Source organism: Salvia splendens, chromosome 11 (genome assembly GCF_004379255.2).
Source record: "Salvia splendens isolate huo1 chromosome 11, SspV2, whole genome shotgun sequence".
NCBI lineage: Eukaryota > Viridiplantae > Streptophyta > Magnoliopsida > Lamiales > Lamiaceae > Salvia > Salvia splendens.
The window spans coordinates 4057176-4339947 of record NC_056042.1 but is presented as its reverse complement, the minus strand read 5'-3'; the positions used below and the strand labels follow the sequence as shown (position 1 = coordinate 4339947).

At 38.4% G+C, this 282772-nt stretch overlaps 32 protein-coding genes, 2 long non-coding RNA genes, 9 other non-coding genes and 1 pseudogene across 53 annotated transcripts; 26 read left to right on the top strand and 18 right to left on the bottom strand.

Annotated features, from left to right (window-relative positions):
• Positions 1-125: 125 nt before the first annotated feature.
• On the top strand, positions 126-3470 carry LOC121756435 (protein transport protein SFT2-like). Of its 2 annotated transcripts, none has more exons than XM_042151985.1 (4): positions 126-434; positions 2364-2631; positions 2744-2848; positions 2988-3123. In XM_042151985.1, the coding sequence occupies exons 1-4, from the start codon at positions 226-228 to the stop codon at positions 3003-3005; spliced, it is 600 nt and encodes a 199-aa protein (XP_042007919.1). In that variant the 5' UTR covers positions 126-225; the 3' UTR covers positions 3006-3123. The 2 variants fall into 2 exon arrangements, with proteins under 2 accessions (XP_042007919.1, XP_042007918.1); XM_042151984.1 differs by having other exon boundaries at positions 131-434; positions 3006-3470.
• A 12970-nt stretch (positions 3471-16440) lies between these two features.
• Positions 16441-20412, top strand: LOC121753984 (LRR receptor-like serine/threonine-protein kinase RGI3). Its single transcript, XM_042149299.1, has 2 exons — positions 16441-19720; positions 19816-20412. Exons 1-2 carry the CDS (start codon positions 16909-16911, stop codon positions 20280-20282), a joined length of 3279 nt encoding a protein of 1092 aa, XP_042005233.1. The 5' UTR covers positions 16441-16908; the 3' UTR covers positions 20283-20412.
• Positions 20413-21414: 1002 nt separating this feature from the next.
• Positions 21415-29025, bottom strand: LOC121755882 (kinesin-like protein KIN-14F). The gene is given in 19 exon segments (XM_042151305.1): positions 21415-21693; positions 21773-22416; positions 22550-22720; positions 22797-22960; positions 23051-23113; positions 23116-23303; positions 23386-23550; positions 23650-23828; positions 23982-24088; positions 24187-24366; positions 24454-24549; positions 24705-24786; positions 24901-25122; positions 25244-25312; positions 25651-26007; positions 26078-26209; positions 26284-26447; positions 28386-28512; positions 28820-29025. Coding segments are annotated over 18 exon segments (3186 nt in total). The 5' UTR covers positions 28486-28512; positions 28820-29025; the 3' UTR covers positions 21415-21590.
• Positions 26464-28180, top strand: LOC121755883 (histone H4). The gene has a single exon (XM_042151307.1). The coding sequence runs from the start codon at positions 27636-27638 to the stop codon at positions 27945-27947; it is 312 nt and encodes a 103-aa protein (XP_042007241.1). The 5' UTR covers positions 26464-27635; the 3' UTR covers positions 27948-28180.
• Positions 29026-31155: 2130 nt separating the features above from the next.
• On the bottom strand, positions 31156-31375 carry LOC121756679. The gene has a single exon (XR_006041056.1). It is a non-coding gene; the product is annotated as a small nucleolar RNA U3 (small nucleolar RNA).
• A 789-nt stretch (positions 31376-32164) lies between these two features.
• On the top strand, positions 32165-37071 carry LOC121755729 (formin-binding protein 4-like). Of its 3 annotated transcripts, none has more exons than XM_042151088.1 (10): positions 32165-32387; positions 32609-32701; positions 33233-33357; positions 33486-34189; positions 34352-35607; positions 35839-35918; positions 36012-36104; positions 36189-36262; positions 36491-36626; positions 36724-37071. In XM_042151088.1, the coding sequence occupies exons 1-10, from the start codon at positions 32309-32311 to the stop codon at positions 36805-36807; spliced, it is 2724 nt and encodes a 907-aa protein (XP_042007022.1). In that variant the 5' UTR covers positions 32165-32308; the 3' UTR covers positions 36808-37071. The 3 variants fall into 3 exon arrangements, with proteins under 3 accessions (XP_042007022.1, XP_042007025.1, XP_042007024.1); XM_042151091.1 differs by having other exon boundaries at positions 32332-32387; positions 32609-32991; XM_042151090.1 differs by having other exon boundaries at positions 32332-32387; positions 32609-33053.
• Positions 37072-37520: 449 nt separating this feature from the next.
• LOC121753618 (protein YELLOW LEAF 1, choloroplastic-like) lies at positions 37521-40369 on the bottom strand. The gene is made up of 5 exons (XM_042148838.1): positions 40280-40369; positions 39602-39674; positions 38766-38923; positions 38363-38438; positions 37521-37932 (listed from the first exon to the last, which is right to left on the bottom strand). Exons 2-5 carry the CDS (start codon positions 39648-39650, stop codon positions 37736-37738), a joined length of 480 nt encoding a protein of 159 aa, XP_042004772.1. The 5' UTR covers positions 39651-39674; positions 40280-40369; the 3' UTR covers positions 37521-37735.
• A 4824-nt stretch (positions 40370-45193) lies between these two features.
• LOC121753929 (E3 ubiquitin-protein ligase At4g11680-like) lies at positions 45194-47142 on the bottom strand. The gene is made up of 3 exons (XM_042149224.1): positions 46212-47142; positions 45791-46127; positions 45194-45589 (listed from the first exon to the last, which is right to left on the bottom strand). Exons 1-3 carry the CDS (start codon positions 46691-46693, stop codon positions 45443-45445), a joined length of 966 nt encoding a protein of 321 aa, XP_042005158.1. The 5' UTR covers positions 46694-47142; the 3' UTR covers positions 45194-45442.
• A 1973-nt stretch (positions 47143-49115) lies between these two features.
• On the top strand, positions 49116-56578 carry LOC121753930 (protein CWC15 homolog A-like). The gene is made up of 7 exons (XM_042149225.1): positions 49116-49369; positions 49880-49971; positions 50091-50132; positions 50224-50311; positions 55684-55774; positions 56015-56115; positions 56256-56578. The coding sequence occupies exons 1-7, from the start codon at positions 49239-49241 to the stop codon at positions 56377-56379; spliced, it is 669 nt and encodes a 222-aa protein (XP_042005159.1). The 5' UTR covers positions 49116-49238; the 3' UTR covers positions 56380-56578.
• A 322-nt stretch (positions 56579-56900) lies between these two features.
• LOC121753550 lies at positions 56901-59814 on the bottom strand. The gene is made up of 2 exons (XM_042148756.1): positions 57805-59814; positions 56901-57281 (listed from the first exon to the last, which is right to left on the bottom strand). Exons 1-2 carry the CDS (start codon positions 59647-59649, stop codon positions 57183-57185), a joined length of 1944 nt encoding a protein of 647 aa, XP_042004690.1. The 5' UTR covers positions 59650-59814; the 3' UTR covers positions 56901-57182.
• A 1587-nt stretch (positions 59815-61401) lies between these two features.
• LOC121753662 (coiled-coil domain-containing protein 22) lies at positions 61402-64182 on the top strand. The gene is made up of 6 exons (XM_042148899.1): positions 61402-61755; positions 61945-62247; positions 62471-62613; positions 62817-62954; positions 63504-63728; positions 63832-64182. Exons 1-6 carry the CDS (start codon positions 61486-61488, stop codon positions 64073-64075), a joined length of 1323 nt encoding a protein of 440 aa, XP_042004833.1. The 5' UTR covers positions 61402-61485; the 3' UTR covers positions 64076-64182.
• Positions 64183-64266: 84 nt separating this feature from the next.
• On the bottom strand, positions 64267-65696 carry LOC121753663 (transcription factor SRM1-like). Its single transcript, XM_042148901.1, has 3 exons — positions 65207-65696; positions 64735-65122; positions 64267-64613 (listed from the first exon to the last, which is right to left on the bottom strand). Exons 2-3 carry the CDS (start codon positions 65070-65072, stop codon positions 64406-64408), a joined length of 546 nt encoding a protein of 181 aa, XP_042004835.1. The 5' UTR covers positions 65073-65122; positions 65207-65696; the 3' UTR covers positions 64267-64405.
• Positions 65697-66877: 1181 nt separating this feature from the next.
• LOC121755393 lies at positions 66878-70513 on the top strand. The gene is made up of 5 exons (XM_042150698.1): positions 66878-67964; positions 68602-68687; positions 68784-69089; positions 69250-69333; positions 69802-70513. The coding sequence occupies exons 1-5, from the start codon at positions 67581-67583 to the stop codon at positions 70241-70243; spliced, it is 1302 nt and encodes a 433-aa protein (XP_042006632.1). The 5' UTR covers positions 66878-67580; the 3' UTR covers positions 70244-70513.
• Positions 70514-70605: 92 nt separating this feature from the next.
• Positions 70606-74473, bottom strand: LOC121755394 (phosphatidylinositol/phosphatidylcholine transfer protein SFH2-like). The gene is made up of 11 exons (XM_042150699.1): positions 74077-74473; positions 73957-73985; positions 73145-73228; positions 73000-73053; positions 72594-72671; positions 72447-72500; positions 72261-72320; positions 72077-72172; positions 71523-71624; positions 71360-71440; positions 70606-71207 (listed from the first exon to the last, which is right to left on the bottom strand). Exons 1-11 carry the CDS (start codon positions 74129-74131, stop codon positions 70890-70892), a joined length of 1011 nt encoding a protein of 336 aa, XP_042006633.1. The 5' UTR covers positions 74132-74473; the 3' UTR covers positions 70606-70889.
• Positions 74474-88610: 14137 nt separating this feature from the next.
• Positions 88611-88683, top strand: TRNAF-GAA. Its single transcript has one exon. It is a non-coding gene; the product is annotated as a tRNA-Phe (tRNA).
• A 1299-nt stretch (positions 88684-89982) lies between these two features.
• On the top strand, positions 89983-90055 carry TRNAF-GAA. Its single transcript has one exon. It is a non-coding gene; the product is annotated as a tRNA-Phe (tRNA).
• Positions 90056-90307: 252 nt separating this feature from the next.
• On the bottom strand, positions 90308-93920 carry LOC121756205 (serine/threonine-protein kinase D6PK-like). Of its 2 annotated transcripts, none has more exons than XM_042151696.1 (3): positions 93476-93920; positions 91885-92855; positions 90308-91294 (listed from the first exon to the last, which is right to left on the bottom strand). In XM_042151696.1, exons 2-3 carry the CDS (start codon positions 92745-92747, stop codon positions 90448-90450), a joined length of 1710 nt encoding a protein of 569 aa, XP_042007630.1. In that variant the 5' UTR covers positions 92748-92855; positions 93476-93920; the 3' UTR covers positions 90308-90447. The 2 variants fall into 2 exon arrangements, with proteins under 2 accessions (XP_042007630.1, XP_042007631.1); XM_042151697.1 differs by lacking the exon at positions 93476-93920 and adding an exon at positions 93235-93447.
• A 3138-nt stretch (positions 93921-97058) lies between these two features.
• LOC121754291 (serine/threonine-protein kinase D6PKL2-like) lies at positions 97059-101381 on the bottom strand. 3 transcript variants are annotated; one of them, XM_042149664.1, is made up of 3 exons: positions 100984-101381; positions 99245-100206; positions 97059-98123 (listed from the first exon to the last, which is right to left on the bottom strand). In XM_042149664.1, the coding sequence occupies exons 2-3, from the start codon at positions 100096-100098 to the stop codon at positions 97256-97258; spliced, it is 1722 nt and encodes a 573-aa protein (XP_042005598.1). In that variant the 5' UTR covers positions 100099-100206; positions 100984-101381; the 3' UTR covers positions 97059-97255. The 3 variants fall into 3 exon arrangements, with proteins under 3 accessions (XP_042005598.1, XP_042005601.1, XP_042005599.1); XM_042149667.1 differs by lacking the exon at positions 100984-101381 and adding an exon at positions 100776-100839; XM_042149665.1 differs by lacking the exon at positions 100984-101381 and adding an exon at positions 100656-100765.
• Positions 101382-102498: 1117 nt separating this feature from the next.
• On the bottom strand, positions 102499-107121 carry LOC121754292 (DNA-directed RNA polymerases I and III subunit rpac1-like). The gene is made up of 10 exons (XM_042149668.1): positions 106889-107121; positions 106594-106779; positions 105817-105946; positions 105654-105734; positions 105331-105530; positions 104152-104247; positions 103928-104021; positions 103636-103752; positions 103032-103179; positions 102499-102812 (listed from the first exon to the last, which is right to left on the bottom strand). Exons 1-9 carry the CDS (start codon positions 107015-107017, stop codon positions 103076-103078), a joined length of 1137 nt encoding a protein of 378 aa, XP_042005602.1. The 5' UTR covers positions 107018-107121; the 3' UTR covers positions 102499-102812; positions 103032-103075.
• Positions 107122-115326: 8205 nt separating this feature from the next.
• On the bottom strand, positions 115327-116574 carry LOC121756117 (nuclear transcription factor Y subunit B-1-like). The gene is made up of 2 exons (XM_042151581.1): positions 116526-116574; positions 115327-115802 (listed from the first exon to the last, which is right to left on the bottom strand). The coding sequence occupies exons 1-2, from the start codon at positions 116572-116574 to the stop codon at positions 115327-115329; spliced, it is 525 nt and encodes a 174-aa protein (XP_042007515.1).
• Positions 116575-118019: 1445 nt separating this feature from the next.
• LOC121753634 lies at positions 118020-123078 on the top strand. 5 transcript variants are annotated; one of them, XM_042148860.1, is made up of 8 exons: positions 118020-118289; positions 119352-120127; positions 120227-120345; positions 120431-120518; positions 120606-121040; positions 121118-121586; positions 121708-121880; positions 121956-123078. In XM_042148860.1, exons 2-8 carry the CDS (start codon positions 119366-119368, stop codon positions 122868-122870), a joined length of 2961 nt encoding a protein of 986 aa, XP_042004794.1. In that variant the 5' UTR covers positions 118020-118289; positions 119352-119365; the 3' UTR covers positions 122871-123078. The 5 variants fall into 5 exon arrangements, with proteins under 5 accessions (XP_042004794.1, XP_042004795.1, XP_042004793.1 ...); XM_042148861.1 differs by having other exon boundaries at positions 119343-120127; XM_042148859.1 differs by lacking the exon at positions 118020-118289 and adding an exon at positions 118573-118621 and having other exon boundaries at positions 119343-120127; positions 121127-121586.
• Positions 123079-123515: 437 nt separating this feature from the next.
• On the bottom strand, positions 123516-125593 carry LOC121753655 (ER membrane protein complex subunit 8/9 homolog). The gene is made up of 5 exons (XM_042148888.1): positions 125198-125593; positions 124970-125116; positions 124821-124880; positions 123870-124036; positions 123516-123773 (listed from the first exon to the last, which is right to left on the bottom strand). The coding sequence occupies exons 1-5, from the start codon at positions 125396-125398 to the stop codon at positions 123743-123745; spliced, it is 606 nt and encodes a 201-aa protein (XP_042004822.1). The 5' UTR covers positions 125399-125593; the 3' UTR covers positions 123516-123742.
• A 4158-nt stretch (positions 125594-129751) lies between these two features.
• LOC121756610 lies at positions 129752-129947 on the top strand. The gene has a single exon (XR_006040992.1). It is a non-coding gene; the product is annotated as a U2 spliceosomal RNA (small nuclear RNA).
• Positions 129948-133353: 3406 nt separating this feature from the next.
• Positions 133354-134734, top strand: LOC121756116 (uncharacterized protein At4g26485-like). The gene is made up of 3 exons (XM_042151580.1): positions 133354-133945; positions 134166-134367; positions 134455-134734. Exons 1-3 carry the CDS (start codon positions 133354-133356, stop codon positions 134732-134734), a joined length of 1074 nt encoding a protein of 357 aa, XP_042007514.1.
• Positions 134735-135148: 414 nt separating this feature from the next.
• On the bottom strand, positions 135149-135689 carry LOC121755154 (non-specific lipid-transfer protein 2-like). The gene has a single exon (XM_042150436.1). The coding sequence runs from the start codon at positions 135568-135570 to the stop codon at positions 135286-135288; it is 285 nt and encodes a 94-aa protein (XP_042006370.1). The 5' UTR covers positions 135571-135689; the 3' UTR covers positions 135149-135285.
• Positions 135690-147325: 11636 nt separating this feature from the next.
• Positions 147326-147521, top strand: LOC121756724. Its single transcript, XR_006041097.1, has one exon. It is a non-coding gene; the product is annotated as a U2 spliceosomal RNA (small nuclear RNA).
• Positions 147522-150100: 2579 nt separating this feature from the next.
• LOC121756693 lies at positions 150101-150318 on the top strand. The gene has a single exon (XR_006041069.1). It is a non-coding gene; the product is annotated as a small nucleolar RNA U3 (small nucleolar RNA).
• Positions 150319-150804: 486 nt separating this feature from the next.
• On the top strand, positions 150805-151017 carry LOC121756699. Its single transcript, XR_006041075.1, has one exon. It is a non-coding gene; the product is annotated as a small nucleolar RNA U3 (small nucleolar RNA).
• Positions 151018-151336: 319 nt separating this feature from the next.
• LOC121756718 lies at positions 151337-151531 on the top strand. The gene has a single exon (XR_006041091.1). It is a non-coding gene; the product is annotated as a U2 spliceosomal RNA (small nuclear RNA).
• Positions 151532-158745: 7214 nt separating this feature from the next.
• On the top strand, positions 158746-163982 carry LOC121756114 (uncharacterized protein At4g26485-like; the record flags this gene model as incomplete). Its single annotated transcript, XM_042151576.1, has 4 exons — positions 158746-158983; positions 160901-161102; positions 161192-161386; positions 163910-163982. Coding segments are annotated over 4 exons (708 nt in total), but the record flags the coding sequence as incomplete, so codon positions are not given.
• On the top strand, positions 161834-162003 carry LOC121756703 (annotated as a pseudogene).
• Positions 162393-162587, top strand: LOC121756730. Its single transcript, XR_006041102.1, has one exon. It is a non-coding gene; the product is annotated as a U2 spliceosomal RNA (small nuclear RNA).
• Positions 163983-171001: 7019 nt separating the features above from the next.
• On the top strand, positions 171002-172465 carry LOC121755156 (uncharacterized protein At4g26485-like). The gene is made up of 3 exons (XM_042150438.1): positions 171002-171670; positions 171770-171971; positions 172058-172465. Exons 1-3 carry the CDS (start codon positions 171022-171024, stop codon positions 172323-172325), a joined length of 1119 nt encoding a protein of 372 aa, XP_042006372.1. The 5' UTR covers positions 171002-171021; the 3' UTR covers positions 172326-172465.
• Positions 172466-181972: 9507 nt separating this feature from the next.
• Positions 181973-184214, top strand: LOC121753558 (heavy metal-associated isoprenylated plant protein 41-like). Its single transcript, XM_042148767.1, has 3 exons — positions 181973-182301; positions 182607-182805; positions 183083-184214. Exons 1-3 carry the CDS (start codon positions 182154-182156, stop codon positions 183897-183899), a joined length of 1164 nt encoding a protein of 387 aa, XP_042004701.1. The 5' UTR covers positions 181973-182153; the 3' UTR covers positions 183900-184214.
• A 2285-nt stretch (positions 184215-186499) lies between these two features.
• LOC121754970 (heavy metal-associated isoprenylated plant protein 47-like) lies at positions 186500-187342 on the top strand. The gene is made up of 3 exons (XM_042150255.1): positions 186500-186658; positions 186759-186837; positions 186932-187342. Exons 1-3 carry the CDS (start codon positions 186653-186655, stop codon positions 187210-187212), a joined length of 366 nt encoding a protein of 121 aa, XP_042006189.1. The 5' UTR covers positions 186500-186652; the 3' UTR covers positions 187213-187342.
• An 8090-nt stretch (positions 187343-195432) lies between these two features.
• LOC121756113 (heavy metal-associated isoprenylated plant protein 16-like) lies at positions 195433-195986 on the top strand. Its single transcript, XM_042151575.1, has 3 exons — positions 195433-195473; positions 195565-195643; positions 195718-195986. The coding sequence occupies exons 1-3, from the start codon at positions 195468-195470 to the stop codon at positions 195984-195986; spliced, it is 354 nt and encodes a 117-aa protein (XP_042007509.1). The 5' UTR covers positions 195433-195467.
• A 13262-nt stretch (positions 195987-209248) lies between these two features.
• On the top strand, positions 209249-210032 carry LOC121755242 (heavy metal-associated isoprenylated plant protein 41-like). The gene is made up of 3 exons (XM_042150522.1): positions 209249-209291; positions 209364-209442; positions 209643-210032. The coding sequence occupies exons 1-3, from the start codon at positions 209286-209288 to the stop codon at positions 209906-209908; spliced, it is 351 nt and encodes a 116-aa protein (XP_042006456.1). The 5' UTR covers positions 209249-209285; the 3' UTR covers positions 209909-210032.
• A 15967-nt stretch (positions 210033-225999) lies between these two features.
• On the bottom strand, positions 226000-227383 carry LOC121755516. Its single transcript, XR_006040761.1, has 2 exons — positions 227248-227383; positions 226000-226553 (listed from the first exon to the last, which is right to left on the bottom strand). It is a non-coding gene; the product is annotated as an uncharacterized LOC121755516 (long non-coding RNA).
• Positions 226460-228053, top strand: LOC121755515 (BTB/POZ domain-containing protein At1g55760-like). Its single transcript, XM_042150812.1, has 4 exons — positions 226460-226595; positions 226846-226994; positions 227076-227194; positions 227263-228053. Exons 1-4 carry the CDS (start codon positions 226474-226476, stop codon positions 227863-227865), a joined length of 993 nt encoding a protein of 330 aa, XP_042006746.1. The 5' UTR covers positions 226460-226473; the 3' UTR covers positions 227866-228053.
• Positions 228054-228725: 672 nt separating this feature from the next.
• LOC121755514 (protein DNA-DAMAGE INDUCIBLE 1-like) lies at positions 228726-234819 on the bottom strand. The gene is made up of 16 exons (XM_042150811.1): positions 234556-234819; positions 234412-234444; positions 234167-234303; positions 233782-233899; positions 232900-233016; positions 232331-232396; positions 231707-231769; positions 231580-231624; positions 231014-231075; positions 230819-230912; positions 230389-230481; positions 230233-230302; positions 230039-230109; positions 229741-229789; positions 229297-229322; positions 228726-229060 (listed from the first exon to the last, which is right to left on the bottom strand). The coding sequence occupies exons 1-16, from the start codon at positions 234619-234621 to the stop codon at positions 228935-228937; spliced, it is 1236 nt and encodes a 411-aa protein (XP_042006745.1). The 5' UTR covers positions 234622-234819; the 3' UTR covers positions 228726-228934.
• A 2653-nt stretch (positions 234820-237472) lies between these two features.
• Positions 237473-238120, bottom strand: LOC121755450. The gene is made up of 3 exons (XR_006040747.1): positions 238043-238120; positions 237852-237947; positions 237473-237697 (listed from the first exon to the last, which is right to left on the bottom strand). It is a non-coding gene; the product is annotated as an uncharacterized LOC121755450 (long non-coding RNA).
• A 2239-nt stretch (positions 238121-240359) lies between these two features.
• Positions 240360-240821, bottom strand: LOC121756111. Its single transcript, XM_042151572.1, has one exon. It carries the CDS (start codon positions 240819-240821, stop codon positions 240360-240362), a length of 462 nt encoding a protein of 153 aa, XP_042007506.1.
• A 6578-nt stretch (positions 240822-247399) lies between these two features.
• LOC121753753 (enhancer of mRNA-decapping protein 4-like) lies at positions 247400-256487 on the top strand. The gene is made up of 12 exons (XM_042149003.1): positions 247400-248617; positions 249196-249245; positions 249321-249477; positions 249568-249786; positions 250992-251120; positions 251442-253028; positions 253533-253892; positions 253965-254084; positions 254627-254797; positions 254916-255077; positions 255190-255315; positions 255943-256487. Exons 1-12 carry the CDS (start codon positions 247691-247693, stop codon positions 256249-256251), a joined length of 4317 nt encoding a protein of 1438 aa, XP_042004937.1. The 5' UTR covers positions 247400-247690; the 3' UTR covers positions 256252-256487.
• A 3466-nt stretch (positions 256488-259953) lies between these two features.
• Positions 259954-260685, bottom strand: LOC121753747 (chaperone protein dnaJ 11, chloroplastic-like). Its single transcript, XM_042148995.1, has one exon. It carries the CDS (start codon positions 260610-260612, stop codon positions 260160-260162), a length of 453 nt encoding a protein of 150 aa, XP_042004929.1. The 5' UTR covers positions 260613-260685; the 3' UTR covers positions 259954-260159.
• Between the last annotated feature and the right edge of the window lie 22087 nt (positions 260686-282772).

The window sequence follows — 282772 nt, the reverse complement described above, 5'->3', positions numbered from 1 at the left end:
TTAAATTATGTATAGCAATGGTGGTAAAACTACTAGTAAAAAAAGAGCAAAGAAATTGAGTTGTTGGGCCATTGTAGTTGAAATGCGTCTCGCTTAACAATTAAGATTGAGTAATTTTAGTTTTATTATTTCAATATTCAGATCATACCTTTAGAAGCTTTAGATAAGAAAGAGCACAAATTTTAGTCAAAATCAGCTGTAAATCCAAAAATTATTCACTCAAAAATGCAGAACTGGTTTTCCGGTGGCGTTGCCGATAACGGAAATTCTCCTCAGCCAACGACAGCGTCGTCTTCATCTCTGCTCGCCGATTGGAATTCGTATGCCTCCACTAGATCCTCCGAGGAGACGACCGGCGGCTCCCTCGCCGGCGTATTCGATATCGAATCCGCTGTTCGCTCCGCCAACGACACCGTTTCCGGCACTTTCAACGTGTAAGAGTGGATCTTATTTTACTGCCCCCAAATTATTGCTGTTGTGCATACTTTACTGCTTATTATTAATAATGTAATCCTGTGGATTATGCTAATGGTTGTGCCTAGGTTTAAAGTTATTCAACCACATGAATTAGGGATGAAGTTCTGGTGCTGACACACCAATTCATTTAGCTTAGATGATATATGCTGTAGTATTTTCTCCATTTTATGATTGGAACCTGTTTCAGAAAATGTATTGTTAGTGCGATTAGCAGGTGCAGATCAGGCATATGTGTTCTCCTATTTATAATGTGAACTGTGAAGTCTTACTACGGAACTCGCTTGATTAAAGTTTGTGGCATCTTAGTCATAGTGACTAATAAAAAAGTAATGGAATGTGGATCTCTTAGCTTCAAGTTGTATTTTCTGTACAGACTGTCAAGTAGGAGAAAGTGTATATGTTAGCTTTTCAATGCTGTTCAAGATATACCAATATGATTATGCAGCTATTGATGGCGTAACATATATAGCATTCGCATGCTAGTGATCCAGCAGGAATCTTGTTTGTCTTTCAACCTTTTGCTGTTAGGACTTCATGAAGCCTTTAGATTGATCTTGTTATGTGATGCTTTTTAATTAATTTCATGAGGATTAGCATCCATGTTCCTGCCGTTTCATATTAATTTAATTTCGTGTTATCATCTAATTGACATTAGACTAATTAAATTAAAATTAGAGGAGTATGCTTTGTTCATTGGAGAATCATGCTCTATAGGATTTTGGAATCGTGCTCAATTGCCTCGTAAAGATAGTCTAGAGTTGAATAGAATATTCTCATAAAGAGCTTTAATGATCCAAATAGCCTCTCCAATTTTCATCGTTTTGCAGCCTGCTTCATTATGATTCCAAGTTTTTAGGTTTATGGAATTCCTTGGGACTTAAGTACATTCAGATATGAGCGCCAAAGATGTATCATTTCTTGCTATGAACTTCTTATAACATAAGAAGACATTCTTATCTTGAATTATCCACAGAGTTTTATCATGCATTTCTTTGATTTCAACCCCAGTGCCCTTTTCTACCATATGGCCACCCAAAATTGTGTACCAAGCCTACCCCTTCTTCCGTATGCATAATGAAACACTCCTTTTCTTATTTTGAAAGCATTTGAATTCCTGGGGAAAAATCTTAAACTGTTGTTTTCAAAAGAATTCTACCTCTATCTAATCAGTCAATTAACCTGAACACAACAACCAACTATGCATTACGTAGGACAGAAGATAGTGAAACTAAGTGGACAGTGGACTGAATGATCTGAATCCAAAAAAAGATTTTCCAGGTGTGCATGTGAGGAACATTGACATAGTTAGTTATCAAGGTTTGTGGCCTGATTATCGAGAAGGGAGTTGGAGGAGCTAGAGTGGGTGGCTCAAATAGTAAGATTTTGGTTGAACTGTAATTTGAATTTTGGTGTAGTGGACAATTTATTCAAGTGTGGCTACTGTGACTTTCTAATCCTTGAATATATTGCACATGGATTAGAACTCCATTTGGATTCTTGGACTTTCTTGGGAAATCTATACTCTGTTCTCTAGCTAGCTATTCAGGAATACATATTTCTTATGCGGTGAGAAACACCTATATGTATTTGTCCACTCATTTAATTTTAAAATAAAAATAGCTCATCTTGATTAGTTGTTTTGCATAGTTTCTACAGAATATCCCAAGGTTACAATTAATATAAGGAAAAAGAAGGATCTGGGACAAGGTATTCTAGATGTTTAAGATTATACTTGCAACACTGCAATAAATTGTATCTTTTCCTCTGTCACTGATCATCTCGTGGCTTCTTTTGTTAGAACTTACATGTGTTAATAGCTTGTCTATTTGTTTGGAAATCTCTTTTCTATACCTTTTTTCATCTTAAAGTGCAATCTTCCTGTCCAGGGTTTCCAAAGGAGTCAGAGAGTTACCTGGGAATCTCCAGTCCGCTACGAGTAGCATCCCTTCGGGAAAAGCACTCGTGTATTTTGGGATGCTGCTGGCCAGTGGAGTTTTCTTTGTGTTTATAGCATTCACTTTATTTCTTCCAGTGATTGTTCTGGTGCCTCAGAAATTTGCGATCTGTTTTACTGTTGGGTGTGGTTTCATCATTGGGTCCCTTTTCGCCCTTAGAGGCCCGAAGAATCAGTTTAACCATATGTCATCAAAGGAGGTATCACAAAACTACTCAATAAGTTTTAACTTTTTTTTACGTTTTCTCTATGTCTATGCGCACTTTTCTAACATTGTATTTATCGTGTTTCTTTCTTTTTTCTTTTCATCAGAGGCTTCCTTTTACGTTAGGGTTCATTGGAAGCATGATGGGAACCATTTATGTCTCTATGGTGCTTCATAGCTATATTCTCTCTGTGCTGTTTTCCGTGATTCAGGTAATAAGACTTTTTGCATTACACTACAATCTTTCTTCATCTTCTGGAAATACTTTTTTTGGTATTTAGATTTGATACACTGGATTGCTCGCCTCACGGGGGAACAATGTAACTCCTCTAATACGAAAAGATGATGAAGTTGAGTAATTGCATGTAGGTCATGGCGCTAGCATACTATGGCATCTCTTACTTCCCCGGTGGATCAGCTGGGCTGAAATTCCTCTCATCATCATTGATGTCCACTATTATGAAGTGCTTTGGCAGGTGACAATGACATTGTCTTGGTAAGACACACGACTATGCTTCAAGCTACATCGTGTTTCTTTTACACACAACTTTGAGTTGGATTATATTGAAAAGTTTTCCGAAGTACAGAGAATGTAGTATAGACCTGAAAATCTTGAGGCTTCGATCGCGACTTCTCAAGTCCTCTGAAAATCAAAATATGAGCTAATTCTTGTCGAAATGGTTGTCAATGTAGCATCTGAAGCTGTGCATTGTTCTAATTCTATCTCACTATTAGTATTTGTGTACTGTAGCGTCTCCTGAATGTTTTTGGATGAAAAAATTGTTGATCGTATCTCCAATTTGTAGTTATTGGAAATATTGTGAATTTCAAAGATATCGATCCTCTAGTAGGGATGAGAATTCGATTATTTGGTTTCGTTTTGGCCTTAAAAAAGAACTAAACTGAAAGAATCAAAACCTTGCAGATTTAATCAAACTCAACTGAAATCATCGAGTATAACTTTTCCGAATTTCTTTTATTTTTGATGCAAAAAAAGCGTTGATTTAGTCAATAATATTAATATATACAAAAGAAGTCATCTTTCACCACTTATGCTATGATTTTACCGTTTGAGTGAAATTCTGATAATAAAAATCTATACAAGTTGAAAAGACTTGTGGTATAGTAATTGATAAATTGGAAAAATTAAGATACAAGTGATACGATCATTAAAAATTTTGATGGTTTCAAATGTGGAAATAAAATTGGTAAAACTAATAAAATTTGGATAGATTCGATCATTAATTCGAAAATAATAATTTTCCATTAAGTGATAAGGCTCACCAGAAAATTAAATTATGGCCATTATTTTCAATGGGCTCCATTATTGTCATGGGCCTACTTAACTAACATGGCGCCATTAAGAAAAAGAGGGAGATCCATCTCAGCCCAATATTTTTCAATATATACTAAGTAGTATTTTCCATTTATTTGCAACTTCTCTTCCTTTTTCGGTAAACGAGTTATACGTAATTAGTAATATTATAAAACACTTACTGGTATGAAAAGTAAAGTAGAGGTATAGTTAGTAATTAGTGTATGAAAAGTAAAGTAACTAGCGCACTCTAAATTTGACTCCAAATCACCAAATAAAGCCGTCACGGTTTGTGATTTTTGAAAAGGTTAAAAAGCTTCTTTGTATTAGTGCATACTTTAAGATATTTTTAATACATATTATTTCGCAGCTTTCTACCCATAATCCCTTAATTAATTTGCCAAAAGAGGGTTTAGTGAAGCACAACCCAGAAATTAAGGAAACATAATGACATCTGCCTCAAAAGAGGATGATGATTTGACCCCTGATGTAGACCCTAAACTATATAATAAACCTTATTTTTATACGTAAATCATGAAACAGGCCGATCCTTTGATCATAGATGCCAAGTTTAGAATCTTGATCAAATATAGACTCAACTAATACGAACAAATTATCCAAGTCAAAATAGTATTCAAACTTTGATTAGGTGATCACAAATTAGATGCTTACATGCATTGTGTACAAATTTTATGGTCCTAATATTCAATCTCTTAGGCCGGTAGGAACTAATTAAGATAAATTTATTGTTTTACTCGATGAATTTGTTAATATTGTTGTGAGGGTTTTGCCCATCCACACCTAAACTCACATTAGTGTAACCTTGTCTACTTTGTGACAAGTCTCGTAGTTTGGTTCTCAGAACACTTCCCAAAAGGTCTTACAATTAATGGACCTTGAGTACTCCTTATATATTGCTTGCAACTTTACTTATTCTCAAATGTAGGATGTGGTTTGGTTTGCACCCCAATAAAAAGTGGAGCCCTGGACGAGGGGAGTCTGACCTATTGTGATGCGAACCTTGGCCCCATGACAAGATATGTAGAATCAAGACCAAGATCTGTAAACTTCCGGTTGTTGGCAACTGTCTCTAATGTCACAGTGAGTCTGTGAGGGCTCGTCGATGCACACTCGAACTTACATTAATACGATACTATCTACTATGAGCTAAACTCTTACAATTTTATTTTTAAATACTATTCAAAAGGTTTCGTGCTGATATACTTAGAGTGTAGCTCTTATAGTATATTGATTGCAACTTTATCTATTTCCGAGTTAGGATGTGTTTGCACATGTAAGTTTAATCCTGAATTAATCCTCATTTCTTATTTCATGCATATCTACTTTTATCTTTCTACATGTTGACTGTGATTATTACTTGAGGAATTCACTCTGTCTTTTCTAGTACTAGAAATAGTGAGTTGGTAAAAAAGGTTCAATTGTTCAAGTACAAACAAGAATAAGCAATCATATGTTGTGCCGTCGTAACAATCCAAAAATAAATGATTAATTTGTGAATATTATGATAAAGTATGATTGGTGGTAGGACATAATATTCAAGAATCCACTAATCTAATCACACACGAGTGGTTTAATCTTTTCAGTGCATGAACTTTTAATTTATGTCAAGATGGCTCATCTAGGTGAAATCCATCTAGAGCTAATATTTTCTCTTTTCCCTTTTTTCAGTCATAAAAGTACAAACAAATAAAAAAAAATAAAAATAGCCGGAAAATTAAGATGATCACGACAAGGGTGGGGATGAAGAGCTTTTAAAAACAAAAATAGCACTAAGAAGAGTGTTCTTAATTCTCACTAATTTAAAAAAATTAAACATGATATTGTTCATGCATTTGCAAAATTCTTTATACATATATATCGTACGCTCTCACTAAAAATATAGTTTTCAAAATATTTTAAATTTAATATCTTGTATACCACCCGTTCACATACATGATTGAGTTATCCTTTTTTAAACATATTACTAGCATATACTGTATCTATGAATTCAGTTAGACTAGCCCACTTAATTTAAAGACAATGTTTAGGAGGAATGTTGAAAAATCTCAAGAGATTAGGGTTCTATGATCGAGAGGAAGAACCAATAATTTAGACTGAAGATAAAGGATGGGAATAATGAATTAAAGACAACCAAATTCAAAATATATACAATTCTAACCTTGTGTTTCGACTTACTTGATGCGACTTGATAAAAAATCGACAAAGAAATCCGAGAAGATTTGATAATGTAGAATTTATACATAAAAAATATCATCAAATAATGAGGAAGCAATATACGTGTTTCGATAATGAGTAAGAAAAGTCTAGTTATACTACTACCATCCAACTCTACTCCAAAATGATTTTATGCGAATTGTAATTAAATAAGTCTAATATTTTGAAAGTTTAATCCCAAAAACGCATACATTTACACACAAAATCAATATAAACAGACCCAAAATGCATGTATACACACACCAAAAAAAATTAATTTAATTGATTTTGACTATGGGCATATGTTATAAAAGAAATACTACCGCATTTTTTTGTGTAGGCTTGTAAAGGATTAGTCAGAAAAGTATTTCAATACGATTCACCTGACATTTTGAAATTGAATTATGAATTTACCCCATTGACATTCCTAATTATATATAGTGTATAATATTGGTATTAAAAATTTATATAATCAAACACAGTTTTACTTTATCACCCTAGGGAACGAGAACTTATGCTAAAAATATTTATTTATTTTATTGTAGTTACCATGTACCTATAGATGTACGTAATATTAACCCCTCATGACGCTTGTAGCATTAAATAATGAAGCTTATTATCAAATACTGTCTAGCTAGGTCTTTCATTAAATTCAACATTTTCGATCTCATAAAATACATTTGTCCCCTGCATCTTGCAGTCCAATAATTCAACCAACTTCATAGATATAATTTAATACTCCACTAATAATAAACCATATAAATGTAAGAAAACTGAGGGTCATATATATGATCTCTCATGCCGTATGCAATACCATATAAGAATTCCATGGCTTAATATGGATAGTCATAACATGGCACGTTCCTAAAAGTATTTTGTCTTCCAAAAATTCATTTTTAAAAACACCCACTATCTGCCAATGTCTCAATATTTATAACCTTGCTTGGGTATAAATATAATTTATGTGAGGAAAGTAATACCCAGTAATTGTTTTAATCATGTGCATATCTTTTGCCTCCACAGTTTTGAAATTAAATCCTAGTAATTGTCCAATAATGTGGGTCATATTTCATTGGTACGTTGCAATGTCATGTGCCAAGAAATTGCTAACCATTTACATGTTCAATCATGTGATGAGATCTTCTCATTCAATTTAGGGTTAAAAATTGGTGTCCCTATTTAGCATTGAAGTAATGGAGGCTATTGAAAACCTTAGAAATTTCCAACTATAAAAACTGCTTAATTATTTCCTTTAAATTCAGTCCTTTATTGATGTAGTAGTATAAAACAATTCAGAAAGATGAGTATCTAATAGTCACAACTCAAAATATAAACAACAATAAGAAAGCAATGAAGCAAATGCTTTATCTGAACATCAAGAAACATAATCAAAAGAGTAGCATATTCATATTGTTATCCGTCAATCCTCATCCACCGAAGAATAATGGTCTCATCGTATCTTGAAATAGAATGAGAAATTTTCAATAGTAAACTCATAACAATTATAGAATATCTTTATATTTTTCCATAAATTGTGAAAATTGTCTGGGAAAGAATGTGACTTCAATATAAAAGTAGTGAATGTGACTTCAATATAAAAGTAGTGAATGTGACTCTTACACTGCATCACAAAAGGTGTATCGATCCTTTCTAGAGTTATGGATGAAAATGAGGGCTAAAATCAGAAAAGTTGGAGTGAAAAGGGTTGGGTCCATCTTTAGATCCCATATTTCAAAAAAAGAGAGAAAAAGAGGCGGGTGCTATTTGAAAGGATATGTGCTAGAATTAGATTAATATGAATTAAATAATTATAATTGGGCTACAATTATAATACTCCTAGTTCATAAGTCCAACAATCATGGAACCTAGTGACTATTCATTTATATAATGGTTATTTATTCTCCATTGTGGAGAAGGAAAAATAGTGTATGATTAGAGAGAAAATACGAATAGCTTTGTAGAGAGAATTCCTAGCTTTCTTCTACGGAGCAATTGTACCGAGGAATAGTTCCTGCATCGGATTGGATTGCACGTGGACCTCGATAGTAGTGGATTCAACTTGCAGGATACAATCGTAGAAGAAAACAACACAACAAGTAAGATTTAGTTCCGTTGTGTATTACGTGCTCAACTTACAATATAATTATGAATCTAGATCTGTTATTCTTGTCTGCAATTTTCGCTGCGCTCAAAATTTATATACTCCTACCTCTTCTTGTAACTCCTGCCTATTAGTACCAAGACATATTTTTGGCAACAATATAAGTATGAATAACATCTTTCATTTTTTTTTTTAGAATTATATAAATTTTTAGTCAACACTATCTAGAGTATGATATTGACCCTTTATCTTCAAAATAATGTATTGTCTTCAAACGATGTTAAATGCCATATAATTAAGTTTAGTTAGTGTTGAGGCATCCGTAGTGTTCTTGGTTTGTTGTTAGGGATCCAATTTGGCTTCTTTTAACCTTCATATTATTTTTTTAATCTTTTTATGTAATCTTAGCTAGATAGTAGAGATTGAGGCTTGCTAAGTTTCTTGTTTCTTGTTACATTTCAATTTCTACTTCACCATTTGACATGATTTGAGCATTCTTTTTCCTTATTCAATAAAAAAGTTAATTGAGTCTGTATTTCTGATGTCTAGAGGTTAATGACATTTCATCTTTTAACAAAAAAATAATTCTTTTACTTTCTCTTTACTTATTCATTATTCTACTTTATTGTCTTTCATTATTTATTTTATTTTATTTTTCTTATTGTACTATTTTATTCTTTTTTTATTTTACACTTTATTTTATCTCCAATATACTTGCTAAATTATCATTTCTGAAAAATCTTATGAATGAAAAAAATGTACTCTCTCCGTCCCTAAAAATTTGTCATTTATTTTCATTTTTGTCCGTTCTTAAAAATTTGTCACATTTCACTTTTACCATTTTTGATAGTGGACCACACATTTCACTAACCCATTCTCACTCATATTTTGTATAAAACTAGTGTATAAAAGCAGAACTCGCATGGTACTAATTTTTTCGACCCACTTTCTATTATATTTCTTAAACTTTATACTGAGTTAAAATGATGACAAATTATTAGGGACGAAAGGAGAATCAATTAACTTTGGAGTGAATGTAGTATGTATCGGTGTTGTGGGGTGACTCACCATGACATAATGCGTGGAGAGAGGCCGAACTACACATACTGGAGGATTCCGATGAGCTTAAACCTCTATCAACCTCTTAAATTTTTCTTTATTTGTTTTTTCTATTATCGAAATTGTGAAAAATTTCCTACCGCCCTTGTTAAGTAATGATTGGAATTGCATAAACAAATGAAGGATGTAAAAACTTCTGCAGGAGTAGTACAAGATAAAAAAAATGAGAGAAAATATGTTAGTGGAGAATGAAAATCACTTTGACTCACCTTACTAGAGATAAAGAAGTGATCAATAAAAGTTAATTATTTTACAAAAATGGACGACCAAAACAGAAAGAGTCTATTCTTATGGTAGGATTGAGTAATTTTTATATTGATCTAATATAAGTGGGTGGAGTCTATGTGACTTGGCCCTTATTTATTATTTCATCATGGAAATGAGAGACATTTACTTACATTAAGAAAAATTTACGGATTAAGCAGTAAATACCACACTTAATATTCACCTAGATTTCTTTATAAGGATAATTTTAACATCACGATGCATCGATCATCGAAAAGTAAACGTTGTAAATAGTAGCATAACGCCGCCTTCTAATTTATTTATTTAATCACGACAGCAGTGAGTATTTAATTATAGATCACATCAAACATTAAACCTAGGGGTGTTGAAACGGGTAGCGGGTAACGGGTAATCCCGAACCCGACCCGATACCTGCCGGATATCGGGTACCCGTTACCCGATGGAATCGGAAAACGGGGCAGGGTCGGGTATAATAATTTTGGGTTTTGCGGGTATCGGGTATCCCGATACCCGACCGAGTAATCCCGATAGTCCCGAAAATACCTAATATATATATATATATACCCCTATATATATATATATATATATATATATGGGGTGTGATAAAATACAAACTCTCTAAAATACAAACTATACAAACTTTAATCATACTCACTTAATACAATTAATCAACGGTTAATATAAGAGATTTTTCTAATGTCAACATTTTGACATCGAAAAATCAGAATTTGGACACCCCTGTCGACAGAATTTGTACACTCCGTACATCCCCCGGTGACAGAATTTGTACATTCCGTTGACATCGACCCCCGGTGACAGAATTTGTACACTCCGGTGACATAGTTTGTATAGTTTGTATTTTAGAGAGTTTGTATTTGATCACACCTCTATATATATATATATTAATATTTTATAATTTTTTATTTTTTATTTTAATACTTGCTGACTGGGCTGGCTTAAAAATCATAATGTAATTTTTTATTAGTAATATATTACAAAACGTTAAGTTTTTAACTTTTAATTAGGGTTAGGGTTAAGATCACAATTTTTTCTCCGTCTTTTCTCTTACTCTACAGTCTACGATTCAACTCCTTGTCTCCTTCCACCCGCCTCCTCCCTCCTTCCACCCGTGATGGTAAGTATAATTCTTATTTATACATAATTTACATTTCCTTTTCATATTATAAGAATTAGAATTCTTATTTGTTTCTGTTTATTTGTTTAGTTTTAGTCAGGATTGACGCCATGACTCCAACGAGCAATGTCCATGGTGCACGAGTGATGCACGCGCCAGATGAAGAATGATTGGTGAAACCGCGTGAAACTTTTATTACTTTAGACTTTTGGTTGAAGTTATTTACTTATTTTATATTTAGACTTTTGATTAAAGTAAGACATTGTTGCTTACTTTGTTAATTGTTTTCATATTTAGATTTTTGAATGGTAATTTGGAGTTTGGATTTTTTGGCATTATAATTGAATTTGGATTACATATTTATAGGTGGTAGTTGTGCAGCTCATATGATTATTTAAAGCAGATATTTCAAAAAAAAATTAAAATATAAGTTCTAATTATTCTTAAAATTTATTCAAATGAGCATTTGTGCAGCTCATATGATTATATAATCATCTAATTCCTTATTTATTCTTGAATTTAGATGTATAAGTGTAACAATATAAAAGATTAAGAATTTTAACTTAAAAATTAGAAATAGACGAAGACAAAGAATCAAAGATTACATGGCTTGATCTCAATTCTCAACAAAATTAAATAATAAAAAAAAGTTTCAAGTGAGACTATTACATTCACCAAGTAGTATTTTTTAAAAAGCATATAAAATATACAAATAATATTAAAAAAACAGATTTAAAAAAAATGTTTCGGGTCAGGTACCCGCAGTGTCGGGTGCGGGATACCCGACTCGGGTATCGGGTAATACCCGACTAACTGCGGGACGGGTATCGGGACTAACTTTTGGGCCAAAATCGGGTACCCGTTTCGACACCCCTAATTAAACTTATATACCCTTTGATAAAATTATATGTAAGAAATAAAATTGAGGATACAACCGAAGATTTAGCTTCTCTGAAAAGAATTGTCAATATTAATTTTGGTCGGAGCCCGTGACAAACCATTACATAGATCTAATTTAGTTCACAATCATTTTGTTCTATAATTCTATTGATTAGCTACTTTTTTATCTTTTGCGATCGATAGATTAGCCAAAAATTCGATTATTCTCATTCTTAATTAATTTTTACAGCAAAGCATCCGACAGCCGACCAGATTTAATCCACAGATTATTTAAATAGCTAAATCAGACTAATTCTTCACAAATCATGTGCTCTTCACTACTACTGAGTTTGATTGCATTACTTAATGCTCAAATTATATCAAATACGCATTTATATATGTCATATCTACTCTGATTTATTCATTAATTAGTAATTTAATTCCCCAATAAACTTCTAAGAATTACTCGTTCAGATCCCCATGATTCGGATTGATCACCTGTCTTTGTCTCTTTTTTTTACAGAGAAAAAGTTATTTCGATCTAGTTTATTAATATAATTCGATACAAAATGAAATACTATTAAGAAACTTATGAAAATTCTTTAGTTAAGAAAATTAAGGATTGTGTTTTACTAGTACTTATTCTAGTTGTGGAGTTGATAGAGTTTTTATTTTAGTGAGAGCTTCAATTTTAATTTTGAAAATATTTTGAGTTAAGTCGAGCTACCTCAAAATAAAGAATCAGCAGAAAACTTCCTAAAATAAAATAACACTAATTAGACTGGCAGAAAAATAGGTGAGGGGCAGCAAATATTTTACTATATTCTTGATTGATGAAAAGCAGTATCCACTGACTAATTATTTCCAACTAAAAGTGTATGAATTCGAATTAAGAATGCATGTGGCTGACTCGTCTCTTTCATTTGCCCACTTTTCATCACTTCATTTTGTAGTTTATTCAAACTTTATATGCAGTGATGACAATCCAACTTAAATTGATGACTTATCAGCCCGTCCCATAAATATAGACACTTTTCGGGATGATATGGGTTTAATGCACAATTTATAAAATATAAAAGATATAGAAAGAAATAGTGATTGAAATATTGTAAATAGGGGATGACACCCACGTCATCAAAAAGAGAAGTTATCAAAAATAAAAGTGAACTATTTTTATAAGACAGTGGAAATATAAGAAAAAAGATTAAGGTCGAAAATTTATAATGTAATCAGGCTTGTTTTAAAACTAGCTAATATTGAATGAGATCTGACGAGCTGACTCAATGGAAATATAAGAAAAAGGATTAAGGTCAAAAATTTATAATGTAATCGGCTTGTTTTAAAACTAGCTAGTATTGACTGAGATCCGACGAGCTGACTCGATTAACTAATTTCACATATTACATGATTGTCGATTGCATATTTTGATTTTTATGTAACATTTTTTTGTTAATGAATGTGGATCTAGTGGGAGTTAGATCGAGTATCATTTAATGGAATATAATATTGTAACAAACAATTGAAGTAGTGATTTGGTGAAACATGGGTGGAGGTAGTGTAGATGTGTTTTACTTAATTCGACAGCTCTTAAGGAAAACAATTCTTTATTAGGTAGTTGTTGTGGTCCATGTGAAATTAGACAGGAAACAAACTTCTCAAAGATGGATTTTAAATGTCATGATTAATAACATTTATGTTGTAACTAGCCAGGATTTAATTTCGACGATCGATGCTATAAAGAGTGATTAAATTTCCGTTGGACTTTATAGTTGTACTGGTTGTTCACCTATATATCATATAAATGTAATTTATTTATTTGATGAGTAGTGGAATCAATGTAAGTGATATTAGCCTCTTAAATTGTTGTACATGCATGTGCATACAATATATATTATGTGTACGATTTCATAGCTCAATCTCACATTATAGAAAAAGGTAAATGGTCAAAAATATCATGGAGTTTTTAGTTAAGTTTTGGTCTATCAACTTTAAAAAATGACTCATTATATCATATTTTTGATTTTTTTCTCAATTGTCTCATAGTCTATAATTTGAGTGAAATTATGTATGCTTTCGAACGAAAAATTTCATGCGAACAAAACATTTGGCTATTTAAAACATCATTTAATATATTTAGTTACGCATCACATGGATAAATTTAGAAACGTGGCGTGATGAAATTTTTTCCTATGGAATATTTGTCAAAATTGTCAAAGTTATGATATATTTGATCATTTTTAAAATTTGTTGGAGACCAAAGCTTTATGGGTTTTTTTTGTTACCATTTATTCTATAAAAAAATAATAACTTCCCCATAGATCAATTGGAAAACCGATAAATATTCTTGATCCAAGATAGTAGTAGTGGTATTTTTTGAGCGCAGATTAATTCCGTTTTTAGAATAGCTTTTTATATTCAAATAATCAAATGTAGTATTGCGACAAAATTATTTTATCCACATCAGAAATATAATGTGCTATTTTCCATAAATTTATTTGTATCTTCTTTTACCATAGATTTAGATACATATATAGATTGTGTCATTCAAGTTGTGATGGTTGAGATAGTTTAACTCCTTTAAGTCAGTTGTTCTTAAGAGTAAAATATTACTCGTATTTATGATCTATATTAAAGAGTCGTATCAGTCAGTAATTAAAATCAATTATGGTCATTAATGGGTTTGCCCTGTTGAATAAAAATGCAATCTTGGTAATTACGAGTATTAGGTTTGGGTTTATTAATGTTGGTAATATGTATATTAATGCTGTTGGTCGTCAGATTTTCACATTTGTGTGTGAATCTTAAATTTCAAGTGATTAATATTTTCTTCTCAATATTTTATTTTTGGTTACAATTTGTCTGTTTTCTATCGCCATTTCAAATGATGAGGATAGGCACCCTCTCTTCCACCCCACCACATGAAAATGATAAATAACTATAAATAATAGAGTACTTAATTTTATCTATAAATATTATAATACGTACTTAATTTTATCTACAAAAATGATATTTTTAATAATAAGAAATGAAATCATGCACATAAAGTATGACAATAAGTAGATATTTTTTATTAAATGCAACCTTCAAACTTTTATAAAAGCAAATGATGCTTTCTATAAAAATAAATAATATCTTATAAATGAGTAGTACTTTTATAAATGCAAGTGGTATTTAAACAAATAAATTGATGGCTACTAGTCCTATCTCTTAATTTTTGCGATTTGTCATGATTGGCTAAAATTATGCCTTAAAAAATAACTACCATGAAACATATACTTTTATTTATTTATTTTTAACGATATATAGATGATTGAGAAATGTGTCTTCAAACAAATTGCGTGTATATTGGAGAAACATCTTAATCAGTAAATGATTGTAAGCCATTCTATTATTCGCATGTATATTGAGGAAACAATTTTATTCGTTTTAAAGTTAAATACTTATAAATGTGGTTTAGGTTTATCAACTTTTGATATTTATTTTATTTGTGCAAAAGGATTATCACTAATAATAAAGGAGTATTCCATTTTTTTAATAAGTACCTATTTTCTTCTAATAAAGTCATTTTAAAGGTGTCTTTTTCTGTTGTAGCGCTGATTAAGTACATTAAAATTTTATTCTCCATATATAATTACCTCGAAGAACGTATGCAGTCATGGCGTGTGTGTATCTATAAGAATGTTTAATAAGCTAAGAAATTTGAGCAAAAAAAACTTACTACTCCCTCAGTTCCATAGGAATGTAGTCATTTTGTCATTTTTGTACGTTCTATAGTAATAGAGTCATTTCCTTTTTAGTAAAAGTCAACACATTTCTCCACACCTATTTTACTCTCTCTTACTTTATTCTCTCTTCATCTTTCTACCTTTTTCATTTTCCACTTTATTCTCCATTTACTTAACTCATCAAACACATTTTTTTCTTAATCTCCGTGCTGAAAAGAAACGTCTTCATTACTATGGAACGGAGGGAGTATTAGAGAAAATGAAGGAAAGGGAAACCGTTAGCACATAGCTAGTGCCAGCAAGGCCGTAACATGTGATGTGAAGTCTAGAAAAAGACATTCTTAAAGAAGTTATAGAGAAAAATAATAGATAAAAGCCAATTAAAGGCCACCAGTTTATGTTGCTACTTACTTCCAAGCAATGTAAATGAAACATCATACAATGAAATGATTCATTCAGAGAAGAAGATCCAAATCTATCCACCTAGGCAACCATTGACATCACTACCAAGTACCAAAACATGGCATATAAAAATGTGAACACTCTCCAAATCAAGTACTTCTCCGGTTCCATTTTAAGCTATACAACTTTTATTTAGCATAAAATTTTAAGTGAAGAAAAATATAAAAAATAATAATATAGAAATGGTAGTATTTTCATTTTATAAAATACTTGGGAAATATGTGTAGATACTCACTCCATTCCCATATCTTTTGACCATTTTTGTGTCAATCTTATAAAATTAGTCTACATCCAATTTTGAAAACTTTTCTCAAACTAATAGCGTGGTCTCCATTATTTACTAACACAATTCTAATTATTTTTTCTCTTTGTTTTTTATTGTAACAATTTTGCATCAAAACTAATGTCATTGTCAGAATCTTTTAATTTTTAGAGAATGAGGAGGTAGACAATAAATAAATAAAAATAAAAACTGTATGTCTCCATCACCATCTATCCTCACTTAATTTCCGTTGAGGCAATTACAATAACAATAGAAAATTGAAAGTGGTGTTAGACCTGCCCAAGGTTTACCGAATCGGCGGTTAAAACCGAAACCGTAACCGCCGGTTACGGTTCCGAACCGAAACCGTGAGAATTTACCAGAACCGAAACGTCGATTTTTGAACCGTGGTTCGGTTCAGGTTCAAAAAATTTCGAACCAAAGCCGTGTCGGAACCGTGAAAAACCGCCAGAAAACCGTGAAACCAGGCCGGAACGGCAAAAAACCGACGGTTTGGAACCGTAAAAAACTGCCAGAAAACCGCCGGTTCGGAACCGAAACCGGCGGTTTTGGAACCGGAACCGTAACCGCGAAACATCCTCGCAGTTTTGTTCCGGTTTGACAATTTCCAAAACTGGAACCGACGGTTCCGAACCGTAACTGCCGGTTCCGCAACCGTGGGCACCTCTAAGTGGTGTAGGATCCAGATCTCTGCTTTACATCTATAATACAAAAAACATGGCCTTCACTTTAGCTCTCCACACTCCCAAACCAAACTCTTCTCAACTCCTCCTCCTCCTCCTCCCTTGCAGCAATGCCTGCATTTCTAAAAAACTCACTCCTTCCCCTTCTTCTCCTCCTCCTCCCTCTCCTCTTCTCGAGATGCGCTTCCATCAACGAGCAGGGCTCTGCTTTGCTCTCGTGGAAGAGCGCCTTAACCAACGGCTCAACATCCGCCCTCGCCTCATGGAGCCCCCTCGACCAGAGCCCGTGCAACTGGCTCGGGATATCCTGCGACGCCAATGGCGACGTCGTCAGGATAAGTCTGAAGGCAGTGGACCTGCGGGGCCCACTGCCCTCGACTCTCCAGCCCCTCATGGCCTTGCACACACTCATCCTCTCCTCCACCAATCTCACCGGCGCCATCCCGAAGCAGTTCGGCGACTACCGGGAGCTCGTCCTCGTCGACCTCAGCGACAACGCCGTCTCCGGCGAGATCCCGCCGGAGATATGCCGGCTCGGAAAGCTCCAGTACTTAATCCTCAACACGAACCTCATCACCGGCGCCATCCCCTCCGGCATTGGGAATCTCACGAGCTTGAAGCACCTCATCCTCTTCGACAACCAGCTCAGCGGCGGAATTCCGGTGAGCATCGGAGAGTTGAGCAAGCTCGAATCATTCCGAAGCGGAGGCAATCAGAATCTCAAGGGCGAATTGCCTCTCGAGATCGGGAACTGCTCCAGCCTCACCGTCCTCGGCCTCGCTGAAACGAGCATCTCCGGCAGCCTGCCGCCGTCGATCGGAAGGCTGAAAAATCTCCAAACCATCGCGATTTACACATCCATGCTCTCCAGCCCCATACCGGAGGAGATCGGAAACTGCAGCGAGCTCCAAAACCTCTATTTATATCAGAATTCGATCACATCTTCGATCCCCCGCAGCTTAGGCCAGCTGAAAAAGCTCGAATCAATACTCCTATGGCAGAACAGCATCGTCGGAGCTATTCCACCCGAGCTCGGAAACTGCAGAGACCTCAAAGTGATTGATTTATCCGAGAATTTATTGACCGGAATCATTCCAGCAAGCTTCGGAAGCTTCTCGAAGCTTGAGGAGCTCCAGCTCAGCGTGAATCAGCTAACCGGAACCATACCTCCGGAGCTAACCAACTGCGCCGAGCTAACTCATTTGGAGGTCGACAACAACTACCTCACCGGTGAGATTCCATCTGATATCGGAAAGATAAGGCGTTTGCAACTGCTCTTCGCGTGGAAGAACAATCTCACCGGAAGCATACCGGAGTCTCTTTCCGAATGCGGAGAGCTTCAAGCGCTGGACCTATCGTACAACCAGCTGTACGGTGCGGTCCCGAAGCAGATATTCGTGCTGCAGAATCTAACGAAGCTGCTGCTGCTGTCGAATGGCCTCACTGGGTTCATTCCACCGGATATAGGGAATTGCAGCAGCATGTACAGGTTCAGGATCAGTAGCAACAAAGTGGGAGGCACTGTTCCTTCCGAAATTGGAAAGCTCAGAAATCTCAACTTTCTTGATATGGGAAGCAATCATCTCGTGGGTGGGATTCCTCCCTCGATTTCGGAGTGTGAGAGCCTCCAGTTTCTTGATCTCCATTCAAATGCCTTGAGTGGGGCTCTTCCTCAAGCCCTGCCTACTTCTCTACAGTTTCTCGATATTTCAGACAACAGACTCGTGGGCCCACTCATCCCTACCATCGGTGACCTTACTCAGTTGACGAAACTAAATGTCGGTAGGAATCTTCTCTCTGGGAAGATTCCACCGGAGATTCTCTCCTGCAACCGGCTGCAGCTTCTCGACCTCGGAAGCAATGGCTTCTCCGGTGAAATTCCAAAGGAATTAGGCCTTCTCTCATCTCTCGAGATCTCTCTCAACCTCAGCTCTAATCAGTTCAACGGTGAGATTCCTTCCGAGTTTTCGAATCTTGATAAGCTCGGGATTCTTGATCTCTCCCACAACAAGCTGTCGGGGAAGCTGGACAATCTCAAGAGCCTTCAAAATCTTGTCTCCCTCAACGTGTCGTACAACGGCTTCTCCGGCTATCTCCCCGACACGCCGTTCTTCCGAAAGCTCCCGCTCAGCGACGTCGCAGGGAACGAGGACCTGTACGTCTCGGGCGGGGTGGTGACGCCGGCGGACGGCGTGGGGCGGTCCAGGAGGCACGCCGGGGCCAACATGAAGATGGCCATGGCGATACTGGTCAGCACGAGCGTGGTGCTCGTGCTGCTTGCCGTCTACGTGTTGGTCAGGACTCACCTGGCCAACGCGAGAGGCGTGGAGGGCGATTCGTGGGAGGTAATGTTTTATCAGAAGATGGACTTCTCGATCGACGACATAGTGAGGAACCTCACGTCGTCTAATGTGATCGGAACGGGAAGCTCGGGGGTTGTGTATAAGGTGGCGGTGGAGCTGGGTGGGGAGAGTCTTGCGGTGAAGAAGATGTGGTCGTCGGAAGAGACCGGGGCGTTTATGTCTGAGATTCGGACGTTGGGTTCTATTAGGCATAAGAACATTGTGAGACTGCTCGGTTGGGGGTCGAACCAGAATTTGAAATTGTTGTTCTATGATTACCTTCCGAATGGGAGTTTGAGTTCGCTTCTTCATGGGGCCGGGAAGGGAGGCGCCGGGTGGGAGGCTAGGTACGACGTCGTGTTGGGTGTCGCCCACGCTCTCGCGTACTTGCACCACGACTGTGTGCCTCCGATAATGCACGGGGATGTCAAGGCTATGAATGTGTTGTTAGGCCCTCACATGGAGCCATATCTTGCTGACTTTGGCTTGGCTAGCCTTGTCAGCGCCGAGCCCGATGATCCGGACTCCAAACAGAGCCAGAGGCCTCATCTGGCTGGCTCCTATGGCTACATGGCTCCAGGTGGAATGTGATTTCAGTTTATGTTATGTGAGAATGTAAATTGAGTGTTTGTTTTGTGTCAAATTGTTAACAGATTTGTCTCTTTTTTTTGACAGAGCTTGCATCAATGCAGAGGATCACGGAAAAGAGCGACGTGTACAGCTTTGGCGTGGTCCTACTGGAGGTGCTGACGGGGAGGCACCCGCTGGACCCTACATTGCCCGGGGGAGCACATCTTGTTCAGTGGGTACGTGACCAGCTGCAGAGCAGGCGCGACCCGCTTGATGTGCTCGACCCGAAGCTGAGGGGGAGGGCCGACCCTCAGATGCACGAGATGCTGCAGACGCTGGCTGTGGCTTTCCTGTGCCTCAGCACACGGCCCGATGATCGTCCCATGATGAAAGACGTGGTGGCGATGCTGAAAGAGATTCAGAATCTGGAGCCGGTGAGGTCGGACACCGATGCTCTGAAGGCGAACGTATCAGTATCGGCGAGTCATAAAACACCACCAGCCACTTTCAAGAAAGTTATCCCACAAGGCTCATCAAGCTGCTCTTTTGCATTCTCTGAAGATTCAGCTTGATGTTTGTGTGTACATAATTATTTAGTAGTACAATCGAGTAGAGCAACATAGATAATAATAGTAATAATTATTAGTGTAGATAGCATATTAATTTCTTGTTAATAATAACAGTATTCTAATTTCTGAGTAATGACTAATAAACATACACGGACAAGAAATCTAGTTTCTGTCACATCAGAATTGGATGCTCCTGCCAACATAGGACATATGCAGATGCAGATTTCATGGATATGTATAAAAGCCAGAGAAATGATTTCAACGTTGCACTAAATATTTACTACTGTAGTGAAATTATGATGATTAGTACTACACATTTCCTTGCTGCAAATGCTTGGCATCAAAGATATCCAAAACAGAACATTATGAGCATTTAAGAGAGTTGGAATAATACTAGCATTTGGGAAGCAACTTAATTGGCACATGTAATGGCAGATAACCATCATGATATAAGTGGGTGAAGAGGAGGGTCCATCAACCTGCTCAACCCGAAACATCAAAACATCGCTACTCTGTTCGTGCATCCAAAATTTCATCTCTCATTGAAAGGAGATGATTCAATATTCCCACATCGATTTCTTTAGGTTTTCAGTTTTCAACTTGATATTACACTCCCACATCATTTATGTATAAATGCTCCTACAAAATAATAATGCTAAGGCAGTAATCCCTGCCGTTGAACTTTAAGAAATTACTAATTCAATTTTAATATATTAAATAAATTTTTTATCTGTTAAAATTTGATTTATTCGGTTAATTCAGTTAAACGTTAACGTAACTGTTTTTTGAAAATCAGAACCGTGAACGAACCGTAACTGTTACTTTCGGTGTTTGGCTTATTATAATTATAATTATAATTAAACCAATCAAATTTCATCAGCCTTAATACTATTCGATAAAAAATTATTAATTCTTATTTCGAGTGATTATGTTTTGACAATAATTGTAATAAACGAAAGTCGCATGTTGCCAGTTTCAAATGCATTGGGGAGCTTACATTTATATTTCTTAATGTACATGTACTAAACAAAATTACTCCATAAGCTAAACTTTGAATATAATTAATCACCTCAATTATATGTTAGATCTAGTTTACAGTATCATGATTTCTCATCAAACATGACTACCAATCAAATGATGGTAACTGTAGTATGCACTAAAAATAGGTAGCATTCTGTTTCTCAAAGCTGTGTTACATCTCATTTCTCACAAAGAGAAAACTGTCAAAATCAACAACTTCCATAAATATGCACATCGATACATATCAAAACTTCAAGTAAAAAAAGAATACATGCTCAGGAGTTTTCACAATCAAATCATAAACCTTCCTAGGGTAGTCGATTTACTCCTTCGTAATTGAGGCACAGATGAATGCTGCCCTCCCAACGAAGGCTCTGTTGTTCGGCTTATTTCACTGTTCAACAATGAGAGTAAACCATGTCAACGAGATCATAATGGTGCTTGAATGAGCAAGCAATGAACATCTTACATACCTTGGCTCTACGTTTTGAGAGTTCCTCGACAAGCTCCTGTGTAGCTTGTTCGATCCAGTGGCAACACTAGCACATCTTGTCAGCCCAAAGGGACCGTTCTCGTTTTCAGGCTCTGACGAATCAGGCTTTATGGTCTCTTGCATTTTACCTGCGGCCACATCAGAAAGCAGCATTGATGTGTGAACTTTAGCGGATGCTTGCTGCCTAGTCGTCTTGACCTTACCCTCTTGTTTAGTCTTTCTGATTCCACCGTGGCGTATACTTAGTGCTTGCTTAAACAGTTCGTCTTCATTTTCTGGAACCCTTTGTAGTGTGACTCTGTGGAGTCGGTTTAAAGCATTAGGTAGATTTGGTTCTTGTGTGATCATCATACCTGGTATGAATGAAGGCACACTGGCATTGGATTTATTAACTGAAAGACTTGCGGGAAATGGAGCTTTTAGGACCGGAGGGTTGTCAAGGGCGTTGGACTTTGTTCTAGATTTCATGACGGCAGCTCTATCAGTGGATATCGATCTCCTACTTGGGGGAGACGGAGATCTAGGCTTTATCGAGCCTACTGGTCTATCTTCGCCACAATCCTTGTCCGTAAATTTGGAAGGCAATCGAGATCTTCTCTGTTTACCGGTGGAACTACTTCTCAACTGACAATTTAACATGAAAAGATGAGATGAGATACTAATGAGACAGATATTCGGAATTCTGAAAGTGGGGAATATCGTTTTGAGGTACGAACATGTCAGTTATTTACAATTCAATAAAATACTTCGATGTTACCTCGGTGTTGTGACTATCAAATTGCTGCTGACTGGTCTCAGCCTTCAAAGAGGCACTGCTGTTTGATTTAGGTAAGCGAAGAGGTGATGCCCCGCCTCTAACATTTGTGCGATTTTTCAACTGCTCTAGTTCGGCTTCCTTCCTCTCCAATACCAGCTTGAGGTTTGAGATCTTAATATACACGAAGAGATGGTAAGAACACACGATAAAATGAAATTGTATGAGCAGTTGATCAGGAGATACGAACCTCGTCCTTGAATTCTTTAATTTCACCAGTTTCTTTGTTGGATTGAGCTGCTCCAAGGTTTATTGTGGCTACTCTTTCAGCAAATTTCAAGGTGCTGATTGTCTCCCCTAGAGCATTAACCTCCGGGTTTATATGCACGAACATCAGCGTCTTAGCATGCCCTCCTGTTGAAAAAGATGTGAATTACAAGATCAACACAGAGAGCTCTCAATAACTAACTATATAGTGCAGTGAAGGTCATTGACATAAATTACCTAGAGAATCTTGTAAGACTTGAGTTAGTTTGCTATTCCGGTAAGGGATATGGGAGCTTTTTGTGCAAGAGCAGCGATGACATCTCCGAGAGCAGAAAGAGATTTGTTAATATGCTGAGCTTCCTTCAATCTCTCCCCAACAGCTTCTGATTTATCAACCCTTTCGCTCCCAGCGAGATCTACTAAGTGAAGGCAGCCCTTTAGCATCGAACCAGAAACTAGTTCTTTTCCTCGAACATGAACTGTCAAAATACTGAAACAGAAAAGCCGATTGGAGACCATATATAGGTCAAAGGTCATGAAGAAAACTTCACACTCCCTTGGGGGAAAAATACCTATGAGACCGGCTACTGCGCACGTTCAAAGCTGTGGCACCCACAGCACGATTTCTTTGTCCGATTCTCATTAAATCCAAAACATCTTGTGTACATTTGACGGGAACAAGACTTGCATCGGGAACATTTAGACCGTTGAGCTGAGAATTGTTTCGAATCTCTAATGTATAGGTAATTAAGGACACACACAATTTAATGTAATGGATGCATATCAAAAGGATAAATATTTCAGATTAAAGAACAGGGAGACAATGGCAAGGATATCTTCTATTGCTTCCATCAGAGACCAACAAATCTCTTACTTGTTCATTGTATATCTCAACCATTTGGACTCCCACCTCGTATTCAACGAGGTCCATTCTGGCCTTCGAAGATTGAAACAGGTCCCGAAGGGCACGGTAATTCACTCCCCATGTTTCCTCTGTTGTCAAGTCAGGGCCACTCTGTGGATATTAACTTCATATTATTCACTCAATTATCAAGGTTTAAAGATCTCTTGTAACATGCTCTATTTTATAGTGACCGTGTAAATCCATTCTTCTACGCACAACCAAATAATTTTTTTTGAAAAGGCATAACGCGTTACTGCAACATACCATGGTATATGTCTTCCCAGAGCCGGTCTGACCGTATGCAAAAATACAAACATTAAAACCATCCATAACAGATCGGACAAATGCCTGTGTATCTGCATATATATGCTCTGCAAAATCGAAAGACACCAGTTTTTAACTGCGATTTTAAAATCTCTAAGTTCAGTGATGTAATACGCAAAGCCAATACGAAAATCAAAAGACTTACGTTGTGTCACGGTTGTCCCATAAACCTTATTAAACGTAAACACTTTTCTTGCATCTTTACCCAGCTTAACAGGATTCACAATCATTATACTTCCATTGTCTCCAATATAATCAACCGTCGACTGCTCATTACAGTCTCCCGAGAGGAATGGTCTAACTCTACAGTAGACTCTAATGGAACCTGTAACGAATGTACTCCGTTAAATTACATTCTTCTCCAAACAAATCAATCAAGTGTTCTTGAGTAATAAGATTTTGTAAGGATCACCTTTTAGATCTTGAACTTGATTATAGAGAACACGGTTTTCTTCCAAAACTGTATGATATGAAGAAGCAGCTACTTCTAAATTCTTCACATGTTGACCTGTAAAAAAAAGTGTTGGAAAATTAACACACAGAACAAGTTGTTGCTACATGGATCTGCCGTGACTAATAAATTCTTAATGTAGAGAGTCGGACACATTCAAAACCAGAAGCAGAAGAAGAAAAGACAATGCTGAATTGCTGTGTGAATCTCACCCAAGCTTTCTATTTCTTTCTCCCATCCAAACCGAGCTTCGTGCATTTCTCGTTTTGTTTCCTTAAAAAGAGCTTTAAGTTCCTAACAAGTTTAGATTACAGAAGAATAGGTGAGGACTATATTCACAGCTATATTGCATCGTAATTTGATCCCAACAAGGCATATTTGTAGCGTAAAAGGTCTCGATACTAATACCTCTAACTGTTTTTGCTGAATATCGAGAAGCTCTACAACATGAGGCTTCGTGTTCCTAGGCTGTGCTGCGTCCTTTCTTCCACCACAAATACAGAAGTTAGAAATATCTTGTGATACAAAACTTGTCCTTTTGCTTAGGTACTTTGATATAACTTCCCGCAATTGGGTCTTCGACAGAGAGCCACCATCACTACTCAAGACTTTCTTTAAAAACAAGCCAAGCTGCAAGAAAAAATAAGTTGAACCTCAGTATGGAATTGTTTAGCTAACTACTTTGCTAACACAAGATTAAATTTGCAGCAAACATGTTAAACTCATAAGCAGTTAGTACAACGGAAAAAACCTGATTGCCTTGAGAGACCATCAATGCTGAGAAATCCTTAACAACTTTCCTAAGCACAACATCAATGACCTACATACATGTGATATGTCCCAAAATCAGAACAATCGAAATTGATTCATAAACTAAGAAAATGCAGATCATACTAGTCTCATAGATGCCAAACTGTTTGAAAGAGCAATCAGAAAATGAAATGCTACGGATGAAGATGAAGCATGAGCCTTGTGGAAGGAACAAGTACTATGATCACATTGTTAGAGCATAACTGTCTAGACTAAGGAATCATGTTGCTCGGATGCTAAGAACTTAAAGTAGTAAGTCGGATACCCCTATTCTGAGAATGTTATTTAGCTACTTCACACAATCACAACTAGCCATACATACACATTACAGAGTATAATCTTACCTACCATTGAACTCGAAAGCGAATCATCAAATCCGTTGGTTTCAGCCAGGCACGACTGCAAAAGACCAAGAGCGAAATGATCGAAGATGAAAGTGAGAATATTTGCTGCCCTGGAATCCTCATGTGAGTCAGTTGACAAGTGAAGGAGCTCCATTAACTGCTCATACTGTGAAGATTCAGAATCATCTATTGATTCATCCGCACTCTCGCTGCTGACTACCGAGGAAGGTGATTCCTTCACAAGCGACATAATTCTCACTGTTCCACCGTATTTCCACACACCAATACCCCCGGATTGCTTCCATTCGTAATATCCTTTTAAACAGAGAATGCAGTCCACTACTTTGCCTGACGAGCCTCCCTGCAAACAAACATAATCTTGAGCATATTCATCATGTAAAGTGTGAAACAAAATTAAAAAAGGAGCAAACCTTTTCAAGATCAGAAGCTCCAAAAGTGAGGAGCTTCATTTTGGCAACAGCAGCAAGAAAATTCCTCATGTTCTCGAAATACTGAATGGCAGACTGAGCGGCCTGAAGGTCAAGCACCGGATTCTCGACCACCTACACATTTGTTCCAATGAGGTGAGTGATTGAGGATTGATAGTAAGAGAGAGGGAGAGGGGGACAGTTGTTACCTTGTGAACGGCACCGGGATTGACTTTGTTGAGGACGTTGCAGAGGATGAGTCCGTTGCGGAGAGACAAACAGAATTCCTCCTCCGTTGGCTGTTTTGGGAGCACCTCCGACGCCACCTGATCCATCTGCTGCAGCCATTGCACTGCCTGGTACCTCCTTGATGCTGAAATTATGCGTTTGCACACCAATCATAATATCATATTATATTTCTCCTTCCCAGTTTTGATTCAACTATAATCACGTTCTTCTTCTTCTTTTTTTTTCTTGATCACTAGTATTGCTTTTTTTCTTGGTATAAGATTATGCAATTATATACTGTTATTCTAGTTGGGATATGTCTTTACACTGTAAATTTACTGTGTGAAAATGACAGTAATTCCACAAGGTGGCAAGTATTTTCAGTTCAATAAATTCATAGTTTATCCAAATACAAATTTAGTGTTCGGCTTCTTACAAATTACTCCATCGCCGTTTTTTCAGAATATAAAACCACATGATGTCACTCACGTAGCATACATTGTTGGAGATGGTTAAATTATGTATTTTCTAGAATATTTAACGATATTTGTGACTAGTTAGTTTATTCCCTAGGACAAAAATCTCAATTTTTAGCCGTCACATAATACATGAAAAAATGGCACGACCTAGACAAGATATGTAATTATAAGCTTACAAAAATTACAAATCGAACATGAAATAGCTTCAGTCCCAACTCTAGGCAATAATACAATGTATGTGTAATTTTATTAAAATATAATACCAATAAAGAATAGTCATTCTATTCATGTTTCCAGTTCTTCTCAAGGATGGGTTAGTGTATTATAAGTAAAATAATGTCTCACTATAGTTATTGTAGGAGTAATATAAAACTATTTTTATAAATAATGATAATAATAATAATAATAATAATAATAATAATAATCTTATCATAAATATATATGATCGAGTAGCTTGTAAAAAGAAATAAACATGCTTTTATTAAACAAGCAAAAACAAACATATTGTTATTGAACTAATTATCACTTATTTTGGCTAGCGCGCTAAGTCAAATTAGAACACCGAATTTTCAGGGTAAAACAGCTAATCAAATATCCGCTCCGTACACCTGAAATTTAACACCTAATTTTGAACGTTGATTTATCCTCATCTACGGTCCAAAATGATTAGTGTAAGTACGGCTGGGATCGAAATTTACAGCCGTAGATTCCTGACAAAATCGAGCGGCTCAGATACACATCCTCACCACCCCGATCGTATATTAATTCGCAAAATACTCGCAATCGAATACAGCAACACCCATCGAGAAATCAATTTTTCATCTGAAAAAACTTGAGCTGAAGGCGAAGGAAAAATGTCAGGGAGAGGAAAAGGAGGCAAGGGATTGGGAAAGGGAGGAGCCAAGCGTCACAGGAAGGTGCTGAGGGATAACATCCAGGGCATTACGAAGCCGGCGATCCGCCGCCTCGCCCGCCGCGGCGGCGTCAAGCGCATCAGCGGCCTCATCTACGAGGAGACCCGCACCGTCCTCAAAATATTCCTCGAGAACATCATCCGCGACGCCGTTACCTACACCGAGCACGCTCGCCGCAAGACCGTCACCGCCATGGACGTCGTCTACGCGCTCAAGCGCCAGGGACGCACCCTCTACGGCTTCGGAGGCTAGGGTTTTGCAATTTGGGGAAATCGTTATCAATTCTTTGTAGATTAGGTTTTTTCTCGAATTATTGAGATTTGTTATTCCAATTGTTGGTTTAGTGGATCCGATTTTGGAACAATTGAGATTTTAATTTCAGCACTTGGTTCCAATTGAAGAGTTAACAATTCTCAGCGTGGTTGGTGGTGTGTGAAATGCAATAATTCTGGTGCGTTTAAAAAGGCGAATTTTGGTTTCTTTGTAATCATGTTTGCTGCAAAAAACGGGGTGGCCTGATTAGCAGATGAGGTCCACCACCACTTTAATCTACAATTCAATTTCACTTTTGAAATTGAATTGTTGAATTTTGGTTTGTGACCACTGCTTTTGACTTGCAACAAATGAGCTTCTTTTTGTTGGTTTTTACTTTTTTCAGAGAGAGGAGTTTTGATGAAATTGAAAACATACCTGCTTCTTCGGCTTTTCTGTAAGCTAATCCGCGATCGCTGATGATTTCGTTCCTGTTGGGAGAGCTGTATATGGAATTGTGGTAGCTTTCTTGTGGCATTTTGATCTTCTCAAACTAGCAATAACACTACACGACAAAGGCTCAGAAATCATCTCGTTTCATGCAGGCAGGCAGAATAAATAAACAAACAACTTCACTGACTCTTTCAAATTTTGAAAAAAATGAATAAATTACTACTACTGCTTAATCTTATCCTATTATTCTTCGTTAACAACAATAACAAAGCCGACTGCGAAAAGGCAGAAATCCTCATTGAGTTTGGAAATTCATAATTAAAAGTATAAAACGGAAATGCAGCTAGTAAAATGAGGATTGTTGGATTGAATTTGGAATGAAGCGAATGAATAAAGGATAAGGAAGTGAAGATATATACCTGGTTGCCGACGGCGATGAGGTGGATGGAATTCCGGCGATCAGGTGGTCCCGAGAAAATGGGAGGATAAGATCATGAGTAAGATTTGAAATTATTGTTGAATCGTGGAGCGGTGAATTGATGGAGATGTCGTGAATTATGATGTGAAGAATTGGGGAGATTCAGTAAATGCAGTGGAGAGAATATGAGAGCAATTCTTCAGAAAATCAAAGAACTAAAGGAGGTAGGAGGATCATTTTTCTTTTATTTTATTTAACAAAATAAATGTCCCGTTGTCTCCGCTTTTTTGGAACGGGGCAATTCTGGCCCACCGTAGTATGTGAATTTCGGCAAAATTATATGACATATATATGCAATTTCTATTTAATTTGATATTGGATCGAGAGTCAAATTGGAATTGTAAATAAGGAATGTGATAATCAAATTATAATTATTCATTCCTTTTATTACTATATGGATTTTAATTACTAGAATCATATCATAAAAGGCGTTTACTTAGAAAATTCTAGTGATGAATAGAAAAAATATCTAATCATTTAGTATTTGTGAATCATAAATAATATTTTAACCTATCCATTTTTATCACATATGTGATGTTTATTAGTTCTATTAATACGTACATACGTGATGTTTATTAGTACCATTAATATTACATTATGAAAATAAAGTCAAATTTATAAATAACTCCCTCTGTTCTCTCATAGTTGAGGCGAAACTTTTCGGCATGTAGTTTAAGAAATGATGTTGAGAGAATGAAATAAAAAAAGTGAATAAAGTAGATAAAATAAAGTAAAAAAGAGTAAATTAATAAAAAGAAAAATGTTACTCCCTCCGTCCCAACATAACTTTTGAGTATATGGATTAAGAAATTGAGTTGAAAAGTAGGAAAAATGGGTTGAATTTTTTTAGTTATTCCACGTGGCGAGAAGTGGGAGTGTTGTGGAACGTTGGGCTGAGCGGCAAGATCTATTATTTGATTTGCTTTTATAAACTTTTGTCATTACAAATTTGATGATGGTGGGCCTCCAAATATACCATTCTTCTATGCTTAATTGAGAACTAATTAAGGGGCAGGCCAGCTGATCTACTACCCTTGTCTTTTAATTAATTATTATACATGTTTTTTTGTTACTGAATTAAGTGCTTTTAACAAAATTAAATTGAATGCAATACCAAAAGACAAATTATTTATGATAATGATGATGATGGAGGAGCACTCTTGTGATCATCATGATGTTTTGCTTAGTGGTCCTTGAATAATCTATGTTAATTGGATCTAGTGGTGTGCGTGAGCGTGGTTTTCCAATTGATTAATGCATCCCTTTACTAATTAATACTCCAATTATTATTGTGTGGCATAATAACTTTATTATACGTACATATAAACAGACTTTAAACGCACAAAAAATGATAGAGAACAACAGTTTGGATTTGTTGCTATACAATCATGTTTTTTTTATTGTACTAGAGGTGTTCGGTTTGAAAGATTGTACTATGAGATTAAATATATAGTATGTTTGGTTAATGAGATTCAATCCCGCAACTCAATCCTAAATGAATAATCGTCTAATAATTTGTCATAGCTAACCCCTATGACTAATATAATCTTACAACTCAATCCTAAATTATATTTTGGTATTATTTTATCTAAAAAACTGAACAGCACCTTAGTATATAAAATATGTCATGAGTAATATATTCAGTATTTTCTTAGACTATGCATATAAAGTCTCAATCAATTTAGATTTTAGACCACGATATTCAGTGTTTAATTACACTTAATTTAAGAAATTAAGCTATTATAAATCTAATCAAAACAAAGCCAAAAAGAGGAATTAATGAAGGAAAGCCATTCTATTGACTAGAAATCAATTATTGAACGTGGCCATTAAAATTATCACTAGACAGTATATTTAGTCACTATATTTTCACTTTTCACATACCATCGATCTCAATTTCTCTAAAATTGTGTCAATCCAACATAATACTACTTCACAATATAAAGAAATTAAAGTTTAAACTTATTCAAAACATGTTTTGAATACGAAAATGACATTCAAATAGTCATAAAAGAACGGTGTAAAAATTTATGTTTGTAATGCTTCGTTGAAGTAATTAATTTGGCTTTGCTGAAGTCTCATACAGGGTCATATACAGACTTTAAGATATAGATATGCAAACCTATAGAAATAAATCATGTTTAAGTAAGGTCGTGGTAGCCTTACGAAGCCATCACTAAGTACCTGTAATCTATTCTTTACGAATTCAAGTCACGAGCACCTCTCATGATTATTATCAATATGATTGAAAGTTTAGAAAACAAAAAGATATATATAAGTCTGTCAGACAGCTGCCCAGCCATCCTAGCTGGACCAGAGTCGAGCCAAGAACGATCATCTACTGCACAACGAGCTGGAGAGCCAACCCGAGTGGCTGTTAATCACGCTCTAGCCAGGCAGGCATGGTTCATCCACCAGACGTGGTTTCCTGTCTCCTTAGAAATCAAGGATACAGAAGTACGAGCCTATAGAACAGATCCTGTTCAAGTAAGGTCGTGATTGCCTCACGAATCTATCAGTTTATGTACCTCACATTTATTCAGTAGGAATTCGATGTGGGATACAAAAAATCAAGGTTTAGTGCCAAAATTGCGTAATTTCAGCTTGATATCGTTAACAGTAGGTTTTCAATTTTCATGTTACAGAAGAAGAAGAAGGCAGTTGATTTAGCACATGGAGTGATGGTATAAAAAGTAAAAGTGAGAATTATTGAAGAGAATAAAAATAAAAGCATATGTGAAGGAGCAGGATTTAAGCAGCTGCTGCTAAAGGCGGAGAGGAGTGGAAACAGGAGACGCCCTGCCCTTCAAACGCTGCTTCAGCTTCCATCGTTTCAGATAACTGAGTAAATAGTAGATTAAGATTTGAATTTTAGAACGACGCTCAAGCCACCCAACACATTTCATCAAATCTATCTTCACACGTGCCCAACGCATGCCATGCCTCCTTCAATCCAAAGGGGGGGCCACAGATTTACCCAAAACTTATATAGTTTGACCCGAATAATTAATAATCCGATCTACTAATAACGATTGAAATTATATAGCTTAACAACATATTCTAATCGAAAATCGAATAGTCCACATCCACAACATTGTAGATTCGGCTCGAAAATAGCAATTGCCCGTAATTAAGTGAATTTAGAACCCAATTAACTCGTAACTAATTACTCCACAATCCAATAATATTAGCCCAAATGTAAATGGATATTGAATGTTTACAAAGTTCATCTTCTTAAAACTGGGCCTGACCGACCCGACCCTTTCTATAAAACCAGACAATTTGAAGGAGCCCTTAAAATTTTCCCAATTCACGAGCTCTCTAGGGCTTCGTTATCATCAATTTTCAATCATCATTTGCATTTCATAAGCTATACATTAATCAATTGTGTAGATCGTTCGGTAAACTTCATCGTCGAATCCGTATAAGCATGGGGAGGCGAAAAGAGCGTCGGCTCGCCGCCACCGCTGGCCGTAGAGTTAAGCTCGATCTGTTCGCGGAACCCACTGGTACTTGCGATTATCGCTCACTGTGAAACCATAAACTGTTTCGAGGAACTGTGTCTGTTCTGCTTTGTAATTGTTGACTGTTGTATTGGTTTTGGGGTTTGCCATTAGAAAGAGTGTTCCTAATCCTATTATTGTCATTTGATCAATATTTATGGATTTATGCGTGTTTTGATTGTTCCTGTAAATAGAGCTGATTTGTTCTTTGTCTGTTAACATTTTAGGAGATTTGGGGGGCTCATCTATCCAGGAAGAAGTTGAAGGGGAAGGTGACTCCAAAAGACATGCCGAGTTTCCGGATTCACCATCATCTTCAGGTGGGTTCCGTCAGTTTTCTTCAAAGGACTGCTCTTTGTAGAGAAGACATGATGTGACCGCATAATTTTGGTGGAAATTATTGGGTTTTTTTGTGCAAGACATGTTATTTGCACCTCGAAAATTTTATGTTCAGACTGTAGGATGGCTGTGGTATTGGGAACATCAATTGGTAATCAGACTTCATCCGCCCCCTGCCACAGTGCATAATTGTGTAAACTTTCCACCTGCCTTGAACTTATTTTGGCGGCATCAAGGGCAGTTTGGAGCTCACCTGGATTTTGCCGAATTGGTCCGTATGTCTTTGGCTTTATTTCCTTTTGGCGGTACTGACGTTTGAAATTTATGCTACAGGTTTGATGGCATTGCTGATGCTCTAACCTTTGCCCTTAATGTTGAATTAATAATTTGATGTTCATGACAAATATTTCTAAAATCATAACCATGAAACAGCATTTCTGTGTTCAGATTGATGCCCAAGCAATTATATTTAGATCTTCTCAGTGTTTGACATTGTAGTATCTTGTTCACAGGGCAACAGCCACAGAATCCACTCTTACTGCTTGAACAATACAGTGATGACGAGTTGGATGTGGATTCAAAGGAAGTACAAAGTGCTGCAAATGCAGAGGATGCACCTACCGGCACGGATGAGCAGGTGATCCTACAGAAATGAGTAGTCAAATAGCTGTAGAACTAGGATTACTTGAATCTGTTCCTTTCCTCTTGGATACTTTTGCCTCCTTCCATGCACTAAGTTTCTCTCTCTGTTTGTTTGCTTTTTAGCCAAAAGATGTGGCCACCAACACAGCTGGAGCTGCTGAAACTAATAGCGGAAAAGATTCCATGGAAGAGGTGGGAGAGCTTTTGATGGATAGCACTTCTGCTGCTTTACAGTGTCCTGTAGAAAAACCTCAGGATGGGCAGACCGATTCTAATGAATTGCAGAATCAAGCAAATAATATGAAGAAATCTACAAACTCTGCTGCACTTGATGGACACCTTGTTGGTGATGTGAATTCAGGCTGGAAAATGGTGTTGCATGAAGAGAGTAATCAGTATTATTATTGGAATGTTACAACAGGTGAAACTTCATGGGAAGTGCCTAGTGTTTTGGCTCAACAAACTGTTGACACATCTGCAGAGAAAGATATCAATGATACTGCAGAAAAAACTGATGGTATCATGGGCACATTCCAATCAAGTACGCCCCTGGGCAAGGTAGAAGATGATTTCACAGCTAGTGTTCGCCCCAAGGTTGATTCAGAAGCCGCCGACAGTGTTGATTCATGGACAAATAAAGATGGACCTGATGATGGATCCATTACTGATGTGATTAAAGTTGAAGAAGACAATAGAGAAGCAAACCAAGATCACTGTACTTCCTTGCTTGGTGGACACTCTATAGAAAGTAATAGCTCCACTGATCTATCTGTCCAGCTGATAAAGCAGTGTGAAAGCCTGTTAGAGAGACTTAACTCTATGAAAGGGTATGCTACGTATCTACGAATCTAGTTTTCTCCTTATCAATAGTGTGTAGGTTAACATGTTGGTGACCGTCAGGTTTTTGTTACTTTGTACATATGACATGTTTTTCTTACTCCCCTCTCTCATTCCCTATCTAGTTACTTATTTATTTTACTTAAATTCAGTTTGAACAGCTCTCTGGAAGACCAAGATCTTATATCAAAGTACAGGTTGGAGATTGAGATCAGACTGGCGGACATCAAGGCATTATCATCCTATGAATCATGTCTGCTTCCCTTTTGGTTGCATTCTGAGACTCAGCTGAAACAACTTGAAGCTGCCATTAATTGTGCCATTCATCAAGTGACTCCAGCATTGCTGGGTGAAGTTGAGGCTGCTCAAGAACAGTATGAAGGTACCGGTAATGACACAAACATAGGTTCTAGTGAAATGAAGGCACTATTTCCTATACCAGAGTTGCATGACACAAGTGAGAAGGCAATGCCGGAAGCTCATAATGATGGCGCCACAACCATCGAACATGGTCTGGGTAAAAAAAGTGAAATAATTGTAACTGGAAAGGAAAGTGAACATAATCGGTTTTCTCTTCATTCCGTGGAAGATGTTGATATGGATGTTGACATGGAGGTCGAAGATGCATCACCCACTGCTCAGTATCATGTCCCTGTGGAGCCATTAGATATGCAGAGTATGCTTTCAAACCAGGAATCCAAAGTGCCAGGGCAGGTTAATATACCTACTGATGAAGAGTGGGTCCCTCCCCCACCTCCTGATGATGAATCTTTTCCACCGCTGCCTCCTGACGATGAACCTTTTCCTCCACCACCACCCGACGAACCTCCAGAAACTTCTTATCCTCCATCCAATTTTAGCTTGGTTCAGGCCAATCCTTATTCAGGAGAGTACACCATGTATCCTGGTACTGGGCTTGACTATTATCTGCAAACGAACTCTGAAGTTTCTGGCAGTGCCCTCTATACACATTCTGAGGGAGCACAAGTAGCTCTTTCCCATGTACCACCACCACATTATTATGAAGCGGGTCCAGATATATATCCTGTTGCACCTGCAATAGTCAATCCTGTCGAGACTACATCGTATTATGGCCTTCAAAATGGAACCCTGAATCATGTGCCATTGATGCATAGCACAGCTAATGGTGAACCTTCTTTTGAAGATACTGGTGTGGAAGCTGGGTCTAGTCTATTGTTGAAGAACAACTTCGATGGTAATCAGTCGTTTGAAAGCTCTACAATAGCACCTCCAGAGTTCTCTGAAGCTGGTCGCTCTCCAGCAACTTCTACAGAAAATGGTGCTCCTGTTACCTCAACATCAGATACCACTGCTTCGGTTTCATCCTCTTCTGCTGCCGCTGCTGCCGCCGCCGCTGCTGCTGCTGCAATGAAGTCTCAGTCTAAGGGTAATGACAGAGTAGTATATATTATTTTGGATGATGCAAGTTGTGTTGTTTAGCATGCCAACTGTAGTACAGTAGCGAACCTGTATCAATCAGTGTCTTGCTATTGATGTCCTGGACGGGATACAGCTAACTAAATTTCTCTGGAATGATCAATTGAGTGGTGTTCTTGTTCTTTTAGTAGCGTTCAGTGGCGAAGATCTGATTTGCAGGATTTTATTTTCTTCTTTACAGTTTCCCGCACAAAGAAGCGAACAATTGCAGTGGGTCCCACGTTGAGATCTAACAAGAAGGTCTCTAGCATGGTGGACAAGGTATTCTCAACTCCTTTTCTGGCTGCGACTAGATTACTATTGTTGTTGCTATATTTGTGGTCCCGTGTTAGATTCTATGTACCTTTTCTTCAGTGGAAAGCTGCAAAAGAGGAGTTGCATGAAGAGGTTGAAGAACCTAAAGATGCTTATGAAATATTGGAGAAGAAACGGCAAAGGGAAATAGAGGTTTTGGATTTTTTTTTATCTTTCTTTTTTGTATTTACTTTTCTTCTCTGGTTCTCCAATTTACTTGAGTTTGTATAATTGCAGAAATGGCGTGCGAATCAGATAGCCAGTGGCGAGGCTAAAGATAATGCTAATTTTCAGCCTTTGGGTGGTGATTGGTATTGGTCCTTCCTTTTTGGGCTTTACATATAGTATGAGTCTTCTCAGAATGGGCTTCAATTGGCCTCGGCGAAAAAACATTATCATCAGGGATTCTGGAGAATCTTATAAGTTTGTGCATCTCCGGTGGCCAATTTTATTAGAAAAAAAGTCAAATATTCCAAACCTCTTAGTCAAATGACCCATCAAGCACCACCATATCTTTTGACATATTCGTTATCACGCAGGAGAGAACGAGTAAAGCGCAGGAGGGCAGAAAAGAGAAGAGAAACTGAACAAACTTCACCAGAAGTTTCTGCAGATAAAAGCCAGCAGCAATCTGATCTTATAGAACTTTCGAAAAGCCTCCCATCTGGATGGCAGGTTTGCCCACTTTAGTGACTTATGGTTCAAAAGAATTACTTTCAAGTTATGGAGTTCCATATTAAACTCACCAATACACTGTTATTTTCATTTGCAGGCGTACTGGGATGTTTCGTCCAAGAAAGTATACTACGGAAACGTGTTGACATCAGTAACTTCGTGGGTCAGGCCGACAGATTAGAGAATCACTTTAGTGTGGTTATCTCCGTATGTAACCTAACATTCTTTGGTTGAGCTTATGCTGATACCGTTGTTGGAGAGGTAGGGTCTTACAATGCTACCAACTAGTGTATGTTGTGTATACCACCTTTCTAGTCATGAATGAAATCAAGTGGTTACATAACATGGGTCTTGTCTTTTCATCAAGGTCTGTTATTTTGAAGCATAGCTGACATTGTTTTGTCGTCAGCTAGAAATAAATTTGCATCACTAAATTACACTTTTAGTCATCATGTTGAAGCATAAATTACCTACAAATTCAATTTCGTTCTAATTCCAATATTGTAAACTGATCGAACCCCAAGTATAAATGATTATCCTCAAATAATCAATACTAGTTAGGATGCTAAATATCTGCTTCGAATGAAAATTTGATTCTGTTAGTTAGGTTTTGAATCTCTGTATTTATATAACATGGCTGCTTTCGGACTAAAGTATGTTTAGAAATTGATGAATTCACATGCAACTTCAATATTCGAACTAAGTATGTTTTGAAATTGATGAATTCACATGCAACTTCAATTATCGAACTAAGTATGTTTTGAAATTGATGAATTCACATGCAACTATCAATATTTCTTTAACAATTTCATCAAATTATACAGTATCTGTAGGTTAAAACAATGTCTATACATCTAGAACAATTGGACCCAATCAATAATCTCATCGACAAAATAATTGCAATGAGTCATATTTTACTGCACCCTCAACTCTCAATTCAAGCTGAAGACGACTATAATTAGTGCACGGTACATTTTTTGTCACCAGAAATCCCACAACTACATTCTATATCCTACTAAAGCACCCAGCAAGACATAGATCATCCAATAACCAATAGTGTTAAAGGTAAAGAGGAAGTGATATAGCATTAACGGAACACATGCTCTCTCTCATCTTCTCCTTTCATCTCTGTAAGTCCCTTCACTCTCTTGATCTTTCAAAAAACCCAGAAAAGCAAGGAAGCCAAAGAAGAAGAACCCACCGGACCAGTTTCCACCACCACCACCACCTCCTCCGCCGTCATCACCATCATCACGGGGTGGAAATCCATCTCCACCATCATCTAGATCTGGAGACTTTTCTTTTCCTGAAACGGGTAAAATATTAATGTTTCAGGCATCGGATTGCGACATATTGGCTAACCCAAGAAGAAGCTCGGGTTCTTTACAGTGATTACACGATGATAAAATATGCATAATACATAGTATCCATCACAAAGAGCTCATTTATAAGATAGGTCATAGACTGGCATACTTCTTAACGAGCTTGAAATAGGAGCCATCTCAAGATGGATTGTTCTTGGCAGCAGCCCAGGGTGTCATGTTATAGTCATAGTTTACATACTAAACTATACAGTACATAAAGAAGAGAGGAGGGGTGTGTGGAAACATATTTTAAGAACAACTCTACTTTATACCAAACTCATTCTCGCACCTCTGAAATACATTATCAAGCAGGCTTAACTAAATTTAAAACTTGCATGCTACATCAAACCAAGTGCATAGAAAAAAAATCACCTTGGATGGGTGCAACTGTTATGGTAGATGACTGGCGAGTCACAGTTTGTGTTTGTTCTGAAGCACAGGTGGCACTCTGCAGTTCAAGAAACACACTAAGCTGATTAGATCTACTTAGTGTTGCTGGCTACCAAGAACAAGACAGACACAGCTCTTCTTACAAGTTAAAACCCACTTTTGGGAGCCAACATAATAATTGCCAAGATCTTAATTTCTTTCAATCTATAAAGAATATTGCAGCATCTTCTGCTGGTTTGTGGATTAGCCAAAAGTAACAGTAACTTCACATGCACGTGCTAAATGTTTTGTACAAGTAGGTTCCATTCTCAAAGATATGATTACATATTCATAGCAGATAGCTGGAGTACGAAACATAAGTAGAACATCAAATAAGGTAAGTTACCAGAGCAGCAGCACATATCACAGAAGCACGTTTAATTCTGGAAGAATGAGTAATGATTCTTTGCCTTTCAAGTGAATGAAACTGCAAGCAAAGAGGCTTTACTCGAACTGGAGCTTGGACGTTCTTTTGTGGCTTCAAACACCGGTCTTGTGATTGTACTAAAAAGAGAAAGAAATCTCCGTATAAGTTACTAATATCAATAACATGAAACTTCAACTGCAACATAGTGAAGAAAACTGGAATAATATTACTGTCAGTTGTATATAGCTCAGCTCATTTATAGCACAAATCATATTTAAAGGAATTAAGTATTCTCGACTCCTTGCAGTGCAATCAACTGATGAACCAGAAAGTGGATTTATTAAACCATATCTAGAGGGCTGCAAGATGCACCTTGCACCTTGCAAAAGAATAATTATGTTCCCTTGTCCTACAAAATCCGATTAATTGTTCTTGGACTTTACCAGACTGTTTCGCATTATGCCCAACTAGAGTAAGTTGATAGACTATCATTATATAGTCTATAACTAAAACTAAACAGAATACAAATCTATGGGCTTTAAGGCATATGCTGTTAAGCAAACATTTCTGGAATGTTCTAACCAATCAGAACCCCGTTCTCTTACCTAATCACGCTCCTTGAAAACATATGTGATAGTATATTTCGCAAGCACAACCGATGAATTAGTCTACCTAAATCACATTACCTAACGACAATGCAAATAGCCAATTGAAAATTTTAAAGCTTCCAAAGCATCAACTAGTGTGAGATGTTCATTACAGCTGAAAAAACATAAGATACCATGCAATTTACACATCTGGTGATAGAGTCATACCAAGACATGGTGATGTAATTGGACTGGAAACAGTGGCAATGAGTGACATGTCCCTCTTTATTACAGATACCACCTGGGAAAAGTCAATATCAAAATTTCATGAGCATGCCCACATTAATATTAATTGAAGTTAAAAAACTTTCAGTTTGTATGTAGCATAAAACAGCTCCAATATTCCAAGAGTGAGCTGCTCTGCAATAATTTCCACATATCTAGACACCACCACAATGCTTGACTTAGAAACAGAAACAAAAACAAAAACTGGTGCAATCTTCTTGAAATACTTCACATAAACCACCAATTCCCAATGGAAGCATCAGAAACCACACCGAAACACACAAAATCAAAGCTGTTTTACTGAACAGTTTCATGATAAGAAACCAATTTTAACCCTATCTTTTCTGCTAAACACAAAAGAAAATTAAAATACAGCAGTTCGGATGAATATAAACCAAATCGCAGCCCTCTGTCGAAGATCAATTCTTAATTTTTCGGGGAAAAAAAAGAAAAACGAATATAATAGATATAGACAACCGCAAACCGAACAATAAATCTTCATCTAGAACATCATTGCAATAAAGTAACAAAGGGTAATTAAGGGAATGAATTAGCATGTTTTGAAAATACCTAATTCTGAAGAAGTGAAGAGCGGCGGAGATTCTGAGGCGAGCAGTGTACCTGGAATCGGCCGGAATGGCAGAGGAGCGAACCGGAGGGAGCGAGAGAGGTCAGCAAAAGAAGGAAGGAGATTATTAGATGACAAAGGCCTTTTTATGCAGCGTGCATCGCACGTGAATTTTAATTAATTAATTAATTAATAGTGTATGATTTTAATTAATCAATTGTGATTTTTTAAGTGGATGTGAGTCGGTTTAATGGTATAGTGGTAGTATTTGAGGCTAAATGTTTTGATTTTGAGTTTCATGTAGTTTTCTAATATTTAATATAATAAATTTGTTATTTAATTTAGAGAATTATAAGGGTAAAATAGGTACGTACTAGTACTTTAACTCGTAAATATATTATTTTATTGAATAAGGGATTTTTTCTTTTAATGACTAATTTAGGTGTTATGCGTAGACTTTATCCCCAAGACCCCAACAAACATATTCACATAACAAAACATAATTAATGAGCCCCATTTAGCCGCCTTAGATACAAGGGTGGTCAACGAAGATAAAAGCCAAACTTAATTCATGTAGAACAATTGTCCACCTTATCAATTATCATCCATAAATTTGGAAATAATTAAAAAATGTAGGGTCATTTACATGATGTAAAAATAAATACAAATATAATGAGAAACTCAAAATTCGAAGTTAGAGCATCCACGTCCGTACTCTTGCCAACGAGCACGGATGTGGGTCCGGACCCACTTTTTCTGCCTGCTCTTAGGCAAGAGCACAACACCCACAACCGTGCTCCTCCGCAAGGACGAGCACAAGGGTCCCACCATTCTATTATTCAATTTAAATAAAAACATTTCCACAATATTAAAATTCATTAAAAATACCCAAAATACTATTACTAATTACTAAAAAATTAAAAATTACATAATTAAAATCCTAAAAATTAAAATTTTCATAATTAAAGTCTTAAAAATTAAAAATTACATAATTAAATTCATAAGTGGCCGAATTCTGTTCAAATGGATAATGAATGTGTGTATTTATAGATGATTTTGGGATTAAATTTTTTAAAAAAAATCAAAAAATTGGTAATAAAACGGCTATATTTTTTAGAATCCGAAAATATATATTTTTTTAATTTTTGGTATTATTTTTGATTTTTTTTTTAAAAAAATGTCAACGGCCAATAGAAACGCGCTACGTCTCCCTGCTCGCTGGCACGGACGTGCTCTTAAGAGCATGCGCAGCGGTGACGTCCGTCGCCACCGCCGTCCGCGCCGCTGGCACGGACGCCATCCGCCGCCGATGCGCTCGCGCCGCTGGCACGGTGCTGCTCGATGTATCGAGCACGTCCGTGCCAGCGGACGCACACGTGGCGCGCTCCCATTCGTCAACGGCTCGACCGTTGCATTTAAACATTTTTATATTTTTTTTAAAAAAAAATCGGTTTTTTATTAAAAAAACCGATAAAAAATAAAAAAAAATTCACTTCCCCAAAAAAATATATCCGTTTATAACCGTTTTTTACACCTTTTTAAAAAAAATTTCATTTTTTTTACCCCAAAAATACACACTTTCATCTATAAATACCCCCAATTTCACCCCAAAAATTCACATCAAACTACACAACTCTCATCATCATTCTCCAATATCCATTCTCATCTTCATTCTCTCATATCCATTTTCATCTTCATTCTCTCATACCCTACAACATCACTATGTCCGGCCAAGACGATAACCCTTCGGGCTCCCACGGTTGGAACCCCGAATGGTTCGGTTCACAACCGTTTCCTAGTCCGGAAATGGAATATTCGGCCCCTCCTCAAACCCAAGATTCGGCCGTTCCGGGTGGCTACCGTCCATACCCAATCGACGACCAAGGTGCCTCCGAAGGGCGCTACGGGTGGACACCGGAGCATAGGCATCGCGCCCCTTCCCAAATGCCGATTCCTCCATCTCGCGCCGGTGTCGGCACACCGTACTCACCGGCGGAGATGGAAAGATTGTTCAAGGCGTACTTGGAAATCTCCGAAGATGCGGTGGTTGGAACGAACCAATCCGGCGATCACTTTTGGTGGCGCGTCTCTAGCCGGTACAATGCAAACCGGCCGCCCGGAACGATCGAGCGCAACGAGAGTATGGTGCGCAACTGTATCGGCCGAGCCAACGAAGAAATTGGCAAGTTCAACGGCTATTTCATCCAGGAGTCCCGGAATGCCGGGAGCGGCCGAAGCGAGGTCGACATCATCACCGCCGCGCTGAGCACCTACCAATCCATGAACGGTAAGTCGTTCAAATATCTTAATGTTTGGCAGGAGACGCGGACGCACCCGAAGTATAAGGGAGGCATAACATCCTCCTCTAGCGGCTCCTCCAAACGATCAAGGTCGGTAGCCCTATCCGACTTCGGCTCGGAAGAAGTGGCTAGCCAACTCGTCGGAGCTAACTTGGGTAGCCCCGACGCCGGACCGAGCGGTTCCCAACGCCGCCCCCAAGGAAGGAAGAAGGCGGCGGCCAACCGTCGTCGCGGCTCGACTCCCGAAGCCACTCCCGAAGCCGCTCCCGCTCCCTATGTGCCACCTCCACCCCCGAACAACTCGCTGTGGATGCTCTTAAGCCAACTCAATATGGCCGATAGGTCATCTATGACCCCCACGCAACTTGAAACACACGAGACCATGATAAAAAGGTCTCCAAAAACAATTGGGGTTGATCCCGCCGGATGCGTAGTCTTATTAGGAGTTTAATTATGTAATTTTTAATTTTAGGATTTTAATTATGTAATTTTAATTTCAAGGAGTTTAATTATGTAATTTTTAATTTTTAGGATTTTAATTATGTATTTTTTAATTTTATTTGTAATTTGTAATATTTATTATGGGTTTTAAATGGATTTTAATATTATGGAAATGTTATTGTTTAATAGAATTTTATATTAATTGTGCTCGTCCTTGCGGAAGAGCACAGTTGTGGGTGTTGTGCTCTTGCCAGAGAGCAGGCATGAATAGTACCGCCCGAGCCCACAACCGTGCCGCTGGCAAGAGCACGGTTGTGGATGCTCTAAGAGCACGTCCGTGCCAGCGGCAAGAGCGCAGCGGCGGAAAAGCGTGTCCTTGCCAGCGGCAAGGACGGACGGACAGCGTAATACAACCGCAGTCGATGCTCTTATGCCAACGATGCAGCTCTTTTTTTAATCTAAATAGAGAATATCTCAAAAACATTGTTTAGTAGGAGCACAAGGTTTTTAAATAAGCATAAATGTTTTTAAGGTAAGAATTAGAAATAAAATTAGATACTCCCTTCGTCCCACAATAAGAGTTACACTTAGCTATTTTAGTCCGTCCCACAATAAGAGTCACACTTCATTTTTATCATAAATGGTAAGAAAGCCCCACATTCCACTAACTTACTCCACTCACATTTTATTACTATAAAACTAATATAAAAAGTGGATTAAAAAGTGGATCTCATATTCCACTAACTTTTCCAACTCACTATTTTTTACATTCTTAAAACATGTACCTATGATAAAAGTAATTTCTATTGTTGGACCAAAAGGAGTATCATACTTAGTTAAAATAATCATTTTAATCCGATGATGCTTCTTTTTCCTCTATTCCCTATTTCCGTACTTATTTTTTATTTTGCAGATAATATATGGATAGGGTTGGAACGGTACGGTATACCGTGCCGAAATTGTCATACCGCATACCATACCGAAAAGTGCGGTATGACCAAAAATCTTACCTTTACCATATCGCTTTTTTCGGTATACCGCATACATGTATATATGCGGTATACCGAAAAGTCGGTATACCAAAATTTAGTTATCATTACCTTACCGACATTTCGGTATACCGCAATATGCGGTATGCCGAAATCACGATACGGAATACCGAATACCGCATGTCAAAACCTAACATTCATGCATTAAATAGCAAAAATATCATTTCAAACATCTAGGAAATATCCAAAGTGATAAAAATCCATCACATAGCAAACATAGTTCATGACATTCAAAATCCATTCAATTATGTTTAATAAAATTAAATAATAATATATTTTATAAATAATAAATATATTAAATATGGTATATTTGCGGTATATACCGCCAATTACGGTATATACCGTATTTGCGGTACACCGTGTTATACCAGTATATACCGTAATATGCGGTATATACCGCAATTGCGGTATGATGCAGTATAACGCGGTATACCGCGGTATATACAAAATGCATACATTTACCGTACCTAAAACTGTCGGTACGGTATGATACCGTACCGAAAAGTACGGTATATCAAAAATTCGGTATTTTCGGTATTTTTTGGTACGGTAAGTGCGGTATTTTGGTATTTCATTATATTTTCCCAGCCCTATATATGGAAGCTTTGTCTCATTCATATATCAATTCATTAATGTATTTTTTATTTTGCAGATAATATATGGAAGCTTTGTCTCATTCATATATCAATTCATTAATGTTAGTATAATATTATATCCATACTTAATTTTGATTATTAACTATGGAGTACAATCTTTTACTCTTCGATTAAAAATTTAGTTGTTCGAATACACTATGTTTACGTGTCAAAACTCAAACCAAGATGAAAAGCATGAATATTTATGCGATATGTGACCGAATCACTAAATTTTTACTCATTTCAACAAATTATGGTACCATCCTTTTAATTATTCTTCCTTAGACATAGTCCATAACCTCGTAACAAAATTGTTGAGATGGCATTGTCTTTCTATGTTCCCACTTCTTGTATTCTTGAAAAGTGGAATATAGTTGAAGATGAATTATCAAATTTTTAGGCCACTTTAATCTTAGAAAATGTTTTTGGTGGTTGGTAGGAGTATAAGTTTCTGTTGTGTTTTAGGTACTCGAGCTAAATAAATAAATAAAAAACAATTCATTCGATAATTGGACTGCACAGCCTCTGATTCCCCACAACAATTAAAAAAAGCAGAAAAAACAAGCATTTGTATATATGATATCTAAGTATCTAACTGTTTTCCAAAGCAAATCTTGATACCTATTACTGGTGAGCCTTCAATATACATGGCCTCCACTCACTCTAGTAATATTCTGTGTTTGCACAACTTATAAACATGCATCTCCTTTTCCTTTTTCCCTATTTTGGCAACAAAAAAAATAATGTACTAACACCTAAAAAATAGTACTACAAGAATATTTGGGCAGTTTTTACTTGTCTATCTCCTGCTTACAAAGAGGGCAGCATGAGATAATCTTGAGCCACTGGTCCACACAGTTGAGGTGAAAAAGATGAGTACATGGCAACTGCCTTATTTCTTCCTTTTCCTTGTACTTAGCCAGACATATACAACACTCCTGCAATAAACAAAACAAATATGTATAAATCTCATCAGCCACCTTTTCCTTTTCAAGAATCAGATAAGATTGAAACATAAGATAACTACCATCAAACATTAACTTCATGCCGACAAACTGTGGGTCATATGATGTGTGTGTTTTAACTTTTACGCTACTGTGAAAGAATATTTGTGTGGGAAAGTAATAGTAAAAAATTACTTGAATCTCAAGATTCTGAGCCTGCTCTACATCCTTGTATCTCCAGCTTGGGAGGGCGGAGAGCTGCTCCTCGGTTGCTCCGCGGCTGAGGGAGGCCGAGTTCATGTTATACCCCAGGAGGGTGCTGAGCAACGGCACGCAGCAGCAGAGCAGCACGAACAGTATGAACGGGAACGAGTAGGTGACAGCCTTCCACGCCAGGAACGAGATGCAGAGGACGTGGAGCTTGGGAGCTCGGTGGTATGATCCGAAGCGCGTGTCGAACACCCACACGTTGCCCATCACAAACCATATCGCAAACAGCAACTCGAGCCACGTCTTGCATTTCTGCAAGTCTCTGATCACACACACACACAAATACATCAGCACCAAAATCAATAAGCACTACTATCATTTGAAATCGAAAATATACGATCCCTACCTCGATTCATCGTGGCTTCGTTCAATATCTCGCTGAGATAGATAAACATGGCTGTAGCGGTAAAGGAGAAGAACGAGGCTAAGGAAGCATCCGAAAGCATAGCCGACGACCCAAATTCGCATCGGCCAAACCGGCTTCTCGTCTTTGGTGATGACCAAAACGTAAGGCGTGACGAGGATTTGAACCGCCAGCGCCACGAACTCCATCAGCATCCATCTCTTCGAATCAAACGGGTTCGGCCCGAGGTCCGACCCTGACCCGTTCTGGTAATGAAACACTCTCCTCAGAAAACTATACGACCTCGACCTCGATATCTTCATCGCTAATCTTATCAAGAACGGAGGCGTATTCCTCGACGGCTGCCGTGGCCACGAGTTCAGGCTAATCCTCTCATCCACAGCTGCCGGCAAAGCCGATGAAATCGATATACCGCTTGCAGAAGTGCATAGTGAATCCGGACTGAAGAAATACCTCGTATTCATTGATTAGTATTTCTCAGAGGCAAAAACACAAACAGTTAGCGCTCAATACTCTTTCTACTCCAAAAACCATGGCCTTAAAAACAAAATTGGCGCAGTAGTAATTAGCAATTTAGCACAACCGAATCTTGATTCTAAAATAGAATAATAAAGAAAGGACGTGATTAAGGTGAGGCGTAGCAGTTGGCAAAAGAGTGGAAGGTGGAAAATGGATGGGGATCGCGACCAAGAATCCAACGGCTTTGCTTTGATTCAAAGTGAGTTGAGAAACAGAGTATGGACGGTTGGCCTAACTTCCTGAGGTCTATTTGTTTAACTGCGAAGCAAGTGTTGTTCATTTGAGAATAGAGGCTTCCTCGCTGTGTCGATTTGATTAGCATAACAAAGCAGTTTTTCTTTGATTGTGATGTTAACGTCGCGAATACTATAAATTAAGCAGACGGGTCTAAGAGAATAAGGTGTGTGACCAGTTGCGATTTTTTAAACGATTTTGATAGTGGCGGTTAGAGACAGAGTAGCTCTGTTGGTTCAATTCCATGGATGCTGCTCTGCTATACATCGTGTGTGGGCCCATGATTTGTGAAGAAGAAGATGTGGAAGCATATAACTGGTCAACCAACAAATTTTGATGCTATCTTTCGCACCGCCGACTTAAGGGTATCCACAGTTGTGATAGCCCAGCAATAGCCCAGCTATAGCCTAGCCACAAACTCCTCCTGCCACATCCTCAATACTAAAAATCCTCCTGCCACATCAGAAATAGCCCAGTCATAGCCTAGCCATATCATAAATAGCCACATCACTAATAACACAATATACGAAATTTAATTTACGAGACATATACGGGAAACATTAATAATACTATTTTAATTTTAAAAAAAGTACAATAAATTTAAAAAAGTACATTAATAATAAAAATTACATTAAAAAAAGTACATTTTACAAAATTAAGATAGAGAGAGTACTCGTTAATACAAGTGGTGCGAATGAAAATGAAGTGCAAATCGCGTATATATAGTGTCTCGAAAATTTAAAAAAAAAACAAAAAAACCGCTGGGCGATGCGCTGGGCGATCCCGACGCTGCAATGGAGCTGAGCGGATCGCCCAGCGCCCGTCGACCGCCTAGCGCTAGGTGATTTTTAATTCCGAAAAACCGCTCGGCGGTTTTCGGAAGCTGCAATGGTTCGCCTAGCGACCGCCTAGCGCCGGCGCTCGGCTAGGCGGTGCGCTAGGCGCCATTGTGGATAGCCTAAGTAAATTCATTTTTATGGAGTATAATACGGAGTATTATGTACTCCCTCCGTTTCGGACTACTCACACATTTCCTTTTCGGCACGGAGATTAAGGAATGAGTGTATAGCAAAGTCAACAATTGCGGCTGTAGGTGATAATTTTTACTAAAAATGGAAAGAGTGCAAATAACTTGGACGCCCAGAAAGGAAATAAGTGCAAGTAGTCCGGGACGGAGGGAGTACATAAAGACAATAAAAATAGACTTTAGTCTTCATTATAATAATAATTTATCCAAATAAAAATACTGAAATAAAAAAATTTATTAAAAGGTGAATTGACAAATAAATCTTAAAAGAGGGTCAAATTATAGTTCCATCTCTTTTTTTTTCCAAAATATGAAAAATAAATCATAAAGTTAGAGAGATTCGTAACCGTCACATCCTTTCATTTTCTAGTAGAATACTTGCTGACGTGACACCCGATTTATAACACGTGGATAAAATGACGTTGGGCGACACGACAAAACGAATATTTTATCCACTTGTTTTAAATTTTCTCTCACACTAGCAAGTAATTCACTAGAAAAAAAAATATGATTAGATGATTGCAAAATTTTTAAGCTACATAATTTTTTTTTGGGTAAAAAGATTTATATTTCACTTTTATTTTATATTGGTATAAAATGTTTGAAGTTTACATAAATCGTATAAAATGTTTCATTATTATTTCATGCTTTGTTCGCCGTGAAGGTAAAGAGTTAATGACGTTCAAACATATATGATGAAATGTGTTAAATTAAAATACTTGCACTGATTATACAAACTTGAAACATTTTGTATCAATAAAAAAATAAAAGTAATACATAATTACCCATATTTTGAAAAACTGTGTGAATGCTTTTGTAATTTATTTGAGAATTTCACTTTATTAAATCAGAATGTTGCCTTATCCAACATGGCCAAGCCCAAGATATTAAAATGAGAATGTTGCCTTGCCTTATCCAGCATGGAAAGCCCAAACTAGTTTCTAATAGCCTGGTCTTTAAATAATGGGCTATCGGCCCATTGTGCTAACTGTTTCTTTGAAATAGAAATAAAAATATTTATATTTATAGGTCGTAAATTGAGTCTTCGAGCTCTGTGTGTCGCCAATTGTCATTATTATCCAACTCCCACAGAAATTCCCAAATCGAAGCACCTCCGATCTCCTAGGGTTTCCAATATCCTACTCGGCGACCGATTGTGAAGATTATCAGCTCTCGAGGTGTATTCCTATCGATCGCAGCTCCGATTTTGAGAATCTCCAGCTCCCGCGATGACGACCGCTGCAAGACCTACCTGGGCACCAGCCAAAGGTGGGAATGAACAAGGGGGAACTCGAATCTTCGGTCCGTCTCAAAAGTATTCGTCTAGGGACATCGCTGCTCATACTACCCTCAAACCTAGGTTCGTTCTTTTCGCATTTATCATCCTCAAATGCTTAGGTTTTGTTTTCTGTTTTCCTTGAAATTTCTTAGGGTTTGTTCCTGTTTCTGGTACATGTATAGAAATTCTGTTTTATTACGTCTTTATTTTACAAACTGGAGTTCTTAACAAGGGAAGAGGTTGGCGTCGAACTATTGGGTGATATACTGATATTTGTTATATAGGTTCAGGTCTTCTACTTTTCTTATAAAAAGAAGGTGGATATATTTAATGTCAAACTTAGGGATTCATCACTTTAGGGTGTAAACTAATTTAGTCTGTCAATGTAGGTGAATAATGAGAATATTTTTCGCGTTGTATTGTTATGGTGATGTTTAACTTTTACTTGGGACTTTCACAAGCTAAAGATATGAATTCAAGTGTTTTTATCCTCATTGAGGACACATAATTAGCATTCTCTGTTTACTCGTACAATTTGATGCCAACTTTAATCTGAATACCAGTTTATTTTGTCCTGATGGTCTGGTGCAGAAAGGAAGGACAAGACACCCAAGATGAGGTGCAAAGGAGAAATCTAAGGGAAGAGCTAGAGGATCGAGAGAGGAGGCATTTCTCATCAAAAGGTTTGGTTTTCTCCATGGCCAACTGAAAGATATATTTCACTTCTGAGTTTTATGTATCTAGCTGTGAGTTCTCAAGTGATTTAATTTGTTAATACAAATCTTTATTCTATGTTATGCAGAGGATAGAGATCGCCGGAAGGGAAATCATCTCCTTTTAGAAGGTAAACAATGCATGGTTGCTCGTCTGGAGTTTGAAAATTGGAACTGTATGCTTTTCTTGAATAAGCAGTAATTGGTCTACTCTATTTGCAGGGTCTAGGAGAGAAGTTGAGGACCGTATTATTCCACGAAGTATAGATGCAGATGATGCTGATGTGAATGCCCAGAGTGATGATGACAGGTTTTCCATTTTCTATTTTTCATCTACTTTTATCATGTTATTGTGTATTTTTGGGTCCTTTCATATGGTGATTTAATGTATTTGTTGTGAAAATCTTTTATAATATTATACTAACCATTTGCAGAGGGCAAGTTAATTTTCTCTGATCCCTTTTGTTGGGATTCGCACACACAAGGCTTTCACACACTCAAGAAGATCACACACACACTCACTGTTGTATGAGATCACACAATGCAGAAACACACACACTCACACTTTGAGTATTGAAGATGATAATCTTGGAGAGAAACTGGAAAACTCTTTATTGATTAAACTCCTACTCTAAACTACATACACGGTTTATGAGCTATTTAAAGCTCTACAATCAAGTAGCAACTGCTACTAACTAACTACAACCAGAATCAAGAAAACAAGAAGAATAACCGCTACACCTCGGCTAACTAACTGCTTCTTCCTTCTCGGCTCAAGACCGAACTGGTTGCTTCTTCCTTCTCGGCTCAAGACCGAACTCCCTTCTCGGCTCAAGACCGAACTCACTTCTCGGCTCAAGACCGAACTCCCTTCTCGGCTAGTTCCAGCTCAAAGCCGAGCTTCCTTCTTCTTCTTCTTCTCGGCTAGTTCCAGCTCAAAGCCGAGCTTACCGAACTCTGCCTTCTTCTTCCAACTGAAATGAGCACTCCATTATTACAATTCTCCACCTGAGGGCTCATCTCAGTTCTTGCACAAACATTGATCAACTTCTTGCAATGATCAAACTTGTCTCTACCTAGAGACTTTGTTAGCATGTCAGCCGGATTGTGCAAGGTGTTAATCTTAATCACCTTCACTCTCCCCTTCTCAATCTCGTCTCTAATAAAATGCAACTTTATGTCTATGTGCTTGCTCCTTTCATGAAAACCCGGATGTTTAGCCAAGCACATAGCTGAGCTGCTGTCACAATGAATCACCATTGTCTTTTGGTCAAAACCAAAGTCAGAAATCACTCCCTGAATCCAAAAACTCTCCTGTACAGCTGCAGTGAGAGCTATATACTCTGATTCTGTTGTTGAGAGAGCAACAACACTTTGCAACCCTGATTTCCAGCTGATTACAGTTCCAAACATGGTGAAAAGATAACCTGTTTGGGACTTTCTGTTGTCCAGGTTTGCAGCATAGTCTGCATCACAATAGCCCTGCACAACCTCCTCAGATTCACCTTCCCAGCCATTGAAGACAATTCCCCAGCCACTGGTTGACTTCATGTACCTCAATATCCACTTAAGAGCATTCCAATGCTCCTTCCCCGGGTCAGCCATGTATCTGCTAGTCACTGAGATAGCATGTGCCAGATCTGGTCTGGTACAGATCATAGTATACATAACACTTCCAACCACACTGGCATAAGGAATAGACTCCATCTCCTCAGCCTCTTGCTTAGATTTAGGGGCCTGCTCCTTTGAAAGCTTAAAACTCTGGGACAGAGGAGTTGATGCAGCTTTTGCATTTTCCATTTTGAATCTCTGCAAAACTTTCTCAATATAGTCAGTTTGCAGCATCCACAGCTTCTTGCAGCCTCTATCTCTCTGAATATGTATGCCTAGGATCTTCCTTGACTCTCCTAGATCCTTCATTTCAAAGCTTGACTTCAGATCTTGTTTAACTTTCTGAATTTCTGTCATAGAAGGCCCTGCAAGTAGCATATCATCCACATAGAGTAATAGGTAGGCAATGGGAGTCCTGCCTGCCTTCTTGATGTAAATACAATCATCATATTCTGACTTGGAGAAGCCAATCTTCTTCATCTGTGCATCAAACTTCTTATTCCACTGTCTAGGACTTTGCTTAAGTCCATAAAGACTTTTCTGTAACAGGCACACCTTGCCTTCTTCTCCAATCTTCACATAGCCCTCTGGCTGTTCCATGAAGATAGTTTCCTCTAGATCTCCATTGAGGAAGGCTGTCTTCACATCAAGCTGTTGTAGCTCCCAGTCAAGCTGATTCACCACAGCCAATAGGATCCTAATTGAAGTGTGCTTCACAACAGGTGCAAACACTTCATTGAAATCGATTCCCTCCTGCTGTGTAAAGCCTCTAGCCACCAGCCTTGCCTTGAACCTGACTCTATCCTTATCAGTGGTCTCAATCTTTCTTTTAAACAACCACTTACAGCTTACCAGCCTCCTTTCCTTACCATCTGTACTCAGCTTGGATTTGTCCACCAAAATCCATGTTTTGTTCTTGAGTAAAGACTCTATTTCCTCATTCATGGCTTCAATCCATCTTTCTCTATCTTTACTCTGCATAGCTTCTTTATATGTGAGTGGATCTGCACCATCAATACTTTCAGCTGCACACAGAGCATAATACACAACATCAGAGAACTTTGTTGGTGGCCTTGTTTCTCTTCTAACTCTGTCCCTTGCAAGCTGATAGTCTCTGATAGAGTCTGATATAGACTCACCAGCCTGGTTGCCCTGAGTTGGAGCCTCTTCTTTATCTGAATCAGACTCACTCCCTGAGTCAGTGACTCCACCTGCTCCTAGGCCAACCCCCACAGACTCCACCTTGAAGAAATCACCCTCATCTTCACTGGAGTCCAGCTTATCTTTCAGGTATGGCATCTGATCCTCCAAGAACACCACATCCCTACTCACCAAGACCTTCTGCTTACCGAGCTCAATACACCAGAGCCTATACCCCTTAACACCCCTCTGATACCCCAACATAATACATTTCAGAGCCCTAGCTTCAAGCTTGCTTTGCCTAGCATGAGCATAGGCCACACACCCAAACACCTTGTATTTTGAGTAGTCACTATGAGCTCCATACCACATGTAATCAGGAGTTTCAGATTTCAGGGCAGTAGATGGGCATTTATTGATGAGATAGGCTGCTGTATACACAGCCTCACCCCAGAACCTGCTGCTCAAACCAGAACCAAGAAGCAGGCACCTCACCCTCTCTAGGATAGTCCTATTCATCCTCTCCACAACACCATTTTGCTGGGGATTACCAGGAACAGTACGGTGCCTCTTCATACCCTTCTCTCTACAAAACAGATCAAACTCAGCAGACAAGAACTCTAGGCCATTGTCTGTTCTTAAGCATTTAACACTTCTACCCTTCTCTAGCTCAACCTCCTTACACCATATCTTGAACTTTGTGAGTGTTTCAGATTTTTCTTTAAGAATATATACCCACAACTTCCTTGTATAGTTATCAATGATAGCTAGATAATACTTTCCTCCACCAATTGAACACACCGGTGAAGGCCCCCAAAGATCACTATGTATGTAGTCTAAAGGGGCTGTAGAAGAGTGAATACCTGTAGGATAGGGTGCCTTCTTTGCTTTTCCAAGTATACACTGCTCACAGGGGTCCATCTTGTTGAAATCTCCAGAGATCAGGCCCTTCTTGATGAGTTCTTTCAAGCTTCCTTCAGCTGGATGGCCCAGCCTCTTGTGCCATAGCATTAGGGAATCATCTGACACAGCATTGCTTTCTCCATCAATAGCCTTAGCCTTCAGATAATAGAGAATATGCTCTCTGTCAGCCTCCATCATCACTGCATCTCCAGATTTCACAAACAATTTTCCTTGACTCATCAATATGGTGAACCCTCTCTGCTCCAGCATTCCCAATGAGATGAGATTCCTCTTCACTTCTGGAATATACCTCACCCCAGTTAGGATCTTTATAGAGCCATCTTGTAGGCTTAGCTTTACCTTCCCTATTCCTCTGATCTGACAAATGTGATTATTTCCAAGAACAACCGTACCCGATGCTTCTTGAAGATCATGAAACCAGCTTCTATTGGGGCACATATGGAAGCTGCACCCCGAGTCCATTATCCACCTGTGACTGACCCCACTGTCACTAATATTCATAAGTTGAGCCGGGGGATCAGCACTCTCCACACAATCAGATTGGTTGTGTCCCTCAGAGGCCATCTTTCTCTTCCATGCATGACAATCTTTCTTCAAATGTCCAGGTTTCTTGCACCAATAGCAAGCTCTGGTTTCCTTCTGAGCATCAGAACTTGAGGGTTTAGGGCCCTCAAACTTCTTCTTGAAGTTCTGCTTCTTGAACTTCTTCACATTCAAGGCCTCTGCAGCTTGAACATTGGAGCTTGCAGAGCCTCTGTTGGCTGTCTTCTGGAGTTCTTTGGCCATCAAGGCTGAATAGACTTCTGCATAGGTGATAGGTTTATCTCTTCCATAGATAATTGCATCACTTAACTGGTCATACGAGCTAGGCAAGGCATTCAATGTGAGAATGGCCTTATCCTCATCTGAAATCTTGACATCAACAGATCCCAGGTCATCAATGATCTTGTTGAACTCCTCTAGCTGCTCAATGATGGACCTATCTCCAGAAAAACTATAGGCATACAGCCTCTTCTTGAGATACAGCCGGTTAGCCAAGGATTTGGCCAAGTAAACTTCATCCAACTTGTCCAAGATCTCCACCGCAGTCTTGGCTTCTTGAACATCCCTCAAGACCTTATCTCCAAGGCACAGAATCACTGCAGAATGTGCCTTGAGCTGCATCTCCTCCATCTTTGCCTGAGCTTTATCATCAAGCACTGGAGCCTTTCCTTTCTCCTCTGGTTTTGCAAGAACTGCGGCCAAGCCTTGTTGAATCAAAACCGCCTTCATCTTCATCTTCCACAGGCTATAATCATTCTTGCCTGTGAACTTTTCTGCATCAAGCCTTGCTGCCATCTCTGAAACCGTTTGATCCTCTGCAAATCAGCTTCAATATCCCTTCCCGCAGACGGCGCCACTTGTTGGGATTCGCACACACAAGGCTTTCACACACTCAAGAAGATCACACACACACTCACTGTTGTATGAGATCACACAATGCAGAAACACACACACTCACATTTTGAGTATTGAAGATGATAATCTTGGAGAGAAACTGGAAAACTCTTTATTGATTAAACTCTTACTAAACTACATACACGGTTTATGAGCTATTTAAAGCTCTACAATCAAGTAGCAACTGCTACTAACTAACTACAACAAGAATCAAGAAAACAAGAAGAATAACCGCTACATCTCAGCTAACTAACTGCTTCTTCCTTCTCGGCTCAAGACCGAACTGGTTGCTTCTTCCTTCTCGGCTCAAGACCGAACTCCCTTCTCGGCTCAAGACCGAACTCCCTTCTCGGCTAGTTCCAGCTCAAAGCCGAGCTTCCTTCTTCTTCTTCTTCTCGGCTAGTTCCAGCTCAAAGCCGAGCTTACCGAACTCTGCCTTCTTCTTCCAACTGAAATGAGCACTCCATTATTACACCTTTTTATTGAAAAGATAAAATGTTCTATTTATGTTCGCATAAAAATCTTTTCTCTTGGTAATTGCTGACTCAGTATATTAAACATTTGTTGTAGTGATGAAGATGATGATGATGATGATGAGGAAGCACTTCTGCTTGAGCTTGAACGTCTAAGGAGAGAAAAAGCTGAGCAGAAAGAGCGAGAAGTAAGCAGCGTGTTTTCTGTTGTTTTCAAGTTTATGCAGTTATCACTCTTCCTATTGATTGCATTATGTTCTAAAATTTCCAAATTGAAGTATTAACCTAGTAAAACGGGTCTAAGGCATTGCATGCATGTTATATAGGTGGAGTGTATAATTGGAGTTCATGCTAGTCCAATTCATGAATTGTGCTAGGAATGTGAAAATGTAGTCATGATGAAAACTGATGACTTTTTCTCTTTGTAGGAACGTGAAAAACAAGATGAGGAGTTGAAAGCTAAAGAAGAGCAACTTTTGCGTGGAAATCCTCTACTAAACAATCCAACTTCTTTTAGTGTAAAGAGGAGGTACCATAACTATTCCTTCCTTTTGTCTCCTTGGTTTGGGGGGTTGCATCTTTCCTTCAACCTTTTAAAGTTTTTTTTCTATTTCTTTACTTATTTTATTTTATGCCCAGCTAATCATTCTTCGAATCCAACTTGTTCAGGTGGGATGATGATGTGGTTTTCAAGAACCAAACTCGTGGTGAGACCAAGACTCCTAAGCGCTTCATCAATGACACCATCAGGAGCGACTTCCACAGGAAATTTCTCCATAAATACATGAAATAATGACTTCGCCATTTCACTGATAGAGCTCTGGCCTGATGTTGAGAATTGGGACCACCAAGTGAAACAGTTCTTTGGTCCAAGTATTGATGTGTTATGTGGATTGTATGTGTTTCGAAACTCGTAAAGATTGTATGGATTGTATGTGTTTCACCCTGGAATCCAGTCCCAATATACAGGTTTACCTGATTCCGTTATTAAATATTAAAGCTGCCTTGGATTTATGATGTGGGTGAAATTAGATTATGGTTGCAAGTTGTTGCTTATTATTGTTGCCATATAGTATAATTATATATTGTCAAAGATGAGGTGTGTTTAGCACCTTTGGGTAAAATGAAATCACTATATTGGTAGTACTATATATCAAATGCTGGCTTAGATTGTTCAGTTTATGTCTATGCTGTGACCTCCAAATCAAATGATGAACAACCCTTGGTAACCTGATTAATGCTAGTTGAATGTAATGCAAGAAAATCAAGGACTGAAGATAAATATCAATCAATTTGCAGATGTACTTTTGTGATAACACAATTCTGGACACGTGTATGTATTACTCACAAAGCTATATCAAGCCATAATAACACGGCGGCGTCAAATTTGGTTGTGCGGAAGAGCAAACTACAGCACCATCTTCAAATCGAACAACTTGACCCCCACGCACCTCAAAACACCTTTCCACACGACTCATGGTGGTCCGGTATCTGCACATTTCGGTTATTGAGAAGCAGAGTTGTGCACACAACCCACACACCAACTCATTACAGAGCCGATTAAACATTCCAAACAAGATCAGACCACACCAATTCCTATTTACTTTCCTCCTTTTGTCCTTCCAATACAAACTCAACATACAAGTTTTTCAGAGCTATTACAACTGTAGTGATCAGTGGCCCCATTATTGCTCCCTGCAAAAGTGAAGCAAACAAACAGCAAACATCATTTAACCCTATGCCAGCAATAAAGTTTCCATAATAGATAAAGGTACCTAGTGACAAACAACACAATCAAGATAAGAACACACATTTTCCAACGAATCTTATCATGCAACATCTACATAATCTTGTTTGAGAACTTGGTTGAGTAGCATTTAGGAATCAATAGTGTAGAAGACATTCATAAATAAACACAGTATAGTAGCTAGAATATCACAGGATTACAGTAGTAGTACTACATCTTAACAGTCTAAATGGCTATTTGCTAGCAATGAACCGAGTATTTAGCTTTCGTTATGACAATCATAGTTATGATTGATTTTCGTTCAGCTCTGTCGAAGATCATATCTTGCATAGGATGTTCCAACATCATCGTCTAAACGATACATGATCTGATGTAGTTTAACAGAGCTAAAGAAACCATGGAAAGTGATGTTGAGTTATCTATTAAAGTATAATTAACAAACAACAGCAGACAAAGACAGAAGTAAACTACCTCCAATGCAGAGTCGAATAAGGTCATCCCACCGAAGATGCTGAGACCCGTAAGATAAGCACTATGACCAGGAATATCCTCCTGTATCTCAATAGTTCCATACTCCACAAGCACAAGATGAATGATGGACAACATGATTGCCAATAAATATCTTCCCTCGAACATCAACTGCAGGGTTGCTGGTATTGTCGAGATCCAATGGGGAAACAAAGGAATCATGCAGCTCACAAACGCCATTACAGTTGACATATACAAAAAGTGTATTGAGAATAATCTGAAGAGAAGCCAAGTCATGCATCCTTGATAGAAGGCAATCTCAACGGTTGCTAACAGAACTCCCGAGATGGCCTTATTCAGCACTTCAACACACCGGTCTCTTGCAGAAGGCGTGATGGGGAACATATACATCACTTGCTCGGTAACTCCACCAGACTCTGATGTGATCAGATAATACAACACCCAAAAGAACACCATCGATTGCGATACAAAGTTGAGCAGCCCTGCAGCACCGGAGAGAATGGAGCTCCCAACCAAGAACACTAGCTTAGCGCTTCCACCTAGAACAGACGTGCTACTGACTAACACACTCTGCATCACATTCATCCCCTGAGAAGCAAACCCCTTCGCCTTCTCCACCAAATCCTCCCTCGTGATCACAACTTCCCGAAAAAGGGAGTCCACTTCGGCGTATATCTGGCCCCAATGCCGCTCCCTTACTCTCTCTTTCAAGCTCAAGAACCTCTCAGCATAAGGGGAAGGACTCATCAAAGCCGTGGACTTGGTGGAAGCGTTCTCTGACGGCGTGATCACAAACTGCTTGATCCCAACAACGAATTCAGTCATGTTATACTGCATTGCCAAGGAATCAATCTGATCCGACACAGTCTCGTAGAGCTTGGTCGAATACATATCCACCATTCCGGGAACATCGTTATCTTCCATCCATTTCTTCACACCAATCCTCTCAGCATAGTTGCTCTCCTCCACATGAGACTTGAGAGCAAAAACAGCATCTTTCCCCTCCAACCCAATTTTGTAAGAGAAGAACATAATCCCAGCTAAAGAGCCAACAATCATAGCAACAATCAAACCAATAGCAATAAAAGTCTTCAACCGTGACAATATAACCCTCGTGAAAAACGCACTCACCGGCAGCCTACGGAAGCTCTTGCTCCTAAAGGTAGAGACTTTACTCATAGTGTAATCCACAGCATCATTAGTAGTAAACATGAAACCCAAAGCCACAAGCGAAATCGACCCAATCCCACCAATTACTTCATACGCCATCACAAACAACCAAAACGAGACAAGCCACCGCACAAGCTTGTAGAAAGCGCTCTGCTTCCTCCGCATTGGAGTAGCAGCCTCCTTCTTCCTAAGCGCAACTCCAAATACCAATTCCTTGATCTCAACTAGGGTTCCGAAGAAGACCCTGAAAATGGCGACGGGGATTGCTAACGTGGTCTCGGTTAGCCCCAATTTCAAGGGCTCAGCCCAGAATCCGAAGAGGGCTTCCTGAATTCCTCGGAGAGGGATCGAGCAGAGCACGGCCCACAAAATGGGGCGCAGGAAATTCTCGAGGAGCTTGCCGACTCCGAAGACGAGGAAGATGGTGAAGACGAGGCCGGCGTGGGCCATGGCGATGTAGAGAGCGAGGCGCACCTGGGGATCACTGGAGAGGGAATTGGCGTCGCCGTCATCGGGCGGAGGCTGCGCCGCCGCCGCAGGAGGCGCCGGATTGGTGTCGGGTTTTCTGATTGAGGCGGATCGGAACATTTCCTGCCAGGGAGGGCAGAAGGTGTTAGATTTTGATTTGGATTCTGAATCGTATGGAACCAAGGCCATAATGTGGAGAGGGGGAATGACGTCAAGCCCCCTCTTTCATGGGAAAAATTGGGTCTTCGTTGCGATTCTAGAGAGGGATAAGGGAGTGGGTTTGGGATAATTAACAGAATTTCAGAGAGTGGAGAAGAGGTCTTGCTCTGTTTCTCTTGTCTCTTTGTCTCTCTGAGTCAGTTTGATTTTTCTTTTGATTTACAATTAAATTCAGTGTCAAGCAATGATTAGTTATTTTGAGTGGAGTGACGAATAAGCCCTTTCCGGTTTTCTAACTTTTCACATGGGGGCCCACCACTCGCACGGTAGTTGTCGGCACGGTTTGGATTGGTCATACGTTTGTGAACCTAATCATTTTTTACTCATCTATTTTGGGGAGTATTTTACTCCCTCCCATACACTCCCTCGTCCCCAATTAAGAATCACTCTTTTCCATTTCGGTCCATCCCCGATTAAGAGTTACTCTTCCTACTTACTATATTTGGACATCAAAAATACCATAAACGTCAAAGAGGTCTCACATTCCACCACCTAACTTCATTTATTACACCACAAATTCAAACACTTCCTTAAAATCCGCGCCCGGTCAAAGAGTGACTCTAATTGGGGAAAGAGGGAGTAATTGTCAATGTTATTGTGAGATCTATTTTTTATATTAATTCTATGATAAAATGGGAGTGAATTGATTTGGTGGAATATGAGACTTATTTATCATTTATAGTAAAAATAAATTGTTATAATTATTATAGAACAGACCGAAATAGAAAAGAATGATAAGTATTGTGAGACAGAGGGAATAACATTTTTCATTTTTTAGGATCGCAATTATAGTAAACATATATTCTTCTACTAGTAACTTACTAATCAAAACTTATTTAACTGATGATTAAGGTTTTGATTACTCATTTAGGTATTTATAGAACTAATTACTCGTTTACTTATTTCTTAATTAAATAAATAAGGGAGGGATGCACAATTTGAGTGCAATCTTCTATTTATAATTAAATTCTTTAACGAGGTAATGTTTTTGGCGATTTCTTGATTTTAGTGAGTTTGAGTGGTTGAATATATACTTGTTTTAATAGATTATAGATATTTTAGGGTTTGGGCAAGGTTTTTTATGATGGGTGGTTGTGGCGATCGATCTATCTGAAAAATGAGAGCTAATGTTGCTCCTTTTTTTGGTGAGTGCAAAACTCAACCCCATATCTTGGCGAGTTCGCATCATGACACTGATGGTTGCCTCCATAGTATGTAATCCTTTTGGATATTCTTGATTTTGGTTGTTTAATTATTGCGATATTTGATAATGTTTCAGTTTGGTTAAGTTGTTATGATAATATCGTGATGTTGGTCGAGGGTGGATGAGTAGCAATTGAAGGTTGGCATGGGATTGTGGATTCTATAGCTTCCATATAAATATAATATTATGCGTTGGTATGTTCAATCATTAATTTTGTTGACGAGTAGAGAGTTGCTAATGAATTATTTGTGTTGCATCAATTCAAACACAAATCAACAAATTAAACTCTCAAACATTGATCAATACCTAACGTAATATCTGTTTCAAAGGATGGTCCAATCCTCTTAAATTAGAGAAGAAATCAAAGGAATCTAATTTTATAAAAATAAGTTATTTGATTACAGTTTTTTTTGCCTTCCTAAATGTAAATCAATCAAAGGAATATTGTAAATTTTTGTCAATAGCAGTGAATTAATCAGTTTCCACGTGTATACGAAACTACAAAAAATAAAACTCAGACGATTCAAGTCATTGAGAAAAGCCTAAAACGACGTCGTGGGATGGAAATCGCCAGAACCAGAGCTTAGACCTCTACTGTAGCTATGGAAGCTTCGGATGAGATCTTACTCAACTCGCTAGCGAACTCGGGCGTACCGATTCCGCTCGGCTGCTCTTCTGTCCGAGACCTCACACCGCCCTCTCTCTTCTCCCTCTGCTCCGCCGCCCTCCGCTTGATCGATGGCCAGCGTTATGCGTCGGCGTTTCCTCCATGCTTGCCGGAGGATTCCATCCCTGATAGGCTCAAAATCTGCTCGGAACTCGCACACGCCTTTAATGAGTTAGGCTACAGCCCCGACCTCAGTTTCCACAAGGTTTCCACTGCTTCTCTTCCATACTTGTTTTCACTGTACGATTTAATTAGGAAAGTGTGTTTCATAGTACTATAATTCAATTCTTAAGGGTTAGGATCTCAATTGTGCATTTCAATTCACAAATTTCTCGTTTCTCCATCATATGGAGCAATTATCTCTGATGAAGTGATATGGATTTTCATTAGGCAGTTTCTGTACCCATCCGAGGAGGACTCGTATAACCTAGTTAGATTTTTGGTTGCAAAACTCTCTGAATCTTCTGGAGCTCGCACAGCGCCTTTAAGAGATGGAGGTAAAGGAAGACGTTGTGGCAAGGAGGAGCTCGGTGATGAGGGAGATACTGTGCAAATTGAAGAGATTTTAGATGGATTTAATTCAGCTTTACACAATGTGAAACTAGAGGATAAAGAAACTAATGCGAAGGGAGATCGGTATTCGTGTATATCAGAAGGGGTTGAGAGCTCCAGAAGCAATGACCAAAAAAATTCTCAGGTAAATTTGTTTGTGATTAGCTTGAAAGCTTAGCAGTAATATTCTCTTAGAAAAAATCATTTTACAGTCCAACATCAAACTGATACTGAAAATGCAGCCGGGAGAGAAGTATACGCCTCTGTTGAATTTTGTAATATTGAAATTGGTGATTCTTGTTTCCGTTGATGTTTTATGTATCGTATACTTACTGAGTGCTGAGAGTAGCAAGTTATTCTACTTGCAGCATCTTGATGAAGAGTTGCAACTGTTAAAAGCAGCTGCAAAAATTGTGTGTGATGGCCAGCATCCTGTTGAATTTTACATTGATCAGCTCAATGAACAAGTGGAAGCCAAAAGACATAAGCTAAAGGAGCTGGAATCAGAGTGGTAGGATTTGTTGATGGTTTGCTTGGAGTTTTAATTTTACTGAACCAACACCTGAAACAGACAGGCTTTACTGGATAATTTATTTCATTTTATGTCGTTTGATATATTTATATCTTTGAATTTTGAGGAGTATACCATTCAACCTGAGTGAGAAGTGTGGTGAATATTTTCCACGAAAGGATCGTCATGAATTTTCAATGCAGGAATGCTACTGAAGGACCTCTGTTGGAGAAGAAGAGAAATCTTGAACAATCTCTCTTCTCATTATATCCTGAGGCAAGTGGAAAGCTTGTGAAGATGAAACTGGAAACAGAATCTGTTTTAGCGGAGATCAAAACAAGGTACTTTGGTTGCTATTTTGCATCTCTTTCTGAAACTAGATGTAACAAGATAGCAAACAGACACAGTTATTCCTTGTCCACCATGATCACTTGTACGAAGATAGTATTGCTGAGTGTTGAAGACATGATTTAATTTCGTACAATAATGTCTTGATGCACATTACTATTGTTTGTCATTTGAGCCAAATATTGTTTTCTTACTTCTAAGGTTTAAGCACCTATGCGACTGCAGTTGGGCAGTATATTCTCAATTCCTTTATTGGCATACGCTGGTCTGCTTATGACTGGAAAATGTTGTAAATGGTGTTGTACTTATATGATCTTCACAGATACCAGCTGGTTTGCTTAGGCTTATTTCTCGTGTTAAACTCTTGGAACAGTTGTTTTCAATCTCCGCCACTAAGATTATTTCTTATGCTTACTGTGTCTAGTGCAACACATAGTTCAAGTTTTACTTCATCTCATAGATTCTGGGTATTGCTACAGCTAGAGTTAGTTGATGTATGTTAAAATCTCAACTAACATGTCTGTGTTGTTTCTCAAAATAAGGGAGGAGGAACTCTCTAAGCTATCACAAGATCTCAAGAAACAGCCCAAGCTGCCACCAAGGAGGTCCTACATTGAGCGTGTCACTGAAATTACTAAAAACAGCAGGAAACAGGATAATGGCATACAATGTATCCTGAAAGATACCAGGGAGCTCCAGTTGGAGAGTAATACTATCCAGGAACGCCTTAATCGAACTTATGCAGTAGTTAATGAAACAGTTTTCAGGTACAGTTTTGAAATGCACCCATGGCTTTTCATCTGAAGTCAATTAGGGCCCATCAGTTGTTTGAATTCAGTTCTTATTATCATTTGATATGCGGTTCTATAGAGAAGCCAAAAAGGATCATGTTGCTCGACAAGCTTATAGGCTTCTCACGGATATCCATGAAAGCTTCGAACAGATAGCTGAAAAAGTCCTAGCCACTGACAGAACGCGTAGAGAAACTGCTGATTATGAGGCCAAACTTGCAATCCTCTATGGTAGGAGCATGAACATGAGCAAGTTACAAGAAGATCTTGATGCCATTAGAAAAGAAAACGAGCTCCTTGAGCAACGCCTGCATCAACAATGATGTTGTGGCATTTCTGTTGTCTTTATTAACAACTTTCCCTGTGTACATTGTACTGATGCATAACTTTTTCAAACCAGCCATGAATTCAAGATAGCATTTGCAGTTTATATGGTGCAAGTTGTAAATCAATAGTGGTGTTGAAACTGCAAATATGCAGGTTGTGCTTTCTGGCATAAAATAAGAGTTTGGTATTGTCAAACAACACAAAGTTTGAGCTTCCATTAGGAGAGAAGAGACTAAACTCATGTGAATAACTTAATCTATGAACAAAATGAAGAGATGGAATGGATAATGAGAGTATGTTATCTACAAATATTCATGTCCTAAAAATCATGTCTTGGTCTTGGTCTTCACCTGAGGTGAAATGGATGAGTCGAAAATGCTTCGTCTCTTCTTGCTTTGATCCTCCCTCTCCTGTCGCTCAAAGTGCTTCTGAGCATGACTTGCAACTTGCGTCGGATTTCTCGTGAGAACGACGTATCGTGATATGCTCTTCCAGTCCCCTTTCCCATAATTCTCCAGTCCAAGCAGAAACAGCCTTTTCCATAAATACAAAAATGTCACAATTGAAGAACGACAGCAACAAAACTACAATTCAACAAAACTACAATTCGATATTCCTATAAACAAAAATGTTACTAGTATGCAATTCAGTTAACCTGTGCTCGTCTTCGGTCCAAGGTCTGCCGGCTTTCCTCCCCATTTGCTTTTTCTCAGATTTAGGGCACGGTTGGGGCTCCGGCGATTGGTCCACGTACGCCGGCGGCTCGATCTCCCCGGCTTCGATCGCCGCCACGTCCTCCAGAAGCAGGGCGTAGTGCCGCTCGACTTCCGCCGCCGATTTGGTCCCGAGGCGAGCGGCGATTTTCTCCCATCGATCGGCGCAATCGTCGGGGAAATCCACGAGGCAGTCCTCGAATTGCTTGTCCTCTTCCCACGTCCACTTCGGCAACTCCGCCGCCGCAGAATCACTCTCACTCCCGCTGGTATTAGCCATCACGATCGAGAGATTCTCACTCCTCTCCTTCACTCAAGTATAATTTGAATCTGGAATTTGTGCAAAAAAAAAATATAAATATATATAGTGAGTGGGCCGATTATTTGGGGGTTTCATAATTGCACTCATAAAACCTGGATCAGTTTCCTCATCTGCCCATCGGGGATGATTCGGCTTCCGAATTCACGCCGAGCATGTGAGTGAAATTTCTGAAACTGAATTTGTTAGATTTTGGCTGGATTCAATTTTTTCTAACACTTCCGCCACCAACTATTGTTTTTTTTTCTTTTTTTCTCCCTTTCCTCTCTCCTACGGAGGAGTATTTGATTTCTTTGTTTTGATTCTAATGAAATAAGGACTCTTTATCGACGGAAATAGGATGCACTTTTAAAGTAAAATTAATATAGTGCTCCATCCGTCCACGAAGAGTATGCACTATTTCCTTTTTCGTCTATCTCTAAAGAGTATAAACATTCTAATTTTAGAAACTCTCTTCTCTCTTTCTCTTTAATGAGGTAAGACGCATTCTTCATTAACAATACTTAAAAAACTTTATGTATCTATCTCTCTTTTACTTTACCAATAATAGACAGAACCTAAAATTCATACTCTTTGGGGACAAAGAGATTAATATATAGTACTCCCTTCGTCCAAGATAGTTTGTCTCATTTTTCCATTTCAGTCCGTCCCACATAATTTGTCTCATTTCACTTTTAGCATTTTTGATAGTGGACCCCAAATTTCACTAACTCATTCATACTCACATTTTTTTTAATAAAACTAATATATAAAATTAGGACTTAGATTCAACTAACTTTTTCAACTCACTTTTCATTATATTTCTTAAAATACATGCTCGGTCAAAGTGAAACAAATTATTCTGGGAGTATTAGTAGTAGATTATAAAGTCAAAAGAAGATGATGTAAAAGAAGATTATTGTTTGGATATGAAGAGAGTGTTAAATATAGTCAGAATCTACAACTATGCATTGGGTGTATATTCCATATGATTGTTTAGAAATAGTAGGTAAGTCTCTTGGTAAAGGAAAAATTAATCGACAGTCCTTACTACTTATCCAGATGTATAAAAACATGGTAAAAGTTTAATCATTGGAATTACTCCTGTACTAGTGTTTTCCGAGTTACGAGTATTAAACACTGAGACCTCCCGTTTAGAGTAATTTAGGATTCAAACCACGCATTCATTACCTTACACAGTCAAAATTGAATTCATTAACACCCTATGACTGAAAAATAATTACTAGCACTCCATAAAACACAATCCAAAATAATCATTTAAAAAAAATCAAACAAAAGATAGAAAACTAATGCTTAATAGCCTTGTAATATGCAATTTAGGAATGTCAATTAGATTAGTTTACTAAGGATATTGGTGGGATCCATTTATTGAATTTTGGTTTAATTATATTTGGATTGTGGGTTGACCAGGTTATAGTTTTTTAACTTTAACTATAAATACATGTGTTTCAAACTAATCGCAGGAAAAACTAACGATATTATTTTTTATTTTAAATTATACCTATAGGTGTTTGGTTTAAAAGATTGTAGCTCGAATTAAAAATGTAGTGTATTTGGTTCAAGAGATTTAATCTCACAACTCAATCCTGTGGGATAATCATGAGATAATTAGTCATAGCTAATCTCCTATAACTAAAATAATCTCACAACTCAATCCTAGATTATATCTTGATATTATTTTATCTAGAAAACCGAACACTATCATAATATACTACTATTTCATATCAAAATAGAAGACATAAAGGCATTATAAAACTAAATTTACAAAATATTTAAAAAAATCCAAAGGAAATGCAAAATTATAAAAATTATTATATTTATTTTATGTAGAATATTTAATTAGAAAATTTTCAATTACATATACTTTGATTCAAACACGATTAGTGTAGATTTGATAAATCTTGACATGTTTCAATCTAATTTAAGGTTTTGTACAATTAAAATGAAATATAAACATATTCCATTTAAATTTAGACCATGTTTCAGAATTTGAAATATTTATATGTAAATTCAATATATATCTAATATTATATTATATTAATTAAATCTAATATATATAATAAATAAAAATTAGAGGCTTAATTTAATTTAATTTGTGTTTAGTTATTCATTTGGATCAATCAACTCGAAAATTATTAAGGTGCAAACTAATCAATTTGAAATTTTATCAGATTAAGTATTTGCAACTATAATCCTACAAAACTAACGGATTGTTAAAGTCAATCCACATATTTTGAACTGTGTTCATATGTCTATATATATTATAATCACCATTTTGAAGCTTGATCTTTAATATGGAGTAAATACCAATAATGATAAATTAATTTTGTCTTTTTGCTAAGTGAAGGTGAATGATTTTATTTACCTTTTAAATTAAGGAAATACCTGCTTGAAAAATGAAAATGGTGAGTGGCAATTTGTGTGAGTTTTTGACTGAAGAGGAATCCAAATTGACTCCAAAATTGACTCATGGCTGCTAATCGCGATGACCCGCTTTTGCTCCTGAGTGGGCACCACCCCTCCTCCTCCCCCATCGCCGTCTCCGACGCCGACAGCTACCTCCTCGATGGCCCCCAAATCGGCAGCGCTTCCGGAAGCTTCCAGAACGACGGCAGCATACTCGGTGGCGCATACGATTCTGCTTTTCTTAACGAATCCGATTTCGGATTCGCCCGACCCGATTTTAGGCAGTCCCCGCTCGTCGGCACCGTCGAGCTCTACGACCGCCACGTCTTCCTCTGCTACAAAAACCCTCAGGTCTGGCCTCCCCGCATCGAGGCCGCCGAATTCGATCGCCTCCCTCGCCTCCTCGCCGCCGCTTTGGCTGCCAGAAACCCTTCCATGCTGCAGCAGGTATCACTCCTTTCCGATTTCCCCCTTTCTTCCGATTTATGGTTTTTTTTCAGTTGATGGATCGTGGTTCAGTTTCGCCTCACTGTTCCACGAGTTTAGAAAACTTCAAATAGGCTGGTGCCATTTCTAATAATATCCTGGTTTGCTTCGAATTTGGATGATCTGTGAAAATTATCTGTTTTCGAAATTTGAATTTCTGTGGTCAACTACTGCCTGACCTCAACATTTTGTTGTTTGCTAAATTGTGTCTTTTGCCTAATTTTTTGGTAGTCGGTGTGCTTTTGAATCTTGCTTATGTTTGGCTAAATGTACTTGCCTCAAGAAAAGTTGTGATGTACATCCTACAAGCTGCAACCTAATGTACAACGTTACCGAGGTATGGGGAGACCTACTTTGTGAAGGATTCGGACGTAATATCATACTTTTCGATAATAGTTCCCTCCGTCGTCAGTGTTTTGGTTTCTGTATGGAAGTGCCAGTAGCACTACGGTTACTAGCCCTATGTGAGGAATTTATGAGCATATCATTCATGTAATTTGTATCATAACGCACATTTTCCTTGTTACTGTTTCCTGGCAATTTTGATGGAAATGTCTGTGTTAATGATCATTATCCTTTAATGTGCCTTTCCTCTCAGACTCGCTTGACAATATGTGAGGGACATGATGGAACCGAGACATCAAATGGTGATGTGTTAATATTTCCGGATATGATCAGATACAGGTTAAAGAAAAGAAATCCATCTTTTAATGCTGAAGTAAACCATTGGCTTCCTTAATGTCCCATTGCTTGGACTAATAATAACAACTACTATTGCAGGAGATTAACGCATTTTGATGTCGACACGTTTGTGGAGGAAGTGCTTGTGAAGAATGGTGAATGGTTGCCTGGAAGTCCAGAACCTCTAAGGGGCTGGTACATCTTTGTATGCTGCCATGGGTCAAGGGATCGACGATGTGGTGTATGCGGACCATCTATCATTAGTAAACTTAAAACTGAGGTTGAGTTACGTGATCTACAAGGAAAAGTGTCTGTTAGCCCCTGTTCACACATTGGAGGCCATAAGTATGCAGGGAACGTGATCATTTTTGGACCAAATATGAAGAAAGAAGTCACAGGACATTGGTTAGTGATTTTGTTTGGTAATATAATGACTTTTGCAGCTATTGATTATTTTCTATTAGAAGTTGTGAACACCCTTATGAAGAGGAAGATGCAACGCATGTCTATAACTGAGTTGCTCTGACCTGTAAGTACCTGTTGTCATATGACCACTATGCTGCAGGTATGGATACGTTATGCCTGAAGATGTGCCTCTTTTGCTTGAGCAGCATATTGGTAAAGGAGAAATTGTAGATTTCTTGTGGAGGTATTTTCCTTTATCTTCCTTGTAATTAAAAATCCCATTCTGTATTAAGCTAATAAATATGAGTACATGTTAAATTGAGACTTCTTATAATCTTAGAACATGAAATCCAATAAACTTGTGCATAAATGTTTGGTGTCCTCCAAATTTTGAGCAACCAAATAGATGCCTGTTTTCATATTGGTACGGAAGAAGCACGCCATGTCAACGCCATTTCCTTGATAAAGGAAAGACTGGAGAATCTACATTGGTTAATAAAGAAGGGAATGAGAGTTCCACTTTCATGAGAGTTTTCTTTAGTTGATTTTTTAAGCAAGTTCAGGTGGTCAGAAATGGTTTACATGGATGGATACCTGCAATTTGGTTTGTTTTCGTAGCTTGACTCTAGAGTCGATCGGGATCTGTTTTTTTGGACAACTTCAATTATATTGTTCCTTCTTTTAGTCATTGGAGGTTATTGTTCTGTTTCAGGGGACAGATGGGATTATCTGGAGAAGAACAGAAGAAAACACAGGAATTAAGGTTCAAGGTCCATGGTGGATCAAGTATGGATAGGAGCTTGAAGGACTCTACACAAACAAATGAAGAAAGTGGTAGAGTGTGTGAATCTCAAAAGCGGGGCGAGGGTTGTTGTCAGGTCAATGGAGACTTCTCTTGCTGTCAGAACCCCATGTTAGAAGAGAAAAGAGAAGATCCTCCAGTTGTACCAAACTTTGCCACTGAAACTAAGAAGATCTCCAAAAAACCCGTCTCACGGAAAAATAGTGGCAAAGGGGTTGGCCCACGTAGAGTCTGCTCAATGCCTACGTGGTATGAAAGCTGGGAGAGGGAAGATACATATGCTGCTCTTGCTGTTGTTATGGCTGCTATATCAGTTACATTTGCCTACAAGTGCTACAGGCAATCAAGCTAAGTTCCTGGTAGCATTTGCTTATGTTGTATGATCAGAGATGGTTGCACAGTCGCAGTGAGGATGGGTGAAGACAAGTGACAAGAAAGAAAACATAAGTTTCCGGGACGGGCATGGATGTTCGGTATTTCATGTCCCTTCCTACCCTTCCTTGTACATGTTGAGTAGTTTGTACAGGTGCAATGGCCATGCTACCGAGTCATGACCAACTATTGAACATGTGGCCAATGCGGACACCTTTATAAGTATATATAATGTACTGATTCTGGTGTATTCATGGAGTGTGCTGTGTTTGTGTAACATTGAGCATATTTTGCATTCTTTCCCAACCAGTGTTTATAGACTACATTCCCAAAATATCTCAATTCACACAATAATAAAATTTTATATAAATAGATAATAGCGGATCATCACTTATGCTGCAAATTCTGCTGCTGCACCTTTCTATTTTTAAGCCTTGTATAACAGAAATATACAAAAGAACAACAGGAGAATAGTAGGGCCACCCATTTTGCACATTTGAAGTCGTGCGATTCCAACAATAAAAGGATGGACCCTCACATCCTTGACGGCTCCCACGTCTCCAGCCCTGGAGCTTCGTAGAATGCTTTTGTTTGTAATAATATAAGAGACGCCCCACTGGCTGGCCTCAATCCCCACTTATCTCAAGCTCGTGCAACGAGTCACAGACCCCTTTCCGGTTCTCAAGCTTTTGGAACTCGGATTCTATGGTTTGTGCAACTTTCACGTCTTCTGGATCAGGCTCGGGATAATCTACGTGGACTGAACCACCTTTCACTGGAGCAACCGACTCCAGTAATGCAGCTTGCTCCTTTACGTACTTGTAGAGCTGCTGATGGAAGGGATGGTCCAAGCTATAGCAATTGCCAACCATTCCATTTCTAGATCTCCGAAATCCAGAACCTTCTTTTCTGCAGAAGTGCGGAAGGGAATCATAATCCATAATCTGCAGAATGAGGCGTATCGTTAGAGTTGAACGATGATCAAGTCCTCACATTCATTCACCATTATCTTAAAAGTAAGAAAATATGATGTTTTTTTAGATGAATTTATTAAGGGACTCGCTAGCGAAAGAACAGGAGCCAGAAAAGTGCCAACCTTCAACAATTCATCTTCGCCACAGCCAGAAAGAACTTGAACTTTCTTTCTTGTTCGCTCTCGTAGAAGGGGTTTAACGACCTGCAAACATGAAAGGGAATTATGGCATTATTCGAATGCTGACATGCAAACATATTAAGTGCATCGTTGTCCGATGTCAGACCCTCCAACATGATGAAAATATGTATCCGGCATTGACTATGTAATAAGTCTCCGTCTTCTCAGGATAGTTCAAGTCATCAATTGTAGAAATTGCAGACAACAACTGCAAACAAGAGAGGTGGATTGATATTAGTTTTGCATATATGAATCACAATGCAATTTTTCACATGAAAAAAGACAAATAGTTGATGCAGGCCGGTTGTCAAACTTTTCTAGCGTTACAATTGATGCCGGAATGAGAAAAGAACAAGAATCCCTTTATTCGATAGAAGTCGCTTTTTTCACTAATGCTCATATAACTTCAGTGTTCCTTATATCAGTTTCCTATAATATTGTTGAGGCAAATATGCAAGAAATCTGTTTGAATTCAATCAAGGAAGAATTATAAGTTTTAAGCAGAAAAGACCTTATAATACAAATTCTTTTTCCAATTAGGCAAAGAGATTACGATTCTCGTGCAAATTGAGTGGCTATAAAATCTTCGATGCAGGTACACAAGTAGCTCGTGATAGACCCAAAAACATATGGGAAAGGACATGGAGATGGACATGTTACCTTCATGTGATTCAGAGCAGAAAGCCTTAGACCTGTCATATCCAGAATCTTTATGCATGTCCCGATATAGCGTCCATGTTTTTTGGAAACGGAAGGCTGTTTGCAAAAACACAAAGTAGGTCAAACAGATACAATTAGAGATGTACAGGTAGCTGAAGATTGAAAATTGGATGGCGGTGCTTACCAATACCACACGATCTCTGTATTCATTCATCTGGATGTGTGACTGAATATAGTAGCGAATCTAAAACGAGAGAAAATCGTTAGAAAGGAATACATGGCGAAAAAAGAAAACATATACACCACACAGGCTCATTAAACGTATGATCAGTGGCGGTTGCATTAAGGAAGTAAAGCATAGACATCTTACAGATCCTTTGTCATATGTGCTGAGCCCAGCGCCAATAGCAATGACGGGAAGACCCTGAAAAATAAACCGAGATGTTAGGGACTAAGGCATTAGGTCAGATTTATGGAACAAGGTAAAAAAATGTCTCGTAAAAGAATTAGAATTAACCTCTTTAGTGCATCCACATATCCCAACAAGCTGAGTATCCCGAATTGCTCTATAGACGTCGCTAGGGTTAATTGGCCTCTGCAAAGGAACACAATTACATTGAAACTATAAAACATGAAACAACAGTGTCATTATCAACGTGCGGAAAAAATATTTGCGTCATTTCCATGGCATGCAAGTAGGTTAAGATTAAGAGTTTTTTGTGTTTTTGAGAAACTTAAATGGCTATACCAAACATTTTTAATCTTCTATTTTTCCTCTGAACACAAATGGAATACCATATCAGTCAGTATTGAATGCTGAACAAATATAAGATTTTGATGAAAAATTAAATGAAACCGAACTAGAAAGATATGAAACACATGGAATGCGATATGCATTCGAGAAAATGATCCCAAAAACTCACCGCCAGTATGTTATCAATGTCATTCTGTATCCTCCAGTTTAAACTCTGAACAAGCTGGAAAATATCGAGTAGTTTTACGGTATGCTTCATAACAATAATCAACGCACTTTAAAAGAGGAAAAGTTGTTGCAGGCTCGAATCAAACCATATCATATGCCTCCGAAATACTCCCTTCCCTCGCTTTTATAAACCTCACCAAGGTCTCCCTTTCATAACCACTATGTACATTCTGCATATTATCAAAGAAGAACAGAAGTAGTAAAAAAATGAGTTTACGGGGACAAACTAAACACTCCAAATAGGTTCCAATACATCAATCTTTAGCTAATGGCTCTGTTCCCTAATTCTTTAGTTCAAGTTTTGAATCCTCATCCCCCATTCTTATTTTGTTGAAAAGCTAACAAATCAATGGCCTTCAATCATAAGTTCCTATTCACTCCAGTCAATATTTTTTATGGCAAATGTAAAACTAAAAGTTACATAAAATTATGATCTTAGGCACAAAAACTGGCCTTTCAAGTGAAACTCACGCTGGTAAAATTAATGATATAGAAACCAACCAAAAAACAGATTAATTAAAGTAAACTTAGATTTGTTTGCATAGCTCAAGCCTCAAGAACACTACTTGCTGAAAAGAAAAGCAAATAGTAAAAATAATCCAAATTTCACAACTTTTTTTCACGCAAACTAAGCAAGTTACTCAAACTCAGTAACCGACAACAAAAAATTCAGACGAAAGTAGATAAAAATTTCAAACCATCAAAGTCTTCTTCAACGTTGCAACTAGACGTTGACATTGACCACTCCAACCTCTCTCCTCCATCCAATATTTTCGGATAAACAGAAACCACTAACGACATATTATTATGCAATATTACAAATCAAGAACTTCAAAAGTCAATCACTTCACTTTACACACTCAAAAAAACATAAAACAGAACAACAAAAATTACAAACCATGAATGTCTTCTTCAGCGGTGCATCGACTGCAATGAAAGGATTAAAACATCAGCAAATTAAAAAAAATTACAAACTAATAAAATAATGTGAAATGTTGGGAAGCAGAAAAAGGCTGACTTTTTTCAATCTGGGCTTGAAAATCCTTGATCATATCTTCGGTTATGAACACCATTTTCTCTAAAACAGATTTAGGGTCGCGAATCACGGCCCCCACCTTGAAATTTTGGGGGCTTCGTTGTATTGTATGTATCTTTCTTGATCCTAACAACAATTAACCACCTCACCTCAAAGACTTGAGCTTTCTTGGATCTTATAAATGGTTGGAAAAGGAAAAAGGACAAATCATCGAAAGAAATGAAAATTGAGGCATAGGAATCATGGGAAAAGATGTTTTTTTTTCCTGATTATTTATTTCAAATCTTCTCAGCTTTTGTTACATACTCTCAAAATGAAAAAGAAAGTCTTCTTCTCGCTAATATATTAAACCAGTGGATTAAAGCTCTGTCAAATTACTAATCTGATTAGCTAAAGCCTAAAAGACACTTGTGATTTATTAAAGAAAATCTGTACAGTATTAAGTATTAGGTAGAGCTGTGATCAATTTTAAAGACCGAACTAGAGATCATATCTGGGCCATTAGATCTAGTTTTTTGATGAGATGTGTTGCTGTGTAAATTTTTCGGTCTTCATTACAAGCTCATTTTACTTCATTGTATAGGTTTATTACTTCATTACGTACGTAATACCTTAAAACTACAACATGTTTTTACTTTCTTCCAGTAGGTTTTGAAATGATTCAACATATGTTTCATTTGAATTCATTGACCTGAGTTTTTACTTTATTTACATTAAAAAATGCAATTTATTCTAGTGTGTTTATTACTTCATTCAGAAACGTTATTACTTCATTGGATAAGGTTTTTACTTCATTCCAGTAGGACTTCAAATGCTTCTACACATACTTCATTCCAATAATTTATTACATCATTCCATGTGTTTATTACACCATATCAGCGTTGTGGCGGTGGTGATAGATATTGTAGAGAGAAAGAACGGCACGCGACGGCGAAACCATATTTACGTACTGAAATGAAGTAATAATTCTACTGGAATGAAGTAAAAACCTACTGGAATGAAGTTAAATCTTCGTAACATGTTAGTATGACTTATTTACCTTCGGGTGAATTAAAATAGGCTCGTGATGAAGGCGAAAATAATTGATAAATTTGTGTCTCTCATCAATAAAAAACTAGATCTAAAAACTCTAATTTGGTATGGTTCGATGGTTCGGTCTTTAAGTGTGGATTTGTGAATAATGAGACTCGTATTAGGTAAATGCCAATTCAATTGATTAATTAAAGCTTGTCACGCTCACGCCTACTATTCTATAATTACAAAAGGCTATTTTGGATGTGTGTGGTTAAATATATCTTAAATTACTAGTATTAAAAATTTTAATTCGGCATGGACTACGGATTTCGGTGAATTATAGATTTATATCACAAAGAAATTACTAGTATTCTAAGCTGAATAAGATGTTGGCAATTAGATCTTTTATTAGTGCAAGTTTATGCCAAATTACAAATTATACGTATTTTACTAAACTTTTACAAATGAACTTTTGTGATTCAGGATATAATTGGTCGAAATTGATGGTTTAATTATGATTTTTTGTAATTCGTAATCTAGTTGGTGAAATTGATGGTTTATAATGAAAATTTTCAGTAATATAAAGCTGGATAGGATGTTGGGAATTTGATTTTATATAGATGTATTTCCATGCCGAGCCATGATCTTACAAAATTTTTACAAATGACTTCTTTTAATTCGACATATGTGATATAAATTGTTGAAATTGATGGAATAGTTTAATAAAAGAGAGTTTTTTTAATTCATGATTTAAATGGTGAAATTGATGGTTTATTATAAAATCATTTAAACGGTAATAATGTAGTCTTTTTTGTTATAACTAGACCAATTATGGCGTTAAATTTTTAAATGGAGAAATGAGTCAAATGACTATGAGATTATGTAGTATCCAAAATATAATGGTATAGTATGTAATCTAATCATTCAAGTCATAGTAACGTATAATTTAGTCAATTTTACCCCTTATAATAAAAAACCACATTATATTTTTAATTAAGCTTAAATTAATTTACCGTCAAATAAAATAATCAAATATAAAATATATTTAAAATTTAAGGTATAGAATAGACTCTACTAATATTTAGTAGGTTCGCAAACTTAAAGCATATTAGTACTCCTTCCGTCCCATAGTAGATGTCATAATTGGGAGATGGCACGAGATTTTAGGAGATATTATTTTGTGTGTTAAGTGGTGAGAGAAAATATAATTTTATAATTGATGTGAGAATGAATTTTTTCCAAATGAGGAAATGTGACATCTTTTTTTAGACAAATTAAAAAAGAAAGTGTGGCATCTACTATGGGTCGGGGACGGAGGGAGTACTATTTACTATCATACCTATAGCTTATATCTATGTGTTAGACTGATAGTACACCGGTGGTAGTTGTGATGATGGGAAATGAATGAGTATCATCTAATTTTCCATACGTTTACCAAAAGAAATCTGGCTGATTTTCGTATTAAAAACAAAGATCAATGATATGCAATGTAAAATTTAAAAATGATTGTATAATTAAGATCCAAATATACTTAGTTAAAATAATATAAAATGGAAATAAGATGGATATCCCATCAAACAATAAATAATAGTGTCTCATATGTGTTTCTGCATTATATATAGCAGATGTATAAATTCTGGAAGATGAAATTATTAATAGGCTAATAGTAGCATTATAGACTTATAAAGTAGTAATAAATGGTAATTTAAAATTTAGAGGAAATTGATTGTTGGTAGAAGCAATAGACATAGGGATCAGTGGTGCATAGATAAAAACGTTTTGAGGAATATATTCCACTTCAATAGTCTAAATTTAAAGTAAAACATGCAGCATTAGTTTATTAATATCTAGTACTCCATAAAAAACGTTCTTAGATTATCACTTTTATTTAAGCTACTCGTTGTTTAAGATTCTAGTCTTTATTTTATCTTGTCTTCTTAACTGCATTAGTATGCCTCGTTTTGCTATTTCAGTACTTCCATGGTTAAAAGTCCAATTTCAAAAAAATAATCTCCACTTTTTTTCATATTTCATATAATCCATACCATAATATATATATAGATATATGAAATAATATATAGATAGATAAGTACATAGAATTGTGTATCTTCCAAAATGTGAGGGCAGTTAAATAGTACTACAATTGATTGATATTATTGGTGTATGTCAACTGCCAATGCCATGTAAAGTACTCCCTCCGTTTTTTCATAGTTGAGTCATTTTTTCATTTTATGAAGTTTTCTCATAGTTGAGTCATTTCACTCTATAGTAACTTTTTTCTTTTTCTTACTTTACTTTCTCTTATTTTATTCTCTCTACTTTATTCAGATTATACTTTTTCACTCTCTTACTTTTTATCTATTTATTTAACGCATTCAACAACCTTTTTTTAAATTCAGTGCCGAAAAGTTTTGCATCAACTATGAAAAAACGGAGGGAGTACTTAATAGGCACGTTATAAAGAGTATGAGTACATGCTTGCAATTGACCATGCAACAAAATATATAATATTGTCAAATAACACAAAGTTATGCGCAACATCATATTTGTCGAGATTTCTTTATCATAAGAATCAGCATAATTAAAGGTGTTGATTACAACAAAAAAAAATTGTGGCACAATACTCAAACTAGAATATCAGGAAAGATCATACATAGGTGATAAGTTACCTCAAATTGCAATTGGCATAGTTGGATAATTGTTGGGTCCGTGGCGCCCATACAATTTATTTTTAAAATTGTTTTTATATAAAATTAATTTTTAATATAGAAATTGATATTAATTTTTACAACATATATTTTTAAATACTAAATTAAAAGTGGCCTATGAATTATTAGCAGAAGAGTGTACTTAAAAAATTACTTGATGACTCTTTATAAAGTCATTCTACTATACTTTTCTTCTATTTTTCAATGTATGAAGCCTTTTGTTTTATTGCGACACTCCACAAACAATTTGACGTTTTTCTTTCATTTGTGGAACGATGAGAAATGCATCACCAATAATAGTGAAAGAATAGTTGTGGGCAATATTTTCTCATAGCAAAAGAACAATCGTGGGCATTATTCTCTAATAGCAATAATAGTAAAAGAACTTATTTTCCTAATACTTTTTGTTGAATAGTTCTCAAATCACAGTTGTTCGCATATTCACAATACAATGATACATTACATCCTCACATTAAAAAATCCAAATTACATTAAAATGTAGTATAAATTATTTTAAAATTCATATAAAATACCACGAAAAGATAAAAATAAGAGTGAGCTCCATAATGGTCTATAAACTATTATGTTCGATTAATTTAATTTTGGAATTTCTATCATTTGATGTTAATAATATAAAAATAGAATTTTAATGAATATATAAAATTAGAAATAATTATATTTATTTGTAATTGAAACGATCGGTACGTGGATGTTAAAATAATAGTATTTTTTCCCCTTTTTTTTGTACATTGGTGTACTTTTAGGGAAAAAGTTCATAGATATTAAAATAATATTATTCCTTTTTCAAAAAATACAAGATTGATTGCTGACTTTACACATTTTGAGTCTATAGTTGATCCTTTTATTGATATGACATTTCCATATACTCCCTCCGTCCCGGGCTACTCGCTCATTTCCTTTTCGGCTCGGAGATTAAGGAATGAGTGTATAGGAAAGTCAAAAATGACGGCTGTAGGTGAAATTTTTTACTAAAAATGGAAAGAGTGCAAGTAACTTGGGACGCCCAAAAAGGAAATAAGTGGGAGTAGTGCGGGACGGAGGGAGTATATTTTTAGTTGGATGCAACAATTTCCCACTAAAGTATTCTTGTGGTCTTTTAGAATTCCAATCACACCTAAAAGAAAACAAACAAAAAGCTGGAACAAAATTTCATTAATTTATTATAGTGGATGCTAGTATGCTACTCGTCAAGCACATGATGCCTAAAAGATAATGAAATAAAGAGGAAATTCTAATGCTTTTTTCTAAAAATATTAAATATTTATTATAATTATTTCACACATTTTTGCCACCGTTGAGAGTTTGAAACTTTGAATCACATCAAATTAGTGCCAAATTTTAGGTCTACGTTACTACGTGTTAGGAGAATCTTCAAATACTTGAGGAAACCACATGCAAATGTCTCATAAAAATCTTTACATATAAAATGCAATGTATTGGTATTTTCATTTCTTAGTATCCATGATGTGTACATAAACATTTTTTAAATTTCTAGTGTATACTTAATATCCATGAATTAAAAAAGAGAGCCAAACAGTAAACAGAAAGCTAGATCTGTTTGATTTTTATATTTCTATTAAATGAGTGACATGTTGTATACTAGGGAGTACTATTATATATCCCACCTAAAGAGTGAAGAAATTAAATATGATCTATCATGCAGTTTCTTCTTTGTTATTAATACATCAAATAACACAAATAGGGAGATATCTCATCCAACATTATATCCACTTAATTATAAAGGATCAAAGAAACAAAATAAATGAATTAGCAACATTAACTTTTACTAATAATGTAAAGAGTCGAGAACAATACCAACATATATAATCACCAAAACTTTAAGCATCTAAAGCAAATTGGGCAAAAATAATTAATGAGCTAAACCATGTTGTCTAACCTACTTTCAAGAGACATTCATAATCAACCATGCATGATGTTGCCTAAACAAAAAAAAAAGGGACCCAAGTTTCAAATTTCTAAACCAAATTGAGTTTCGAGTAGGGAAATGCCGACCTAGAAAAACCCGGGAGTAAATTTTCGTTTAAATTTTCAGCAATAATACATTTGATTTAATTTATTTCTCTAAAAGTCCACATGGAATACGAAAAAGATGAAAAGTGAAATTAAGATAACAAATCAGGAGGATATCAACTCAACAAATAAGAAAGAACAAATTAAGATATTGTGCCGAAAGCAAAGATTTGTAATATAACCAATGGTTTAAGTCAAATTTAGTTAGTGCCAATAGATTGTTTATAGATATGTAAAAGCGTAACACCGTCGATTAAAAAGCGCACTTTCTAAAGTAGCGGCATTCAGCTATAGTATAGAGCTTTTGCCAAATTCATGATGTCAATAGATTGTTTATATATAGATGTGATTATTGTGATCTATAATAATAAAGTTGGAAGAGTGGACATGTGATTGCGACTATCTTTTATTCTTATATTGTCTTTCACTTCATATGATTCTTTCACTTGGTCTCTTTAGTTTACTAAGTAGGAGGAGGAGTACATTTTTATTTGGTAACGTGTATTGTTGGAATCGTACTTGGTCAAACGACTTTGACTAATAATAAATGTTACAAGACATTTAATTTTGTGAAATGAAATGCAATAGCGTCGATCTACGTTCCGAGTAGATGACCGTAGCATATTCATTTTCTCAAATCCGATTCCCGGTGAGTGAGAAATAATATATTAAAGTTAGTCACAATAAAGCTAGAAATGAGCTATGAGAAAAACTAAGGGATTAATTAACTAAGTGTTAATTATCTCATATCGGGGATGATAAACTTATTTGATGAAGTATTTAATAAGATGAATTATTATGTGTAATAATTATCGCAGAATAAGATGGGTGACATAGCCCACATGCGCGCCGTCGCCGCCCGCCCGCTAGCCGCGAGCCGCGCCCCGTGCACGGTGCCCCGGGCGCCGGGCGCCGTGTGCCTTGGCAATTGGTCTTTGGGTAGTCTTTGGAGCTGGTCGTTGAGTGTGGTTCAAGCCCCGCTTGTTCCTTTTAGACCACCTCAAACTCCACGCTATCCCCGGCGGACCCCGGTCCACGTCAGGTCCCCGCTAGACCCCGACGCATAACGGGAGACAAAAGGTCCCCGTTGGACCCCGACGCATAACGGGAGATAAAAGGTCCCCGCTGGACCCCGACGCATAACGGGTCCATGGTCTATCCCGTCGTGTAGTGTATCCAGATGCATCGTGTCTGTTCAGCTCCCGACGGCTAGTGCAATCGCAAGACGAGATATACTTGCCGTTGAAGAAGGAGTTTGGACTTTAAAATGAATCTAAAACTTTCTAAACTAATACCTTAGCATGGAGAAGGATCGCCATCGCCACTTTCCCCAACTCCAATACCGACATGCCCACTGTTCCCTGCTGGGTCCCCGTCGTGACCACGACTCCCGTCGAGTCCACATCACTACTCTTGATTACCCAAGCGCCTTGAGCGCTTAATAACCCATTTGGGTCGACTGGTGCATCCACCTTGAGTGGCACCGATGGTTCCACACTAAGTGGTTCCGTAGGATCCTTGATTGGATCGGGTGTTGGGCCCTTTGGGGTCAACATGGGTGTTAGGGCCTTCGGGCCAACACTCTAAATGTTGGTTCCACTATTAGTGGTTCCGTGAGATCCTCCTATGGATCAAGTGTTGAGGCCTTCGGGATCAACACGTGCGTTGGGGCCTTAGGGGCCAATACGAGAACTAGTGGTTCCACGTTTAGTGGCTCGATAGAATCCTCTAATGGATTAAGTGTTGGGACCGTCGGGTCCAACACGATAGTTGATGCATTTGGGATCAATACGACTGACTCCAATGAGGGGGAGAAACCTCGTGAATGTTCAATGACAGGGAAGTCATATGGGACGTCTCTCGTCGTCCCCATGGATAGGGTCGTTGGGCGTGTCCCATTGGTCTCAAGGGACGTCTCCCGTTCGTCAGGAGACATGAGGGACATTCAACTCCCTCCGTGGCATGGGAAATGTAGGGAGACATTTCTCACCCGTCCGCGTCTTCAAAATGTCAGGAGATATGGAGAGACATTTCGCTCCCATAAGTGCCTTAAAAATGTCAGGAGACATTTGGCACACGCCAATCCCTTAGGAAATGTCGGGAGACGTATGACACACATTTGTGCCGTGGGAAAAGTCGGGAGTAAATTTTACACCCGTCCGTTTCTTAGGAGATGTCGAGAGCAAATTTTGCACCCGTCGGTCTCTCGTTTGTCGGGAGACATGGGAAGACTTTTGGCTCTCGTTCGTGCCTTAGCAAATGTCGGGAGACATTTGGCACACGTCGGTCCCTTAGAAATTATCGGGAGACGTTTGACAACCGTCCTTGTCTTGAAAAAATATCGGGAGACATTTGGCACCCGCCCATTCCATGGGAGATGTCGGGAGAAAGATGAAGCCACCAACCAAGAAGCTTGGTGGATCCAACTTTATAAAACATGCCAAAGGAAAAATAGCCACCGTGATAACTGAAGAAGTCAACCACGTCGAGAACAAAGGTGGTTGGTATATCGACACGCGTCACTGCCCACGTGTGTGCCGATAGAAGTAAGTTCTACACTTACAAGACCGTTGAGGGGAGGAAGCTCAACATGGGGAACCAAGCCTCGTCCAAATGTGTTGACGTCGAAGATGTGGTCCTCAAGATGACGTCCGACGTGACAATCACTCTGAAGGAAGTGGTATATTTCCCGGACATACACAAGAACCTAGTTTGGATCAATACTTGTAAATAAAGGTTTAAACTTGTATTTGAGTCTGATAAGTTCTATGTGTATATAGTTTGGAAAATCCATCGGAAAATGTTATGTAACCGAGGGTCTTTTTAAACAAAGTGTATCGGCTATTCGCCGTGTTGAAAAGCCATTGACTAATAATGAAAATGTCAATACTTCCTCCTATTTGTAGCATTATAGATTAGGACATTGAATCCTAATGCTATAAAAGTTTAGTAAACTTGGATTTACTAAAGACAAAAGAAGCTAATACCCAAAATAAATGTGAGATTTGTCTTGAGGCGAAAATGACTAGATTATCGTTTCATTCTATTGAACGAAACATGAAACCCCTTGAAAATTCACATTGATGTATGTGATTTAAAATTCGTGCAAACTAGAAGTGGTATAAAATACTTTATCAAGTTCATATATGATTGTACAAGATGTTGCTATCTTTATTTTTTAAGAAGTAAAGATAGAGCAATCGAACTGTTCAAAAAATTATAAGAACGAAGTCGGGAATCAACTTGGATTGTAAATCAAAATGATTCAAAGTGATAGAGGAGACGAATACGTAGCCTCGATTGAGGAATTATGCAACACAAGTGGTATAATTCTTCAAACGGTTGCACCATATTCACCACAATCTATTGGTGCTACAGAACGTAAGAAACTGAACTCTTAAAGAGATGACAAATGCTTTACTGATTAGTCCAGGGATGCCGCAGAACATGTGGGGGAAAGCTGTTTTGACAGCCAACTACATCTTAAATAAAATCCCATTCAAAAGTAAGGATGTCACTCCTTATGAGTTGTAGAAGGAAAGGAAATCATCCTACAAATACCTCAAAGTGTGGGGGTGTTTGGCAAAAGAGATGGTTCCTCTAGCTAACGAAGTTACAATCGGTCCTAAAACGGTTGATTGCATCTTTATTAGGTATGCACTTAATAGTAGTGCATATCGATGTGTTGTCTACAAGTCTGAAATACCGACTGCGACCATAGGAACAACAATGGAGTCAAGAAATGTAGTATTTCTTGAAAGATATATTTCCTCGCAAAGACAAGGAAAATGTTGCATCCAATTCTGAGACGAGAATTGAGGATGAAGCCACTAGTTCTAAATTAATGGATGAAGCGCCAGAATCGCACAATCGAACAAGGCATGATCCAACGATACAGTACTAAGACGTGGTAATATGGTCAGAAGACCAAAGACCTTTGGTCCTGACTACATTGTTTTTATGTTGGATGAAAAACCAACATCAATAAAAGTAGTCTTTGCTGGCCCTGACGGGTTGCATTGGAGAAAAACTGTTCAAAGCGAAATTGATTCAATTTTGCTAAACCACACTTGGGTGTTGGTTGATCTACCTAAAGGTGCTAAACCTTTAGGATACAAATGAGTCCTTAAAAGAAAGTTTAAGGACGATGGAACAGCTGATAAGTATAGAGTCTGACTGTTAGTCAAAGGCTTTAAAGAAAAAGAAGGATACGTTTTGTTCGATACCTATTCACCTGTAACGAGGATTACATCAATTCGAGTGCTTCTCGCGATCGGTTCTATAAATAATCTTGAGATTCATCAAATGGATGTTAAAACTGCGTTTCTAAATGGTGACCTTTAAGATGAAATCTATATGGAACAACCTAAATGTTTTATAGTACCTAGACAAGAGAGAAAGGTATGCAAATTGGTTAAGTCCCTCTATGGATTGAAACGAGCGTTATTGCAATAACACTTGAAATTTGATAATGTGCTGGTTTCATAGAGGAGGTGAATACGTAACCCTGTTTGAGGTATTATGCAACGCAAGTGGTATAATTCACCAAAAGACTACACCATATTCACCACAATCTAATGGTGTTGCAGAACGCAAGAATCGAACTCTCAAAGAGATGGTGAATGCGTTACTGATCAGTTCGGGGATGCCCTAGAACATGTGGGGGGGAACTGTTTTGACAGCCAACTACATCCTAAATAAAATCCCACGCAAAGGTAAGGACGTTACTCCTTATGGGCTGTGGAAGGGAAGGAAGTCATCCTACAAATACCTTAAAGTGTGGGGGTGTTTGGCAAATGTGATGGTTCCTCCGCCCAAAGAAGTTACAATCGGTCCTAAAACGGTTGACTGCATCTTCATTGGGTATGCACTTAATAGTAGTGCATATCGATTTGTTGTCCACAAGTCTGAAATATCGACTGTGACCGTGGGAACAACAATTGAGTCAAGAAATGCGGTATTTCTTGAAAATATATTTCCTCGCAAAGACAAGGAAAATATTGCACCCAATTCTGAGACGAGAATTGAGGATGAAACCACTAGTTCTAAATCAGTGGATGAAGAGCCAGAATCGCGCAAGCGAACAAGGCCTGATCCAAACGATGCGGTACCAAGACGTAGTAGCAGGGTCAGAACACCAAAGACATTTGGTCCTGACTATATTGCATTTATGTTAGATGAAGAACCAACATCGATAAAAGTAGCCTTTGTTGGCCCAGACGGGTTGCATTGGAGAGAAGTTGTTCAAAGCGAAATTGATTCAATTTTGCTAAACCACACGTGGGTGTTGGTTGATCTACCTGAAGGTGCTAAACCTTTAGGATGCAAATGAGTCCTTAAAAGAAAGTTTAAGGCCGATGGAACAGTGGACAAGTATAAAGCTAGATTGGTAGTCAAAGGCTTTAAACAAAAGAAAGGGTACGATTTCTTCGATACATACTCACCTGTAACGAGGATTACATCAATACGAGTGCTTCTCGCGATTGCTGCTGTACACAATCTTGAGATTCATCAAATGGATGTTAAGACTGCGTTTTTAAATGGTGACCTTGAAGATGAAATCTATATGGAACAACCTGAAGGTTTTGTAGTACCTGGACAAGAGAAAAAGGTATGCAAACTGGTTAAATCCCTCTATGGATTGAAACAAGCGCCGTTACAGTGGCACTTGAAATTTGATAACCTGATGTTATCAAATGGATTTAAAATCAACGAATGTGAAAAATGTGTTTACATTAAGAACACTGATAATGGATATGTTATAGTGTGTCTCTATGTTGATGATATGTTAATCATGGGTAGTAACACCCAAGTGATTAACGACACGAAAGTCATGTTAAAGAGAAACTTCGACATGAAGGATATGGGTCTAGCCGATGTAATTCTTGGAATTAAAATTCTAAGAACATCCGAAGGAATCACCTTAACACAATCTCATTATATTGAGAAAGTATTAAAGAGGTTCAACGCCTATGATGTCATCCCGGCTAAAACGCCTATAGAGCTCAATGTTCACTTGAGCAAAAGAACATGGGTGAGCCTGTTGCACAAGAGGATTATGCACAGGTCATTGGATGCATTATGTATCTTACTAATTGCACTCGACTTGATATTGCTTGCGCCGTGAACAAGTTGAGCAGTTATACGAGCAATCCAAGCCAAGAGCATTGGAAAGCTCTTGTAAGAGTTTTGAGGTATCTCAAGTATACTCAAAATCATGGGCTACATTTTTCGAGATACCCCCGGTACTTGAAGGGTACTGCGATGCAAACTGGATATCCGATAACAAAGACTCACTTTCAACAAGTGGATATGTCTTTACTATTGGCGGTGGTGCTGTCTTGTGGAAATCTACGAAACAGACATGTATAACCCGATCCAACATGGAATCTGAATTCATAGCTTTAGACAAAGCTGCGGAAGAAGCCGAATGGATTAAAAACTTCCTTGAAGATATTCCATGTTGGTCGAAGCCCGGGCCTCCAGTGTTAATTCACTGTGATAGCCAAGCCGCTATTGGGAGGGCAAACAGTGGCTTGTACAATGGTAAGTCTCGACACATCCGTCAACGACATAATACCGTGAGACATTTGATCACAACAGGGGTGATTACAATTGACTACGTGAAGTCATTGGATAATCTAGCGGATCCGCTAACCAAATGGTTAAATCGTGATCAAATGAATAAATTGCTAGAGGGAATGGGTTTGAAAACCACAAACTAAAGAATTGTCATAGTGGTAACCCAACCATGATGACTGAAGATCCCAAGAACTTGGTTCAATGAGAAAACTAAGCTGTGAGAATTCGTGTGAACACTCATCTACATTTATTCCATAGAGAGTAATAGAGTGTTGAAAAACTTGCCTAGTGGTGAGGTTAAGTCTATGATTTTTAATGATCTCTAAAGGATCTCGTTGAGATGAAGTTCTCAAGAAGACCGAGTATGGCAAGATACTTAACGAGGAATCACCTATGTAAGTGTGAAGTGGGGCCGCTTCAAACAATAAGTGGGGCCGCTTCAAACAATACACTTATGAATCCAAAGTGGTGTCCAAGGCCTGAAATGGACACAAAACGTGAGAACGGATGAGGTTGAGGTGTTTAAGTGTTAACATCATTGTCTCGGTGCACGACGTGGAGGAATAGTTCAAAGCATCGCGCTACTAGTCCGCCTGTGTATCCGATGGTGTTGACTATGGATGGTTCAAAGCCAAAAACTACCTATCCTTATGCTTACATACCTCTTGAGGGTTGAGCTTGTGTCTGCATACATATGCATTTGGCAATTTCCACTCATGTGGGGGATTGTTGGAATCGTGCTTGGTCAAATGACTTTGACTAATAATAAACATAATAATACATTTAATTTTGTGAAATTAAATGCAATACCGATGATCTACGTTCCGAGTAGATGACCGTAGTATATTCATCTTCTCAAATCTGATTCCCGGTGAGTGAGAAATAATATATCAAAGTTGGTCACAATAAAGCTAGAAATGAGCTATGGGAAAAACTATGGGATTAATTAATTAAGTGTTAATTATCCCACATCGGAGATGATAAACTTCTATGATGAAGTATTTAATAAGATGAATTATTATGTGAAATAATTATCGTGGAGTAAGATGGGTGACAGAGCCCACGCGCGCGCCGCCGCCGCCCACCCTCGCACCTTGCACCGTGACCCGTGCACCGGGCGCCGGGTGTCGTGTGCCTTGGATCTTGGATCTTGGCAATTGGTTTTTGGGTGGTCTTTGGGCTGTTCTTTGGAGCTGGTCGTTGAGCGTGGTTCAAGTCCCGCTTGTTCTTTTTAGACCACCCCAAACTCCACGCTATCCCCGACGGGTCCTGGTCCACGTCAGGTTCCCGCTGGACCTCGACGCACAACGGGAGACAAAAGGTCCCCGCTGGACCCCGACGCACAACGGGAGACAAAAGGTCCCCGCTGGACCCCGATGAATAACGAGAGACAAAAGGTCCCGACGGTCATGGCGTATCTCGTCGTGTAGCGTGTCCAGGTGCGCCATGTCTCTTCAGCTCCCAATGGCTAGTGCACCAGTCAATAACCCCCGGCGGTTACAGTCAAGCCATCATGGCACACATAATGGCTGTTGACTCCATCAATGCCCCAGCGGGTGGACTTGACCTATAAATAGGCATGCATCCATTGCATTCTACACAGAACATACACAAGCGTTCTTGCATACACGCTCTCTCCCTCTCTGCATAATCTTCCCCGTCGAAGCTCTGCCCCCGCCTTACTCCCGTTCGCCGGAGCTCTGCTGCTAGCGGTGCTGCTACTTCAGAGACGAAGCCGTTTTATCTTTGGGGACGACACGCCAAACCGAGAGCACTACCGGGGCGTATCTCGTCTTGCGTAAAGAGGACTCCTCGACTCGGCTTACCACTTTCCACAAGTTTTCCGTGTAATTTGTTCAGTTATTTTCCGTGTAATTTTCCTTTACTTTCCGTATAATTTTTCGCCCGGTAAGTTTGTATCTCAAAATTTCCAACACAACTCCAAATAATCAAATACTAATATATAATATTGTACAAACTATACGAATTATAGTATAAGAAAAATACTAGTTCTAAGTTGTTACAAGTTGCTCCGAATAATCAAATACTAGTAGTAATATATAAACAATTCAATGTCGCTTCCACCTTTCCCCAAGTCAACAATTGCATAAAACATTGTTTACTCAATTTGTACTTCGCATTGCACCATAAAATCAGAAAGCGGGGATAGCTCAGTTGGGAGAGCGTCAGACTGAAGATCTGAAGGTCACGTGTTCGATCCACGTTCACCGCAAAAATTTATTTTTAGGCTTGGTCTTTTATTTTTGTTGTTAATATTTGGGCCTTTTGATTTCAACCTTTTTTATATAGTTGGGCCTCATAATTTTCTTTTAAATCATTACCCTAATAGGGCCAGCAGATACAGGTTTCTGATACAATTTTGAACTTTACAGTATAGCAAATTGCATGAAATATAACAGCATTTATTTTTCTTTTATTTATTTATATGTTTAAACTAGACCTTCGAGTCCACTACACTAGTAAGTACACAGAGCAAAAATTCTTTTTCTCCACTAAATAAATTTTAAGCTATGCCTTGTTAAATATTACTACTCCACTATGTGTCACACCTATCTCGTTAAATTAAGTTTTATATAGCTGTGTGCAAAAACGATAGTAAAGAAAAACTAAATTTCAAGCTAATGAATCTCACAGATTAAAAAAAAAATCAATCACCAAATTTTGGAATTGGTCAGTTGCGACGCAGCTCAATACAGTGTCAAAATCGGGATTAAGTAAAATTAACTTGTTGATTGATTATACAGTGTCAAAATCAATTCATTGACCATTATATTATTGTGTATAAACTAATCCAATTGACCCTTTAAATGTAACTTCAGATTTTAGGTTTGTGTTAAAATGACAATACCTCTTAAAGTGACACTGTGACACCACGTATCCACCAATATTATAAACGCTAGACAACAATCTATGTTGTCTAGCGTATTGGATATTGCTGGCCGAGAAAAATTGTTGTATAGTGTATTGGATATTGCTGGGCGAGAAATTTACCCTTGAGCATTTTTTATGATTGTCACATGGCTGTTGATTATTCGTCCACGTGTACAAATGATTGGCTAGGAATGGTGTTATGGTGTTACTTTAAGAGGTGTTGTCATTTTAACGCACCATTTAAATTTTATCTGCATAGATAGATTAAGTGTTGCAAGTAGACTTAGACTCTCATCAATCACCAAATTTTGGAATTTAGGTAAATCACAATGTCAAACACATTGGTGACTTGGAAGAGATGAACGATAAGAGCAATAATACTTTATAGAGCCAAGTTCCAAATTTAAGGTGCTTCAACAATGAAACTCAAGAAGTGGCATCGAAATGTATTCCGATGAAGGAGAGTCTTAAATATTTGTTTTCCAATCTTCAAACATTGCAGAAAGCTGGTTGGGTTTATTAAGAAGATGGGAAATGGCATAGAGGAGTTTAGAGATGGTCAGATGGATGCTCCAAAGGAGGAGGAAATATTCAGTACTGTGATATTATCTTAACTGAATATACATAACACAAACAAATTGCGGGGATAGCTCAGTTGGGAGAGCGTCAGACTGAAGATCTTAAGGTCACGTGTTCGATCCACGTTCACCGCATTACTCTCTTTATAAGTTAGGCCTTAATTACCATTTAGAATAACAGACTCCAATAAAATTTAATTTCACCATTAGGAATGAGTAAAAAGAGTTAATAGAATGTGAGACCTTATTACCATTTATGGTAAAAAAAAATGAACTGAGACTTCTATTCACGGACGAACTAAAATAAAAAAACAGGATTCCTATTTGCGGACGGAGGAAGTATCTATTTAAATTGATGCCAAGGATGTTATATTAATATGTTGGAAGGAATTCAAACATTGATTGATTGATTGATAGCATAAGTTGCATTACACATTACAACAAAACCATCATCGTGAATTGTCCAACCACATAATATAATCAATCACATACTTGTCTGGAAAAAATCCCCATATTTACTCAAAACACTAAAAGAAATCAAATTCCAGATAATTATCAGTATTTTGTGGAGCAGCAGCAGGTGGTGGGGCCACAGCTTTCACCGGCGGAGGCGCCGGAATGTCGACTGGCCTCGGGACCTCCGGAGGCGTCGCGCACCGGATCAGCGCCCAATTGACGCCTTGGAAGAACGGGTGCTGCTTCACCTCCGTCGCCCCGCGTTTATACGCCAGCCTATGCTGTGGCTCTTTCACCAACAATCCCCTGATAAGATCTCTCGCAGCGAAGCTAACGACAGGCGACTCCGGGAACCGGAGGAGCTGGCCAACCACGTTGAACAGCGTAGCGCGGTTCCCGGACCCCTTGAACGGCGTCTTTCCGAATAGTAACTCGTACAAGAATATCCCAAAAGTCCACCAGTCCACAGCACTGCCGTGCCCCTCGCCTTTGATGATCTCGGGTGCCAGGTACTCGTGTGTGCCCACGAATGACATTGATCGCGCCTCTGTCGGCTCGGCCATGAGCTCCGGTAACGGCCTGACTTGGTTCCCGATGTCGTTCTTGGGTTTATGGTCTTTCTTCTTGGATTTACCTGAGAAGAAGCGAGGGCCGAAACATGTGGTTGGGGCCATGCACGAGGGCTGAACGCAAGATGGCGCGATGCATTGAGTGGTGTTGGCACGTAGGGTGTCTGGCTCGAGGGATGGGAACTTTACGAGAGTTGGGCTGACACTGCATCGAAGTGAGAGGTCGAAATCTGACAGCATTATGTGGCCGTCGTCTCTCACTAGGACGTTTTCAGGCTTGAGGTCACGATAGACGATGCCGAGCATGTGAAGATATTCCAAAGCAAGAAGGATTTCAGCTGCATAAAACCTAAGACAGCAGGCTATTAGCTCATAACAACTTATGTATAAGGATAAATAAACAAAACATAAATAAAAAAAACACACATTTTACTTTATTTTTGGTCATATCACTTCAAGATAGATGAGTTATCTATCCTACCAAACTATCTCTAAGAGATAGTGAACTGAAGTTTAAAAAACAGCTTTTCTTGGCTTTTCCTATGTATCAAACACGCCCGTTATCCTCAGATAACTAGAATCTGGACATCATATCCTTTCATTATGACCATGTACTCGTGAACGCAGGAAGAGCAGACGAGGTATTGCTATATTTACAAGGAAACCTACGAAGAAAGTTATGTGATCGAAAAATTTATTCATAGCATCTGTACCAGACAAGTATAACACAGTTATCACAGCTTCAGATTTTAGACAACATATTTCTCAAGTTTATCTAAATATATCTTCGACTAGTCGGTGTTAAAATCCAGAATCACAAAATGAAAGCCGTGATATCCGAAGTTTTGCAGGAAACACTTGAGGTTAAGAAAAACAAACAGATGCATTTCGAAGATAAAGAGAAACCATCAGTGAAGTTTGAGTTAAAACGTGACATACTTCACAGCTTGCTCGGAGAAATGCTTTCCTGGCTGCCTTTGCCGAAGCCCATGCAGGTCTCCACCAGGGCAGAACTCCATTACCAAACATGAAAACTTGTCTGTTTCAAAATGAGTATACAAGGTCGGAAGGAAAGGATGGTCCAAAGACTGCAGAATCTCTCTTTCTGTCTGAGCCCGCAAAAGCTTCTTGCGACTAGCTAGAGAAGCTTTGTCCATAACCTTCATCGCAAAGTAACACTTTGTACCACATAATTCTGATAGATATACGCTTCCAATGTCACCACAGCCCAACTTCTTCAATAGTCTAAAATGCCTCAGATCTAACGACCCCTCCTTTGAACGGACTGCCTGTATGGCTTCCCACCTCATATCATTTGCTTTATGGGGTTTGTTAACAGCAGTACTCAAGCTGCTGCAGCTGCTTTCGTCGCTAACATCAGTACTTGTGCTGCCCCGACACAAACTGCTCTTCCCACTCTCAACAAATTCAACTCGATCACTTATCTTGGGACTTCCACTAGTCTTTGCAAGAGTGTTTGTTCCATCACTAACTTTTGAAGACGCTGAGTTATCTTTGAAATTTTTGAGATTCGATGCTTTCTTTTCCTTATCACCACTACATTCACTCATATCAAACTGTAAGGTTGAGTCAAGTTTACCAGTCAAAGAAGAAACTGCACCCTTTTGCAGTTGGTTTTGTAACTTTTTATCTGTAATTGGATCTGCTGTAATTTTCTTCGAGGCAGGAGTTTCCACATGTCCGGGTAATTCTCTTATACAAGTATCTGATTTCCCCGTTTTGCATGCTTGACTATTACTATGCTTCCCCGAGGAACTCTTGATATGCGCTTCTGAGGCCATGGGAAGAATGTATTTCAACTTCGTCAACTAAACAGATCGAACAACACCACTAAATAGAACCACAATACGAAGTGTGTGCCCCTTCAGTACAGAAACCACGCATCATATCTGAAACCACATCCATTCGCAGGTTAGTCACAAGATCAAGCATACATATGGTTGATACAATACACAAGAATAAGCACATCAAAGGAAGAACACTTAATCCAAGAAAATATTGGTTTTTTGAGAACAAAATCTCTGCTAAGTAGGGGCATAATCCTCAACCACCACATATATCACATCCAATAACAAAATCCATATACATTAACAAAAATTAAATGGGAACCATCAATTTTCTTCTCAGAAAAGGAAAAATGCTAGACTATCCTTGTTCAAGATCCATATAGTACTTCTCCAAAATGTAAACTTTTCACTTGCTTATTGATGAAATAATGTATACTATCAGATTAGAAGCAACCTGCACTAACAGGAATTGAAATGTTACCTACAAAACTAAAATGTAGTAGTTCTCTAAACATCTATTCTTGGTCAAGCACTACCGATAACAACAACAATCAAATCAGGATATTATAATCTAGGAAAAAAGAGAAGGGCCAATGAAAAACACAGATCTTGAACAGCCAATTCTCGTCTGTCAAGACAAGAAACTCTACAAATTGGGATCAATTAAACCCAGAAAAAATTCAGAGTGCAGAAAAATTAAAGCTTGGAGAAGAGCAACTGACCTAGCAAAGCATTGGACCACTTCAAAAGTAAAGCAAGAAAAAGCGGATAACGTGAAGGTACCAAAGATGAGAACTTTAGTGTTTTTTACATTAATGTAAATTGGGTTGAAACAGCGGAGATGAGAGGAATGAAAAGGGAGGGAAGTGAACTGTAGAGTGGGATAAACAAGAGAGAGTAGTGACACCTTTTTTTGTTGTTGCAAAAATAGGTGTGGTGTCTGTGTTGATAGATTAAAGAAAAAGGAAAAGGCTTTGAGAATGCTGAAAGAGAGAGTTGGCTGTGGGCAGTAGCAATACCGATGCAGTATTACTGTAGTTTAATACTATATCTATTGTGTATGTCTGTGGAGGCGTGACACACAGAGAGAGAGACAGAGAGAGAAGCCCTTTGCCTTGTGTATCTGTGTGTGAGAGAGAAGGGTCAGAGAAGGAGAAGTAAAAGCTTTTGCATGTTGAGGGATTTTCAAGAATTTTCACTTACACCCATCCAAAAATATTTTTATAACTATTGCTTTACCAATTTCTTATTCTCTCAATCCCTTTTAAAAAAACGTTTTTCATTATATCTTCTCCAAAAATAAAGACTTTCTATTTTAAGAAAACTTTTAAAATAGAGGCTCATTTTTAACCGACACACTTTTCTTTCTATCTTTTTCCTTTGTTATTCATTTTATTAAAATCCGTCATTTCAAAAGCATAGGAGACGGGAAAAAGACCATCTTCCTCGAGAAGGAGGGAGTATAAAAAAATATAATCAATTTGTTTTACCAAATTTATACTTCAACGTCCAACCGCATGTGACTAGTTTCTTTTCGACAAAAGTTAAGTACAAAAATTAAAACAAGAGAGAATAAAATAGAATATATAAAAAAGAATAAAATAAGATAAATTAGATACTCCATAGTATTTTATTTTTAGCTAAAAATTGAAATCAAACTTTGAGTGAAAAAGTTAGCAATTACAAGCGAGAACCAAAAAGTTCTTTTAGATAATTATTTAAGAACAACAATAGGTTTTAATTACTATTTATAATATATAACTCAATATACAAGGACAAAATGGGGGAATAATTGTAAATACAGTTACTCTTTCCGTCCTAATTAAGTTGAGTTAAAACTTTTGAGCATGAGAGCATCTACAACGATGGACGGACGGCGTGGGTGTTGCGCACGGAAGACGTCGTCCGCCGTTGCGCTCGCGCCGCTGGCACGGCGCTGCTCGATGCATTGAGCACGTCCGTGCCATCGAGCAGGTGACGTGGCAGCGTGTGATTGGCCAACGGCATTTCTGTTAGAAAATCTTTTTTTATTATTTTAAAAATCGAAAAATAATACCAAAAAAAAATATTTTCCCAATTCCAAAAAAATGCCAGTTTTTTTGCCCGTTTTTCTGTATTTTTTTCCCCTAAAATCATCTATAAATACACACATTCATCATCTATTTTCACATCAAATCATCTTTCATTCATATTTTTCATACAACTTAGCTACACCTTCATCTCTCACTCAAAACCTCAAATGGATTTCACCCATCTCATTAGGGAAGCGGAGCGCGAAGAACAAGAATACTACGGTTTATGAAGCAAATGTCGCAGCGAATACCCCCGCCCCTCCTCCTCAACCCACTAGATCAACTCGCCCCTACATCCATCGTGAACGAGAGGGAGCCCACGAAAGGCTCGTTGCCGACTATTTTGCCGACCCGCCGCGGTTTCCGGGAGATTAATTTAGGCACCGTTTTCGCATGTCAAAGCGCTTGTTTATGCGTATTGTCAACACATTGTCCGTCCGTGTTGAATTCTTCCAAATAGGTCCAGATGCAGCTGGTCGGCAAAGTATCTCAGCGTTGCAGAAGTGTACGTGTGCCATCCGACAACTCGCTACTGGGCAAACGGCCAACCTCTTCGTCGAGTATTTGCATGTCGGTGAGTCCACTGGAATCCTTTGTCTGAAAATTTTTTGCGAGGGCGTTCGTACAGCTTTCGGTGATGAATTCCTTCGTGCACCCACCACCGATGATTGCCAACGGTTGCTTCGTCTTCACGAATCAGTCCATGGCTTTCCCGGAATGCTTGGCAGCATTGACTGCATGCATTGGAGGTGGAAGAATTGCCCGACTGCTTGGATGGGGCAACACTTAAGCGGCCACAAAGGCGGCGGCCCAACACTTATCCTTGAAGCGGTCGCCGACTACCGCCTATGGATTTGGCATGCATATTTCGGAGTTGTCGGATCCAACAACGACTTGAACGTGTTCTATTCTTCATCCCTCTTCAATGATGTATTGAATGGTGTAGCACCGGCGATCGACTTCATCGTCAACGGAAATACATACCACATGGGTTACTATCTCGCCGATGGTATCTACCCAAGGTGGTCGACTTTCTTGAAGACGCTCAGCAACCCGCAAGACCCGAGACGGGTTCTTTTTGCGCAGCGTCAAGAGTCTGCGCGGAAAGACGTCGAAAAAGCCTTTGTCCTTCAAGCCCGATTCAACATTGTGAAGGCCCCGGCTCGGCTGTGGTACGTGAATAATATCGCCGACATCATGTACACGTGTATTATCTTACACAACATGATTATAGCCGACGAAGGACCAAGGGCGGCTAGCTTTTACGACGAGGATGAAGCCGTAAGCTCAAGCGCGAGGTCTCCCCCACGCCGAGGTGTGCATACGACGGTGGGTGAGAGGATCGAAACAAGACACACAATGCGCGATACCCGAACCCACGTTGAGCTACAAGAAGACCTAATCAAACACATGTTGGCGAAATTCGGCAACGAGTAGTGGTTTTTTTAATTTTACGAATTTAATTATGTAATTTTTAATTTTTAGGAGTTTAATTATGAAAATTTTAATTTTTAGGATTTTAATTATGTAATTTTTAATTTTTAATGTATTTTGTAATATTATTCTGAGTATGTGTAATGTATTTTAATTTTGTGGAAATGTTTTTATTTAAATTGAATAATGAAATGATGGGACCCTTGTGCTCGTCCTTGCGGAAGAGCACAGCTATGGGTGTTGTGCTCTTACCTAAGAGCAGGCAGAAAAAGTGGCGTCGGGCCCACAACCGTGCTCGTTGGCAAGAGCACGGTTGTGGGTGCTCTGAGGATTAAGAAATTGTGTTGAAAAGTAAGAGAGATAAATAAAGTAGAAAAGATAAAAAGAGACTAAAGTATATAATGGAATAAAGTAAGAGTGATTGAATATTTTGTTTTTAGTTAAAAAAAGGGAATGATTCAAATTAGTCGGGACATCCCAAAAAGGAATACGACTCAATTTAGTTGGGACGAAGGGTAGTAGCTTTTATACCCAATGTGTACTCCTTTCGTCATTTCAAATGTCAACTTCTTTTACCTGACATGAATTTTAAAAAAATGTAAACGAAATATAAAAAAAATGATAGTTCAATCTTTTATATGCTCCCTCTATCCCCAAAAACTCAACAAAAAAATGGAATTCTTTTTGCAATTTCTTGTGCATCTGCAAACAAACTTAAAAACATCAATTCTTTGCTGAGTTTTACAACCACACACTGGCATGAAAGATATTTCACAATCCCATGATTATGGGCAGAAAATTTCAAAGGAATTAATGCGTTTATGGATTGATAGAAACATCAATATTACAACATTTGCAATATAACAAATTGTGATCATCATCATCACCACCAACTGTCCAAACACATAATCATATACTCATTTTCCAAAGAAACCTACTCTCCATCCTCTTCAATGTCTGAAAACAAAGTAGTAGCTCAAACATGATCAATCACAACTAAAAGAAATCAAATTCTAGATAATTGTCACTACTTTGAGGGGCAGCAGCAAGCTTGGCTGCAGGAGCAGCAGCTTTCTGCCCAGCCAGTGCCGGTGGCGCAGGGATTCTCTCGATGTCGACTGGTCTAGGGACGTCCGGAGGGGTGGCGCAGCGAATCAGAGCCCAGTTCACGCCTTCGAAGAAAGGATGCTGCTTGATCTCCGTTGCACCACGTTTGTATGCCAACCTATGCTGCGGCTCCTTCACTAGCAAGCCCCTGATGAGATCTCTGACTGCGAAACTGACCACCGGTGATTCTGGGAATCGTAGGGGCTGGCCAACGACGTTGAACAGGGTAGCTCGATTGCCTGATCCTTTGAACGGCGTCTTTCCAAACAGTAACTCGTACAAGAAAATCCCGAAAGTCCACCAGTCCACAGCGCTGCCATGCCCTTCGCCTTTGATGATCTCGGGTGCCAGGTACTCGTGGGTGCCAACGAATGACATTGAGCGTGCGTCTGTAGGCTCTGCCATCAGCTCCGGTAATGGCCTGACTTGGTTTCCGATATCGTTCTTAGGTTTACGGTCTTTCTTGGATTTACCTGAAAATAAGCGAGGCCCAAAACATGTGGTTGGGACAATACATGATGGCTCGATGCAAGCAGGTTGGGCGCAGTAAACGTTGTTTTTCCTTTGAGGATCCGGCTCTACGGACGAGGACTTTATCAGAGTCGGGCTTACAGTGCAGCGGAGAGAGAGGTCGAAATCTGATAGCATTATATGCCCATCCTCTCGCACGAGGACATTTTCAGGCTTGAGGTCACGGTATACAATACCAAACATGTGAAGGTATTCCAAAGAAAGAAGAACTTCAGCAACATAAAACCTGTAAGTGAAACCCCCGAGTCAATATCACAAATCATTAAGCTCTTGCGACTAAAATAAAATGAGAAATTGTAAAATACACAGCACAGATAATATAAGGCTTGCTTTAAACAAATTATAGGTCAACAAAGAAATTGCCATTAAACATGAGAGAAACGTGGATGCTTTGCAGATAATGAAGCATAAACACAGTTGTGGAACATCCACAGCTACAGAAAAATATACATGTAAAAGCATTACTTTGACAGACTGTAATATGAATGTAATGAAAATCGAGCCAGCCAACTTGATAGTTCATGATATGAACAGTGACATATCAACAAGCAATTGCTTTCTCGGTACAGCATAAAAATGCCATAAGAACGTAATATATCAATACCATCCACACATTTTTATGATGTGCAGAGATGCTATAAGAATAGAAAAGCTGTGATTAGGCAAGTACTGTTTATCATTTGTGGACAATAATTTTTGGAAATTACATATTATTAACTAATTAACAAGGTTAGAAATGAATATTCTATTTCTAATTAATTAGATCGAAAATATACTAGAAGAAACGAGGGAAACATAGGGTCTACATTAACGTATTCAAGTTATATCAGCGGCAGAAAAGTTTGAAACAATCAGGGACAGATTTACTGTGGTAAAACAAATGCAATAAGTCTTGGAAACAAGTAGATATATGAGCAAGCACATTGGATCAAGTTGTTATGAGGTATTGACAAGTTGAATTGTCTTCATCGATCTTGTACCAGATTCTCTAAGTTACCATTTTGCAATGAGAATGTTCATAGAGAATGCAAGACACAAAATTGAGGTAAATTATCTAGTACATTATTTATAGAACACTGGCTCGGAAACTGAATGAAAGTGCCTAGTCCTAAACCCCTACAACTAGAATTAGTCTCAGTTATTCCTATGACAGAAACTAAAGTACAAGCATCTTAAAACCTAATAGCAAGTTCTCCATAGTATCTAGTAATGTATCTGGAGGTCTAAGCATCTTTACAAAATTATTATGATTCAAACACATATTACTCTCAAACCATCATCAATGTATGGCATCTTGAACATAAACAGTAACCATATAAGAAGTAGTGAGTTAAGAATGTATCGTACTTAACAGCTTGCTCAGAAAAATGCTTTCCTGGCTGCCTTTGCCGAAGGCCATGCAGGTCTCCCCCAGGACAAAACTCCATTACTAAACATGAAAATTTGTCTGTTTCAAAATGAGTGTACAAAGTTGGAAGGAAAGGGTGATCGAGAGATTGCAAAATTTCTCTCTCTGTCTGGGCACGCAAAAGCTTCTTACGACTAGCTAGTGAAGCCTTATCCATCACCTTCATAGCAAAATAACATTTTGTACCACATAATTCTGATAGATAGACACTTCCAATGTCACCGCAGCCCAACTTCTTCAGTAGTCTAAAGTGCCTCAGATCTAAGGCACCATCTTTCGAGCGGACTGCCTGTATTGCTTCCCATCTTAGATCGTTTGCTTTATGGGGTTTGTTAACAGCGCTACTGAAACTGCTGCAAGAGCTTTCATCACTGACATCAGTACTTGTGCTCCCCCTACACAAACTGCTCTTGCCACTCTCAACGAAATCAACTCGATCGCTTATCTTGGCACTTCCACTAGTCTTTCCAAGGCTGCTTGCTCCATCACTAGCTTTTGCAGATGCTGATTTATCTTTTACATTCCCAAGATCTGATGTTTTTGTTTGCTGATCGGCAGTTTGTTCCAACGTCCGTGCTTGTTTAGCATTACCCAAATGTAAGCTTGAATCAATTTTATCTGTCAAAGAAGAAACTGCTCCCTTCTGCAGAAGATTGTGTGATTTCTTTGAGGCATGACCTTCCACATTACCGGGCAATTCATTCATGAGAGGGTCACATTTTCCTGTTTTACCCCCTCCACGACTCTTGCTTGGCTTTCCTGAGGAACCCTTGAGATATGACTCCGAGGCCATTGGAATGAATTCAAAATTTGCAATTAAACAGATTGCACAGCAGCATCAGATAGGGCTGGGACACAAGAAATCTTTCCTTTAAGTATCGAAATCAAGCATCATCATCATCTGCAAGTACATCCACATCTACAGGTTAGCCCAAAGACGGAGAGGAGCTTATTTATGATGAACATGACCAAACAAGTGGATCAAAGGAATAGCATTTAAGCCAACACAGAGTTAGTCCTGCCATATGTTGAAAAACAAAGAAACATGATTCCCAAAAACCACCAATTAGATCATATCCATCAAAAATCAGTAGTGAGGTAGCAAAAAGATGTTGAAAAGGTAAACCAAAAAAATAACAATAGGAGTCAATACAGAGGAACTTGAACGCAGATGCAGATCAATAGAAAATGAAACAAACACCATTCTTCTCTCTCTATATACCACAAAATGCAGTCTTTTTCACTTTGCAAAGTGAATAAATAACATATAATACTTCAGATCAGAATAAAATTGCAGTCAGAGAGAACAATTCATCTACTCCATAAAACTAGAGAAATTAAAAACAAAGCCTTGGCAATAAAACATTATCACACAGCACAGAGATGGAGCCAAGTATAAATAGCTGGAAAATGGGTCCATGAAAAACACAGATCTTGCAATATCAATTCTTCTCTGTCAAAAAACCCTACCAAGATGGATCCACGAAACCCCACAGAGAAAAAAAACTCAGAATGCTAAAAGAAATCAAATCCGGGAAAAGCGAAAGACCCACCTAGCTAATGAATGGACAGATGAAAAATAAAGCAACCCAACACTAAAAAGAGGCGATGCAAGTCACAAAGATCAGAACTTTAAATAAAATTTAACAAAGGGAAATGGAAAAAGGGGGGCACTCAACTGTGGAGCGAGATAAATGAGGGTGGCACCTCCACTTTTCTCTCTTTCTCCTTCCAAAAAGATGTATGGTGTCTGTGCTGATAGATAAAAGAAAGAAGAGAGAAAAGGAAAAGGCTTTGAGAATGGTGAAAGAGAGTTTTGGCCTATGGGCTAATACCAATTCCAACGCAGTACTTGTCTAGTTTAATACTCCTTGTATTTCAATTATCTGTGGAGAAGTGGGTGGAGGGGTCAAAGAAGAGTAAAGTGAAGCTTTACATGTTCAATGATTCCCATGGATTTTTGTCAGAAAATACAATTGTCTGTCGACAACAAAAGGGCCTTCAAATGCTCCAACCTGTCTCTCATGCTCTACTTATCATATACTCTCCCTCATCAATCCCCAATTAAACAATTTTTTTCTTAATTTAATGGTGGAGTTTCTTCATAACTATTCTTGTGAAGCTACTATTTGAGTGAATTATGAGAAATGAAAAGGGACAACTATTCTTGTAAAGGTACTATTTGAGTGAATTATGGGTATATGGTCCCTAATTATCATTACTTTTGGAAAAGAAAATAAATAATAATGGATAGGGGTAGGGAGTTGGCCATACTTTTTTTGTGATGAATCATGAATAAGAAACGGTTGCCGGAGCAAGACTTTCTAAATAAGTAGATTATAATCGGTTGTGGCATGAATATAGCAACAATAATTATTAATGTATGACTTTCTAAATAGGTAGAAAATGTGTCCATTTTCTTCCATTTGAATACGACATATTAATTGCAAATACATGTCAATTCATGAGGTGGCCGATGGAGTTTTCTACTGATTTATAATTACTATTCTAAAATATTCCTCATATATTATTGTAGAGTGCAAAACCCAAAAGTTGCCTTGTATTTGATAGCAAAAACCGCAATTAACAACTATAGTATTCATTAAAAATCAAATAATGGGTTTTTAGGATTTCAAATAATGGCTTATTAATTCGTAATTGTAAATTAGGATTTAATTAGTATAGATGCACCATGGTTTTGGAGTTTATTAGGACCTTGACATGAATGTCAATGTCCTCTAGTATTTATTTTCTTATTTAAATTCTTAGACTATGCTTCTTCAAGTTCAAGAAACATCCCAAGAAATAGAATTTGTGGCCTGGGGGCATAGACTATTGTAAATACAAAAATATGACCAAGAAGAGGCACATTCATCGGTAGACATGTAAATCTGCGATACTTTGAACTGAGACCGCAAAAGAAGACGGCTAATTTTGATTATTGAAATTTAAGGGACAGAAAAAAGGATTTATTTTTTGAATTTCATTTTTCTGTGTTGTGGATTGCATGTAGAGAGGGGGGGTTCTCCCTTGGTTGAGTGACAGTGACACATACAATAAGAAAATAAAAAATCCAAATCAAAATGCCTAACACAAACTATTGTGATTTAGTCAAGAGTCCATTTCCCCACCAAACTACACTAAATAGGTCAGACCATAAACCAAAGGATGTTTCTCCTCGGACAAACCACCATTCCTACAGCAAATCCGTTATGTAGAATAATCAAGACCAAAGTTCGTTTGAATTTACATAACTGCTCAAAACTTGCTAAGAGTCTGAGATGAGAAAAAGGTAAAATGCCAAACAAATTCATGCAAAGATGTTCCTAAAATATAATAATGTGATTTAACCTGCGGACAAGAATCTTAGGAAAATGCTTCTCTAATTGGAGCAGATTACATGGATATATTTGTCTAGCAGTATATGCTCTTCACATGTGATTTCTGAGGATTTAACATTCTTTAATTCACGAGCCCCTAAAGTTCATATTGTACTCCTTTTCCTGGCTGTCACATAACAAAACAAATTAGAGGTTAAACATTTGGCTCTTAGTGAAGACTGTTCCAAGTTTGACATTTTAAATTACTCTACTACATAACAGAAAAAAAAAAAACCTTTCTAAATAGATGTATGAGAATTCTTGTTTTTTCAAATCCGCCAGCAAAATATAACTCAAATTGAAACCCATTCAAACTTGGTCTTTTAAGTGATCAGAGTATGCTTACAATATACTTTGACCGTCTCTGGAACACTTTCCTTCCGAGTTGCCTCATGAGAGCTCACTTATCACCCGCTCACACTTGTCTTCCAGAATCTTCACAGCTTCAGTGAACAATACTTCAGGGGGCAATGCTCCCGTAGATTCAATTGTAACTGCGGAAGTAGGAAATAATAAGAATCATAAGGTTCTACAGACAAAAACACTACACACATAATTATCTAACCTTTATACAATTAGAGTGTAACTGTATTTTACTGTAAGAGATTGAAGTTATCGGATGCAACTAGAGATTGTGCATAACCCGATCCTACAAACTATCTAAATAGGGATGAATTGAAGAAGAAGTATAAGCAAACAAGTTAAAAGCAATTTTTCCAGCCATATAGATATCTATGTTTAACCACCTGTCAACCTACTTTACTCAAATGTTGAATTTCTTCATGTTGTTGCAGCTTAGGTGGTGCAGATTTAACGATTATATGTTGTCATAGATATTAATTGGTATACCCAGGGGAGAGAACCATGATAAAGTTAAACATTAAAGTCCTACAGTGGAAATAAAACCAAACTCCTACTACAGCCAGTATCATTTTCAAATTTATACTTACAAATGAAATGATCTTTTACTCGCCGAACTGCCACAAGCTTTTCCCAATCATCTCCTCTGATGCATTCACGGCAGAGGGTACAAGATCTAGGGCGTGCCACTGTTGCTCTTTTACGATCTAATTGACAGTCAACAATCAACTAATAAAGTAACAACTTACAAAAACTCTACCTGATGGATAAGACCCATACATCTGGAACAATCTAGTAGTGCAAATAAGTTCCAACACAGTTCACTAACAATTTAATATGAACGATAATGAACATCAGCTCACAAGTTAGAAGTCACATTACCTTTACCAATATCTTCAATGTCAAACACTTTTACAGGACATTTCATGACAAGTTCTTCAGCCTTTTCATCCACAATTTCTTCTAACAAAACAATCTGCACATTTACAAATTTTGTGAAGTGTTACTCTTATTTGTTAATAAGATATTTTGAAGAAATGGCAGAGATTAAATTTTTAAAATTATTTTAGAAGTAGTCTCTAGCGGGATATAGAAAATTCTTATACCTCAGGGAGCATCCTGTACCAAGCAGTGGCTACAGGCGACCACTTAGCATGTGTCTTGCCCATTCCTTTCACAGCATGTGCTTCCAGCTCAATTTCCTGCACAGGTGGGATATTATTCTTAGAAACTGGAGTATGTAGGCTGCTTAGTGTTGCTTGTACAAAATGAGCTCCAAACCAACTCCTCAGTTTGAAGTTTGAATGTAATGAAACCAATACTAAACTATAATGATGAAAGTGAAACAAATGGTAGTGTTGGTTTGGTCTAGTAATTATATATGTACGGAGGAGATGGGGCAGTGGGGGTGGAGGGAGGTGTGGGGGGGGTTAGTGGCAGCGGCACGGGTGGTGGGTGGTAGTGGTGGCGGCGGAGGAGGAGGGTGATGGTTGTGGAGGTGGTAGATGGATGGTGACGAAATAAGGATATGGAGGAATCTAGATCCCAAGTAAGGAGTGGGGAATCAAAATATGAAAATTGGGGAAAGGGAATCAATTAAAAATGGAAAGCAAACACCAATGTGGGAATAACGTCTCTTGTTTACCTTTCCCCGAAATGGCAATACCCTCAACCAAAAGCCACCGCTAATATGAAGGTGGCATGCAAGAATGCAATGAAAGCATTACAAAACCATACAAGAAACCAACAGTCGCTAATATAAGAACCTTTGAGTAGAGCCTTTATGCTATTTGTATTACAGTCTAACCATGTATCAGGGTTCTAATAGTCATGTGCAGGAATTGCCTGAGCTACTCCCTCCGTTCCCAAAGAGTATGAACTTTGGATTCGGCACGGGTTTTAATAAATAAGGAGAAAAGTACGAGAGAGAGAGAGAGAGAGGGTAGTGGAAATAATGTTAGTGGAGAGTGGGGTCCACATTATTTTAATGGTATAAGTGTTAATGGTAATGGTATAAGTTGTAAATAACATGATGGGTAGGGGTAGTATGTTTGAATTTTTTAAAGTTAGAAAGTTCATACTCTTTAGGGACGGACGAAAAAGAAAATAGTTCATATTCTTTGGGGACGGAGGGAGTATTTCAGATTATAACTAAGTTATTTGTCATGATTTTACACTAGTACTAGTTAGACTATTTAACAAACTACTCAAACATAGGGATCAATATGAGAGTCACCTTAATCTTTGCTTAAAGCAAAAGATCATAAATATCAATACTGCAATACCTGTTTGGGTCCAAGTTTAGCAAGAATTATATCCCCATGCTTGGTGGCAATTGGGTTGTTTGCAAATTCTGGCATGGAATCCTGACTACAACCGAAAGAAGTGTAAGTTTTTGGCTTCGATGTCGAATCTTGATTTGATTTCTCTGTACTTAGTTTGAACTCACTGCCATTGGGTAACCACTTTAGTTCACTGGACTTCACTGTATTTTTAGTACCACAAAAGGAAAGACATTAAGATCACATTCTCGAAAATAATTTTAGATAGAAAAAACGTTTAGCGTAAGATGAGAAATATTTTTCAGTGATTGGGCATTGAGTAGTACCTTTAATACGTGGCCCCCCTTTCTCACAACGTGCATGGAGTTTAAATACAATGGTATTTTTCTCATTGGATTCATCCTTTTCTGGAGAAGACCTAAAAGCATCAGACATCATGCCTGACCAACTGACAAATGAAATCAACTAATAATAAGAAGAAATTTTAACCTGACATATAATTGAAGTGTCTTGGATCAACTTTAAGTGGGACAAGACCCAGTCTGTGGGAGAGCACCTCATCTTGAATCACTGAGGTGTTATTTGCAATAAAAACCTTTTCAATAGCCATGGTGGGAAGCTAGACCAGAGAGAGAGTGATCAGCCATCAGCCAACCAAAACTTTTGAAACTATATGGAGTACTACTTATCTCATGGGACCAAGTTTATATAAGAAACAATGATCAAGAAGCACACATTATATAAGAGATGAAAGAAAAACTAGATACAACACGTTCAGTTTTACACCCAAAACAAGTAAAAGTTTTGGAACCACACAATTATATCTAGCACTTTAAACATAATTAAATATAACAATATTCACAAATTTACCACCCTTAATATTTCACACTCTTCATCTAAAAACAGAGTCTTGAATAAGTAAAAGCTCATATTGCACCTTCATCAACTTCAGTATTTTTCTCTGCCAGAACAGGATAACTAGCGCAGAATCGGACGGTGAACGTTGCATAAATCCCAGTAACCAATTCAATTATTTTTAATGATAAAACTTCAGATTTTTTAAAGCAGAGATCCCAGAAACTCCTCTTTTCACACATTATTTACACTACAAATCAGTAAAGCAGGATATCGATATGCGGTAAGCATTCGCTTAAATACTAACTAACTAGCAAACTCCAGATTATAACAGAAAAGGAACAACAAACAATTTTTTCAATTAAAAGAAAACAATGGCTCAATCACAAAAAGAGCTTAATCAACTCGCACCTCAGCTATGAGGATTCTTCGAAAAGCATTCGCAATAGAAGCATCAATACCAATCATATCGAACTCCATGTCATCCTCCGTCAGACTAATCACTTCAACCTTAAAATTGTTGCGAAACTCCGGCAGTCTCAAACTGTTATCCACTCCCATCGCCGCATAAGCACCTGAGTATTGTATATTCTCGGTCTTTGATGCCCAAATAAAAAAGTTACATGAATCAAATTAACTATCGAAAAGAAATTTAACAAGAAAATAGTATGAAAATTAGGGAAGAAACAGGTGAGTAGGTGAATACGTGAGTTGGGGCATCGAAAGTGCAAGAGACGCGGGTCCTCTGCAACTGAATGTGCGGCGGCAGCTCTCCTTTGGGAACATCAGGCAAATCCCACACAGGAATTTTGTTTGATTTTTTCTCAGAAACCATATTGTTTCCTCGTCGACGAGAGGGAAGGAAGGAGACGCGAATGTTTTAGGGTTTAGGGTTTTGCAATTTTGATTTAATGTTTTAGGGAAGGAAGGAGATGCCAATAAATATACTCCGTATATGAATATTTATTTCGAATATTCAAGCTAAATACATACAGTATGAATTTCGATCCATGTATTTTATACATATAGAATATATGGAGGTGGCGTTCGGTTGTCATGACTAATATCATGAGACTATAGGATTAAGTTGTTGAATTATTTTAGTTGGAGGGGGAGGCTATGACTAATTATCATGAGACTATACATCTAGGATTAAGTTGAAGGGTTCAATCTTATAAACCAAACATGATACATATTTAATCATGAGATTTAATCTTGCCAAACGAACACCCCCGTAGAGTAGTAGTATTTGATTTGATTTTCATAAACTGATACTATATGGAGTGTTTACTTAAATAATACTTGATTCGTCCCATATTAGGAGTCATTTTGACTAGGCTATATTCGTTTTATAAAAATGATAGTAATATATAGTTAAAGTGGAGAAATGATAAAATAAGAGAGAATAATATAGATATTAGGATGTATTAGTCAAAATATAAATTGTAATTATGAAAAAAAATATCAAGCACGTTATTTTTATTATTTTAAATAATTTGTATTTGTATATAAAATAATTTTAGTCCTCGAAAACTAAAGGCGGTCAAATCAGGTGTAGGTACCTGATCCCGGAATTTGTGAAGAACAATACCTAATACCCGATCAGATGCTACAATCAAGTATTGGGTATTTTATTATAGTAATATATTCAAATTTATCTCAAAGTTCTCATTTTATGCTAGTCTAAGGCCATCCACTACGTTGTCTCTATATCATCCCTTAAACCGTCTCTTAACTACTATTTGACCACTATTTGAGGGCCTCACTGTACTTTATTCCTCCATCCCTTAACTAAGGGACAGAACCTGCAACGCTCCGTCCCTTAACCGTCCCTTATTATGTCCCTTAATTACTATTCATTCAATTTCATTTTTTATTTTTTTTCCAACCCAATTCAATTAAAACAAACACACTTCATTAAAATTAAAATAACATTACAGCATAAAATAAAAATACAACTTAAATTTTTTTTTAAAAACATAATTAAAATCTTAAAAAAATAAAAATGACATAATTTAAAATACAATTTTATATGGACATCCTTGAATGTATTATGTTTCACTTTAGAGAAACAACCAAGAGTGATTTTGTCCCACATCGAAAGTGAAACATAAAACATTCAAGGATGTCTCTATAAAAGAAGAACAACCAAGAATGATTTTATCCCACATTGAAAGTGAAACATAAAACATTCAAGGTTGTCTCTATAAAAGAGAAGCAACCAAGAATGACTTTGTCCCACATCGAAAGTGAAACACAAAACATTCAAGGTTGTCTCTATAAAAGAGGAGCAACCAAGAATGACTTTGTCTCACATCGAAAGTGAAACATAAAACATTCAAGGTTGTCTCGATAAAAGAGAAGTAACCAAGAATGACTTTGTCCCACATCGAAAGTGAAACGTAAAACATTCAAGGTTGTCTCTATAAAAGAGAAGAAACCAAGAATGATATTGTCCCACATCGAAAGTGGAACATAAAACATTTAAGTTTGTCTCTATAAAAGAGAAGCAACCATGAATTATTTTGTCCCACATCGAAAGTGGAACATAAAACATTCAAAGTTGTCTCTATAAAAGAGAAGCAACCAATAATGACTTTGTCCCACATCGAAAGTGGAACATAAAACATTCAAGGTTGTCTTTATAAAAGAGAAGCAACCAAGAATGACTTTGTCCCATATTGAAAGTGGAACATAAAACATTCAATTGTATTAGAATATTTATATGTGGGCTATTACGAATTTCTTGTATTTATTTATTTGTAAAAATTGTTTTTAAATATAAAAACAATTTTTATAAATAAAAAGTATTTTTTTTAAAATTCGATTTTTTTTAAAAAAAAATTGATTTATTGCGTCAGCCCTTGACGACGCCCACTCGCGGGCCGGCGAGTGGGCGTCACGCACGACGCCGGGTCGCGCCACGTCGCCTAGGCGCATGGCGAGACGGCCCGTCGCGGGACGCGGGACGGGGCACGGGACGAGACGGGTCGCGGGACGCCGGCGCGACGCGTAGTGGATGCTCTAATTCATATGTATTTTAAAAATAGTAGTAATAGTTTTTTTTTCTTTTGAACATATTTCACACAATTTTTGGGTTACAAAAATTACCTACTTTAGATATTTAAAGCATCTCCAATAGAGATAGGTGAGCCATAGGTCAGTCTTAGCCCAGCCACAAACTCCATCTGTCATATCATCAGCACTAAAAACTCCTCCTTTCACATCATTAGGACAAGCAACTGAACAAGCAATAGGTCAGCCATAGCCTAGCCACAATAAACAAAATTATAAAAAATAAATAATTAACAATCACACAAAATACGGAATTAAATTTACGACACAGATACGGGAAAATTCAATAATAATATTAAAAATTTAAAAAGTACATTAATTAAAAAAATATATTAATTAAAAAAAACTCCTCCCCCTCCGCCTCACTCCTCGCCGTCGCCGCCGCCGCTATCCGGAACCCCCAAATTTGCGGCATCTGAGCCCGCGTCTGAGCCTCCCAACTGTGCCGCGACGGCATTCATCGGCCCGCATACTCACGAACATTGAGTGAAGAAAACTCTTCTCCTCGGGGTCAGTTGCCGTCTTCCAGTCAGCTAAGATCTTGTACATCTGAGCCCGCGTTTGTTGACGCGCGAAGAAGGCGAGCTCGGCTGTCGACCTGCCAACAGGGAGGGATGCCGACTGGACCTCCTGGGACCCCTGGCGAGCCAATTGTGCCCGCCTTTGACCAACCGGGCAAGTGCGGCGAGTAAACCCAGGAGGAGACGGGAACTCCTGAACATCCTCGGGGAGGTCGTGGGAACCGCTGCTGCTGCCGCCGCTGTAATCACCGGTATAGTTCAGTAGCTGCTTCTTCGACCAGCCAGCATCGACACCTGCCTGAAACTTCTCGGAGTCCATCAGCACCTCATAGCAGTTCCAGTAGGTGAACTCCTTATAAAGCCAGGGCACGTGGAAGGCTTTCTCCGCTATCCTCATGCAGTCCTCGTCAGTTTGGCCACTGTTCTGCATGCGGAGGGCGTTGGTGTACAAGCCCGAAAATCGGGAGACCGCAGCCCTGATTCGGTCCCACCCCTTCCGGCACTCCTCCCCGCTGCGTGGCCTCCCCTCCGGGTAAAATGCCTTGTAGGCTGCTACTATTTTAGCCCACAAGTTGACGATCCTCTCATTGTTCGAGGTGAGGGGATCATAGCAAACACTCACCCACGCCTTGGACAGCGCGACGTTCTCCGCATCCGTCCACTTCCCCCGTGTCGGGCTCTCGTCATCAGCCGACTGCGACGACTCGCCAACCACCCTCTTGCCCTTGCCCTTCTTCTTCTTTGGCGCGCCCAGACCCCGCCCTACTCCCCCCGTTTGAACGAGAGTGTCCGCATTCCCGAGATCTATCCCCAACTCCTCTAAGAGTAATTGAGGCTGCAAATTTTGGTAGGGTAAAACCTATAATTTTCCAAAGGTTTGGGGGCCTATAATAAAAGAGCCCCATAACCCTAATTTACCCGAATTGAGCGCCGCTTCTTCCCCCATCAATTCTTCACTCCAATCGTGAATTACACTCCGTCTCCCGCCGGCAAAAAAATTTGTTGCCCCGATTGTGTTCGTCGGCTGAGCAGCGGCATCTCCGGTCCTACTTCCTGGCAGGACAGCACCGGCGGCTTGCGCGACCCCCTGCACGGCGTTGCCTCCGTCGCCTCCGACTGCTGCGGCGGCGTGCCCGCCACGGTTCCAGGGTGTTTGCGGTGGCGGTGGCTTGTCGTGCTTCTCTTCCCACTAATCTGGATATCCAATTAGTTCAAAGCATGAATCTTTTGTGTGTCTTTTCAGTTTGCAGTAGGAACACACTAATTTTGACTTGTCTTATTCATCACTTCGCCGATTTCTGCCATTGCCCCCGCCGCGACCGCCACCCCGAGAGCTGCCAGTAGGGTGCTGCCACCCTTGGACGGCAAGGCCGGTTCCGATTCCATCCGTGGCGACTGCTCCGCCGGTGTTTGCCTGTTGTAATACTCGGAGTCGCGTCTCCTCCTGCTGAATCAAGTTGTACGCGTAGTCGACGGAGGGAAGTGGGTCCATTTTCAGTATCTCCCTCTTGGTTGTTTCATATTTGCCATCGATTGCATAGAGAAACTGACATGCTCTCTGATCTTGTATGAATTTGTCATGAATCTCCATATCCTCTGGATATTTCATTGGGTTCGTCTGTTTTTGGTCGAATGAAATCCATCTCTCTCCCAACCTGCTCCATATTTCTTCTAATGAACTGCTTCCTTGTCTCAGTGTGGTTGCTTTTAACTGAAGATCATACACCTGGATTTTATCTCTTCCGCTCCCATATGTGACGGCCAAAGCATCCCAGATATGCTTCGCCGTCGGATGTTGTGAAACTCGACTAACCAGTCGAGGTTCGATGTTTTGTATCAACCAAGTGACCACACAGTGATCGGCTTGTTGCCACTGTATGAAGGCTGGATCGGTTCGCGGTGGGGGAGGAGGCACTCTGGTGACGTGAGAGACCATTCCCCAACCGTTTATTGTCGCCTTCACCACCACGGACCAAAGGGCGTAATTTTCTCCATTCAACTTGTTCCCACCGATGTGGAGGGGCTGCGTGTCAATTCTGTATGTCACGGCAGCTGTTTCTGGTGGATTTGGTTGGTTCGTCGCAAAACTATTGCGCATAAAATTGGCAAATTACCGGGCAAATTCATCTGCCATAGATGAATATGAGGTTTCGGTTATTATTCTATTGTCATTTGACATTTTGGCTTATGGTTACAGGTACAGCGGAAAAAAGGAAAAAAAAAATGGGAAAGGGCCGAGAAAGGTATCAAGGACGATGATGATACCTTATCTGAGTCCAAACCCGCTCTGATATCATGTTAAATGGTACATGCAACACATTTAGAGAAGAAAGCAATGGGAGAAAATAATTGTATTGAATTGGATGATGAAATGGTACTCAACACGCATATATTTATAGGGATGCTGGTGACCCTTGAGATCATACAATAAATGTATTCTTGGAAATACACTATTATTGGAACAAGGCAGGTATGATAAACGTTCTAATCTTGGAACTCCATTCTTCTTTAATGCTTATCCTTTTCTCAACAGATGATTGCTTAGTGGGGAGTGAGTCCCTACTATGAGTTTAATCGAATTTGGGTCCTAGCAAGGGTGCGTCCGTACTCGAACTAGTGTACACGATGAGGACCGTGAGTCATCGAACTGGTTGGCCGGTTTTCGTGCTCGTGGAAAGTCGCCATTTGAAGCGATAGGTTTCGTTACGCTGTGTGTGTACCTAATTCTTAGGTACAGAAGATTCACTAGAGCACAAGGTCTAAGATATCGTGAACCTTCAGAATACAGTCGTTTTTGTAACAACCTTGCCTCAAAACCTCAACCCTCTACATTATTGGTTAGTATAGGGAAGTCGGGATCGAATCCACGAGGATGGAAGAGTTGGAATGCATAGAGAGAACTTTTGGAGGGGTTTGGCTGCTGCCACGCAACATGAGGGTCGAGTTTTAAACTACTAGGCATGGGAAATAAAATCTAGTCTATGCTAACTACCAGATCTGGAGAATTGAAAGTACGTAAAACGTTAATGCATGCATGATTTGTATCAAATAGTAATTTGAGAGTATTCACAAAATTCATGGGTCAAGTAAAAGAGTTTCCTAAATTAACCAAACACAAGGCAAGCAAAAGTAAACAGCAAAACAGATTACTCGAATTAACTACTGACAGAAAGTTGCGATTAACAAACTAAAGCAGTGCGATTACAACTACCGATCGACTTCATCTTCTCCAACAAACGAGCACTGAATGAACAGAGCAGGCATAAAAAAAACAGAGCATACCTCAAATCAAACGCTGAACACTTCAATTAAATTGAAAGCTATCAGATCTAAACTACTGGACTAAGTAAATAAGCGGTAGCAGAGTTTTCCATGCTGATCCGAACACATGTATTCCAGATTTGAACGATTAACAAAAATCTAAGCTAGATCTACCAGAATCAACACCAACAAATTAGATCCACCATTCTCAACATCATCCCAACTCCGATCAACACCAATCTCAGCTCCGATCAACAAAACAATTGTGAAAAGCATCCAAAGCAGAAATCAGAGCAGTAAACGACAGAATTAAACGAAAACAGAAATTTAAACTAGATTAAACATAGACCGAAATGAGTCACAAAGCAATCGCCGAATTTCCGGCAAGGAAATCGGCGAGGAAAGAGTACGTGCAGAAAGTAAATTGTTTCTTCGCTCCTTCTCGGGGTGGTGTTACACCTTCAGCTGAACAAAAACAAATCACGACTAACTACCCCAAATCTCTATGGAACCAAGTGCGCGAGTGAGTGTGTGAAGAGTGAACCCAAAAATACTAAGGAAAATTCTCTAACTTCGTGTCCTCCATTCTTTGTAAGCTTCCTGGTATTTATAAGTGTGGCTCAAATCCCTAGGGCAACGGTCATCTTGATTTGACGATTGTACCCTCGCGGAATTCACTCATTTTCTTCACTTTTCTTCTCTATTCTCTCTGCCCTGGTTCATTCCGGGTCTGGCAGATTTTTCACACACATGGACTTATAAATGCATGTTAGCACCTTAGAAATCACAGAATCATACGTAAAATAGATGCATGAAACGAGCCTTATCACCCCCTTACACGGCACCCTAAAGAACGGATATGACAGTTTCTTAAATAATTCTAGGAGAAATGGTTGTGTTTTGAAATGATGAGGAAAAAGGATTTGAGGATGAGTTGGAAGTTTGTGTTTGAGATATTTTTAGTGTCTCGGGCCTTTTCAAGTTAAAACCCCGAGGTCACTCAATGGTGGCATGATATAACTGTTTTTATAAAATTGTTTTAGCATTTGTCCACTGAGTGCATCAAGTACTCAGCCCTGCATTTCTTTTTAAAAATGTGCAGGTTGAGCGTGACGGGTGCGGTGGGAGTTGAGCAAGACCGTTGAAGAAATTTAAGTGTTTAGAATGTGTCATGTCTTCACACGTGGCATATTGATTCTCTCAAATGCTTCCGTTGAGTAGTTGTCCTTCTTTTGAGTTCTTGTATCGCTGAGATAGTATTCATTTTTGAGTTGTTGATTATTGAGATACTCTGATTTTATTCAAGCTATTCCCATTTGTTTCGAGCTATGGTCGATTTGTGCTGTTTTCCCCTTTCTTCCCCGCTTCTTTAATCCTCCCCTAGTCGCGATCAACCGTGTTTACTATCCTTAGAAAATGCGGGTGTGACAGTATATGTAGGTGTGTGTATATGTGCATGTATGTGTGTGTATGTGCAAGTGTATGTATTTGTCTGCATGCAGGTGTGTGTATATGTGTGTGTGTATGTGTGCGCACAGGTGTGGGTATGTGTTTGTGGTGTGTGAAAGTGCAATTTTATTATTATTTGAAATTTGAAATATATGAAATTCAAATTGTTGAATTAGGAGGAATTTGAATTATAATTGAATTCCAAATTTGAAATTTTTTTGGTACCAAACATTGGATTTGGAATTGGAGACTCCAATTCCAATTCCACAACACAAATTAATATCTACTTAAACCCAAACAAAAATATCACATTTCCATTTAAAAAATCTGTTATTAATACCCTAAACTACCTTCCATCTCTTCATTACATTTTATCTCTCATTTAAAAAAAATAAGTCTGTTATTAATACCCTAAACTACCTTCCATCTCTTCATTACATTTTATCTCTCATTATTCAACTACTTTATTCTCTATACTTCATAGTACACACTAAACAAAAGCTCATAAAATATCATGACATCCCATGACAATTTATCCGGGATGAAGTAGGTATTATACTTCTAATCCAAACCAAGACTCATAGTAATATTCTAAGCCCTAAGATATAGAGCAACTCATTCGTGTGAAACACTTAAAAAACAACCAAGCCCTTCAAGCAAATCCTATCAAATTTGTGTTCAATAAGAAATCAAGAAATAATATGCAACCACAAATACGATTTATTGGGCAAAACATGATAAAAGCAACATTATTATCAAGAATTAAAATGCAAAATCCGAATATAACTGTAGTCAATCGAAATCAAAACAACGACAACAACAACAAAAGTAGGGTTTCCTACTGAGAGATGTTGTAGTCCCCAAACTCAGCCCCAGAGGAAGAGCCTTCACCGCCTCCGCCAGCGTCAGCGCCACGGCCCCGAGCCGCGGGCGGCACGGGGCGACGGGTGGGATCCTGGGCCCGGTAGTGGTCCAAGTAGAGAGCGAGCGTGTCGGAGTAGTTGTAGAAGCCCAAGGCCTCCATGGCGCCCACCACGTCCTCCGGCGTGATCGTCTTCCGGCTCTCCCCCCGGCACTTAGAGTTCGCCTCCGTTGTCACGTAGGCAATGAACTCCGTCACGCACTCCTGCACCGTCTCCTTCGCGTCGTCGGTGATCTTCGCGTGCTGCGGCAGAGCCCGCCGCATTATCCTTGTCACGTTCGCCGACGGCATGAACTGCTCCGACCTCCTCACCGCCGGAGCTTGTTGCAACGGCGCCACCTCCTTTATCTCCTCGCCACCGCCGCCCTCTGCTCCATCCTCTGTGATCCATACTAGAGAAATCGATTTAATGTGACAGAATAAATTTATAATGAAATTAGCAAATAAAGGAGATAATTTTGTTTGAAATTGTGAGTGTCACATTTTCTCATGCACAAGTAGACAAGTTTTGGTGTGATAGTTGTTGGATTTTGTTTAGTAGCTAATTAAAACTATACAATTTACTTTATTACACCTCACCAATTTTGTAGTAGAAGGAAAGAAAAATTAATGTCAACAAATTAACACGGTTTCCCTCCAAAGTAGAATATCAGAACTCAAATTTATTCATATCATTACAATCAAATTCTTTTCAATAAATGACACATACATCACTTTGATAAATTAAAAGCACATCATTGCATCTTAGAAAACAAGAAATTCAACCTTTATACATCTGAAGACCAAAAACCTTAAAAGTTACATATTTAGAAAAAGTTATGCTATATCATATCAACATATGTTCATATATATATGCAAAAATAACAAAATAGACATATCACATATATAGATCAAAACAAAACTCCACAGGAAGTTGACATACATCAGCTTTAGCTTGTTAATAATTTATGCATAGAATATTATTTTGCAAAATTTAATTTGCTAACGATTTGGCAAAAGATTTGACATACTGCTTCACAACATAAAATTCAAAGAATTAAAACCATTTGGCTTATGGCAAAAAAAGGAAAAAAATCTAATGCATAAAAAATTCAGATTAAGTTTAGCACTTTTACCAGATCTGGATTGTACATGCTGAGAGTTAAATCCTCCTCCACTTTCCATCTTCAAATAAATTTAGCACACGATCTATTTCTTGTGACTTTGACTCTTTATACTGTGTGATTGTGAAGACAATTGTCAGAATATATAGACAAGAAGAGCCTTAGAAGAGTAGAAATGAGTCCATAAGGGGAAATTATGGGGCAGGTGATCCATAGTTAATTTTTTTGTCAGCATAATATGTGTGTATTTAATGAGAATTGTCATTTAGTAAGAAAAAATTATAGTAGGAGTACGTTTTATTTTTATTTGGCAAGTAGAAATATTGTCGATAAAATTCTTCCGACCGAGCTTGTCGTATCGTGCTATTTACTTAATTAAGGAAAATTTTTAATACTTAAACGGCTTTAGAGCATCAACAACGGAAGGTAAAGCGCGCACCGGGGACGTGCCACGTTGAAGGGGAGGCGCATGCCGAAATGGCACACTAATCGCTTGTCGTTCGCGTGAGGCACACGAGCTTTGCTATTATTTTTTAAATTTGTAGTCAGTTAATTATATAAATAATTGTAAAGACGTTATACACAAAAACAAAACATAGTCTACTGATAAAACGTTCACTTCTTTTATTTTTCAATTTTGTATTCACACCGTTTGTACAATATACATTGATGTCAGTAGATACACGATGCACCTATAAATTATGGTATATACCAACACTTTGGCATATCGTATTGCAATATTTGGTAATGTATCATATTGCATTAAAAATCACGGTATATAGATGACAAATCGTGTGATTTAGGCCGTTATCGGGTTAAATTGTGAGTTAGGCTGTTATTAAACCTGAATTACAAGATTTAAACCTAATATTAGTATTAAACATATCTAAAAGATTTAAGCCTAATTTACATAATATAAATCGAATTAATATGAATATATAGAATAAAATAAAAGTAGTATTTATAAAAGAATCAGAATAATAATAGATTTTAATGGGTTACCTAAACTCAACCCAAACTGAAATTATCAAATTCCCATTTCCAATAAAGTATCATATCGAATTGAATATCACATTATAGTGAAAATTCCGTATTTTCGGTACGATAAGTCCGGTCTATTAGTATTTCGATATTTTTCTCCTTATTAACTTTTTTCTTACTCACCCAAAATTTATGTTGCCTATCCATACTTAAAATCAAATTTCCAACAATAAATTTGAGATTGTTTTAATATAAATTTGCTAAATATTTGAAGAAAAAGGACGTGGAATCTTACCTTTACACCTCGAGAAAAGTAAAAATCAACTGAAAATTAAAGTGAGAAATAATTAAGTTTGCCATAAATCGGAGAGATAACGTCAAAAAGTAAAAAAAGTCAACTCTTACAAAAAAAAGGGTAATATTCTCTGTAAGCAAAAGTTTAGGGCCTAGTTTGAAAATATTGAGAAGAAGGAGACTGAGTTGCAAATAAAGAGAAGTATGGAGAAAGGAGGACGCTTCTCAAAACCCTAGCGCTATCTCTTCATTTTTTTCCCCAAACGAAGTCGTGAAAGCGTTTCTGGTGAAGGAGATCAGAAATTCTCTGATTTGAATAGCCGTTGCTCTCACACCTCCTTCCCTCCATTTTTCCCTCCCCTGCTGCAAAATCCCAACGTTTTAGCTTCTTCAACTCCACGCCCAAATTACATGGTTTGGGTTTTCGGGAATCGATAAAGATATCGTAAGCGTTGCTTCGTCGAATTGACTCACCCGGGCTTGTGGCTTTTCTCTTTCTGGGTAAAAGTTCCTTTTGTTTTTTCTTCCCCTCTATGTTTTAGGGCAATTGCGTAATGTTTGATGTGATAATTGGAGCTTACGTTGAGAATCAGCTGTTTTGATACAGCTGATTATGCTCTAATTGTGCCATTTTCACTGGATTACGGATGTAGGAAATGGTAAATGGGTGATGAATTCGTGGATGGCGTAATTTTATGGATAGTTACATTGTCTTATAAGTTTGTTTGTTTTCTCTCTCTGATACGTTCATGTGCAAATAATTCTCTCTCAGCAGCCTCAGCTCAGGTGTCTGCTGCTGGCCCCTCTGTTACCTATTTATTGAATGAGAGACTGTATGTATTTTGGAAATTTTGGAACTTTAAATTCACTGAGTCTGTTACTTCTTAGAATGTGGCTCAGTTATTATTGAGTATGCTTGTTAGGTTCTATTTGTAATTTTGTATAAAAATTTTATCTTGACGTGAGTTCTCATGTTCCTTTGCCAAATTCGATGGGGGGAATGGAAGACTAACATGTGTGCACGTCTAAGATGCATACCTAATTTTAGTTTCCTTATCAATATCAGTATTTTTGCAATAGTTCTTCATAACGAACCTGACTGCACCTCTAAGGGAATATTGAAAATGACGTTGGTTGTGCTATTCACTATACCTGGAGATCCATAAAGTTTTAAGTACATTCTTCATAAACGAAAAATAGTTAAGATAACTAAAAAAATTCTCTCCCCTTCCGAAAGTTGTACAGTTTCCTTTTAGTTGCATAAATAATTTCCATATTCAGATACCTCAAGCGCCTTGCTCATCTCTTGCTTAGTGCAACGCTTGTAATGGGTTGCCACTAATCCATCTTAACTTGAGAGGTTGCAGAAGTGAAAGTGAAATGCAGAGAACTGGAATATAATGAAAAACACTTGTTGATGACCTTAGAATAATATTTTCCTTCTAGATTTTCTTAAGGTTAAAAAATGTGGCCACTTTTAGCAATGTTGTCTTCACTAGCCAATTATCTTTGAAGGTGTACTGCTTGTTTCAATTGACATTTGACTATTTGTAGATATTGCAGGGATTCCAGTGAATATGGATTCTGCACCGAGGCATACATTGCATCCTGGGCCCATTGATGACTCCGTACTTACCTTACAGGATCATCACAGATCTACAGAAATATGGAATGGTCAGAATTTTGAACCACTGACTTGCAGGAGGTGTGATGGCCACTTTTGGCGTTTGGGTACCTTGGATCCTCGAGTGCAAGAAATGATGTTGAAAGCAGGTTTTTATGGGGTGTACAAGGCTGGTCGCATGCGGCTGGATCATGCTTTAATCACAGCATTGGTTGAGAGATGGCGCCCAGAGACGCATACTTTCCATTTTCCAGTTGGTGAGACCACTGTCACACTTCAGGACATTTCTGTGTTGTGGGGTCTCCCCATAGATGGTGAGCCTATTACAGGTGTCGATACCAACCGGTCACTGGATGAATGGCAAGAAATATGCAATGAGCTATTGGGATTCAGACCCCCACCTGAAGACTTTGATCGCGGGCGCCTCAAGATCCGATGCTTACAGGAGAGGTTCAAAACATTGCCAGATGGTGCATCAGAGTGTACAGTGCAATTCTATGCCAGAGCATACATTTTGCAGTTGCTTGGGGGGCAGCTATTGTCAGATATGTCTAATAATAAGGTGAAGCTGATGTACTTGCCCCTGCTCAGGGATTTTGAAGTGGCTGGCAAGCTAAGCTGGGGTGGAGCTGTCCTTTCTTGCTTGTACCGGGCATTGTGCCGTGCAGCCAAACCCGAGACATCAGATATATGTGGGCCATTGGTCCTTTTGCAGGTATTACAAGCCTAACATAATAGAATTTCAAAAATTTTTATTTTTACTATACAGTCATCAGTACAGATTGATGTAATGGTCTTTGTGAATTCTACTCAGATCTGGGCATGGGAGAGACTGCCTTTCGTCCGTCCTGGGAGATTAACACCCCGTGAGCAGCCACCTCCTGATGTAGTTGCTGGAGATCACTCTTTGCCTTCTGCCCCCTATGGTTCAAGGTATTATCGAAGATTTGATAAACTTGAAGTGCTCATATTCGACAATGCATGTATTTTATTAGTATTAAATATTAATTGTTCACAGGTGGAATGTTGGTTTCAAGCTGGAGACTGTGGGAACGCATGTCCTAGTCTTATACAGGGACCAGCTTGATAATATGAAGGACGACCAGGTTAATGTTCATATTTTACTACTACACGCAGTATCTGTTTTATGACATAATCCATTACCAATATGTAAAATTTACTTCATGTTTTAGTTTATGTGGGACCCATATCCTCCTGAAGTCTTGGCCAGCCTCCCAGAATACTGTCTTTCAGGAAGACAAATATGGCAGACAGTGGCTCCTCTCATCTGCTTTGATGTCGTGGAGTTCCACCATGCTGATCGTGTTCTACGTCAATTTGGTCAACAACAATCCATCCCTGCACTTTGTGACACTATCCCCGACATTCATTTGACAGATCGTCGGGGAAGACAGAATTATGATTGGGCCCATCATCACAGGCAATTTGTTGATATGTGGGCAGACCGCCGAGCCCGAGTCATATGTGGACCTCCAATTGATGGTCCAATGGATCAGAGTGATCCATACATGATGTGGTACAGAAGAATCACTCGCTTATTGATTGGTAATCCGGCCACTCGTCCAAATACTGGATACCAGGGAGTCGGAGGTGCTATGGAGGCAATGGTAGGAAACTTATAAAAAATCCAACCTTTTACCCAGCTGATTTCATGCTCGGTGTTTTTGTATTTGACTTTTTTCAGTGTATCCAGGCCCAGAGCTTACAAAAAATATATCACCGTGCCTCTGATGCTATTCATGAAGGTTATGAAGTCTCTGGGGAATATGTCCTTAGGGAGATCCTGGAAATATGTGCATATTCTCTCAGGGCAGCTCATGAGGACCACCGTCTGACTTTGCGTCCTGATATGGGAGCAGCATCTCCATCGACAGCCCCATTTGTTCCACCCAAGGTTCAGAGAGGTCGACCAAGAAAGAGGGGCACACTTACTTCTGGACGAGCAACTGAGAGCCGAAGAAGAGGTTCATTGGTTCCTGCGATGCTTTCCACCTCATCAGAAGTGTCTCATTCTTTTAAGCCATCAAATCTGTTTCAAGGAAATGTTAGTGACGTGCCAGATACACCAGGGACATGGGATTCTGGATTGAGTGCCCCCGATTTCCAGGAAGATACCGATCCGAACATAACTCAGTTGGATCCTGAAGCTACAGGTGCAGTTGGGTTGCGAATATGATATGGGGGGGAGGGGGGGTGCAATTCTTGAATTTTTCATTTTTGAGATGTGATTGTTTATAAAATGCACTGTATAATCATATTTATTGGATCTTGCAGAAACTACAAACCCAATGGTGCAGGCCCTTGAGAAGATTCGAGATATATGTGCATGTGCTTTGGGTGTGAGTAATCAAAACCAGGCCATGCTATCAACACATGATATGATCCCAGATGGTCCCAAGATGAAGCACTGCAAGCCAAGAAGGAAAGGCGAAATGAGTGGGTACTTGGTATGTACAAATTCACGTGTCAATTCGTACTTCCCACCATCTACCTCATTGGGGCCTAATGGTTCTCCTTTGCAGCCGCATGATAGTACCGGACGGGATGTTGAGCCTTTGGCTACACCAATGTCAAGAGAGTCTCTGCTTCCAGAGTTACATGACAACTTACACTTGGAAATGATAGAAATAGACACCCTTACCGGAAGCAGAGAAGCTTCACCATCTCCTGCCGATCCATCTATGCTAAATCTACATTGTGATCCCCCGGGTGGTCAGGATTCAGCCCTAACGTTGACTGATGTGAAAACAGATTTTTCACCAGGGAATGATGAACAAATCCAAACTGGTTCTGCAGCAGACGACAGAGAACAACAAGTCACTGGGCAGGAATACAGAGGAATTGGCGATGAAGCCTTGCAACTGGTACCTGAACCTCCTGCATTGGAACCATGTTCACAGAACTCAGAACAACTACACCATGTTGATACTACTACATTTAATGGGACTCTTTTCCCTCATGAAGATGATCCCAGTGCCTCCATGGTTTCCACGCGTAACCCTGAAGTGTCAACTTTACACCATGAACCTATTGAGGAGGCAATGGATGTGAATGGAGTGGACACCAAGTCCATCCCTGAACCTCCTGTACATGAGCCCCAAGAGGCCGAGAACCCGACATTGTCCGACTCCACTAGTCATGGAATAGAAGACATAAAACCCTACGCTCATCTTGCTGAAAAGAATATCCCAGAGCCATCACCAGTGCATGAAGATAGCTGTGGTGAAACAATAAAGGTTGATGAGGTAGATGGTGATGTTTTAGAATGTAGCCTAGCCAAGAGGAAAGGGGTGGATGCTGATAAAGCAGATAGTTCTCCTTTTAAGCCGTCACCGGAGGGAGAGTCACGGGTTACTGAGACCGATTCTGCAGCAGCCAAAGACAATGTACAGAGGAAGTACAAGAGACAGAGGCGTTCTGCTCCAAAACAGGGGTAGTCCCTGCCCGCGCGGCTATGCATGTAACTTTATTCATTCGGCTTCTTCAATATTAGTGTTCAGAGTCATTGCGATTGAAACTCTTTTTATTGTTTGGTAGATTGGTTGATTCTCATTCCAGAACCATGTTTTTTTGACACTGGCTTCATGTCAAATAAGTTGATTTTCATTTTCAATGTATATTATTGGAATTTTTTTGGTGGAGGTATCTACGCATGAAATTATTTGTAATAATCCTCTGATAAATAATAATGTATACTATTAATCATAAAAGTTACTGCATCCTCATACTTTAGAAAGAATCAAATTAATAAAACAGGAGGATAGCTAAGTTACTTCTGCTGAATCGAAATTCTATTAAAACCTCAGATGAAAAATCCGATTTCTGCCAGTAAAGTGAGTTTCAAGAGTCGGAATTCTTGGCAGAACTGAACGATAGTCGATGGGTGGCTTCAACATGTTTCCTAAGTTATTGTAGAATAGCAATTCATTGTATTGACTAATACGAATTACAACATAGAAGTACATATTTCCATAATGCAGATCAATGCTCAGCCATAGTATTAAATAGGCTTCATCCTTATGAATTATGCCATGATAAATGATTTCAGGCATAGCTAGTGTGAATCAGTTAAGCTAAAAGAGTAAAAGATCCACAAGGAAAAGTATAGCATAAGATATAGAGGCTCCAAAAATTATAATCCAACATTCCAAGATTGATGTTGTAATGGGTTTCTTTAAGCAAATACCAATAAACCAGACACGGTATATCTCTAAAATTTAACCATCAAGATACAGAAGCAGTCTTAAGAAACTCAACAGCCACTGAGTGAAGTCAACATTAGTGTACATCATCTTGAAACTTCTGAGGCTTAGTTGAAAAGTTTGGAGTTCAACCAATCCCTACAAGAACATCATAAACAACAACCATTATTTTGATGCTATTATTGAGACCCCAATACTGATAATTATTGTGGATGACATTGAAGAGATTCTTACTTGCTGATGTCGTCTAGGTGGTCATCAAAATCTGTTATGTCATTCCATTTCTCAGATGAGATGTAGTCCAAAAGCACTACATTAGCTGAAGGCTCCTTGAGAGCAAGCTGGCTATTCGCATCAGAACCGACTAGCTTCCAACTACTAGATGCATCCTTGTTATAAAGCTGAGTAACATAGAGACACAAGTCCATTTTAAAATCTCTTGGTAAGTGGTAACTGAAGACACATATTTAGCTATCCCCTCCTCTGGAGAAGGAGAGGAAAAGCCGAAGAGAAGGAATTGCATCATGAAATAGAGACAGTAGAATAATGAAGTTAACACAGCCAAAAGGATGAGGCAGCTTCAGACTGTAGGATGAGATGTGCAGTCATATGTTGGAATTAATGTCTGTTATACTAAGTACAGGATGAAAGTTTCATGTCTTAAGGATGGTATTGGCATTCCCTTTGTCACTTCTAAAGAATGAATTTTCTGTCAATGCATTTTTTGAATAAATGTGCTAATTGTGAGCAAAGTCATAAAGTTTTAGGAGGCACACTCCGGTACATCCGGATGCACAATGTATCCATCCTAATTAAATGATAAATTTGATTATAAACCCTAACTGGAGATACACCGTAATCCCCCATTCACGCAACCTTTTACCAACTTTTTAGCTCAATCACATTGTCTGACAACCAAAGGACTAAACAATCACAAGGAGTAGCTTATTTTACACTGCTGGATAGATCTACACTTTCTCAATTGCAAAGACATATCAGCTGTGGGATCAAGCTTAGGTCACATAAAAGAAATGTAAAATATTGCAAGCAAAATTTCATTGCTTTTCCTCAAAAATCACATGGAAGAGCTAAATCATGTAATTGAAATCTATCTTCAACATGAAAAGAATATGCCATTTGAAATTTTCAATCTTACAACCTCTGAAGAATTGTAGAAGAAATTACCTGCACGACTGGACTTCGGTCTTTCCCCTTTTGTAAAGATTCGAGCTTCTTGTTGTCCAACTATAAAATCACAAATCAAAACATGAAAAAATCATCAACAAACAAGATATCAAGCTTTCAATTCTCTCTCAAACAAATGAAAAACCTACCAAAAGCACAGCCGCCTGAGGAAAATACCGAGTTATGTGATCTCCAATATTCTTAGCCACACCGCCGAGTTCAAAATCATCGTATCTCTCGTTAGCATGAAAGTAGCCCACGATGCTCAAGCCTTTTTCTCCATAATACTCCTCAATCTATCAATTTCAAATCTCAATCGAATAAATCAAAATTCGCTAAATTCGCAAATCAGTGCAGAGTGTAGAGTATTAACTGACCATAATGAGTGCGATTTCAAGCGGGGGAAGGAGGCCGATCTGCGAGTGGAAGAGGGGAACGGAGTCAACGATCTCCACCCCGGCGCCGGCGGAGCGGCCGAGGAGGACGGCATTGACGGCGGAGGTGCGGTGCTTGAGGGCGTGGAGGACCAGCTTGATGTAGGCGCTCTGGTGGATCTCGTAACGCGATTCACCACCCATGATTCACTGAGCTGGATCAATTCCGCCAAAAAAAGTTGAGATTCACTACAAAATAAGGGTTTTTTCTCTCATTTAAATATCAGGAAATAGCCCCTCTTCTGTTTTGTTTGTTCATTTTTTCTACAAAGAAATCATAAATTATTGTTATATGGAGGGAGGAGTACTACTGATTGGATTTAATGGTTTTAAATTAATCTGTGACGATATGAATAGATTTTACAATTTTCTATGTGCTTTAAAATAATCCATAAGATTAGTATTGAAGCAAATAGTCATAAAACAGTTGTAACACAAGACTACACTAAATTATGGAGTACATAAATTAGAGTTTATTTAATAGTACTGACTTATGACACTTGAATCAAATGGGTTACTCAACTTTAATTTATTTGAAAGAGTATTAATCTTTATACTTAAATCGATTAAAGTTTACATTCAATTTTCATAATTATTCTATTCCAAATAGCAATTCAGATGTTGCAGATAAATTATTTGCTGTCATTTATTAGATCACTTGGTGCACTTATATGTGAAGAATTTGGATTCAAACAAAAGAATGAAAAAAAAAAAGCCTTTTGTGTTCTGAAATTATTATAATTCTTCTAAATTTCAAAATGGTCATATGATTTTCTAATTGCTATATCGTTCGCTATAATGCTTGAAAACTTTGTAGGAGTAAGTTAAATAAGACAACCAACAAAATAGAAGTACAATCATTATAAAAACTAAAAATTGCACAAAAAAAAAAATTAATGTGTTAGTGGTTCTAATCTTATCACTTATCTGAAATGGAAGCTCCCGTCTACCAACCTCGTCTCCTCTTTCCACTCCTTTACCACTTTATCTTTAGCAAGTTAAATCCTCACTTCAATAATTATCACTTTACCTTATATGCAATTAAAAATTTAAAACTGTGAGCGTTCTATCCCGCATCGAATTCTTAAAGATTAAACATCAAGTACATAAAGTGATGGGTTGGTGAAGTAGTCACGACCTTACTCAAACAGGATTTATTCTATAAGCTCATACTCTAAACCTTTTTTGTGCTAGGGATGATGATATTTGGAAGTTGTTAATACAACTATATCAAGTTTTGGGAAATCAAGAAGCATTTTTTTCTTATTTGTGTTTTAAAGATGCTGGTCATGTGCTTAGGGGTGAGCAAAAAAATCAGAAACCGAAAACCGAATATTCGAACCAAACCGAAATTTTGAAATTCGGTTCGCTTATTTCGATTTTTCGGTTCGGTTCGGGCGAAGAAAAAAACCGAATAACCGAATTTATTTAATTATTTATTTTATTATATACTCCCTCCGTCCCATGTTACTTGCACTGTTGTTTTTCGGCTCGTCACAAACTCCTTAGACTATTTATAGTTTAAGTTAGAATTAATGCATTTAATTAATATGTTAGTTTAAGTTAAGAGCTTCTTTACTAAGTAATGTCTCATTACACTTAAAATTCTAATTTAATTACCCTAAAATCAATCTCAAATTTACTGCCTAAAATGAAAAGTGCGAGTAACATGGGACGGAGGGAGTATATGTTACTTTTATTTAATTATAACTAAAAGTAAAAGCCCTAATTGGAAACTCACGTTTCTGAATTCTGAATCAGATCCGCCGCTCTCGGCTCTCCTCTCCCTCTAACCCTAAATCCCTCCACCAACTCCATCGTCCTAGGTCGCCGGTCGCCCCTCCAGCCGTCGCCTGCCGCCCCTCGCCCCTCCAGCTCCTGTCGGCCCTTCACACCGTCGTGTCCACTCTCCACAGCTCCGACTCCAGGTAAATCTCTACGTACACCTTCAATTGCATCCCTAAACCCACAGCTGTAAGCCTGCAAATTCTTCTATCCCTCTTATAATTCAACATTTATTTATTAAGTTACCTAGTTCCTAATATGGAAGTATGATTAATTGATTATTAGTTTTTGTCTTTTGTTTCAGATTCTATCAATGAAATTTTTAGATTGTTTCAGATTCTATCAATGAAATTTTAGATTGTTTCATATTATTCCACTGTGTCAGATTCTATCAATGAATTTTTTTCCAGATTCTCTTAATTAATTTTTTTTCCAGATTCTGTCAATTGAATTTCAGATTATTTGATTTCTGTCAATTAAATTTCAGATTAAAGGTAGCTGTTAAATGGCAGCCGCTGCTGCTAGGTAGAAGAAGAAAGTGTTATACTGTTATGCTAATTTTGACATGTTTCTTTCGTACTTGCAGATTTCAGATTTAGTAAGTAAAAGGCAGACGGTTTTTCTCCACTCTACAACATAGATTATTCAGCATCAAGTTGTAATGTAAGTTATTCATTAATTTTGATGTAATTTATGTATTGTTAAGTTGCAAATTGATTGCTAAGTATCTCTGAATATTTCTTATTATAGATGTTGTGTGATGAAAGTGAAGCGGTTGGAGATACCATCGAAAATAATGCAACTGAAGATACTCCATCTGAGGATCCTCAAGACAAAGGAGAGGCAAAAAAAAAAGGAAAACTATGGAGAAAAGATCAGAGGTTTGGGATCATTTTACTCCGTTCTTAGATAACAATAAGAAACAGAGAGCTAAGTGTGTGCATTGTGCGAAAACATTGGGTGGAGAATCTAAGAATGACACTTCTTCACTTAAGCACATTAGAGTAAATGCAATAAAATTTCAACTACAGGTCCTAGGCAAACACGGTTGGTGTTACAATCTGGTCAAAGCTCATCACTTAGTAGTTGGAATTTTGAGCAAGAAGAGGTTAGGAAAGCTTTAGTTTATATGATCATTGTGGATGAGTTGCCTTTTAAGTTTGTTGAAGGGGAGGGTTTTAAATACTTTTGTTTGAAGTCATGTCCTCAGTTTAAGATTCCATCTAGATGGTCAATTTCACGTGATTGTTTTAAGTTCTATGAAGATGAAAAGAAATTGCTCATGACATTGCTTAAATCGGCCAACCAAAGAGTGTGTCTTACCACAGATACATGGACTTCTTGTCAAAAGGTGAACTACATGTGTTTGTCTGCTCACTATATTGATAATGATTGGAAATTGAACAAAAAAATTATTAATTTTTGTCGAATTTCTAGTCATAAAGGTATAGATATTGGTTTGGAAATTGAGAAGTGCTTGCATGATTGGGGAATCAATAGGGTGTTCACGATTACTGTCGATAATGCTTCTTCGAATAATACTACATTGGTTTATTTGAAAAGAACTATTAGGCAATGGGGGGAAAGTGTAGGAAATTGTGACTATATGCATATGAGGTGCATTGCTCATATATTCAATTTAGTGGTGCAAAAAGGCTTGAAAGAGATTGGGCCTTCGGTGAAGAAAATCAGAAATGCAGTTGGGCTTATTAGGCACTCATCTACAAGGCTGGGAAAATTTAAGGAGTGTTGTGAACTAGAAAAAATATCTAGTAAGAGCATGTTGTGCTTAGATGTTGCAACTCGATGAAAAAATCAGACATTTTGGTTGATGTTTTTTATTGTGGAATGTTGATTGCATATTTGTATTTGTTGGTTGATGCCTTTGATGGATTAGGGATATTATCATTTTTATCATGTTATGTTTTGTAGGTTGAAAATTTCTAAGTTTTTGTACTGTTTTCTTTCTCTCTAGATTTTCAGTTTTTTAATTCGGTTTTCGGTTTAAGGTTTTTCAATTTTTCAGTTTTTTATATAATTTCGTTTTTTCGGTTTAGTTCGGGTTTTTAAGTTCGGTTTTCAGTTTCGGTTCGGTTTTAGTTTTAGGCGAAATTCGGGTTTTCGGGTTCGGTTCGGTTAGGGCAAAAAACCGAACCGAAACCCGAATGCACACCCCTACATATGCTTGTGTTTTTTTTTTATTGTAGATACATATGTGTATTTGAGTTGGTTCTTACACATTCCAGTTTTAAAGTATCTTAGATACTGAAGCTTCCTAGTGGCGTAATAATACAAGCTAAATTCTTCCAACATAGCTGGACTTATATAAATCTCCTTTATTAACGAAACTCACTCACACATGTGTTTCAGCACAAAACACTTCAGGAAAGCGACGAGCTTTAATACCTCCTTCAATGGGATATACTAGCGACGAGCTTTAATACCTCCTTCAATGCGATATACTAGCGAAGCTTTACAACTGATTCCTAAAGGGGTCCTTTAATAAAAATATATGATTCATCAATGTGTGTTTCCTTGCTTTTGAAGTATCCAGAACACTTATCATATATCACCATCATAAGTCAAACTCACAATTGTATTGTAACACAGAATGTTCAAGTGTTTTAGCACAACAAGCGTATATACTTATTGAACAACAAGGTTGAGCAGAGCACGTGGTATAAAACCATGGGGGCAGCCTATGGAAAACTCATACCTTTCTCGGCCTTTTGGCTAAGATCAAGTGTAGTATCTGTTCTTATCAGTTTAATATCTGATATGTGGACCATTGGTCCACACGATATTAAATTTATTTTTTAAAGGGGAAGGTCTATCAAAGTAGCTTGCTACTTGGGCCTACGTGTGTCGCCCATGCGTTGCACTACTGCTCGGGCTTGGCGCACCCCACCAATTTTAGTTTCATTATTTCATCTATCAGTGCAACGATTTGGTTCATTTCCTAATTGAAATCTCAAATAAATATATAATCAAGGATTATCGGGTTCCTCAGATTGCCTCTATTAGTGCTGGTTTCTTTTTAAATATTGAAAAATCTTGTTTTTATGAATTAATTACTTAGAAAGTAGATCAATATCATAATAGTAGACAAATACTACATTTGAAATATTAATAAGAGTGTCAACGTATATATATTTCTTACTTATTTAATCTATTTTTGAACTTGAATAGGAATTTTGGCCCGACCGGTAATGGGGGGTGGATCCCCTGCGGTGCACAGCACTGCTGTGCACACTCACAAAACAATTTTTTAATAATAAAAAAAATTATTTTTTTTATTATTCGCTATGTGCACAACACAGCAGGGATCCAAATCCCAGGTAATGCCAAATATATGGGACCTGCCACCATCGACTTTGTTGAAAACAGTGAAATAAAGGTGAACTGTGAAAAATCAAAAATCGCATCTCGGAATAAATAAACTCGCGTAACGAATTGCATCAAAATAAATTTAATTCGACTTTTGAAAGTTGAAAATAGAAATCAACTACTGAAGTTGTTTTATAATAGGCAACTTTTAATTTTGAAATGTAGAACCTTAGAAAATTGACAAATCTTTTCGAGTATGTGAATTTAGAAAATATTTAATCAGACTAAACTGAACTTATAAGCCCAAAGTAGTCGAACTGATCAAATTTTTGGGTTTATTTCATTTTATAAGCCCAAAATATATAGGCCTATTGACTAAACTAAAATCCACCTGAGTCCAATAAGCTAGTTCGGAAAACCGTAGGTTATAGTCAGAGTTAAATTTTAGCACTAAGGCCATCCGCAATGGGGCGGACGATGGCACGCCCGATGGCGCGCATCGTCCGCCCCATTGCGGGTGCGTGACATAGGGCGCGGACGATCGTCGATCCCTATACTAAGGGCGCGGAGTATAGCGCGGACGATGTCCATCGTCCGCGCCATCGTCCGCCCCATTGCGGCCTACGAGGACGATGGCCGCGGACGATAGGCCATCGGCCGTGCCATCGTCCGCCCCACTGTGGGCTACGCGGACGATGGTCGCAGACGATGACGCGAGTTTTTTATTTTCTATTTAAATCTCGTTCCTCATTCATTTGTACATACGAATATATCGACTATCTCTTTACATATTCTCTCTCAACATCCAACCAAAATGAATCTCGGCGACGACACCAATAGTTCTAGTTCGTCCGAGTCCGGTAGTTCGACGTCAGAAGCATTAGATGCAGCCGTTGAAGTGGCCATGGCGGCATGCTATGCGGCAATGCAGCGCGAGGAGGAGGCGGCGGCAGCGGCGGCTGAGCAAGTCCATAGGCCTATTCGACATAGGACGTATGTCCGACGCGACCACCCGGAAGCTCACAGACGTCTGGTTGAAGACTATTTTGCCGATCAACCACGATGTGGCCCGACTGTTTTCCGCCGCCGGTTTAGAATGTTGCGGTACCTTTTTCTCAGCATTGTTCGAACATTGTCTTCGCGTGATGAATACTTCACGTTTCGGGAGGACGACATCGGCAAACCCGGCCTTACACCATTGCAAAAGTGCACGACTGCTATTCGTCAATTGGCATACGGCACCACGACGGACCTTTTTGACGAGTACCTCCACTGCGGGGATTCTACAGGCCGCGAGTGTCTGAAGCGCTTTTGTCGGGGGATAGTAGAGGCCTATGGCGACACATATTTGCGCAAGCCGACTGCCACTGATTGCCAGGGTCTGATGCAGATGCACGAGACGGCGCACGGGTTTCCTGGGATGTTCGGGAGCATCGACTGTATGCACTGGCAGTGGAAGAATTGTCCGACGGCGTGGAGAGGCCAATTCACAAGTGGATACAAGGGCAGCCACCCGACGATGATCCTCGAAGCCGTCGCTGACCATCGAATCTGGATCTGGCATGCTTACTTCAGCGTAGCCGGGTCGAACGACGACATTAACGTCCTCAACTCGTCCACCCTCTTCACCGAGCAATGTAACGGCAACGGCCCGGCCATCGAGTTCACTGCCAACAGACGCCAATACCATATGTGGTACTACTTGGCCGATGTCATCTACCAACGGTGGCCAGTTTTCCTAAAGACGATTAGCTGCCCAATTGGTGAGAAGAGAGTTTTATTTGCGCACAAGCAGGAGTCGGCGCGGAAGGATGTCGAGCGGGCATTTGGTGTGCTCCAATCACGGTGGACAATTGTGAAAGGGCCGGCTCGTTCCTGGTACAAGGAAGTCATCACCGATGTCATATATGCGTGCATAATCATGCACAACATGATAGTCGAGAATGAAGGCGGAAGCATCACCGATTGGAATGTAGATGACCGTGCATCTAGCTCGTCCGGCACGTCGACCGAGACACCCGATAGAGGGTTACCGTTAGATTTCAATGAGGTTCTATCTAGACAGGCCTCAATGCGGAACCAACAGGATCATGCGCAGCTTATGAGCGACATGATTGAAGAAGTGTGTGCTCGTAACCGCCGTCGCTAAGTTTGCGTTTTTTTTTATTCGCATTGTAATGTATTAATTTTTATTAAATGAAATGAAGTTTTTGAAATTCGTATTTTAATTTATTAGTGTTTTTAACCGCCGGTTTAAATTCATATTAATTCGCGCCATAGGGCGCGTCTTAGGGCGCCCCACTGCTGATACCCTAAAAAGTTCGATTGATCCGATTTGAAAATGATCTTAACCAAATATTTTGACCCAAAACTGAACATATTAACCATATCAATAAAAATAAAGAATATTATGTTATATTAATAAGATTGAATCTTACTACAGCTTAATTCTAGATGGATAATTTTGTGATATAAGTCCTATCCCACCTCCAACTAAAATAGTTTTCGTTCTATAATAGTGAAGACATTTCTTTTCGGCACAGAGATTAAGAAAAAAATGTGTGTAATGTATTAAATAAAAAGATAACTAAATAGGAGAGAAGAAAATGTTGAGATTAATAAATAAGAGGGAAGTGAAAAGTAAGACTGAGAAAATGTGTTACTTTTACTAAATAAAATTAATGGACTCCACTATTATAAAACACCAAAATAAAAAAATGACTTGTACAGTGGATTGGAGGGATCAAATACTTAGAAGAGAAATAGTACTTCAGTAGTATTTGGGAAAACGTAACGATTCGTATGCACACAAAACGTCAAAAAATATGAACACAAGAGAAAAATGTTATCGGAAGCAACGCATATTAATGCATGCCATTTATTAGCATGCCTCCTCACCTCTTCGAGAAAATACACAAGTGAAGTGATGTTACATATCTCAAAATTTACTTGTCATTTTCCATGAAATGTAGTGAAGATCAAGAATAATGGGAAATTTCCAGAGCATGAGGACTAGATTCTTGGGGTGTAGAAGCCCAGATGAAGAAGAAGAAGGTGGAGGTGGAAGCCTCGTGGGTTATCCAAATGTGCAGAATGAATACAGATCAAATGAAGAATCAATATTGGTTTCCTTTAGTTCAATCTACAAAGCAACAAAAGCCATACTGCAAAAGGCAGTAAGCGTCGTCGTATCTACAAAATCAGCAGATCCATCGTCACTCCCCATTCAAAATCCGCTTTTAGGTCAAATTTGGTCTCGCGGGGATTCCTCTTCACACTCTCTCTTGGTAGATACAGTTGGGTCTTTAACTGGTGATCAACAAGCTCATGTTGTTTCTGTGCCTGAGATCGGATGCTCGAACGAGATTGAGGTGGGAATTTCCCCTTGCTTGGAAATAAACTCGTCTAGAAAATCCAAGGAGAAAGTAAAGAGGAGTATCGCCGAGAAGAGGATAAAGCATTATAGCAGCTGGCATAAGATACTGTTGGTCGGAGAAGGCGACTTCTCCTTCTCCGCGTGTCTCGCCTTGGCTTTTGGCTCTGCCGCCAACATCATAGCCTCATCCCTTGATTCTCATGGTAATAAATAGATAGACTGTATACCAAAAGTTGGGTATTTTTTCCCTACTTTTACTATTACCCTAGGAAAGTTTCACTATTTCTATTACTAGTACGGAGTATTTTGTAATTTGTCGCCTGCTTGATCGATCCATCGAATGTTGATATATATTTGAGCTTTGTGGTTGTACTTTTCAACACAATGCTTGCCAAACTGATCGTTTGGATGTGATTGTATCAGCATTTTTGAAGGAGCATTATAGGAATGCTATGTCCAACATCGAAGAATTAAGGAGGAGAGAGGGCAAGGTGATGCATGGGATCAATGCTAAGAAAATGGCGAACCATGAACTGCTCGGAAAACTTAAATTTGATCGCATTATATACAACTTTCCTTATGCTGGATTTTTCGGCAAGAGCGTGCCAAAAGAATCCCAGCTTAGGTCAGCCGGAAGGAATTTTATTTGTTTTTATTTCATGATTCATTCATGTATATAGTAAGAATTTTTGTTTATGCAATGCATGCGCAGTCGTCACAGGAAACTGGTGAGCAAGTTTCTGATGAACGCGAAGAATATGTTAAGTGAAAATGGTGAGATTCACATTACGCATAAGACCAATGGTTTCCACGCCGACTTTAAGGTGGAGAGCCTTGCTTCATCGCACGGGCTAAAACTTATAGAGGCCGTGAAATTTAAATGTGGTGATTATCCAGGCTACAACACCAAGTACGGATTTGGGGGTGATGGCAACTTCGATTGCAACCCTAGCAAAACCTTCAAATTCGGCCTTAAATCAGTTTCACTTTGATCTGTTTATCTTCACTTTTTGATTACATAGATTTCAGTTAATGTTATGCCAAATGTATGATATCCGGGACTCTTGTTTTATGATGTTTTTGAAGTTATATTATGGAATACTGTGTTTTGTTACCTAAATGATTAATTACTACTCTCTCCGTCAGCCATTAATATCAGTTTTTTTTTTGTTGGCCAATATATGTAGGCTTTTAAAATAAAATTTGTTTGGTGGGATGGAATAGGGGGTTCAAGATTACCATAAGTTGAATTGCGTGTCTCACTTTCTCTCATAACTTGATTCCTCTCGTGAATTTCCATCAATTATAGCTCCGATTACATGAATATTACGTAAACTTATTACTCCGTAGTGCAAAAGGATTAGAAGAAATGTTACTTGTTTGAAAGTGCCAAACCAAACAAAATGACCATAATTTTATTTCGGTTTTATTGTGTTTTTTCCGACTTGTTTGTTTCCCCTTTTGGCAATATGTCTTTTACTTGGAATGAAACAGAATCCGAAATTAAAAAAGATGGTAGTAGTAGAATTTAATTAAAACTCGATTAGCAAGTCGGAGGCTTGATGCCGCAGACGGCAGCAACTTTTTTGGCATTAGGAGAGTCAACGTAGGGCTTCAACTGCGGGTTCCTGATGTACTCGCAGAAGCACGGCTGCTGCTCCTTGAGCTTCGTGCAGCACTCCGCCGACGGATCCCGCCCCGACGATATCGCCCCCAGGCACGGGAACAGCTTCATTGGGTTGCACTCCACCGCCGCAGCATCCTGCACCACCGCAGCTGCCATCACAACCATCACAAACAAAGCCGCAGTTGCGATCCCCTTCTTCATTTTCAATCTGGATTTGTTTGTATGCTAATGCTAATGCTAATGCTATGTTAATTAAGAAATTGAGTAGAGAGGAATTTATAGGGGTGGGGAGTTGGGATGAAACCGTTGAAATCTGTGGGCGGAATTGGTTAATTTGTGGAGTGAATCAGCTCTGCATGCCGACGAATGGGATTGATAGTAGATGCTCAGCTACGCTACGCTACGCCATGTGTAATGATGGAGTACGTACTAAACAAGCCAGCACAAAGCCCGAGAAAGAGTATTAGTTCGGCATGACCAAAGAGTTCGGCTAAGAGTTCAGTTCGGCACAACCAAAGAGTTCGGCCTCAGCCCACAGCTCGGTAAAAGCCAACCAATCAAGCTCTGCCCTCAGGTCGGCATCAAGCTCTACTCTCAGCATCGGCAAAAGCTGCTCGGCAATACCGAACTGGGAGACACGATCTATCTAGTGGTGGACCCATGCAGGCTCTCAGTTCTCCACGACATCCACGACATAATTACTGATGATGTAAGCCACCGCCTAATTAGTGGCCATGCAGGATCTCATGACCTCCGTGACCTCCACGACTTAGGGTGGTGATGCAAGCCACGATCTCAGTTCTATATATAAACGAAACTTAGATCCGATAGAGGATTCACCAACTCTAGAGAGAAAATATCATATAGCAAGCTTGTATTTGTAAGCTGTAGAAAACAGATCAAGCAATACAACTCTGCTCTCTTTTCTTCCCGTGGACGTAGATTTACCTCAGTAAATCGAACCACGTAAATCTCTGTGTTGTGATCTCTACTTTCCTGCATTTACTACCACCAAAAATTCGCGGATTCATCACTGGCGCCGTCTGTGGGAATCAGAGAACCAAATCTGTGATAAAGCGAATTTTTGACCCTTTTTCCACTACAAAAAAAAATGCATGCCAGATCGCACAACTCCCGTGCCTCCGTCCGTGATGACCATGAGGAAGTTAACCCAGCAGCCCATAGGCCTGGAAAGCAGCCTCGTGAGAAGTCTGTATCCAGTTCTCACGGTGAAGGAACAAGCCGCTCAAAAGGTCCACACACCGAGTCTTCCCAGCAGCCTGATTTGAATGAGGCTGTCAAGCTGTTCTTGGCTGAGAAGCAGGAGGAGTTCTTAACCTTCCTGCAAAAGAGCCAACAGCCGAAGACGAAAACGGTAGATTCTCCTTCCTCATCCAGACATGAAAGTCACCACCGCAGTAGTGCCGTGTCTTCCAGGAAGAAGAATCCTCAACCCCGACATGTTCCTGTTTCTCCTCGGCACCGGAATCACAGGAGAACTCCTTCTCCTCCGTACCGAAGAGATGTCGGGTTCGCCATGTACGGAGCATTAAAGACTCCGTTCTCGGACGATATCATCCGAACTCCTTTGCCGCGGAACTACCGGATACCGTCAACGACTTATGACGGGCTAGTGGATCCTCATGACTTCTTGGGATGCTATCAATATAATATGGCGAACCAGGGTCTCAATGAGGTCCACATGTGCAAGCTGTTCCCCGAGTTGCTCATCGGGAACGCCAGAAGGTGGTTCGACAGCCTTCCTCAGGACAGCATTCGATCCTACCGAGATCTAATGGATGCTTTTCATAGGAGGTTCTTTCAGAAAGCGGAAGTCCGAATTACCTCGGCTCAGCTGCTTTCTATACGTCAAGGTCGCGACGAAAAGATCAGCGACTTCCTGACGAGATTCCATAAGGAGTGCCTACAAGTAGATAATCTCAATGATCTACTTGTCATTTCGGCATTCCAAAATGGAATCCTGCCCGGAGCTCTCTACAGAAAGCTCGTGGAGTGCGGCCCGCAAACAGCTCAAGAAATGTGGGACATTGCGGACCAGTTTTCCCGTGCGGATGAGGCAGACCGTCGAAAACGGTCTTTAGACAGCTCATCCCAAGAAGAGAAAAAGAAGCCCGATCAAAGCGGCCAGGTGCTTCCTCGCCGAACTCCTTTTGAAAGAATTCAAAGGGCACCGGTACAAGGCAGATTGGGGCCACGGCTCAATCCTGAGAAGCCGCCCGCTCAGTTCGTACCATTAAACAAGTCAAGAACGGAAATTTTCGAACTACATTCCGATATGTTCGAAAAACCAAAGCGGATGACGAAATCAGCCGCGCGGCGACCTCAGGATCAATATTGCTCCTTCCATCAAGCCCACGGTCATGATACCGAGGAGTGCCGAAATTTGGCTGCAGGTATTGATGTTCTTGTGAAAACAGGAACGTTAAAAAAATACCAAAGCAAGCAGCCGAAAAAGAACAAAAGACAGAGAGGTGCGAACTGCAATCCTCAGGATCCGAAAAGGCATGAGGATCCCGAAGACGACGACGAGCCGCAATATGATGGAGTAATCCTGACTATTGATGCTCTCCCTGCCGGGAAGACTAAGTCGTCCCTAAAAGCAGAACGCAGAGGTTCCAATCAAGAGGAGCCAACACATAAAAGGCTGAAGAAAGACGAAGTGATTACATTTTCAGATGCCGATCCCGTCCCGACCATCTCTCCTCACCAAGACGCTATTGTCATTCAAGCCGGAGTGGCAAACAAACTGATCCACAGAGTATTTGTGGATACAGGAGCGTCAGTCAGCGTTCTTTTTAAAGAATGTTTTGATAAAATGGAAGTGGATCCAGCTCGGCTCAGTCCGGCTCCACTTCCTCTGAAAAGTTTCGCCCAGGAAGACACCCGCCCTGAAGGTATTATCAGCCTTCCGATCACGGTGGGAAAAGCGCCTACAAGCTCCAATACGATGATCGAGTTCTTTGTGGTAAAAGCTCGGTCCCCGTACAACATCATCCTGGGGAGAGACTGGCTCAACACAGTTCGGGCCGTTTGCTCTACTTATCACCTCACCATCAAGATCCCCACTAAAGGTGGGATAGCGGTCATCCGAGGTGATCAAAAGAGAGCAAAAGAATGTTTGCAGATTGCGCTTAAAAGTGCCGAGCAATCAGTTCGGCACCATCAAGCATAGCAATCACAGCAACCGGAGTCAGAGGCAAGCGAGATGGCCGAAGTCACTTCAGAGCCGAACTCAATGACCGTTCGGTTATACGATGACGATCCATCCAGAACGGTCAAGATCGGCTTCGCAGGAACGCCTCTACTCCGAGAAAAGACCATTCAGCTCCTCAAGGAGTACAAAGATGTCTTTGCATGGTCTTCGTTGGACATGACCGGAGTGCCCCCCGAGGTAATCACTCATCGGTTAAATATTGATCCTTCAATCCGGCCAGTAAAACAGAAGCAAAGACTCTTTGCGGCAGAAAGAAGCCAAGTCATCCATGACGAAGTCCGCCAATTACTAAAAGCGGATGTACTATTCGAGGTGAAATATCCTTCGTGGGTGGCCAATCCTGTCATGATCAAGAAAAAGGAAGGAGGATGGCGGATGTGCATAGATTTTACCGATCTAAACAAGCACTGTCCTAAAGATTGCTATCCCCTTCCGAATATAGATAAAAAAGTAGAAGCTTTGATCGGCTTCGAAATTTTCTGTTTTCTTGATCTATACAAAGGATATCACCAGGTGTTGATGGATGAGAGTGACGCTCCGAAAACAGCTTTCATTACCGATTTTGGCATTTTCGCTTATAAAAAGATGCCATTCGGTTTAAAGAATGCCGGAGCCACTTATCAAAGGATGGTAGACAAGCTTTTTCGGCACCTAATCGGAAAGCAGGTTGAAGTGTATGTCGACGACATAGTTGTCAAAAGCAAAAGCACTTCGGAGTACGAAGACAACCTCAAGTCCACTCTCAACGTGCTCAAGAAAGCCAACCTCAAACTTAATCCCCAAAAGTGTACCTTTTTGGTAGATTCGGGAAAGTTTCTGGGTTGTTGGGTTTCAAAGGACGGACTCAAGGCAAACCCCTCAAAAGTTCAAGTCGTTCAGGACATGGCAATGCCGAAGTCCATACATGACGTGCAAAGGCTAACCGGATGTCTAGCCGCACTGAATCGATTCCTTTCCCAAGCAGCCGAAAAGCAACTGCCGTTCTTCAAGGTGTTGAAAAAGGCACCAAAGTTCGAGTGGGGAGCCGAGCAGAAAAAGGCCTTTGACGAGCTCAAAAGTTATCTAGCCGAGCTTCCTATTCTCTCTGCTCCAACCGAAGCCGAAGTAATATTCTTATACTTAGCGGCATCGGATCAAACCATCAGCGCGGTGCTTGTACGAGAAGAAGGCCTAAAGCAGTTTCCCATCTACTTTACAAGCCGAGCATTAAGAGGTCCAGAAACAAGGTATCAACCTCTGGAAAAAATTGCTCTGGCGTTAGTAAATGCAGCAAGGAGACTGCGGCCATACTTCTACGCTCACAAGGTATGCGTCTTAACCGATCTGCCTCTTCGGCAAGTTTTGACCAAACCAGAAGCATCAGGCAGAATCGCCAAATGGGCCATAGAGCTGGGAGAACACTCAATCGAGTATCTACCTCGGAAAGCTATCAAGGGACAAGCCTTGGCAGATTTTCTTGCAGAAGCAAAGTTCGATCAAGCAATTCCTGTTATTGTCGAACAGAAGAATTCTGCCAATGCCGAACTAGTACAGCCCTTGGAATCCGAAGTAGAGCCGCCGGACTGCTGGAGCGGATTCGTAGATGGAGCTTCAAACAAGATGGGAAGTGGAGCTGGTATTTTACTTGTCGCTCCCGACGGACACGAGGTAACCTACTCACTTCGGTTCCTATTCCCCACTACTAATAATGAAGCCGAGTACGAAGCCCTCCTGGCCGGACTCCAGTTAGCGCAAAGTCTGCTCGTCAAATCTCTCAAAGTCCATTGTGATTCACAAGTCATAGTAAATCACATGTTGGGTACAAGTGAAGCTCGTGACGAGAGAATGAAGGAGTATTTGGACAAAGCGCAAAGCATCAGCCGAAGTTTCTCCTATTTTCGGATAATCCGCATTCCCAGAGCGGAAAATAGCCGAGCAGATACCTTAAGTAAGTTGGCCTCAGATCCGAGCTCAAAGGCGGAAGAATTAATGCATCGAAGCATTGATGAAGCCGAGGTACATTCAGTATCCAGCTCGCCGAACTGGATGACGCCGATCTTGCAGTATCTGGATCAAGGACAATTGCCCGAGGATAGGAGAGAAGCTCGGAAGATCACGTGCCGAGCACTTCGGTACGAACTTCATGAAGGAGTCCTCTTTAGAAAGTCTTACCTCCAGCCATTATTGCGGTGCGTGGGACCAGAAGAGACGGACTACATCCTCAGAGAAGTTCATGAAGGATCGTGCGGTAGCCACATCGGAGCCAGAGCTTTAGCTAAAAAAGTTCTGAGATGGGGATATTATTGGCCAACCTTGGTACAAGAAGCAGTGCAGCTCGTCAAGACCTGCCCGAAGTGCCAAATCCATGCAAATATCCCAAAGATGCCGCAGACCGATCTATCCACTATGCAGAGCCCTTGGCCTTTCATGCAATGGGGCATAGACATAGTGGGACCACTTCCTCAAGCTCCTCGGCAAATGAAATTCCTAATCGTTGCCGTGGACTACTTTACGAAGTGGGTGGAAGCTGAACCATTAGCTACGATAACGAGCTCGAAGGCATTGGATTTCGTCTGGAAGAACATAGTGTGCCGATTCGGCATACCCCACATCCTCATCTCGGATAACGGGACTCAGTTCACCGACAAGACGTTCAAGAATTGGTGCCAAGAGCTGAATATTCAACAGCGGTTCACTTCGGTCTCTCATCCACAAGCAAACGGACAAACGGAGGTAACAAATCGTATCCTGGTGAAAGGGTTAAAAGCTCGGTTAGAACAAGCCAAAGGACAATGGGTAGAAAATCTCCCTCAAGTCCTATGGTCCTACCGAACTACACCCACAATCTCCAACGGTGAAACTCCGTACAGTCTGGTGTACGGCACTGAAGCCGTAATTCCGGTGGAGATCGGCGTACCCAGTCCCCGAACTCTAAATTTCTCCTCAGAAATGAATGACGACGGACTGAGAGCCGAGCTAGATCTTGCCGAAGAAAGAAGAGAATTGGCATGCATAAAAGCAGCCAAGTACAAGGAGCAAGTAGCCCGGTATTACAACCAAAGGGTGAAGAAGCTGCAATTTCAAGTGGGAGATCTCGTCTTGAGAAACAACGAAGTAAGCCGAGCAGAAAAGCTGGGCAAGCTCGAACCCACATGGGAAGGTCCGTATCGGGTGTCAGAAGTCCTCGGCAAAGGGTCTTACAAATTGGCTCACATGTCAGGAGAACAGGTACCCCGAACATGGCACATTTCCAACCTCAAAAAGTTCCATTTGTAAGAGACAGTCCGGTCAGTCAGTCTTGGGTCCTGTTCGGTCAATGTGCTTTCTTGGTTTGCTTGGTCTTTATTTGTCTCTGTGCGTTTTGTCTGTGTGTTGTCTGTCTCTGTGCGTGTCGTCTCTTACAAATGTTACTGAGGTATCTTGTTCTTCGAAGGCTGATCCCCTTCTTAGAACATGTACAAGCCAACGATTGAGAGTCGAAGCTTCTACAGAAGATACAAGACCACAATTCAGCTTAAACAAGCAGTTCGTCTGAAACGAGCTGCAATAAGCCAACGATTGTGAAGTCCAAGCTTCTAAAGAGGATACAAGACCACAATTCGGCTTAAAAATCAAGCACTTCGTCTGAAACGAACTGCAACAAAAGTCCGATTCTCGCGATAAAACTTGCCTGAATTAGGACAAGGGAAAGTCAGATCCACGCGATAAAACTCGCCGAATTAGGACAAGGGAAAGTCCGATCCCCAAATTAGGACAACGGAAAGTCCGATCCGAGCGATAAAACTCGCCAAATTAGGACACAAGCCTAGTCCGGTCAAAGATGTTTATTTCATCAGACCAAACACAAGCTTAGTCCGGTCAAAGATGTTTATTTCATCAGACCAAAGACAAGCTTAGTCCGGTCAAAGATGTTTATTTCATCAGACCAAAGACGAGTCCGGTCAAAGATGTTTATTTCATCAGGCCAAAGACGAGTCCGGTCAAAGATGTTTATTTCATCAAGACCAAGGACCAAGTCTGGTCAAAGAAGAGTTCACTTCATAAGACCGAGGACAAACATCAACTTACCCCGTACCATTATCCAGGATGCCGAAGTGATTCACTTCGCTCTTCGGGGGGGGTAGTGATGGAGTACGTACTAAACAAGCCAGCACAAAGCCCGAGAAAGAGTATTAGTTCGGCATGACCAAAGAGTTCGGCTAAGAGTTCAGTTCGGCACAACCAAAGAGTTCGGCCTCAGCCCACAGCTCGGTAAAAGCCAACCAATCAAGCTCTGCCCTCAGGTCGGCATCAAGCTCTACTCTCAGCATCGGCAAAAGCTGCTCGGCAATACCGAACTGGGAGACACGATCTATCTAGTGGTGGACCCATGCAGGCTCTCAGTTCTCCACGACATCCACGACATAATTACTGATGATGTAAGCCACCGCCTAATTAGTGGCCATGCAGGATCTCATGACCTCCGTGACCTCCACGACTTAGGGTGGTGATGCAAGCCACGATCTCAGTTCTATATATAAACGGAACTTAGATCCGATAGAGGATTCACCAACTCTAGAGAGAAAATATCATATAGCAAGCTTGTATTTGTAAGCTGTAGAAAACAGATCAAGCAATACAACTCTGCTCTCTTTTCTTCCCGTGGACGTAGATTTACCTCAGTAAATCGAACCACGTAAATCTCTGTGTTGTGATCTCTACTTTCCTGCATTTACTACCACCACAAATTCGCGGATTCATCATGTAACTAACTCACAATCTTTATTTACACTCATTTCTAACCTTCACCTTTCTTCTTTTCTATATCGCCTAACTATGTCTGTCTATATTTGTCTGCACATGAGATGCTATTAATGACAAACTTTTATTTTTTTCCAAATTTTTCAACTTCTTTTTTTGAATTACTCCTACTATATTTTACTACACAATTTTTACAAGTAAACCATATTATACATTCTGCATATGGTAACGGTAATTATAATATACGGATGTCAAAATAATTTTATTTATTTATTGGGCAAACGGCCCTAAAAGTCATAAATTTTTGTCAAATTCCAGTTTTTTTCCACGAACTAAAAAATTGACTTATAATGCCATGAACTTTATATTTGGTTGCCGTTTTCCAGGGGCGGAGCTAGGATTTTAATTGAGTAGGGGCAAAAATATATTGTGTAGAAAAATTTTATGCATTTAAGAGGGGCATTAGTGTAGTTTGTTAATATAATTGGCATTTTATATATAAAAATACAATAGTGTTGAAGGCATGGGGGGGGGGCATTTGACCCTGCTCCGTACATGGTGGCTCCGCCCCTGCCGTTTTCCCATGATGGATTTTCCGGCTATGAAACAAGCTGATATGTGATTTTAAGCTGAGGTGGCTGCTGACATGTTAAAAAAATTGCGGACTGGCCAAAAATCCCCAAATTTACCCTACCCTAAAATCAATTATATTTTCTCCTTCTCAATCTCACAATAACAGCACCGTTGTTTCTCTGCAGCAGCGGCAATTTGCCATCACGTCGTCGCCGGCGTCGGTTTCCTTTTCTTCAATCGCAACTTTCCTTCTCCCAAATCGTGCCGGTTATCACTGCTCTACAAAACTCTCAACCCTCATTACAAATGAGGGTAAACTGGGTCAACTAGGGATTCATATAGAGAAAGTAAACAAGTTAAAGAGTTGCCCCAGCTTGACACGTTCTCGAAGAGACGGCTAAGCTGCCGTCGCCGCATTTATTTGCAGGCAAGCAGATTAGCTAGAGGTTGCAATATGAGTCCTTCACCTTGCACATGACCCCGCCGCAGCAAGCGCCTTCACACTCGATCATTTCGTCTTCAGAAACAGCACCGGCGGCCACACCCTTGGCCACAACAGATTGAACGGATTCAGTTTTCAGGCAGAAAACGAGGCCGCTTACGGAAGACTTCACTGGAGAAGATGAATCGTCGGTTAGGTCGGAAACAACAAAAACAAAGGATCTGATCTTCAGCTCATCAGAGCAAATGAGAGGAAGCTCCAGCTCCGCCTTCCTCTTCGGATCATTCTGCTCGTGCACAGTTGAATCACCTCTGCCCCCAAATCAAAATTGAAATCGAAACAAAATGTAAAAAATGACTAAATTCGAAGCAATCTTGGAAAAATAAAAGATTCAGTTGAAATTGGGATTAAAATCTGAACCCTATAGCTTGAAATTTGGGATTAAAATTGAATTTAAGGTGTAATCTCATGAAACGACGTCGTTTTGTCTACGAAAAACGACTTCGTTTTGTGAATTTCCGGCAATCTTCAGGTCAACTTTCAGGCTTGCCACGTATGCAAATTTTCAACCGGAAAATTACAGGGTCGGGTCAAATGGGAAATACCAACTACCCGATAAAGTTCATGACATTATACGGTAATTTTTTAGTTCGTGGGAAAAACCGGAATTTGACAAAAGTTTGTGACTTTTAGGGCAGTTTACCCTTATTTATTAGTACTACTCCATCCGTTCCATAGTAATAGAGTCATTTTGCCATTTTGGTACGTTCCATAGTAATAGAGTCATTTCCCTTTTTAGCAAAAGTCAACACATTTTTCCACACCTACTTTACTTTCTCTTACTTTTTTCTCTCTTCATCTTTCTACCTTTTTCATTTTCCACTTTATTCTCTCTTTACTTAACTCACCTATCACAATTTTTCTTAATCTTCATGCCGAAAAGAAACGCCTCCATTACTATGGAACAGAAGGAGTACTATTTTAGGTTGGTATGATAAGTTCACACAAGTCTATAGAGTGACTTTTGTCTAGTTTTGCAGTTATATTAAACTTTTTGAGAGAATTTTCTTATAAGAAAAAAACCTTAGACAGTATTTTTAAAATCGATGTTCTAGAAAATGTGATTGAAATAATGTGACTCATCTTGTACTCCATCATAGTAAGATTTATTTAAAGTTCAAAACTTGAATCTTATACAGACAAATATCCATATTTGGTGCAACCCCAATGGTAATGATGTGGACCCAAATTGTTGAGTGTCTTTTTCTACTTAGACAAATACAATTAATTATCAATTGATCATATTATCATTTAATTTGGGCCTATCTGAAAATAACTAAAAAGAACTTGTGTGATTTTTACTAATTTAGTTATACTCTCATTCAACATTACAACCTTTTTTCAGTTTGGCTAGTGTAGCTAGAATAGATATTACAGCTAATATGATAAGCTTGGTCAAATATAGGCGATAACAAGCACTCGAATCAAAATATTAGCATCAGATTTACTTTAACTAAAATATAGGGACAAAATTCACTTAGTTCACATTTTGCACCCCACTTCAAAGTTCACATATAACTATTCAATTCACTACAAAAAAAACTTATCTTTTAGGAACATAAAAATATAAAAATTGAGATGCAATTATTTGTGTTGAAAAGTTATAAAAAATAACAATAATTTAGGACGCAAAAGAAAGCGTCCCTAAATTAAGAACAAATTAACTTAATTTTTTTAGGACTCTTCTATTTGTGTTGGTGGTATATTTAGAAATTACACAAATTTGCGTCTTTAATTATATTAAAAAATATCATTAACGGTTTTTTTTGTTGTAGTGAGTCTTTCTGATAATACTCTAATTGTTATGAGAGTAAATATCAATTTAAATCATCAACTATACTCACTTTAGAGAAAATATTCTACTGGAAAAAATTCCTATTTAAATTGCAAAATACTACTATTACCTTTTTATTTTCTTCGCCAACGTATCCATTTTTTAAAATTAAGTAGGGTTGTAGGCATGCATATAACACGAGGTTGAATTTTTTGCATCACACTCTCTCTCTCATAACTTCATTTCCCTCGTGAATTTCCACCAAATCAAATTGTATTAATGCACCTATGACACGAATATTTCCACTTCTTCTCACTTTATTCAACCACTTTAATTACATATACATTTATACATAGTATGGGCAATTATATACACGAGAAATATTATGTTAGATGCTACCTTATTTGACAATCAATATACGTGAGCGCATTTGGATTATATTAAGATTATTTCTTTTATTTTATATATTTAATTTGTTTATAAATACATTAGAAGTTGTCATTGTCGTCGTTAAATTTTACAAACCCTGATTACATAAAATATGCAACATAACATGTTTTATCACATTAAGTCCTAAATTATATATAGGTCTAATTTTTAAAACTCCTTCCGCTGTACTCAAAACATCCAAAAATTTTTAGTTTGTCCTACTTAAAATATTAACTTTCTATATTTGAAAAATAAATTTCTATCTATTCTTTTCTTATTAAAATTCTTCCAATAATACAAGCTAAATTCTTCCAACATAATAAAAGCTAAATTCTTCCAACATAGTATTTGGCATTAGAGCTGGACTTATATAAATCTCCTTTATTAATTAAACTCACTCACTCATGTGTTTCAAGCACAAAATACTTACCTCCTTCAATGCGATATACTAGCGAAGCTTTACTACCGATTCCTGAAGAGGTCCTTTAATAAAAAAATTTTGATTCATCAATGTGTGTTTCCTTGCTTTTGAAGTATCCAGAACACTAATCATATATCACCATCATAAATCAAACTCACAATTGTATTTTAGCACAGAATGTTCAAGTGTTTTAGCACAGCTAGCGTATATACTTATTGAAATTGTATTCCCACATCGAATGTATACAGCAAGGTTGAGCAGAGCACGTGGTATAAAACCATGGGGGCAGCCTATGGAAAACTCATACCTTTCTCGGCCTTTTGGCTAAGATCAAGTGTAGTATCTGTTCTTATCAGTTTAATATCTGATATGTGGACCATTGGTCCACACGATATTAAATTTATTTTTTAAAGGGGAAGGTCTATCAAAGTAGCTTGCTACTTGGGCCTTCGTGCGTCGCCCATGCGTTGCACTACTGCTCGGGCCTGGCGCACCCCACCAATTTTAGTTTCATTATTTCATCTATCAGTGCAACGATTTGGTTCATTTCCTAATTGAAATCTCAAATAAATATATAATCAAGGATTATCGAGTTCCTCAGATTGCCTATATTAGTGCTGGTTTCTTATTGTTTATTTTCCACATTGTAGCACCGTCAATCAGTGTAGCGGAGAAAATTCTCCAGTCATACCCTGTCTGGGTGACTAGCAGGTTTGCATACTCGATACTTTTGTGGCGGAGAAAATTCTCCAGACTTGTGATTTCTGGGTTGTGATGGCATTAGATGATTGTTCTTGGCTTGGATTTTGGTCCAAGTTAGGATGGCCAGGCAGCTATTTGGCAAACTCTTTATCTTTTTGAACTTTTGATGAGTGATTGTAATGCCATTTGATGAGTATGATAGTTAATGCAGCTTCAATTCTACGCTACATCTATGTCAAGTATAAGGTCCCAGTTTTGAAGTATCTTGGACACTGAAGCTTCCTAGTGGTGTAATATTACAACCTAAATCCTTCCAAAATACTTGGCATTACATCTGAACACATACGCCTCCTTCATACATTAAACTGACACTTGTGTTTTAGCTAAGAGTAAGTGCTTTGACATATCTAGTGAATAACCTTAATGCATCATTTAGAAAAGTAGATTGTCTAACAACTGCTACTTGATGTCAAAATGTCTCCTAGTACCTGTAAATTGAAATAGCAAGGACTGTCACTTCTTAGATTTTCAAAAGATTTTTAGTCCTACGCAAATGTAATATTTAGGAAAATATTTCCACTTAATCTTATGTACATGGGTTCTATTCACCGTCAAGATTACAAAACAAGGGCAGCCTCCTCTATTGGCTTGTGAGGTTATATCTGTGTTTATTTGGGTGTTGCATTTCATAAGTAAGATTGTTATATAGTATTATAGAAGTTAATAAGGTCTTTTTATCTATCACTTGTCACTTTTCCTTCTACCTGAACTTGGTAATCAACTCACTGATTTCTATAAGATGAAAACAATCACACACATCCCTTACTTAACTATGAGCATTACTATCCCACATCGAATTTCTACTGAATAAATGATAGGTACATAAAGTGATGATGTCGACCATGCTCTCCATGAACCACGTACGAGCCGGGGCTTTGATAATGTTGAAGCTCGCTTGGAGAACCCCGAACGCCCGCTCCACATCCTTTCGAGCAGCCTCCTGCTTCTGCGCAAAAAGTGTCTGCTTTGCGTTCACAGGCCTAGTGCACGTCTTCACGAAGGTTGGCCACTTCGGGTAGATGCCGTCGGCAAGATAGTACCCCATTTTATAGCGCCGGTTGTTAGTGGTGAAGTTCATGGCCGACGCTTTACCATCCAAAACTTCGGCGAAGATGTCAGATTGGTGAAGCACGTTTATGTCGTTGTTCGAGCCGGGGACCCCGAAATACGCATGCCAGATCTATAACCGGTAGTCGCCAAAGGTCTCGAGTATAACGGTGGGGTGGGTGCCTTTGTGGCCGCTCGTGTACGACCCCTTCCATGCCACAGGGCAATTCTTCCATTGCTAGTGCATGCAGTCGACGCTGCCAAGCATCCCGGGGAATCCATGCACTTCTTCCTGAAGGCGGAGCAGGAACTGGCAATCTGTCGTGCTTGGCTTCCGGAGAAATTCGTCGGTGAAGGCTGCCCGGACGCCTTTGCAGTATTGGAGCAAGCACATTCTCCCAGTGCTGTCTCCAATGTGGAGGTATTCGTCGAACACATCCGTCGTTTGTCCAGTCGCAAGCTGACGGATTGATGCAGTACATTTCTGCAGCGTCGTGTGACTGGGACGGCCGACAGCGTCGAACCTTTCTTGGAAGAACTCTTCCCGGGCCGCCAATGTATTTGCGATGTGGAGAAATAGCGGTCGCCGCATGCGGAAACGTCAACGGAAGTACGTATCTCCCCACACCGGGTTATCGCAGAAGTAGTCGCGGACTAACCTTGCGGCGGCTTCCTCCCGGTTAAGATGGATGTAAGTCCGGGAGCGTCTTTGGGGCTGCGCGGCTTTCTCCGCTTCCCGGCGTCGATCTTCTTCAAGTGATTCTTTCATTATTTGACGCATTTGCTCATATGGATCCATGAGATCGATTAAATTTGGGAGAAGAATAAAAGAGAGATTATTTGAGATGAAAATTGGAGAGAAAATGGAGATGATTTGAGAAGAATAGATGTGTAGTTGTGTGTGAAATGATGAATTAGGAGTATTTATAGAGTAAAAAAAAATTGGAAAACAGCTATAAAACGGTAATATTACCGTTTTCCACTTTTAAAAATTTTTTTTTTTTTATTTCGATTTAAAAAAAATGATTTATTGCGTCAGCGTGACGAATCTCACTCGCAGGTCGGCGAGTGAGAGTCACGCATGGCCTGGGAGCGCGCCACGTCGCGGGAGCGCGTGGCGAGCTATCCCGTGCCGAGTCTCGGCGTGACGGGCGATCCGGCGAGACGGTGACGGAACGAGATGCGGCAACGCGTCCCGCCACCGTTCCGTCACGGAGTAACGAGATTCGGGCCACCCGCGTAACGCGTTGCGGGTGGCCTAAAGTGTTCACGACCTTACTTGAACAGGATCTGTTTTATAGGCTCGTACCTCTGTATCCTTGATTTCTAAGGAGGCAGGAAACCTCGTCTGGTGGATGAACTGTAGTTGCGTGGCTAGAGCGTGATTAACAGCCCCTCGGGTTGGGTTTCTGGCTCGTTGTGCAGTAGATGATCGTTCTTGGCATGACTCGTCTAGTCAGGATGGCTGGGCAGCTGTCTGACAGAATCTAAATCTTTTTTGTTTTTGTTTTTCAACTTATGATTTATTGATGCAGCTTAGTTCATAATTCTCTACCAATGGCAGTAGCTTCTTCGCCTGTCCTAACTGGTTTGTGACTTTGTCTGCAAAAGAGGCTGAACCACATCTTTTATGAAGTTCTTGTGCTTGTTTTCTTATTGTAGTGAATGTATGTATTTTATAACTACGATTCATGAAGACGTGTGTGTGTTTCTTCGATGTTAATGCAGGATCATCGTGTTACCTTTCCTTGCTGTTCCTCATCGAAACCTTCTGTCTCGTGCCTAGAAGCCTTCTGTTTCATAAAAAGTAATAAAATTTTGAACAAAATACTTATAATTCAATCAATTTCAGACAAGTCTTGGGCCTGGGCTATTATAAGCTAATCCTATCAGATTATGAGCTATTCGGTTTGGCATATCTCCACCGAAATTTTGTTAGGGGGATAAATATATAATGGTAATTGCATCGGGTCATAAACTGATGGATCTGTTCTATAGGCTCGTACCTCCGTATCCTTGATTTCTAAGGAGACAGGAAACCTCATCCGGTGGATGAACCATGGCTGCCTGGCTAGAGCGTGATTAACAGCCCCTCGGGTTGGATTTCTGGCTCGTGGTGCAGTAGATGATCGTTCTTGGCTCGACTCTGGTCCAGCCAGGATGGCTGGGCAGCTGTCTGACAGACGGCCTCTAAATCTTTTATAGTTTTTGATTTATTGATGCAGCTAATCATGATAGTTATGTGAGGTATGGCATTTGATAACAGCGCCTCAGGTTTGTGTGGGTTGTTGGAGTTAATGTTTGTGCTGCACCGATGCATGAAATGAAACAACCAGCTCTTCTCTCTGCATGTTTTCTTTGTTGTAGATGAATGTATGTATTTGAGTTGCCTAACCTGATTCTGAAGTATCATTATTGAAATTTTATTCCCACATCGAATGTATTATAGAGGAAGGAAGAGCAGACCATTTAGTATAAAATCATGGGGCAGCCTATGGAAAACTCATACCTTTCTCGGCCTTTTGGCTAAGATCAAGTGTAGTATCTGTTCTTATCAGTTTAATATCTGATATGTGGACCATTGGTCCACACGATATTAAATTTATTTTTTAAGGGGGAAGGCTTATCAAATAGCTTGCTACTTGGGCATTTGTGTGTCGCCCATGCGTTGCACTACTGCTCGGGCCTGGCACACCCCACCAATTTTAGTTTCATTATTCTTTTCCTTATTAGAAAGCTCAATTTCACATATATAAACGAATTCCTACTGAATAAATGACACGTACATAAATGGATCGCTTCGTGAAGCAGTCATGACCACTTGGACCTATGTATCCTTGATCTATAAGGAGACAGGAAACCACATCTGGCGGATGAACCACGGCTGCCTGGCTAGAGTGTGATTAACAGCTCTCTCAGGTTGTTTTCCGGCTTGTTGTGCAGTAGACGATCATCCATCTTTTTGTTTTTCAACTTTTTGTGATATCTGTATTTTATTTCAGGTTTGCATCATTTCATAATATCATTGTATAAGAGCTGTGGCATTTGATGAGCACATGGTCAACCATTGCAAAATATTTGGTATTAGATGAAGTGTTTGTCCCAGCTACTGAATATCCTTGAAAAGACTGTTCTTCTTTGAAGAATATGTATGTTGAAAGAAAATGTAAATGGGCAAAGCATCTATTTACTGGAGGCTTATTTTTTGTTTTTAACATCAACTTTAAGGGAATCAAAATGAACTTCCCATAATATAACTAACGGATTTGATTGTGGATTGATGAAGTTGATTGTTGATTATATTGTACACATTAATTTAGTCAAACAACCCATTTATGAGAGCTATGATTAGTTATTTGTTAGTTAAATAATTACAAAGATATTTACCCAAAATATCATAAAAAAAACGTGTTGTTACAACAAATGGTCGAGGTTTTTGCATCTGGGGATGGTGAATTCGGACTTCGGCACGGCAACCAGCTAGAGAACATGAAGACATGGTTACTGGTGATTGTTGGCATTATTCAACATGAAGACACTGTTTACAAGTAAACCTCATTATACATTCTCCATAGGGTAAGCAGTGGGAACGGTAATAATATATGGATGTCAAAATTAATTTATTTTACTAGTGCTATTATTTTGAGTTGGTATGATAAGTATCTGTTCAAGTTCAAATTTAGAAGATACCACAAGTCTATAGAGCAACTTTTATCTTGTTTTATACTGTATTTTTTGAGAGAATTTTTTATAGGGAAAAACTTAACAATATTTTAAAAATTTATATTCCAGAATATGTGATTTGAGAGTATTATTATAAGTGAATTATGACTCACCTTAAATACTAGTAATCCATTTTATTAAAGAACAAAACTTGAATCTTATCGTGACAAGATCCTCATTTGATGCACACCGCCAATGATAATGATGTGAACCCGAATTGTTGAGTGTCTTTTTCCTCCTAGCTTAATTACCATTACCATTATCAATTGATCATACTCCTATTAGTATCATTTAAATTGGGCCAAACTCGAAAGACCAGAAAGATCTTGTGTTATTTTTACTAATTTCTGTTTGGCTAGTGCAGCTAGTATAAAACAATTGGGCCTAACTTCAATTTTTTTTATTAATATAAAATAAAAGTGAAATATTTAGAATGAGTTGTGTATTTACCCCATTTAATGCTCATATTAAATCGAACTAAGATAAACACAGCTAGTGAATATAGAAATACTCGAGTATTTTGGGAGAATGAAACGATTAGTGTTTCACGTCATACGTGTATGAAGACGAACACAGGGATAAGGATTCATCTTCAACTATGCCACACCTAAAACAGCATATCCACTGCTCTTAGTTCCATCACCTCAAATTTGCTCCAAAATGGATTCTTCTTCACTCTCTAACTTCGACCCTCGTATTGTGTTACACCTCAAAAACTGATTAAGGCAAAAACAAACGTCTATCATGAAAAACAACGATAATATGGAATAAAGTATTCGATATAGGTTTTGGGTCCCATAGCCAATGAACTACTTCCTCTGTCGCTTATAATTTGTCATCATTTGATCCGACACGAATTTTAAGAAATATAATAGAAAATGAGTTGACAAAGTTAGGAACAAGTGAGTGCTACTTTTATATATTAGTTCTATAATAAAATGTGAGTGAAAATGAGTTAATGAAATATGAGGTCTACACCAAAACTGGTAAAAGTGAAAGGTCATAAATTTTTAGTTACAGACAAAAATAGAAATAAGTGATAAATTTTCAGATACGGATGGATTACATCTTAGTCATTAGATCATTACTCAATTCATATATTACATGCCAAAAATGCGAGGGAAGGAAAATTATGGTTTTATCATTGTCCCACATCGGCACATTAAAATAAAGTTGGTTTATATCCTTCCAAAAAAATTTTGCCAAGCCTTGAATGGAGGCTTGTGAACTAAGGGCAATATGGGAATTGAAGGTTAGGCCTGTGATTGTATGGCCAGGCCATGGGCTTCTCTAATATGGCCTGCCTGTTCCAAACAGCGGAGTTGGGCCACGTGGTTTCATTCAAAGAAATGGGCCAACTTTTTAAGGCTCTACAACATGATTTAGCATTGTTTTCAATTTTCGTAATAAATCTTTCTTCTGGTGATAAATCTTAGATAGGGGTCGCCAAACGGGTTATTCGCGGGTATCTGCACCCGTACCTGATTTTAGCCAAATTTGTTGTTCCAATACCCGTCCCACAACATATCGGGATTACCCCATACCCGTGTCGGGTTTCCCGTACCCGACATTGCGGGTACCCGTACCCGACTCGAGACCTAAATAGAAAATTTGAAAACCCTAATATCCGACAATGTTCCCTAATTTACTGTATTCATATCGATTGTAAGCTTTGAATAGATTGAGAATAAAAGTGAGGGGACACTCTATAGTTAGTTGCGATGAGTTTTTAATTGTATGTTTGTTGGAATATAAAAATGTTTCAAAATAACTCTTAGAACTCTTAGATTCTGTAAAGTATTAAAAGATGGTATATGGCTAATACTAATAATATCGGGTATTATCGTGATTAACATGTATATGCGTGGATAGCGGGTATAGTATATGGCTAATATTAATAATATTGGGTATTATCGGGATTAACGGGTATACCGACGCGGGTAGCGGATATACCCGCTACCCGCAAAACTCTAAAACACACTACCCGATCCCGCCCCTTTTCCCGTTATCGTCGGGTAACGGATACCTGATATCCGATGGGTAACGAGTCGAAATGGGAATTACCCATTACCCGCTACCCATTTTAGACAATGGATCACGTAATAGGCAAGTTAGGGACCATATCATATTTTGTAATTTGGTTATTATACTTGAAGACAAATTAAATGAATGTGGTCTTCGGTCTTCGCCTTTTAAATTAAATGCATATATCCGCATTTGAGGTGGCTTTCGCTGCCAAAAAAAAAATTATTTAGAATAATTTTTATTGATATTGAAGATACTAATTTGTGTTATACCACCAACCCTTGAAAACACGTTTTTATTGTTGGTGTCCTAACTAAAATTAGAGGACGCAAATGGAAGCGTTTTAGAGTGTCCACAATAGGGAGGCCGCCGCATCCGCGGCGGCACCGCGACTCCCTATTGCAGAGGACACGGGCAGGCGCGGCGGTGGGGGGTGAACGGGCATGAGCCGCATTCGCGGCGAGGAAGCGGCGGTCTGGGCATGCGCGCGGCGACCGCCGCGGCGCCTATTGCACGCCGGAGAAAGCCGCAGCGGTGCCCCACTCCAATTTTGTGATTTTTTTTAGTTTTTAAAATTTTTATCTATAAAATATATATTCCCAAATCATTTTTTTCATTACATTCCATTCTATTAATTTTTTTCAATTAATTTTGCTCTAATCCAATTAAAATATATCAATATTGATAGAATAATGTGATTTGTGGTTGTAGCGTGTCCACTATTGAGTTGGATAAGTTTTTGCGGCCGTGTCTTGGGCAGGTTCTTGGTTATGCCATATTATTGTGGACCCTCTTAAAAAAATAGAAGATTAAGTTAATTTGGCTTTATTCTAGGAATGCTTTTTTTGTCCTAAATTGGTTTTAGGAGTAATTTTTTACGTCTCGATTTTGTTGTCTTTTAGACCATCCACTACGCTGTCTCTATACCGTCCCTTAACTACTATTTGACCACTATTTGAGGGCCCCACTGTCCTTTTTTCCTCCATCCCTTAACTAAGGGACAAAACCTGCAACGCTCCGTCCCTTAACCGTCCCTTATTCCGTCCCTTAATTACTATTCATTCAATTTCATTTTTTATTTTTTTTTACAACCCAATTAAATTTAAACAAACACAATTCATTAAAATTAAAACAACATTACAACTTAAACTTTAAAAAAAAAGAAAAAAAGACATAACTAAAATTCTAAAAAAATAAAAAATGACATAATTTAATCTTCTCCGCCAAAGTTTTCCCAAATGTGCTCAATTAGATCCTGTTGGAGTTGGGTGTGGGCGCTAGAGTCGCGTGTCCTTGCCCGAATAGCCAACCGTTCTTGTATAGACGGATGCGCTCGACTTCGCGGCGGACTACTTGCGGTTGAGCTTCCGGGAGATTCGGGGTCGAACCATTTTCCCGCATCGGGTCCTTCGTCTCGGACAATCATGTTGTGCAAGATTATGCACGTATACATGATGTCGACCATGCTCTCCATGAACCAGGAACGAGCCGGGGCTTTGATGATGTTGAAGCGCGCTTGGAGAACCCTGAACGCCCTCTCCACATCCTTGCGCGCAGCCTCCTGCTTCTGCGTAAAAAGAGCCTGCTTTGGGTTCGCAGGCCTGCCGCACGTCTTCACGAAGGTCGGCCACTTCGGGTAGATGCCGTCGGCGAGATAGTACCCCATTTTATACAGCCTGTTGTTGGCGACGAAGTTGATGGCCGACGTTTTACCATCCAAAACTTCGGTAAAGAGATCGGACTGGTGGAGCACGTTTACGTCGTTGTTCGAGCCAGGGACCCCGAAGTACGCGTGTCAAATCCAAAGCCGGTAGTCGGCAACGGCCTCGAGTACAACGGTTGGGTGGGTGCCTTTGTGGCCGCTCGTGTAGGACCCCCTCCAAGCCACCGGGCAATTCTTCCATTGCCAGTGCATGCAATCGACACTGCCAAGCATCCCGGGGAATCCGTGCACTTGTTCGTGTAGGTTGAGGAGGAACTGACAATCGTCCGTGGTTGGCCTCCGGAGAAATTCGTCATTGAAGGCTGCCCGGACGCCTCTGCAGAAGTTGAGCAAGCACATGCTCCCAGTGGGGTCTCCGATGTGGAGGTATTCGTCGAATATGTCGGTCGTTTATCCAGTCGCAAGCTGACAGATGGCTGCAGTACATTTCTGCAGCGTCGTGTGGCTGGGACGGTCGACCGCGTCGAACCCTTCTCGGAATAACTCTTCCCGGGCCGCCAAAGTATTCGCTATGTGGAGAAATAGCGGTTTACTCATGCGGAAACGGCGACGGAAGTAGGTATCTCCCCAAATCGGGTTATCGCATAAGTAGTCGCGTACTAACCGTGCAGCGGCTTCCTCCCGGTTCCGATTGATGTACTTCCGGGAGCGTCGTGGGGGTGGCGCGGCTTCCTCCGCCTCTCGTCGTCGATCTTCTTCAAGTGATTGTTCCATTAATTGACGCATTTGCTCAAAAGGATCCATTTGTTTGAGTTGATTTAAGATGGAAATTGGAGTGATAGAGAGGATTTGAGAGGAATAGATGTGTGTTTGTGTGTGAAATGAGTATGAAATAGGATTATTTATAGAGTAAATAAATAAATAAAATTTTAAAAAAGAAAATAAAAAATTAACGATAACATTACCGTTTGAATTTTTTTTTATTAAAATTCGATTTTTTTTTTAAAAAAATGAATTATTGCGTCATCCGTGACTACGCCCACTCGCGGGCCAGCGAGTGGGCGTCACGCATGCATCGGGGGCGCGCCACGTCGCCCGGGCGCGTGACGGGCAGGCGCGTCCCTTGTCTCGCGGATGCGGGCCACGGGACGGGCTGGGGACGGGCTACGGGACGGGACGAGGGTTGCAACGCGTCCCGCGGCGGAACCGTCCCTCCGGGACGGAACGCGAGCCCCGCGCAGGACGCGTAGTGGATGCTCTCAGAGCGTCCACTATAACGTGGACGCGGCTATAGCCGCGAGCGGGGCGATGGCGGGGCGGAAGCGGGGCGGCTTATAGTGGGAAGGGTGTCCGCCGCGGGGGTGGACGCGGCGGGTGAGGGGAGGGACGGCGGACGCGGAATCGCCGCGTGCGGGGCGAGGACGCGGCTGAGGGTGGCATAGAGAGAAGGAGTGGGGCTATAGCCGCGGCTGTCTATTGCAGTAGCCGCGGCTGACGCGGCGGCGCGGCGGTTCGAGAAGGGGGGCGGCGGTGGGAGGGGGTTGTCCGCCCCCTATAGTGGACACCCTTACCGATAACTCAATTAGGTAAAAAGATGTGGATAAAATATTAAATAAAGCTAGCATCAAATTTACTTGAGTATTGGGGAAATGAATCGATTGGTGTTCCACCTAAAACGTCAACGAAGAAGAAGAGAAAAAAGTAAAAACAGTAGTGATGTGCTACTAAATCTCTCACCTCAGACAGTATACTACAATGAACTCAACAGTCAATTCTCTATTTCCATGAAATGTTGTGAAGGCTGAGAATAATGGGAAATTTCCAGAGCATCTGTACTAGAACGCCAGACGAAGGTGGTGGAAGCATGGCTTATCAAAATCTGCAGAATGAATACAAATCAAATGAAGAATCAATATTGGTTTCCCTGAGTTCAATCTACAAGGCCATACTGCAGAAGCTGTGTGTCATGTTCAACTATTTGACGCCTTCAAAAGCAGCAGATCCACCTCCCCCTCCAAATGCACCCCGTCAGCCGCTATTACTTCCACCACATCAAATTCGGTCGTCTTCCCACTCTATCTTGGAATCTGGTTTGAGGGGATGATGAAGAAGCTGGGTGTGAGAATGTTGGTATTGTTACACGCTGTCAGATATACTCGGCCCACAGAAATGAGGTAGAGCAAGAACATGTTGTCTTTGAGATTGATGTAGAAATTGGGCCTTGCTTGGACGAGATCGTGGCGATAAACGAGAGAGAGGCCAAGGAGCAAGTGAAGACGAGTATCATAGTGGTGGAGGATGAGAGAGAAGCGAAGGAGCAAGTGAAGAGTAGTAGTAGTAGTAGTTGTCAAAAATAAATTAGCCACCCATTTAATACTTGTCTTGTTCCCAACTACTTGTAAACTCCCAACTATGTAATGTCCCAACTACTTGTATTAAATGAGGATCAAAGCACCCCTATAAATGAGGGTGATCGGCCTCTCCAAAAATACCAAGAAATAAAATTACATCTTCTTCTCCACTTCTTCTTTCAATATGCAGAGCCATATTATCTTTGCCTCTCTCGATTACCATATTTAAGAGTAGTATCGTAGTGGTGGAGGAAGAGAAGTGGATAAAGCATTACAGCAGCCGGCATAGCATACTCTTATTCGGAGAAGGAGACTTCTCCTTCTCCGCTTGTCTCGCCTTGGCCTTTGGCTCCGCCGCCAACATCATTGCTACATCCCTTGATTCTCAAGGTAAACCCTATTCATTCATAACTTTCTTAATTTTACTCTGAAAACAACAACTTTCTTAAAACTTGAGTTGGTGATGGATGACTATTTCACAGAATTCACAATTTAAAAAAAAAACAAATTTAGTTATTGCTGAATCTGAATTGATCGTTTGGGTGTTTGATTATCTCAGAATTTCTCATGATGAATTATGGGAATGCTGTGTCCAACATTGGTGAATTAAGGAGGAGAGGGGGCAAGGCAATGCATGAGATCGATGCTACTAAAATGGCCAATCATGAACTGCTCCGACACATTAAATTTGATCGCATAATATACAACTTTCCAATGTATGTTAATGGAGTAAATCGATAATTTGTAACGAAATGTTTGTCTTAAAATGCTTCTCGTGCATACTGACTCGTAATATATGTAAAACTAATTTCTAGTGTTTGAATTGTCGAACCAACAAATAGTTATTTTCTAGTGTTAAATTTATGCTCCACAAGTTATTGAATTCATTCAATAAAAATAGACACTATTTTCATTTTCGCATGTCCATGAAAATAGTCTATTATTTCTATTTTTAGTAACTTTTTCTCTCTAATGAGACGACTAACAACACTCCACTTACTTTTTATTTTTTTTAATCTCTATCACACTTTATCAATTACACATTTAAAACTAATGATGTTAAAAAAATATCTATTTCTATGGAACGGAATGGTATTATGTACCAAAGCAACTTCTAAATATAAATATCCCCAACCAACACGTGTTTGATCAAACACCTTATAAATATCTTACTACTACTCTCTCCGTTCTTGAAAATTTGTCATCTATTTCTTTTTTCGTCCGTCCCTAAAAATTTATTACCTTTCACTTTTACTATTTTTGGTAGTAGACCCTACATTCCACTAACTCATTCACACTCACATTTTATTATAAAACTAATATGTAAAAGTAGGACTCACATGCCACCAACTTTTTCAATCCACTTTCTATTACATTTCTTAAAACCCGTGACGAATCAAATGGTGACGAATTATCAGGGACGGAGGGAGTATAATTTAAAATTACTAGCATTTCAATTCATGAAACATAAGTGTAATGCTCATTTCAAATCGTCAGATAACTTAAGCAAGTGAATAGAGAGTAGAGACATTACTTGATTATATTTGGGAGAATGAAGCGATTCTGTTTCACATCAAATTTCTATAAAGATGAATAGCATATCCATAGCTCTTAGTTCCATCACCTCAAATTTGCTCTCCTCTCCATGGATTCGTCTTCACACTCTAACTTGGAAGATGCATTTGCGTCTTTAACTGTTTTGATCAATGATGAAGAATCTCAATGTAAAAACTCGTCGAAAGAAGAAGAAAGAGAAGCCAAGGAGCAAGTAAAGAGTAGTACTAGTATAGTAGTGGTGGAGGAAGAGAAGAGGATAAGGCATTACAGCAGCCGACTCAACATACTCTTGGTCGGAGAAGGAGACTTATTAGAAATGGGTCACTCACCCCTTAAAAGGCCTTATAAGGGGGAGGGTTATCCACACTTATATAGAGGAGCTAGGATCATCACCAAGTCGATGTGAGACAAGATTTAAGAGTTTTAACACGCCCCCTCACGTGGGCCGGAATGACACATCAGACTTCCATCACGTGGGTAGGCAAGAGACGAGATAAAGAGATAAAATCCATCATCAACTTGGACCCCCTCTAATACCATATTAGAAATGGGCCGCCCATTTCTAATAAGACTTCTCCTTCCTCCTTGGCCTTTGGCTCCGCCGCCAACATCATCGCTACATCCCTCGATTCGAAATGTAAACCTTTTTAATTCAAATTCGTCTTCCCAAAAAATATTAGTAAAAACAATTTTAATTACAACTAGATCTTGCAACCTGATTGATTTTCTGAGTGTGATTAATTATATCAGCAATTGTGATGATGAATTATGGGAATGCTATGTCCAACATAGAAGAATTAAGGAGGAGAGATGGAAAGGTGCTGCATGGGATCGATGCTACTGAAATGGCGAATCATGAACTACTCCGACAGCTTAAATTTGATCGCATTATATTCAACTTTCCTTATGCTGGACTTTACAAGAAGAGCATCCCAACTGAATCCCAGCTTAGGTCAGCGTGAATTTTATTTGTCTTAATTTCTTGATTAATTCATTAATGCTAATATATGTATATGTGTTGATTTGTTTATGAACGCGCAGTCTTCACAGGGAACAGGTGAGCAAGTTTCTGATGAACGCGAGGAGTATGATCATTGAAAGCGGTGAGATTCATATTTCGCATAAGACGAATAATTTCCATGCCGACTTTGATGTGGAGAGCTTTGCTTCTTCGCACGGCCTCAGACTTATAGAGGCTGTGGCATTTAAACGTGGTGATTATCCGGGCTACAACACAGGTATGGATTCAGGGGTGATGGGAACTTCGATTGCTACCCTAGCAAAACCTGTGTCGCTGTGATCAGTTTCATCATCTCTTTTTTATTACAAGGATCTTGCTTGTTCTTGTTTCAGCACACTTTTGTCTTTTTTATATCGGATTTGGATATGTGTATCCATTGATCTTGCCGTTTCAACTCTACCAATGATATGAATATTTCGGAATATCATTGAACTATTTTCCGAGAAATAACTGGATGACTAATTATTCTTTTCAATGTATCGTGTTACAACTCAAAGATGATTTAAAGCAACAACAAATGTCTAACTGAATGTTGTGACTTCTGTTCGATGAAAAGTAGGCGCTACTTAATTTTTGCACTAAGACTGTACTATTGGTTTCCCACATCGAATTCCAACTGAATAAATGAGAGGTACATAAACTTATGGATTCATGAGGCAGTCATGACCTTACTTGAATAGGATCTGTTCTATAGGCTCGTACCTCTGTATTCTTAATTTCTAAGGAGATAGGCAACCACGTCAGCTGGATTTCCAGCTCGTTGTGCAGAAGATGATCGTTCTTAGCTCGACTCTTGTCTAGTTAGGATGCCCAGGCAGTTGTCTGACAGACTAATGTTTTTTGTTTTCGATTTATTGATGCAGCAGCAGCTAACAAGTATGATAATTATGTGAGGTATGACATTTGATTTGTTTTCGATTTATTGATGCGGCAGCAGCTAACAAGTATGATAATTATGTGAGGTATGACATTTGATAACAGCGCCTTGGGTTTGTGTGGAAAAGAAGTTGTACATGGAGGAGTTTGGGGGTTGTCACCTATGTAGGAAATGAAACAACCTTGTGCTTGTTTTTCTTGTTGTAGATGAATATATGTATTTGAGTTGGCTAATCTGATTTTGAAGTATCATTATTGAATTTTTTCTCCCACATCGAATGTAGTATAGAGGAAGGAAGAGCATACCATTTAGTATAAAATCATGGGTCATTCTATGTAAAACTCATACCTTTCTCGGCCTTTTGGCTAAGATCAAGTGTAGTATTTGTTTTTATCAGTTTAATATCTGATATGTAGACCATTGGTCTACACGATATTAAATTTATTTTTTGAGGGGAAGGCCCATTAAAGTAGCTTGCTACTTGGGCCTTTGTGTGTCGCCCATGTGTTGCACTATTGCTTGGGTCTGGCGTACCCCACCAATTTTAGTTCAAATATTTGTATAAAGGAATTTTGTTGGGCTTTTCTTCTGTATTGCACCCATTCTAAGGAATTTCTCGGATTAACTTTTTTTTATATTTTTTCCCTTACCTCCAGCATGATTTAGGAAGTGTTTGCTTGGAGTACTGTTCTCAAATATCCCTAATTAATTGTTCTTGTGAATTGGACACATCATAGGCAAGTTAGCGGTCATTATCCTTGATGATAATTAAAAAATGTGATCTTTGCCTTTTGAATAAATGCATCCCCACTTGAAGACTTGAGTATAAATAAAGTTTACAAGTAAACCACATTATACATTCTCCATGCATAGGGTATTTACCCATTTAATAAATGCTCATATCAAATCGAACTCAGATAAACTCAACTGGTGAATACAGAAATACTCGAGTATATTGGGAGAATGAAACGATTCGTGTTTCACTTGGTACGTCTATAAAGACGAACACAGGGTTTGATCTTCATTTATTAACGGCCTAAAAAACAGCATATCCATCGCTTTAGTTCCATCAACCTCAAATTCGCTCCATCATGGATTCTTCTTCCCTCTCTAATTTGGAAGACACATTTGCGTCTTTAACTGTTTTGAGCGGCGCCATCGACGATGATGATGAATCTAATTGTGAGATTAATGCTGCTCATGTCGTCTCTGCGCCTGGGATCAGATGCTCGAAAGAGATTAACGTAGAAAGTTGCCCTGCCGTGGAAGAGACCGAAGCCAAGGAGCTAGTAAAGAGTAAGACTAACGTAGTGGTGGAGGAAGAGAAGACGATAAAGCACTACAGCAGCCGACACAACCTACTCTTGGTCAGAGAAGGAGACTACTCCTTCTCCGCTTGGCTCGGCCGCCAACATCATTGCCACATCCCTCAATTCTGAAGGTAAACCTTTTTTCATACTTCGGTATGTTAGTGTGGGCGGAGATCTTCAATAACCACTAGCTTAAGTAAAAAAGAAAATTCGTTTTAACTTTTAACGCCTCAACTCCGTGCCCAATATTGATTGTTTTTGTGTGATTATATTAGCAGCATTTCTGAAGGAGCATTATGGGAAAGCTATGTCCAACATCGAGGAATTAAGGAGGAGAGATGGCAAGGTGATGCATGAGATTGATGCTACTGGAATGGCGAACCATGAATTGCTCGGACAGCTTAAATTTGATCGCATTGTCTTCAACTTTCTTCATGCTGGATTTTTCGACAACTTGTCAAAGGAATCCCAACTTTGGTCAGCCGGAATATTAATTTCATTTGTTTTGATTTTGTGGCGCATTGATGCTAATGTTGTGATCACAATTCACTAAAGTATGGATTCGGGGGTGATGCCAACTTCGATTGCAACCCTAGTAAAACCTTCAAATTTGGGCTTAATTAAGTATATGTATCGCTGTGATCACTTCGTCTTCTCTATTTGATTACGCAGATATCACTTGATGATCTATGCTTTTACCTTTTGTGCTATATATGTATCTCAGGGACACTGGTGCTGATGTTATGTTGTTTTTGAAGTTATATTATGATAATATTGGGGCATAGCATAGCCTACGAAGTCACTAGATCATTACTCGATTCACATTTAGATGCCAAAAATGCGAGGGAATTAAAATTATGGTTTGATCATTATCCCACATCGGCAGCGATGGGTTATATAGTGGCATATGATATTATGATTTGCGGAGGAGCCTTGTAACATGGGCTGGTGACCTAAGTAGGGGCAATAAGGAAATTGAAGGTTGGGCCATGATTGTTTGGCCGGCCCAATGGCTGCCGTTCCATGAGGTGCAGTTGAGCCACGCAGTTGAAGGATAACGGGCCTTGGTTGCCCTGGCACATTAAAACTTGATGAACGCCTTTTCTTCAGGCCTTTTCCCTTCCCTCCAACACGATTTAGCAAGTGTTTAGAGCACCAGCAACGCGGGCCGCCGGTTTTTCGCGTGCCGTTCCTGCGGAACGAAAGCGCAGCAGAACGCGTTGCGGCGCATGGTTTCGTCGCGGTGCCGTTCCCATGCCGTGCCGGCGGCACGGTCTGTGCCGCCACGCGCTTCGGCGACGTGGCTCTCCCCGCGCTTCGGCGACGTGGCTCTCCCCGCGTCGTGCGTGGCTCTCACTCGCCGGCCCGCTAGTGGGCGACGTCACGTGCTGACGCAATAATTAATTTTTAAAAAAAATTGATTTTATATATATAAAAAATTTAACGGTAATATTACCGTTTTTTTACCGTTTTTAATTTTTTTTAAATTTTTATTTTATTTTCTTATTCTATAAATACTCATAATTCATCCTTATTTCACACACAACTACACATCTATTCTTCCTAAATCAACTTCATTTCCTCTCCAATTTTCATATTCAATCTCTTCACAAAATGTCCGACGACGGCAACTACGGCGGTGGCGGCTCCGGTGGGTGGGATCTCAACGCGTTCGGCGATTGGGAGACCATGTACAACACACTTGGTGGTTCCGGTTCGTCGACGCCGGGCACCCAGGGGTCGGCGACGCCGGGTGGGTACCAACCACCCACTTCGATGTGGATGCATACGCTCGACCCTCCGCCTCGTGGGCTTCTCAGGGATTGTCCCAGATTCGGGAGGATATCCCCGTTGAACCCACCCAGAGAGATGGCCGAGGCGGTGGAAGCTCCAGGGCTGCGTCTGAGGCGGCCGAGGAGGAGGAGGAACCGGAGGATCTGGGCCGACATCCGTACAACAACGAAGAAACAAAGGCGGTGTACAAAGCCTGGCTCACCGTCTCGTACGATCCCATCGTCGGGAATCAACAAGCCGCCAAGTGCTTCTGGGAAAAGGTCCATGATGTCGACCACCAGACTAAGCTGAAAGGGGCCCGGAAGCGCAAATATACAATGCTCCGTTCTCACTTTGGCCGAATCGACGTACAAGTCAAAAAATTCTGCGGCATCTACTCGGCCGAAGCGGCGCACTACCAAAGCGGAGCTTCGGGCGCCGACATTCTGAGGGTGGCTTTGCGCGCCTTCCACCAGGACACCGGTCTACAGTTCAAATTTGTTGATATTTGGCATATCGTCAAGGACAAGGAAAGGTGGGCCGGCGGTGTCCGCTCTAGCTCGGGCTCAACCTCAAAGCGCACGAAGCACACGGCGAGCGGCAACTACTCGTCTGGTGACACCGGTGAGGCCAGCGAGGGTGAACCGCAGGTGTTTGATTGTTAGGGTTTGTATACTAGAAATCACCTTTCGAGTGATTGGATACTGTAAAACTCTAATGGTTATTTTCCAATAAATGCAACAGATTATTTTTGTCATAATGTTGTTATGTTTTACATTTAATGGTTGTTTATTGCATATTTAAATGTATGAGCAAACGTAACAAAGTCTAAGTCTTTGTTTTAGTAGACCGGTTGTGGGCGTCGTCCAATTTAAGGTAACACGGTCAGTTCTAAACAAAGAAAAATAAGAATTTCACAACCTAGATAGGCCTAGACTACCTATCGCGAAAGGTTGCAATGTCAGTCCGATTATTTCTAAACCTTATTGAAATAAGATGACGTTAGTGTGATATAGCACTGAATGGATCTAACATCAAGACGAGTCTTTATGCTATCTACTGAAAGACGAGGTCTTGAGAATTAATTTCTTAATCAATGTATGTTAGCATTGAGCATACGATATTGAGTATTTAATACTTTGACTTACCAAAGGTGCTGGTTTTTCGTAACCCAACGATCCAGGTATATTGGGTAGTGGTAATCATTATCTAGAGGTGCTAGGATTGCTATTATGTTGAAACGTGCGCGAGGAGAGTCTCGTTTGATAATATCCACAAGAGGAGCTCGAAAGGAGGTTTTATTATTCGGAACCTAGATAGTTGGAGTTTGATTACTCTATGAATAATAAATAAGAGTTTCTTGCTAAGTCCACTCTTGGAATTCGAAATATGTTAATTAATTAAGTCTATAGCAGACATTAATTAATTAATGGATGTTTACATCTTAAGCGCGGGAAATAAATCAAATACAATTAAAGGAAACCCGGAATACTTGTAATTTCGGATTTGGAAGGCAGTGCAATATTACTTCTGTAGTGGCTGCTCATAATATTCCAATATAAGCTTATATTAAATTGTGGGTTCAATTTAATTAGTAAAAAGCTAATTGGGTGAGGCCTGTTCCAGATTCTTCCTTAGATCCCTGACTGGGCCCAATATGTGACTTAAATAAATGGGAGAATAAAGGAGACAGAAAACACAACAATTAATTTGTCAAATTTTCGTCCCCCCTCTAAAGAGTGATTTTTGAAAATTGTGCTCTCCTCCGTGAGCTGAGTTCTGTCTTCCATTATTCGAGTCCTAGTACGTTGGTGAGATTTGCCCACACAAATATCAGTGTATAGTCCGGGACACCAGTCAGAAGATCCGAGGTCTTGTATTGAAGATCTTCACGTGGAGACGGAGCAAGCCATCATCGATTCTTGATTGAATCAACGAGGTAAATTGGATAATTCCGTAGTAAGCATGTTTTAGGAATTTTATGTGCTAAAGCATGTTTTAATTCAAGTTATGAGCATGATACATGTGATAATTACGCGAATAGATTTTGTCTAAATAATCTGCTAAATAGATCAAATTCATGTGATCTGTTTTGTCTGCACGCTTCCGCTGCCAGCCCCTTCATTTGGGGGTACGGCCGGCGAATACGGGGGATCCAGCCGTGGGCGCCGTCGGCCGCAAGGGACGAAGGCGGCGAAGGCGGCTAGAGCGAGGAAGGGCCGAGGCAAATCAAGCCAGCCGGCCTCGGGATCGGGCTCGCGGGGAGGCTCGGACACACTTATGGTGGCGTACATTACCGCCACAATGGCGGACACTTCCCGCTTCTCGCACTCCCAATACGTGGCCTGGTGGAATGGAATTGTGCATATGGCGGCACAACTTGGCCTTCCGACTCCCCCTCCACCTCGACCGCCTTCGGGGGGGTGATTCGCCGGCGGAGTAGTTTTTTTATTTTCCCACGTTTAATTGTGTGTTTTTTATTTTTTAGGATTTTAATTGTGTGTTTTTTATTTTTTTAAGTTTAAGTTGTAATTTTTTTTAATGTTGTGTGTTTTTTAATAAAGTGTGTTTGTTTTAATTAAATTGGGTTGGAAATAAAAATAAGAAATGAAATTGAATGAATAGTAATTTAAGGAACGGTTAAGGAACGGATAAGAAACGGAGGGTTGCAGGTTCCGTTCCTTAGTTAAGGAATGGAGTAAAAAAAGTACAGTGGGGCCCGCAAATAGTAGTTTAAGGAACGGTTTAGGAACGGTATAAGAACAGTGTTGTGGATGGCCTTACTTGTTGGAGTATTGTGTTCAATTTCCTAATTAATTTTTCTTGTGATAAATCATAGGCATTTAATTTATCACATCATAGCCAAGCTAGGGACCTTATCATACTTTATAATCTGGTCAATATGCTTGAAGATAATTAAAGAATGTGATCTTTGCCTTTTAAACCCTAACTTTAGATTCATTGTTTCATAAAAGACGATTGGACATTATAAACTTTGGTTACATCACTTTGTAAAATCTCCAAATCTAATCATCTGTATTAAACTTGTGATAAACTAAAACTGCATTACTCAACATGGATTGATGACTTTGGAGTTCAGTCTCACTACGAAAAGTCATTGACTTGTTTAGAACACTTCATTAATTTCATTGTTATTAAAGTCTGAAAAATAAATACTCATGGATTATGCCCATTTATAGCATTTTCAGCCCCCATTTTTAAGATGATTTTTAGTCAATTTGAAAACTACATTAACTAAAGTCAAAAAATAAATACCCATGAAAAATGCAAAAATTTGAATACCAAAAAAATTAAAAAAATAGAAATGAGTGTATAAAATTGGATGTAAAAAATAGATAGAAAAATCCTCTCTTACTTTACTATATCTTCTTTAACTCACAAAATAACACCACATAAATCACGTGCCAAAAAACCAACATTTCATATTTGTTGGGACTTAGAGCGTCCACTATAAGGTGGACGCGGCTATAGCCGCGAGCGGGGCGGAAGCGGGGCGGTAGCCGCGGCTATTATAGTGGCGGATATCCGCCGCGGCTATAGCCGCATTTTTTGAATTTTTTTTTCGTTTTTTCATCTATAAATACCACTCCCCCTCTTCCCCCACTCCCATTTTCACAAAATCCATACACCCACTTTCTACAAAAACACTCTCTACAAAATGCACCAAGGAGACGACGAATCACCCGACACTGAGGAATCGGGATATGACAGCAATTCATCTCAGCCGTCGGCCCATCATTCGCCGCCATCAGGTATTGGCGGATATGCTTCTCAGCCGTCGGGATTTGGCGGATATGCGGCTCCGTCACAGCCTTGGAGTTGGAATCAATCTCCACCACCGTGGGCATCGAGTCCACCCCTTCCTCCATCTCAGTCGTGGAGATCCTCACCAACGCCGCCCGCTTTACATCGGAATCTGAGTCGTTCCGCTTTTGGAGATTACCGACCCAACCAAGACGCGCTTCACCTGCCGCGGCCGGGTTCTCCTTTCCAAGCCAGCCAATCTCCGATCACCGAAGCAGATCAAGACGCATTTGATACTATGCTGGGTCTGCTCAGTTCCGGCATCCCAGATACGCCGGCAGCGCGGGTGGAAACACCCGTTCCGACCCGAGGAGGTAGCGGCAGTCGGGGCTTTGGTGGCGGTAGGGGCAGAGGCCCTAGGGGCGGAGGCGGCAGTCGTGGCACCGGCAACGTCGGTGTACACTCGGGCAGCTGCCCCGGCATTGCGAGTAGCGAGGGCAGTGGCGCCGGCGGTAGCGGTGATCAGCCCGAGCGGTCCAGCCGCGGCAAGCCATACAGCAAAGACGAGAGCATTGCCGTGGCGAAGGCGTGGGATTCTATCACTTCGGACCCCGTGGTGGGTACCGATCAGGAGTCGGGGAGTTTTTGGAGGCGCGTCATGTTGGCATACGAGGAATTGAAGCCCGACGGCGCCGAGAAGCGCGACCCAGAACAGATCCGAAAAAAGTTCGGAAGGATACTGCGGGCTACCAAGCTGTTCGCGTCCATATACGAGAACAACCTTCGCCACGCCGAGAGTGGCCGAAGCGTAGCAGATGTTAAGACCATGTCGGAGGGCCAATACCACAGGACGGGCCAGCCGAAGTTCACCTTGTGGGAGGAGTATCTTGTCCTCGCGGATTGTCCGAAATTCAGGTCGATCGTGGCGAACGAGGTGGAAACAGCTCCTGGCCCGAAGCGCACAAGGCACAACCTTGCCCGGGAATACAGCAGTGGGAGCGACTCGCACGAGTTCGAGCAGTCCGACGAGCAAGTCGAAGAGCCAGCCGCGACTCACATTAGGCGACGACGGCCCATGGGACAACAAGCCGCTATCCGCAAAGCCAGAGGGGGTAGAAGTGCCTCACGCCAAACGGCGGCCGCGTCCGGATCGCGCATCCCCCAGTCTGCCCCAATCCCACAGCCCACGGTGCAACCCCACGAGGTATTGGCCAATAGCATAGACGTAACGTTGATGCAACAACTGCAAGACGTATGCAGGTCATACGCAGGTGAAACTGACCCGTGCGTCAGGAACGTCTACAAGAGGCTCATCAATCGGCTTGAGAGTTGACTGTGGTTGGTTGATAATGCGCCTGGGGATACCGAGGCCGGCAGCAGCGAGAGAGGAGGAGGAGGAGAAGAAGAAGAAGAAGAAGAAGAAGAAGAAGAAGAGGAAGACGAGGAAGCCGACTCCGACACCGAGTAGACGGTGCCGGAGTTTTGTAGTTGTATTTTATTTTAATTATTCGTTGTATAATTTTACCGGTTTGCAATACAACGAATATTCGGCCTAATTACCTCGTATTCTAGTTATTTATACTGCGATTATTTAAATTACACTTGGTTGAAACTAAAAAATATTTAAAAATGAAAATTGATTATAAAATTTGGGGGCTATTGGAGTTGTCCACTATAGTGGCGGAAATAGAATTTTGGAGCTATGAACAACAAAATTGGGGCTATAGATAAAAACAGGGACGGGGCTATTGGTCGTGTCCGTCTTATAGTGGACACCCTTAGAGAGTACCATTTTAACTATTCTTCTACCTACCTCTCTTACTTAATCAATTATATATTACAGTGAAGTCTCATATTTTTAATTTTATTTTTTTGGGTTGGATGGAGCATGCATTTATAGTGAGAATTAGGTAAAAAAAATTGAGGATAAAGAAAAGAAGCTGACAAGCTAGCTAGCCCATCTTTATTTTGAGTATTGGGAATATGAATACATTGGTGTTTCACATCAAACGCAGATAAAGTAGTGATGTGCCACACTACAATATCTGTCAACTCAATACATACTGGAGAGTAAACTCAACATTCAATTCTCTAATTCCATGAAATGCTGCGAAGGTAGAGAATAATGGGAAATCTCCAGAGCATCTGTGGTAGTACTATATCCTTGGGGTGTGAAAGTAAAACGCGAGATGAAGAAGGCGGTGGAAATCAATATAAATCAAATGAAGCATTGGTTTCCTTGAGTTCAATCTACAAAGCCACAAAAGCCATACTGCAGAAGCTGTACAAGTGTGTCTATTTGAGGCCTCGAAAAGTAGCAAATCCATCACTTCCGATTCAAAATCCACCTCAAGTTTGCTCGTCTTCACACTCTATCTTGGAAGACATATGTTTGTCTTCTTCTACTGGTTCGAGCGATGATGAAGAGAACGTTAGTCATGTTTGTCAAATATACTCGGCAGACGGAAATGAGGAGGTAGAACAAGAACATGTTGTCTCTGTGATTGGTGTAGAAATTGGGCCTTGCTTGCACGAGAGAGAGGCCAAGGAGCAAGTGAAGACGATTATCGTAGTAGAGGAGGAAGAGAGAGAAGCCAAGGAGCAAGTAAATAGTAGTAGTATCATAGTGGGGGAGGAAGAGAAGAGGATAAAACATTATAGCAGCCGGCATAGCATACTGTTGGTCGGAGAAGGCGACTTCTCCTTCTCCGCTTGTCTCGCCTTGGCTTTTGGCTCCGCCGCCAACATCGTCGCCACATCCCTCGATTCTCTAGGTAAACCCTTTTCATTTACAATAGGCCTAAATTTTGAAAACAACAACTTAATTCCTATTTCACAAAAACTCATAACCACAGCAATTTTAATTAAATCAGCATTTTTGAAGAAGAATTATGGGAATGCTATGTCCAACATTGGTGAATTAAGGAGGAGAGGGGGCAAGGTGATGCATGAGATCGATGCTACTAAAATGGCCAATCATGAATTGCTCGGACACCTTAAATTCGATCGCGTAATATACAATTTTCCTTATGCTGGAATTTTCCCCAAGATCGTGCCACGCGAAACCCAACTTAGGTCAGCCACAATTTTATTTGTCTTGATTTCGTGCTTCATTGATGCTAATATAAATGTAGTATATGTGTTTGTTTATGAATGCGCAGTCTTCATAGGGAACTGGTGAGCAAGTTTCTAATGAACGCCCGGAATATGATAAGTGAAAATGGTGAGATTCACATTTCGCATAAGACCAATGGTTTCCATGATCGGTTTTATGTGGAAGACATTGCATCTTCGCACGGCCTCAGGCTTATAGAGGCTGTGACATTTGAACGTGCTGATTATCCAGGCTACAACACCAAGTCCGGATTCGGGGGTGATGCCAACTTCGATTGCTACCCTAGCAATACCTTCAAATATGGCCTTAATTAAGTATATGTATCGCTGTGATCACTTCATTTTCTCTTTTTTGTTTCCAAGATAGATATCGCTTGCTCTATGCTTTTAGTGTGTATGTTGTTACCTTTTGCGCCATATGTATCTCAGGGACAAACTAAATGAAAAAATGTAACAAAATTTTAGGGATATATGGAGTATTAGTTAAAATGTTTCTCGATAATTATCTATTGTAACTATGATAACAATAAGTACAATATTGGTCGGTAGTTCAACGCTCTACTACAACAAAAATATTATATATCATCACATTACTTATATAGTTATAGTGGCGCATTATGGTCAATAAGTGAAATTCTGTAAAAAAATCAAAGCAAATCTCAGCCTTTGGATCCTTAGATTTGATGGTTGTGATAAACTACATTATTAGACTAAGATGACACATTACTCCCTCTGTCCTCAAAGAATATGCACTTTGAGTTCGGCACGAGTTTTAATGCAAAATTGATAGAGTAAGAGAGAGATAGAGAGAAAAAATCATTAAAATATTGTTAGTGAAAAATGAGACACCTTAGTAGAAAGAATCATTAGAAAGTGCATATTCTTGTGGGATGGACTAAAAAGGAAAGTGTGCATGTTCTTGTGGGACGGGCGGAGTATTTGCCAAGCTACATTATTAGACAAAAATGCTACATTATTTTACTAAAAGTACATTATTAGCTAAGTTACATTATTAGTCTAATAATCTACATTATTAGATAATACATGACTTTCATCTAAAGTCGTCCGCCACTGTGGCTCCGCGGACGACGGACGATGCGTCGTCCGCGCCCGACACTTAGTCCGCGGACGATAGGGCATCGTCCACGCCATCGTCTGCCCACTGTGGGCGACGCGGACGATGCAACGCGTTTTAGTTTTTTTTTTTAAATTCGAAAATTTTGTTATATATATACCCCAGCTTCACTTTTCATTTGTAACTTTTCGATTAACTTTTAAACTCTCAAATTACGCTATAAAATGGATTCTGGTGGATACTCAAGTCCTAGTAGCCGATGTTTGGAGATGGCGCACGGTGGCCGAGTACACAACCTGACGAATATCAGTCGTTCGACGCTAACAACGCCCTTATGAAGTGTACGGATCCGGCCAGAGCTGACTTCCTCCAGAGGTTGATCGATGAGTTGAGCCGGAAGTTGAGGCTTTTGTAGGATAGTTAGTTTTTTTTACCCGTGTAACTTTTTTTTATAATCAATGAATTTTTTGTCGTTCTTAGTTAATCGTAGTGTTTTTTCTAAGTTTGCATTTATATATTTGAAAGCATTTAAATTAATTAATAAAACAAAAGTAAAATGCTTAGGGCGCCCCTTAGGGGAGTAGGATAAAATGCTGACGTGGCGGTGCAGGTGGAAGGGGAGGAGGATAAAATGCTGACGTGACAGTGCATAGGGCGGGCTTTAGGACGCCCCATTGTAGATGCTCTAATGGTTATATCACAAGATCCAATAATATTTGCTTTATTTTTTACGGAATTACACTTATTAATCTTATCAATGTCCCTATAGTTATATAATTGTATTTAAGTAGCTATAGAATGTTTTCGGCTACCCTATGCAAATACTCCTATATAACATCAGTTTTACAATTCAGGATAATCATTTTCTTGAGAGCATCTCCAATGCCGGCGTCAAAATCGCGACGCCGATTTTTCGCCGACGCCGGTTCTGACGCCGAATCATTGGAACCGGCGTCGGTGAAATCGGCGTCAAAATCGGCGTGGCCATGCCGATTCGCGCGATGACGCCGGTTCCGACGCCGATCCTCACGGCGCCATTGTGGGTCCCGGATCAGCGTCAAACCGGCGTCAGATTTTATTTTTTATTTTTTTTTCTTTTGAAAACACTATATATACGCGCTTTGAACGTCATTTTCATTCGCACCACTTGTTTTAACGAGTACTCTATCTCTACCTTACTTTCTGTACAAGATCAATTTAAGAAATGAGTAATGCCGGTGGTAGTGGTGGGGATGCGGATGAGTACGAGCGTATGATGAACGAAGAGCTAGATGCCTATACGAGCCGTGAGGTTGATCGATGGATGCAGAGTTATATGCAGCCGGCGGCACCTCGCCCACGACCAGTTGTCCACCATCGACAAGTGGTTGATCGTGATCATGAAGATGCACATCAGCGTCTGTTCACAGATTACTTCGCAGAGGAGCCGCGTTTTAACGCCAACCATTTCAGGCGTCGTTTTAGGATGAGGCGGGACTTGTTTATGCGTATTGTTAACGCTTTGGAGCAGCGATATCTGTATTTCCGCTTCAGGCACGATGAGGCTGGCAGACCCGGCCACACCCCTATTCAAAAGTGCACTGCGGCAATCAGGCAGTTGGCCTACGGCACCGCGGCAGACATGTGGGACGAATACCTCCACATCGGTGAGACGACTGCCATCGAATGTATGAAGTATTTCTGTCAGGGCGTGATCGAAGTATTCGGTGATCAGTATCTCCGAAAGCCTACCCCTGAAGATTGCCGGAATCTGCTGCGGATGCACGGGGATCAGCATGGGTTCCCGGGAATGTTAGGCAGCATAGATTGTATGCATTGGGAGTGGAAGAACTGTCCCGCTGCCTGGAAGGGGTTTTACACGACTGGCTACAAGGGAAAAAATCCCACGATGATCCTCGAGGCCGTAGCTGATTACCGGTTGTGGATTTGGCATGCGTATTTTGGGATAGCCGGTTCGAACAACGACCTAAACGTCCTCAATTCGTCGCCCCTTTTCAACGAGCAGTGCCAGAGCGTCGGTCCGGCCATCAGTTTTGTCGCCAACGGCAACCAGCATGATATGGGCTACTACTTGGCGGATGGGATATACCCTAGGTGGCCCGTCTTTGTGAAGACGATCCGGTGCGCATCAGATGCGAAAAGGCCTACTTTGCAACGCGGCAGGAGTCGGCGCGAAAGGACGTGGAGCGCGCATTTGGTGTGCTTCAGGCTCGATGGGCTGCAGTTAAGGGACCAACGCGTTTGTGGAATGTCGACTGCATTGCTGATATAATGTACGTCTGTATTATCATGCACAACATGATTGTCGAAGATGAAGGTGTACAACTGACTGATTGGGCCAACGACGATAATGAGGCCGGTCCAAGCCACGGCGTCGCCGCCGCCAACGTACGAGGTGGGGTACCTCACGATGAAGAAGCCCTCCTCCAAGCACATGCCGACATGCGTTAGACGGAGGCTCATATTCGACTCCAAAAGGATTTAGTTGAAGAGTTGTGGGCGCGGAGGATTGCAAGGCGTTAGTTTTTATGTAAATTTATGTAATTTTTTTAAATGTAATTTTTTTAAATTATTGTACTTTTTGAAATTTTAATAGTATTATTCAATTTAAATGTATTGTGAGGTCTATTTGATGTCCAGTTGACGTGGCAAGCTGATTTGGCAGGAGAATTGTAGTGCTGATGATGTGGCAGTGTGAATGCTATGTGAAGGCTATTTGACGTCCAGTCTTACTGGAGATGCTCTGACTTTTTTAGACTTTGAGCATATGTGGCAGCAAATGAAATTCTTTAAACCTTGAGGCAATAGGGAAATATTGGTATTTATTTATGAGGTGATGTGTATTTGACGCTGATGTGGACTAAACAAGAGCCGTACTCTAGCTTCCACGCCATGATGAGTTGCAATCCATAATCATGAAGTGAATTCTTGAACCCGCAATAGAGGAAGCCTTGAAATTACTGCTCCCTCATTTTTCAAAGAGTATAAATATTTAATTTAGCATGTGTAATTAAAAAAAATAAGAAAAAGAGAAATAAAAGAGAGCCAAAAAGTTATACTCTATGATTTTCTCTCAACTTATAATTGTGTTAACAAATCTTTTACCATGACATTTTAGTTATGAGAGGGCATTGGCAAGGGTAGTTTTTTGGAAGTGCTGGTGGCCTACGGCACCCCGTTGCAAGTGAGAGTGGTATACACTTCCAACATAACTATAAAACATTTTTAATTTTAAACTTTTTTTAAATAGTACCCCTTCGTCCTAATTAAGATGATTTATTACGTTTTTTCATATATTTTGTAAAAATCATAATAAATAATTAAAGTGGATGGAAAGTAAATTAAAAGAGAGAATAATATGAAAGAGACTCTCTTCTACATTATTCTTTCTGTTACTTTACTTTCCTTCTATTTTAACTTTTTATTATGATTTTTCTAAAACATGTGTTAAAAATGAAATGAGTCATCTTAAATGGAATAGAGGGAGCAGTATAAAACAAACTGTGATATAATTTGAGGTTATAAATAGGAAGTAATTTAAGGTATGAAATGAGTGTAGATGGTGGATACGAAGCTTAGCATCACATTCACGCCATAGCAAGTAAAGATCAGGAGTATCGTGGTGGTGGAGGAGGAAGAGAAGAGGATAAATCATTACAGCAGCCAGCACAGCATACTCTTGGTCGGAGAAGGCGATTTCTCCTTACCCGCTTGTCTCGCCTTGGCCTTTGGCTCAGCCGCCAACATCATCGCTACATCCCTCGATTCCACAGGTAAATCGGTCGTTTGCCAATACAATAGGGCTAAACTTTTTTAATGTTAGTACTAAATTTCAAAACAAGTGGGATTATTATATCAGCATTTTTGAAGAAGAATTATGGGAATGCTATGTCCAACATCAAGGAAATAAAACCATCCACAATAGGAATAGCCCAGCAATAGCCCAGCCATAGCCTAGCCACTGCCACATCACCATCACTAAAAATCCTCCTGCCACATCATCAAAACAAGCAAATAGCCCAACAATAGCTCAGCCATAGCCTAGCCACATAATATCCACATCACTATTAACAAATATATACAAAATGAAATAATTAACAATCACACAATATACGAAATTTAATTTACGAGACATACACGGGAAACATTAATAATACTATTAAAATTTTAAAAAGTACAATAATTTAAAAAAGTACAATAATTAAAAAAAATCACAATAATTTTTAAAAAAGTACAATAATTCACTCCTCGTCGCCGTCGTCGTCTCCTCCGTCGCTGTCGCCACCATCGCCTCCGTCGCCGCCGCCTCTACTCCCGGCGGCTTCCCTTCGTGCCGTCTCCAAATCCTCCTGCATGCTCAGGAGCAATGTTTGAAGCAAACTCTTCTCCACAGGGTCCACCGCCGCCCGCCATTCGGCCATCGTCTTGACCATCTGAGCGCGCGTTTGTTGACGCGCGAAGAATTTGAGATCCGTTGTGGATTGGCCAAGGGGGGATGCCGTCTGGACCTCCTGTGAACCCCCGGCGACCCCCCTCGCCTCCCGTTGAGCCGCATGTGCCCAACCGGGCGAGTACGGCGAGCAAACGAACGAGGGGTCGGGACCTCCTGGGTCGTCTCAGGGAGGTCGTGGGAACCACCGCTACTGCCGCTGAAATCACCGGAATAGTTCAACCGTTGCTTCTTCGGCCAGCCAGAGTCGACACCTACTCGGAACTTCTCGGAGTCGTTCAGCACAAGATAGCAGTTCCGGTAGGTGAATTCCTTGTACACCCCCTTCAGGGGGAAGGCTTTCTCTGCTATCCTCCTGCAGTCGTCCTCCGTTTGCCCACTGCTCATCATGTGGAGGGCGTTGGTGTACAAGCCCGAAAATCGGGAGACCGCAACCCTGATTCGGTCCCACCCCTTCCGGCAATCCTCCCCATTGTGTGGCCTCCCCTCTGGGCAAAACCTCTGGCAGGCTGCTGCTATCTTGCCCCACAAGTTGACGATCCTCTGGTTGTTCGAAACGAGAGGATCGTCGCAAACACTCACCCACGCCTTGGACAGCGCGACATTCTCCGCGACCGTCCACCTCCTCCGTACCGAGTTGTCGTCCTCACCCGGCTGCAAGGACTCGCCGACCCTTTTCCCATTGCCTTTCTTCTTTGGGTCGCCCCGACCCCGCCCTGCGCCCCCCGTTTGAACGGGAGCATCCGGAACACCGGAAAGATCTAACCCCAAGTCATCGAAGGAGAAAGTGTCAAACTGGGCCGGAGGCGCAGCCTCCGTTGGCGTCGATGTGTGCGACGAACCAGTCGAAAAATCAAAACTGGGGCGATAGACGTCTCCCAGCGTCCCCTGTGTCGCGGGCGTCCCCTGCGTCGCCGGTACCCCCCGGGCATCATCTGCATCCCGGGTGCCCACCCCGACATCGCTGGAAATGCCCCCGGCGGACTCCCCCCCACTGGTATCCCGGGCATCATCTGCTGCCACGGGTACATGTTGTAGTATGGGTGCATCTGACCTCATCCACCTCCCACGGGGATCGGGGGAGTTTGAGATCCGCTACTCTCTGAAGTAGGCTCGTTGTTGAGATCCATTTACTGTTATTGATCTTGTACAGAAATTTAGATAGAGAGAGTACTCGTTAATACAAGTGGTGCGAATGAAAATGACAGGCAAGTCGCGTATATATAGTGTTTCGAAAAAAAAAAATTAAAAATTCGCGCTAGGCGGTGCGCTAGGTGATCCGGACGCTGCAATAGCGCCTAGCGAATCGCCTAGAGCCGCGGAACCGCCGAGCGCTAGGCGGTTTTTTTTCGCGAAATCCGCTAGGCAGCTGCAATAGATCGCCTAGCGCACCGCCTAGCGCCGGCGCTCGGCTAGGCGGTGCGCTATGCGCTATTGTGGATGCTCTAAGGAATAGAGAGGGCACGTACGGTGATGCATGGGATGGGATCAAATGCGAGAAAAATGGCGAATCATGTTGTGCTCGGACACCTTATAAATTCGATCGCATAATCTTCAACTTTCCTTATGCTGTGCTTTTCTACAAATCTGGACAACATTTCAGAGACGGATGGAATATTAGGGCTGACAAATCGTGCGGATTGGGTCGTTATCGGGTCAACCTGATAATGACCCAACCCAATAAGGTCTAACCTGAACCCGACCTGTTAAGGAAACTGTAAATCCGAACACGAACCCGACCTGCTACCTTCAAATCCGAACACGACCCGCACCCGATACGAACCCGTTATCGACACGATATAATATGGGTTGACACGACACGATAAAAACCCGAACCTGATATTACACGATTAAAACATAATATTACACGATTAAACCTTGATTTTTAACCTAATTTACACAATTAAAATTAATTTTATACTATTTAAACCTAATTTATAAGAAATTAAAAAATTAAAGTAATATAGATTTTTTTAAATAATAATAAAAATAATAATATTATTTCTTAATGGGTTACCCGTATCCGACCAACATCCGACCCAAACCCAACCCAAAATTATCGGGTTCTTAATGGGTCAACCCGATAAGGACACGGATCCAATAAGACTTGACCCCAACCCAATAATTTCGTGCGGATTCGTGTCGGATTATCGTGTCGTGTCGAAAATTTCCAGCCCTCTGGAATATTGGTTTATGCTTATGAACCTTCTGGCAATATATGCCGTGTAATTTTGGAGTAATCATAAAGTATAAGTTTGACAAATTGTAAATAGATCGTGTCATTCAAGATGTCTATATTCTTAGAGTAATCATAAAGTATAAGTTTGACAAACTGTAAATAGATCGTGTCATTCAAGATGTTTATATTCTTGAATGCACGTAATTTTAAAAATAGTTGTTAATTAAGTAAATAGAGAGTAAAAGATATAGTTAATATTTTAACGGAGAGAAGGGAGAGAGATTATTCTCGAACTTAGAAAGTGAATAGGACAAATTCAAAAGTGTACTAACAAGTAATGAATTCGGACAAAATGGTGAGATAGGAGAAGAAATGTCTTTGAAATTTATCTAAAACCTTTAATCATAGCAGTTAATTATTATAGATCAACGCTTATTATATTTTTAGATTAAAATTTCAATAACTTCTATGAATCTATCCACGGAGGGTATATTAGTCACTTTCATAATACGGTGAATCATTTAATCATAGAATAATTGTGTAATCTCGATTTCGTCGTTCTCTCTCCTTCCACTATTCACGTTAATTAAACCGTTTCAATTACTCCCCTCATTCCAACTTTTCGCCTTTTCTTTGAAAAAAATTGCTTGAATTCTTCAATATTCCACTTTAACATTTATTCCAAAACTAAAACCACCCTTTCCAAACACTCCATTTCTTTCATCTAAGATTACCAAATTTTAGATGGAGTTGTTTATATAAAACTAAAGTTACTACTATCTTGGTTGAGTTGAAAACGAAAGAAAGGTGAAAATGTTGAATGTGTGGAGAAAAAAAAAGAAGACTTAAGATAAATTTTTCAAATTAATTCGCTAATAGGAGTAGAAAATAAAAAAAACTGAAAGAATCTTAAAGACGATATTATATTGAGTATACTTTTGTTTAGGGATGTCAATTGGGCTAACCCGCTCGGGTTCGGGCCAATCCATTCTGGTTGTCTGACTATTTGGGTGCGGATTATTCGGGTTGTGAATTTTTCGAGTTACAAATTTTCGGCCCTAACCCTAAATCTTCGGGTTTGGAGCTAACCCACGGGCTATTCGTGTTTTAAGTGATCTTATGTGTTACTTTCTATCCTATCCAATCCAATATTCTAACTTATAAAAAAACATATTGTCGCAAATAGTAAAGTATTATCAAAGTGATCAAGAGAAAAAAAATAATAGCAATTGAAAATTGAAACAAAATTCATAAACACATCGCTAATTAGTAGCACGCGTGAATCCGACACAATTAAACGGAAATCATGCATTTCAAAGGGTTGAATGACATTCTTCTACATCAATAACTTTTGAAGTTTCAACCGGATGATTGTCTTCGAGAGGAAAAACTTAATGCGACATTTAATATGAGTAAATATTAATAACATCTCTATTTCATATAACACTAACTTTTAATTTGAGAAAGTAGACATAATTACCATATATACTTCATATTAGTGTTGTGTTTAATATTGTAATTACCATATATACTTCATGAGTGTGTGATCAAATACTAACTTTTTACAGTAATAACTAATAACTAAATATCAATTTTGTATGTTAAAAATATCAACACAAAGATATAAATTTATCAATCTTTCTTGTGCTGATAAATTATGTCTTTGTATTGATATTTAAATTTACATGTTGTATTGATATAATTATGTCTTTGTGTTGATAATTTTAATACACAGAATTAAAAGTTATTAGTTATTACTGCAAATTAGTTAGCACACTAACGCAACCCTATACTTCATGTAAGTATATAACCCAAAATTTTAATTATATTTTTATTTTAAATGCTTAACCCACGGGCTAACCCGCAACCCACCCGGGCCAACCCGCATAACCCGCCAACCCAAATGGGTCAGCCCATGTAGCCTTATTTTGTATCTGGGTTGCGATTTTCTGGCCCTAACCCTATGATTTTACCGGGTTATTCGGGTCGACCCCGGGTTTCGGACGAGATTGGCATCCCTACTTTTGTTTATCAAGTCTAGCTAATATGGAGTTACAATTCATCTTTTGTCTTTTTTATGTGCAGTTCAATTTTAGATTAACAAGTAAAGTAAATTGATTGATTTAGAGTATTGATTATTTATTTTTACTGGATTATCCTTGATTGATTTAAATTGATTTTTTCTTTTCTTAAAAAGACTCTATTTATATCCCTGATTGTTTTTTTATAATATTAATAAGAGTGATAAATTGAGGAATTGCAATAATGATTCGTTTGAACACTGGTAGACTGGTAGTCCATGAGTCGTAGTAGGCTAGTAGCCTGTTAATGCGTCGATTTCTGTGAAAACCGCCGGTTTCCGCCCAATTATTGCGCATCATTTGAAAGGTAGAAAAATGTGAAGCCCCCAATCATAATTACATCCTCAAACGTGAAGCCATGATGAATGATCGGAGGTGGATAAAGTATTACTCGTCGGCCGACGATATTCTCTTGGTCGGCGAAGGCGACTTCTCCTTTTCTCTCTCTTTGGGGATGGCTTTTTCCAATTCTTCCAAAATTGTCGCAACTTCACTCGACACTTACGGTATGGAGTACTATTTCTCTCCATTTATCCAAACAAAATTCTTATGATGTCTCTTGCTTGTGTATTTTTTCCATCTTCAATTGATTTCACTCACAACTTGGGGTTGTTGACCTTTTTTTTCCAGTTTAGTCAAGTAGACTTCAAATTCCTATGATTTTTGTTGTGATACTTCATTTCAATCTCAAAAATTGGAATATAGTATAATTGATACTTCTTTCTTTATAAAAACACTCTGTTTGATTTTCTGAGTTATTATAGTGCTTACTTGATTTTCATAATGACTATGTTCCTTTGATTAAAAACAGAAGAATTACTCCAGAAATACAAGAATGCATTGAAGAATGTGGTGCATTTGGGAACCCTTGGGGCTTTTGTGTTACACGGAGTGGATGCAACCCGAATGCTGACTCATCCTCACCTCCAATTCAAAAAATTTCATTACATTGTTTATAACTTTCCACATGCTGGTTTTTTCCTCAGGGAAGATAATCCAGGCATGCTGAAGTGAGCCTCTGTTCTCTGCCAAAGGGCTTTCCAAGTATACTTATTTGAAGTAGTAGTTACATTAGCTACATATGATGCTGGTTCTTGTGTTGTTAGTAACTGCTATTTTTCTGATTGCTATCCTTTTATGACTTGCTAAGCTAATCCAGTAATGATGGTGTGAGACTCTATTCTTTTTGCTTGAGGGCTGAGAATTATTGGAACAAGTAGTTGCATTATTTAGCTGCTTGCATTGTTGAGTTGTTAGTTATACTGTTTGACTAGCTCAAATGTATAGGATGCATAGGGAGCTTGTCCGTGGATTCTTACTGAACGCGAGCTGCATGCTGCATTTTGATGGCGAAATACATATCAGGCACAAGTCGAATGCAATCTTTGACAGCTGGAAAATCGAGGATCTTGGACTGGAGTGCTCGTTGGTTTGCATTGCGCAAGATGAGTTCAGAATAGAAGAGTTTCCAGGCTACAACAACAAAAGGGGGTCCAGTTCTAGAGCTGATGAGCCGTTTCCACTCGGCCCTTGCAAGACCTACAGATTCAGGCTGATATCTTCTTGGAAGTTTCATTTGATGCGTCCGATGCATCCAGTGCCTTCTTCTTTTGCAGCTCAGATGTTTCCAAATCCTCCTCCTCGACCTCTCGTCCCGCAACACCAGCCTCCGATCACAACAGTTGATGATCATGGATACTGCACATGTCGGGATTGCAGGACAAGAAGAGACTCTTCAACAAAACAGCATCAGATGCATCCTTCCGCATCTCGGATGTTTCCAAATCATCCTCCGATCACAACAGTAGGTGATCATGGAGCTGCACAGCGATACTATGCAAGTGAGTGCTGCTGTGGAAGTTGGGACTGCAGGACAAGTAGAGATTCTTCAACAAAACAGCATCAGATGCATCCAGTGCCTCCTTTTACATCTCAGGTGTTTCCAAATCCTCCTCCTGTCATCCTGCAATGCCAGCCGCGGATCACAACAGTTGATGATCATGGAGCTGCACTGCGATACTATGCAAGTGAGTGCCTATGTTGGGATTGCAGGACAACTAGTAATACTTCAACAAAACGTCGGCGCGCTTCTCGGCTAACTTAAGTTCCATAGTCGAGGTTTATAGAATCATATCTGATTAAAGCCGTTCGTGTAGCCGTTGAGTTAAATATTATCTTTATCTGCTTGTTCCTCATGACTCACTTCCTTTGCCATTTTCTCAGCACTGTGGGCTGTCTCTAAAATATACTCCTAGTGTTTTGTGCAAGGGAACATGGTTGGGCCTTGTTGTCTTATAATCCACAACCAGACCTGCAAATTTGGGTACCTGTTATTTAAAAAGTTTGGTTATCCAAACTCGAAATCTCTAAAATATTCTACCTGATACTGGATATGCATGTGAATTCGATGTGGCGTAAACCGCATTCATTCATATACTTATATATTTATATATGGATTTCTGATTATATACTTCAATCACACTAAATGCCCTTTCTCAAATACATAAAATTTTCTGTGTATGATATTTTTGTCACTCCTTCAATAAAATCCTGGCTACAGAAGAAGCAACTCGGAAAGTGAACCACTTGAGATGATACTATTACTCTAAACATGCATGATTAGTTAGTAGGTATATGTACGTATCGACAACAGAGATTGGTAATACTATATGATTAGCCAATTGAAAATCGTTGACAAATTTATAATCTATACTTTGAGTAAAGTTTATTTTATAGTTGCTATTTTAAATAGTTTGAACTATGTCACGTTGTTTTGATATCTGACCCGAAGTTGGATATCTAAGTAGGACGATCAACTTATTAACGTGATATTTATCCACATCACTGTCCAAAATGATATAATATCTACACTAATTTCCGTTTGTCCATTTCTTCATGTTTTCTACAAATAAAAACAAAATAATAAAGATAATAGCAACAATGTTATTGGACAAATGACGAATAGAATAATTCCCTTCGACTCATGCTATGAATTTTTCCAAATGACAATGAATTGTGTTGACGCAGTCATGGTCAACAGAATACAGATTAGGAGTATTCCGTATAATGATTGTTGATATGCAATATTATTTATTTAATAGTGTTCCGGTTTTTCAAAAATATTAATTAAGAATCTGGCCTTATGACTTATTTTCATATCTCGAATAATAACCTTTTCTTCCAAGTGGTAGATCGTGATTAAGGTGATTTGATGCCCTTGATTTCTTTCTTAGGTTTGAGGAATATTGTTGGGAGGGGTTGGCGTTTTTGAGACATGCTTTATTTTGCTGCTATCTATCTTTTTCGGTAGCTGTTGTTTCTGGTTGCATGTGCGTCCCAAAAATTGGATCAAGTCTAAATAAGAATTTTCTTTTACCAATTACACACTACTAATAATATGTATCGCACAATCTCCTATCATTTTCCTCTTTTTACTTTTTTACATTTCTTTCTTATTTTACCAATTGCACATTAAAACTCATGTCATTTTCAAGTTTGTTTGTCTAAGGATGAATGGAGTCAAATTAAAAAAATTAAGAAAATGATAGGTTCTAAATTAATACTTTCCATTTTTGTGACATTTATAAATAATAGCCTACTGATATAAGGTTGGAATAATAAATTTACTCTAATGATTATCAACATCTATGAAAATTGATTAATGCTATTGTCAACACGTGATATCTCTCACGCACCAAAATTTTAAATTATTTTGATGGCGGATATCTATCTATATATCTAACTAGTCTTGGAACATTGTCCACTTTATTGCATGTTACTATTTAACTCACTATAGTTTGTTACATATGAGAACGAAGTGTATTTGTTGATGCATGCACATCTACACTAGTGGCTAAAATGCAGTTTCTAATTCAAAATGGAAAACTCTCACATCAACAAACAACGAGCTAGAGCAACTTGTAAGTCATGAATTATAGTATAGTAGTACTCTAGTATACTTGGCAAATACTAAGAATTTATAATATAGAGAAATGTTATTATATACTAGTATAGTATACTATAGTGTTTCAACAACTTCATAATTAATTATAGCTATCCGGTATATATATGAAGACTAGAATTTATATCCGTAGCACGAAATTACCAAAATACATTGGCAAATTTTATAATGCATAGTGACTTGGTCCAACTAATTAATTTGCTAGGTTTTTTATAACAAAAATATGAATATATGACTATTCTTAGTTTACTTTGCACTACGCTGCACTTGTGGTTATAATAATACTCCCTAATTAAACAAGTTCTATCTATCTTCCTTTTTGTCACACTTAGCAATTGGATTCGCCTTTTGCAACTTTGCAAGTCTCAATTTATGCATTGAAATTTTCGTTGAAAACTTGAAATTCAGTCACACTTTTGCATTTGCTAGAATAATTAAAAATAGAAATTTAACTACTATAACGCCTATTGAGATCCATCGGCCCTCTTCACTTCCACTTAACTTTTTTTTATATTTTTATCTCTGGGTGTAACAAAAATATTGCTACTTAAATTGTACATAAAATAAATTTTCGTCAACAAAAGTAATTATTTAAATATTACTCTATACTAATATTATTAATAATTCCTCACTATGTCCCGACCCTACGAGTTTAGTGTCATGGATCCGTCACTGATATCGACGTAGTTAGGAAATAGTTATACACTTACACTTATCCTCGTCTTCTAATACGACGATTTGTTGGAGGTCTTCTCAGTTCTACGCAGATTCCACATATTAAAAGTTTTGATTGCCGCTTGTGTCCCTTACAGCTTATATATATATACATATCTTAACCACTCCAACTCTCACAAATCAAAATTTGGGTCAGATTAAGGGATTGAAAGAAGCCAGAAATGAAGGTAAAATTTCAAGACTTCATGCAATTAAATTTTTGCATTGTTACAACTTACATATAGTAAAGTGACTGTCAATTTTATGCTATCTTTGTATTACTAATAGATGAAGATTGTGATCAATGTACCACTGCGTAAAGAGAAGGCCAAATCCAAGGCCATGAAGATTGCTGTGGCTGAAGAAGGTATTTATATGTATTCATTTATTTATAATTCAAAACCTTAAATTCATTCAATTCTTTGGAAGGTGATTAAAATAAAAATCCGTTTATTGTGCAGGAGTGACCTCAGTGAGCATTGGAAAAGAAAATGATCAGCTTGAAGTGGTCGGAGTAGGGGTTGATTCTGTGTGTTTGGTAAAATCTCTTAGGAAGAAATTCTGTTTTGCTGATATTTTAAGCATTGCAGAAGTGAAGCCAGCCGCAGCGGCAGCGGCATCGCCATCGCCATCGCCGGATAAATGTCCGCTGCCACTTTGTATGTTTCCGCCGCCACCTTTCCAACCTTTATACGAGTGCCACTATTATGATCCTGAAAATCCTAGTTGTTACATTATGTAATAAATCAACTTGTGTATTAATAATTATTCCAAAATTAAACCTTTGTATGATTTGTAATAGAAGAATCTCAGTTTGTACTTTTAATTGTAGACTGAACTACATAAATGGTACCTGATCTTTCACTTTCTCACGTAAATGGTACCTGATCTTTATTTTATAGTATCGTTTTTGGTACCTGTGACAAAAATAACCCTAGGTACCAAACATGTGATTTTTTTGTTATGGGAGATATTTTTGGAAATTCCAATTTTACCAAACACGTGATGTCTTTTTTTCTTCTTTAGTTCTTCTTCTTTCTTTTTTCTTCATTTTCTTCTTTCTTTTTAGTATTTTATCTTCCTTTCTTGTTTCTTTTTTCTCCTTAGTTTATGTTTCCTCTTTTTCCTTTTCTCTTCTTTTTCTTCTTTCTTTTTAATATTTTATACATACATCTAATTGCATTCACAATATAAATCAAGAACAAAACACCAATTAAATTAACTATTTAAACTAATTAAATCAATGAATATTTATGATTAAATTATTTTATATTCATTTTAGGGTTGAAACACCTAACTAAAAATATTTAATTGTTTATATCATTATGAATACAGTTCACAATTTAAAATTTTTATTAAGACTATATTGATTAGTTATTAATTTAATATAAAATAACAATAATAATAATACCAATAATAGTAAATATTATATAATATCATATGATTCATAATTTAAATAATTATACTATAATTATTTATTAATTAATACTAGATTTTAGTATTGTAACAATAATATTATTATTATAATAATTAAATATAATTATTACTATAATTTTAATTAAATATATTTGAATGATATTAAAAAATAAATAAGTTATTAAAATTTATAACATCACAATAATAATATTAGTATTGATTAATAATAATAATATAAAGAGTGAAGAGAATGAGAGAAGATAATATAATATCACTTTTGATATTAATTTTGTGTATGCCTAAAATAACCTTAATGATATAAATGGGAAAACGTATTTGTTTAGAGGGTATTTTGGGGTGAAAATTATATCAGGTATAAAAAATATGATTTATAGGTACCGAAAACGATATAAAATAAAGAGCACGTACTTAGTTTCGCCATAATTGTATGGTTTTAGTTACTTGAATAAATTGATGATGGATGCTATATGTCGTCATATGCTGACAACTGACAAGTCTATCTACTAAAGTCTCCATTGGATTCCTGCTAAAATCTTGTGTAGTTCACTCATAATTGTATGGTTTTAGTTACTTTAATATTGATGATGGATGCTATATATGTCGTCATATGCTGACAACTGGCAAGTCTATCTACTAAAAGTCTCAATTGGATCCATGCTAAAATCTTTCTTCTTTGCGCTTTGAGATTTTGAATTTAGAGATAGTGAGCGGAAGAAATTTAAATTATGTATTTTTAAATTTTTTAGGATTTTTAATTATATATATTTTTTAAGAATTTTAAGTTTGTAATTTTATTTTATTTAATGAAGTGTGTTTTTATTAATTGAATTTGTTGGAAATAAAAATAAAAAATGAAATTGAATGAATAGTTAAGGGATGAGATAAGAGACGGATAAGAGATGGATGGTTGCAAGTTCTGTCTCTTAGTTAAGAGATGGAGTGAAAAGTACAGTGGGGCCCATGAATAATTAAGGGATGAGACGGTTAAGAGACGAATAAGAGACAATGTTACATATTGATTTTTAGAATGGATCTCACATATTTAACTAACTTATTCTCATTCACATTTTAGAAGAAGCACTTCATATCGAAAGTGGGTAGAAAATATTAATAGAATATGAATATTAGTTTTATAATAATATGTTAGTATGAAAAGTTTTTATAGAATGTGACGTCTATTACTAAAAGTAGTACTCTCTCCATCCCCACTTTACGAGTCTTGATTGACCATTTTTAGAAGTCTCATTTTAGGAGCTCCGGTTGGAATATTCCACAAAATGGTAATAGGTCTCACATTCCACTAACATTTTTTCCACTCACATTCTATTATAAAATTAATATATAAAAGTATGACTCACATTCCACTATCTATTTTCACTTACTTTCATTTATATTTCTTAAAACTCGTGACAAACTCAAATGGAACTCCTAAAATGGGCGGAGGGAATAAAAGGTAAGTGTGTCAATTAATTGTGGACAGACGAAAAAGGAAATTGGTGTCCAGTTAATCGTGGACGGATAGAGTACTACTAAAACTAGTACTCTTACTATATAAAAGTATGACTCGCATTTCATTAACCTTTTTAACTCGTTTTACATTTTTTAAAACTCATACCGAGTTAAAGTGTAACAATTAATAATGGACATAGAGGCATATTAATTATTTGGTCTTAATGACTTATCCTCTCTTTATTTTTCTACTTTATTCTTTCTTATTTACTTTATACTCTTTCCATTTAACTTAATAAATAATCTCATTTTTTTAAATTTCATATCCAAAATAAATCAATCACTCGAAAGGGACAGAGGATGTATTATTTTTTTAGTAGTCATTTTTTGTGGTATTTTTTACTAGTTGTATATCATTTGAGTTCATTTATGTTGTTTTTAAATTGATGTTTTCACTGCATGTTTGAGCGGTTTCAGCTCTTTTAGTTTTTCCGGGAAAAATGGTGTAATATTTCAAGTTAAATTTGAAGAAACGAGTAAAGAAAATGGTTAGATTCTAAATACGACTTACTGATGTTGTGATATTTTTTTTTAAAATACCCTTAATTTAATGTTGGAATAATAAATTTACTCTAATGATTATCAATATATGTGAAAATTAATTCCTATATATATGTATTATATGTATATCTAGCCTTGTAACATTGTCCACTTTATTGTTCCTTGTGTATATGTTTGTGTTATAGGGAATTTTTCCTCTCTCCAAAGTATTTCATCTGATGCATTCCTATGAGTGTTTTTGATGGAATTCCAATTCTTCACTAGTGACTGAAAAAGGAGTTTCAATTTATTAAAAATGGAGAACTCTCACATCAACAAACAACTAGCTAGCTAGAGCAACTTGTGAAGTAATGAATTATAGTATAGCAACAACTTCATAATTTATAGATATATACCTGGTATATATATATATATAGAGGTGTGATCAAATACAAATTCTCTATAATACAAACTATATAAACTGATGTCAACAGAGTGTACAAATTCTGTCAACGAGGGTTGATGTCAACAGGGGCTGATGTCAACGGAGTGTACAAATTCTGTCAACGGGGGGCCTGATGTGAACGGAGTGTACAAATTCTGTCAACGGGGGCTGATGTCAACGGGGGTGTACAAATTATGTCAACGAGGGTGTACAAATTCTGATTGTTCGATGTCAAGGGAGTGTACAGATTTGTAGGAAATGTTGACATTAGAAAAATCTCTTATATTAACCGTTGATTAATTGTATTAAGTGAGTAGAATTAAAGTTTGTATAATTTGTATTATAGAGGGTTTGTAGTTTATCACACCGCTATATATATATATATATATATATATATATATAGGGGTGCATTATAATGATAACCCCAATTTCCGTAATAACCATATAACTACATCTGGACCACACATTTTTAAAATCACGTGGTCTAGATTCAAACTTAGATTTACTTCATAAAAAAAAGCGCGGGGGTAAATATGTCATTTCGCTCATGATAAAATTTACGTATCCAAATTTCGCTCATTTAATTTCTGAATTTCGCTCATTTTATCATTTTATTAGTCAGTCAAAAGTATCATTTTATTAACTCAGAGTATCATTTTATCCGGAAAAACTATCATTCTATGCAATAAACCTAACATATATCATTTTATCAGTCAGTCAAAAGTATCATTTTATCAACTCAGAGTATCATTCTATCCGGCAAAACTATCATTCTATGCAATAAACCTAACATATATCATTTTATCATTTTATCAGTCAGTCAAAAGTATCATTTTATCAACTCAGAGTATCATTCTATCCGGCAAAACTATCATTCTATGCAATAAACCTATCATTTTATCATTTTATCAGTCAGTCAAAAGTATCATTTTATCAACTCAGAGTATCATTCTATCGGGCAAAACTATCATTCTATGCAATAAACCTATCATTTTATCAGTCAGTCAAAAGTATCATTTTATCAACTCAGAGTATCATTCTATCCGGCAAAACTATCATTCTATGCAATAAACATATCATTTTATCATTTTACGTGATATTTGGCGAAATTCAGAAATTAAATGAGGGAAATGACAGTTTTACCCCGCGCTTTTTTTTATGAAGTAAATCTAAGTTTGAATCTCAACCGCATGATTAGAAATATGTGTGGTCCAGATTTGGTTATAGGGTTATTACGATATTTAGGGGTTATCATATGATCACGACTATATATATATATATATATATATATATATATATATATATATATATATATATATATAGAGTTGTGATCAATGTCGAACCAATTTTAAAGACCGAACTAGAGACCAAATCTGGGCCATTAGATCTAGTTTTTTTGATGAGATGTGCTGCTGTGTAAATTTTTCGGTCTTCATTACAAGCCCATTTTACTTCATTGTATAGGTTTATTACTTCATTCCGTTCGTAATACCTTGAAACTACAACATGTTTTTACTTTCTTCCAGTAGGTTTTGAAATGATTCAACATATGTTTCATTTGAATTCATTGACCTGAGTTTTTACTTTATTTACATTAAAAATGCACTTTATTCAAGTGTGTTTATTACTTCATTTAGAAACGTTATTACTTCATTGGATAAGGTTTTTACTTCATTCCAGTAGGACTTCAAATGCTTCTACACATACTTCATTCCAATAATTTATTACATCATTCTATGTGTTTATTACACCATATCAGCGTTGTGGTGGTGGTGATAGATATTGTAGAGAGAAAGAACGGCACGCGACGGCGAAACCGCATTTACGTACTGGAATGAAGTAATAATCCTACTGGAATGAAGTAAAAACCAACTGGAATGAAGTAAAAACCTACTGGAATGAAGTTAAATCTTCGTAACATGTTAGTGTGACTTATTAACTTCGGATGAATTAAAATAGGCTTGTGATGTAGGCGAAAATAATTGATAAATTTGTGTGTCTCATCCATAAAAAACTAGATCTAAAAACCCTAATTTGGTATGGTTCGGTGGTTCGGTCTTTAAGAGTGGATTTGTGAATAATGTGACTATATATATATATATATATATATATATATATAGGGTCTTAATCTACCAAAATACACCCTTAAGTCCAAAAATACAGACTAAATCTGAAGCGTTGGATCTGACTATGGGCGGCCAGGATTTAGGCTTGACCATCATAAATTTATGTCATAATAAGGTATAATGGAGGCATAAAAGGGTAAAAATGGGAAATAAAACCCAGACGATCCGTTTTTCTTCGCGGATTTCATGGAATCACCACTCCATACGCCATTACGCTGATTGTTCGGTTCCCGCCTATTCACTTCGTCTCTCCCCCAAAATATATCTAACGCCACAAAAAACCCTAATCACCAAAATCAAACATTACTTCTGTAATTTCTTAAGCGGCACAACATTTACTAGCTCCAACCACTCTTTGTTCAGTCGAAGAGGCGACCAATAGTTCACCGACATCAGCCAGCCACAATACGCGCTCCAGCACATACAATCTTTCCCGAACCACCAAGCACCGAACGGGAAAATCAGACAATCAGCCACGAAAATGGTGAATACTCAAGCCAGCGGTGGTCAATTAAATATTTATATTATAAGCCTTAGACGACTTAATTTCTTATTATGGCCACATCCATATGTTATTATGACTTAGATTATTGTATTTTCATACCCTGACGTATCCATTTAATTGTTTATATTGTATCACTATTATGACCCAGCTGTGATCAATTAAATATTTATATTATAAGCCTTAAGTGGAATAGATTTCAAGTAATCCACAAAAAATAATGTAGAATAATAGACAACCATTTGGGTCATACTAATCAATGTTATGTGTCATAACAAGAGTATGTTAAAATAGGGTGAAACTATAACTAAATTCAATTCATAACACATGATTATGTTTTATAACTCAAAAGATGAATGTATTCTAATGTGTCATAACAAACAAAAAACAGGTCATGGTCATATAATGTGTTTTTAGAGTAATTCCATCATACGGTTTTCTTATTAAAAGTGTTTTTTCAAAATGTGGTGCTGTAAACAGTAAACCGTATATTGAGGCATAATAGAGTGCATAAGTAGGTCATAACAATTGGAGCATACAATGTGTCATAATAATAATAATAACACCATAAATCAATATCTAACACTGTTGGGACCCAAACGAAGTACCTAAACAACAGTACGATCAACACAAAAATAATTTGGTGTGCAACAAATGCAGTACAACAACCATGCATTTTTTAAAGTGGAATAGGTTTCAAGCAATCCACAAAATTATGTAGAATAATAGACAACCATTTGGGTCATACTAATTAATGTTATATGTCAAAACAACAATATGTTAAAATAGGGTGAAACTATAACTACATTCAAGTCATAACACAGGGATTGTATTTTATAACTCAAAAGATGAATGTATTCTAATGTGTCATAACAAACAAAAAATAGGTCATGGTCATATAAATGTAACATTACGCATAATAATATGCATAACTACATTCAGTGTAATATGGTATGCAAATTTAACGGAGGATTGAAGAAGAATAATTAAGGGCTATTAAATCAACTAGAGAGCAGTTAGAGGAGAGGATACAATACAAGATAATAGGAATTAGTATAACTACCATATAAAGTAATTTACTTAATTAGCCTTTATCGATTAAAAATGATTAAAATATTAATATCCCAAAATTAAATCAGGCCGTTCATTAATCTAATCTTAAGATTAGATTGAATAATCCAATGGACATAATTTGGTCTGCAATTCTTGGTTTAAGGACATTTTTGTTTTGATCAAATACCTATATATATATATATATATATATGAGGACCAGTAACGACGTTGGTACTGGAATATTTTATTTAGTGACTTGGCCCGGTCCAATTAATTTACTAAGTTTTTTTTATTTATACTCTAGTTTTTATAATAAAAATATTAATGACTATTCTTAGTTTACTTTACGCCACGCCGCACTTGTGGTTATTTTAATACCTAATTACACAAGTTCTTTCCTATCTTCCTTTTTTTATCACACTTAGCAATTGGATTGGATTCGCCTTTTGCAATTTGCAGTCTCAATATTGTTTCGAAATTTTCGTTGCAAACTTGATATTCAGTCACACTTTTGCAGTTGATAGGATAATTAAAAATAGAAATAACGCGTAATTATTTATATCCTTTGTTCCATATATATTTTGGTGTTCCAATCTTCTCATGTTCATTATACTTTCAACATATATAGATACTCGTACTATGCATAACAAAAATAGTAATATTTTATTTAAAAAATAATAATTATTTAAGGAGTATTACTACTATATTGTTAATTCTTCAATATTTTCATACTATGTTCTTTCGATATCGATGTAGTTAGGAAATAATATTATCCTCGTCTTGTAATACGACGATTTGTTGGAGGCCTTCTCAGTTCTAAGCAGATTCCACATATTAAAAATTTAAAAGTTTTGATTGCCGCTTGTGTCCCTTCCTACTTTTATATATATATATATATATATATATATATATATATATATATATATATATATATATATATAGGGTTGCGTTAAAGATAGAACCATTCTTAAGTGTAGAACTCTACATATTTTATTCATTGGATGAGGAAAAAATGACGGTCAAGATTAAAAATCATACATATTAGACTATGTTTTCACGACATTCCGGACTCAACATGTGAAAAAACTCACATGTTGATGGAAGAATGAATGAAACGAAGAAGAGTCCATGCATGCTTTATTTTTTCACTTCTCTGCATTCACCCATTAATAATAGTTTTGGTTGTAATGGGAAGTTGCTGTGCAAATCAACACCATTGGATTAAAAGATCTAACGACCTCCGTTTGACATTTGTTCTACGTTTAAGAATGGTTCTACACTTAAGAATGGTTCTATCTTGATCACAATATATATATATATATATATATATCTTAACCACTCCAACTCCCTCAAATATAAATTTGGGTTTGCCGTTAACCTCTCAAATTAAGTACCTGGTTTCTGCAAAGCTAATTACTTAAGGGATTGTAATTAAGAAGCCAGAAATGAAGGTAAATCTTTCAAGACTTCATGCAATTAAATTTTTGCATTGTTACATATAGTAAACTGACTGTCAGTTTTATGCCATTTTTGTATTACTAGCTAAAGATTGTGATCGAAGTGCCACTGCATAAAGAGAAGGATAAATCCAAAGCCTTGAAGATTGTTGTGGCTGAAGAAGGTATTTATATATTTATTTATTTTTATTCAAAACACTAAACTTATTCAATTCTATATATGTATGTAAATATGCAGGAGTGATCTCGGTGAGTATCGGAAAAGATAACGATCAGCTTGAAGTGATCGGAGTAGGAGTTGATTCCGTGTGTTTGGCAAAATCTCTTAGGAAGAAATTCTGTTTCGCCAATATTTTAAGCGTTGCAGAAGTGAAGCCGCCTGAGCCGGAGAAGTCGCCGGAAAAATGTCCGCTGCAACCTTGTATGTTCCCGCCGCCGCCTTGCCAACCTTTCTACGAGTGCCACTATTATGATCCTGGAAGTTCAGGTGGTTGTCACATTATGTAAATCAATTGTGTATTCGAAAATTAAACATTTCTATTACTATTAATTTGTAATAGAAGAATCTCAGTTTGAACTTTTAATTGTATGGTTTGAATTATTTGAATATTGATGATGGATCATATATAATCGTCATATGGTGACGAGCCTATCTCCTAAAAGTCTCAATTGGCTCCATGCTAAAATCTTTGAAATATTTTTATTATAATATGATGAGCATCTGAATGAAAAATGCATCAGTGTGTTTGAGTTGTTGAAGATTGATTGGTTGATACATGTGAACTGGGATAAATCCAAAGAAGAATTGGTATGTGATGTTAAAAAATATCTATTCTCGTTAATTTCACTATGAAAAGGATAGTCTTGGAATAATAATAAGTATGGTAATTAACTATAGGCTATTTAGCAAAACAATAGGTCAACGTGATACGTGTAAGTGTGATGATATGTAATAAGTTTCAACATCAAATAGGCCAATGTGATTAGTTTAATTAAAGTGTTAAACCAACTTCCTCAATAATAATGTTAGTTCTAGTTATAATTATATGGAGTATTGTTGACACACTCTTGATCTTTCTTTATTAACCTTTACATTTGACCAATGCAAGCACTTAACCTTAATTAACAATACTAGTTTTGAATATATTTATTTATTTTTTCAAATGCTAGAGAATTATTGTCGGCAATTAAGTACGGAAATGCCATTATGGTCAATTTATAGAATATTTTTCACTTTTTCAGATAAAAACATTGATTACATTTGTGTTTTGGCAATTTGAATTTTAAAAGCATTGAATAATCATAAATATCAACCTACTCTGCGAGTAAAATCTTAATATAAGGAAATCTAGGACGTAGGGTAGTTGAGATGGCCTACCAAAGTACTACCAAGTAGTACTACAAAGGTATTGATAAATTAAAAATATAATAAGCGGCAACTTTTATTTTTAATTATTCATACCACCAAATTACCGGAGTTTGTGCTAATCAGTTATCACTATAGTCTGTAGATACAATTAAAATCAAGTAATTAAAGGTGTCATGTAGGGTATAATATTTCACTTAAATTAGTCATATATTTATAGTACATAGTACTTCTGGTAAAAGATTGCATGCGCATTATTTTTATCATAAATACTATTTTAACTAAACATTGATAGGTGTTTTTTAACGAAAAATATATATTGGATGGGCCTTGCAGTATAGTGGGTCAACAAACCTCAAATCATGGTCCAAACTGCCAACCATTTGAAACCCAATTGCAAGTTGCCTATAAAATTTATATCAACTTACCAATTTTGTATACATGGGATTGGGAGGGACAGAGTTTAATAACTGAATTTTAAAGGGAAATTGGTCCCTAAAATTATAAACTTTGCCTAAAATTTGATATTTTTCACGAATTTTAAAATTAGTACTCCCTTCGTTCCATAGTAATGGAGCCGTTTCTTTTCGGCACAAAGATTAAGAAAAATTGTGTTAGGTGAGTTAAGTAAAGGGAGAATAAAGTGGAAAATGAAAAAGGTAGAGAGATGAACAGAGAAAAAAGTAAGGGAGAGTAAAGTAGGTGTAGAAAAATGTGTTGACTTTTACTAAAAAGGGAAATGACTCTATTACTCTGGAACGTACCAAAATGGAAAAATGACTCTATTACTATGGAACGCGGGGAGTAGTATATAATATCACAAACTTTGCACTGTGTTTGGTATTTTCCACGGCATTTACTATATTTGACTAACTTACGAGGCATTTTTTTATCATACTTGACACAATTAAATCAACGTGGTTTTTCAACGTGACTTTTTTTTATCATATTTGACACAATTAAATCAATGTGACTCAGAAGGATGCCGATTCTTCAACCTCTTTGGCTGCTCAACCAACTGCACCAACTACGAAAGGGAAGAAGCAAAAGGGAAAGAGTGCTCAAGGATCGGGTGTATCTTCGCAATCTCCTAGTGAGTTCAATTCAACTGATTCTACTGTTGAACCAGGTGTTAGCTCTAGTACTCCCCAGGCAGAAACTGGAGTTTCTCAAACGCTTTCCATGCAAGAGATGCTGAGTCAGGTGATTTTACTTTCATTTTTGTTAGTATTTATGATAGATCTTGCATCAGTAATTTTTTTAGCACCATTGTGATACCTTTCATGATTTCTAATGTCTGCTCTTTTATCCTTGCACCTCGGTGAATATTTGTTTCCATCTGAATTGTATGCTAAATAGTTGTAGGGCTAATGAGAATTCTTCTCATGACTTGTGATTGTTTGTCATTCTCATTTTTGTATTTGACTATTTTTACATCCCAAATTGAGCAACGTTTACGGAAAACTTAGCGGCCACATTTTCAATTTGGATACCTGAGTATGGGAACATATATTTGGAGCTAATGCTCAACATGTAAGTTGATCTATGTTTTTTTAAATTAGTTTTTATTGCTTTGATATTACAAGTCTGCAGTCTTATACATTGTTGATATTCAAGTACTGCCAATTAATGTGGGCTTACTGTGTCTTGATGCATCAAACTATTGCCATTACTTCATTTTTACTTTTTTTGCTTTCTTTTCTTGCAGATTGTGAACATGCAAAATGAAATGCAGAAACAAATGGCACTGATGGTTGCTGTTCCAGTTACCAAATAGGGGAAAAGACTTGAAGCAGTCTTGGGAAGAAGCATGGAGAAAGCTGTCAAAGCCAATTCTGATGCTTTGTGGGCTCGTCTTCAAGATGAAAATGCAAAACAGGAAAAAGCAGCTAAAGAGCGCATGCAGCAGCTAAAGAATACAATCAGTAATTGCTTAAACAAAGACTTGCCTGCTATCATAGAGAAAACTATCAAGAGAGAGCTGGCCACGATTGGACAATCTGTGGCACGCACCATTACGCCAGCCATTGAGAAAACAATTTCCAATTCCATTATAGAGAGCTTCCAGGTTAGAACCTCAGTTAGTTTGCTTCTCTTTTGTTCAACCATCTATTGTAACTTACATGATTTTTGTAAATCAGAAAGGAGTAGGCAAATCAAAGTTCAATTTCATACTTTGCACTGTGTTTGGTATTTTCCACGGCATGTACTATATTTGACTAACTTACGAGGCTTTTTTATCATACTTGACACAATTAAATCAATGTGATTTTCAACGTGACTTTCTATCCTACATGTTATAAACTTAAAAAGTGGTTTAAAATATCATAAAACGTATCACGGTTGCCTACGTAAAATAAGATTTTGATGAACATATCTTATTTCAGTAAGTTTGGGAAATATCAAACAAAATGCAAAGTTTGTGATATTATAGACCAATTTCAAAGTTCATGGGAAATACCAAATTTTAGGCAAAGTTTATGGTTTTAGAGATCATTATCCCAATTTTAAACATCTTTAATTACAAAAATCATTAATCTTTGAAGTATTGTGACATTTATAAACTTCAGTAAATAAAATTACATCTTATAAGTTGATTAGTTGTGCATTACTCCCTCCTTCCGTGAAATGTCCAATTTTGTCATTTCAGTCCGTCCGTGAAATGTTGTTCACTTTATTTTATTTTTTTTCATTTTGGTAATTGGACTTCACTTTCCACTAACTCATTACACTCATAATATCATATTATGTTATAAAATAAATATATAAATTTAAGATTAACATTCCACTAACTTTTTCCGATCACTTTTATTCACATTTTTTAAAATATGCGCCTAATCAAACATGGACAACATTTCGCGAATGAAGGGAGTACAATTTTAGTAACATTTGATCGTGTAACTATTAAAGTCATGTAGCCAATTTTTATGATATATGAAAGTACATAGGAGAAACTAATACTCCATCCGTCCCCAAAGAGTATGAACTATTTCCTCTTTCATTCGTCCCTAAAGAATATGAACTTTCTAATTTTAAAAAGTTTAAACAACATACTACCCCTAGCTACACATCATTTTATTTACAACTTATATCATTACCATTAACACTTATAACATTACAATAATGTGGACCTCACTCTCCACTAACATTATTTCCACTACCATTTCTCTCTCTCTTACTTTTCCCCTTATTTATTAAAATTCATACCGAACTCAAATTTCATACTCTTTGGAGACGGAATGAGTAATATGAAATGGATATTCGTGTTAATTAAATGAAATTAAATATGTACATTTGGGATTGGTGAGGAGGTTGTGAAAATTAAATAAAATTAGATAAGTACTATTGCTTGTGCTATAATAATGCTTTGATGTTATGTATTTGCAGCAATCTTTTCTATTCTATTTTTATGCTTTTGAGTTTTCCTCCATACTTTTTTAATGAACGAATTTAAAGATAATAATTAGCTAATTACTTATTTAATTTAATTGAATAAAAAAATTTGATTCATAATTTATTAAAATGTAATTAAAATTAATCAATTTTTAATATTTTATTAAAAATGAGATAAATTAACTTACACGTAATCTTAGTACAACCTAACTTATCTGTATCTTCCTACTCCCTTTGTTCCATAGTAGTAGAGGTACATATTTTCGACACGGAGATTAAGAAAATGGTGTGTAATGTACTCCTTCTGTCCAATATTATTTGCACTGTTCCATTTCGACTCGTCACAGACTACTTAGGGTTCAGGGTTTAGGCTAAACCCTAAACCCACTACTTACGCTATTTCTAGTTGAAGTTATAATTAATGTATTTAACTAATATGTTAGATTAAGTTAATAGGTCATTTATTAAATGATGTCTCGTTACACTTCAAATTCTAATTTAATTATACTAAAAAATCAATTCCATAATTTCTGCCTAAAATGAAAAGTGCAAGTAACATGGGACGGAGGGAGTATTAAATAAAAAGATAATAAAGTATGAGAGATGGAAAAGTAGAGAGAAGAAAGTAGGAGAGAGAGATAAGTGAGAAGAAATGTGTTGACTTTTACTAAAAAGAGAAATGACCACATTACTATGGAACGGAGGAAGTATTATTTAGTCGCATGAATCGAACAACCACTAACAATACTCCAATTACTTTTTATTTAATTTATAACTATCTCTTACCTTACCAATTATACATCATTAATTCATGTGTCATCTTAAATGTCCTTATTTTTATGGGTATATGAAAGGAAATAAATACAGAAGTGTTCAATTCCGAGACCGAGTTAAAAACGAATTGAACTTATTTAATGCAATTAATTAGTTGAAGTGGGATCGAGTTACGATTTCAACGATCCCTTGATTAGTTGGTTGAAATATATAATTATGTTGCTTATGGCTATTTATGTAGTACTCCCTCCATCCGCCATTAGGAGTCTCACTTCTAAGCGGCACGAGTTTTAAGAAATGTTAAAAAAATAGTTGGAAAAAAGTTAGTGGAATAGAGGTCCCTCTTGTATATATTAGTTTTAAATAAAATGTGAGTGGAATGAGTTAGTGGAAGGTGAGACCCTATTATCATTTATGATAAAAGTGAAAACGAGACTCCTATTGGCGGACGGATGGAGTACTTCGTTGTAGCCAAATATTTTATGAATATATAGCAAGAATTGGTACAAATATATGTAAAAAATTATCACACCGCACTCAATACAGAAACAGTGTAACTCATACCTGCCCACGATGCTTCCGAAACAAATTGCACATATAAAATTTATTTATTTTTCTCCTTTTTCCGGTTTCGAAATTTGAACATCGAAAATACAAAGAAAAAACAAGGAAAAGAATATATTTAACGATATTATTTGTTAATTATGATCGTTCGTTAACACCAAGTCCAATTGTCAATTAACGGTTTCATATTTCTTCAATATTCTACTTCAATACTTTTGGTCATGACATACTTTATTTAACAGTACATAATAAAAAGTCGCTATGTATTGGTGGATTTTTTCCCTATAAATTGAAAACAGAAGGCTTGCATATTAATTAGGTTTTTGGTCTCCAAAACTTCCATAGTAAGAAACCAACTACAAGAGCTCTTCAAAATGAAGGTAGGGTTTTGTTCAATTAATGCAGGAGATTAATTTCATTTGCATCTAATTGTATGGTTTTTGTAATGTAGAAAAAGATTGTGATAAATGTGCCAATGCCCAATGACAAGGCTAGATCAAAGGCCATGTCGATTGCTGTGGATATACCAGGTATGTATATTTGTTACATGTAGCAATATACTCCCTCTGTCCGAATAAATAGGAAACATTTAGGTTTCGGCACGAGATTTTATATATTGTTATTTTGTGAGTTAATAAAGATAGACTATATTGATTTGATACTAATTCATTGTAGTATTAAATAATTTCATTAAAATGATCTAATTATATGTCTATAAAAATGATATCTGAGATGATGATAATGCAGGAGTGGCGGCAGGGGCGGAGCCACGGTGGGGCCAGGGGGCCCTTGGGCCCCTCAGCCATTTGTGTATTTTCAATATAACATATATATGCAGCAGTAAAGATATATAAAGTTAGCGCTGGTGGACCAAGTTCCAGTCTTCTGTTCATGTGGTGCAGAGGTCGAATCCTTCTGGGAGCATTATTGGAAATTCTGTTTCTTCTATTCTCTATTCATTTTTGTTTTATTGGATTTATAATATTATTAGTTTTGTTTAAATAATATAACTTATGGTTATATATAATAAAGAATTATTTAGCTCTACAAATGTAAAAATATGCTTGTAGTAGTATAATATAACTTTAGTAAAATCGATTTTAAAGCTATGCTCGTAGTTCATTTGTGGCTATTCTTATTTTCTCAAATTAGTCATTTTTGTTGATTTTCTCATATTCATTAATGTTTTATGGACTCTCACATTCTTAACTTTTATTAATTTTTTTTAACTAGTAATTTTCATTTAAATTTCTTATCATAAGAATGATTTTATAATTGAAGTATAGAATAAAATATATTTTAATGTGATGCTCTATATTATAAAAAATTTAAAATAGAAAATAACTCTTTGATCTAATAAATATGTAAATATATCATATAATATTTGTAAAATTGATGTTATGCTTTAAAAAAAATCTATTCAGACTAGTTAATTTTCTCATCATTTATTTTTTTCACATGTGGCTTTATATATTGCTCATGTCTGAGTTGTTTATGTGTCGTTGGCACTTAAAAAATTCAATGGTAGTTTGGGCCCCCCACTATTAAAATTCTGGCTCCGCCACTGAGTGGCGGGGGTGAGTATCGGAGAAAATGACCAGCTTGTGGTGACCGGAGAAGGGGTGGATTCGGTGTGTATGGCAAACTGTCTCTGGAAAAATTTTTGCTTTGCTGATATTGTGAGCGTAGAAAACGTTTAACCGGCCAATTCAAGTGGACCGTCTTCACCGAATTCAAGTCCTCCACGGCCAACTCCGGTGCAGTAATTATGAAAGGGTCGTGTACGATCCCTGTCCTTCTAATTGCACCATACTCTGATTTGTTAGGTTTCATTTCATTTTTTCTTTATAATTTTGGAGTTATCATTATCATATAATATCATATAAATACTTGATCGGTGGTGTTTACATTTGTTTCATTTACTTGGATTTAACAAATTATTTGCTAGGAGTACTTTCTTTGCTAGCTTAAGCATTCAAATATGACTTGGAGTCGATGGAGATACTTTGTTCTTTCACAAACTCTAGTTAAATGAATAAATTAGTAAGTACTATGATTAGAGAATTGAATGGAGATATATCGTTAAATAATTAAATTGCTCGCCTTAATAAAACATGCATGCTAATGCTACTCCGTGTTTCTTCATTATATATTAAAAGTAAACTTAGGATCTTCTTAGTTTCTATTTTTCCTAATTTGTTTCTGTAACTTCCTATAATATATAAAATTCATAGAAAGTCTAGTATGGGATACGAAACATTCAATATTCAAAGTAAGATTATAAAAAGACTCTCCAAGAGTAGTTATCAATTTTCGGAGATTTAGATTATTTAATTTTATACATTCTTGTCCTTGTAACTGGTCTTTGTTTTAATGGTCCTCTCGCAAAAAAATCATTATTCATCTCGGAATAATTCTAGGAGATATAGGAATCCTTGTCACTGATCTTCAGTTATTTTAATTCATGAAAATATCTATGGATATTGGATAATGTATACACACCAACCGGCAACCACACACAAAGTAATGCACACACAATTATTAATAGTTGGATATGAGCCTATTTAATTTAGGCGGCATGCGATCATATAAACATTTAATGGGCATAGATTAATTAATTACTACTACTACTACTATAATTAAGAACATCATGGACAAAACCTCACACCTAATTTTATTTGTTTTCCACGGTTTGTAATATCAAACCCAAAACATGTTCTATCATATTTTTATAGGGTTTCGTATACATACATGCAATTATATGAAGAGGAGATTTTTTATCCGAGTCGCTTATTGTGTGGTGCTTTTGTAGTCAAGTCTCGTTCATACCAAACGAGTCTAACGTGTAGACGGCCAGTGATGTGCCGCCATGTCAAACACAAATAAAATAATATCTTAAAAAATAAAAAGGAAGATTGATTTTTTTTTAAATGGCCAAGCACAACGCACGCGATTAGCTTAGAGCTACTACATGCGCGTACGTGGCGCGATTGCTAGTGATGTGCCGCCTTGTCAAATCTAGCTCCTACAACGTAGCACATCTTACATCACTCGACAACGTGACACGCAGTTTTGACTACCTTGAGGTAGATGTTAGCAAACGAGTGCAATAAGTCAATTTGATCAACTTCCACTCATATCCGGCATGCCAATTGATAAGGCTCGTTTCATGTATGTGTTCACATGATAAAACTGCACTCAAATCCATGGACTAACGTCTATTTTTGAGTCAGGTGTGTGTGAAATCCGCCATTTTCAGAAGAACGAACAAATCAGCTGGGCGGAAGCACTAAGCAAGAAACGAAGGCAAAAGCTGCGGTGTTGAGTGGATCAAGTCAGAAATCAAACGGAGCCAGTAGGAGTTCCACATGAAGATAGAGCGAGAGACCCCACTACAAAATAGGAAGGACAGTAATGACATTTCAGAGAGGACGGTACCCTAGGGGTCAGAGCCCTACGCCTCTCTATATAAGGAAAGCCCAACACAAGAAAGATGTGGTCCTAGCAAGTGGTGAAGGGGGGTCTCACATTCATTCGAAGTCAAAATATCTTTTGGGGAATTCAGTTCTCTTCTAAGCTGAACTTGGAGCTCTTTACTTCTTGTTTCTTGTTTTCGCTGCACACACACTTGGTTTAGTTAGTCTAGTTTAGTTGGCACTTGATGGTAGTTTTCGTCACTGTTATCTTTCTGTTCTTGCTATTTCCACTCCGAAAAGGGGTGATGAAATAATTTCCTGCTCTTGTAGTTCACTTTTGTATGTTATTGACTGTTTCTGTTTTGATTTGAAGCTATAATCTCATTTCCAGCTGATGTGTTCTGTTTCATGCATGATACTTCTGATATGTTCCGATTTCTATTTCCCGAAGCATATCCTAGCTCGAATGTTTTGTTTCATGTTGATTTGATCAGATCTGATGTTTTACGTCTAAGTTGCCTTGAGATGACTAGATCTAGTAGCTACTGTTATATTTCTGCATGAGTATGAGTTAGTTTCTTGTTTACATAATTGCAGTTTAAATCTTAGGAGTGGATTCAAGTCTATGAGTTGTTTTGATGTTTCGTCTACCATAGCTTTTCAGTTTTGTTCTTTGCTCTGTTTTTCATGTTGATTATGTGAAGAAGATGAAGTTGTTAAAAAGTTTTTACTTTATCGTACACTTTGCAGGGGACTGACAGTCCCCCGTTTATTCTGTTTGTTCATTTATGGAAGGTTCAGTTAAGTTGGTCAAGTATACTAGTTAAGCTTTCGCGAGTTGATCAGTTTAGTTTTAAGTTTTCAAGCCCAGTAGTTTAACTTAACCCACCCCTAGAAAGCGTGGCAGCAGCCATCCCCATTTCGTGTCTCGCAAGCAAATGTCAAACACATCATCTCTGTGGGATCGATCATTACTTCCCTATACTAGTTAATAGTATTGTGGGTTAAGGTTTTGAAAGCGCGCTTTCAAGTCTTCTTTTTATCTCACTTGAGTAGGAGTAGATTGAGTTGATCTGGCCAAATCCTTACTTGATCACTAACCTGTCCTCACAGGTAGAAGGACACACAATTGGCTGGCCAGATCAGTTCGACGATCCAACTTGAGCAAGTCACAACGACAATAGAGTAAAGATATAGACAGCAAGCGCGGCACTCTTTCACCAATGCATTACCAAGCTAATTACCAAGGGATTACTGACAACAGAATTTCCGTCGGCATTTACCAATGATTACCTTGCCGTTGGTAATTTTCCTTACGTATGGTTACGTGTTTGTGATGGAATTTGCCAATTTATTTTACCAAGAGATGATTCCGTGGGTAAAGCTATTATTTTTTTAAAATAAGTATTTCATAAATCATTTAACGAGGGACTAATGCCGTCGGGAAACTTAAAACTATTATTTTATAATAATCATTATTTTATGAATTAATTACCATCCGTCGGGAAAATTAAAACGCTATATTTCACTTTAAATTTTAACCCTAGCTTTCTTTTACCGCTGTTCTTCTCCGTTCTGAAAATTAAAATATGTATTGGATGGGCCGTGCAGTATAGTGGGTCAACAAACCTCAAACCATGGTCCAAACTAGCCAAGTAGCCAACTGTCAAATTTTGATCACGGTGAGAATCAGAGATGAAACATGAAGAACAAGAGGGGAAAAGAAGAAGATGTTGCTGCATTGATGGAGAACATTTACAGAGATGGAGAGAACCGAAATTTCACTATGGACTACATTTTGTCAAGTTGTGTTTACAATGAACCATGGAAGACCTATATATAGCTAATCAACTAACCGACTAACCGCCTTCCAAACTAATTCATAACGGCTAGTCCACGTCATACTTCGAGCTGTCATCTTCGAGCTGTTGCTTCCTGTTGCACACTTGCTGCACTTGCACCTACTCTAATACCAACCATTAGAAACCCAATTGCAAGTTGCCTATAAAATTTTGATTAACTTACCAATTTTGTATTAATGGTATGGGATTGGGAGAGATAGATAGTTTAATAACTGAATTTGACAAAGCATTAATTAGGAAAATCGTTCAATCTTTGAAGTATTGTGACATTTATAAACTGAATTCGATTACTTTTTCCTTCGAAATATAAAACAAAAACAAATCGATTATTGCTTGCGGCTTTAGCAAAACAAGGTAAGTCAATTGGATCGTATATAGTACAATCGATATTTTATATCACTAAAAGGTGAGATTTAGGGATGTGATCATATCAATAAGTGAAATTTTGTCAAAAATTAAAGCAAATTTTAGTCATTAGATCTTGTGATGTAACCGTTAGATTAATGTCACGTGTCATCTAATAATGTAGATTATTAGTCTAATAATGTAACTTAGCTAATAATGTACTATTTTAGTAAAATAATGTACAATTTTTGTCTAATAATGTAGTTTGGCTAATAATGTAACATCTTAGTCTAATAACGTAGCTTATCACAACCATCCAATCTAAGGTTCAAAGGCTGATATTTACTTTGATTTTTGACAGAATTCACTTATTGACCATAGTGCGCTCCGTGAGACTTATCACTCCATTACATATATATGTAAGCAATTATTGAAGATACAGAATTTAATTATCAAGTTTTTATAAGCTTATCTTAGTAAAATTATCTCCAGCTATTGAGTCGTGACCTTGATTCTCTTAGTCTTTCTTTATGCTTCAACAATAATGTTTTTGTGAATTAGTTAGTAACCTTTCTTCATTGAGTCGATATTATATAGTGTGAAAACGATCAGATTTCTCGAATTCTCTTAGGAACTATCAAACAATTAGCAGGTATATATATAAAAAAAATGCCATTAAATTAATTATAGAGTAAATATTTTTTTTCCAAAAATTAATGCGCAACAAAATGGACTCGGCATTTAAGAGTTTGTTAGTAAATTATTAATATAGTATACATAAGCATTGCCACGGACCCACGGTTCAACTAAGTCGTACAATCATTCTTTGTTGACAAATTAAAAAATGTGCATATATAAATAAAAGCAAAATTAAGGTCAACTGCAAAAATATGTAAGTTTACAACAGCCACACTCTTGGTTTCTTTCCTGGGTGCTTGCATTGAAATAGTTGACAATATATTGTTTGATTATTTTATTGGTGACCAATATTTTCTTGCTTTCAGATTTTTAATAATGTCAGAATATAAGCTTACTGTGAATAATTCGAGGAGAGATATAATATTCATTAAACCTGGACTTATTGGAAAAACAAGATATATCTAATCTATCCTATGAAAAACGTATCCGAAATTTAACCTGTGTGCCTAAATTACACTATATGAAAGAAAAATAAATAGAGAAGTGTTATATTCCCGAGAAACGAGTTAAAACTTAATTAATGCAATTAATTAGTTGAAGTGGAATCGAGTTAAGATTTCAACCATCCCTTAATTAGTTGGTGGTTATATTAGTCAACTTGAATATTTAATTATGCTGCTTATCGCTATTTATGTAGTTCGGTGTAGCCAAATATTTTATGACTATATAGCAAGAATTGGTCTATATTTCTCACACCGCACTCAATGCAGAAACAGTGTAACTCATACCTGCCCACGATGCTTCCTTAACAAATTGCACATATAAAATTTATGTATTTTTCTCCTTTTACAGGTTTAGAAATGTCAACATGGAAAATTCAAAGAAAAAACAAGGAAAATAATATCCTTAACCATATTAATTACTCCCTCCGCCCCCTAATAGGAGTCGTTGTTTGACCGGGCACAAGTTTTAAGAAATGTAAAGAAAATTTGGTTGAAAAAGTTAGTGGAACGTGGGACCCACTTTTTTTATATTAATTTTATAATAAAATGTGAGTGGAGTGAGTTAGTGGAATGTGGGACCTACTACCATTTATGGTAAAAATGAATAGTGACTCTTAATGGGGGACGGCCCAAAAAGAAAATTAGCGACTCTTATTCAAGGACGGAGGGAGTATTAATTATGATCGTTAACACCAAGTCCAATAGTCAATTATCGGTTTCATATTTCTTCACTATTCTACGTGTCCGTTACCATACACGGTGATCACACATTTTTCTACATATCCATATGCATGACATATGTTATTTAACAGTACATAATAATAAATTGCTATTTATTGGGGGATTTTTTTCCTATAAATAGAAAAACCCAAGGGTTGCATATTAATTAGGTTTTTGGTCTCTAAAACTTCCATAGTAAGAAACCAACTAGAAGAGCTCTTGAAATGAAGGTAGGGTTTTGTTCAATTATAAAACAGGAGATTAATTTCATTTGCATCAAATTAAATGATTTTGTAATGTAGAAAAAGATCGTGATAAATGTGCCCATGCACAATGAGAAGGCTAGATCAAAGGCCATGTCGATTGCTGTGAATGTACCAGGTATGTATATTAATTTGTTACATGTAGCAAATATATTGATTTGAAACTATCACACAAACACTAATTTATTGTGTTAAATAATTTCTGATTAAATACTATGAATCAATCCATCATAGATCAAAATGATCTAATGAATTAGTGGAGAAAATGATCATATTATATGTCTATAAAGATGATCACTGATGATGATGATAATGCAGGAGTGGCGGCGGTGAGCATCGACGAAAATGACCAGCTTGTGGTGACCGGAGAAGGGGTAGATTCCGTTTGTTTGGCAAAGTCTCTTCGGAAAAAGTTTTGCTTTGCTGATATTGTGAGCGTACAAGACGTTAATCCGGGCAATTCAAGTGGACCGTCTACACCGGATTCAAGTCCTCCACGGCCAACTCAAGCGCAGTACTGCCCGCCGGTTTATTATGAAAGGGTCGTGTACGATCCCTCTCCTCCTAATTGCACCATACTCTGATTTGCTAGGTTTTCATTTCATTTTTCCTTTACAATTTTGGAGTTATCATTATCATATCGTATCATATAATGCTTGATCGATGGTGTATACATTTGTTTCATTTAAATGGATATTGTAAAGTAACGTAGACTTCATGAATTTCGATGGCTTGGATTTAACAAATTACTTTTTACTAGTAGTATTACTTTCTTTGACTTGGAGTCGATGGAGACATACTTTATTCTTTCACAAACTCTAGTTAAATGAATAAACTATATATAGGATATAATATGTCTGCATGTTAACTATTGAATGGCGATATATCGTTAAATTGCTCGCCTTAATAAAATATGCTAATGCGCTACTCCGTGTTTCTTCATTAAAATATTTCACAAAAGTATCATATATCCAAAGTAAACCTAGGATCTTCTTAGTTTCTATTTTTCCTAAATTTGTTTATGTAACTTCCTATAATATATAAAATTCATAGAAAGTCTAGTATGGGATACGAAACATTCAATGTTCAAAGTAAGATTATAAAAAGACTCTTCAAGAGTAGATATCAATTTTCGGAGATTTAGGTTATTTAATTTTATACATTCTTGTCCTTGTAACTGGTCTTTGTTTTAATAGTCCTCTTGCAAAAACATTTATTATTCATCTTGGATAATATAGGAATCCTTGTGACTGATCTTCAGTAATTTTAATTCATGAAAATTTCTATGTACGTATATTGGATAATACTCCATCCGTCCCACATTAATTGTCACACTTACGTTTTTGCACTCGTTTTATAAAAATAATAATAAATAGTTAAAGTCGATAAATGGTAAAGTAAGAGAGATAATAAGGTAAGTGTCACAATTAATGTGGGACGGTGGAAGTAATGTATAATGTATACACACCAACCGGCAACCACACACAATTATTAATATTATATTGGATACGAGCCCAGTTTAGGCGGCCTGCGATCATGTAAACATTTAATGGGCTTAGATGAATTAATTACTACTACTATAAGAACTTAATGGACAAAACCTCACACCCAAATATGTAGTTCTATCCGTGCCGCTTATTGTGTGGTGCTTTTGTAGATGGCCAGTGATGTGCCGCCATGTCAAACACAAATAAAATAATATTTCAAAAATTAAAACGAAGATTGATTTTTTTTTAAATGGCCAAGCACAATGCTCGCGATTAGCTTAGACGGTCATGTAGCTACTACATGCGCGTACGTGGCGAGACTGCGAGTGATGGCGCCATGCCGAATCTAGCTCCTACAATGTTACACATCTCACATCACTCGACAATGTGATACAAAATTTTGACTACCTTAAGGTAGATGTTTAGCAAACGAGTGCAATAAGTCAATATGATCAAATGGTTGTTGACATATAGTCCTCAATATAGATGTCTGATGGGGTACGGACTAAACAAGCCCAACAGCACCAACGGCCCATCAGCCCAAAGCCCAAGGAAGAGTATGAGTTCGGCATTACCAAAGAGTTCGGCCTCAGCCTACAGCTCGGCAAAAGCCAACCAATCAAGCTCTGCTCTCAAGTCGGCATCAAGCTCCCAGATCGGCAACCAAAGCAGTTCGGTCTCAGTAAGAGTTCGGCCTCAGCCTACAGCTCGGCAAAAGCCAACCAATCAAGCTCTGCTCTCAGGTCGGCATCAAGCTCTACTCTCAGATCGGCAACCAAAGCAGTTCGGTCTCAGTATTCGACCGAACAAGGAGTTAGTGGACCCATGCAGGATTTCCACAACTTCCAACACACCCACTACCACGTGGTGTCAACTCAGGCCACGATCGTAGGCCGTCACCTACGCTACATCCACGATCTTAGGCCACGATCTCCACGACATCCACTACCTAATAAATGGTGCTGCATGCCACGTTCTTGGTCCTTTATATAAATAGAACTTAGATCTGGTAGAAAAAGGTTAAGCTCTCTAGAGATAAAACACCATATAGCAAGTTTGTATTTGTAAGCTGTAGAAAACAGATCAAGCAATACAACTCTGCCCTCTTTTCTTCCCGTGGACGTAGATTTACTTCAGTAAATCGAACCACGTAAATTCTTTGTGTCGTGATCTGTATTTTCCTGCATTCACTAACATCAGAAATTCGCGGATTCATCACTGGCGCCGTCTATGGGAAACAGAGAACCAAATTTGTGATAAGCGAATTTTTGACCCTTTTTCCACCCCAAAAAAAAAATGCATACCAGATCACACACTACCCGTAATACCGCTCGTGAAAACCATGAGGAAGCTAGTCCAGCCCGCAGGTCCGGAAAACAGCCTCGGGATACAGCTACTTCCAGTTTTCACGATGAAGGAACAAGCCGCTCAAAAGGTCCACACACCGAGTCTTCCCAGCAGCCTGATTTGAATGAGGCTGTCAAGCTGTTCTTGGCTGAGAAGCAGGATGAGTTCTTAGCCTTCCTGCAAAAGAGCCAAGAGCCGAAGACGAAAACGGTAGATTCTCCTTCCTCGTCCAGACATGAAAGTCACTACCGCAGTAGTACCGTGTCTTCCAGGAAGAAGAGTCCTCAACCCCGACATGTTCCTGTTCCTCCTCGGTACCGGAATCACGGGAGAACTCCATCTCCTCCATACCGAAGAGGTGTCGGGTTCGCCATGTACGGAGCATTGAAGACTCCGTTCTCGGCCGATATCACCCGAACTTCCTTGCCACAGAACTACCGAACTCCGTCAATGACTTATGACGGGTTGGTGGATCCTCATGACTTCCTGGGACGCTATCAGTATAATATGGCGAACCAGGGTCTCAATGAGGTCCATATGTGCAAGCTGTTCCCCGAGCTGCTCATCGGGAACGCCAGAAGGTGGTTCGACAGCCTTCCTCAAGGCAGCATTAGATCCTACCGAGATCTAATGGATGCTTTCCACAGGAGGTTCTTTCAGAAAGCGGAGGCCCGGATTACTTCGGCTCAGCTGCTTTCTATACGTCAAGGTCGCGACGAAAAGGTCAGCGACTTCCTGACGAGATTCCATAAGGAATGCCTACAAGTAGATAATCTCAATGATCTACTTGTCATTTCGGCATTCCAAAATGGAATCCTGCCCGGAGCTCTCTACAGAAAGCTCGTGGAATGCAGTCCGCAAACAGCTCAAGAGATGTGGGACATTGCGGACAAGTTTTCTCGTGCCGATGAGGCAGACCGTCGAAAACGGTCTTTAGACAGCTCATCTAGAGAAGGCAAAAGGGAGCCCGATCATAGCGATCAGAGGCTTCCTCGCCGAACACCTTCCCCACCAAAGGAGGGATAGCGGTCATCCGAGGTGATCGAAAAAGAGCAAGTGTGTTCGCAGATTGCGCTTAAAAGTGCCGAGCAATCAGTTCGGCACCATCAAGCATAGCAATCACAGCAGCCGGAGTCAGAGGCAGGCGAAATGACCGAAGTCACACCGGAGTCGAACTCGATGGTGTACGGCACTGAAGCCGTGATTCCGGTTGAGATCGGCATACCCAGTCCCCAAACTCAATTTCTCCTCAGAAATGAATGGTGACGGACTGAGAGCCGAGCTAGATCTTGCCGAAGAAAGAAGAGAATTGGCCTGCATAAAAGCAGCCAAGTACAAGGAGCAAGTAGCCCGGTATTATAACCAAAGGGTGAAAAAGCTGCAATTTCAAGTGGGAGATCTCGTCTTGAGAAACAACGAAGTAAGCCGAGCAGAAAAGCTGGGCGAACTCGAACCCACATGGGAAGGTCCATATCGGGTGTCAGGAGCACAAGTACCCCGAACATGGTACGTTTCCAACCTCAAAAAGTTCCATTTGTAAGAGACAGTCCGGTCAGTCAGTCTTGAGTCCTGTTCGGTCAATGTGCTTTCTTTGGTTTGCTTGGTCTTTGTTTGTCTCTGTGCGTTTTGTCTGTGCGTTTTGTCTGTCTATGTGCGTGTCGTCTCTTACAAATGTTACTGAGGTATCTTGTTCTTCGAAGGCTGATCCCCTTCTTAGAACATATACAAGCCAACGATTGTGAGTCAAAGCTTCTAAAGAGGATACAAGACCACAATTCGGCTTAAACAAGCAGTTCGTCTGAAACGAACTGCAATAAGGGAAAGTCCGATCCACGCGATAAACCTCGCCGAATTAGGACGACCAAGTTCGGTCAAAGAAGTTTACCTCATAAGACCGAGGACGACCATGTCTAGTCAAAGAGGTTTACTGCATAAGACCACTTCGGTTAACTGGGAAAGTCCGATCCACGCGATAAAACTCGCCGAATTAGGACAAGGGAAAGTTCGATCCCGGCGACGAAAATCGCCAAATTAGAACACAAAGACGAGTCCGGTCAAAGATGTTTATTTCATCAGACCAAAGACGAGTCCGGTCAAAGATGTTTATTTCATCAGACCAAAGACGAGTCCGGTCGAAGATGTTTATTTCATCAGACCAAAGACGAGTCCGGTCAAAGATGTTTATTTCATCAGACCAAAGACGAGTCCGGTCAAAGATGTTTATTTCATCAGACCAAAGACGAATCCGGTCAAAGATGTTTATTTCATCAGACCAAAGACGAGTCCGGTCAAAGATGTTTATTTCATCAGACCAAAGACGAGTCCGGTCAAAGATGTTTATTTCATCAGACCAAAGACGAGTCCGGTCAAAGATGTTTATTTCATCAGACCAAAGACGAGTCCGGTCAAAGATGTTTATTTCATCAGACCAAAGACGAGTCCGGTCAAAGATGTTTATTTCATCAGACCAAAGACGAGTCCGGTCAAAGATGTTTATTTCATCAGACCAAAGACGAGTCCGGTCGAAGATGTTTATTTCATCAGACCAAAGACGAGTCCGGTCAAAGATGTTTATTTCATCGGACCAAAGACGAGTCCGGTCAAAGATGTTTATTTCATCAGACCAAAGACGAATCCGGTCAAAGATGTTTATTTCATCAGACCAAAGACGAGTCCGGTCAAAGATGTTTATTTCATCAGACCAAAGACGAGTCCGGTCGAAGATGTTTATTTCATCAGACCAAAGACGAGTCCGGTCAAAGATGTTTATTTCATCAGACCAAGGACCAAGTCCGGTCAAAGAAGTTTACTTCATAAGACCAAGGACCAAGTCCGGTCAAAGAAGTTTACTTCATAAGACCGAGGACAAGTACGATGAAATTTTTTCGCTAAGCTGTAAATACAGAGTGTTAGAAGCGAAAACAAAATTTCATTTTTCAAATCTTGTTCGGCACACAACTCCGCTACCCTACGAGATGGCGTTACGCTATTACAAAGGACTATTCTACTGTCCAGGGTTGCTAAAGTTGAGCCATCTATTCACAAAATCCTCGTGAAGCTGAGTTCGGGCGTTCCAAGCAGCTGCAGAATAAGCAGGTCGACGAGATGCTCTAATCGACCTGCCACCTCTTCTCTGAGCCCGGGAAGTCCTAGCACCTCGGCGGCGAAGAGTCTCTTCACGAAGCATTTGCCGATCTTGCTCACTCATAACCACAACTCCTCTGCGAACTTCAGTCCGTCCTCGACTTGACGTCTCCGGTTGTCCCTGAGTTCGTTGCTGACTTGGAGTAGGGTTTTGAGCAAGTGAATCAGAGGTTTGAGCTGGAGTACTAGCATCTGTTGGCGGGAAATGCCGGAGGAATCTCTCAATTGAGGGACGCCGGGCAAGAACTATGTCGTACCGAGAGGCCCAGCGCCGCAATGATGTCACGACTTGTTGGCAAGCCGAGCTCTCCAGCGCATTGTTCCTCCGGAGTAAATTATATTCCTCCCACAGTTCGTCAACTCGACTCTGAACATCTGATATGGTCATTCCCCCGCGCACACGGATGTAATCCTCGTACGCAGTCCTCTCAGCAATGGTCGTATTCAGCTCGGCCTCCAGATCATTCTTATCGGACTCTAAGTCCTTATTATCGGCATCCAGCTTCACTAAACGAGCCAGAAGCTCGTCATTCTTCGTCTGATCGGCTATAGCTCTTTTCTCAGCTTCGTCTAAAGCCGAAGAGTACAGCTGTTTCCAGTGAAGTATCTCCATCTCCTTGAGTACAAAGCAGCTATATTAGTTCGGCAGCTGTACCGAGCAGACAGTAAAATACAACAGGAATAAAGGCGAGTACGAAAAGCTATACGAAGACAAGTGTAGAGAATTTTTCATTCACAAGGAAAATTTTTTACACTAAGAGGGCTTCAAGGCCACCGTACAAGGAAGAAACTAGACTAAGAGAAGGGAGACGAAATCATACTCCGCCAGCTTCGTCTCCGGCTCCTTGGTCTGGTTCAGCTTCTTTCTCCTGAGCTACCTCAGCCTCGGCCTCGCATCCTGCCGGCCTCGCCTCCGCCTCCTGATCGGCTTCCTTCTCCGGATGCCCGGCCCGCTCGACTTCGGCCTCCCGCTCCAGCGGCTCGGCCTCACCCTCTCCGTTGTAAGTCGAAGCGGGTGAAACGGGTCCCACGGAGGCAAAGATAGCCTCCAGGTTCTCGTCCCGATCAGCTCGACAACTCCGGACTCGGTCTGCAGAAAGCAGGACCGAGGATGAAGCGAGCTCCTCAAGGAGCGGCAGATTCTGAAGCCGAGCTGCTATCTCTCGGCTGTACAGAGGCAGCACGACGTCGGCCCCCTGCTCGCCCTTATCGGCAATTAGCCTTACCAGACTACCGACAAAGGCCGAGAACTGGCTGCTCAAAAAGAGTTTCTCCGTGTAAACACGGAGAGCCTCCCCTTGGGCAACCACGGCAGCAGCATCCCTCCGTTTCGTCTGCTCTCGCTGGATGACGAGCTGGTTTTTGGCAAACTGAGCTTCATCCTGGGCCGAAATCCTAGCAGCTCTGGCCTTCTCAAAGTTAGCCTCAGCCTGTTCGGCCCGATGACAAGCAGCCGCCAACTTCCTCTGCATCTCAGCATAGTCATTGGACGCTTTGGAGAGTTCGACGGCGACGAGCTTGGAGAGCATATCGTTCCTCTGAAAATGAATAAAGAAAAAAGTCGACAAAGGGGCCACAAAAAATACAGGAAAAAAAAGCAAGGCCAGAAAATCAAGAAGAGAATTCACCTCGGCGAAGTCCGTGGGCCATAAAAACGGCTCACAGATATGTTCCGAAGGAGGCGCCAAGACCACGTCTTTCTCTGGCGCTCTCGGGGGCTTCTGGGCCTTCCCCCTCCCCTTTGTCGAAGTCGACTCCGGCTTCTTCGGATCCGAAGAGGTTTTTTGCCTTTTCGGAGTCCTCTCGGCATCAGACGCCGAGCTGGTGGTTTTCGGCCTCTCCGGCTCCTTGGACTCCGAAGATTTTCGGGTAGCCTTGTTCAGCATGTACACTGCCAAAAAGCAAGAAAGCAAGGTTAGTTTTCTTCGTTAAAGCAGTAGAACATAAAGGTAAAGAGAAATCCTCACCCTCGGCCTCTTCGTCCGAAGACGAGATGTCGAACACGACGTCGCCCTTGACGAGCTCAGACTCCGTGTATTGTTTCCTAACTACGGGAATCTTGTTGAGCTCGCCATCGAGCTCGGCCAATGGTTCTAACCGAGGATGAGGAATCACGGACTTCGGCCCTCTCCAGGGGAAGCCCGGAGCCGCTGTCCTATTATAAAAAAAGAAGCGGTTTTGCCATTTCGGCCACTTGGTTTTGCAGAATGCCCTAAAAGGCTGTAAGGGGATCAAGTAAAACCAAGATCCCTTCCTTTTAAATTGGAAAAAATTAAGGATTGCCCGCAGAGACAGATCCTTATCTAGCCTACGGAGTTCGGCAGCAAAAGCCGACAAGTGCCTCCAAGAATTCGGAGTCACCTGACCTAAAGGGAGTTGAAAAAAATCAAGAAGCTCTACAAAAGGTGGGGGAAGAGGGAAACGAAGCCCGCATTCTAAGCAGGCTTCGTAAACGGTGGCATAACCCTCCGGCGGGTCGTTAGCCCTATGATCATCGTCGGGAACCACCGCCTTCCCCCCGGGAAGAAGATATTTTTCGTGTAGAGATATCACGGTGTCCTTACTCAAGACGCTGTGAAAGTATTCTACTGTCTTCTCTCCGGACTCTTTCCGGCTAGAAGACCCCTTGCCCCCTTTCCTACCGCTACCTAACTCGGAAGAAGAAGAAGAAGACATGGTTCTTACTCTTTGCAAAATCTGAAGAAATTCTGAAGAAATTCTTGAAAGCGGAAGGAAATTTTTACGCAAAGGAGATAGAGTGCAGAAGAAGCAGTCGCAAAAGTGCTTCAAGGATGAAGAAAGGAGGTATTTATCAGATTCGGCGAAGATTTCAAAATCGTCGCACCGTTTCGAATCCCACCTTTTCGGGATTCAACGGCCGGATTTTACTGTCGCATTTAATGCAGTCACGTGCAAGGCACGTCCCCTGACGACAGCCTCCCCCGTACCTTTATCCAGAATGCCGAAGTGACTCGCTTCGCCGAAGTGATTCACTTCGTCTTTCGGGGGGGGTAGTGATGGGGTACGGACTAAACAAGCCCAACAGCACCAACGGCCCATCAGCCCAAAGCCCAAGGAAGAGTATGAGTTCGGCATTACCAAAGAGTTCGGCCTCAGCCTACAGCTCGGCAAAAGCCAACCAATCAAGCTCTGCTCTCAGGTCGGCATCAAGCTCTACTCTCAGATCGGCAACCAAAGCAGTTCGGTCTCAGTATTCGACCGAACAAGGAGTTAGTGGACCCATGCAGGATTTCCACAACTTCCAACACACCCACTACCACGTGGTGTCAACTCAGGCCACGATCGTAGGCCGTCACCTACGCTACATCCACGATCTTAGGCCACGATCTCCACGACATCCACTACCTAATAAATGGTGCTGCATGCCACGTTCTTGGTCCTTTATATAAATAGAACTTAGATCTGGTAGAAAAAGGTTAAGCTCTCTAGAGATAAAACACCATATAGCAAGTTTGTATTTGTAAGCTGTAGAAAACAGATCAAGCAATACAACTCTGCCCTCTTTTCTTCCCGTGGACGTAGATTTACTTCAGTAAATCGAACCACGTAAATTCTTTGTGTCGTGATCTGTATTTTCCTGCATTCACTAACATCAGAAATTCGCGGATTCATCAATGTCAAATGTCGATCTTAGTAGTACTACTAATATGGAGTAGTAATATTTATGGGAGAATTGACTTGGACCTTTACGCTGCGATGTGTCGTCATGACGAGTGCAGTTCGTCCAACATAGCCCATCTCAACTATACCATGTGGGGCTTATTAGAAATGAGTCACTCACCCCGCTTAAAAGGCCTCATAAAAAAAGAGTTATCTATCCACTATGATATAGATAAAATAGAATCATTACCAAGTCGATATGAGACAAGATTCAAGAAATTTTAATATGGATTTATACACAAAAGCCACCCACTACAAAAAATTCGCTTATTACCAACGAAATTTAGCAGCGGATGAAAGTATGTTACTAATTGTGACAGATTAGTAACGACATTTCCGTTGGAAAATATAGTAACGGAATTTGTAGCGAATACTCATTATATATTTGCGGTATAATAGGGCGCCTTAATTAGTGGCGGATTAGCGACAGATTGTCTATTGCGACTATTAAGCAACAGATACTTTTGCTACTATTAATTATAATTTATTAAAAAATATCAAAATTATTGAAATAAATGTTCTAGCAACAGATTCATGTTTGCTACTAAATAGCAGTAGAGCAGTCCGCTGCAAAACCTGTAGCGGACCGAATACGCTACTAAATTGCGATTAGGATTTAATTAGGTTTTAAATTAATTGAATTCCACTATTACTCAAATTTCAGCTCACACGTTTATACTCAATTAAACACAACTCAAACCACCCCCTCCCAATGCCTCAGGCCATCTTTAATCATTCACACCAAACGAAACCCATTTTTTCAATTTTGTCAAGTCAAACAATAAATCTACTCCAATTATTTACACCAAATCCAAACCCACAAAAATATTCCGCATTCACCTACTTTTTTTTATTTTTTCAATCTTACCTATGTATTTAAATTACATATTAACCCATTATAATTTACCAATAAATTATATAAATTAAATATCGTATTATTTAATTTATTTTCTTATAGTATTAAATTTAAATATAATATTATATATAATATCACAAATTATACAAAAATAAATAATTAATACTAATAATTTATATAAAATAAAATGAATGTTACTTGACTTTTTAACTCTATAGATGAAAGAATAATTAAATTAAATCTACTGCAGATACTTAACCTTGAATAAATACTTAAATATAAACCTAAAGATCAAATATATTTAAACAAATCACAATAATTATATAAACTCAAAACTCTAAAATCGTGTATTATTAACATAGTAAGAGTACTACTAATTAAGTACTAAACAAAACCAAATATCAATACAGTAAGCAAGTAAATATTAGTACTACAGATTATATAGATGATTATAATTAAATATATAATTGAGCCCCACAACTATCAAGCCTATATAGAATAACCTAATTTAATAGCCTTCCCCATATTGAATAACCTAAATTAATAGCCTCCATCCGTCTTCTTCAATTCATATGTATCTCTCCAGAATCCAAATTCGTCGTCTATCTTCTTTCCGCCATTTCCTCTTCATCAGGTAAGGGTTTGTTTTTCAAATTTTCACAAATTATGCAATAGCTACAGTGCTACACCATATTTTGGTAGCTATTGTTCAAAAAATGCAAAAATGGGGGATTGGGGATGCGTTTTGGTGTATGGTCGGAGCCTTGGAGGTGCCCCCCGCTGCCGCTCTGCTCTGAATCCGCTGCTCCTGGAGGGACGAGACAACAAGTGGACCGGAAACTTGAAGAGAGGGAAGAAAAATCCAATGATGAGCGCGAGAAGAGAATGAAATTAGAAGAAGATATGAAGATTCTGAATGAGATCCCATCAGCTCCATAGCTCGACTCATTCTGTTGTTTAGTCTCGTAGTCATGATTATGAAGAATTATAAGTTTGACTCTATTTTGTAATTCGTTATCAACTACACTATTTTTAAAGTCATGACAATATCGAATTTCATGTAATTTGAAAAATACTTATTGGTATATCCATTATTATTTTTGTCTACAAAGAATTGTTCTTATTTATTTGTTGAGATATGTTAGTTTGTTGTGAACACGTCGTCGTAGCTGGGTAAGTAATCAAGTAAAATAATTGATTCGAAAATAATGTAAAATTAGCAACGTAATAGCTATATATAAATAAAAATAAAAAAACTTCAGTAGCAAAATATATCCACTGCTATTATGTTGCTAAAAAAACTTCTGCTAGTAATAGCAACATATATGTTCGTTGCTAAATTTGATTCATTTTCGTTTCTAATCTGATTTCAACATTTAGTAGCGAATAAGTCTGTCGGAAATCCGCTGCTAAATATTAGTTACAAATATTTTACGAGCAAGGTTTTTAGCAACGTAGTCTATCCGCTACTAATCCGCCACTAATCAGTTTTAGCAACGGAATTAAGTCATTTAGTGGCGGAAAAATCCGCTGCTAAAGCGCGAGATTTTTGTAGTGATCGTAGTAAATACCCTAGAGAATAGTCGATGTATCGATTAATGCTATTGCCCTAAACAATAGTTTGTCTCGATTATGCCATGTGGGGCTTGGCACACAAATCTATTGCAAATGATCTGAAGAAGTACATTTTAGAATAGGAGAGGCCAAAGAAGCCCTACTACGTGTTAGAAAAAAGAGTGCAACAAGTCAATTTGATCGATTTCATTTTCTTGAATAAAAAGGATCGCTAACTAATTTGTGACATGAAGCCCCACAAAATATATGCCAAGTGTCCATTATACTATTTATGGGAAAAGTATAAGTCCGCAACTATTCATGCAACGTGGACTCATTAAGCTTTCATTGATTAAAAAACATTTTCTGGAAAGATCATATCGTCGATCATACGACATAGGTTAATTTCAATTCAAATAGTTTCTTTCGGAGAAATGAAACAAATGTTTTTTTTCGTTAGTCAAGATTATTCGAATTAAGTGTAAACTTTAATCCATGAAAAATAGGCATGAAATATGAATTAAATCACATTATATGGATTTGAACAAGGAAATAATCATAATTAAGGTGTATCAGCTAACAATTTTGCCCTACAAGTCTACAACCATGAACATATATGTACTGTACTATAATAAGTGGAGTATAAATTATTTTGCTCATCTCATCATCACACGGTCATTATTTGTTAAAAAATTTATAAATATTTTCATCATTACAATAATTTAATATATACTGGAATCAGTGTGCACTATTTATTTGTTTATTAAAACACAATATATACATATGTTCAATAGAGTAGTGATCTAGGAAATCTGTACTTAAATGTATAACTAGAGAACATGAATTTAGTTCACTATAAGAGTGATTTAGTTCACTATAGGAAGGAGTGAACCAAAACGCCTTTACAGTGAACTAAATCCTTCACGAAGTAAATACTTCACTATAATGGTGTTTTGGTTCACTCTTTCCTGTAGTGAACTAAATCGCCCATATAGTGAACTAAATCGCCCATATAGTGAACTAAATCGTTTTGGTCTAATGACTGAGATTTATTCTCTAGTTATACACTTAATATTAGTTATACATTGATCATCTCCCATGTTCAATATCCACTATTCATTTTAGGCAAATTATATACTAGAAAAATTATTTAATTTGTTATTTCACAATTTTTAGAAATAGTTAATTATATTACAACTTTGATATTTTTTATAATTCTCTCATTATTTTGAATTTGGAGAAAATTATGTATAATAATAATATGAAAGCTGATATCCATATCACTTAAATGTGATGCAAACATGTCACTAGAATGAAAAAAAACTGAAAATATATATATATATATATATATATATATATATATATAGGGGAGCGTTATTCTCCTTTTCACATCTTAGATCCTTTTTCCTTCTTAATATTACGCGTTAGATCTAAGGCATCAACGGATCAGATTGATTCTATAAAACTGGTTCCGTGTTGCATTATAGAAGGTGGTTGTATGCATTACAAGGTTATTATTGACATTTGATGGAAAAGTAACTGCCACATTTTGGTATCTGCGAATAATGCACCACATGGTCACGAGTAATGCATATAATTGACTATATAATGCACAATATGTGAACTGCAATGCATACGAATAAGATGTACCATGTTATGATGTTTGGACACACGTTTCTTGTTTCCCCTAAGGGTTTAATAAGCTTAGGGGCTAGGGTATAGTACGTAGACACATATGTAATCTTCACATGGTAACGAGTAATGGATATAATTGACTATATAATGCACAATTTGTGAACTGCAATGCATAGGAACAAGATGTGCTGTGTTATGATGTTTGACACACGTTTCTTGTTTCCCCTAAGGGTTTAATAAGCTTAGGGGCTAGGGTATAGTACGTACGCATTAATAACAAATTATAAAACGATACGAATAATTCACTAAATTGTCACGAGTAATGGATGTTATTAACTATATAATGCACAATATGTGAACTGCAATGCATACGAATAAGATGTACCATGTTATGATGTTTGACACACGTTTCTTGTTTCCCCTAAGGGTTTAATAAGCTTAGGGGCTAGGGTATAGTACGTAGACATTACTAACAAATTGTTGTTATTGGAATATACGTATGTGCATTATTTGGTTTATGTAGTGCATTATGTAGCTGTTAATTGTCATTATCTCAGTATATTATGCATTATTAGAGGTATTGTGTATATGGATTAATCAACGGATTGAAGATTACATACGTGCATTTAGTAATGTCTACGTACTATACCCTAGCCCCTAAGCTTATCAAACCCTTAGGAGAAACAAGAAACGTGTGTCAAACATCATAACATGGTACATCTTATTCGTATGCATTGCAGTTCACATATTGTGCATTATATAGTTAATAACATCCATTACTTGTGACAATTTGGTGAATTATTCGTATCGTTTTATAATTTGTTATTAATGCGTACGTACTATACCCTAGCCCCTAAGCTTATTAAACCCTTAGGGGAAACAAGAAACGTGTGTCAAACATCATAACACAGCACATCTTGTTCCTATGCATTGCAGTTCACAAATTGTGCATTATATAGTCAATTATATCCATTACTCGTTACCATGTGAAGATTACATACATGTCTACGTACTATACCCTAGCCCCTAAGCTTATTAAACCCTTAGGGAAACAAGAAACGTGTGTCAAACATCATAACACAGCACATATTGTTCGTATGCATTGCAGTTCACATATTGTGCATTATATAGGCAATTATATGCATTACTCGTGACCTGTGGTGCATTATTCGTAGCGGTTTCCAGCCATTATTAGATTACTATTGTACCCTCATAATGCACAAAATAGGACAAATAATGCAACACGGGATTAATTACCCAATGTTGATCTTAACCGTCCATTTCTCTAATCTAATGGCTGATATTAAGAAGGAAAAAGGAGGAAATATAGGAAAAGGAAATGAATACATCCCTATATATATATATATATAGTTTTTTTTAATCCCAAAATTTGTTAATAAAATCAAAATTAAATGAAAAACAGTGAAAGTCACTATTTATAAATAGGTTTAACATCATAGGTATTTAAAAGAAAAGAAAATAAAATTGCGAAAAATCCTAAAAAATTGTGAGCATTAAATAACAAAAAGTTGGTTACTGGTTAGCATCAAATTAAAAAGATAATTCACCACTAAAAAAGCAAAAATTTACCACGGTTTTTGATCAAATTAACTAATTAAATCTATTTTAATAACGTCAATCCCACACTTTATCATCAACATATGCAAAGTATTAACTCAAATAATGTCAAATATATGTAATCAGGAAAAAGACATTCAACAGAACGACACAGGTGGCTGGTGAATAAATCAATAATTCAGGTTGTCCCTAATTGACCATAACTAATTACCTTCTACATTCTAATCAATACTATAGCTCCCATGAATTTCATTTTGTCAAATGTCACAACATATTTTCTCTCATCCTTATTTCAACCTTTTAATTGTCACAACAAACTAACTTAGTTAACTAATCTCTTAATTTGAACATTAACACAAAACTAATGCTATATTTAATCATAACTAGTACTCCTCCGTAGTACTTTTAAATTGATTGATATTAGTATGTAGTACTAGTAAAGAAGTTTATTTATAATTGTATACTGTGACAATTTGTTTTAAATATCTGATTTATTATCACCTAGAAGAACTTTAAATATTTATTTAAATATCTCTAGAGACAAATTGAAAACGTTGATTGCTTATCTGATATTTGCCAAATCCATAATATATGTAGCAAATTTGTCACACGACTAGCATGGAACATCATCAAGTAAAGATAGACGCGTACAAACAAACAAATGAACTCAATCATGCCTTAGTCCTATTTTAATGATTAGCGAAAGATGTAGACGTACACCATATTTTGTTTTACAATCGATTGAAATTATTCATTTAAATGAAATAAATTAGCCTAAACTCGAGACATTTGATCTTAGATATCACTACTAATTACTATTAGACCAACTCACATACGCATCTAAATTGTTACTATTTTGTTTTGCGTTACAGTAAACAGACACATATTTGAAGGTTCACAATACTAACTTACTAAGTATCTTTCACAGTAACAATTTAATTCCCTTAAAAAATAATAAAAGTTTGAATTATAAAAGAGCACTAATAAAGAGAAGGCGATACAAAGAAAATAAAATTTTACTAACTTTGAAAACGTGGAAGAGGATCAACAACAAGGAAAGGAAATAAACATAAAATTCGTTGCTTTAAAGGATCAAAAACTAAATTCGTTCCCTCAAAGCATCCGCACGCCATTAATTATTAAATGTAAAATGCATTGCCAAGGGTCTAATTGTTTAGATAATCTTAAATTAAAGGAAATCTGGTAGTAGTGATATTGCTTACATTGACAAAATTATGTATACAAATAATAAACAAAACAAAATATGGACCATTTTATAGATAATATATCTCAGAACTCATTTTAAGTAGATTAGAAAGAAACAATAGTGTAAGAGAAGTAGTATGAGAGATCAAATAAGTAAAAGCAATTAATTTAGCGCTACAACTATACGTTTAGGCTGAGCATTAAAAAGAACAACAATTGTCACTCAATTTAGGGAACAGGAGTTTCTCCAATATATAAATAAATCATCAATCAACCTACCTCAAGTGTAGTACAAGCAAACAAATCAACTAAAGCAATCAAACTCAAACCCCACTCTCTCTCTCTCTCTCTCTCCAAAAATCAAGAAACAGAGGAAACGCTAATAACTCTGCAAATACTTCACTATCACTGAACTGATAAAAGTTACGATCACCAATAACCTGGCGTGCCGGCTAGTATCTCTCTTCGCTCTCACAAATCCATTTTCTCTACCCTCACATAGATAAAGTGAGAGAGAGAGATTGAAAGAGGTGTGAGTGAGAAGTGAGTAAATATATGAGGAAAGCAGAGACAAGCCAAGCTGGGAAAGCACGCCGATCAATTCTTGGAAGGTATTTTGGACTGCATCCATGATATCACCGTCGCGCTCCTCTTCTCCCGGATGACCGGCGCCGCTGCCTACCGCGTCGACACCACGTCGCGCCTCGCTCAGTGGCGGATTGACGATTTGGCCGCCGCCTCCTACAGGAAATCAGACCCTTTCAAGATTGGCCTCTGGAATTGGTCAGTTCCATTTTCCACTTTTTCCTCTAATCAGCTACTCCCTATAATTGTAGAATAAGGAAAAAGGGGTTCACGAAAATACCTAAAGTTGTAATCTTGATGTAAGGGTTTCATCATTCTAATCTGTTTTTTGTAGTATTTGAATTGTAAGGAAGAGGGGTTCAAGAAAATACTTAAGGTTTTAATCTTGATGCTAATGGGAATGTAAGGGTTTCATCATTCTAATCAGTTTTGGGTGTTTGAATTGAAGGCATTTATCTGTGGAGAAGAGCCGGACGCTGATCATTAGATTGTATCCTGAGGCATCAACTTTAACCAAAGAAAATCCCCCAATTGCATCTTTTATGATCAAAGTCATCAGCTTTGCAGCAGGGGATCGTAGGTGTTTTGTTCATCCAGGTAAATCATCTAAAGCTCACTATGCTCTTTAATGGAAATTCACAGTTAATTTCAAGACTTACAACCTATAGTTACTTGTAGATGTTATTGATAAGCAGCTCAAAAGCAGTGAGGACTTTGTATGGACAATTGAGGTTCCTCTGACTGGCAAATTCATCGTCGACATTGAGTTTCTTGACATCAAAACTGCTCCTCCGGATGTAAGACAACATTCAATTTTCACTATTGTAACTAAATGTGATGGAAAACTTACTTGTGGAAAGCGCAGGGGGGAGAGCCTTGCTCGATTTGGAGTGGAGGGCTCACATGTAGCCAGTCTAATCATATGGCTATTGCATTACTTGGTCGAATGCTGTCTGAGGGCATTCAGACCGATGTAACGATCAATGCATCTGACGGCAGCATCTCAGCACACCGGGCCATTCTTGCATCCAGGTCTCCTATCATCCGCAGCATGTTCCTGCACGACCACAAGGGGAAGGAAACAGCTGCCATAGATGTTTCCGACATGTCAATTGAAGCATGTAGAGCTTTACTGAACTACATGTATGGAAATGTGAAGAAGGAGGAGTTCTTGCCCCACAGGCTGTCCCTTCTTCACGCAGCTGATAAGTACGAGATTTCAGACCTGAAGGATGCCTGCCACGAGAGCCTGCTGGAGGATATCGACACGACAAATGTGCTGGAGAGGCTCCAGAATGCCAGTGTGTATCATCTGCCAAAACTGAAGAGCAGTTGCCTGCTATATCTTGTGAAGTTCGGCAAGATCTATGATATCCGAGATGAGTTCAGAGCATTTCTGCAATGCGCAGATAGAGAACTCATAGCTGAGATATTCGACCAAGTTCTTGGTGCCTGGAAGGGGTTCTGAAATTCTATGTCAAGGATGGTTATTCTTTGGTTCAATTTGCAATTGTTTGTTGGCTAGTAAATGTTACTATCATTAAAGGTATTGATTTAATGTAAACTGAACATATCAGCAAACTCCAATGTGTATAAGCTGGTGTGATGAATGTAAAATGAGAATATGATTGGAATCAATAGAACTGATGTTTGCTATTTGCCTTCACATATCAAACTGCCATTGAATTTGAATGCATGAATCTCCAGTTTTACATACCAAGTCCAGAAATTGTAATCAAGCAGATTGGTTAAAACCATAATTCAGAGCTTAAAACATCAGAAACCATTTCAATTCATCTTCATAATTCCTGAATCTGAGTTTAAATACAATAGAATAAAAATAACAAATCATCTGCAAACCGTCCTAGTCGGCGATCTGACACGAGATCTTCTACTATATAATTTTGATTCATCAGTGGAGATTCTCTATAGGGGGATGGGAGTACCTGATAAAAGAGCAGCACAGTTGAAGAATTCGATCTCCATTTTCAGACATAGGGAGAAATATATATAGTGAGATGCCTTTTCATAAATTGGAAAAGAATATGGAGGGAATATTATCAGAATCTATCTTCTATACTACCAAGGACCAATATTTTATTGAATAAATTATCTTCAGAGAGTTTAACCTATTTGCTAAAAAAAGTTTCAAACTTTAAACAATCTTGTGAATCTTTGCTTCAGAGAAATAAAAAATGATTTCTCAATTCATTGCAATTTAAGCTTAAGTCCTTACAAAAAAAAATCTTAAAATTTGACATCTAATTTGATGGTGTAGAGAAAAAGTTGATGCATAGCAAGAATTCAAAAGAAAATAATAAGCCCGTGTAAGTGTAATAATTATCCAAAATAAAAGTATCTACTTTGTCGAAATAATTAAAGAATTCATGAAGTATAGAGTATTAAACGAAGACATCAACTACTTGCTAATTCCGTTTGGAATGAAGCAATCCGTTCCTTAAAATCCAATGTTTCTATAAATATTCCAACTCAGACAAAAAGCAAGAATTTTCTTTGCAGTTGCAGGGGCATCCCCTTCACCCGAAAAGAAATCCGGCAGCTTGTTCTTCGTTGCCATTAAAAAGCTTCAGAGCCTGAACCACCTGTTCTCTTCCAAACCCAAGTTCGACTAGCTTCGCAACTTTAGCTTCAAACTCAGCTCCCTGCAAACATTCATCACTCGGGTTAGAAAGTCATACTAGTACCTGAACACGACGAGTAACATCTTTTGACCCGGGCAGAAGTAAAATTCATGACAAGGATCCCACAACTTAGTAAATGAGCTATAAACATATAAGCCTCTAATATAATACGAAAGAGTAGATATCTTCATCAGATGAAGTAAGGGTACTTTATTAATAAAACTTAATTGAAGTTGAAAGTGGCAAAGTATGTGTACCTGGGAAGCATTGTTGCTGATACTTCCTGCAGATTGCAAAAAGGGGACATTAGTTTCCCATAGTATACGTCTAAAAGCACGTGTAAATGCCACAGAAAAGATTGGAGGAGAATCCCACAAAAATGGTGGATTAAATTTTGGAAGAGTAATCAATAACAAATAAGTGCAGAAACAACATTGGCCCTGCTAAGTTAGGATATTTATCATGTGTTCCTTATCAGCCATTTTACAGTGTTATGCCCCATAGCCTTTTACTTCTTGTAGAACTGTAAAACACTTATTGTCGTTTTTTGCATGAAACTTATGTCATAGGGTCCAGGTATAAACACAGAAAAAGCCAAAGCCGCGACAAAAATAATCGTAAGACTTTATAAAAATATATTGACATATAACACTCACACACCATCTACAAATAAATGCAGATTCAAAATTGTCTGAACTAACCAGAAGGTCCACTTGGTGAACTGACGTTCTCTCTAGTTGCTGAGGGTGCCTGAAAGTCAGTAGACATTTGTGAGATTTATTGGTTTGATTTACCTTGCATGGACATATAGTTAAAGAACAAAAATCTAAAGCAGTAAGCATAAAACTAAGTACTATGTTACTGTACTACACAAGAATTTGACTAGTTCTAGGAGAACATGGAACGATCTGTCTGTCTGACATATGGAAATCATTCGTAAAACACAAAGCTGGGAAAAATACAGATATAACTGAGCAGCATGGTCAAGTTTATCCTTACTTGTGCTCCTGAGCTCGAAGCATCCTTTGCATACCTCTCTTCATCCAGAAACTGTGATGGAATGTCCTTCTCTGAATTTCAATAACATTAGTCAAATGTGATCAAAACCGTAATTTTGAGCCATGTACTCAACGATATAAATTTTTCCATAAACATGATAGCCTTCAAACAGATATATAATGCCAAATAACTACCTGCTAGGAAAGGTACAGAAACCTCTCCTCCACCAACTCTCAGTACATTCTCCTTTAGATCAATAATGCACTGCATATTATGGCTGTATATCAAACCAAGTATCCTAGAAGGATTAAAGAAATAAAAAAGAATTGAACAAAATAAAAGAAAGTTACTTGGTGCTTGCGAAGCATATCCAGGCCAAAGAGAAATTCCATGTTGGGTGCATCCAACACCATAAAGGAACACGGGTAGAATATACTTCCAATCTACAGTGTTATGTAAGACCATGTTAAGCTTATAAGGGATACTGTGTAATATGATATAACATTGTTCAGTCGCGAAAACACTAAAACACATCTGAACTCATGTTCCCAACATGATTAGACATCAAAAATAAAATTATCTCACGTTTTTAGAATAAATATATACTTGCCTTTGACATCTACAAACAAAGTTCAATCTCTTTCTCTGATTTCCAAAACAAACAATAAGCAAAACATAAATTCTTGCAAAACCAATTCTACCATTTTCAGAACTCCCATTTAAACTTCTCAGACACCTCTTAGTAATATATAAAAGCAACTGATCATTTTTTAGGCCTACCTTGATAGGAGCAACATGTATCCGACCCAAAATCTCAGACTGCCCAACTCCATGGGCAATACCCTTGTAGCGTGTATCCAAAAGCCTCAACAATCTGTAATGAACAATAAAATAATATGACCATCCCAATCAGTCAAAAGTTATAGTATCATCTAAAGAACATATAATGCAGCAAAAAATATAGTAAAATCTTACCCCAAACGTTCAGCACAGCTTTTAGATATAATTGTTGACTGAGCTCCACTGTCAACAAAAGCCTGAAACAAAGAAAACAAGATTATTTAACCTAGATTAAAAAAGAAAGTGCTTCTGCACATTAGCAGGAACATTATCCCCATCGTTCTCTATAATAAATATAACTGCAAGCATTGTGCATATCGTCAAAATGGTTTTATATTCCAATCAATTCCAGTACAGTCCAACTTGAACTATACTAGTATGAAAAGTCTGGAATAGCCAAGCAGCTCACGGCTACCCAGTAATAACAGATAGCACCTTAATTGTGTGAAATATTTCAGCATTTCATATACCCGTGTTAACAAATAAAGCCCAATCTAAACTATTCCAAGCAACCTAATTAACATGACTTTTATGTCAGTTGAGTGGGTTCGCCAAACAGGAGATAGAGGCCCCATCTTTAAGAAGATCTATCTATTTAGCCCCATATCTCTCTTTCATAGGACTTGCTATCATATTCCCACCTGGTCTCTTGAAAAAGCAACTAAAAAGAAACAAACCAAACTAATTTATCAAATCATTACCTTCATCGGAACACCATTAACTTCCATGTCAACATACAACATTACCTGTAAATATGAACATTGATGTAAACTTTATATTCAAAAAATAATTAGGTACTCTGAATGGAAAGCTGGCAGTCATAATTACCACTCTTGCAAATGCCTCAGGGTTGTATTCCAAGGCTGCAGCCCAGTTTTCATCAATGCCTTTCTGCCAAGAACAATTACGGTTTGTTGGATAGAATAATCTTTTTTATACAAATGTTCAAAACAACAACATAAAGGTCAAAATAACTGATTTAAGCAAAAATAAAATTCTCTAGATCCTGAACTGACATCAAAACCACAGTATAAAAGTACTATTCTAAACTGAATTTAAGATTCCTGCAACAAGCTTTTTGTCATCGGACACACATGGAGGTCTTAATGACATGGATACCAACTAAAACCAGTTCACTTGCATGGATCTTCATGTTAACTAGGCTATCTAGCCACCAAAAAACACCAACAAGATAAAAGATGATAAACATTAATCTACAAATTCTTTCATATTGAAATATTTAACAGTTGCAGCAAACAGAAAAGTAATATAGGAAATATTGGTTAATGAGCCAAAAGAAAATATTAAAAAATGGGTTCAGAAAACCAGTTTAGCATAACTATGAATGATCTTATTGATGAACGAATAAGTAAGGAGGTTCTGAACATAATATCAATGTCAATCTACGCACCGCAAATTATCTTGACATTAAATAGAGGAAAACTAAGCAACCTGGCGAATAGAAGCTTCTATTTTCTTTTGTGCCTCCACATCAAATGGATCTGCATAAAGTAAAGCCTGCCCAAATAAACAACATTAAAAATAAAGAATATGAATTTATAAGAGAGAAATGCATTCAAAACGAAACCAGGAAAATAAAAAACCAAAAGGCATGTGCTAAAAAAAATAAAACTAATGAGCTTATCATATTCTGATTGGAAAGTAACCAAGCAGATATTACTAAACAATGAGCGGAGAGATTCAGATTACAGCAATTTAACTGTGAGTCGGGACTGTTATATAAGAAACTGCATTCATAATTTTATCCAACTTTCGTAGATTCCAACCAAGGATCAGATGTGATGTGTTATGAGAAGTTAGTAAATTTTTGAGAAGCAGGAAACACAATCTCTCCAAGTCAATTATGAGATACGAGGAAGCATCTAAACATAGCAATATGAAATTACAGCATTACTACACATGATCATCCCCGTCACAGGAAGTATGTACTGCTATAATTTATAGGGGAACTATAGAATGGAAACAATCATAGATGAAGGAATAGCTGAGACAATACTGACCATTTCCTCTTCTTGTTGACGCCTTAATTCAGATTTCTGGCGATTACGTGCGCGCAAAATGTCTTGTAACCTGTTGAGATCATTTCCAAGTATGGCTTGTGCTAACTCCGGATCCCTCTGTAAGTTCAAATAACCATAGTAAGATCAGCACCAAATCTAAGTGCTATTGATTTAGATTTTTGGATGCAAATATACCAGGAATCATAAAACCTAAAAACAAAGATGGAAGATTTGGAGAATGAAGCCAATCACCAATTCTAGCCTACCCCCCTCAACATGATAGGTCAAAAGAAGAGAGGCAATAATCTTTTCAAAATACTCTAACTAAAAGGTAGTGGGCACTTTTAAAAGCCATACTATAATATTTGAAGAGTATCATTTGAGTTCAAATCATGGCAGTGGGTTTTATGAGTGGATATAATCCATATTGGTTTACCATGGCTACTTTTCTCGTAAGCATGGTTGGAACTAATAACACAAGAGTCAGGCACCCCCATTAAGATCAAACAAAAGAGTCAGGCACCCCATTAAGATCAAATATAGAGATCGCATTCATTTTTTAGCATGATCACATGTCTCGTAAATACTCAGCAAAAATTGGCTTCACATATGCATGTTTGGATAGTTGCATATCAAGATTAGAGGAACATAGCAAGAAAGTTAATTGTGTTGGCAGCGACAGTGTCACTGTCTTGACAACAGACTTAGCACAGGATCCCAATAATGTATAAGAGCATGACACAACTTTGTCAAGATTAAATCTTTATCATCTTCAAGTTCTACATCATTATGTCTGTACCAAGAACATGCACATTATTTTTATTTCTTTTTTAATAAACTAAAATAGGAAGCACTTATTTGGTTTCCCAATCGCTATACTACCTGAAATAGTTGTGCCATCAAATTCGAATCACTGCGCACTTGTTGTTGGAAAGCTGAGGGATTTACAGCAGAACCATCAGGATTGAAGCCTGCAGCTTCACTTGAAGGTGCTCCAGCTCTATTTAAAGATCACAGCAAAAACCCATTCATTCCAAGGAAACATAATAATTCAAATACACTCCCAACAAAATTACTTACTTTACCAAAAATTAAGGGGGTAATGAAAAAAAGGATGGGGGAAGAAAGAAAAGAAAGATGAGAAGCAGGTAATCAACATTATAGCATCATACTATGCTATAGCTAAACGTAGAACTACATAAAAACTTCCCTAAATAGTAAATCTCAATGCCATAAATATTAAAACTTCAAGAATTCAAAGATAAACCTGGAACCAGAGGAGGCGGCGTTCGGAACCATCATAACCAAATCTCCATCAGTAACACCAAGAGCACTCAATTTCAGAGAATTCCCCATCTCATTCCCGTTATGCAGCAATTGTTGTTGCTGCAGCGGCACCCGAGTCTGTTCGCACACATTGAATTGCACATAATTCCATATCAAGAATCACAAACTATTCAAAAACCAAGCAAAATTAGAAAGAAACAATAACAACACTAGTAATCACCCCACCTCAACTTCAAGCAGAGCTTTCAAGTTCTCAACCTGTTAATTGTGCATTGAAAAACAAAAAAAAAAGAAAAATAATCAACGACACTTCAAAAATCGAGGGGAGGTAACAAAAAATATAGGGTTCAGAAAGTTAGGGCAAATTACCGATTCGTCGCGATCGACTTCTAGCGTGACGATTTGCTCGTCGGTGGTCATGACGGTGATCTTCATCTTCTCCGGCGCGATTGGATTCGGATTCTTCGAGGAATTAGATTGCGGTAACCAAAATTAAGTATGAAGCTATGCAATTAATAAGAGAAGGCTCTAGATTTTCTCCTACTCCGTTGATACTTTAACTATTGCCGAAAGTTATCTTCCTCGCCGTTGACTGATGCTTTCTAGGAAATCGGTCGCTTCACTTCTTCAGCTATTTACCACTGCGGTGAATTTTCGGCTGCGGTAAAACCTGTTTCATTCACCTAATCTATATATATATATATATATATATATATATATGGAAATGATCCAAACAAGTATCACTTTAAATCCAGAAATGAAGGCCGAATTTAGACCGTAGGATTAGGTGTTTAAATCTTGAGATGAGAAGATCTAATGGCTTAGACATTTTCGCAAGTTTCTTTTTTTTATTCACTTATAATCCCAAAAGGTTAATAGTGTCATTCTAGTTCATTAGATTGTTATTCCAATTCCTATAATGATGCACGTCTCTCTTTCCATTAACAATTCCTTCCGTGATTGGGGAGTTAAATTTCATCTTCTTCATCCTGCAGTTTTTACATCTTCTTCAACAGATCTGCCATTATTATTGTTTTATATGTGATCATTTTCTTGTCCGATTCGTATGTGTTGTTAATATTATTCTACACTCCGTCGCCGTTTGTTTCAGCGGTAATTTAGGTTCATATCAGTGTTTTATATCGTAATTAATTTCTTTAGTCGGTTTTCATTGTTTAATATGTAAATTCGTTTCATAATTTTTTCTGATTCTGTTTGACGATATCAATTTTCATTTTAGTTGTTTTTTTGTGGCATAGATTTATTGCACCGTTTCTCCATAAATGGAAACCGTAGTAGATCCTTCTTCATTGGGAAACAATCAATCATTCTCCGATGACATTGTAGAAAACACAGGTTCTGTTGTGAAATTTTTGTATTACAGTTTTCGACATATCTCAATGGCTTGGTTGTGTATTTAATCGCAACAATGTTCTATGTCGCTTGACGTTATGTTTGCATTTCATTTTTTTGGGAAATGTTGGCAATTTTAATTCATTTGTTATGATATGATTACTTGTTTAGTATGACTCATTATCATTGTTATTTTTTGAATTTTTGTAATTTAACTTGTATGGCACATTTTTGGCATTTGTATGATATGTTCTATTATATGCTCTGATTTTTCCTATGTATGATCTATGTGGTTAGTTCGTGAAGCAAGCAACAGATTTTTGCTGATGGCGTAGTAATGTCTACATCACAAAAGAAGAAACTAATAGAGGACTTTTATGGGGCAGAGGCACCCCAAGAAGTAGATGTTCACCCACCAGAAGTCGTCAGCACGAAGGGATCTGGTAGTAGAGTCCCCTCAAGAGTGGAGAAGGCTTTGAAGCTTAAGAGCAAGCCTTTGCGTCAATGCAAGAAATGTCAGGAGTGGGGTCACCGCGATTCAAGGAATTGTGACAAATTCAAAGAGAAAGAAAAGTGGCGGTCTAGAAGAAATTCTGAAGTTTGATACCATGTATTCTCTTTTTTCAAGTAACGTCAGTTTAAGTTTTTTATTGGACTCCATTTTATTTGCATTGTCAGGTTGTTTGAAATTACTCAGTTCGTTCAGATTTGTATGAGGCATCCTGGTACTCGGTAGTTTTATGTAATGACTCGAATATTGGATTATTATGACCCAATTTACCCATATGTTGACATGACTCAAATATTCGTTTAGTATGACCCAAAGAATGGTTGATGTTTGGGTTATTGTTTGTGTATTCTTCAGTCGTTTTAATATTGGGTTTTTTTAATATGTCAAAAACATGAGAATAATCGTGTACTTCAGTTTATTGGATACGAACATTTCGATCAGATTTGTATGACGCATTCTGGTACTCCTTAGTGTTATATAATGACCCAAATGTTGGTTTATTATGACACAAATTAACCATACGATGTTATGACCAAAATATTCATTTATTATGACCCAATGCATGAATTCTCAGATACTATTATTTTTTTGCCTGATTATGCTCATAATGACTCTTACATGCATATATTATGACATGATCTTCTAATTTACATAATCAATTTTTTCTCACAAGTTGCTTAGTTACTATACAAAAATTCCAACAACAAATTAATGATTTTATTTTTATTTTTTTTACTCAAAATGACTCTAACATGTACGAAGTATGACATAGAGTCATCTTATACTGTGTTTTACTTTTCAGAAGAGACCACACAACATCATATTTTACCTTCGTCATTGAGTCAGAAAAATAATTCAGATTAAAATCTAATTTGAAGAAACAATAAAATCCAATGTCATTTTAAAGTATCACCCATTGATGAAATAAAATGTTTGAAAATCCATACGTTAAATACGCACATAATTGTATCAATGAAACATACTTTAAATCCAAAATTTATGACATGGCCATTACAGAAGCTTTGTAGCTTGCTATCATCTTTTCAACGTCGATCTTTATCTTCTTGTTGTCCGTTGCATAATGTTTGGATGTCGATGTTTTATTGGAAAGGGAGCTGTGATTATTTTTTGGCCAACTTCAACACAACAGTTTTTAGCTCTTAAATACTGATGCACACCCTTATATCTAGTCGACAATCCACAATTCCAATAGCCTTCCCTCACCCATGTTGACTTCCATTTGAGAAAATAAACACTGCAGTCACTTATGACATAAAAGTGATACAAACATGACCTAATTCATATAATTCACTTATGACATAAAAGTGATACAAACATGGCCTAATTCATATATTGCTACTACATAACCCATAAAACTATTCCAATGCTAATCAGTGACCATTACATTTATTTTAGGTGATTCCATATTGAATGCAACTTATAGAAACAATAACAGTTTGTAAACATGACACAAAACTGTTACATATATGACCTAATACGTTTCTTGTATATGAGATGAAATTCTGAGAGACATTCTTAGTTTTTTCTGTAAATCTATTACCTTTTAAAGCATTGGATCCATCAATTGTGGGAGCCTTAGTAGATTTCTTTCCAATTTCTGGTGTTGCCATTTCATATCCGATTGTGCTGTAGATTAAATGCCAGCAGTTATTAATAAAAACTATTTTTCCAAGAAATTTAACCAAACCCACATTTAAGGTCATGTTACCCATTTCCAACAAAAAATATTAAAGTTCAGTTCACATTTCTCCATTACTGAAAAAGACATCTCGGTAAGTACCTTTTTCAGGACCATTCATATTTGCTTAGGCCTCGCCTTTGCCATCAATGATTCCCTCTGAATTGTTCTTCAAAGTTCGCCAACCAGATTGAGCGGCTATTCGAAACACAACCAAGGTTAGAAAATTAGGGTAAAATTTAAAAATTCAAGCAATCGACACCAAAATGGCCCAAACCTAGGCGGCCACATACCATTTTTTGGAGGTTGGTTTTGTGCTTCTTTCTTGTTCACCTTCATCCTTTCATAAACTTGTGGATAGCGAATAAAAATGCCAGGATTCGTGAATCAATTTTGACCCAAAAACTAAAAATAGAAGTTATTAGAAAGTTTTATTAACCTTACCGTCCACGATCCCTGCTCCGACAGAGCGAGTGGTCATCGTCGCTGGTGAGAGATATCGCTGATTTCACTGAAGCGTGTGAAATAAATTACTAGGGTTTTTTGGTTTAGAAGTGAATGATTTTGTGTTGTTTGATTTGAAGAAATGATAAACCTTTTCTCTCTCTCACCTAATATCTAGCGTAGGAAATGAAAATGTATTTTGCTGTCAATATTAATAAATCCCATAAAATCCGCCCACTAAAACGGTAGTTGACGGCTCCATTTATTTGTTGTACCGAAAATGCCCTCCTTATGACCGAAATTTCGTTTGTCATGACACAAACGAAATGAATTATACAATAAATCGTGGCCATTAATTACTAAATCCGATGGTTGATATTTGGGTTGTATGTTGTTACTTAGAGGGCTTTTTTTATAGATTAAAACCCTATATATATATATATATATATATATATATATATATATATATATATATATATATAGGGTATTCATCTATCAAAAAACGTCCTTAAGTACAAAAATACAGACCAAATCTGAAACGTAGGATCTGATTATGGGCGGCCACGATTTAGTCTTGACAACCATATTGTTAGGTCATAATAAGAATGAATTGAGGCATAAAAGGGTAAAATGGGCACCAAAAAAATAAAAACAAACGTTTCGTTTTTTCTTCGCGGAAATCATGGGAGCATTACTCCACACGCCAGTAGCCTGATTGTTCGGTTCCCGCCTATTCAATTCGTCTCTCCCCCAACATATCTACCTCACCCCAAAAAATCCTAATCACTAAATCACACAACTCTTCTGGAAATTCTGAATAGGCACAACAATTAAAAACTCCAACCACTCTTTGTTCGAGCAAAGATTCGTCAGATACTTCACCTATGTTATTATGACTTCGGTTGGCGCATATTATGATCCAACAGTGATCATTTAAATATTTATATTATACGCGTAAGACGAATTAAATGCTTATTATGACCAAACTTATCTATATGTTATTATGACTTAGATTAGCGCATATTTTGACCCTGAATTGTGCATATAAATATTTATATTATAAACATATGACGTATTAAATACTTATTATGACCAAACATATCTATATGTTATTACAACGTTGATTAGCGTATAGTTGGTATGTATTTAATGGTTAAATTATGTATATTATAAACGTATTACTAATTAAATGCTTGTTATGACCAAACTTAGCAATATGTTATTATGACTTCGGTTGTAGCAGTATTATGACCCAACAGTGATCAATTAAATATTTATATTATAAGCGTAAGACGAATTAAATGCTTATTATGACCAAACTTATGTATATGTTATTATGACTTCGATTAGCGCATATTTTGACCCTGAAGTGTTCATTTAAATGATTATATTATAATCATATGACGTATTAAATGCTTAGTATGACCAAACTAAGCAGAACTACATTAATTGGAATAGGGTATGCAAATTTGACGAAAGATTGAAGGAGAAGAAATTATGGGCTAATAAACTACGATAAAGAGCAGTTAGTGGAGAGATGACAGAGCAAAATTATAGGAAATACTATAACTAACGACATACTACAATTTACTTAATTAACCTTTTTAGATTATAAATAATTAAAATAATAATATGTTCCCATTAAAATCTGGCCGTTAATTAATCTAATCTAAAGATTAGATTGTCTAATCCAATGGACATAAAACCGTATGCAATTCTTGGTTTAAGGCCATTTTTGTTTTGATCAAATGCCTATATATATATAGACTAAAGGCCCAAAATGGTCCCTAACATTTGTCGTTTTTTTATTTTGGTCCAAAACATTATCTTTTGGATTATTCGGTCCCTCACATTTGAAATCGGAGTCAATTTAGTCCTAAATTGACGGAATTGGTTAAAATTGACGGAATGTCACAGTCAACGCGATTTTAGTTGATTTTGACCAAATTAATTAGTTATAACTATGTTTTATTAATGGCTAATACCTAATTAACCTAATTAATCAAAAACTTAAAAATGTAAAATTTAAACATGAAAATAAAAAAAAGCTCGAATCTCTTCTTCGCTTCATAAACGAGCGTAACAATGCCCTCATCCTGCATCAGATGCTGCTGCTTCGTCGACCACTCCAGCGCTATCAACACGTCTTCCTGCGCCAACGTCTCACTATCCGGCACGTGCATCGCTAGATAGCACAGCAGTATGAACGACGAACTTGTTCAGCGCCGCCGCCGCCTCGCAGCTCACCTCCGGCTCCCTGTCGTCCAGCAGATTCACCAATGCCGGTATGAATCTCGTCTCTGTTGCTCTGAACGTTCTCGCTAGGTTTCCAATTGACATAATGCTAGAGATTAGGAGCTCGCAATCTGCCTTTTCGACGATTCGGAGGAACTGATCCACCACCGCTCTCGTCGCCGGAGCAGTCGGCTTGAACGCCGATCGCCTCAGATATGAGTCCTGCTCGGCCACGGCGGTGATTTCCATCAATGCCATGGCGGAATTGTATTTCACTTCGGTTTCCCCCTTTTCTAGGCGTACGGCGAGACAGAGCAGAGCGCGTGACTCTGTTATGCTTTTGCATACGGATACGTTTCCTGCGCAGAGGTAGCGTAGGGCTCTGGCTGCCATCGCTTTCATCTCTGTTTTAGTAGCCGGATCTTCGAATTCTCTGCGTCTGATGCTGGATCCTGGTAATCTATGGCCTTTGTTTTGTTTGATGAACTGGTGACTCTGTTGTTTATTCGATTTTCCGTTTTTTCCCCGAGGTCGGAGTGGCTGATCGGAGACGGAGATGCTGCAGATTTGTGCGGCACCGGCAACATTGTGGATTTCATAGCCAAGGTGTTGGTGACGATATTGTGCATTTGGCTAGGCATTTGATTGTCCATGGGGTGATCGGCGACGCCGTGATGTTTTTCCTCTGTTTCGTTGCTTTTATGGTTAGGGTTAGAGTTTGAATTCGCCATTACAAGCGAGTGGATCGATTGTTTGTTGGTGGCGATGGCGTATTTGCTGTGCTCAGAGATGGTTTCGAAGGCGAGGTGGCTGACGAGGAGGCGGATGACGTTGTGTTGTGCGTGCTTTTCCTCTAAAATTTTGATTTTTTTTATTTTCATGTTTAAATTTTACATTTTTAAGTTTTTGATTAATTAGGTTAATTAGGTATTAGCCATTAATAAAACATAGTTATAACTATTAATCCGGTCAAAATCAACTAAAATCGCGTTGACTGTGATATTCCGTCAATTTTAACCAATTCCGTCAATTTAGGACTAAATTGACTCCGATTTCAAATGTGAGGGACCGAATAATCCAAAAGATAATGTTTTGGACCAAAATCAAAAAAATGCCAAATGTTAGGGACCATTTTGGGCATTTAGTCATATATATATATATAGGATTGTGATATATATATAGGAAAATGATCAATACAAAACTTGATCTCAATACAAAATCCAGACCAAATCCTGACCATGAGATTTGACAATCCAATGGTCAATAAATAAACAAAAACACGGAGGGTCATTGTAAAGCAGTTTTAGGTCATATTATAAACTTTGGGTTTGAGGTCATGTTAAGATCATTTCATGGCATCCTTACTATAATGACATAAAAATAAGCTTACAATTACCTAAAAATGACTTTTATATGCTTGGTTCTGCATTTTTGTATTAAGAATGGTTTTGTATGGATCAATATATATATATATATATATATATATATAGAGTCCCATTATTCACAAATCCACTCTTAAAAACCGAACCACCGAACCATACCAAATTAGGGTTTTTAGATCTAGTTTTTTATGGATGAGAGACACAAATTTATCAATTATTTTCGCCTTCATCACGAGCCTATTTTAATTCATCCGAAGGTAAATAAGTCATACTAACATGTTACGAAGATTTAACTTCATTCCAGTAGGTTTTTACTTCATTCCAGTAGGTTTTTACTTCATTCCAGTAGGATTATTACTTCATTCCAGTACGAAAATGCGGTTTCGCCGTCGCGTGCCGTTCTTTCTCTCTACAATATCTATCACCACCGCCACAACGCTGATATGGTATAATAAACACATGGAATGATGTAATAAATTATTGGAATGAAGTATGTGTAGAAGCATTTGAAGTCCTACTGGAATGAAGTAAAAACCTTATCCAATGAAGTAATAACGTTTCTGAATGAAGTAATAAACTTACTTGAATAAATTATATTTTTTAATGTAAATAAAGTAAAAACTCAGGTCAATGAATTCAAATGAAACATATGTTGAATCATTTCAAAACCTACTGGAAGAAAGTAAAAACATGTTGTAGTTTCAAGGTATTACGTACGAAATGAAGTAATAAACCTATACAATGAAGTAAAATGGGCCTGTAATGAAGACCGAAAAATTTACACAGCAGCACGTCTCATCAAATAAACTAGATCTAATGGCCAAGATTTGGTCTCTAGTTCGGTCTTTAAAATTGGTTCGACATTGATCACAACTCTATATATATATATATATATATATATATATATATATATATATATAAGAGTGAACTACGCAAATGATCCTAAACTATGCTATGCGTTTTGCGGGGTAATTGCACCGTACATACAAAATGTTTCACCACTTTTTCAAATTAGTACAAAAAGTTTTAACTTAGCATATATAATACAAAAGGTTTAACTAGTGATCCAAATTAGTACATTCCATCCAAATCACTCTAACACCGTTACTTTTCATCATTCCCACCCCTTTCTCTCTGAGATTAGCCCATAAGCAGCGTACGTTCTCAACAACGCAGTTTGCACAAAAGGGTCAGATTGGTACCCAAGCTTCGCAGCCAGCCCGTGCATTATCTTCCCTTCACCGAGAGATAGAGCCTCGATGCCGCTCTGAGCAATGGCGGGAAGGTGGAAACTAAACCTGTCAATGGAGAAGAATTTGTTCTGCATCACTTGAAAAACACGAGCGCCTTGTGGGGATTGTCTCAGCGGGAGAGGTGGTTGCCGATCTTGTTGGTGAGCTGGCGCGGTGGCGGGCGGTCGACGGGGATGAAGGAGAGCAAGGAGAGGGCGTAGGAAGGGAAGAGGAGGGTTGAGAGGAGGAGTTGGAGGAGGTTGTGGCAGTAGAGGGAGTTACAGAGGATTTGCTTGAGGTGGGGGGAGGGTGGTAGCTGTGGAGAGATGAGGTGGGTGAAGTTGGGTGGAGTGCTGAGGGAAAGCCTAACTACGAATTATCGACTTCAATATATTGGAATGACTAATGAGTGAGAGTGAGTTCTCTCCAAAAATTTATGACTGCAATATGTATGATGAAGTTGAATAGAAAAGTAACGGTGTTAGTGTTTTGGATGGATTGTACTAATGTGGATCACTAGTTAAACATTTTGTATGATATGTGCTAACTTAAAACTTTTTGTACTAATTTGAAACATTGGTGAAACATTTTGTATGTTTGGTGTAATTATCCCGCGTTTTGCACGCAAATGGTACTTAAACTTTAAAAATATCGTGAGTAGTCCCTGAACTAAGGCGTAATCACATTTTTTATACTTTTTCACTATTCATCATAACTTTGTACCAAAAATGCCCCTACATTTTTGGACTTTCGTATCTAGGTACTGGATTTGATATTTTCTTTATCTTTTTCTCTAGTACTAAATATGATATTTTCTTATAGTTTGAGTACCTAAAATGATATTATTCCCTTCACTTTTTCAATCACTTTATGTTATATTTTCTTTCTCTCTTTCTCTAAAAATTTTAGAAAGTAAAAAATTAAAATAAAAAAATACACTATGAAATTATTAAATATGGAATAAAATTTAAAATTATAAATTTAATTATCAAAATAAATTTTAGCTAAAATTAATTGGATTATGATTCAATAATTTTTTTTAATATTAAATATTATGATTAATTAAAAATTAATAATTTAGTTTTAATTAAAAATTTTAATTTTTAATATTGAAAAAATAATCAAATCACAATCAAAATTAAATTTTTCTAAAAATTATTTTTATAATTAAATTTATAATTAATATATTTACGAATTTTATATTATTTTTTATTTTAATTTTTTACTCCCTAAATTTTTTAAAGAAAGAGAGAGAATAAAGATATGCATAAAGTGATTGACAAAAGTAAGGTGAATAATATCATTTTAGGTACTCAAACTATAAGAAAATATCATATTTAGTACTAGAGAGAAAGATAAAGAAAATATCAAATCCAGTATCTAGATATGAAAGTCTAAAAATGTCCTTCATGCTTTTAGGGGCATTTTTTGTGCAAAATTGTGATGAATAGTGAAAAAGTATAAAAAATGACTACCCATGATATTTTTAAAGTTTAGGTACTATTTGTATGCAAAACGCATAGTTCAGGGACCATTGACGCAGTTCACTCATAAATAAAATGGGAGTTTTGGGATATTTACAATAATGCCATTTAGATTAAAAATATAATTTAATTAGAACTAAATCTATTAATGAATTTGTACATTTAAATTCTGTCAGTTTTCATATACATATAAGTAACATTACAATACATTTGATGAGATTAAAAAAATAATTTTTTTCCATGCACTAAATTTTTAATCGGCAGTTTCATACTTGAATGCATTAATCAAGAAATGAGACTGGTCTCATTCTAACACGAAAACTGAATAAAAAGTTAAAAACGCTATGTGAAAGGGATTTACGTGGAACACGTAATGTCGTTTTTAATTATGACAATAGGAAGAGTTTGTATATTTGAATTCAAGAGACTCTTAATTATGAATGTAATGACAAGAGTCTTGCACATTTGAATCCAAGAGACACTTAATCAAATATATTCATATCACCATCCAACAATATATAAACGAGTCCATACATACACATTCTCAACCTAAAAATTGAAGAGGAACGGACGAACGGTGGTGGAGAATAAAGGGGAATGGGTGAAGGAAGAGAGATTTGGGAATTGGGGATGAAGCAGCGCCACTGCAAAACTCATTTCTCTTGACGCTAGAATGAAATTCTATTTACTATGTATGGTTTGTACATTTCAATACTACTTATATATTTTTTTCTAGTTTTAAAAAAACCTGACATTTAGAAAGCCCTTTCACTAATAGAGATCCCAATCACGACATTAGTTATAGCCCTCTACTATCAGTAAGGATTATCAAGTAGGCCGACCCAGTGTAAGATATCGAATACAGATCTAAAACTTCTAAAATATAATAAGTGATCAACAAAGTAAAATTGAACTAGGACGGAGGAATAATTTTATTGATATTTGGCTCATTTGTTGGTCATGATGAGTATATTTTAAAATTAAGGGTTTAAGATTTATGTTTCAAGGTTTGAGTTTTTAGTGTATAGGGTCACTATATTGCAATGAAATGAATGTTTTGAAAGATGGTTGAGGGTAGTTAAAAAAGTATAATGAATATTATAGTGGCAATAATCTAATTTTAAAGATTTATTTTAATACTATAAAAGTATCTATTTGATAATTTCAGTATACTATTATAGTGATAATAGATAATTAATTTAACTATAATTTATATTTTCTATCTTCTATCAATGAAAAATTATTATATTGATAAACTCACTTTTGTATGTCTGCGTGAATGTCATTTAATACTAATAAGTTATTTATTTTTAGTATAATTATAATCTTTCTAAAATTGATATGCACACTTTAATTTAATTTCAAGTTTATTATCATAAATAATTATGGTAAATAGTGTTTAATATGCACCATACATAAATATATTTGAATTTTCTACATTCTCATTATTAATTAATTAATGAGATTAATTATGTTGTTTGAATGTTTCATTTTTATTTTTTCCGCTTCTTGATTATCAATAACTAAATAAATTTTCATTCACATTAACTATAATTAGTAATTCATCATATTTATTTAAAAATTTATAAAGTTAAATTCACAATTGTTTATAATTTAAACAAAATATTTTATAATTGGAAGAAAATAAAATGGATCGTGCATAGCACGGGTGTGATACTAGTTTTGATTGAGAGGACGACTCTCCTCTCTTTCATACTATCACCGTTAATCAATTTTTATTCTTGTTAGTATTTCAAAAGCTTTTTTTATACTAGTACTTATCTTAAGTTTTTGATAAATAATGTATTAAGGTTTATTTCCATAATTTCAGTTTTAATATATTTTGTACTCCACCTTTGTTTATTTCCTTCTAAATTCAAAGTTGGATTATGAGTTGTAAATCCGTATTAGTTAAGTAAAAAATTCCTTTTATTTTACGTATGATTCTTGTGCGTATGAGAATTGGGCTTTTTCTTTTTTTGGTAACTGGGCCATAATTGTTATGGGAAGAAATTGGGCTATGATTTGATCATAAATTACAAAATGACTATATTTTTTCTACTCGCTCATTATTTGTTGGGTAAGAGTAGGTCAAGGATGTGGATGGATAGCATACCCAATAAGTGAACTTGTTAGTGGATTATTATTTTCCATTTTTAGAAAAGTGGACACTTATAATGTGATTCCGAAATAAATAAAATTGTCATTTTTAATGAAATTGAGTGAAGTCAAACTTATTCAAATTCATGTTGATTATGATAATTGGAATTTACTAATATAATTCTAATTTGTTGTCTGTATCTGTATTTCTTGCTTTCAAAAAGTAAATTATTATTAATACATTCAGTCATACTACTTTATTATCTTTTGTCTCTTTCACATTGATATATTTAAATATATTTCTTCTTTTTATTTAACATTCACCATTAAACAATAACTCTTAAAATTCTATACTATTATTTTTAAGGATTACATGTATCTAACTGAGAGTACAAATTTACTTTTTAAAATACACACTATTATTTCAAGTTGAGATATCAACTCATGATTAAATGCAAATGCTTTTTTGACTAAAGGTTGAAACAAACAAATGAAAAACTTTTGATGGTAAAAGAAAGTGAATATATCAATTGAAGACAAAATTTGTGTTTCACTAATTCTCAAATCCATCAATATATATGTGACTAATTTTAATGAAATCATAACAAATAGACCCTAGGCCCTAATATAAGCACTATAGTATAGCACTAGTCATAAATCTAATTTGCAATCATTTAAAGGACCAAAGTAGTATATTCAAAAAATACAAGGACTTTCTCGGGAAATATGTCACTGAATGACGCCATGAATCTTTTTTCCGATCAAATGAAAACTGGCGACGACTGTAAAAACAATAATATTTGTGAATCCATCTTTCTTCATAATTTGGTCGCTTAAAAGTCTCTCCTCACTCACTCATCACTCCATCCCCATACCCCCAAATCCCTACATCGGATCTCCCAATTTCTCACTATTATAATCCACTTCTCAATCAATCTATAGATGCCCGCTGCTCTGAATCGACCGGAAAATCGATCAGATCGTTCCACCTCAGATTCCAGCTGCAGCAGTCGACCCGCGCCGATCGGTTTGCTTGATTGATTGATAGGTAGATACAAATACAGATGGCTTCCCCTGGCAATCCCCACGCACCAGGCGGAGGTCCCTTCGATATGCACAAATTGTTCAAGCCCTCCACACCGCCGCCTCAGCCGCAGCATCCCACCTCCACCCCCAATTCCAACCCTAACCCTCAGAGCTTCCCCAACAACGTCAGCAATGCTAATTCCAACCCTAGTTTGGTATCCGCCCCCTTCCCGGTCCCGTCGGCATCGTATCCGCCGCCCACCGGCGCTGGAAGTGGAAACTACTCCTATTCTCCCCAGACGTCGCCGTACCATTACCATCCGGTGTACACTCCCTACTCCAACCCCCCTCCGCCGCCGCATCAGGAGTATGCTAATGTGCACCCTCAGAGATCGATGTCTTATCCCACCCCGCCGCTCCAGCCACAGCTGCAGGCACCGCCTAATTCGCAGCACCAAAATAATTTTCAGAACCCCCCAAATCCCCATCCCCAAAACCCTAATAATCCAGGTGCTCGTTTGATGGCGTTGCTGAGTGCGCCGCCTTCTACCATGGATGTTGTTCCGCAGCAGCTGTCAATGCCTATGGCTCAAATCCACCCCACTTCCTCCTCGGGCTCTGATTTTTCTATGCCTCAGAATGTGAACGTCTTGCCCTCTTCTGGCCAGGGTATGGCTGTTTCACATCAGGGCCCGGTAATGCGGATGCCGAGTAGTAAGCTGCCCAAGGGGCGGCATTTAATCGGAAGTAATGTTGTTTACGACATAGATGTTAGATTGCCTGGAGAAGTGCAGCCTCAACTTGAGGTTACACCCATCACAAAATACGGATCAGATCCTGGACTTGTTTTGGGGAGGCAAATCGCGGTCAATAAGACTTATATCTGTTATGGGCTGAAGTTGGGGGCCATCCGGGTGCTCAATATTAACACTGCTTTGAGATCCTTGCTTAAGGGTCTAGCGCAGGTTGCTACCACTATTTGCTTATTAGATTATTATGTTGTTTTCACTTAAGTATGTCAAATATTGTTTCCCTTAATTGATTTATTAATTATTAGTCTAACCCTGTTGGTTAAACCAAATGTAGTTTCTAACTGCTTATGGTCATGTTTTATTTTGCTTGCATCTTTGTTTTGGTTAGTTAATGGTGTGATGCAACTAAATGTATTCTCTGTCTTAAAAGTTCTGATTAAGCCGTCTTCTGGCATTAGTGAAAGGGAGTTCTTCTGCTGTGGGAATGGAATATAGTTTTACTGATCGTACAATCTTTCTGGATTCCAGTATATGTTACACTAGTGGAATTTGATAGTTTACTATTAGTTCCTTGTAGAACTTCCTATATGATGATTGCCTTGTTAGCTAGACTTAGTGCACTAATTTGTATGATATCCCATGGCATGATCTTTGGTTTAGAGTGGTAGAATCACTCTATTGATCTTAGTTGTGGTAATTTCATGGTGACATGTTTCATTTGTTAGCTTGGCTCGTCAATAGCATCAATAAGTTGTCCTGATTTATGTATTGAATGGTGAACTTTCTTGCAGAGAGTCACGGACATGGCCTTCTTTGCTGAAGATGTTCACCTTTTGGCTAGGTATACTCTTCGCCAGCTGTTTTTATACTTCACACCAATTAATTTCTCCTTAACATGCTAATTTGCTCCACACAGTGCAAGCGTTGATGGGCGCGTTTACGTGTGGAAAATAACAGAAGGTTCTGACGAAGAAGATAAGCCTCAGATTACTGGAAAGATAGTTACTGCCTTACAAATTACTGGAGAGGGGGAATCTCTCCATCCTAGAGTTTGTTGGCATTGTCATAAACAAGTATACTGCCCTTTTATATATGTTCTGTAGTTGTGTTTTTACACCTCCCTGTCACAATAATAGTTAACCAAGTAATTTATCCTTATTCAGGAAGTTCTTGTAGTGGGAATCGGTAGGCGCGTTCTGAAGATTGATACTACAAAAGTTGGAAAAGGTGAAAAGTATTCAGCAGAGGAACCACTTAAATGTCCAATTGAAAAGTTGATTGATGGCGTCCAACTTGTTGGCAGCCATGATGGAGAAGTGACTGACTTGTCTATGTGCCAGTGGATGACCACCCGCTTGGTATCGGCTTCAGTGGATGGAACGGTTTGTTTTTAAACTCTCTTATTTCATGATGGAATTTTATTTACTGCCTTCATTGAGTGCTAGCCTTGATTGATATGAATAATGACATATCAATATTTAGTAGCTACTGTACATTTCTTGCTATAACATGGATAGAGTGGACATTCTCCTATGGATCAAATATATTAGTATTATCAGATCTATCTCCTTTTTACTTCCACACTTTATTTTCTTTACAACATATGTTGTCAAGAAAGCTAAGTATGTTTGAATGAAAAGTCTGGATTAAAATTTACTTGGAGTTTGTTAGTAATGACTGCTGTTATAGATTCTACATTACGTGTGAATTTAATGATTATAGTCAGTCGACCCTGCAAGAAAATGTCATTCCAAAAAAGGAAAGATGCTGAAATATCAGGATCTGATGATGAATCAATTTTGGATTACATAAAAAATTCTTAAAAGTAGATCCTTATCTATCTGTACCACACGTGGGGACTATGGAAAAAAAATACTTGGTTGAAGACTTGTTACCATTCTCTGCAAGCTGAAAAAGCAATGATGGAATAAAGTAGAACACTCATTTTTTAAATGAATACAATGAAGATGCAGATTTTTTTGGGGGAAATAAAGAAGCTAGTCAAGCCACGACTTTTATCGGTTTGACAATAGGTGCTCTACGCATACAATGAAGTAATCCGAACAAATACCGGAAAAATTTGATAGTTGATACTAATTTTACATAACGTCAACATAGAATATAGGGGTGAAAAGTAACACATGACAGATATTTAATAAAGCAAGAAAATGAAATATGATATAAAACTAAGGAAGATTTGAAAATAAGGTATGTGGAATGTGATTAGCTGCCTTATATCATTTGCATACTTCATTGCAACTTAAGTCTAAAGAGCCTCCTTAGATTTGTAAAGTTTACTCATACTATCAAAATACCACTGAATGATTTATTTTTAGAGCATCCAGACATATCATCCACTTTACTTGGTAATTTGGTACTTGATCAATCAAGCAATATCTGTAATTAATTGTGATGATGTTTTAAATAAAAATCTTCATTAACACTACCATACAAGAAATTTTTTTTTGCACTTTTGATGTTGAGAAAGAATGTAAACTCTGTATCTGCAATTTCCTTCTGCACACTTAGGCCACCCCTTTTCTGATAGCTTTGGTGATTCTCATACCTGTTCTGTTTGTAACTGCAGATAAAGATTTGGGAGGATCGCAAGTCATCTCCAATTGCAGTTCTCAGGCCACATGATGGACAACCTGTCAAATCCGTGACCTTTGTGGCTGCTCCTCATCGCCCCGATCATATCATACTTATCACTGGGGTACATGCAGCGGATAATTTTCTATATTTCATGTTCTGAATTTATTACTCCCTCTGTCCCTGAAAAATAGGCCCATGGATGGATGGCACGAGTTTTAATGTGAAATTGTTGGTAAAGTAAGAGAGGGAAGGGGAAAAAGTGAGTAAAGTATGAGAGAGACGGGAGAAAAAGTGGGACTATTTTTTGTTGACACCCCAAAATGAAAAAAAATTGGACTATTTTTTGTGGACGGAGGGGGTAGTTTTTTATATTAGACATCTTCATTTTGACGGTGTTCTTGATTTTCTGTTGTTGCACTCAATTGTCAAAGTGTTCTTGCAGGGCCCCCTAAATCGAGAATCGAAGATATGGGTTTCAGCAAGTGAAGAAGGCTGGTTGCTTCCTAGTGACGCAGAATCATGGAATTGTATCCAGACGTTGGAATTGAGAAGTTCAGAGGGCCGACCAGAAGAAGGTTTCTTCAATCAAGTAGCAGCATTGTCACAAGCTGGCCTTCTTTTATTAGCAAATGCTAAGAGAAATGCTATTTATGCTGTGCACATGGAATATGGTCCTAACCCAGCAGCAAGTTGTTTTGATTATATAGCAGAATTTACAGTCACTATGCCAATACTCAGTTTTACAGGGACAAGCGAAGTAGGACCTCATGGTGAACAAATCGTTCAAGTGTATTGTGTCCAGACACAGGCTATTCAGCAGTATGCTTTAGACTTGTCACAGTGTCTGCCACCCCCTACAGAAAATGTAGTCTATGAGAAGACAGACTCTAGTGTCTCACGAGATGCTGCCAGTATTGAAGGGATTGCTAGGATGGAGCCTTCTGGCAGTAAACCAGCAGAGATTTCTATATCTAGCACAGCTCCCAAGGCACGCCTGCATGAAAGTGGCTTAGATAATGCATCAACCATTAGGTATACTGTTGGTGCTGCTTCTGGTGAGTCACCAGCTATACAAGAGTTTGCTACCTCAAGTATGGAGTCCAAACAAGTTAATTTGTCCAAAGCTGTTAATGAAACTGATATGTCTCTTGCCACTTCAACTCAACTCCCTCTGAGTCCCAGGGTTTTTAGATCTCTATCTGGTTTTAGTCGATCAAGCAGCATTGAGCATGGTCCACCAGTTTCAGAGCAGAAAGTGATTGAATATTCAGTAGATAGACCAATGGATGGTGTTCATGGAAACTTGTCTGATGTTGCTTCATTGGATGATGATTCTCAAGATGATATTTCTGCCGCTCTCAATCATCCGATCAAGTTCAAACACCCCACTCATTTGGTAACTCCTGCTGAGATATTGATGGCCACTTCATCCTCTGATGTTAACCACGCAATTGAGCCCCAAAGTGAGGGTGAGCGTAATATTCAAGATGTGGTAGTTAGCAATGATACAAGGAATGTTGAGGTAGAGGTCAAAGTTGTTGGCGAAACAAGATTTAGTCAAAGTAATGATATTGAGCCCCGAGAAGAACTTGAGACTTTTGTGTCAGAAAATAAGGAAAAAACCTTTTGCTCTCAAGCTTCTGATCTTGGAATGGGAATGGCTCGGGAATGCCGTGTCTTGTCTCCTGAAATGTACACTGTGGAGGAAGCTAGGCAGGTTAGTGGGACAGATCGAAGAGAAGCAGATACCCAACCCTCTACCACAGTGGAAGAAGGTCATGACTCTGCAAAGGATGTGACTCAGAAGGATGCCGATTCTTCAACCCCTTTGGCTGCTCAACCAACTGCACCAACTACGAAAGGGAAGAAGCAAAAGGGAAAGAGTGCTCAAGGATCGGGTCTATCTTCGCAATCTCCTAGTGAGTTCAATTCAACTGATTCTACTGTTGAACCAGGTGTTAGCTCTAGTACTCCCCAGGCAGAAACTGGAGTTTCTCAAACGCTTTCCATGCAAGAGATGCTGAATCAGGTGATTTTACTTTCATTTTTGTTAGTATTTATGATAGATCTTGCATCAGTAATTTTTTAGCACCATTGTGATACCTTTCATGATTTCTAATGTCTGCTCTTTTATCCTTGCACCTCGGTGAATATTTGTTTCCATCTGAATTGTATGCTAAATAGTTGTAGGGCTAATGAGAATTCTTCTCATGACTTGTTATTGTTTGTCATTCTCATTTTTGTATTTGACTATTTTTACATCCCAAATTGAGCAACGTTTACGGAAAACTTAGCGGCCACATTTTCAATTTGGATACCTGAGTATGGGAACATATATTTGGAGCTAATGCTCAACATGTAAGTTGATTTATGTTTTTTTAAATTAGTTTTTATTGCTTTGATATTACAAGTCTGCAGTCTTATACATTGTTGATATTCAAGTACTGCCAATTAATGTGGGCTTACTGTATCTTGATGCATCAAACTATTGCCATTACTTCATTTTTACTTTTTTTGCTTTCTTTTCTTGCAGATTGTGAACATGCAAAATGAAATGCAGAAACAAATGGCACTGATGGTTTCTGTTCCAGTTACCAAAGAGGGGAAAAGACTTGAAGCAGTCTTGGGAAGAAGCATGGAGAAAGCTGTCAAAGCCAATTCTGATGCTTTGTGGGCTCGTCTTCAAGATGAAAATGCAAAACAGGAAAAAGCAGCTAAAGAGCGCATGCAACAGCTAACGAATACAATCAGTAATTGCTTAAACAAAGACTTGCCTGCTATCATAGAGAAAACTATCAAGAGAGAACTGACCACGATTGGACAATCTGTGGCACGCACCATTACGCCAGCCATTGAGAAAACAATTTCCACTTCCATTATAGAGAGCTTCCAGGTTAGAACCTCAGTTAGTTTGCTTCTCTTTTGTTCAACCATCTATTGTAACTTACATGATTTTTGTTATCAGAAAGGAGTAGGTGATAAAGCTGTAAATCTGTTGGAAAAATCAGTCAGCTCCAAACTCGAAGCTTTGGTTGCTAGGCAAATCAAAGTTCAATTTCAAACTTCTGGCAAGCAAGCTCTTCAGGTATTGAACAACAATATAGTTGACTTGCTACTTCTGGTGGTTGCATTTCCTTTTTTTTCTTTGGGTGAAGTTCTTGTAATTTTTTAGGAGTATCTATGTTAAAAGATCAAAGATCTGATTCATGCATAACCATGCTCAATTGCTTTGTTTTGCTTTGAATTGAAGGTTGTAGATAGAGGGGACATGTAGATTATATCATTTTCTAGCCTAAAGCTTTCTAATGATGTAATGAGAAACCAAACATAATAATGTTATTAGTTTTGCATTGAAGCCATGAACTAGCCAACTGGGAGCTTTGTTATATCAATATGTTGCAAGACATGATTAACTGGATTTTCATTATAGTAGAAAATATTCATTTTTGGTAACATGTTTCTATGGAAATGATTTAGAATTCCTTTGCTGCACCAGAACTTTAGAAATTTCATTGCTCTGTTGTATATTGACATCTTTTGGGGACGTCAAATATACCTTATGCAGTTGCTAACACCCTTTGTCCACCCTGAATCGTTTGTATGATCTAGTCTGACTTTGCAATGCAGGAAACCCTGAAATCGAGCCTGGAAGGTTCTGTAATCCCTGCATTTGAGATGTCATGTAGGACCATGTTTGAGCAGGTCGATACAGCATTTGAAAAAGGAATGGTTGAACATACGTCAGTGGTTCAGCAACAATTTGAGGCATCACATTCTCCATTAGCGCTTGCACTAAGGGTACTAAAGTTGATGATGTTTTAATATCACCATTGCTACTTTTTAGGATAGCTTTAGTCTAGAGCTTATATCATTGTACTTCATATCCACCTAAAAGTAATTTTATTTTACTCTTCAGGATGCTATAAATTCGGCATCATCAATGACTCAAACTTTGAGCAACGAGTTGCTTGATGGTCAAAGAAAATTGTTAGCTATTGCTGTATCCGGAGCGAATTCTAAAGCTCCAAGTCTATTGAGTCAACTAAGTAATGGTCCTTTGGGTTCACTTCATGAGAAGGTTTGCTGTTTTTATTTTTTTGTTATTTTTCTTTGTTGGCTGTGTTATCTAGAAAATTTAAATCCTTTCTGTCTATAGCTATTTCATCTGATAAAAGGCTTTTCTGTTTTAGCTTGAGCTTCCCCCTGACCCGACCAAAGAGCTATCTAGATTAATGGCTGAGCGCAAGTATGAGGAAGCTTTCACCTCTGCCCTACAGATGAGTGATGTTAATATAGTATCTTGGCTGTGCTCTCAGGTATTGTCTGTGCTGATGATAGTTACATGCCTTACTCTGAGTTCCTGTGGTTGGGTTCAGGTTTTTACTTAGGTAGCTTTGGCACATGGTTGGAGAATGATGAGGCTAATTGCTAGATCATACTCGTACCAATGTAGGAATATGGCTAGGAGGTTGTAAGATGGATTTGATCAAACTTGAGATGAGGCTCACTTTGTGTCTCCTCATTGAATGTTTCACTTGAAAATTGAAACTGGAGAGGATTGAATAACTTTTGACACTCAACAAAATGATAGTCAGTTAGAAAACTGAAAATATTATCAGTTCACATGGTAAAAAGACAATTTACAGAGGAGAGATGCATGAGAAGATTGTGTGGCCTGTTGAACCTAGTGAATTTGGATTACTAGCAACAAAGATGTTTGTGTTGGACTAACTCTATAGTGAATTTGATAAAATTGTGGATCTAATGAAATTCGTTGTGTATGTCTAATATGACCCCGTACTCACTATACTCTTCATACCTAATCAAAACTTGCTCAACTTATCTTGGGACTGCACTATATTCTATTTATCTGCATTAAACAGCATACAGTTTTCTAACGTGATTATGTTTTTATTGTAATGAATTTGTATGGTTTGGCCCAGGTGGACTTACCCAGAATTTGTTCGGTGAATCCCCTTCCTTTGAGCCAAGGTGTACTTCTCTCCCTTCTACAGCAATTGGCTTGTGATATTAGCAATGACACACCTCGTAAGTTAACGTGGATGCGGGAGGTTATGACTGCAATAAATCCAACTGACCCGATGATCTCAGTACATGTACGCCCAATCTTTGAGCAAGTATATCAAATACTAAATCACCAGCGCAACCTTCCAACGTTGGGCGGTACTGAACTTGCCAACATCCGCTTGATCATGCATGTCATCAACTCCATGCTCATGAGCTCTAAATGATTGATGTGGTTCGCTGGAGCCATTCGGATTTGGGTGCTTAAATCTTTTGCCTTTTCCCCGAATGATAGGACCATTGTTAGCAGCAGTTTGTGTGAATTTTAACTATGCAGTTTTAGTGAGTTTTTCCATATGCAATTTTGTACTGTGGTACAGTGTCTGTCCAGTTACAATTCTGTGTCTGGATTCGACTCTTTTCCATTTGTTTGTCATATTGATTTTCCCAGTTTCATTTGAAATATATATATATATATATATATATATATGCAATTAAGGGATATGCTGTTGCAGTGAGTGGGCTGAGCCCTACTTTGCCTAAAATTTAGTTATTCGTTCATGTTTTTCCACAAGCCAAATCTAGTGATTTGGAGTAAAATATACCCTACTATGAGAAATTAGGTGATCAATGAATGCATTTTCATATGCGGCTATTCTCTCTCTTTCTAAACCCTTTTTGCTCTATCCAAATAAGGTGACAATGAGAAATTAGGTGTTAAATGAATACATTTTCATTTGCTATATTCATCACAATAAATTAAATTTCATCATTAACCAACCATTTTACGCAATTCAATATTTGTCCCCTTATTAAATCATATAATCCCCTTCCATTTGCTACTAGACGATGCAAAACGCTGTTGTTCTATCCACGTGTTATAAATAAGTTGCCACGTCAATAGTAATTGTTTGAAAAGAGAGGATGAAATTTGCAAAAAATTGTATTACAATTCTGAAAAGTGTAGGACATACTGCAACAATTCGACAATCTTTTGTGATTTATTTGATAAGTTGCCATTATAAATTTAGTTCTTAGTATGGCACCCGCAACGCGTCTCGCGAGTGTCCCTTATCTCGTCCCTCCGAGACGAGACAGCCACGGGACGCGTTGATGGAGAGTATGGTCGACATCATGTATACGTGCTTCAACATTATCAAAGCCCCGGCTCGTACGTGGTTCATGGAGAGTATGGTCGACATCATGTATACGTGCATAATCTTGCACAACATGATTGTCGTCGACGAAGGACCCGAGGCGGGAAATTGGTTCGACCCAGAAACCCCCGAAAGCTCTACCGCAAGTAGTCCGCCTCGCAGTGGAGTGCATCCGTCTTTGCAAGATCGGTTGTCTATTCGGGCAATGACACGTGATTCTACCGCCCACGTCCAACTCCAAGATGATCTAATGGAGCACATTTGAGCAAATTTTGGCAACCGGTAGACGCACATGATCTTTCTTCTGCTTCTTTGCGCTTTGAGATTTTGAATTTAGAGAGAGTGAGCGGAAGAAATTAAATTATGTATTTTTAAATTTTTAAAGATTTTTAATTATGTTTTTTTTAATTTTTTAAGAATTTTAAGTTGTAATTTTATTTTATTTAATGAAGTGTGTTTTTATTAATTGGATTTGTTGGAAATAAAAATAAAAAATGAAATTGAATGAATAGTTAAGGGATGAGATAAGAGACGGATAAAAGATTGAGGGTTGCAGGCTGTCTCTTAGTTAAGAGATGGAGTGAAAAGTACAGTGGGGTCCATAAATAATTAAAGGATGAGAGGGTCAAGAGATGGCGTTGGTGCATGTGGCCTTAAAAGTGTCCACAATAAGGCGGACACCCCAATAGCCCTACCCCAGTTTTTGTCCACAGCTCCAATTTTTTTGTCCATAGCCCCAAAATTTTGTTTCCACCCACTATGGTGGACACTTCCAATAGCCCCAAATTTTATAATCAATTTCATTTTAAAATGTTTTTAGTTTCAATCAAGTATAATTAAAATTATCGCAATGTAAATAATTAGAAAACGAGGTAATTGGGGCCGAATATTCGTTGTATTGCAAAAGGGTAAAATTATACAACGAAAATTTTAAAAAAATACAACTAAAAATTCACACGGCGCCGCCACCTCCCCTACGTGCCCACACTTCTTCAATCAAATCGGCCTGGAGTGTGGTATGTGATGTCGTCCTGCGCATATCAGCGAAACGTTGGATCAAATATTCATTGCTCCGTGGTACGCCCATCTGGATCGGCGCGGAGGCAACACTGTGACTTGTACTTGCGCCCTCTTCCGGTGCCCAGCGCTCTGCCGCAAATCCTGCATCTTCTATTATCATATTATGCAATATGATACATGCTAACATAATATTCGCGACATCATCTTCGTGCCAAACTCGTACCGAACACCGTATAATAGCCCACCGCGATTGGAGGACACCGAAAGCCCGCTCAACATCCTTCCTAGCACCCTCTTGTTTGCGCGCAAAATATTGTTTCTTCGGTCCAACCGGTTGGCGGACAGTCTTGACGAATACGAGCCACCGCGGATATATCCCATCTGCCAAATAGTAGCCCCTACATACTGCGTGCCGTTGGCTACAAAGCTGATTTCTGGACCCTCCCCCCGGCACTCATCGTTGAAGAGCTGCGATGACTGAAGAACATTGATGTCGTTGTTCGAACCTATCACACCGAAATACGCATGCCAGATCCGCAAACGGTAGTCCGCAACGACTTCCACAATCATCGTTGGATGTTTGCTTTTGAAACCAGTTGTGAACTGGCCTTTCCATGCCACGGGGTAGTTCCTCCACTCCCAATGCATGCAATCGACGCTTCCCAACATTCCTGGGAAGTCGTGGATCGAACCATGCATATCCAGCAGGCTCTGACACTCATCAGGGGTGGGCTTACGTATAAATTCCCCACCAAAAATTTCTTGGATCCCCTTACAGAACTGCCTAAGCACCTGGAGGCAAGTCGTCTCACCCATCTGTAGGTATTCATCGAACATATCAGCTGGTCCGGCGTAGGCAAGCTGCCGAAGTGCAGCGGTACACTTTTGTAGCGTAGACAGCCCGATCCGGCCAGCGGCATCACGCCGGAGGGTGAAACACCGGTAACGCTCCGCCAAATTCGTCGCTATATAGTTGAACAGCGGTAGCGACATCCTGAATCTTCGGCGGAATATCTCGGGTGGATAACGGGGGTTATCCACAAAGTAATCAGCCATTAGACGCTGGTGCGCACCGACGTGGTCTCGTGGGATGGTCCGCCGACGAGTAATCGCACGAGGGATCGCAGACTCCGCCTCCTCCGCCAAGCGCGCAACATCTTCTTGGGCGGCCTGATGTTGCACATGTTGAATCAGAGCATTCCAAGTGTCTCTCCACAAATTGTCCATTTCTGACCACAAATTCTAGTGAGAGAAATTTTGAGTGATGAAGAGTTGGAATGGTGTGAAAATTATGAATGGAATGCGGTGTATTTATAGGTGAATTAAATTGAATTAAAAAAAAATCGCCGCCTATAGCCGACGCTATCCGCCGCGTCCGCCCCGGACTAGCCGCGTCCTCGCCCCGGAGTCGGCGCATGCCCGTCCGGCCCGCCGCCTACCACTCCCATCTCCTCGTCCGCCCCGGGGGCGGACAACTCTTCCACTATGGATAGCCCCGAGATAGCCTCGAGGCGCCTAACTATTGTGGATACTCTAAATCAGACTCTCCACAAACATCTAAGGAATGTTGTGTAAAGAGATAAAAAGCACAGCTACCAGCAAACTGGAAAGGAAGTCTGAAACCTTCTTCCTCTTGGCTATTAATTCTTACTAGTATTTTATTTCCGCGTCGCAGTCGCCTACAGCATTTTCTATTTCTGAGAACAGATCTTCAAGGTAGCCAATGAGATTAAATTTTCTTCAATCACAACAAATTCTCAATTATCAGTCTTCATTAATATTGTACTTTTCTACACCGGGGAATTAATTACATTAGGAATTCCGAACCACAAAAGGTTAAAAAAAAAGCAAAGAAACATCGTATTCTAATAATTTCCCCTTCTAAAATCGGAAAAATCAAAAGGATCGCACAAGCATATACATACGACTTGTTAATTTCCTGAATCGTGATTAACAAATCACCAGCACTGGTCCGTCTCCCAGCGACGCGTCTGGTAAAATCTGCCCCTGCCAGGGCTCCGGTAACCGCCTGCGCCGCCGGGATTCCACCGCCCGCGCGAATCGACAGTCAAATTGAGATCGTACTCCGCCCTAGCGTTCGGATCCGAGAGCGTGGCGTAGGCGTTGTGGATCTCGATGAAGTCCCCGCCGTCCGCGGACGTTGCGATCGAGGAATCCATGAATCGCGCTCTGGCGTCGGGGTGGTGCAGCTTGGCCAGCGTGCGGTACGCCGTCTTGATCTCCACCTGCGAGGCGTTCCGCTTGACGCGGAGGACCTCGTAGAGGCTGCGGCGGTCGGGCGCCGCCGCCACGGCAAGCTGCGCCGCGTCGGCTCGCACGGACATATTGCGGGTGCGGAATTGGTGGAGAGGAACCGGCGATGTCGAGGCGAGAGTGGGGCTGTGTAGCATCGAAAATTCGGAATGGAAACAGAGATTTTTTTGGATTGGAGAGAAGAAAGGAGTGAATACAATTGCAATGGGTGGAGAAGAAAGGGTTTAAATGCAAGTCAAGAGGGGCGCGTGGGCCCCACCCGTGAGAGGGGAAAAAGCTGTGTGTCTGATGATTTACTGTGTGCTGACTTGGCACACTGTATTTCCTCTACACCTCAATAGCGTCTACTCCACATTCTATATATTTTGTCTCTACTCTCTATAATAAATTGGTTTAAAGAGAGAATATAGAAATTTATTTTTAAATACTACTATAAAAATTAGATTTTTTGAGTGAGATAAATTAAATAGAAAAATTGTTTATTATAATAGGGAGAGATGGAGCGGTTAGCGTATATGGTCGATTTTATGTCATTATTGAGTCGTTTATTTGATAATGTGTAATTGTCATTCAGTACTTGTCGTTTAATTTTTTTGAATAAAATGTAGTTTAAAAAATTTCTGGTAGTCAGAATATCAACATGACAACAAAAACTATGTAATCCAAATTACACATTACTCGACGTATAATTCGAGCTGCTATGTTGATATTTTGATCAAAATTAAATTTTGGTTCAAATTTTGATCGAAAATAAAAATTAACACTAACAGATTGGATGAAGTACACTGTTTGTAATTTTTTCAATAATATAGAGCTCAATCAATTTATTGAAAATTCTATGTGGATATAGGATAAGGATGAAAAATTGGGTCGTATTGATGTTGAGTTGTCAAACAACTAGGGATGTCAATCGGGCCGGCCCATCGGGTTGTGAATTCTTTCGTGTTGTAAAAGTTCAACCCTAACCCTAAAAGCTCGGATTTCGGGCTAGCCAAGTGGGTTAATCGGGTTGCTACCGACAAGATTAACATGCGATCAATCCAATAAATAATGATGAAAATTAGTTATATTCATAAAATGTAAAAGATTTAATTATGATAAATTTGAGATATATGGTCAAACTCAATCATAAACATGATCAAATACTAATATTTGAGATATTTCGTGAAATTTTAATGCATGTTTTAGAAATTTAAAATTTTTTTTAAGTGAATTTGAAGTTTTTAATTTATTTATCAATTATTATATTAATAAAAATTCAATATATAATTTGTATATTTAATATAAAATTGAAAGTTACTTTTTTAGTTATCTATATTATAAAATTAATCAATAAAGTGTCGAATTAGGAGTAAAAAATAGAATAATAGAAATTTTATCAGGTTTTCGGGCCAGCCCATCGGTTTTTTGGGTCTAGTCCTAACGGGCCGCGGGTTAATCGAGTTTTAATTTTATCGGGCTAGAAATTTCCAACCCTAACCCTATAAATTTGGCGGGCTATTCGGGTCAGCCTACATGATGCCGTACATTGACATCCCTACCGACAACCCTACTTCCATCTACTTCAGTTTCTATTTAAGATTGTTAATTTCCTTAATTTATTTTTTCATCAATTGCTTTCTCTCTTATCAAATGTAGAATAATTGTCGAGCAATGTCTTGTGTGTTGATTCTCCTTTTACCTTTACATCTATCTTCATCAAGGATCTGAATTATTGATCTTTGCTTCAAAGTCTAGTAATAGTGGTTATATTCCTTTTAGTTGTGTAGATAAATACACACATATATTGATATAGATGGTTAAAAATACAAGTCATATATAGACGGTATATAACCAAGCTATTACTACAATAGATGAGATAAAAGAAAATAAGTTAGTATGTCACAAAATATCAAAATACAGATCAAGATTTGATATATTATGATGATGATCTCACTTAACTCTCACCTTCTTCTGTAATCAATTAGTTATCAAAGTAATACATTACTTATTATAATTGCAAATGAATGAGGAAAGTATTATGTGAGATGCGAAATGGATATGTCGTGAATGTATTAGAAATAGAATTTGTACAATAACTATGAAAGACTAATGTAGAGAAAATTAGTCCCACCATGTGTGCAACTCCTAATGTTATTTATCCTTCAAGGAAAGCTTGACACGAAGAACAAGTTATTTTCAAATACTCCCTCCGTCCCACATAATTTGACCCAATTTTCCATTTTGGGCCGTCCCACATAATTTGACCCATTTCACTTTTACCATTTTTGGTAGTGGACCCCACATTCCACTAACTCATACCTACTCACATTTAATTATAAAACTAATATATAAAAGTGGAACCCACATCCCACTAACTTTTTCAACTCACTTTTCATTACATTTCTTAAAATCTGTGCCCGGTCAAAGTGTCCCAAATTATGTTGGACAGAGGGAGTATGTCTTTTGCAAAGAGGAATCATAAACTCTTAATCATATGCAAGTATTCCTTTAATATCTCGACAAATATTCAGATGAAATGAAACTGAAATGTTTTACCCTTGTCATTTTAATTACAAGGCTTTAAAAAGCATCATATTAACAATTTACTTGTGACGATTAAAGATGATGAATTCCGATGTGGAGGAGGTATAACATTAAAATATTATTGTAAGGATGTGATGGGGTGCGTACTAAACAAGCCCAACAGCAATGACGGCCCATCAGCCCAAAGCCCAAGGAAGAGTATGAGTTCGGCATTACCAAAGAGTTCGGCCTCAGCCTACAGCTCGGTAAAGCCAACCAATCAAGCTCTACTCTCAGATCGGCAACCAAAGCAGTTCGGTCTCAGTATTCGACCGAACAAAGAGTTCGGCCTCAGCCTACAGCTCGGTAAAAGCCAACCAATCAAGCTCTGCTCTCAGGTCGGCATCAAGCTCTGCTCTCAGATCGGCAACCAAAGCAGTTCGGTCTCAGTATTCGACCGAACAAGGAGTTAGTGGACCCATACAGGATTTCCACAACTTCCAACACACCCACTACCACTCGGTGTCAACTCAGGCCACGATCGTAGGCCATGACCTACGCTACATCCACGATCTTAGGCCATGACCTACACGACATCCACGACTTAGGGTGGTGATGCAAGCCACGATCTTAGTTCAATATATAAATAGAACTTAGATCAGATAGAAAAAGGTTAAGCTCTCTAGAGATAAAACATCATATAGCAAGTCTGTGTTGTAAGTTGTAATCCCAGATCAAGCAATACAATCTTGCCCTCCCTTCTTCCCGTGGACGTAGATTTACTTCAGTAAATCGAACCACGTAAATTCTCTGTGTCGTGATCTGTATTTTCCAGCATTCTTCACCATCAGAAATTCGCGGATCCATCACTGGCGCCGTCTGTGGGAATTTCTGATGGTTGGCCAAACCACGTAAATTCTCTGTGTCGTGATCTGTATTTTCCAGCATTCTTCACCATCAGAAATTCGCGGATCCATCACTGGCGCCGTCTGTGGGAACCGAAGAACAAAATTTGTGATAAAGCGAATTTTTGATCCATTTTTTCCACCCAAAAAATGCATACCAGATCGCAGAGTACCCGTATTCCTGCCCGTGAGAACCAGGAGGAAGCCAATCCATCCCATAGGTCTGGAAAACAGCCTAGGGATAAATCCACCACCAGTTCTCATGGCGAAGGAACAAGCCGCTCCAAAAATCGTCCCACTGAGTCTTCCCAGCAGCCCGATTTGAATGAGGCTGTCAAGCAGTTTTTGGCTGAAAAGCAGGAGGAATTCTTAACCTTCCTGCAAAAAAGCCAAAAGCAGCCGGAGACGAAAACGGCGGATTCCCCCTCTCCCTCCATACGAGATAGTCACTACCGCAGTAGTGTCATGTCTTCCAGGAGAAAGAATCCTCGGTACCGGAATCACAGGAGAACTCCATCTCCTCCATACCGAAGAAATGTCGGGTTCGCCATGTACGGAGCATTGAGGACTCCGTTCTCGGACGATATTACCCGAACTCCCCTACCACAGAACTACCGAACTCCGTCGATAACCTATGACGGACTCGTGGATCCTCATGATTTCTTGGGACGCTATCAATATAACACGGCGAACCAGGGTCTCAACGAGGTCCACATGTGCAAGCTGTTTCCCGAGCTGCTCATCGGGAACGCGAGAAGGTGGTTCGATAGCCTCCCCCAAGGCAGCATTAGATCTTACCGAGATCTAATGGATGCTTTCCACAGGAGGTTCTTTCAGAAAGCGGAAGCCCGGATCACTTCGGCTCAGCTGCTTTCTATACGTCAAGGTCGCGACGAAAGGATCAGCGACTTCATGACGAGATTCCACAAGGAATGCCTACAAGTAGATGATCTCAACGATCTACTTGTCATTTCGGCATTCCAAAATGGAATCCTGCCCGGAGCTCTCTACAGAAAGCTCGTGGAATGCAGTCCGCAAACAGCTCAAGAGATGTGGGACATTGCGGACCAGTTCTCCCGTGCCGATGAGGCTGACCGTCGCAAACGGTCTTTAGACAGCTCATCCCGAGGAGACAGGAGGAAGCCCGATCATAGCGATCAGGGACATCCTCGCCGAACTCCTTTTGGCGATCAGGGACATCCTCGCCGAACTCCTTTTGAAAGGATTCAAAGGACTCCGGTGCAAGACAGATTGGGACCCCCGTCTCAATCCCGAGAAGCCGCCCGCTCAGTTCGTACCGCTGAACAAGCCGAGAGCGGAAATTTTCGAACTGCACTCTGACCTGTTCGAAAAGCCAAAGCGGATGACGAAATCAGCCGCGCGCCGACCCCAGGATAACTACTGCTCCTACCATCAAGACCACGGTCACGATACCGAGGAGTGCAGAAACTTGGCTGCAGGTATCGATGTTCTTGTGAGGGCAGGGACATTGAAAAAATACCAAAGCAAGCAGTCAAAGAAGAATAAGAAGCAGAGAGGTGCGAACTGCGCTCCTCAGGATCCGAAAAGGCAGCCGGATCCCGAAGACGATGACGAGCCGCAATATGATGGAGTAATCCTGACTATTGACGCTCTCCCTGCCGGGAAGACCAAGTCGTCCCTGAAGTCAGAGCGCAGGGGCTCCAATCGAGAGGAGCCAACGCATAAAAGGCTGAAGCAGGACGAAGTGATTACGTTCTCGGATGCTGATCCCGTCCCGGCCATCTCTCCTCACCAAGACGCCATTGTCATCCAAGCCGGAGTGGCAAACAAACTGATCCACAGGGTGTTTGTGGATACAGGAGCGTCAGTCAGCATTCTTTTTAAAGAGTGCTTCGACAAACTAGAAGTGGACCCAGCTCGGCTCAGCCCGGCTCCGCTTCCCCTGAAGAGCTTCGCCCAGGAGGACACCCGCCCTGAAGGTATTATCAGCCTTCCGATCACGGTGGGGAAAGCGCCTACTAGCTCCAGTACGATGATTGAGTTTTTCGTGGTGAAAGCTCGGTCCCCGTACAACGTCATCCTGGGAAGAGACTGGCTCAACACAGTTCGGGCCATTTGCTCCACTTATCACCTCACCATCAAGATCCCTACTAAAGGAGGGATAGCGGTCATCCGAGGTGACCAAAAGAGAGCAAAGGAATGTCTGCAAATTGCGCTTAGAAGTGCCGAGCATTCAGATCGGCACCACCAAGCATAGCAATCACAGCAGCCGGAGTCAGAGGCAATGACCGAAGTCATACCGGAGCCGAATTCGATGACAGTTCAGCTGTACGAAGACGATCCATCCAGAACGGTTAAGATCGGCTTCGCGGGAACGCCTCTACTTCGGGAAAAAACCATCCAGCTCCTCAAGGAGTACAAAGACGTCTTTGCATGGTCTCCGTTGGACATGACCGGAGTGCCCCCCGAGGTAATCACTCATCGTTTAAATATTGATCCTTCGGTCCGGCCGATAAAACAGAAGCAAAGACTCTTTGCGGCAGAACGAAGTCAAGTCATCCATGACGAAGTCCGTCAATTATTGAAGGCGGATGTGTTATTCGAAGTGAAGTATCCTTCGTGGGTGGCCAATCCTGTCATGATCAAGAAAAAGGAAGGAGGATGGCGGATGTGCATAGATTTCACCGATCTAAATAAGCACTGTCCCAAAGATTGCTATCCCCTTCCGAACATAGATAAAAAAGTAGAAGCTTTGATAGGCTTTGAAATTTTTTGTTTTCTTGATCTATACAAAGGATACCATCAAGTTTTAATGGATGAGATTGACGCTTCAAAGACGGCCTTCATTACTGATTTCGGCATTTTCGCTTATAAAAAGATGCCATTCGGTTTAAAGAATGCCGGAGCCACTTATCAAAGGATGGTAGACAAGCTTTTTCGGCACCTGATTGGAAAGGAGGTCGAAGTGTATGTTGACGATATAGTCGTCAAAAGCAAAAGCACTTCGGAGTACGAGCACAACCTCAAGTCCACTCTCAACGTGCTCAAGAAAGCCAACCTCAAACTTAATCCCCAAAAGTGTACCTTTTTGGTAGATTCGGGAAAGTTTCTGGGTTGTTGGGTTTCAAAGGACGGACTCAAGGCAAACCCCTCAAAAGTTCAAGTCGTTCAGAACATGGCAATGCCGAAGTCCATACATGACGTGCAAAGGCTAACCGGATGTCTAGCCGCACTGAATCGATTCCTTTCCCAAGCAGCCGAAAAGCAACTGCCGTTCTTCAAGGTGTTGAAAAAGGCACCAAAGTTCGAGTGGGGAGCCGAGCAGAAAAAGGCCTTTGACGAGCTCAAAAGTTATCTAGCCGAGCTTCCTATTCTCTCTGCTCCAACCGAAGCCGAAGTAATATTCTTGTACTTAGCGGCATCGGATCAAACCATCAGCGCGGTGCTTGTACGAGAAGAAGGCCTAAAGCAGCTTCCCATCTATTTTACAAGCCGAGCATTAAGAGGTCCAGAAACCAGGTATCAACCTCTGGAAAAGATTGCTCTGGCATTAGTAAATGCAGCAAGGAGACTGCGGCCATACTTCTATGCTCACAAGGTATGCGTCTTAACTGATCTGCCACTTCGGCAAGTGTTGACCAAACCAGAAGCATCAGGCAGAATCGCCAAGTGGGCTATAGAGTTGGGAGAGCACACAATTGAATATCTACCTCGGAAAGCCATCAAGGGACAAGCCTTGGCAGATTTTCTTGCAGAAGCAAAGTTCGATCAAGCAATTCCTGTTATTGCCGAACAGAAGAATTCCGCCAATGCCGAACTAGCACAGCCCTTGGAATCCGAAGTAGAGCCGCCGGACTGCTGGAGCGGATTCGTAGATGGAGCTTCAAACAAGATGGGAAGTGGAGCTGGTATTCTACTTGTCGCTCCCGACGGACACGAGGTAACCTACTCACTTCGGTTCCTATTCCCCACTACTAATAATGAAGCCGAGTACGAAGCCCTCCTGGCCGGACTCCAGTTAGCGCAAAGTCTGCTCGTCAAATCTCTCAAAGTCCATTGTGATTCACAAGTCATAGTAAATCACATGTTGGGTACAAGTGAAGCTCGTGACGAGAGAATGAAGAAGTATTTGGACAAAGCGCAAAGCATCAGCCGAAATTTCTCCTATTTTCGGATAATCCGCATTCCCAGAGCGGAAAATAGCCGAGCAGATACCTTAAGTAAGTTGGCCTCAGATCCGAGCTCAAAGGCGGAAGAATTAATGCATCGAAGCATTGATGAAGCCGAGGTACATTCAGTATCCAGCTCGCCGAACTGGATGACGCCGATCTTGCAGTATCTGGATCAAGGACAATTGCCCGAGGATAAGAGAGAAGCTCGGAAGATCACGTGCCGAGCACTTCGGTACGAACTTCATGAAGGAGTCCTCTTTAGAAAGTCTTACCTCCAGCCGTTATTGCGGTGCGTAGGACCAGAAGAGACGGACTACATCCTCAGAGAAGTGCATGAAGGATCGTGCGGTAGCCACATCGGAGCCAGAGCTTTAGCTAAAAAAGTTCTGAGATGGGGATATTATTGGCCAACCATGGTACAAGAGGCAGTGCAGCTCGTCAAGAAGTGTACGAAGTGCCAAATTCATGCAAATGTCCCAAGGATGCCGCAGACCGATCTATACACTATGCAAAGCCCTTGGCCTTTCATGCAATGGGGCATAGACATAGTGGGACCACTTCCTCAAGCTCCTCGGCAAATGAAATTCCTTATCGTTGCCGTGGACTACTTCACGAAGTGGGTGGAGGCTGAACCATTAGCTACGATAACGAGCTCAAAGGCATTGGACTTCGTCTGGAAGAACATAGTATGCCGATTTGGCATACCCCACATCCTCATCTCGGATAATGGGACTCAGTTCACCGACAAGACGTTCAAGAATTGGTGCCAAGAGCTGAACATTCAACAGCGGTTCACTTCGGTCTCCCATCCCCAAGCAAACGGACAAACGGAAGTAACGAACCGGATTCTGGTGAAAGGGTTAAAAGCTCGGTTAGAACAAGCCAAAGGACAATGGGTAGAAAATCTCCCTCAAGTCCTATGGTCCTACCGAACTACACCCAAAACCTCCAACGGTGAAACTCCGTATAGTCTGGTGTACGGCACTGAAGCCGTAATTCCGGTGGAGATCGGCGTACCCAGTCCCCGAACTCTAAATTTCTCCTCAGAAATGAATGACGACGGACTGAGAGCAGAACTAGATCTCGCCGAAGAAAGAAGAGAATTGGCGTGCATAAAAGCAGCCAAGTATAAGGAGCAAGTAGCCCGGTATTATAACCAAAGGGTGAAAAAGCTTCAATTTCAAGTGGGAGATCTCGTCTTGAGAAACAACGAAGTAAGCCGAGCAGAAAAGCTGGGCAAACTCGAACCCACATGGGAGGGTCCATATCGGGTGTCAGAAGTCCTCGGCAAAGGGTCTTATAAATTGACTCACATGTCAGGAGAACAAGTACCCCGAACATGGCACGTCTCCAACCTCAAGAAGTTCCACTTGTAAGAGACAAAAGTCCGGTCAGTCCGTCTCGTGTCTAGTTCGGTCATAGGGGTATGTGTTTTTATTTGTTTGTTTCTTACTTGTACCTTTTACTTGTCGTTTTTTTAAAAAAAAAAAAAAAGTTTAAGGTTTTTTTCCTTCATCTTTTTCATTTTTTCTCTGTGTTCTGTCTCTATGTGCTTGTCGTCTCTTACAAATGGTACCAAGGTATATCGTTCTTTAAAGACTGATCCCCTTTTTAGATCGATTATTAAAGACTATAGTGAGTCCAAGCTTCTAAGGAGGATATAAGACCACAATTCAGCTTAACAAGCAGTCCGTCTGAAACGAACTGCAATAAGCCAACGATTGTGAGTCCAAGCTTCCAAGGAGGATACAAGACCGCAATTCAGCTTAATAAGCACTTCGTCTGAAACGAACTGCAATAAGGGAAAGTCCGATCCACGCGATAAACCTCGCCGAATTAGGACGACCAAGTTCGGTCAAAGAAGTTTACCTCATAAGACCGGGGACGACCATGTCTAGTCAAAGAGGTTTACTGCATGAGACCACTTCGGTTAACAGGGAAAGTCCGATCCACGCGATAAAACTCGCCGAATTAGGACAAGGGAAAGTCCGATCCCCAAATTAGGACAACGGAAAGTCCGATCCGAGCGATAAAACTCGCCAAATTAGGACACAAACCAAGTCCGGTCAAAGATGTTTATTTCATCAGACCAAAGACGAGTCCGGTCAAAGATGTTTATTTCATCAGACCAAAGACGAGTCCGGTCAAAGATGTTTATTTCATCAGACCAAAGACGAGTCCGGTCAAAGATGTTTATTTCATCAGACCAAAGACGAGTCCGGTCAAAGATGTTTATTTCATCAGACCAAAGACGAGTCCGGTCAAAGATGTTTATTTCATCAGACCAAAGACGAGTCCGGTCAAAGATGTTTATTTCATCAGACCAAAGACGAGTCCGGTCAAAGATGTTTATTTCATCAGACCAAAGACGAGTCCGGTCAAAGATGTTTATTTCATCAGACCAAGGACCAAGTCCGGTCAAAGAAGTTTACTTCATAAGACCAAGGACCAAGTCCGGTCAAAGAAGTTTACTTCATAAGACCGAGGACAAGTACGATGAAATTTTTTCGCTAAGCTGTAAATACAGTGTTAGAAGCGAAAACAAAATTTCATTTTTCAAATCTTGTTCGGCATACAACTCAGCTACCCTACAAAATGGCGTTACGCTATTACAAAGGACTATTCTACTGTCCAGGGTTGCTGAAGTTAAGCCACCTATCTGCAAAATCCTCTGGAAGCCGAGTTCGGTTGTTCCGAGCAGATGAAGAATAAGCAGGTCGACGAGACGCTATCCTCGACCCAACGCCTCTTCCCCGAGCCCCAGAAGCTCTAACCCCTCGGCGATGAAGAGTCTCTGCAATAAGCATCTGCTGATCTTGCTCGCTCATAGTCACAACTCCTCGGCGAATTTCAGTCCGTCCCTGTCTTGACGATTCCGGTTGCTCCTGAGCCCGTTCTCGTCTTGACGTTTCCGGCTGTTCCGGAGTTCGTTGTTGACTTGGAGTAGGATTTTGAACAAGGGAACCAGAGGCTTGATCTGGAGTGCGAGCATCTGTTGGCGGGAAATGCCTAAGGAATCTCTCGATTGCGGGACGCCGGGAAAGAATGATGTCGTACCGAGAAGCCCAGCGCCGTAATGATTTCACAACTTGTTGGCAAGCCGAGCTCTCCAGCGCATTGTTCCTCCGGAGTACATGATATTCCTCCCACAGTTCGTCAACTCGACTCTGAACATCTGATATGGTCACTCCCCCGCGCACACGGATGTAATCCTCGTACGCAGTCCTCTCAGCAATGGTCGTATTCAGCTCGGCCTCCAGATCCTTCTTATCGGACTCTAAGTCCTTATTATCGGCATCCAGCTTCACTAAACGAGCCAGAAGCTCGTCATTCTTCGTCTGATCGGCTATAGCTCTTTTCTCAGCTTCGTCTAAAGCCGAAGAGTACAGCCGTTTCCAGTGAAGTATCTCCATCTCCTTGAGTACAAAGCAGCTATATTAGTTCGGCAGCTGTACCGAGCAGATAGTAAAATACAACAAGAATAAAGGCGAGTACGAAAAGCTATACAAAGACAAGTGTAGAGAATTTTTCATTCACAAGGAAAATTTTTTACACTAGGAGGGGCTTCAAGGCCATTTTACAAGGAAGAAACTAGACTAAGAGAAGGGAGACGAAATCATACTCCGCCAGCTTCGTCTCCGGCTCCTTGGTCTGGTTCAGCTTCTTTCTCCTGAGCTACCTCAGCCTCGGCCTCGCATCCTGCCGGCCTCGCCTCCGCCTCCTGATCGGCTTCCTTCTCCGGATGCCCGGCCCGCTCGACTTCGGCCTCCAGCTCCAGCGGCTCGGCCTCACCCTCTCCGTTGTAAGTCGAAGCGGGTGAAACGGGTCCCACGGAGGCAAAGATAGCCTCCAGGTTCTCGTCCCGATCAGCTCGACAACTCCGGACTCGGTCTGCAGAAAGCAGGACCGAGGATGAAGCGAGCTCCTCAAGGAGCGGCAGATTCTGAAGCCGAGCTGCTATCTCTCGGCTGTACAGAGGCAGCACGACGTCGGCCCCCTGCTCGCCCTTATCGGTAATTAGCCTTACCAGACTACCGACAAAGGCCGAGAACTGGCTGCTCAAAAAGAGTTTCTCCGTGTAAACACGGAGAGCCTCCCCCTGGGCAGCCACGGCGGCAGCCTCCTTCTGAGCCTCCCGGTGCTTCGTCTGCTCTTGCAGGATGATGAGCTGGTTTTTGGCTGACCGGGCTTCATCCTGAGCAGAGATCCTAGCAGCTCGGGCCCTCTCAAATTTGGCCTCAGCCTGTTCGGCCAGACTACGAGCAAGATGCATCTTCTTCTCCATCTCCTCGTAGTCGTGGGATGCTTTGGAGAGCTCCACGGAGACGAGCTTGGCTCTCTGAAGATGAACAAGGAAAAAACTCAACAGAATGGCCATCAAAAAATGTGGAAAAGAAGCCAAGTCAGAAAGCTTACCTCCACAAAATTCGTCGGCCATTGAAAAGGCTCAGGGACGTGTTCCGGGATGTCTGCAACCACCTCGGAGATGACCAGGTCTTTCCCCGGCACTCTTGGGGACTCATGAAATTTCCCCTTCCCTTTAGCCGAACATGACTCCGGCACTTTCGGATCCGAAGAAGAGGTTTTTTGCCTCTTCGGATTCTTCTCGGCTTCAGACGCCGAGCGAGGGGCTCTCTGCCTCTCCGGCTCCACAAGCTCGGAGGACTTTCGGATAGCCTTGTTCAGCATGTACACTGCCAAAAAGCAAGAAAGCAAGGTTAGTTTTCTTCCTTAAAGCAGTAGAGCATAAAGATAAAGAGAAATCCTCACCCTCGGCCTCTTCGTCCGAAGACGAGATGTCGAACACGACGTCGCCCTTGACGAGCTCAGACTCCGTGTATTGTTTCCTAACTATGGGAATCTTGTTGAGCTCGCCATCGAGCTCGTCCAACGGTTCAGGCCGAGGATGACGGATAACGGACTTCGGCCCTCTCCAGGGAAAACTAGGAGCCGCGGTCCTATCATAGTAGAAGAAGCGGTTTTGCCACTTCGGCCACTTCGTTTTACAAAAGGCCCTAAAGGGCTGTACAGGGATCAAGTAAAACCAAGACCCCTTCCTCTTAAATTGAAAGAATTTAAGGATCGCCTTCAAAGACAAATCCCTTCCTAACCTACGGAGTTCGGCAGCGAAGGCCGACAAGTGCCTCCAAGAGTTCGGAGTCACCTGGCCTAAAGGAAGCTGAAAAAAATCTAGTAAATCTATAAAGGCAGAAGGGAGGGGGAAACGAAGCCCGCATTCTAAGCAGGCCTCGTACACGGTGGCGTAACCCTCCGGCGGGGAGTCAGCCCTATGATCACCGTCAGGTACCACCGCCTTCCCCCCAGGAAAAAAGTATTTTTCGGGTAGGGATATGACAGTATCCTTACTCAAAATACTATGGAAATACTCTACGGTCTTCTCCCCGGACTCTTTCCGGCCAGAAGACCCCTTACCGCCTCTCCTAACGCTACCCGACTCCGAAGAAGAAGAAGAAGAAGACATTTTTCTTACTTTTTGAAGGTGAAGAAAGTCTGAAGAAATTCTTGAAAGCGGAGAGAGAATTTTCGCAAAAAAGAGAGAGTACAGAAGAAGCAGTCGCAAAAGTGCTTCAATGATGAAGAAAGGAGGTATTTATCAGATTTGGCGAAGATTTCAAAATCGTCGCACCGTTTCGAATCCCACCTTTTCAGGATTCAACGGCCGGATTTTACTGTCGCATTTAATGCAAGGCACGTCCCCTGACATCAGCCTCCCCCTTGCCTTTATCCAGAATGCCGAAGTGACTCACTTCGCCGAAGTGATTCACTTCGCCCTTCGGGGGGGGTAGTGATGGGGTGCGTACTAAACAAGCCCAACAGCAATGACGGCCCATCAGCCCAAAGCCCAAGGAAGAGTATGAGTTCGGCATTACCAAAGAGTTCGGCCTCAGCCTACAGCTCGGTAAAGCCAACCAATCAAGCTCTACTCTCAGATCGGCAACCAAAGCAGTTCGGTCTCAGTATTCGACCGAACAAAGAGTTCGGCCTCAGCCTACAGCTCGGTAAAAGCCAACCAATCAAGCTCTGCTCTCAGGTCGGCATCAAGCTCTGCTCTCAGATCGGCAACCAAAGCAGTTCGGTCTCAGTATTCGACCGAACAAGGAGTTAGTGGACCCATACAGGATTTCCACAACTTCCAACACACCCACTACCACTCGGTGTCAACTCAGGCCACGATCGTAGGCCATGACCTACGCTACATCCACGATCTTAGGCCATGACCTACACGACATCCACGACTTAGGGTGGTGATGCAAGCCACGATCTTAGTTCAATATATAAATAGAACTTAGATCAGATAGAAAAAGGTTAAGCTCTCTAGAGATAAAACATCATATAGCAAGTCTGTGTTGTAAGCTGTAATCCCAGATCAAGCAATACAATCTTGCCCTCCCTTCTTCCCGTGGACGTAGATTTACTTCAGTAAATCGAACCACGTAAATTCTCTGTGTCGTGATCTGTATTTTCCAGCATTCTTCACCATCAGAAATTCGCGGATCCATCAGGATGCATGGAGGTGCCAAAAATTGATCTCACTTGGATAGTTGGATGACAATATTTATATAATTAATATATCGATATAGATAAATAATTATTTCACACTTTCTAAATCCAAAATTTAAAATAATTTATTTGAAACATTAAGATACTAGAGAATGCATCAGACTTCCAACTTTGTAAAATAATTTCAATTTTAAAAAGTATACTATTGCTCGACTCAAATCATAACTGTGTTAATATGAATATTACCTTCAAACCTATCTTGTGTCATAGCGTAACAAATTAATTTTTATCCATCCACGTAAGTCCATCCACTATCTGTTTTTCTCAAGTGCTCAATAAATTAGTCAATAAATGACAATTTAAAATAATTAACCTTTCATTTTACCAATGATCTTTACGAATAATCAGTTTGATTGACTAGCAAGTTACGTATTTTAATTGATTTCCTCGTGACTCATAGGCATTCACATATAACAGGCAAAATTTGGAAATACTTGTAATAAAACAGGTTAATATTTGTAATTAACATAAACTTCATATACATGAGTTGTTTTATTTAAATGGCCAATAAGTCTCCAAGAGTAACTGAACTTAATCGCAAACAATTTGAGTCAACTTAGAGCGTCCACTGTAACGTGGACGCGGCTATAGCCGCGAGCGGGGCGATGGCGGGGCGGAAGCGGGGCGGCTTATAGTGGGAAGGGTGTCCGCCGCGGGGGTGGACGCGGCGGGTGAGGGGAGGGACGGCGGACGCGGAATCGCCGCGTGCGGGGCGAGGACGCGGCTGAGGGTGGCAGAGAGAGAAGGAGTGGGGCTATAGCCGCGGCTGACGCGGCGGCGCGGCGGTTAGAGAAGGGGGGCGGCGGTGGGAGGGGGCTGTCCGCCCCCTATAGTACCCTTAGGAGGTGTTCGGTTTCCAAAATAAAATAATGTCAAGATATAATATAGGATTGAGTTATGAAATTATTTTAGTCATAAGGGATTAGCTATGACTAATTATCTCATGATTATCCATCTAAGATTGAGTTATGAGATTGAATCTCATGAACTAAACACACTACAAATTTAATCTCAAGATACAATGTTGCAAACCGAACACCCCTCGTAGTAATTAATTATAAAATTTGTTCTTAAATTGTGTGCTTACAAATATAGTATAATAGTATAGATCCGTTGTCACAAAAATCCACTAAAGCTAGTCTCACTTTATCAAAGTGAAATTTCCAAAATGGATATCATACATACACCAATTTAGTTTTTGATACTCTATTTTATATTCGAAATTGCATAACTCAAACTAAATGAAATTGATAAATAGAAAATAATAGTCCATAAACCCACTAGATAGTTTGCAATTTGCAAAGGCAATAATGATTGAGTATATATTAATTATATGCATCCATCTACAATGTACATGCTGATGAAATAGTAGGGCCAATCACTAGCATTTGTTTCCTAAAGTAGCGCGCTATTTTGCAAGTGTTCGGATTTGGATTATGAATTAAAACACACTTTTGGCAAAAAAATCTCTATGATTGCCCTCGTATCAAAATATCTCGGGTCATATAACAATTAAAAATTGTTCAATTTGTATCTAAACATAAACAAATATGAACATATTTATAATTATATCCCTGAATATAAGTTTGTTTCTAGATTGTCTTACAAAGTTTAGTTCATAAAATAATCCTATATAGAGTATTTTTGTTGTCAATGATTCTACTCAAGGTTGATGAAATCTAGTGTATTTATCATTCTTGTTAATCGATGAAACACAATTCAATTGGTAAGAAGTTTAATCTCTAGCTAAGAAGTTGGAGATTTGAGTTGTTGTGATGTATATACAAATCTAAAAAAGAATTCGTACTCTTATAAATTTTATCAATATTTAATTTTTTTTCTTTTCGCACATGTGAAGTGGAACAGAATTCTTCACCTCTACTTGCATACATATTAAGTTCGAGATCGTTGGTAACCGTTCTAGAAAGATAAAACCGCGATAAGCTATAGAAAGATTTAAAAAGGTTGTTTGGTATATACATAATATTTAAAAATAAGATTAAAAAAGTGAGATTTTGGTAGCCTAGATTGATTAATATTTTAAGTTTTTCTAGGTATTTATTTTATGTACCAAACATATAATCTAAACTTTGACTTATTTCTTTTATCAAACATGTGCTTAGTTCCCCTCAATACACTATTTTTCCGGATAACCATTTCTCCCAATATCTATCCGTTTTCTTCTAAAATTATAAATCTATCCCAATCATTTTTATATATTTCCTTTTTTTAATTTCTCCCGATATTACGTTCCAATTTGCAATAAATTATGGTATTTTAAGAAAATAGCCGATGGCTGAGTGATTTAATGCATGAAAATTTAATTGCACAATCTTTTTATTGAATTATTAAATTTGACCAAATTCCGATTATAAGAGATAGATCACAAATCGTTTTCAGCTGACTCGTAGTGACATTTCATATTCTGCCTTCCAAAGCTATCCAATTGAATGTGATAAAGATCAAATATACTCCAATTGTAGAGTTTTAATAATTCAAATTAAAATCAAATTTGTTGGCACGTGCCAAAGCTACTAGAAGCCTTTCACTGTCAAACTCGAAATAGCCACACATTTTTAGCTAACGTATTGATTGTTCCATTTTCTTTTCTTTTCATTATTGACACCCTGCAGTTGTACCATTCGCTCTAGTGGTTGGACCTATTCCACTTTCTATTGTAATTAGGCTGTTAAAGTGTGTGTTACGGATAAAATTTCATAATTATAACTATGGTTTGGTATTAATCAACCCAACAACAGATTTCATAGGTTATGACGTCACTGTTTTAAGTATACGATTAATTTAAAATTTTCACTAATGGGTTTAAAACAAGGATTAGTATATGGTGATGGTTTGACAACGATGTGAAAGCTATATCTTCGCTACTATTTCTTTATATATTAAATTATATAAATGCAATCTGATGTATACACTATGTTCTAGAATATTTAATTGCTTCTTGTGTGTTATTGTGTAAACTTGTATTTTATTTCAATCATATAATATTAAATTTATAACCAGGGTTTCAGGTGAAAGTTAACTTAGACACATGATTTATTACAAAAATAATATTCATGCGTATGATTAATATTTAAACAGTGTGCAATGAGATAAAAGTGTGAGTGATCCATATTGATTAGTCTCGCACGCTCTTCATTGTTTGTTTGCGATACAAAAAGTATATTGGAAAATTACCTAATTTAGTAGTCATAGAGTTGCAATAAAATACCCATATTAAAGCATACTATTTTATTACTTCATAGTGAAATTACTTATAAGTTAAGTGCAAGATTTGTATAAAATATAAGTAAAACCAAATTTTATGATATTTAACTCAACCTTATCATGAAGAATGTGAGAACCATTTCAGTCTTTATTAAAATAGGGATATTGACACCTAATATCAAGAAACTTTAAAAAAGTTGAGTTTTTCCCACGAACTTTAAAATTGGAAAATAATATCACGAATTTTACCCTGAGTTTGTTATTTCCCACCAAAGAAAAATTTCTTGCTATATTAATAGATTGAAGAACAAATTTGAAGGGTGTGCTTAAAAAAAACTATTCTCAAAGATTGAAAAACTTGACGCTCTCGAAGTTGTTGTCGAAAAATTACGAAAAAAAATCCGTATCATGTTATTATTTGCCGGAATTTTTTCATTGGTGGGAAATAATAAACTCGAGGCAAAGTTCGTGATATTATTTGCTAATTTCAAAGTTCGTAGGAAAAACCTAATTTTTTGAAAGTTCCATAATATTAAGTGTCAATATCCCACTAAAATATTTACGGTAAATGCAGTTTTTGTAGTGGATAAATGAATATTATACATATTTATGAAAAATAGTCTTGTTTTTTAATTTGGGTATTTAATACTACTATCTTAAGATCTGAATTTTCTACTACAAAAAATATCTTAGATGTTTCTCATAACGAACTACAGTATTTTCTTTAATACTTGTTTTAAAAATGATCCTATGTATGTCCTTCCTATATGGAGTAAATAGTATTTGAAGAATGAATTTAATTTGATTAAGCAACATATACAACAAAATCTATTACTCCATTTAATAATCTACAAATACCTAATCTCTGTTTTATAAAAGTTAATTCATCATACACAACATAAATTTCCCGTGGAGGATAGAAAAGACCAAAAGCATAAAAATAAAAATAAAAATAAAAATATACACCGTCAACATCTCGTATAAGGTAATGAGATATCATCTTTTGTATCTAACGATGTTCTATTAATACAGCAACCACAAATATAAATAAAAATCTATATAATAAATAGTCATTCACGTTCCAAGTTCTTGTGTTGATGTGCATAGCTTTAAATTCAATGAAAAGGCTTTGAAAATTCGAATTCCACTTTTCCTCGTAGAAGTAGAAATGTGCAATATATGTGCTCAAAATTCAACATTGTGATTTTCACTAAATAATTGAACTTAAACAACTTCTTCAATAGATACATCCTACTGGATATGGATATTTCAGTGTATAATGAATCAAGCTTTTTCCACAATTTAGACCAGACTGAATAGATAGATTTATCCTCATTAAACTTTTTAAAATACATTCTTCATTTATATATCCTTTGTTCCTTTTAGGCTGCAAAATCATTTTCACCCAATATATATATCTACACCCATCAAAATTATATTTTAGATCCCGACTGGTTAATTACGAAAGTCGATATAGATTGTTAATAATTGAATTTTGAATAGACAAAATTCCTAGGATTTGGTTCCATCTCGTTAAAAAAACATTTAATGGTGCGTGCTAATGTTTGTCACATGCACTTTTCCGTTGATAATTGAGTCTTGATTAGATAGAATAATGGTTTGGCTCCATTAAGTTAAGAAACATTTATTTAGGGTACGTGTTAATGTTTGTCACATGTACTTTTTTGCTACAATATATTGGATTGACTAAATTCCTATAATTTGACTGTATTCAGTTAAGAAACATTTATTAAGCTGTGTATTTATGTTTGTTATATGCACTTTTCATTAATAAGTGAATCTTAGATGGACTAAATTCCTATTATTTGACTCCATCCAGTTAAGAAAATTTATTAATAGTGTGTGTTAATATTTGACACATGCATTTTCCCGTTAATTGAATCATGGATGGACTATATTCCTATAATTTGGCTCCATCCATTAAGAGGAGTATTTATTTATGGTGTTTGTTAATGTTTGTCACATGTGCTTTTCCTTTAATAATTGAAGCTTTGATTTACTAGATTCCTATAATTTGGCTCCATCCAATTAGAAACCGTTATTAATGGTGCGTGTTAATATTTGTCACGTAAACTTTTTCATTAATAATTGAATTTTAGTTAACTAAATTCTTATGATTTTATTCCATTAAGCTAAAATATATCAATAGTGCGGGCTAATGTTTGTCCCTTTTTTTTTCCGATATGTGCAGTAGATGCACCAAAATATTCAAACCCCCCACCAGCGAGAGGTGAGCAAAGAGTTACAAACAAACAAAACAAAACAACGAAGCACTACGCATACCAAACTAAGACAACGAAGATAAAGAAACAGCCTTAGCTTAACCTTACACTAGCACAAACACCACAACCACAATAAACATAGAAAGCCAACATATCTACATTAGCCGCGCACCTCCCGCAAACATGGAAAAGGAAAAAAGCTAACCCAATGTGGATATCTTATTCTAGCTTATGTTTGTATTGTGCATTCTTCAGTTGTTAATTATATCGTGGATAGACTAAATTTCTACTATGATTTAGCTCATCCGATTAAGAAATAACTGTGCGTGTTAATATCTGTTACATGCATTTTTCTAATAATAATAATTAAATTTTGAATAGACTAAATTTATGGGCATGTAATTCCATCTAGTTAAGAACATTTTTTGTGTGCGTGTTGATGAATGTCACATAAACTTTTTGAGCGGGCGCATCTCATTTCTAAGATAAATTGTCTGTTTATTTCAAATTGTAGCCTACATCGAGGTGATTATTTGTTTTAAATTTCTCATATTTAAGGAATTAAATCCATATTCACACTCATAATTAATTTTGACGTGTTTCCTAACCTAATAACTAATTAGCCATAAAATATAAGCTCTACTCCTTGAGTATTCGGTAAGGACATTTGACTATTAAATTCATCTAAATATATTTCGGCCGAAATCCGCAACTTATTATTATCTGTCGGGGAAAGTCAACACCAACTATTAGAAAATTGAAATAAAAAAACATCATTAATAACAATTGTTTTCGTGTTAGCCGCAGTAAGAATCAACTTGTTTAGTGCTAATAATAGAGAATACTATTGAGGCTTCAATCATAGTAATTGATTTTTATTTATAAAATTCTTCTATGCTTGAATTTAATATTCAACATAAAGTTTCGATGCTATCCAATAAGGTGAGGTAGTAGTAGTATTTGGCTTTGACTTCCAAGGCCTTTGACATAACTCTACATCCCAAATCTTCGGATCTAGCTAGCTTGATCTTTATTAATTTATACAACTTGAATATACTCTTCCCTTCTCATCCGCAAATAGGAGTCTCATTTTCTCATTTTAGTCCATCCTTAAATAAAAGTCTCGGTTTACTTTTATTATAAATGATAATAGAGTCATACATTCTATTAATTCATTTCACTCACATTTCATTTAAAACTAATACTCCCCCCATCCCTGAAAATTTGTCACATTTCATTTTCAACACTCGTTTTAGAAATATAATACTAATAAATAGTTAAAGTGAAGAGAGATAAAATAAGAGAGAGAATAATATAGAAAAGACTTTCATCTATGTTATTATCTCTCTTACTTTACTCTCTCTCTCTCCACTTTAGCTATTTATTACTATCATTTTTCTAAAATGAGTGCAGAAAATGAAACATGACAAAATTTTCAGGGACGGAGGGAATATATAAGTGGGACTCATATTCCACTATCTTTTTTCTATTCACTTTTCATAATATTTCTCAAAACCTGTGCCGCCAAGAAATATGACTCCTAATGGTGCTCGGAGGGAGTACATCATAACAAAATTACTACATCCGTCCCGCAATAGGAGTTCTATTTAGTTATGACACAGATTTTAATAAATGTAAAGAAATGTGGGTTGAATAAGTTAGTGAAATATGTGTGTCACTTATATATATTAGTTTTATAATAAAATGTGAGTAAAATAAGTTAGTGGAATGTGAAACCTACTTACCATTTATGGTAAAAGTGAAATATGACTCTTTTATGTAACGGACTTAAATAGCAAAATAAGACTCTTATGGTAAGACGGAGGGAGTAATTATGAAATGAGATTTTCATCCGTCATAAAAAAAAATGTACTCCTATACTATTTACTATTACTGTTAGTAGTAGTAGTATTTAACTATCAAACATTAAAATAGTATTTCAATTCACCGACCAATACATTACTTTGATTCACTCCCCTAAGTTGGTAGTATTATATTTCCTCTTCAGTTAAAATATCAATAATTCAAAGTCATCTCAAATACAATTACGTGAAAAAAAATACTCCTAGCTAACAAAATAAACAATTTTTTTTTATGTATTTTTGAACTTAATCCGAATGCTCCGAATTCACGCTAAATTCCCCTTGATCGAACTACAATTTTTTCAATCAATTTCCATTAAAACGTTAAAATGATAGGATAAAAGCAAATGTTTTCCACCATTACCATAATAATAATAATAATAATAATAATAATAATAATAATAATAATAATAATAATAATAATAATAATAATAATAATAATAATAATATATTTATTATTATTAACCGACTGTGATTGCCGACATGCTTATTTGACTTATCTCATGAATCACATATTTTGGGGACAAACTAATCTAGTTTTCATATTTTCTCTCTCTTCACACATGCATGTATTCACACAATTCGAATATACAGCTTCTACTATGAAGTTGAAGCCTTTAAGCATGAGATTTTAATTTTTTTATATAAAAAAATTACCCATATTAACAGTGAAAAATGATGCGAAGCTATTGATATTTTACAATTATTGTCTATATACCATAATATTTCACATATTTCTTGAAAAGTTATATGCACTTCAATAACTTTTAAAATAAATCGAAGCATCGATCAAACTAAAATAAAATTATCTAATTCAATGA

Excerpts from the sequence above, each read along its gene's own strand:
- LOC121755394 (XM_042150699.1), bottom strand. The coding sequence starts at position 74,131 with ATGGTGTTCATAACCGAAGATATGATCAAGGATTTTCAAGCCCAGATT. Across the intron at positions 71,625-72,076 it reads CTGCTCTGAATCACATGAAG|TTGTTGTCTGCAATTTCTAC; the intron begins GTAACATGTCCA and ends TCTTGTTTGCAG. Across the intron at positions 71,208-71,359 it reads GCGAAGATGAATTGTTGAAG|ATTATGGATTATGATTCCCT; the intron begins GTTGGCACTTTT and ends CTCATTCTGCAG.
- LOC121754292 (XM_042149668.1), bottom strand. The coding sequence starts at position 107,017 with ATGGTTTCTGAGAAAAAATCAAACAAAATTCCTGTGTGGGATTTGCCT. Across the intron at positions 103,753-103,927 it reads CATTGAAGATATTGGTAAAG|ATCGTAAAAGAGCAACAGTG; the intron begins GTAATGTGACTT and ends ACTGTCAATTAG. Across the intron at positions 103,180-103,635 it reads AGTAAAAGATCATTTCATTT|TTACAATTGAATCTACGGGA; the intron begins GTAAGTATAAAT and ends CTACTTCCGCAG.
- LOC121755514 (XM_042150811.1), bottom strand. The coding sequence starts at position 234,621 with ATGAAGATCACCGTCATGACCACCGACGAGCAAATCGTCACGCTAGAA. Across the intron at positions 231,076-231,579 it reads TTAATGGTGTTCCGATGAAG|GCTTTTGTTGACAGTGGAGC; the intron begins GTAATGATTTGA and ends TCTTTGTTTCAG. Across the intron at positions 229,323-229,740 it reads TTCACCAAGTGGACCTTCTG|GAAGTATCAGCAACAATGCT; the intron begins GTTAGTTCAGAC and ends TGCAATCTGCAG.
- LOC121756205 (XM_042151696.1), bottom strand. The coding sequence starts at position 92,747 with ATGGCCTCAGAAGCGCATATCAAGAGTTCCTCGGGGAAGCATAGTAAT. Across the intron at positions 91,295-91,884 it reads TTCTCCGAGCAAGCTGTGAA|GTTTTATGCAGCTGAAATCC; the intron begins GTATGTCACGTT and ends CTGCTGTCTTAG.
- LOC121753558 (XM_042148767.1), top strand. The coding sequence starts at position 182,154 with ATGATGAATGATCGGAGGTGGATAAAGTATTACTCGTCGGCCGACGAT. Across the intron at positions 182,302-182,606 it reads AACTTCACTCGACACTTACG|AAGAATTACTCCAGAAATAC; the intron begins GTATGGAGTACT and ends GATTAAAAACAG. Across the intron at positions 182,806-183,082 it reads GATAATCCAGGCATGCTGAA|GATGCATAGGGAGCTTGTCC; the intron begins GTGAGCCTCTGT and ends TCAAATGTATAG.
- LOC121753984 (XM_042149299.1), top strand. The coding sequence starts at position 16,909 with ATGCCTGCATTTCTAAAAAACTCACTCCTTCCCCTTCTTCTCCTCCTC. Across the intron at positions 19,721-19,815 it reads CTATGGCTACATGGCTCCAG|AGCTTGCATCAATGCAGAGG; the intron begins GTGGAATGTGAT and ends TTTTTTTGACAG.
- LOC121755242 (XM_042150522.1), top strand. Across the intron at positions 209,443-209,642 it reads GATTGCTGTGAATGTACCAG|GAGTGGCGGCGGTGAGCATC; the intron begins GTATGTATATTA and ends ATGATAATGCAG.
- LOC121755515 (XM_042150812.1), top strand. The coding sequence starts at position 226,474 with ATGACCGGCGCCGCTGCCTACCGCGTCGACACCACGTCGCGCCTCGCT. Across the intron at positions 226,596-226,845 it reads AAGATTGGCCTCTGGAATTG|GCATTTATCTGTGGAGAAGA; the intron begins GTCAGTTCCATT and ends TTTGAATTGAAG. Across the intron at positions 227,195-227,262 it reads TCAAAACTGCTCCTCCGGAT|GGGGGAGAGCCTTGCTCGAT; the intron begins GTAAGACAACAT and ends TGGAAAGCGCAG.
- LOC121755393 (XM_042150698.1), top strand. The coding sequence starts at position 67,581 with ATGGCTGCTAATCGCGATGACCCGCTTTTGCTCCTGAGTGGGCACCAC. Across the intron at positions 67,965-68,601 it reads ACCCTTCCATGCTGCAGCAG|ACTCGCTTGACAATATGTGA; the intron begins GTATCACTCCTT and ends CTTTCCTCTCAG. Across the intron at positions 68,688-68,783 it reads CCGGATATGATCAGATACAG|GAGATTAACGCATTTTGATG; the intron begins GTTAAAGAAAAG and ends CTACTATTGCAG.
- LOC121753929 (XM_042149224.1), bottom strand. The coding sequence starts at position 46,693 with ATGAATACGAGGTATTTCTTCAGTCCGGATTCACTATGCACTTCTGCA. Across the intron at positions 46,128-46,211 it reads CGAAGCCACGATGAATCGAG|AGACTTGCAGAAATGCAAGA; the intron begins GTAGGGATCGTA and ends GTGTGTGATCAG. Across the intron at positions 45,590-45,790 it reads CTCAGAATCTTGAGATTCAA|GAGTGTTGTATATGTCTGGC; the intron begins GTAATTTTTTAC and ends TGTTTATTGCAG.
- LOC121754970 (XM_042150255.1), top strand. Across the intron at positions 186,838-186,931 it reads GATTGCTGTGGCTGAAGAAG|GAGTGACCTCAGTGAGCATT; the intron begins GTATTTATATGT and ends TTTATTGTGCAG.
- LOC121753550 (XM_042148756.1), bottom strand. The coding sequence starts at position 59,649 with ATGGCCTTGGTTCCATACGATTCAGAATCCAAATCAAAATCTAACACC. Across the intron at positions 57,282-57,804 it reads TATTCGACTCTGCATTGGAG|GGAGCAATAATGGGGCCACT; the intron begins GTAGTTTACTTC and ends TCACTTTTGCAG.
- LOC121753930 (XM_042149225.1), top strand. The coding sequence starts at position 49,239 with ATGACGACCGCTGCAAGACCTACCTGGGCACCAGCCAAAGGTGGGAAT. Across the intron at positions 50,312-55,683 it reads GCCCAGAGTGATGATGACAG|TGATGAAGATGATGATGATG; the intron begins GTTTTCCATTTT and ends CATTTGTTGTAG. Across the intron at positions 56,116-56,255 it reads TCTTTTAGTGTAAAGAGGAG|GTGGGATGATGATGTGGTTT; the intron begins GTACCATAACTA and ends CAACTTGTTCAG.
- LOC121753663 (XM_042148901.1), bottom strand. The coding sequence starts at position 65,072 with ATGGCTAATACCAGCGGGAGTGAGAGTGATTCTGCGGCGGCGGAGTTG. Across the intron at positions 64,614-64,734 it reads TGGACCGAAGACGAGCACAG|GCTGTTTCTGCTTGGACTGG; the intron begins GTTAACTGAATT and ends TTTATGGAAAAG.
- LOC121756435 (XM_042151984.1), top strand. The coding sequence starts at position 226 with ATGCAGAACTGGTTTTCCGGTGGCGTTGCCGATAACGGAAATTCTCCT. Across the intron at positions 435-2,363 it reads GTTTCCGGCACTTTCAACGT|GGTTTCCAAAGGAGTCAGAG; the intron begins GTAAGAGTGGAT and ends CTTCCTGTCCAG. Across the intron at positions 2,632-2,743 it reads ACCATATGTCATCAAAGGAG|AGGCTTCCTTTTACGTTAGG; the intron begins GTATCACAAAAC and ends TCTTTTCATCAG.
- LOC121755883 (XM_042151307.1), top strand. The coding sequence starts at position 27,636 with ATGTCAGGGAGAGGAAAAGGAGGCAAGGGATTGGGAAAGGGAGGAGCC.
- LOC121756117 (XM_042151581.1), bottom strand. The coding sequence starts at position 116,574 with ATGGAAAGTGGAGGAGGATTTAACTCTCAGCATGTACAATCCAGATCT. Across the intron at positions 115,803-116,525 it reads GCATGTACAATCCAGATCTG|TATGGATCACAGAGGATGGA; the intron begins GTAAAAGTGCTA and ends CGATTTCTCTAG.
- LOC121755156 (XM_042150438.1), top strand. The coding sequence starts at position 171,022 with ATGGGAAATCTCCAGAGCATCTGTGGTAGTACTATATCCTTGGGGTGT. Across the intron at positions 171,671-171,769 it reads CACATCCCTCGATTCTCTAG|CATTTTTGAAGAAGAATTAT; the intron begins GTAAACCCTTTT and ends TAATTAAATCAG. Across the intron at positions 171,972-172,057 it reads CCACGCGAAACCCAACTTAG|TCTTCATAGGGAACTGGTGA; the intron begins GTCAGCCACAAT and ends ATGAATGCGCAG.
- LOC121756113 (XM_042151575.1), top strand. Across the intron at positions 195,644-195,717 it reads GATTGTTGTGGCTGAAGAAG|GAGTGATCTCGGTGAGTATC; the intron begins GTATTTATATAT and ends GTAAATATGCAG.
- LOC121753747 (XM_042148995.1), bottom strand. The coding sequence starts at position 260,612 with ATGCTACACAGCCCCACTCTCGCCTCGACATCGCCGGTTCCTCTCCAC.
- LOC121755729 (XM_042151088.1), top strand. The coding sequence starts at position 32,309 with ATGGGGAGGCGAAAAGAGCGTCGGCTCGCCGCCACCGCTGGCCGTAGA. Across the intron at positions 33,358-33,485 it reads CTACCGGCACGGATGAGCAG|CCAAAAGATGTGGCCACCAA; the intron begins GTGATCCTACAG and ends TTTGCTTTTTAG. Across the intron at positions 34,190-34,351 it reads AGACTTAACTCTATGAAAGG|TTTGAACAGCTCTCTGGAAG; the intron begins GTATGCTACGTA and ends ACTTAAATTCAG.
- LOC121755154 (XM_042150436.1), bottom strand. The coding sequence starts at position 135,570 with ATGAAGAAGGGGATCGCAACTGCGGCTTTGTTTGTGATGGTTGTGATG.
- LOC121756116 (XM_042151580.1), top strand. The coding sequence starts at position 133,354 with ATGGGAAATTTCCAGAGCATGAGGACTAGATTCTTGGGGTGTAGAAGC. Across the intron at positions 133,946-134,165 it reads CTCATCCCTTGATTCTCATG|CATTTTTGAAGGAGCATTAT; the intron begins GTAATAAATAGA and ends TGATTGTATCAG. Across the intron at positions 134,368-134,454 it reads CCAAAAGAATCCCAGCTTAG|TCGTCACAGGAAACTGGTGA; the intron begins GTCAGCCGGAAG and ends ATGCATGCGCAG.
- LOC121753753 (XM_042149003.1), top strand. The coding sequence starts at position 247,691 with ATGGCTTCCCCTGGCAATCCCCACGCACCAGGCGGAGGTCCCTTCGAT. Across the intron at positions 249,478-249,567 it reads GTTGGCATTGTCATAAACAA|GAAGTTCTTGTAGTGGGAAT; the intron begins GTATACTGCCCT and ends ATCCTTATTCAG. Across the intron at positions 253,893-253,964 it reads CCATTATAGAGAGCTTCCAG|AAAGGAGTAGGTGATAAAGC; the intron begins GTTAGAACCTCA and ends TTTTGTTATCAG.
- LOC121753655 (XM_042148888.1), bottom strand. The coding sequence starts at position 125,398 with ATGGGTGGTGAATCGCGTTACGAGATCCACCAGAGCGCCTACATCAAG. Across the intron at positions 125,117-125,197 it reads TTGAAATCGCACTCATTATG|ATTGAGGAGTATTATGGAGA; the intron begins GTCAGTTAATAC and ends TGAAATTGATAG. Across the intron at positions 124,037-124,820 it reads ACCGAAGTCCAGTCGTGCAG|CTTTATAACAAGGATGCATC; the intron begins GTAATTTCTTCT and ends TATGTTACTCAG.
- LOC121756111 (XM_042151572.1), bottom strand. The coding sequence starts at position 240,821 with ATGGCAGCCAGAGCCCTACGCTACCTCTGCGCAGGAAACGTATCCGTA.
- LOC121754291 (XM_042149664.1), bottom strand. The coding sequence starts at position 100,098 with ATGGCCTCGGAGTCATATCTCAAGGGTTCCTCAGGAAAGCCAAGCAAG. Across the intron at positions 98,124-99,244 it reads TTTTCTGAGCAAGCTGTTAA|GTTTTATGTTGCTGAAGTTC; the intron begins GTACGATACATT and ends TTTCACTTACAG.
- LOC121753618 (XM_042148838.1), bottom strand. The coding sequence starts at position 39,650 with ATGTCACTCATTGCCACTGTTTCCAGTCCAATTACATCACCATGTCTT. Across the intron at positions 38,924-39,601 it reads AATTACATCACCATGTCTTG|TACAATCACAAGACCGGTGT; the intron begins GTATGACTCTAT and ends TTCTCTTTTTAG. Across the intron at positions 38,439-38,765 it reads TGATATGTGCTGCTGCTCTG|AGTGCCACCTGTGCTTCAGA; the intron begins GTAACTTACCTT and ends CTTGAACTGCAG.
- LOC121753634 (XM_042148858.1), top strand. Across the intron at positions 120,128-120,226 it reads GGCCATTGGTCCTTTTGCAG|ATCTGGGCATGGGAGAGACT; the intron begins GTATTACAAGCC and ends AATTCTACTCAG. Across the intron at positions 121,587-121,707 it reads GTTGGATCCTGAAGCTACAG|AAACTACAAACCCAATGGTG; the intron begins GTGCAGTTGGGT and ends TGGATCTTGCAG.
- LOC121753662 (XM_042148899.1), top strand. The coding sequence starts at position 61,486 with ATGGAAGCTTCGGATGAGATCTTACTCAACTCGCTAGCGAACTCGGGC. Across the intron at positions 62,248-62,470 it reads ATGACCAAAAAAATTCTCAG|CATCTTGATGAAGAGTTGCA; the intron begins GTAAATTTGTTT and ends TTCTACTTGCAG. Across the intron at positions 62,614-62,816 it reads AAGGAGCTGGAATCAGAGTG|GAATGCTACTGAAGGACCTC; the intron begins GTAGGATTTGTT and ends TTTTCAATGCAG.